The sequence below is a fragment of the Leiobunum rupestre genome, chromosome 1, assembly GCF_980474605.1.
Source record: "Leiobunum rupestre chromosome 1, qqLeiRupe1.1.hap1, whole genome shotgun sequence".
NCBI classification, from domain to species: Eukaryota; Metazoa; Arthropoda; class Arachnida; order Opiliones; family Sclerosomatidae; genus Leiobunum; species Leiobunum rupestre.
In genome coordinates this window covers 31529474-31815588 of record NC_143384.1, presented here as the reverse complement: position 1 = coordinate 31815588, position 286115 = coordinate 31529474, and the positions used below count along the sequence as shown (strand labels likewise).

Sequence of the window (286115 nt, the reverse complement as noted above, 5' to 3'; positions counted from 1 at the left end):
ATTCGTGTTAGACAATTAATTAGTAGATAAAGCTCGTTCAAGTTGCCAACTAGATAAGTCTAGCTTATTCATTGGGTTAATTTACTTAATAAGATACCAATTGTTAAATTAACGTCAAAAACTAATTGTCCACTGGGGAATACTTTAGTTGAATAATACCAAAAGACTACAATGTACTTCCATATGTGTGTCAGGTAGTAGAAGTAATTACTAATAATTAGTATGCTTGAATTGACCGCGAATAACATACAATAAATATAACACAATTCCTATTGTTTTAATGCTAATTATCGTACCGAAACTTTTGTACTGACACTCTCACCCAGCTCCGACTTGGACTCGCAACCGAACTGAGTAGTATATTATCATCCTTGGCATAAGTATATTTTGCCTTGGGCCTATTTAGAAACTAGGTGGCTCTTGCTGAACTAAACCTAGATGGCGCAATAACTACTAAAATCAGCTCGGTAATAATTTTTGCTAATTGTTATACTTATCAATATTATGTTACTTATGATAATTGATGTTATAACCCAAAAGAATAAGCGCCTCTAACGAGAAAAATTCACAAATTAAAAAAATATCCCTGAACCATAAGTATATTCATAAGTCTATAAGATTTTCAATAAGTATGATACTTCCTAGTCTTCATATGCAAACGTTCTACTGACAGGAGACTACCCGAGGTGTTACACACCGATTTTGTTCAAACTCGGGGGATTGGTAGACCTTCACGTAACTTGAAAAATCCTAAAGGGATTTTATTCAATGGGCAACAGGTTTGCCATGGCAACGAAAAATGTTTTTGACAACATAAAATTGAAATTTTCCCATTGCAAATAACATGGGATTTTGACCGATTTCCCTGTGATTTTTTTTTAAATTGATCAAAAATGTGATCAATTTTATTTTTTTCGTCAATTTTTATTATTATTATTATTATTTTTCAATTTTGTAAAATGTTTCACAGGGGGGACCCTTGGAATCGGTCAAAATCCCATGTTATTTTCATTGGAACAATTTCCATTTTATGTTGTCAAAAACATTTTCGTTGCCATGGCAAAACCGTTGCCCATTGAATAAATTCCCTTTAGGATTTTTCAAGTTACATGAAGGTCTACTAATCCCCCGAGTTTGAACAAAATCGGTGTGTAACACCTCGGGTAGTCTCCTTGTGAGAGCTATGCACAAGATAGACGCTCAGTGGCGTAGCGAGGATAATAAATACACAAATTTTAGCAACCCCCCTCCCTCCCGTTGTCTCCGGAAAACCACATCATTTTGTTTTATTTCAAAAAAGTATACTTTTCATATTTAAAGAAAAATGAACTTAATATATAATCCAACAAAACCATTTTACATGTAATACTTTGAGCTCTCAGTAAAATAATCCCCAAAAGTACACACTTATAGAATAATATGGTATGATAATTGCTATTGCGCAATCAACTTTTATTTCTCAACACAGAGCCCCCTAGTGTCTAAATATGAGCAAAGGAGAAACACACTACCACCAAGGAGGATAATAAACAACTCAGTTTTGGTCGAGGGACCAATTCTGAGCTGGACGAGAGTATCAGTTCGGTCAGAAAATGAGCGTTAAAACAATAGGAAGTGTCATACTTACGTGTATTATGTTACTTATGCTGAACATACTCCACATGACATTAGGACTTATTACGAAACGTAATTACGCCACCTTATAAATATTCAAAACGCGAAAGAAATTCAAATCTGTTGGATTACGTAATATCCACTATTAAAATAAACCTATACGGGTGTAATTTAAGCTGAAAGTAATAAACATAAGCGGGGATAACGTTAAAACATTTCCATAGACTTATACTAAATGGAAGGCTCCATTCGCCACTGTCAGGTAAACGCGTTATCTCGCCAAGGCCTATAAACGCGTCATATTCGCCGAGCTTTTAAAATACATTTATAAATAGGGCTACCTTGGGGCGTTCGAAATAAGAGTATCAAGGGTATGGATTTAATTTAGTCTCGGATAAAACGCGTTTTTACACACAATCCCTAGGGATTGGAGGGTACTTGTTTCACGTACAGTGTAGCCGATGCAACCGTGTCGTTTATATCTCTATGACAGTTAGGTCTAGAAGGGTCAATGATATGTCAATTTATTGGGCAGCACATCTTCTTGATAGCCCGATATAGATTTTTGGGACAGGGTGTCCAGAACTTTAATAGCGTCCTTTTCTGTGATTTTTTTCGGCATACAAATTTTAAAATTTTTCCACTTCAGCGCCGCTGAGTGAGGCGTTTTAGAACGTATGTCTACGGGCGAGAATATCCAAGCATAGAAATTAGAGAGAAGAACGGACAGTCGTTCGCATTTCCAACTTCAAGTAGATTAGGCCTACTTTCTTCCGGTTAAAGTTTGTGACGTCATTTCTTCGGATCTCTTCTTCAACTTCGCATAGATCTAGCTCGGTTTTTTAAAATTCTAAAGCCCAACAATTTATTTATTTTTATTGGAAATTATCGATTAATTTGTTCCAATCGACGATAATTAATTTATAGTTGATTGTAACAAATTAAATGTGTAAATGGGATGCAATGGAGACTAGATGTAAATGGGATGCAATGGAGACTAGATGTAAATGGGATGCAATGGAGACTAGATGTAAATGGGATGCAATGGAGACTAGATGTAAATGGGATGCAATGGAGACTAGATGTAAATGGGATGCAATGGAGACTAGATGTAAATGGGATGCAATGGAGACTAGATGTAAATGGGATGCAATGGAGACTAGATGTAAATGGGATGCAATTTAGACTAGATGTAAATGGGATGCAATGGAGACTAGATGTAAATGGGATGCAATGGAGACTAGATGTAAATGGGATGCAATGGAGACTAGATGTAAATGGGATTCAATGGAGACTAGATGTAAATGGGATGCAATTTAGACTAGATGTAAATGGGATGCAATGGAGACTAGATGTAAATGGGATGCAATGGAGACTAGATGTAAATGGGATGCAATGGAGACTAGATGTAAATGGGATGCAATTTAGACTAGATGTAAATGGGATGCAATGGAGACTAGATGTAAATGGGATGCAATGGAGACTAGATGTAAATGGGATGCAATGGAGACTAGATGTAAATGGGATGCAATGAAGACTAGATGTAAATGGGATGCAATGGAGACTAGATGTAAATGGGATGCAATGGAGACTAGATGTAAATGGGATTCAATGGAGACTAGATGTAAATGGGATGCAATTTAGACTAGATGTAAATGGGATGCAATGGAGACTAGATGTAAATGGGATGCAATGGAGACTAGATGTAAATGGGATTCAATGGAGTCTAGATGTAAATGGGATGCAATTTAGACTAGATGTAAATGGGATGCAATGGAGACTAGATGTAAATGGGATGCAATGGAGACTAGATGTAAATGGGATGCAATGGAGACTAGATGTAAATGGGATGCAATGAAGACTAGATGTAAATGGGATGCAATGGAGACTAGATGTAAATGGGATGTAATGGAGACTAGATGTAAATGGGATTCAATGGAGACTAGATGTAAATGGGATGCAATTTAGACTAGATGTAAATGGGATGCAATGGAGACTAGATGTAAATGGGATGCGTCAAACGCTAAGGCCTAAGATTTGATAAATGTGTTTTCTGTTTAGATTCCTACAAAGCATATTCAAAAGTTCACGAAAACTATTACTTATAAAAGGAGGTGTAAAGGAGTAAATCGGATTTTGTCGTCTGCTAGCCAGAATTTACCTGCTAAAGAAGCAAACAGACAGCCATTTTGGAAAAACATTTTACTCCGACTCAAACTATTCGCCAGCACAGAATCGGAGTAAAATGACGTCATAGCCTTACCCTTCTTACCCTACTCCGAAATCCCGGAACAAGCGAAAAGAAACCACCTACTTCAATATGCCAGATGTACTTAACACGTCAGAAGGATTGTGTGTACTCAAATGTCCGTGACATCTTGTTTTATTTCGCAGTTTGTTAAAACTAGCCAAGTGTGAAATTTTATGATAATGATTGTATTTCTCGCAGACGAGGCTTACCGATTTCTGACTATCTAAGGCTATAATCCGGTAAAGTGTGTGTCGTTTTAGATTGCGCAAAGTGGCGGCTGATGTTTTAACCAGTTCCAAAAGCTTCGTTAATAGAGTTTGTGGGCCTATTTCTGATTGTTACGAAGAACAATGAACAGCGGTTGGGGTTGGGCCACGCGGGACGGAAATTGGCGTTGTTGCACCTAGCAGAGAGAGCCCGTATTTTGGACATATTTTTAGAATGGATACAATACGCGTGAAGGACACGATGTCTTAAGGCAGGAAATTGGAGGGAAATTAGGGGCTTGCGGTATCGCATAAATAGGACGGGCGATAATTATATGCTATACATTTAGCGAGAACGATAATACGACTACACTTAGAAATCGATATATTTTCATTATTTCGCGAAACGTTATGTCGTTAAAATTTGGCGTTGCGATATATCGTTACAATATAGTGATGCGGTATGTCACGTGATGTGATAATTCTCACGATTTTGTGATGCGACATATTTTCTCGATTTGTAAAGCGGTATATCGTCACGATATTTTATGCGATTTATCGTCACGATATTTTATGCGATTTATCGTCACGATATTTTATTATTGTCACGATATTTTATTATCGTCACGATATTTGATTATCGTCACGATATTTGATTATCGTCACGATATTTTATTATCGTCACGATATTTTATTATCGTCACGATATTTTAGGCGATTTATCGTCACGACATCGTATGCGATTTATCGTCAGGACATCTTAAGCGATTTATCGTGACAATATTATATACGATTTATCATCACGATATTTTATGCAATTTATCGTCACGATATTTTATGCGATTTATGGTCACGATATTTTATGCAACTTATCGTCACAATATTTTATGCAATTAATCGTCACGATATTTTAAGCGATTTATCGTCACGATATTTTATTCGATGCGCTATATTGGCATGACATTGTAATGCGATATATTTTTACGATATTGTGATATATAGTAACGATATTTAATGTGATATATAGTAACGATATTTAATGTGATATATAGTAATAATATTATTATGCGATATATAGTAATAATATTATTATGCGATATATCGTCCCGATATTTAATGCGATGTATAGTAACGATATTATTATGAGATGTCATCCCGATATTTAATGCGATATCTCGTGATTATATTATTATGCGATATATCGTCACGATTTTGCGATTCAATAAATGCGCTCAATATTTTGATTGGATATAATCAACTATCTTAGGTCCCAAAAAAGGTATATTGATTAATTGACCTTTTTCGAAATATCATTTCAACCTTGAATTATACAAGAATATATATAATATTTTCCAGAATTATCGATTTTTAATCGTATTAGAAAAAAATATTGCCTAAATTTGGTATTATCTTGGTGATAAAATGTAATAATAATGACGATATATTGTCACGATATTAAAGTCGATAATGCAAACATATTTCAATAGATAAACAATTTCAGGTTTACATAATAAATTTTTATAATCTTAAGAAAATTACCCTACGAAATCTATTAAACATTATTATAGTTACCCAATAAATAAATAAGTAAATAAATGATTTCAGAAGTTAATAATATATCTCTACGAGATAAGTATCATCTGCCTATACTGCAAAACATGTACCTTAATATGCTGATTTATCAAAATAATTTTCGGAAGAAAAAATAGTCAGTACGAAATAGCATACATATGTAGACATCCGCGATTAAAAAATAGCGCCCATTGAAAACGGCATTGACTTGCGCATGTTTCATTTTTATATCCTATAAGTATACTTCGCTCTAAGAGCATTTTATATACTTTTGATGATACAAATTGACTTATACTTTCAGAAAAACGTCCCAGCGTGAACTTAAAACGCTAATGCCAGACTTACATATAATATACACTTACTAGGAGCTATGGTCAAACCTTTCAGAATCTGAACATAACCATTATACGTTTAACCAATTATGAACCAATCCAAAAAGCCCCCAGTAAATAATAATACCAAGAATTTATATACATTTAATAGGAGTTATGGTTAAACCCTTTCAGATTCTAGAAATAACTATTATACTTTAAACCAATTATGAACCAATCCAAAAAGCCCCCAGTAAATAATAATACCAAGAATTTATATACATTTAATAGGAGTTATGGTTAAACCCTTTCAGATTCTAGAAATAACTATTATACTTTAAACCAATTATGAACCAATACAAAAAGCCCCCAGTAAAGAATAATACCAAGAATTTATATACACTTTATAGGAGTTATGGTTAAACCCTTTCAGATTCTAGAAATAACTATTATACTTTAAACCAATTATGAACCAATCCAAAAAGCCCCCAGTAAATAATAATACCAAGAATTTATATACATTTAATAGGAGTTATGGTTAAACCCTTTCAGATTCTAGAAATAACTATTATACTTTAAACCAATTATGAACCAATCCAAAAAGCCCCCAGTAAAGAATAATACCAATAATTTATATACACTTAATACGAGCTATGGTCAAACGCTTTCAGATTCTAAACATAACCATTATACGTTAAACCGATTATGAACCAATCTTAAAAAAAACAGTAAAAAATAATACCAAGAATTTATATACACTTAATACGAGCTATGGTCAAACGCTTTCAGATTCTAGAAATAACTATTATACTTTAAACCAATTATGAACCAATCCAAAAAGCCCCCAGTAAAGAATAATACCAAGAATTTATATACACTTTATAGGAGTTAGGGTCAAACCCTTTCAGATTCTAAACATAACCATTATACGTTAAACCGATTATGAACCAATCCAAAAAGCCCCTAGTAAAAAATAATACCAAAATTTTTTATACACTTAATAGGAGCTACATGTATGGTCAAACCCTTCAGATTCTAAACATAACCATTATACGTTAAACCGATTATGAACCAATCTTAAAAAAAAAACAGTAAAAAATAATACCAAGAATTTATATACACTTAATACGAGCTATGGTCAAACGCTTTCAGATTCTAAACATAACCATTATACGTTAAACCGATTATGAACCAATCTTAAAAAAAAAACAGTAAAAAATAATACCAAGAATTTATATACACTTAATACGAGCTATGGTCAAACGCTTTCAGATTCTAGAAATAACTATTATACTTTAAACCAATTATGAACCAATCCAAAAAGCCCCCAGTAAAGAATAATACCAAGAATTTATATACACTTTATAGGAGTTAGGGTCAAACCCTTTCAGATTCTAAACATAACCATTATACGTTAAACCGATTATGAACCAATCCAAAAAGCCCCTAGTAAAAAATAATACCAAAAATTTTTATACACTTAATAGGAGCTACATGTATGGTCAAACCCTTCAGATTCTAAACATAACCATTATACGTTAAACCGATTATGAACCAATCTTAAAAAAAAACAGTAAAAAATAATACCAAGAATTTATATACACTTAATACGAGCTATGGTCAAACGCTTTCAGATTCTAAACATAACCATTATACGTTAAACCGATTATGAACCAATCTTAAAAAAAACAGTAAAAAATAATACCAAGAATTTATATACACTTAATACGAGCTATGGTCAAACGCTTTCAGATTCTAGAAATAACTATTATACTTTAAACCAATTATGAACCAATCCAAAAAGCCCCCAGTAAAGAATAATACCAAGAATTTATATACACTTTATAGGAGTTAGGGTCAAACCCTTTCAGATTCTAAACATAACCATTATACGTTAAACCGATTATGAACCAATACAAAAAGCCCCTAGTAAAAAATAATACCAAAAATTTTTATACACTTAATAGGAGCTACATGTATGGTCAAACCCTTTCAGATTCTAAACATAACCATTATACGTTAAACCGATTATGAACCAATACAAAAAGCCCCTAGTAAAAAATAATACAAAAAATTTTTATACACTTAATAGGAGCTACATGTATGGTCAAACCCTTTCAGATTCTAAACATAACCATTATACGTTAAACCGATTATGAACCAATCTTAAAAAAAAACAGTAAAAAATAATACCAAGAATTTATATACACTTAATACGAGCTATGGTCAAACGCTTTCAGATTCTAAACATAACCATTATACGTTAAACCGATTATGAACCAATCCAAAAAAAACAGTAAAAAATAATAGCAAGAATTTATATACACTTAATACGAGCTATGGTCAAACGCTTTCAGATTCTAAACATAACCATTATACGTTAAACCAATCCCCTAGCAAAGAATAATACCAAGAATTTATTTATACGTTTTGAGGAATGACCGTGTTGAGATGATTTTTATCGTTGCTGCCGATCCCCATCACTCTCTAAAAATAAGTTCCTTCCCCCCTAAAAACAAACAAATCAACCCTGGTGCCTCATTGATTCCCTGAAGCGCACGCCGGTGACATTTTCCTTCCCTCCCCCCGAAGTGGAGAGGGGAAAATTAGACGATAATGGCCGCGGAACGACTCCACATATTCAATTATTCATTCTTCCTAACGTATAAGTAAATACTTTCTCGATAATGCTGTGAAAACGAGTTAATTTCTTCCCAAAACATGACACTCTTTATAACAAACCTTCGGAAACATCCAAGGAAAAACCGCTATAATTTACGACGAAATAGATAATCTTTTTCAAAAAAATATCTCAAAATAAAATAAGAAAGGTAAAGGTGGGGCCTTGGAACAGACGCGTTCTTAAGCCTGAAATCTTGTGAAATCTAAGACAAACGCTACAGCCAAGAGATGCCCTATAGGAAAAGCATAAAAAAAGAGTTACAACTAATTCTTGATATTGAGGTCATTCGAACGTTATTTACCTACTTACGGTACAGTCAAAATAATGAGGGGGGGCCTAAACGCGTCAGAAGAAACCACTAGCGTTTGGAGGTCTCGCCGGAGCGCAAGGTTTCCGAGATACTATTTGGGTCGCTTATCAATGTTAACGCGTCTAGCGCGAACGTTACCGACTGGATGAGATGACGCCGTCACGAGGTGTAAATGAACCTCGCTTATTGGTCGAGATGACCGGGTCGCGTTCGCCCTCAGACCGTAGCTAGGTTGGGTTCAGCGCGTGGTTGACTATCCATAGTTTTGGCCGTTTTTAGCGGCGTGGATCGTCAGATTTCGGATTTCGCGATAGATGCATCTGCCGATTGTTCGTTCTTTAGTGGTGTTTTGTTGGTGTTTTTTATGTGTTTAATTTATTTGTACGTTTCTGACTATCATGAGGATTTAAGGACTTTGTAGCCTTTAGCCAGGCTAATGTATAAACAAGTAAGTTTCAACGTTTTCTTGTCTTGCCTTTTTAAAAGTTGCGTAATTTATTTGTAGTTGTTTATATTGTCGTTTTACGGGTTAATTGTTGTTACCTTCAACTTTTGTTTTTAATATTTGAGTTACGTATACTGACAAAAGTAATTTAAAATAATTTAAATTATTATTGAAAAAATAAAACTAAATTTTTACAGTAATTGTAATTATTTTAGTTTAGTTTATTTTTTAAATTATTTATTAATATTGGTTTTAAATCAAGGTCTTTGGTTTGATATTTTCACTAATTAAACGGGGAAATTTCAAATAATTTAAATATTTTTAACTGTTTAAAATATTATTTAAATTGCCATATTTTACATTTACTCAATTTAATTTCAAAAACTTTAATAATTTTTAAATTTTAATAATTTTAAAGAAACCCTTTAATAATTCTTAACGTCAATTATAAAAATATATAATTAATACATTTTAATTTAATTTAAGCTATTAATCTTTAAATTTTAATAATTTTAAAGAAACCCTTTAATAATTCTTAACGTCAATTATATAAAATACATAATTAATACATTCTAATTTAATTTAAGCTATTAATCTTTAAATTTTAATAATTTTTAAATAATTCTTAATATCAATTATAAAAATACAATTAATATCTTTTACTTTAATTCAAAATATTAATTTTTAAATTTTAAATAATTTTTAAATAATTTTTAAATAATTCTTAATATCAATTATAAAAAATTCAATTAATGTCTTTAACATTAAATTAAAGTATTAATCTTTAAATTTCAATAATTTTTAAATAATTCTTAATATCAATTATAAAAAATACAATTAATGTCTTTAACATTAAATTAAAGTATTAATCTTTAAATTTCAATATTTTTTAAATAATTCTTAATATCAATTATAAAAAATACAATTAGTATCTTTAACATTAATTTAAACTATTAATCTTTAAATTTCAATAATTTTAAAGAAATACCGTAATAATTATCTCAATTCTAAAAATATATAATAACTACGTTTAAAATTAATTTAAGTGTAAAATCGTGTCATTTTAATAATTACAAAAAACAAAACAAAATTACGATAATGAGAATCGATTAAATTTAAAATCAGAACACTTAATTGAATTTTACTGTATGTCAATATAAAATAATTATTAAACGATAGATGTTTCTTTTAAAAGGAAAATTGGATTTCAATATTAAGTAATTTAGCAATGCCGGTACGAGGAAAACAGATGCAATATAACGTAATTCGAAATGGCTCTTGGCGTTAACTTTTCAACCTGTTGGTTTTGTATATCATTTACTCTCATATTTGAACCGTATAACTTAACTGTGTATTCGTAGTTTGTGGTAACCAGGGCGTACGCACCTGCTTGTTTATGGAGGCTAATTTCAAATGATGCTACGCTTGATTTCAAAACTTAAAAGCCACGGGTTTAGCCATCCCTCAAAAACTCGAACGGGGAACTTGTAGATTGTACAGAATAAAGCTACGTATACACTCGGATACAAGTTTCGCGTTCACGTTTTCGAGAGGGCTGGTTTAACCTGTCTTATTGTTATGGGTCTCGTTTCTCCAGTTCGTGATCATCTTCGCGCGTTGTTAACTTTATAAAACGTTTCAATAAATTATCGTGGAAATTCAAAAATGGTCGGATTTCCTTTCTGCTTGTGTGGTTTCTCAAAGCAGCGACAAAATTATAAATTTTTTATTTTATTAAAACATTATTTCTTTATTTATTTGCCCCACTAAGACATCAAATAGGGGTTTTGATTTTCGAATGTTTTAATAAAATATAAAAACCTATTTATTTATTTGTTTATTTATTTATTTCAATATTTGTTTATTAATTTATTACTTTATTTATTGGTTTATTAATTTATGCATTTATTTACGTATTTATTTATTTACGTATTTATTTATTTACGTATTTATTTATTTACGTATTTATTTATTTACGTATTTATTTATTTATGTATTTATTTATTTATATATGTATGTATATATTTATTTATTTATATATTTGTTTGTTTGATTGTTTATTTATTTATTTATTTAAAATTTAAATTAATCTTCATTATTTTAATTAGCGTTTTAGTAAATAATGTAATTTGCTCTGAATTGGTATTATTATAATTTTTTGTACACTTTCATAATTTAAGACAATTATTTAAAAATCATTTGATTTACATCGGATATAAACTAAACGTTGACGTTAAAATTTCATGTAATAATTTCCATAGCAAAATGGCGGTATTGTACGATTCATTCTGCTCAACTTACATATTTATTCTTGGGGCATAATTGGAACTGCGTCATTGATGCAAACTATGTATTAGCGGTAGCTAGGTGCTGAGTTTGTTGCTCCTAGGTATTAGTTACCTTAAAATGATTAAATCGATTAAGTCACGATTAAATGATTAAATCGATTAAGTCACGATTAAATGATTAAATCGATTAAGTCACGATTAAATGATTAAATCGATTAAGTCACGATTAAATGATTAAATCGATTAAGTCACGATTAAATGATTAAATCGATTAAGTCACGATTAAATGATTAAATCGATTAAATCACGATTAAATGATTAAATCGATTAAGTCACGATTAGATTATTAAATCGATTAAGTCACGATTAAATTATTAAACCGATTAAGTCACGATTAAATTATTAAATCGATTAAGTCACGATTAAATTATTAAATCGATTAAGTCAATATTAAATCGTGATTGAATTTAGGAAATTATCATTGAAATGATTAAATCGTGATTGAATTTAGGAAATTATCATTGAAATGATTAAATCGTGATTGAATTTATGAAATTATCATTGAAATGATTAAATCGTGATTGAATTTATGAAATAATCATTGAAATGATTAAATCGTGAATGAATTTATGAAATCGAGATTTAAATAATTCATTCGTGATTAAAATAATTCATTCGTGATTAAAATGATAAAACCGTGATTAAAATAATTAAATCGTGATTAAAATGATTAAATCGTAATTAAAATGATTAAATCATGTTGAAATATTTAACCATTTATGGTAATTTTAAGGACAACCAAAAACTCAGTGCCCTTCAGGTTTTAATAAAACAATACCTTAAAGCCAATATTATCTAAATAAAAAAAGTGTGCTAAGACGAGCTACGATTGGTTTTTAGCGTAACTAGTGCCGATCATCCCCTAGTTTCTGTTAAACCTGGTGACATAACACTAGGAAATGACTCTATCTAGGAACATGAAAACTGCGAATAGCTTGATTTTGGATTAACAATAGTAGTGCCTACCTGGATGTATCACTCTAGCGTTCCGCGTGCATTTCCTAAGTGTTTGTTACTACTATTGTTAAACCAAGGCTTGATCCCTCCTAGTCTCTAGTATGTCGAATCAATTTATCTTGGCAACTTGGGGTAAAATGTCAAGTGGTTTTTAATGGAACACGAGAGATTTGGAATTGTTTACGAGATGTCAAACGCAATGAAAGGCGTCCAAGTGATGAACGCGCTTTGGGTTGCTTGATTGGCAGAATGCGAACAGAAAAATTGCGATTTGAGTTGAGTCACATCTTTACTGACAAACACGCAATAAATGGAATCTTGTATTTCGTAGAAGGACGTTATCGCTAGGTACACTATTTTGATTATTATCTCTCATACCCTTTTTAAACCTTGTTTACCTGAGTTGCCAAATAGTTTTTAAGCAAAACCAAATTGATTTTATTGAATTCATCAAATTGATTTTATCTTAAGAAATATAATATTTTTTCTTATGATTTTATTGAATTCATCAAATTGATTTTATCTTAAGAAATATAATATGTTTTCTTATGATTTTATTGAATTCATCAAATTGATTTTATCTTAAGAAATATAATGTTATTTTTCTTATGACTTTATCGAATTCATCAAATTGATATTATATTTCTTATGATTTTATCGAATTCATCAAATTGATTTTATCTTAAGAAAAATTAAAAAAATTCTTATGATTTTATTGAATTCATCAAATTGATTTTATCTTAAGAAATATAATATTATATTTCTTATGATTTTATCGAATTCATCAAATTGATTTTATCTTAAGAAAAATTAAAAAAATTCTTATGATTTTATTGAATTCATCAAATTGATTTTATCTTAAGAAATATAAATATTTTTCTTATGATTTTATTGAATTCATCAAATTGATTTTATCTTAAGAAATATAATATTATATTTCTTATGATTTTATTGAATTCATCAAATTGATTTTATCTTAAGAAATATAATATGTTTTCTTATGATTTTATTGAATTCATCAAATTGATTTTATCTTAAGAAATATAATGTTATTTTTCTTATGACTTTATCGAATTCATCAAATTGATATTATATTTCTTATGATTTTATCGAATTCATCAAATTGATTTTATCTTAAGAAAAATTAAAAAAATTCTTATGATTTTATTGAATTCATCAAATTGATTTTATCTTAAGAAATATAATATTATATTTCTTATGATTTTATCGAATTCATCAAATTGATTTTATCTTAAGAAAAATTAAAAAAATTCTTATGATTTTATTGAATTCATCAAATTGATTTTATCTTAAGAAATATAAATATTTTTCTTATGATTTTATTGAATTCATCAAATTGATTTTATCTTAAGAAATATAATATTATATTTCTTATGATTTTATTGAATTCATCAAATTGATTTTATCGTAAGAAATATAATATTATTTTTCTTATGATTTTATTGAATTCATCAAATTGATTTTATCGTAAGAAATATAATATTATTTTTCTTATGATTTTATTGAATTCATCAAATTGATTTTATCGTAAGAAATATAATATTATTTTTCTTATGATTTTATTAAATTCATTGACTAATTGACGGATGTATCTATTGATTACATAATCTAAAATTAAATCTTAATTAAATTTAATTACTTTTTAAAATTTTATTTTACTCAGATTTGCTTTGTACTGGAATTGTGTTAGAACTATTTGTTAATTCCTTAATTAAAAATAATTATGTGATTTCAATCAATGATTTTAATCGATTTCAATCAACGGTTTTAATAACTTGATTTCAATCAATGATTTTAATTACTTAATTTCAATCAACGATATTAATCACTTGATATCAATCAACGGTTATAATCACTTGATATCAATCAACGGTTTTAATCACTTGATTTCAATCAATGGTTTTAATCACTTGATTTCAATCAACGGTTTTAAACACTTGATTTCAATTAACGGTTTTAATCACTTGATTTCAATCAACGGTTTTAAACACTTGATTTCAATTAACGGTTTTAATCACTTGATTTCAATCAACGGTTTTAATCACTTGATTTCAATTAACGGTTTTAATCACTTGATTTCAATCAATGGTTTTAGTCACTTGATTTCAATCAAGAGAGAGAGTTACGTTGAATGTTTTTTTAACCATTTACCACGGTAACCGTTGGGATACCGCGAAAATATGCGGGATGGGAATGAGAAAACTATATTAAACGGTATCGAAATGGTTGAGAATGGGAAAAATACAATAAATGGGTTGGGAATGAGAAAACTACATTAAATGGGTTGGGAATGAGAAAACTACATAAAATGGGTTGGGAATGAGAAAAATACATTAAATGGGTTGGGAATGAGAAAACTACATTAAATGGGTTGGGAATGAGAAAACTACATTAAATGGGTTGGGAATGAGAAAACTACATTAAATGGGTTGGGAATGAGAAAACTACATTAAATGGGTTGGGAATGTGAAAAATACATTAAATGGGTTGAGAATGTTAAAACTACATTAAATGGGTTGGAAATGAGAAAACTACATTAAATGGGTTGGGAATGAGAAAACTACATTAAATGGGTTGTAAATGAGAAAAATACATTAAATGGGTTTTGAATGAGAAAACTACATTAAATGGGTTGGGAATGAGAAAACTACATTAAATGGGTTGGGAATGAGAAAACTACATTAAATGGGTTGGGAATGAGAAAACTACATTAAATGGGTTGGGAATGAGAAAACTACATTAAATGGGTTGGGAATGAGAAAACTACATTAAATGGGTTGGGAATGAGAAAACTACATTAAATGGGTTGGGAATGAGAAAACTACATTAAATGGGTTGGGAATGTGAAAAATACATTAAATGGGTTGAGAATGTTAAAACTACATTAAATGGGTTGGAAATGAGAAAACTACATTAAATGGGTTGGGAATGAGAAAACTACATTAAATGGGTTGTAAATGAGAAAAATACATTAAATGGGTTTTGAATGAGAAAACTACATTAAATGGGTTGGGAATGAGAAAACTACATTAAATGGGTTGGGAATGAGAAAACTACATTAAATGGGTTGGGAATGAGAAAACTACATTAAATGGGTTGGGAATGAGAAAACTACATTAAATGGGTTGGGAATGAGAAAACTACATTAAATGGGTTGGGAATGAGAAAACTACATAAAATGGGTTGGGAATGAGAAAAATACATTAAATGGGTTGGGAATGAGAAAACTACATTAAATGGGTTGGGAATGAGAAAACTACATTAAATGGGTTGGGAATGAGAAAACTACATTAAATGGGTTGGGACTGTGAAAAATACATTAAATGGGTTGAGAATGTTAAAACTACATTAAATGGGTTGGAAATGAGAAAACTACATTAAATGGGTTGGGAATGAGAAAACTACATTAAATGGGTTGTAAATGAGAAAAATACATTAAATGGGTTGGGAATGTGAAAAATACATTAAATGGGTTGGGAATGTGAAAAATACATTAAATGGGTTGGGAATGTGAAAATATATGAAATCGGATGGAAATGGTTGGGAATGAAAAACTATATTAAATGGGATGGGAATGGGAAAATTAGGGTGAGTGAGGGTAAGAATGGACACTGTTTGTAAAATTCGATTTAAAAACACAAATTGAGAGTAGACCATTTTAAAACGATTTGAAATACCATAAGTTAATCATTAACTTATGGAAATACAAATAATGAATGTTCATTTTTAATATATTCTGGTTTTTGGTATTTAAATTTGTGAATTTTTAAAACAATAATTATTTTAAGAAATGAAGTGAGTAAGTCAAACATTGGACAAAATAGTTTTGAATTAGCCTGGGGGGGTGTTAACTTTGGACACTATTAGGAAAACTATGTACAAGAAGGGTAGATATTGTAATATTACAATATTAATATATAAAAATATTAATATATTACATATTATACTTCTGGTGTCCAGTTATCACAGAAATAGTTTACGGTATCTTTGGAAATTTCTCCTTCGGGTTTTTTTTTTTGTAAATTTGTAAATTTTTAAGATTTCTTAAGTTTCCCGTAGAAATTTATGAATTTTCTCAAGATATGCTAAAATTTCAATTAAAATTTCATAAAAATTTGCGGAAAACCATCAAATTTCATAAGATTTATTAAATTTGAGAAATTTGTTGGAATCGATTAAAAAAAAATTCCAAAACATTTGAGAAATTTGAAAAGATTTTCTAAAATTTAATACGTAATTTGAAATTTGGAATTTTTCAAATCACTGGCGTGTATGAAATTTGAAAAGTGTCGTACCCCTCGACTCTCCTTCACTAGCAATGTAAGCGAGGCAGCCTCATAGCTACGTGTTTCGTAGAGCTCCAACCTCACAGCCGTACGCAGTCCGCCGTCTGCTTTCCCGGGAAATTTGAATATGAAAACTTGTTTTTAAAGTTTCCTTTCAAGGAAAGACTTTAAACTAAATCCTACCTCGTTTAAAATTGAATACAATCGACATGTGATTGATAACAAAGTAGGCAGTCCAATCTTAAACTTTGCACTAGTTATTTTAAATGCTTATTAAAAAGTCAAAACCTTCATTAAATTATAAATTTCGTGTACTAGAATAACGCCAAATTGCTTAAAATAATACTTAAACAATTTATTTTTATCTCACCATTTCATGTTTGCATGCTATATCTTATTTCCTAAGCCACAAAACGAAATTTCCAATGAAATTTCAAGACTTTTTTTCGATAATTTTAGTGGTTTTATTTCAAGACTTGCTGTATAATCTGTCGCGGTGTAAATATTTAGTAATAAATTGCAAGTTTTAGGGTATGTTTAAGGCTTCAAAATGAGACCAATTTTGCGCTTTGGCATCAAAGAATAAATTTTCAATTAAATATTTTTCAAAAGTGTCCAAACTTCGCCATGTCCATTCTTACCCTCACTCACCATATATTAAATGGGATGGAAATGGTTGGAAAACAAATATTTGAATGGGAATGAGATTGAAATGGTTGAAAACCAAATATTTGAACGGGAATGGGATGGAAATGGTTGGAAAACAAATATTTGAACGGGAATGGGATGGAAATGGTTGGAAAACAAATATATAAACGGGAATGGGATGGAAATGGAATAATTTTATACGGGAATGGGTGGTAATGGAAACCGTTTCAACGGGAATAGCTGCATCTATTCTTCAAATGCAGCTCTCTACTATCGAACACTAACCCTTTAGGTTTAATACCTAGGTATAAAAAATAAGAAAATAAATGACAGAAATTGAAAAGAAAATCTAAAATAAAATATATAAAAATAATCTTATCTTTTAAATTCCAATATAACATTTGAAGTTTGTCCTTCCGGCAAAGAAACGAGTATTTTCATGGACGCGTTATATTGGCAAAAGTCAAGTTTATCAATTTCGACACGCGAATAGATATATCTCTCTCTCCCTCTCTCTCTCTCTCTCTCTCTATAGCCATGAGCGAATAAATAACTTTCAAATCTGATAATTTTATCCCCAAAAACCTTCGAAATTATTAAAAAGAAATTATATTTAATCGCTTTATTTCAGGGAATTATTAGCTTAATTTAATTAATTTTCAATGATAGCACACGTAATAATTAAAAATACAATTTCCGAGGCTAAAAATAATTATTAAATTAACTGTAATTAGAGATTTAAATTAAAAATGCATTACACGAAATTAAGTATATTAATGTAAATTTTCAACGATAAGATAATTAAGCAGAAGTATTTTACCCTAAGAAATTGAAAATTAAATAAATCGCGATTTAAATCAATGTTTTTTAATTATTGATTTACACCAAACATTGTTTTTTTTATTTATTGATTTACACCAAACATTGTTTTTTTTATTTATTGATTTACACCAAACATTGTTTTATTTATTTATTGACTTAAATAAAATGTTTTTAAATTATTTATTGACTTAAATAAAATGTTTTTATATTATTTATTAACTTAAATAAAATGTTTTTAACTATTGATTTAAATCAGGGGCGTAGGAACCAGGAGGGGTAGGGGGAAATCCCCCCCCTAGAATTTTGCTGGGTGGGGCAACTAATGTTATTGCCCCCTCCAACGTTTTGGTCAGTTGAAATCACCTAAAAGGCTCAAATTATCATTTTAAAAGCATATAAAGCTTATAGAACCTGAACTGTGTTTAAATTTCAGTCTTTTCCCGCCAGTTTACATAGTAGTAACAAGTACACATGCATTCGAAGAAGCTACACTCCATTAAAAATTAAAAACCATTCTCCAGACCCCTTTTCGTTTAACTTTGCCCCCTCCGACTTCTAGAACGTTCCTACGCCCCTGATTAAAATCAATGTTTTTAATTAATTATTTGAATCAATGTTTTAAATTATTGATTTAAATCAATGTTTTTAATTATTGATTTAAATCAATGTTTTTAATTATTTATTTAAATCAATGTTTTAAATTATGGATTTGAATCAATGTTTTAAATTATTGATTTAAATCAATGATTTAAATTATTGATTTAAATCAATGTTTTTAATTATTTATTTAAATCAATGTTTTTAATTATTTATTTAAATCAATGTTTTAAATTATTGATTTAAATCAATGTTTTTAATTATTGATTTAAATCAATGTTTTTAATTATTTATTTAAATCAATGTTTTAAATTATTGATTTAAATCAATGTTTTTAATTATTGATTTAAATCAATGTTTTAATTATTGATATAAATCAATGTTTTAATTATTGATTTAAATCAATGTTTTTAATTATTGATTTAAATCAATGTTTTTAATTATTGATTTAAATCAATGTTTTAAATTATTGAATTAAATAAATGTTTTTAATTAATTATTTGAATCAATGTTTTAAATTAATTATTTGAATCAATGTTTTAAATTATTGATTTAAATCAATGTTTTAAATTATTGATTTAAATCAATGTTTTAAATTATTGATTTGAATCAATGTTTTAAATTATTGATATAAATCAATGTTTTAATTATTGATATAAATCATTGTTTTTTAATATCGATTTAAATCAATGTGTTTAATAATTGATATAAATCCTTGTTTTTAATTATCGATTTAAATCAATGTGTTTAATAATTGATATAAATCCTTGTTTTTAATTATCGATTTAAATCAATGTGTTTAATAATTGATATAAATCCTTGTTTTTAATTATCGATTTAAATCAATGTGTTTAATTATTGATTTAAATAGCATGAATCAATTTATTAAAATGTCAAAAATAGTTTTTTTGTAAATATGTCTATTAAAAATCAACCAAATTACTAGTAAAAATTAAATTTAAATAAGATTTAAATATCTGATGCACGTTTATTATCAATTAATTAGCTAATAAAAAATATGTATAATTTATAAGATTTCAATTAAATAATTTTTTTTCGACTTTTTTATCTCCAAAAATTGACAACTTATAAAATCGAGGAACACATAAAAAATAAAATTACGGCATATTGTGTTCAATATACTATCGTTAAAAGAAAATGCTTATTGCATTTCAATCAAAATCTTGAAATTATATTATATCTTTTGTATGTTAATTTGAAATTTTCCATAAAAGTTCTATACACAGAAAGGATTTTTTTTGTGTTTTATAAATGCGTTTGAAGATAATCTCCAACAGAATACAAAATGTCTGGTTAACCTTTAGTGTTTCGGGTGATACTTGTAACGCAAGCATCTTTAAGGATCATTTAGAAATCGTGTTTGTCGGTATTATTTTAGAAGCAGGCCACTGAAGTCCGAAAGGTAAAAAGTTTAAAACCACTATCATCAACAAGGTGAGGGCGATTTTATCAATTTCATTTGACCCCTGGTGCTAAACATGATGCTCTAAGTTTCCATCCGAACCAGTGAACCTTCAGCCGAATTCAAAGAGATGTGCAGTAGGGAATAAGGAAAACTGAATTCTCATTTTTACAATTTAAAATCAACATAAAAAATTTTTAAAAAATTATTCCTGTAATTTAATTTTTTTACGTTAAATTTATTTATTTATTTTATTAAGATAATTTTTTATTTATTTTACTACGATAAATCTATTTATTTTATTTCGATAAATTTATTTATTTATTTTATTACTATAAATTTATTTATTTTATTACTATAAATTTATTTATTTTATTACTATAAATTTATTTATTTTATTACTATAAATTTATTTATTTTATTACTATAAATTTATTTATTTTATTACTATAAATTTATTTATTTTATTACTATAAATTTATTTAGCTTATTACTATAAAATTAGTTATTTTATTACTGTAAATTTATTTATTTTATTACTATAAATTTATTTAGTTTATTACTATATAATTATTTATTTTATTACTATAAATTTATTTAGTTTATTATTATAAAATTATTTATTTTATTACTATAAATTTATTTAGTTTATTACTATAATTTTATTTATTTTATTACTATAAATTTATTTATTTTATTACTATAAATTTATTTAGTTTATTACTATAATTTTATTTATTTTATTACTATAAATTTATTTATTTTATTACTATAAATTTATTTATTTTATTGCTGTAAAATATTTGTATAATAATATTTAATTTAATTAGCACTAATATTTCATTTAATTAGCATTTATATTTCATTTAATTAGCATTAATATTTCATTTAATTAGCATTTATATTTCATTTTATTAGCATAAATATTTCATTTAATTAGCATTAATATTTCATTTAACTAGCATTAATATTTCATTTAACTACCATTAACATTTTATGTAATTAGCATTAATATTTCATTTAACTAGCATTAATATTTCATTTAATTATAATTAATATTTCATTTAACTAGCATTAATATTTCATTTAATTAGCATTAATATTTCATTTAATTAGCATTAATATTTCATTTAATTAGCATTAATATTTCATTTAATTAGCATTAATATTTCATTTAATTAGCATTAATATTTCATTTAATTAGCATTAATATTTGATTTAATTAATATTTCGTTTAATTTATATTTCGTTTAATTTATATTTCGTTTAATTAATATTTCATTTAATTAATATTTCGTTCAATTAATATTTCGTTTAATTAATATTTCGTTGAATTTACTTAACGTAAACTAAAATTTAAATTATTGTGAATGAAATTGAATTACTTATTTTTTTGTGAATTAACATTGCTACAGAAACTACGCTTATATATTTCCATAAATACATTAAAATATAATAGCTTTAAATCAACGATTGAAAACAAACATTTTAAATTTAAATTAGACAATTCTGCGCTCTTATTAATATGGCACGAATTGTTTTTGTTTAAGGTTAGCCGATAAATGACATAGTCGATAATCGGTTTGGGATGAAAATAAATCAATATGAATAATCGATAATAAAAGTACAATCGATCGGTTTTTATTGCCAAATAATAAATGAAATATTCGAGGAAATATCGGTATTGGTAAAATCGCAAAACACATTGACTTGAACTATCGATTAAATCGATATATTTAGTTGTAATATCGATAAAATTGTTACGTATAGTTGTTGAAATATGGATAAAATTAATACATATAGTTCGTTAAAATATCGATATAATAGAAACGTGTGGAAATATCAACCAAATAGAGACATGTTGGTTGAAATATCGATCAAATCAAGACATACAATGAAATACCGATAAAATATTTATTAGTTGAAATGTCGATTAAAATATCAGAAATATAGATATTTACGTTCAATTATTGACAATATAGATATATAGGTTAATATATCGGCAAAATCGAGACCTAAGTGTTGAAATATCGGCAAAATCGAGATATAAATGTTGAAATATCTATAACATCTCGATATAGCTTGGAATATCGATAACATCTCGATATAACTTGAAATATCGATAACATCTCGATGTAGGTTGAAATATCGATAACATCTTGATATAGGTTGAAATATCGATAACATCTTGATATATCATGAAATATCGATAACATCTTGATATAGGTTGAAATATCGATAACATCTTGATATATCATGAAATATCGATAACATCTTGATATAGCTTGAAATATCGATAACATCTTGATATAGCTTGAAATATCGATAATATCTCGATATAGCTTGAAATATCGATAACATCTCGATGTAGCTTGATATATCGATAACATCTTGATATATCATGAAATATCGATAACATCTCGATGTAGCTCGAAATATCGATAACATCTCGATATAGCTTGAAATATCGATAACATCTCGATATAGCTTGAAATATCGTTAACATCTCGATATAGCTTGAAATATCGATAACATCTCGATGTAGCTCGAAATATCGATAACGTCTCGATGGACCTTGAAATATCGATAAAATCTCGATATAGCTTGAAATATCGATAACATCTCGATGTAGCTTGAAGTATCGATAACATCTCGATATAGCATGAAATATCGGGAAATTGGCGACATCGTTTGAAATATCGGTAAATCGCGAATTATCGGTAAATTGTCAACGCTGATCGCTGGAGTGAGTACGTGACCTAGCTAGAGAGGGTAATCAAACGACTGAAGAGACGTTATCAGCCTAATAAGTTTTATTATTCTTAGTTTCGGTGCTATTTTATGCGCCCATAAAATGGATGTAGCAATGAGGCGGCACTCTTTCAAGGGGATGAAGTCACTTTCGACTTATCATTTCAACATTACCAAACTTGCCAGGGCTCAAATCTAGGTACATAACCAAAAAGACTAAAAGCAGAATTGAGGATTATTTTGTATAGATTCGATTTATTTGATTTAAATCGGTTCTATGATTTTATTTTATTTATTTATAAATTATTTTTTATTGATTTTTATTGAAGTTCATTTTAAAACCTTTAATGGCTTTTAATTTTTTTAAAGTTTATTGATAATTTTAATGCATTGGACCATCATACTTAATTAAAATTAATAAGTTCGCGTTTTAAAATGGTGGATTCACCTGTTTAGTACCTTAACTTAAACCCTTCAATAACTTGAGTCATTTTAATCACGATTTAATAGTTTTAGTCATGATTTAATAGTTTTAGTCATGATTTAATAGTTTTAGTCAGGATTTAATAATTTTAGTCATTTTAACTACGTTTTAATTATTTTGGTAATTTTAATCACGTTTTAATGATTTTGGTAATTTTAATCACGTTTTAATATTTTTTGCATTTTATCACGATTTAATAATTTTGGTCATTTCAATCACGTTTTAATAATTTTAGTAATTTTAATCACGATTTAATAATTTTGGTCATTTTAATCACGTTTTAATAATTTAGGTAATTTTAATCACGTTTTAATAATTTAGGTCATTTTAATCACGTTTTAATAATTTTGGTCATTTTAATCACGTTTTAATAATTTTGGTCATTTTAATCACGATTTCATAATTTTGGTCATTTTAATCACGATTTAATAATTTTGGTCATTCTAATCACTTTTTAATAATTTAGGTCATTTTAATCATTATTTAATAATTTTGGTCATTTTAATCATTATTTAATAATTTTGGTCATTTTTTGGTCATTTTAATCACGATTTAATAATTTTGGTTATTCTAATCACGTTTTAATAAATGTGGTCATTTTTAATCACGATTTAATAATTTTGGTCATTTTAATCACGATTTAATAATTTTGGTCATTCTAATCACTTTTTAATAATTTAGGTCATTTTAATCATTATTTAATAATTTTGGTCATTTTAATCATTATTTAATAATTTTGGTCATTTTTTGGTCATTTAAATCACGATTTAATAATTTTGGTTATTCTAATCACGTTTTAATAAATGTGGTCATTTTTAATCACGATTTAATAATTTTGGTCATTTTAATCATGATTTAATAATTTTGGTCATATTTTTGGTCATTTTAATCACGATTGCATAATTTTGGTCATTCTAATCACGTTTTATTAATTTTGGTCATTTTAATCATTATTTAATAATTTTGGTCATTTTAATCATGATTTAATAGTTTTTGTACATTTTAATAACAATTTCACAATGTTTTCCCCTCCCCCTCTCGTGCCCGTGTGGGGGGGGGGGGTAGAAACTAGACCATGATGTCTGTTGATCGTTTCCACTCTTGTTAGTCATTCGGTTCGAGTAGAAATAAATACATTATTGATACAGGTAATCGCAACACCTGTCTAGCGCGTAAAGAGGACGTTTTAGGCTAATCAGGAGAAACATATAGATATTATGGGCCATGATACGCAACGCATCCTTTTATCAATAAGGCTGCCCGGACAACGAAGATATTCAATTGATACGAAATGCCTCGCTGACGCCACAGACCAGGTACTCCTCCAGACCAAGTGCTGTTCGAAAACTTTCAGATAAGACAATTACCATCCGTTCCTTATTTCACTTACGTCCCGTACAAATACTAGTAAGTTATTTAATTATAATTATTAGTAATTTAATCTTAACGAATAATAATAATATTAATCTTATAACTATTAGTAATTTAATCTTTACGAATAATAATAATATTAATCTTATAATTATTAGTAATTTAATCTTTACGAATAATAATAATATTAATCTTATAATTAATAATAATAATAATAATCAGCTAGGCTAATACCCAAGGCACCACCCTAGGCCTAAGTCATCAAGCGACTTTTAAAGCCTTTAATTCAGGTGGCCGGGTTACAATGCGTAGGAGGGTGGTGGCTAGCCCTTCATGCCACGCGAGCCTACAGCTCCCTACACTCACTATTACCGTTAACCTCAACACGTTTTTATGGAAGGGGAAACCGAAGATCTCGGGTGAAAACCCCTTAAACCAGTGGGGAGAGAACTTGCAAACTCAACGCAGAAAGAGTTTTCACCCAGTGCCACAAGCTGGGATCGAACCCGGCTCCTTTTGCTGCGAGGCGAAAGTGCTAACCACTCCGCCACCCCACGTATTAGTAATTTAATCTTAACGAATAATAATAATATTAATCTTATAATTATTAGTAATTTAATCTTAACGAATAATAATAATATTCATCTTATAATTTTTAGTAATTTAATTTCTACGAATAAAAATATTAATAATATAGTAATTGGTAATTTTTACGAATAATAATATTCATCTTATACTTATTATCATTAACTTATGTTATTAGTAACTAGCTTTAATACCCGGCTTCGCCTGCGGTCTTAGTTTTAATGAATTAGATCTGATTTGTACGTAAGAAAGGTAAACGCTGTAGCAAAAACGCAAAACGCTTAGCAAAAACGCAACACACGTAGGAAAAACGCAACACACGTAGGAAAAACGCAACACGCGTATCAAAAACGGTAGCAAAAACGCAACACACGTAGGAAAAACGCAACACGCGTATCAAAAACGGTAGCAAAAACGCAACACACGTAGGAAAAACGCAACACGCGTATCAAAAACGGTAGCAAAAACGCAACACACGTAGGAAAAACGCAACACGCGTATCAAAAACGGTAGCAAAAACGCAACACACGTAGGAAAAACGAAACACGCGTATCAAAAACGGTAGCAAAAACGCAACACACGTAGGAAAAACGCAACACGCGTATCAAAAACGGTAGCAAAAACGCAACACACGTAGGAAAAACGAAACACGCGTATCAAAAACGGTAGCAAAAACGCAACACACGTAGGAAAAACGAAACACGCGTATCAAAAACGCCACACGCGTAGCCAAAACGTAACACGCGTAGCAAAAACGCCACACGCGTAGCAAAAACGTAACACGCGTAGCAAAAACGCCACACGCGTATCAAAAACGGTAGCAAAAACGCAACACACGTAGGAAAAACGCAACACGCGTATCAAAAACGGTAGCAAAAACGCAACACACGTAGGAAAAACGCAACACGCGTATCAAAAACGGTAGCAAAAACGCAACACACGTAGGAAAAACGAAACACGCGTATCAAAAACGGTAGCAAAAACGCCACACGCGTAGCCAAAACGTAACACGCGTAGCAAAAACGCCACACGCGTAGCAAAAACGTAACACGCGTAGCAAAAACGCCACACGCGTATCAAAAACGGTAGCAAAAACGCAACACACGTAGGAAAAACGCAACACGCGTATCAAAAACGGTAGCAAAAACGCAACACACGTAGGAAAAACGCAACACGCGTATCAAAAACGGTAGCAAAAACGCAACACACGTAGGAAAAACGAAACACGCGTATCAAAAACGGTAGCAAAAACGCCACACGCGTAGCCAAAACGTAACACGCGTAGCAAAAACGCCACACGCGTAGCAAAAACGTAACACGTGTAGCAAAAACGCCACACGCGTAGCAAAAACGTAACACGCGTAGCAAAAACGTAACACGCGTAGCAAAAACGTAACACGCGTAGCAAAAACGTAACACGCGTAGCAAAAACGTAACACGCGTAGCAAAAACGTAACACGCGTAGCAAAAACGCCACACGCGTAGCAAAAAGTCCTGAACTACTGAAAAATCGCAACTAAACCTCCCCTTCTACGAAGTCCCTTTCTTTCACGCTAACTCCCCTTCTACGAATTTCACTCTCACCCCTTAAAAAGATTAAAGGTCGGGACGGGCGCAAGGAACTCAAGAGAGGAAAACAAACCGGGCGACGTTTTAAAACAAATACCGGCGCGACCACGCGACATTAAAAAAAAAATAGATCCGAATTTTAGAAAAGGGAAGTAAAGAGGTGCAAGTCGGAACCATCAGGAAAATAAAATAAGGGAAGCAAAGGGGTGGAAGTCGAAAAAACAATTGAAAGCCGAGACCAGCCGGAAAAATAGATAAGGGAAGCAAAGACGCGAAAGTCCAAAGTCGAGTAAAATAATAAAATTGAATTAGATTAATAACCATGTCAGGTATTTGGAATTAGGCGCGTTTAGTTGGAAATCAGGCCCTGACGGTTCTCGAGTTTTTAGGAACATGACATATAAATAAATAAAAGAACAAACTTTAAGACTTATAGTTATAGATTTAATTTTTACGAATAATATTCATCTTATAATTATTAGTAATTACGAATAATAATAATAATGGTATTATATAATATCATTATTCGTAATTTAATTTTTACGATATTTAAATTATTTTGTACTTACTTAATTTTAATAATATTAATATTGGTATTATATAATATAATTATTAGTAATTTAATTTTTACGATATTCAAATTATATTGTAATTATTTAATTTTAATAATATTCATAATTATTATTATATTTAATCATCCGACTTACAAATTCCAAAAAATAACCCTTATAATTGTTTTTCTACAAACATTTTTTTCAATCGCAAAGAAAAATTTATACCATTTCATTAAATATTATATAGAATCACGATTTTATATAACTTATAGATTTTTCTCTAAATATTATATAGAAAATACCTTAAATGTTTCTATATTTTTTCAATCGCTATGGAAATTACTGAATTTCAGTATAAATTATATAGAATTAAGATTTTCTATATCTCATAAATAGATTTTTAATATTATAAATATTTTCTAGAAAATTTTTAATTGTTTCTATATTTTTTCAATCGTTATAGAAAAGTTACTCAAATATCAGTAGAAATTAATAGAATTACGATGAGAGAACATCCAACACAAATTTTTGTAAAGGCATGGAAAAAAGTTCTGTTCTTTTAAAGTTTTATTACAAAACTAAAAATTGTTTACCAAAGGTACTAACATCTATATTTAGCACGAGTACATTTAAACAACGTCTTCAATTCTACATGTTTTTCCTACAAACATACTGACTTGTTTCTAGTGACATAGAAAATGTTCAAGAGGAATAGAAACACGGTCTCTCGATCGCGTCTGGGTACTTAAGCCTAACTAACTTCCCGCAATGTTAAGACGTAAGCCTCGTCATTTCAAATATATATTAACCGGAAGTATCCTGGGCAAACCCACAGTTTTATAACGCGAGATCGGTTTTAGAGTCTAGTCGGAGTTAGTTGCTATTCCTTTAATACCTTTTCTACGATAATACATATTAGACAATAGAGCGACATCTACATTCCTAGAAAATTTTATTTTAATAATTATTTAAATGACATGATGTAAATCAGTGGATAAATATAACATCCATAAAATGTAGGTTCTAAAAATCATTCAAGTACAAAGCAAATCTGAGAAAAATAAAATGTTAAATTAAATAATAAAATTTAATTATATTGTAAAAGAGCCAAGAATTGTTTATTAATGAATGAAAAAAAATTATATACAAATCGTCTGATTGGATTTTTAATTAAATGAAAAAGTGGCAACCCTGGAAACTCTTGTGACGTCATTATAACTATATTGGTCTAGTGAAAGCAGGTTTGTTTAATTTATATCACATTATATTTTAGTGTATTTATGACAATCTACAAAAATATTATCTCTAACTTAAATTTATTTTTTAATTAAAAACAAATTATATTAAGATAAATTTAAAATAATTAGGATTAATTTAAAATAATTAAGAATAATTTAAAATAATTAAGATTAATTTAATATAATTAAGATTAATTTAATATAATTAATATTAATTTAAAATAATTAAGATTAATTTAAAATGTGGTCAACGTTACCGCTGAACTCACATTATTAATCAAATTGACAAGAGCAAGAGGCATAAGACTTTTAAAATAATTAAAATCAAAGATCAATTAAAATTGGATTTAAATCAAATAAATCAATTTCCTTGATTTAAAAAAATTAAAGAAATCTACAATCTTGAGTGTTGAGTAATCTCACAAAGTCATGGTGGCCATCTTGTTAACACGTTTTTATTTATTATTTATAATTAAAATCTATTAAAATTAGTAAAATACTAGAAAATAATACAACGAAATAGCCTACTAAAAAACTAAATTTCTTATTTAAAACTTTAATTAAAATTATTCCGAGCTAATGTTGTTCTATCGACAAGGCCGTCTTAAGGCATGGGCTAAATGGGCTACAGCCCAAGGCACCCAGCCAGTTTTGGGGCCCCCGGAAAAGCCAGTCATGCAACCTCTACTCTAGGGATTAGGGTTTAGTTGGTTAAATATTATTTATGCTCATTTAATATTATGTATCTTTTAGTTACGTCTAAAATAATTTGAATCATCGCCACATCGCGTATCATACGGTACCAACAATTTCTAAAACCTAACAGCAGTACGCCTATGTTATACTTTTGAAATTAAAAGTTTTGGTTTGATTATTGTGTAGTTGAATTTAGACAACGGATATACAAAGCGAGGGGCAGATCACTTTGTTACAAGGTGTCCTAATAATCATGATTAAAAAGTTAGTCATGATTTAATCATTTTTAATCTTTGTACAGCCAAAGCTACAGATTTAATTTTAATCTAATCTAATCATGATTTAATCATACGAGGGGTGTCCTAATAATCATTGGAGTGAGCTGCCCCTCGATACAAAGGCTGACCGTCGGGGATCGCAAATGTCTTAAGAAATAATTTAGCCCAGGGCCCCAAAAGGTCTTAAGACGGGCCTGTCTATGATGTTGATGATGATTGTCTATCGACCTCGTGAAGAAGGTCCACAAACCTCAAAGTTGAATTCCGTCACCCCTGCATTGAACTTAATAACATTTCGCGATAATTGACGTAATTTTTGTTCGAAGCGCTTTCTGACCTTGCAGTTTTTTATTTCAACGGAAAGTTTTACAAAAACCGAAAAATATGGGAAAATTTATAGGAAGATATTGAAAATATAAGAACAAATTTAAATGGTCACCCTGACCCTTATAGAGTAGTAGCACTCCGTAGCTTTGGCCATGGCCGCCATTTTGGTCGCAACTTTTTTATCTATAGGAAAGACCATGGGTGACGTACTAGAACGTCACAGTGCCATTACTCTATATAACGTCCTTACTAACGGTAAATATCGAAGTTAAAACATCCGAGCAGTTTGGCGACAAATTCGTGATAACAGCTCCGGCCAATCACATTCTTTAAATGTTTCCAACCCGAATTCATATCCCGGTGTTTAAAGGGAGTGTTAATTAAATAGACTAATCGTCCGCTAACACAAGTTACTTGTTCCTTTAACGTAACCAGCGCCAGTCATATCTAGCTTCTGTTAAACGTAGTGGAAGAAATGGGAACTTCGTTGATCCAAAATAAATGGTCTAGATGGATACTTTTCTAATAAGAGATCTTATGTACTTCTGGTGAAACTAATAAACGTGGGATTGTGCACAGCAAAGAAATAGTAGAGGTTTAGCCAGCTTTAGAAAAAGTTTAGGAGTAGAGACAGCGCAGCTTTAACCTATCAAATATCTTGTTCATTCCAAAAAACATTTATTAGGTCCATAGCGGGGTTGTCGAGTTTATTTTACAGAAAATTATCCAGACTTTAGGAAATTCTACCACATTTCTATTGGATGTAATTTTAACCAAAGCAGTAATGTATTAAATTTAGAGCAGCGTTGCCGGGTTTCTTTTACGTGACATTCCCCGGAATTTGCCTGTTTCGAACGTTGATAAATTCTATCATATTTCTAAAAATTTGCTGAACTTTCCCGCCATTTTTACCATTTTTGAAAATTTCGTAAATTTTCCCCGCCATTTATGCTATTTCTAGAGTTGTAAGTCGGAAATTACCGAGATCTTTTTTAATTCCATAATTAGCCTAATATTGTTCGCAAATTTAAATTTTCATTTTTTCCAGGGAAACGTCAGGGAATTTTGAGGAATAGTACAAATTCTAGGCAAAAGTCAGGGAAGTTTGAGGAATAGTACAAATTCTCGGCAAAAGTCAGGGAAATTTGAGGAATAGTACAAATTCTAGGCAAAAAATTTTGAGGAGAAGTACAGATTCTATGCAAAAGTCAGGGAAGTTTGAGGAATAGTACAAATTCTAGGCAAAAGTCAGGGAATTTTGAGGAATAGTACAAATTCTCGGCAAAAGTCAGGGAAGTTTGGACAAATAGTACAAATTCTCGGCAAAAGTCAGGGAAATTTGAGGAATAGTACAAATTCTAGGCAAAAACTTTTGAGGAGAAGTACAAATTCTAGGCAAAAATTTTTGAGGAGAAGTACAAATTCTAGGCAAAAGTCAGGGAATTTTGAGGAATAGTACAAATTCTAGGCAAAAGTCAGGGAATTTTGAGGAATAGTACAAATTCTAGGCAAAAGTCAGGGAAGTTTGAGGAATAGTACAAATTCTCGGCAAAAGTCAGGGAAATTTGAGGAATAGTACAAATTCTAGGCAAAAACGTTTGAGGAGAAGTACAAATTCTAGGCAAAAATTTTTGAGGAGAAGTACAAATTCTAGGCAAAAGTCAGGGAAGTTTGAGGAGAAGTACAAATTCTAGGCAAAAGTCAGGGAATTTTGAGGAATAGTACAAATTCTCGGCAAAAGTCAGGGAAGTTTGAGGAATAGTACAAATTCTCGGCAAAAGTCAGGGAAATTTGAGGAATAGTACAAATTCTAGGCAAAAAATTTTGAGGAGAAGTACAAATTCTAGGCAAAAGTCAGGGAAGTTTGAGGAATAGTACAAATTCTAGGCAAAAGTCAGGGAATTTTGAGGAATAGTACAAATTCTAGGCAAAAGTCAGGGAAATTTGAGGAATAGTACAAATTCTAGGCAAAAGTCAGGGAATTTTGAGGAATAGTACAAATTCTAGGCAAAAGTCAGGGAAGTTTGAAAAATAGCACAAACTCTAGGCAAAAGTCAGGGAAATTTGAGGAATAGTACAAATTCTAGGCAAAAGTCAGGGAATTTTGAGGAATAGTACAAATTCTAGGCAAAAGTCAGGAAATTTTGAGGAATAGTACAAATTCTAGGCAAAAGTCAGGGAAGTTTGAGGAATAGTACAAATTCTAGGCAAAAGTCAGGGAAGTTTGAGGAATAGTACAAATTCAAGGAAACGTCTGGTAATTTTAAGGAATAGTACAAATTCTAGGGAAACGTCGGGGAACTTTGAAAAATCGTCTAAATTCCAGGTAAATACGTTTTCGTTTTCCCCATCTACGCCTTACGACGGTTATTCAGATGATCTCAACGTGAAACTAGTATAACGGCTGAACCGGCTTGTTTGGTCCCGCAAGAGAAGCAATCTGTAAAACGAGTGTACGCAGCAAAAAAAAACAACTGCGAGTTCGGCGTCAACACGTCACTCTTTGCAGGGCTTTCATCCAGTATCGATGGCTTGAAATGATAATATTAACACCTGTAGAACAAAGCGGGGAAGGTTTCGCCGCTAAATCTCACCGTGACTGCCGAGCCTGATATTCCTTAGGGATACTTTTTCCAAGTGAGATTGTATGTACTCGAAGGACCATGTCGGACGTCTCAGCACCGATTGAAAACGCTTTGGGAAGTGAGCGCGAGTATTTGCTTCAGTTGTCGGTGTTTAAGGTTATTAACAAACGAAATGTGGGTTTTTGAATTTAACTAATAGCGTTTTCCATTGGCCTGGTCCGAGCGATCGCGGACTGCTCGTAATTTTTTTTCGTTTTCCATTGGGTAGAAAAAACCCGCTCCGAGGGCGAATTACGTCCTCCATTAGCCGAATCACTCGCTCGCTGACCACTCAAAACTGGTCTGTCTTCAGTTACGGAGCAACATTTTTTGCTCTCACAAGGATTTCGCGTCGGTCCGAGTAAGAGTCCTGACGTCATCGTAAAATCCCGAGCGGTCTCCGAGCGATCCAAATGGAAAACGCTATTAGTTTGAGCTACGATAAGTAGCTCAAACCTACTATGCGGGGTATGTAGGATTGTAGGTTCTTGTTCTAAATTTGGGTTAGAATTAAGATTAGGGGATAGGAAGGTTTAGATTTAAAGTTAAGGGTAAATAGGTTTGATCTAATATTAGGGGATAGGAAGGTTTTGATTTAAAGTAAGGGTAAGTAGGTTTGATCTAATATTAGGGGATAGGAAGATTTTGATTTAAAGTAAGGGTAAGTAGGTTGGATCTTATATTAGGGGATCGGAAGGTTTAGATTTAAAATTAAGGGTAAGTAGGTTTGATCTTATATTAGGGGATCGGAAGGTTTAGATTTAAAATTAAGGGTAAGTTGGTTTAGATTTAAAATTAAGGGTAAGTAGGTTTGATCTAATATTAGGGGATCGGAAGGTTTAGATTTAAAATTAAGGGTAAGTAGGTTTGATCTTATATTAGGGGATCGGAAAGTTTAGATTTAAAATTAAGGGTAAGTAGGTTTGATCTAATATTAGGGGATATGAAGGTTTTGATTTAAAGTAAGGGTAAGTAGGTTTGATCTTATATTAGGGGATCGGAAGGTTTAGATTTAAAATTAAGGGTAAGTAGGTTTGATCTAATATTAGGGGATATGAAGGTTTTGATTTAAAGTAAGGGTAAGTAGGTTTGATCTAATATTAGGGGATAACAAGGTTTAGATTTAAAATTAAGGGTAAGTAGGTCTGATCTATGATTAGGGGATAAGATAGTTTAGATATAAAATTAGGGTTAAGTAAATTTTATCTAACATTAGGAGTAAGTACATTTTGAACTAAATCTTTAGCTACGTATTTGTAATTTAAGATGAGGGGTAAGTAGGTTTGATCTGAGATTCAAGTATAACAAGTTTGATTTTCTATTGGCTCCAAGGTTGGTTTGTGAGAAAGATTACGATTGATCTAAAAGAGCCTTAAGTTTGTTCTAAGATTGATTCGTAAGTCTATTTGTTCTAAGATTGATTTGTAAGTCTATTTGTTCTAAGATATTGTGTAAGTCAGTTTGTTCTAAGACATTGTGTAAATCGATTAGTTCTAAGATTGGGTTGTAAGTCAATTTGTTCTAAGATTGGGTTGTATGTCGATTTGTTCTAAGATTGGGCGGTAAGTCGATTTGTTCTAAGATTGGGTTGTAAAGCGATTTGTTCTAAGATTGGGTTGTAAAGCGATTTCTTCTAAGATTGGGTAGTAAAGCGATTTGTTCTAAGATTGGGTTGTAAAGCGATTTGTTCTAAGATTGGGTTGTAAAGCGATTTGTTCTAAGATTGGGTTGTAAAGCGATTTGTTCTAAGATTGGGTTGTAAAGCGATTTGTTCTAAGATTGGGTTGTAAAGCGATTTCTTCTAAGATTGGGTAGTAAAGCGATTTGTTCTAAGATTGGGTTGTAAAGCGATTTGTTCTAAGATTGGGTTGTAAAGCGATTTGTTCTAAGATTGGGTTGTAAAGCGATTTGTTCTAAGATTGGGTTGTAAAGCGATTTGTTCTAAGATTGGGTTGTAAAGCGATTTGTTCTAAGATTGGGTTGTAAAGCGATTTGTTCTAAGATTGGGTTGTAAAGCGATTTGTTCTAAGATTGGGTTGTAAAGCGATTTGTTCTAAGATTGGGTTGTAAAGCGATTTGTTCTAAGATTGGGTTGTAAAGCGATTTGTTCTAAGATTGGGTTGTAAAGCGATTTGTTCTAAGATTGGGTTGTAAAGCGATTTGTTCTAAGATTGGGTTGTAAAGCGATTTGTTCTAAGATTGGGTTGTAAAGCGATTTGTTCTAAGATTGGGTTGTAAAGCGATTTGTTCTAAGATTGGGTTGTAAAGCGATTTGTTCTAAGATTGGGTTGTAAAGCGATTTGTTCTAAGATTGGGTTGTAAAGCGATTTGTTCTAAGATTGGGTTGTAAAGCGATTTGTTCTAAGATTGGGTTGTAAAGCGATTTGTTCTAAGATTGGGTAGTAAAGCGATTTGTTCTAAGATTGGGTTGTAAAGCGATTTGTTCTAAGATTGGGTTGTAAAGCGATTTGTTCTAAGATTGGGTTGTAAAGCGATTTGTTCTAAGATTGGGTTGTAAAGCGATTTGTTCTAAGATTGGGTTGTAAAGCGATTTGTTCTAAGATTGGGTTGTAAAGCGATTTGTTCTAAGATTGGGTTGTAAAGCGATTTGTTCTAAGATTGGGTTGTAAAGCGATTTGTTCTAAGATTGGGTTGTAAAGCGATTTGTTCTAAGATTGGGTTGTAAAGCGATTTGTTCTAAGATTGGGTTGTAAAGCGATTTGTTCTAAGATTGGGTTGTAAAGCGATTTGTTCTAAGATTGGGTTGTAAAGCGATTTGTTCTAAGATTGGGTTGTAAAGCGATTTGTTCTAAGATTGGGTTGTAAAGCGATTTGTTCTAAGATTGGGTTGTAAAGCGATTTGTTCTAAGATTGGGTTGTAAAGCGATTTGTTCTAAGATTGGGTTGTAAAGCGATTTGTTCTAAGATTGGGTTGTAAAGCGATTTGTTCTAAGATTGGGTTGTAAAGCGATTTGTTCTAAGATTGGGTTGTAAAGCGATTTGTTCTAAGATTGGGTTGTAAAGCGATTTGTTCTAAGATTGGGTTGTAAAGCGATTTGTTCTAAGATTGGGTTGTAAAGCGATTTGTTCTAAGATTGGGTTGTAAAGCGATTTGTTCTAAGATTGGGTTGTAAAGCGATTTGTTCTAAGATTGGGTTGTAAAGCGATTTGTTCTAAGATTGGGTTGTAAAGCGATTTGTTCTAAGATTGGGTTGTAAAGCGATTTGTTCTAAGATTGGGTTGTAAAGCGATTTGTTCTAAGATTGGGTTGTAAAGCGATTTGTTCTAAGATTGGGTTGTAAAGCGATTTGTTCTAAGATTGGGTTGTAAAGCGATTTGTTCTAAGATTGGGTTGTAAAGCGATTTGTTCTAAGATTGGGTTGTAAAGCGATTTGTTCTAAGATTGGGTTGTAAAGCGATTTGTTCTAAGATTGGGTTGTAAAGCGATTTGTTCTAAGATTGGGTTGTAAAGCGATTTGTTCTAAGATTGGGTTGTAAAGCGATTTGTTCTAAGATTGGGTTGTAAAGCGATTTGTTCTAAGATTGGGTTGTAAAGCGATTTGTTCTAAGATTGGGTTGTAAAGCGATTTGTTCTAAGATTGGGTTGTAAAGCGATTTGTTCTAAGATTGGGTTGTAAAGCGATTTGTTCTAAGATTGGGTTGTAAAGCGATTTGTTCTAAGATTGGGTTGTAAAGCGATTTGTTCTAAGATTGGGTTGTAAAGCGATTTGTTCTAAGATTGGGTTGTAAAGCGATTTGTTCTAAGATTGGGTTGTAAAGCGATTTGTTCTAAGATTGGGTTGTAAAGCGATTTGTTCTAAGATTGGGTTGTAAAGCGATTTGTTCTAAGATTGGGTTGTAAAGCGATTTGTTCTAAGATTGGGTTGTAAAGCGATTTGTTCTAAGATTGGGTTGTAAAGCGATTTGTTCTAAGATTGGGTTGTAAAGCGATTTGTTCTAAGATTGGGTTGTAAAGCGATTTGTTCTAAGATTGGGTTGTAAAGCGATTTGTTCTAAGATTGGGTTGTAAGTCGATTGGCGGCGAAACTAATCCAAATTCGTTCTTCCTTTCAGAAATGTCATTTAATTTCAATTTGCCTCTGGGGCCGTGGTTCGTCATCGTCGTCATCATCGTGGCCCTGTTCATGGCTTTAATTTGCACCGCCATCATGTACATCTGTTGCAGGTAGGGACGAAGACGTCAGCTTCCTTTCATCAGTAGAGGCGTAGCGAGGGGAGGGCAGGCGGGGCATCCGACCCGGGCGCCACTCATTAGGGGGCGCCAAAAACTGTTTGATGGCCTTTTTATCAACGGAAAACGTTGCATTTTGGGGATTTTTAATGCTAAAAGGGCGCCATTTAAGAGATTTGCCCAGGGCACCACAAACCCTCGCTTCGCCACTGTTCATCAGTCGCCATGGGCGTAATTACGGTCGTTCCTTTAATTGCAGGGGCTGCTACACCGCGAGCACTCTTCCTTCGAACGGCGCCGCGAACGGCATCAGCCCGCAAACCCTCAACGCAATCACCCAGGACAAGCCGCCGTCCTACAGGCGTTTCCTGAGGAACTTGTCAAATATCAATCTCAGGGTGTTGGGAAATTCGAACGCCAATTCTACTAGCAGAGTAAGTTTACGAAAAAAAAAACCCTTTCCATATTGGTCGGTCTTAGCTGCATTTATAATCACAAGAAGTATAATCAAATAAATAATAATAATAATAATAATCAACTAGGCTAATACCCTTGGCACCACCCGAGGCCCAAATCATCTCGCGACTTTTAAAGCAAGTGGCGGCTCTATCATTGCCACCTGTATTATGAAAAGGCCCCTGTTATTAGAGATGGCCATGAATCTATCCGATTCTGCGAAAAACGCGACTTTACTGGAGAGCGTGGTGCCATCTACTTATGGCAAAGGAAGCTAATATTCCAAATAGCCAAAGTAAAACGTCGTCAGAGAGCCATTGTAGAATATTATAGTTAGACAACTTATACTCTATTTAGTGGACTTTAACCTCGATTATATATCCCGTGTAAAAATATTGTTTATATTTGCTGTAACTTAAGTTTATGGGTGAATTTACAAACGATCCAATCAACGCGAGGGGTACCTATAAGTACCCGCCTTTTGGGTCAAAATGTTACTTAACTATCTTGTTTTGTATACGACGATAGCGACATCTGTTGAAGAAAGAGCTACTGATAAAAAAATTCTTCCATTTAAATCAAATGTTTAAGAATTCTTCCATTTAAATCAAATGCTTAAAAATTCTTCTATTTAAATCAAATGATTAAAAATTCTTCCATTTAAATCAAATGATTAAAAATTCTTCCATTTAAATCAAATGATTAAAAATTCTTCCATTTAAATCAAATGATTAAAAATTCTTCCATTTAAATCAAATGATTAAAAATTCTTCCATTTAAATCAAATGATTAAAAAATCTTCCATTTAAATCAAATGAATTTTAGTTAAATCAAAAGATTTAAAGGGGTAAATTTGCCTAAAAATATTACTACTCAATAAAATTGAATTGAATTGAATTGAAATTATATATTATATTATATTATATTATATTATATTACATTATACTCCTATATATTTATAAGAAATGCAATGAAAAATCAGAGTAAAATAATTTCAAGTACCAATTAAATTAAATTCAAGTTAATTTAAATTTTGCTCTACATAAACAATATTTAAATACCAATTAAAAAAAGAAAACCTTGTTTCAATCAATTAAAAAATCAACCGTCGAAATCAGGCTTTAGAAATTACTATGGGCGTGGATTTGCCGCCAAATGCGGGGCGTAGACACGGCATTACCACGCTCATGACTTTGCCTAGGCCTATATAAAAATTATACTTATACTAAATATTAGTGCAGAAAATGAATAAATTTGCTTCAGCTTGTATTTCTGTATAAAGGTTATGTTTTAACAAAAATCTTTTTATTGCAACGATTAAAAAATGAGTATCTCGGGGCTTTTGGGCCAGTTTGTACAACGGATTGGGTGGGTACCTCGGCGCTTTTGGGCCAATTCGTACAACGGATTGGGTGGGCACCTCGGGGATTTTGGGCCAATTCGTACAACGGATTGGGTGGGCACCTCGGGGATTTTGGGCCAATTTGTACAACATATTGGGTGAGTACCTCGGAATTTTTTGGCCAATTTGTACAACGGATTGGGTGGGTAATGCGGAGTTTCGTGCCATATTGTTCTACGGGTTGGGTGGGTACCGATGTAAACGCAATATATGATCTACGTTTTGCATATTTTATTTATATTGTGCTGAGCTAAACATTGGCGTGATCTCTACACATATTATTTACACACACGCGGATGGATACCAATTTTCACCGGTCTACGGGTCGCGAAGGCCGGGAACCCAATCAAAATTCCTTTTAGAAAAATGTTTTATTATATTTCGGAATTCATAGGATTATACAGGTCACAGCATCTTATTATACAGGATAATATAGGATTGAAATACGGGATATTGTAAGCCAAATTTTACATAGGAATTTACAGGACATTTCAAGGATTTACAAGTTTAAAAATATAGGATTCCCGGTATATAGTATGGTAGCCATGGATAATTAACATTAAACAAATCATAGTGACTATTACGCTCGAAACAATTTACTGTCGCCTTTAAAAAGTACCCACAAACCAACGACGAATTCTTGATAATATTTACGTTTTTTACCAACTTCCATTCGCCTTATATAGTTGTTTTTCAATCAAGGAAAAAACTATTTTCTTCACTATTTCGGCCATCTGTTGGTGCAAAGATAATCTATACTACGTACCGGTTGGAGATAACCTCCAAAAAATTTATTAATCTATGAAAAAACCGTTCTCTCTCACTACCGCCGATAGATGGCAGAGGCTGGCCGTTGAAGCTAGAACCAATTTACTCGAGGAAGAACTTGAAACCTGTTTAAGGCATTAACAGTCGCTCGATGACTTGGGCCTAAGGTGATGCCTTGGGTATTCCATGTATATTCAGTTACAGGTTAAGAAAGGCAAAATAGCTAGTACATTTGGCGGAAAGATACCAACACGAATTTCCGGTAAATCGGAGGCAGGAATTTCGAATTTGGCCTGTTTACGGTTGAATTTCTAATTATACCTCCGCGGTTATATAAATTTGGAAAATACCGTCTATTGAGTTATATTTCAAAGTGATAATTAAATAATTAACATTGATAAGATTTAAAAGCAGTTAAAGTTTAGGACACAAGTGAGGCTTGTCTAAAAATCTTTTAGCGAGTCCAGGGTAATTACAGAACGGGTAATACCTAGATTATCACGTTGACGTACATAAACGTGCTATTTGATGATTGTTATGCTATAATGAAGCTTAAAAATTATAATAATCTACGTTTAATATTCATTCGTCACTTTGAAATTTATGTATTGGACATTTCTAAAATGTATTATTATAACACACGTAGGAACCTTTAGCAATTCAACTGCAAATGGGTTAAATTTGAAATTCACCGATTTACCGGAAATTTGTGCTAGTATCTCTCCTCCAAATGCACTAGATATTTTGTCCTTTTTAACCTGCAACTGAGTATAGTTCTACCAGTTTGTTTTGTTTATTTTTGTATGAGTCAGATGGGAAATTTCACACATACAAAATTTTCCAAATTTATAGCTAATTTTAAATATACATTTGGAAAAAGCTGTAACGATATTTTTTTTTATAAAATGAGTTATTTTTATAGTATTAATTAATTATGAGTAAAATTACATTAAAAAATGTAACAGGCTGGCAGCCTCGCTCAATTTCAGAAGGGGGGTTTGTAGGGTGGGATTGAAAAATTCGGAGCAAAATAATTCTACGCTTCCGCTGTTTCTGGCGCCATCTAGTCGTTTCTTAGCCCGTGGTATAACTGTATATCACCGAAACACGGCTCATTTACACACGTTAAAATTCAAAAGCGAGATGTGGGGGACCGTTACGAACTGCCAGCCCGCGGCCCAGGGGAATTATGGCACTCGATCGACGCGCCATCTATCGACGAATTGTTGAAACTATTTTTTAGATAGTTTTTACGGAATATGGAGTCGTGAATTAGCGGATGTTTATTTAAGTTTCTGAAAATAATTGAAATAGCAGTGTAGAGGTACATTATTATGTTACATCTTCTTATTGTTTATTAAAATTAGGGGCCAGGCATGTGGCTTAGGCTTTAATCATATATTTCTTAATTTAGCCTAGGCTTAGCCATTTCTCATGTTTAGTAAACACACGGCTAAGCCATGGGCAAACTACTACCAGTCCCGAGGGGCTGATCACTCCGCGTAATCGGTGTACAGAGCCGTACCTTTGACTGTACTAATGGGATTACGCGTAATCTTTGAAGTCCCTGCCTTTGGCAGTGCTAATCTAAGCGTAATCTGGTGTACAGATTTTCTAAGAGTGGTTAGCCCCTCGACCAGTCCTGTAGGATGTAGTTTGCTCATGGCTAAGCCGTGGTAAACATTTTTCGCGCTTTAGGAGTAGAGGCCCGCTAGTAGCGCCACCTGCATTTTAACTTTAATTATTGATAGTTAAAATATAATTTTTATAGTACGAAAATAGTATTTTAAAACCGCAATTTTTGCTTTAGTTATAGTTATTATTTTTGATTTCATTTAAAATAATAATAATAATTAGAATTTGTTTTTCACAATCAAGGTGGCGCTTGGGAAGCTATAATTCCAATGGGGATAAAGGCCAGCAGTACGTACGAAATTAAATAAGCTACAGTCCCAGCTTAAACGGAAATATGAAACAGTACGCTAGAAGTAATGGTAAAATCGCGTGTCTACCCCCTTTTTTCCCTTTGCTACGCCAGCACCTCAGTGGCAGCTAGGAGCACCAAACACAAGGAGAACGCAACCCGTCAAAAGTCGTGCATTTCCTTGCGTACAATTTTCATTGGTTAGACGCTTTAGCGCCTGCTGACGTCGGAAAGGGGAAAATTCGGAAATTGTCTTCCTCCTTTCCGTAAAACGTTCAGCGTAAAGGCTCGTCCAATGAAATTTGTACGCAACACTGCGTTAGCGTGTTTAAAGGCTAACTGCGTTCTCCTTGTGTTTGCTGCTCCTAGGTGGCAGGGAGTAAAAACATTTGTTTCTGGTTATTTTTACTCCATTCCGCTAGGTGACGCCACGATACGGGTGTACGGCCTCCCGAAAAACTTGCACGTCTCCTTTAGCGTAGTTTTATAGGATCTCTGGTTCTTATAATCGCGTAAATCGGATCTTGATAGAAGCCATTTTTAAAATAAATAGTAATACGAATTTATCTTTCGCGTTTTAAATAGATCGCGGACACGGGTACGCCACCTCCGAAATACGGCGACGTCATGTCGAAGTTCCAGTTCAGTTCAAAGGAGATCAAGGAGTTCGAATCGATGCAAAACAACTTCACCGCCAATTACAAGTTCCGCCCTTCCATTAGCGAAGCTTTGCGTCAACCACCAGAGGTCACCAGGCACCGTATCGTCATTCCCCAAGTGTGCGTCACTCCGCCCCCGACGGAACACGGAGAGACGACCGACGCGTTGCCCGAGCAACGTATCAACGTCGGCGATCCTCCGCCAGAGTACACGCCGCCATCTGGCGAGACATTCGCGAACCACGCGCTGGAAGGTGGTTACGATAATCCGTCTTGCGTTATATCGGACGTGACGTAATATAAGAGCTCCTTTTTAGAAGAAATATTCCTATTAAAGACTGTAATGAAATTAAATGGGACTCAAACGATGAAACCACCTTTGTTCAACCGTGATATCTACAGTGCCCGCTGTGTACAAATGTTTTATAATAAATTGTTTTATAGAAAATATATATATTTTTTTTGGTTTCAGCTAACAATGTCTTAATAGCTCTTTATATAAAATACGAGAGGTCACGTGATTACGTTAGATTCATCATGCAGTTAAAGTTATAGCGTTTTCCATTTGATTGCTCGAGATTCGCTCCGAATCTGTCTCTGACGTCATAGATCTCGCCCCAATTGACTAGAGTAAAACCGCAAATGGAACATGCAACTAACGTATTCCCACGCTTTGTTGTTTTTCGTCTGCTTGTAATTTGAATTTTCGCGTCTTGGTCTGCCATTTTGCCAACAAAACTAAAAGGAATACCCAAAAATTTGCTCCAATCTAGATCTCGATATGTTGATCTGTCGAAATCGGCAGATTGGATTTGCTGTTCAGAATTTTTTTCCAAGTGATATATCCAGGTAGGTTACTATTATCAATCCAAGCTATCATTTTTTTTATTACGGGGAGCACGCGCGAAATCGCTCGAGCCCATTTACCCTAAAATATCAAGACGCGCGTGGAAATTTTTAACAAATTGATTAGACATAAATAGAGTTTATGTTAACGTCTATTGGCTATCATAGTGAAACGGCACTTCTACGTGACGAGTGACGCGCCCGATACATCTAAAAAACAAGACCAATGTTACTATATAGAAGGGCCTAATTGAAGTACTCTAAATTAAATATTTTGAAAGTTTCAATCGATCTAGTTCTTTTAAGCTTTTTATGTACAATATTTCTTTATTCGCCATTTAATAATAATCAGCTAGGCTAATACATTTTAAAAATAAATTTGCGTTTTGGTACAACTGCCTGTAAATTCTTTTCGAAGCAGATAAAATTTTGTAATTGCACTTGCGCCATCTCTAGATTCAATGATGAACTACAATTTAGCAGACGAAAGTTTCTAGAATAATGCGAAATTTTGCGCTTAACTCGTGGCTCGCTCGTGGGTGTTGCCTGCGTTTGTTGCCATGGTAACGCTTTTAGTTCGGCTATGAAATGGGGGTCACGTGGTTATTTCGCAGGATCGTGTTGTGTTTAGCCTCGTGATCTATGACGCGAAATAAAGTCATTTCTGCCGTTTCAAGGCGGGTCTTAGCTACGAGGTACGCCTATGACTCTCGCAATAGTTCAGGATTACATTTAGAGATGGCGCCACGTTTTTGGATAGAGAAAATTCCAGGAGTGTTATTGTAAAAGAATCTAAATGCGACACAGTGAATCAGGCCGGAGATGGGGGCTGACAAAAAGTATCCAAAAATGAGGCTTTGTCAGCGCGTGAAGATTTCAGCAGGGAACGTGTCGACTTTGACGTCATCACACGCGAAAAGGAAAATACTCGATGTCATCCCCCCCCCCTCCCGGTAAAATACGTTTACAAAGCGACTCCTTACTTTTTCTCCGCGCCCTGCAATATTGAGAATTATTATCCACCAAGAGCCACTAACGCCATTTTATATAGTTTCAGAATAACAAAAACTATTAAACAAGAGCCCTTGGATGCTTTCAATCACCTGCTGATTCAATCCCGATTATGTATCAGTTTTTGAACGGTTTTATCCGCTTCCGATTGTGATGTCACGATAGGTATCGGAAAGCTATCAAATTCTACGAGCACGTTTTTCTGATATACAGGGTGTTTCAAATGTGTATGCAAATATTTTAATAAGTTGTAGGGGGTGAGTTGAGAAGTATGCCTTTTTTTTCCCATTTTCCTACGAAGAGTTAAAAGAGACCCAGAGAGCTTCAAAGTGTGGCCTACTAGCCCCTGGAAGTAGGCTGCAACAAGCGCAAAACCAAGCAGCAGGGAAACGCGAACATTAAGGTTTGGGTACGTGTGATAGGTTAAAAAGGACTTTGTAAACAAATCGAGGTAGACAGCGTGAAAAAAGTAAACTTAAACAGTATTTAAAGTCCTTGCTGCTTGGTTTTGCGCTTGTTTCGGCCTACTTGCAGGGGATAGTGGGCCACACTTTGAAGCTCTCTGGCCCTCTTTTAACTCATCGTAGGAAAATGGGACAAAAACAGGCATACTTCTCAACTCACCCCCCACAACTCCTTAAATTTTTTCCATAACCCTTTGAAACACCCTGTATATCATAAAGTTCACGCGCACGTAGAAGATTTCTGCTTACCGCCATTTTGATTGATTCATGAATTGGAACGGGTTTTGGGTGTTTCGGAATTCAACAACTATTTACGTCACGATAAACAATCGGACAGAACGGTAACGCAATTAGAAGCGTCGGATTATTTTCCGATTTCAGTTGTTGAACGCAGCCTTTGAATTAATTACGCGTCAAGTGCCGCCGTTTAAACCATACGCCGAACAAAGGCCTAGTAAAAAATAATGTGTCGGAAACAGTCAACACACACGACGTTCCATTAGTGAGACGCGAAACACAATGAAATAATCAATGGTCAAACTTCTTCCGGCTAGCGGCTTTTAAAAAGAGGACAGTGGTCAGTGACCTTACTGGACACAACAGGGAAGTCCGGGTTCTTCGGCCACGCGAGAGTCGATACAAAAACCAGTCTCTCTAGAGACCGACTCAATCGTCGACGCCCACCTCGCCTCTGATTGGTTTATTTGCAAATGCCGTGAAATCCACCACGCAAATACAGAAAATGATCAAAATTTTTAGTCTTTACTCTTTATTTCATTAGTTACATTTAAGTATTTGCGTTAAGTGTCAATTTTAAGCCTAAAAAGATATTAAATTGGTTTTCGTACTGATAGTTCAGCTATAGTAGAGTAGAGCATAGAAAATATACAAAAGGAATAGTAACTAGAATGGTTTGTCGTTTCGGAGCATTTTAACTTCCGGTTTTTTACTGTACGCCTTTTAGCGTTTCCGGCTCTAACGTCACCTTTCACAACGATGACGGACTACGTTGTGACGTATAGTAACAATTTTTTTTATTTGACTGATCTAGAATTAATATTATATTACAATTCAATTATATTATACAACTTTGATTGCTTTTTAATTTAATACCATTTAATTACATACTATCATAATTGGTTATTGATATTTTCTGGCATCATAAAAATATTTTCGATTTCTTGTGCAATAAAAAGTTAAATTATTTAATTTTCCGGTACAATAAAAATATTTTAGTTTTCTGATACCATAAAAATATATAAATTTTAGTTTCCATAAACATATTTTAGTTTTCTGATACCATAAAAATATTTAAATTTTGGTTTCCATAAACATATTTTAGTTTTCTAGTATCATGAAAATATTTAATTTGTTCGTACCCTAAGAAATATTTTAAGTTTCACTAACATAAAAAACATTTCTGGTACAATAAAAAATATTTTAATTTTCACTACCATAAAAAACATTTGTGGTACCATAAATAAAAAACATTTGTGGTACCATAAAAAATATTTTAATTTTCACTACCATAAAAAACATTTGTGGCATAATAAAAAATAGTGGCACCATAAAAATATTTTAATTTTCACTACCATGAAAAACATTTGTGGTACCATAAAAAACATTTGTGGTGCCATGAAAAATATTTAATTTTTTTTCGTACCATAAAGATATTTTAATTTTTTTTCGTCCCATAAAAATCTTTTTATTTTGTCTTGCCATAAAAATATTTGAATTGTCAGGTACCATAAAAAATTATATTCTAAGGTACAATAAGAAATATTTTAATTTTTAGGTACAATTCAATATATTTCAATTTTCTGAAACAATAAAAATATTTCAATTTTCAGGTACAATAAAAAAATATTTCAATTTTCAAGTACAATAAAAAAATATTTCAATTTTCAGGTACAATAAAAAAATATTTCAATTTTCAGGTACAATAAAAAAATGTTTCAATTTTCAAGTACAATAGAAATATTTCAGATTTCTGGTACACTAACTCTCTACCAAATTGGGGGGGGGGGGGTTGACAGCAATCAGTTTATCTCCGATTTGCGTGACTGAACGCCAAAAGAGTCGCGATTCCTCAAGTGTATTTTCCGCGGTTGGAGGCTGAAAATGGGCGTCGGATCCAGCCTGTGGATTTCTTCAGGCCGAACTAGGAAACGGAACTGATTGCATTGTTCTGGGGACACCACGTGAGAATTTAGGGACATTGAGATCGACAGCGGCTGCAGCCGGGCTCGCTCCATTTCGAAGTTATTTTAAATGACATTCAAATTGAATTAAATTTCGCTTTCTTTGCGATGCGAAAGGCCAACTACTTATTTTCAGTTTTTCAATGATACTGGTAAGCGAAATTCGATTTCATGCACTCCTAATTAAAGAATTTTAATTTATTTAATTACTAGGTGTAATTTATATTTGAAAAATACGTGAATAGAATTTATTGTTAAATTTTGCGACCATATAATGAAATAATTACAGGGTTTCAAATTCTAATAATTCCTTGAATTTTTCACTGACCTTTTTAAGACCAAAATTACATTTACTTTTATCAGAAGTTGATGAATTTACTTAATTATAGTATAAAGGTTATTATTCAGGTTATGGTTTAACTAAAAACATTTTATTGCAAAGTGTACAAACTTTAGTTTTAATTGTATCACTATCATAAAAAATTACTTGCAACCCTGTTTTATTAAATATTTACTTGAAATAGTAACTTGTATTTTTTTAGTTTTGTTTCCGTTTTCACAAAACTATTTTTCTATTTAATTTTATTCATATTTTAATAAATATATAATAACACTTTTTCATCAAATTTAAGATTACAGCGTATACTATCAACAACAATATGATTAGATTTAAATCGAATTTTTAAATTTGAGATTTTTATTTTGAAACATCCAAAATTGTTTTTTCCCTTCCAATAATTTGATACTAACTAATAACGGTAAATATAATTTGTATTATACATTTACTTTATAAGATATATACAAGTAAACTGTCTAGCATTGTTAATTCTGAGAAAACTACATTAATTCGGGTTTTAAAAAGTAATGAAATTTAATTAAAATTCATTGAAATTTTAGTTTGCATTACAGTTCCACTCAAATTATTAATGAATTTGTCCAGAGGAAGAGGCATAAAATCAATAACATAAAAAAAATCCGATTTAAATCAAATAAATCAACCACTCCAAGGCTCATGGAAAATAAAATTAAGAAGTACAAATGAACTAAAATTAATTAGTTTAATTACGAATTTAAAAGTGTGATTATTGTATTGCGTAATTTAAGTGGTTTTAACTTATTTTTACAGAGTTCGTACGAAATTTAAGGAATGAATTTCCCTGACTTTTCCAGATTTCCCCGACTAATTTTTCAAATTTTCCCTCACCATTTCTGTAGAATAGATGAACGGTTTGCGGTAAAATCTTTCAAAATATTTTATATCTATTTTCAATAAATTTTTAAAACAATCAAAAGATTTTTTGCGGGCGTTACGGCTGCTTTTCAAGTTCCCCTTTTAGGGCCCATTTTCGAATACCCTTACTTTTAGGGCCCATTTTCGAATGCCCTTACTTTTAGGGCCGATTTTCGAATGCCCTTACTTTTAGGGTTCATTTTCGAATGCCCTTACTTTTAGGGTTCATTTTCGAATGCCCTTACTTTTAGGGCCCATTTTCGAATGCCCTTACTTTTAGGGTTCATTTTCGAATGCCCTTACTTTTAGGGCCGATTTTCGAATGCCCTTACTTTTAGGGCCCATTTTCGAATGCCCTTACTTTTAGGGTTCATTTTCGAATGCCCTTACTTTTAGGGCCCATTTTCGAATGCCGTTACTTTTAGGGTTCATTTTCAAATTCCATGACTTTTAGGGCCCATTTTCGAATGCCCTTACTTTTAGGGCCCATTTTCGAATGCCCTTACTTTTAGGGCCCATTTTCGAATGCCCTTACTTTTAGGGTTCATTTTCAAATGTCCTTACTTTTAGGGCCCATTTTCGAATGCCCTTACTTTTAGGGCCCATTTTCGAATGCCGTTACTTTTAGGGTTCATTTTCAAATTCCATGACTTTTAGGGGCCATTTTCGAATGCCCTTACTTTTAGGGCCCATTTTCGAATGCCCTTACTTTTAGGGTTCATTTTCGAATGCCCTTACTTTTAGGGCCCATTTTCGAATGCCCTTACTTTTAGGGTTCATTTTCGAATGCCCTTACTTTTAGGGCCCATTTTCGAATGCCCTTACTTTTAGGGCCCATTTTCGAATGCCCTTACTTTTAGGGTTCATTTTCGAATGCCCTTACTTTTAGGGCCCATTTTCGAATGCCCTTACTTTTAGGGTTCATTTTCGAATGCCCTTACTTTTAGGGCCCATTTTCGAATGCCCTTACTTTTAGGGTTCATTTTCGAATGCCCTTACTTTTAGGGCCCATTTTCGAATGCCCTTACTTTTAGGGTTCATTTTCAAATTCCATGACTTTTAGGGGCCATTTTCGAATGCCCTTACTTTTAGGGCCCATTTTCGAATGCCCTTACTTTTAGGGCCCATTTTCGAATGCCCTTACTTTTAGGGTTCATTTTCGAATGCCCTTACTTTTAGGGCCCATTTTCGAATGCCCTTACTTTTAGGGCCCATTTTCGAATGCCCTTACTTTTAGGGTTCATTTTCGAATGTCCTTACTTTTAGGGCCCATTTTCGAATGCCCTTACTTTTAGGGCCCATTTTCGAATGCCGTTACTTTTAGGGTTCATTTTCAAATTCCATGACTTTTAGGGGCCATTTTCGAATGCCCTTACTTTTAGGGCCCATTTTCGAATGCCCTTACTTTTAGGGTTCATTTTCGAATGCCCTTACTTTTAGGGCCCATTTTCGAATGCCCTTACTTTTAGGGTTCATTTTCGAATGCCCTTACTTTTAGGGCCCATTTTCGAATGCCCTTACTTTTAGGGTTCATTTTCGAATGCCCTTACTTTTAGGGCCCATTTTCGAATGCCCTTACTTTTAGGGTTCATTTTCAAATTCCATGACTTTTAGGGGCCATTTTCGAATGCCCTTACTTTTAGGGCCCATTTTCGAATGCCCTTACTTTTAGGGCCCATTTTCGAATGCCCTTACTTTTAGGGTTCATTTTCGAATGCCCTTACTTTTAGGGCCCATTTTCGAATGCCGTTACTTTTAGGGTTCATTTTCAAATTCCATGACTTTTAGGGCCCATTTTCGAATGCCCTTACTTTTAGGGTTCATTTTCGAATGCCCTTACTTTTAGGGGCCATTTTCGAATGCCCTTACTTTTAGGGGCCATTTTCGAATGCCCTTACTTTTAGGGCCCATTTTCGAATGCCCTTACTTTTAGGGCCCATTTTCGAATGCCCTTACTTTTAGGGCCCATTTTCGAATGCCCTTACTTTTAGGGTTCATTTTCGAATGCCCTTACTTTTAGGGCCCAATTTCGAATGCCCTTACTTTTAGGGTTCATTTTCGAATGCCCTTACTTTTAGGGCCCATTTTCGAATGCCCTTACTTTTAGGGTTCATTTTCGAATGCCCTTACTTTTAGGGCCCATTTTCGAATGCCCTTACTTTTAGGGTTCATTTTCGAATGCCCTTACTTTTAGGGCCCATTTTCGCATGCCCTTACTTTTAGGGCCCATTTTCGAATGCCCTTACTTTTAGGGCCCATTTTCGAATGCCCTTACTTTTAGGGTTCATTTTCGAATGCCCTTACTTTTAGGGCCCATTTTCGAATGCCCTTACTTTTAGGGCCCATTTTCGAATGCCCTTACTTTTAGGGTTCATTTTCGAATGTCCTTACTTTTAGGGCCCATTTTCGAATGCCCTTACTTTTAGGGTCCATTTTCGAATGCCGTTACTTTTAGGGTTCATTTTCAAATTCCATGACTTTTAGGGGCCATTTTCGAATGCCCTTACTTTTAGGGCCCATTTTCGAATGCCCTTACTTTTAGGGTTCATTTTCGAATGCCCTTACTTTTAGGGCCCATTTTCGAATGCCCTTACTTTTAGGGCCCATTTTCGAATGCCCTTACTTTTAGGGTTCATTTTCGAATGCCCTTACTTTTAGGGCCCATTTTCGAATGCCCTTACTTTTAGGGCCCATTTTCGAATGCCGTTACTTTTAGGGTTCATTTTCAAATGCCCTTACTTTTAGGGACCATTTTCGAATGCCCTTACTTTTAGGGTTCATTTTCGAATGCCCTTACTTTTAGGGGCCATTTTCGAATGCCCTTACTTTTAGGGCCCATTTTCGAATGCCCTTACTTTTAGGGTTCATTTTCGAATGCCCTTACTTTTAGGGCCCATTTTCGAATGCCCTTACTTTTAGGGTTCATTTTCGAATGCCCTTACTTTTAGGGCCCATTTTCGAATGCCCTTACTTTTAGGGCCCATTTTCGAATGCCGTTACTTTTAGGGTTCATTTTCAAATGCCCTTACTTTTAGGGACCATTTTCGAATGCCCTTACTTTTAGGGTTCATTTTCGAATGCCCTTACTTTTAGGGGCCATTTTCGAATGCCCTTACTTTTAGGGCCCATTTTCGAATGCCCTTACTTTTAGGGGCCATTTTCGAATGCCCTTACTTTTAGGGCCCATTTTCGAATGCCCTTACTTTTAGGGTTCATTTTCGAATGCCCTTACTTTTAGGGCCCATTTTCGAATGCCCTTACTTTTAGGGCCCATTTTCGAATGCCGTTACTTTTAGGGTTCATTTTCAAATGCCCTTACTTTTAGGGACCATTTTCGAATGCCCTTACTTTTAGGGTTCATTTTCGAATGCCCTTACTTTTAGGGGCCATTTTCGAATGCCCTTACTTTTAGGGCCCATTTTCGAATGCCCTTACTTTTAGGGTTCATTTTCGAATGCCCTTACTTTTAGGGCCCATTTTCGAATGCCCTTACTTTTAGGGTTCATTTTCGAATGCCCTTACTTTTAGGGCCCATTTTCGAATGCCCTTACTTTTAGGGTTCATTTTCGAATGCCCTTACTTTTAGGGGCCATTTTCGAATGCCCTTACTTTTAGGGTTCATTTTCGAATGCCCTTACTTTTAGGGGCCATTTTCGAATGCCCTTACTTTTAGGGTTCATTTTCAAATTCCATGACTTTTAGGGGCCATTTTCGAATGCCCTTACTTTTAGGGCCCATTTTCGAATGCCCTTACTTTTAGGGCCCATTTTCGAATGCCCTTACTTTAAGGGTTCATTTTCGAAAGCCCTTACTTTTAGGGCCCATTTTCGAATGCCGTTACTTTTAGGGTTCATTTTCAAATTCCATGACTTTTAGGGGCCATTTTCGAATGCCCTTACTTTTAGGGCCCATTTTCGAATGCCCTTACTTTTAGGGTTCATTTTCGAATGCCCTTACTTTTAGGGCCCATTTTCGAATGCCCTTACTTTTAGGGTTCATTTTCGAATGCCCTTACTTTTAGGGGCCATTTTCGAATGCCCTTACTTTTAGGGTTCATTTTCGAATGCCCTTACTTTTAGGGCCCATTTTCGAATGCCCTTACTTTTAGGGTTCATTTTCGAATGCCCTTACTTTTAGGGCCCATTTTCGAGTGCCCTTACTTTTAGGGTTCATTTTCGAATGCCCTTACTTTTAGGGGCCATTTTCGAATGCCCTTACTTTTAGGGTTCATTTTCGAATGCCCTTACTTTTAGGGGCCATTTTCGAATGCCCTTACTTTTAGGGGCCATTTTCGAATGCCCTTTCTTTTAGGGCCCATTTTCGAATGCCCTTACTTTTAGGGCCCATTTTCGAATGCCCTTACTTTTAGGGCCCATTTTCGAATGCTCTTACTTTTAGGGTTCATTTTCGAATGCCCTTACTTTTAGGGCCCAATTTCAAATGCCCTTACTTTTAGGGTTCATTTTCGAATGCCCTTACTTTTAGGGTTCATTTTCGAATGCCCTTACTTTTAGGGCCCATTTTCGAATGCCCTTACGTTTAGGGCCCATTTTCGAATGCCCTTACTTTTAGGGCCCATTTTCGAATGCCCTTACTTTTAGGGTTCATTTTCGAATGCCCTTACTTTTAGGGCCCATTTTCGAATGCCCTTACTTTTAGGGCCCATTTTCGAATGCCCTTACTTTTAGGGTTCATTTTCGAATGTCCTTACTTTTAGGGCCCATTTTCGAATGCCCTTACTTTTAGGGCCCATTTTCGAATGCCGTTACTTTTAGGTTTCATTTTCAAATTCCATGACTTTTAGGGGCCATTTTCGAATGCCCTTACTTTTAGGGCCCATTTTCGAATGCCCTTACTTTTAGGGTTCATTTTCGAATGCCCTTACTTTTAGGGCCCATTTTCGAATGCCCTTACTTTTAGGGTTCATTTTCGAATGCCCTTACTTTTAGGGGCCATTTTCGAATGCCCTTACTTTAAGGGTTCATTTTCAAATTCCATGACTTTTAGGGGCCATTTTCGAATGCCCTTTCTTTTAGGGCCCATTTTCGAATGCCCTTACTTTTAGGGCCCATTTTCGAATGCCCTTACTTTTAGGGCCCATTTTCGAATGCCCTTACTTTTAGGGTTCATTTTCGAATGCCCTTACTTTTAGGGCCCATTTTCGAATGCCCTTACTTTTAGGGTTCATTTTCGAATGCCCTTACTTTTAGGGCCCATTTTCGAATGCCCTTACTTTTAGGGTTCATTTTCGAATGCCCTTACTTTTAGGGCCCATTTTCGAATGCCCTTACTTTTAGGGTTCATTTTCAAATTCCATGACTTTTAGGGGCCATTTACGAATGCCCTTACTTTTAGGGCCGATTTTCGAATGCCCTTACTTTTAGGGCCCATTTTCGAATGCCCTTACTTTTAGGGTTCATTTTCGAATGCCCTTACTTTTAGGGCCCATTTTCGAATGCCGTTACTTTTAGGGTTCATTTTCAAATTCCATGACTTTTAGGGCCCATTTTCGAATGCCCTTACTTTTAGGGCCCATTTTCGAATGCCCTTACTTTTAGGGCCCATTTTCGAATGCCCTTACTTTTAGGGTTCATTTTCGAATGTCCTTACTTTTAGGGCCCATTTTCGAATGCCCTTACTTTTAGGGCCCATTTTCGAATGCCGTTACTTTTAGGGTTCATTTTCAAATTCCATGACTTTTAGGGGCCATTTTCGAATGCCCTTACTTTTAGGGCCCATTTTCGAATGCCCTTACTTTTAGGGTTCATTTTCGAATGCCCTTACTTTTAGGGCCCATTTTCGAATGCCCTTACTTTTAGGGTTCATTTTCGAATGCCCTTACTTTTAGGGCCCATTTTCGAATGCCCTTACTTTTAGGGCCCATTTTCGAATGCCCTTACTTTTAGGGTTCATTTTCGAATGCCCTTACTTTTAGGGCCCATTTTCGAATGCCCTTACTTTTAGGGTTCATTTTCGAATGCCCTTACTTTTAGGGCCCATTTTCGAATGCCCTTACTTTTAGGGTTCATTTTCGAATGCCCTTACTTTTAGGGCCCATTTTCGAATGCCCTTACTTTTAGGGTTCATTTTCAAATTCCATGACTTTTAGGGGCCATTTTCGAATGCCCTTACTTTTAGGGCCCATTTTCGAATGCCCTTACTTTTAGGGCCCATTTTCGAATGCCCTTACTTTTAGGGTTCATTTTCGAATGCCCTTACTTTTAGGGCCCATTTTCGAATGCCGTTACTTTTAGGGTTCATTTTCAAATTCCATGACTTTTAGGGGCCATTTTCGAATGCCCTTTCTTTTAGGGCCCATTTTCGAATGCCCTTACTTTTAGGGCCCATTTTCGAATGCCCTTACTTTTAGGGCCCATTTTCGAATGCCCTTACTTTTAGGGCCCATTTTCGAATGCCCTTACTTTTAGGGTTCATTTTCGAATGCCCTTACTTTTAGGGCCCATTTTCGAATGCCCTTACTTTTAGGGCCCATTTTCGAATGCCCTTACTTTTAGGGTTCATTTTCGAATGCCCTTACTTTTAGGGCCCATTTTCGAATGCCCTTACTTTTAGGGTTCATTTTCGAATGCCCTTACTTTTAGGGCCCATTTTCGAATGTCCTTACTTTTAGGGTTCATTTTCGAATGCCCTTACTTTTAGGGCCCATTTTCGAATGCCGTTACTTTTAGGGTTCATTTTCAAATTCCATGACTTTTAGGGGCCATTTTCGAATGCCCTTACTTTTAGGGCCCATTTTCGAATGCCCTTACTTTTAGGGTTCATTTTCGAATGCCCTTACTTTTAGGGCCCATTTTCGAATGCCCTTACTTTTAGGGCCCATTTTCGAATGCCCTTACTTTTAGGGTTCATTTTCAAATTCCATGACTTTTAGGGGCCATTTTCGAATGCCCTTACTTTTAGGGCCCATTTTCGAATGCCCTTTCTTTTAGGGTTCATTTTCAAATTCCATGACTTTTAGGGGCCATTTTCGAATGCCCTTACTTTTAGGGCCCATTTTCGAATGCCCTTACTTTTAGGGCCCATTTTCGAATGCCCTTACTTTTAGGGTTCATTTTCGAATGCCCTTACTTTTAGGGCCCATTTTCGAATGCCGTTACTTTTAGGGTTCATTTTCAAATTCCATGACTTTTAGGGGCCATTTTCGAATGCCCTTTCTTTTAGGGCCCATTTTCGAATGCCCTTACTTTTAGGGCCCATTTTCGAATGCCCTTACTTTTAGGGCCCATTTTCGAATGCCCTTACTTTTAGGGCCCATTTTCGAATGCCCTTACTTTTAGGGTTCATTTTCGAATGCCCTTACTTTTAGGGCCCATTTTCGAATGCCCTTACTTTTAGGGCCCATTTTCGAATGCCCTTACTTTTAGGGTTCATTTTCGAATGCCCTTACTTTTAGGGCCCATTTTCGAATGCCGTTACTTTTAGGGTTCATTTTCGAATGCCCTTACTTTTAGGGGCCATTTTCGAATGCCCTTACTTTTAGGGTTCATTTTCGAATGCCGTTACTTTTAGGGCCCATTTTCGAATGCCCTTACTTTTAGGGTTCATTTTCGAATGCCGTTACTTTTAGGGCCCATTTTCGAATGCCCTTACTTTTAGGGTTCATTTTCGAATGTCCTTACTTTTAGGGCCCATTTTCGAATGCCCTTACTTTTAGGGCCCATTTTCGAATGCCCTTACTTTTAGGGCCCATTTTCGAATGCCGTTACTTTTAGGGTTCATTTTCGAATGCCCTTACTTTTAGGGCCCATTTTCGAATGCCCTTACTTTTAGGGCCCATTTTCGAATGCCCTTACTTTTAGGGTTCATTTTCGAATGCCCTTACTTTTAGGGACCATTTTCGAATGCCCTTACTTTTAGGGTTCATTTTCGAATGCCCTTACTTTTAGGGCCCATTTTCGAATGCCGTTACTTTTAGGGTTCATTTTCAAATTCCATGACTTTTAGGGGCCATTTTCGAATGCCCTTACTTTTAGGGTTCATTTTCGAATGCCGTTACTTTTAGGGCCCATTTTCGAATGCCCTTACTTTTAGGGTTCATTTTCGAATGCCGTTACTTTTAGGGCCCATTTTCGAATGCCCTTACTTTTAGGGTTCATTTTCGAATGTCCTTACTTTTAGGGCCCATTTTCGAATGCCCTTACTTTTAGGGCCCATTTTCGAATGCCGTTACTTTTAGGGTTCATTTTCAAATTCCATGACTTTTAGGGGCCATTTTCGAATGCCCTTACTTTTAGGGCCCATTTTCGAATGCCGTTACTTTTAGGGTTCATTTTCGAATGCCCTTACTTTTAGGGCCCATTTTCGAATGCCGTTACTTTTAGGGTTCATTTTCAAATTCCATGACTTTTAGGGGCCATTTTCGAATGCCCTTACTTTTAGGGCCCATTTTCGAATGCCCTTACTTTTAGGGTTCATTTTCGAATGCCCTTACTTTTAGGGCCCATTTTCGAATGCCCTTACTTTTAGGGTTCATTTTCGAATGCCCTTACTTTTAGGGCCCATTTTCGAATGCCCTTACTTTTAGGGTTCATTTTCGAATGCCCTTACTTTTAGGGCCCATTTTCGAATGCCGTTACTTTTAGGGTTAATTTTCGAATGCCCTTACTTTTAGGGGCCATTTTCGAATGCCCTTACTTTTAGGGTTCATTTTCGAATGCCGTTACTTTTAGGGCCCATTTTCGAATGCCCTTACTTTTAGGGTTCATTTTCGAATGCCCTTACTTTTAGGGGCCATTTTCGAATGCCCTTACTTTTAGGGTTCATTTTCGAATGCCCTTACTTTTAGGGCCCATTTTCGAATGCCCTTACTTTTAGGGTTCATTTTCGAATGCCCTTACTTTTAGGGCCCATTTTCGAATGCCCTTACTTTTAGGGTTCATTTTCGAATGCCCTTACTTTTAGGGGCCATTTTCGAATGCCCTTACTTTTAGGGTTCATTTTCGAATGCCCTTACTTTTAGGGGCCATTTTCGAATGCCCTTACTTTTAGGGGCCATTTTCGAATGCCCTTTCTTTTAGGGCCCATTTTCGAATGCCCTTACTTTTAGGGCCCATTTTCGAATGCCCTTACTTTTAGGGCCCATTTTCGAATGCCCTTACTTTTAGGGTTCATTTTCGAATGCCCTTACTTTTAGGGCCCAATTTCGAATGCCCTTACTTTTAGGGTTCATTTTCGAATGCCCTTACTTTTAGGGCCCATTTTCGAATGCCCTTACTTTTAGGGTTCATTTTCGAATGCCCTTACTTTTAGGGCCCATTTTCGAATGCCCTTACTTTTAGGGTTCATTTTCGAATGCCCTTACTTTTAGGGCCCATTTTCGAATGCCCTTACTTTTAGGGCCCATTTTCGAATGCCCTTACTTTTAGGGCCCATTTTCGAATGCCCTTACTTTTAGGGTTCATTTTCGAATGCCCTTACTTTTAGGGCCCATTTTCGAATGCCCTTACTTTTAGGGCCCATTTTCGAATGCCCTTACTTTTAGGGTTCATTTTCGAATGACCTTACTTTTATGGCCCATTTTCGAATGCCCTTACTTTTAGGGCCCATTTTCGAATGCCCTTACTTTTAGGGCCCATTTTCGAATGCCCTTACTTTTAGGGTTCATTTTCGAATGACCTTACTTTTAGGGCCCATTTTCGAATGCCCTTACTTTTAGGGCCCATTTTCGAATGCCGTTACTTTTAGGTTTCATTTTCAAATTCCATGACTTTTAGGGGCCATTTTCGAATGCCCTTACTTTTAGGGCCCATTTTCGAATGCCCTTACTTTTAGGGTTCATTTTCGAATGCCCTTACTTTTAGGGCCCATTTTCGAATGCCCTTACTTTTAGGGTTCATTTTCGAATGCCCTTACTTTTAGGGGCCATTTTCGAATGCCCTTACTTTTAGGGTTCATTTTCGAATGCCCTTACTTTTAGGGCCCATTTTCGAATGCCCTTACTTTTAGGGTTCATTTTCGAATGCCCTTACTTTTAGGGCCCATTTTCGAATGCCCTTACTTTTAGGGTTCATTTTCGAATGCCCTTACTTTTAGGGCCCATTTTCGAATGCCCTTACTTTTAGGGTTCATTTTCAAATTCCATGACTTTTAGGGGCCATTTTCGAATGCCCTTACTTTTAGGGCCGATTTTCGAATGCCCTTACTTTTAGGGCCCATTTTCGAATGCCCTTACTTTTAGGGTTCATTTTCGAATGCCCTTACTTTTAGGGCCCATTTTCGAATGCCGTTACTTTTAGGGTTCATTTTCAAATTCCATGACTTTTAGGGCCCATTTTCGAATGCCCTTACTTTTAGGGCCCATTTTCGAATGCCCTTACTTTTAGGGCCCATTTTCGAATGCCCTTACTTTTAGGGTTCATTTTCGAATGTCCTTACTTTTAGGGCCCATTTTCGAATGCCCTTACTTTTAGGGCCCATTTTCGAATGCCGTTACTTTTAGGGTTCATTTTCAAATTCCATGACTTTTAGGGGCCATTTTCGAATGCCCTTACTTTTAGGGCCCATTTTCGAATGCCCTTACTTTTAGGGTTCATTTTCGAATGCCCTTACTTTTAGGGCCCATTTTCGAATGCCCTTACTTTTAGGGTTCATTTTCGAATGCCCTTACTTTTAGGGCCCATTTTCGAATGCCCTTACTTTTAGGGCCCATTTTCGAATGCCCTTACTTTTAGGGTTCATTTTCGAATGCCCTTACTTTTAGGGCCCATTTTCGAATGCCCTTACTTTTAGGGTTCATTTTCGAATGCCCTTACTTTTAGGGCCCATTTTCGAATGCCCTTACTTTTAGGGTTCATTTTCGAATGCCCTTACTTTTAGGGCCCATTTTCGAATGCCCTTACTTTTAGGGTTCATTTTCAAATTCCATGACTTTTAGGGGCCATTTTCGAATGCCCTTACTTTTAGGGCCCATTTTCGAATGCCCTTACTTTTAGGGCCCATTTTCGAATGCCCTTACTTTTAGGGTTCATTTTCGAATGCCCTTACTTTTAGGGCCCATTTTCGAATGCCGTTACTTTTAGGGTTCATTTTCAAATTCCATGACTTTTAGGGGCCATTTTCGAATGCCCTTTCTTTTAGGGCCCATTTTCGAATGCCCTTACTTTTAGGGCCCATTTTCGAATGCCCTTACTTTTAGGGCCCATTTTCGAATGCCCTTACTTTTAGGGCCCATTTTCGAATGCCCTTACTTTTAGGGTTCATTTTCGAATGCCCTTACTTTTAGGGCCCATTTTCGAATGCCCTTACTTTTAGGGCCCATTTTCGAATGCCCTTACTTTTAGGGTTCATTTTCGAATGCCCTTACTTTTAGGGCCCATTTTCGAATGCCCTTACTTTTAGGGTTCATTTTCGAATGCCCTTACTTTTAGGGCCCATTTTCGAATGCCCTTACTTTTAGGGTTCATTTTCGAATGCCCTTACTTTTAGGGCCCATTTTCGAATGCCGTTACTTTTAGGGTTCATTTTCAAATTCCATGACTTTTAGGGGCCATTTTCGAATGCCCTTACTTTTAGGGCCCATTTTCGAATGCCCTTACTTTTAGGGTTCATTTTCGAATGCCCTTACTTTTAGGGCCCATTTTCGAATGCCCTTACTTTTAGGGCCCATTTTCGAATGCCCTTACTTTTAGGATTCATTTTCAAATTCCATGACTTTTAGGGGCCATTTTCGAATGCCCTTACTTTTAGGGCCCATTTTCGAATGCCCTTTCTTTTAGGGTTCATTTTCAAATTCCATGACTTTTAGGGGCCATTTTCGAATGCCCTTACTTTTAGGGCCCATTTTCGAATGCCCTTACTTTTAGGGCCCATTTTCGAATGCCCTTACTTTTAGGGTTCATTTTCGAATGCCCTTACTTTTAGGGCCCATTTTCGAATGCCGTTACTTTTAGGGTTCATTTTCAAATTCCATGACTTTTAGGGGCCATTTTCGAATGCCCTTTCTTTTAGGGCCCATTTTCGAATGCCCTTACTTTTAGGGCCCATTTTCGAATGCCCTTACTTTTAGGGCCCATTTTCGAATGCCCTTACTTTTAGGGCCCATTTTCGAATGCCCTTACTTTTAGGGTTCATTTTCGAATGCCCTTACTTTTAGGGCCCATTTTCGAATGCCCTTACTTTTAGGGCCCATTTTCGAATGCCCTTACTTTTAGGGTTCATTTTCGAATGCCCTTACTTATAGGGCCCATTTTCGAATGCCCTTACTTTTAGGGTTCATTTTCGAATGCCCTTACTTTTAGGGCCCATTTTCGAATGCCCTTACTTTTAGGGTTCATTTTCGAATGCCCTTACTTTTAGGGCCCATTTTCGAATGCCGTTACTTTTAGAGTTCATTTTCGAATGCCCTTACTTTTAGGGGCCATTTTCGAATGCCCTTACTTTTAGGGTTCATTTTCGAATGCCGTTACTTTTAGGGCCCATTTTCGAATGCCCTTACTTTTAGGGTTCATTTTCGAATGCCGTTACTTTTAGGGCCCATTTTCGAATGCCCTTACTTTTAGGGTTCATTTTCGAATGTCCTTACTTTTAGGGCCCATTTTCGAATGCCCTTACTTTTAGGGCCCATTTTCGAATGCCCTTACTTTTAGGGCCCATTTTCGAATGCCGTTACTTTTAGGGTTCATTTTCGAATGCCCTTACTTTTAGGGCCCATTTTCGAATGCCCTTACTTTTAGGGCCCATTTTCGAATGCCCTTACTTTTAGGGTTCATTTTCGAATGCCCTTACTTTTAGGGACCATTTTCGAATGCCCTTACTTTTAGGGTTCATTTTCGAATGCCCTTACTTTTAGGGCCCATTTTCGAATGCCGTTACTTTTAGGGTTCATTTTCAAATTCCATGACTTTTAGGGGCCATTTTCGAATGCCCTTACTTTTAGGGTTCATTTTCGAATGCCGTTACTTTTAGGGCCCATTTTCGAATGCCCTTACTTTTAGGGTTCATTTTCGAATGCCGTTACTTTTAGGGCCCATTTTCGAATGCCCTTACTTTTAGGGTTCATTTTCGAATGTCCTTACTTTTAGGGCCCATTTTCGAATGCCCTTACTTTTAGGGCCCATTTTCGAATGCCGTTACTTTTAGGGTTCATTTTCAAATTCCATGACTTTTAGGGGCCATTTTCGAATGCCCTTACTTTTAGGGCCCATTTTCGAATGCCGTTACTTTTAGGGTTCATTTTCGAATGCCCTTACTTTTAGGGCCCATTTTCGAATATCCTTACTTTTAGGGCCCATTTTCGAATGCCCTTACTTTTAGGGCCCATTTTCGAATGCCCTTACTTTTAGGGTTCATTTTCGAATGCCCTTACTTTTAGGGCCCATTTTCGAATGCCCTTACTTTTAGGGTTCATTTTCGAATGCCCTTACTTTTAGGGCCCATTTTCGAATGCCCTTACTTTTAGGGTTCATTTTCGAATGCCCTTACTTTTAGGGCCCATTTTCGAATGCCGTTACTTTTAGGGTTCATTTTCAAATTCCATGACTTTTAGGGGCCATTTTCGAATGCCCTTACTTTTAGGGGCCATTTTCGAATGCCCTTACTTTTAGGGTTCATTTTCGAATGCCGTTACTTTTAGGGCCCATTTTCGAATGCCCTTACTTTTAGGGTTCATTTTCGAATGCCGTTACTTTTAGGGCCCATTTTCGAATGCCCTTACTTTTAGGGTTCATTTTCGAATGCCCTTACTTTTAGGGCCCATTTTCGAATGCCCTTACTTTTAGGGTTCATTTTCGAATGCCCTTACTTTTAGGGCCCATTTTCGAATGCCCTTACTTTTAGGATTCATTTTCGAATGCCCTTACTTTTAGGGCCCATTTTCGAATGCCGTTACTTTTAGGGTTCATTTTCGAATGCCCTTACTTTTAGGGGCCATTTTCGAATGCCCTTACTTTTAGGGTTCATTTTCGAATGCCGTTACTTTTAGGGCCCATTTTCGAATGCCCTTACTTTTAGGGTTCATTTTCGAATGCCGTTACTTTTAGGGCCCATTTTCGAATGCCCTTACTTTTAGGGTTCATTTTCGAATGTCCTTACTTTTAGGGCCCATTTTCGAATGCCCTTACTTTTAGGGCCCATTTTCGAATGCCCTTACTTTTAGGGCCCATTTTCGAATGCCGTTACTTTTAGGGTTCATTTTCGAATGCCCTTACTTTTAGGGCCCATTTTCGAATGCCCTTACTTTTAGGGCCCATTTTCGAATGCCCTTACTTTTAGGGTTCATTTTCGAATGCCCTTACTTTTAGGGACCATTTTCGAATGCCCTTACTTTTAGGGTTCATTTTCGAATGCCCTTACTTTTAGGGCCCATTTTCGAATGCCGTTACTTTTAGGGTTCATTTTCAAATTCCATGACTTTTAGGGGCCATTTTCGAATGCCCTTACTTTTAGGGTTCATTTTCGAATGCCGTTACTTTTAGGGCCCATTTTCGAATGCCCTTACTTTTAGGGTTCATTTTCGAATGCCGTTACTTTTAGGGCCCATTTTCGAATGCCCTTACTTTTAGGGTTCATTTTCGAATGTCCTTACTTTTAGGGCCCATTTTCGAATGCCCTTACTTTTAGGGCCCATTTTCGAATGCCGTTACTTTTAGGGTTCATTTTCAAATTCCATGACTTTTAGGGGCCATTTTCGAATTCCCTTACTTTTAGGGCCCAGTTACGAATGCCGTTACTTTTAGGGTTCATTTTCGAATGCCCTTACTTTTAGGGCCCATTTTCGAATGCCGTTACTTTTAGGGTTCATTTTCAAATTCCATGACTTTTAGGGGCCATTTTCGAATGCCCTTTCTTTTAGGGCCCATTTTCGAATGCCCTTACTTTTAGGGCCCATTTTCGATTGCCCTTACTTTTAGGGCCCATTTTCGAATGCCCTTACTTTTAGGGTTCATTTTCGGATGCCCTTACTTTTAGGGCCCATTTTCGAATGCCGTTACTTTTAGGGTTCATTTTCAAATTCCATGACTTTTAGGGGCCATTTTCAAATGCCCTTACTTTTAGGGCCCATTTTCGAATGCCCTTACTTTTAGGGTTCATTTTCAAATTCCATGACTTTTAGGGGCCATTTTCGAATGCCCTTACTTTTAGGGCCCATTTTCGAATGCCCTTACTTTTAGGGCCCATTTTCGAATGCCCTTACTTTTAGGGTTCATTTTCGAATGCCCTTACTTTTAGGGCCCATTTTCGAATGCCGTTACTTTTAGGGTTCATTTTCAAATTCCATGACTTTTAGGGGCCATTTTCGAATGCCCTTTCTTTTAGGGCCCATTTTCGAATGCCCTTACTTTTAGGGCCCATTTTCGAATGCCCTTACTTTTAGGGCCCATTTTCGAATGCCCTTACTTTTAGGGCCCATTTTCGAATGCCCTTACTTTTAGGGTTCATTTTCGAATATCCTTACTTTTAGGGCCCATTTTCGAATGCCCTTACTTTTAGGGCCCATTTTCGAATGCCCTTACTTTTAGGGTTCATTTTCGAATGCCCTTACTTTTAGGGCCCATTTTCGAATGCCCTTACTTTTAGGGTTCATTTTCGAATGCCCTTACTTTTAGGGCCCATTTTCGAATGCCCTTACTTTTAGGGTTCATTTTCGAATGCCCTTACTTTTAGGGCCCATTTTCGAATGCCGTTACTTTTAGGGTTCATTTTCAAATTCCATGACTTTTAGGGGCCATTTTCGAATGCCCTTACTTTTAGGGCCCATTTTCGAATGCCCTTACTTTTAGGGTTCATTTTCGAATGCCCTTACTTTTAGGGCCCATTTTCGAATGCCCTTACTTTTAGGGCCCATTTTCGAATGCCCTTACTTTTAGGGTTCATTTTCGAATGCCCTTACTTTTAGGGCCCATTTTCGAATGCCCTTACTTTTAGGGCCCATTTTCGAATGCCCTTACTTTTAGGGCCCATTTTCGAATGCCGTTACTTTTAGGGTTCATTTTCGAATGCCCTTACTTTTAGGGCCCATTTTCGAATGCCCTTACTTTTAGGGCCCATTTTCGAATGCCCTTACTTTTAGGGTTCATTTTCGAATGCCCTTACTTTTAGGGCCCATTTTCGAATGCCCTTACTTTTAGGGCCCATTTTCGAATGCCCTTACTTTTAGGGTTCATTTTCGAATGCCCTTACTTTTAGGGCCCATTTTCGAATGCCCTTACTTTTAGGGTTCATTTTCGAATGCCCTTACTTTTAGGGCCCATTTTCGAATGCCGTTACTTTTAGGGTTCATTTTCAAATTCCATGACTTTTAGGGGCCATTTTCGAATGCCCTTACTTTTAGGGCCCATTTTCGAATGCCCTTACTTTTAGGGTTCATTTTCAAATTCCATGACTTTTAGGGGCCATTTTCGAATGCCCTTACTTTTATGGCCCATTTTCGAATGCCCTTACTTTTAGGGCCCATTTTCGAATGCCCTTACTTTTAGGGTTCATTTTCGAATGCCCTTACTTTTAGGGCCCATTTTCGAATGCCGTTACTTTTAGGGTTCATTTTCAAATTCCATGACTTTTAGGGGCCATTTTCGAATGCCCTTTCTTTTAGGGCCCATTTTCGAATGCCCTTACTTTTAGGGCCCATTTTCGAATGCCCTTACTTTTAGGGCCCATTTTCGAATGCCCTTACTTTTAGGGCCCATTTTCAAATGCCCTTACTTTTAGGGTTCATTTTCGAATGCCCTTACTTTTAGGGCCCATTTTCGAATGCCCTTACTTTTAGGGCCCATTTTCGAATGCCCTTACTTTTAGGGTTCATTTTCGAATGCCCTTACTTTTAGGGCCCATTTTCGAATGCCCTTACTTTTAGGGTTCATTTTCGAATGCCCTTACTTTTAGGGCCCATTTTCGAATGCCCTTACTTTTAGGGTTCATTTTCGAATGCCCTTACTTTTAGGGACCATTTTCGAATGCCCTTACTTTTAGGGTTCATTTTCGAATGCCCTTACTTTTAGGGCCCATTTTCGAATGCCGTTACTTTTAGGGTTCATTTTCAAATTCCATGACTTTTAGGGGCCATTTTCGAATGCCCTTACTTTTAGGGTTCATTTTCGAATGCCGTTACTTTTAGGGCCCATTTTCGAATGCCCTTACTTTAAGGGTTCACTTTCGAATGCCCTTACTTTTAGGGCCCATTTTCGAATGCCGTTACTTTTAGGGTTCATTTTCGAATGCCCTTACTTTTAGGGCCCATTTTCGAATGCCCTTACTTTTAGGGCCCATTTTCGAATGCCCTTACTTTTAGGGTTCATTTTCGAATGCCCTTACTTTTAGGGCCCATTTTCGAATGCCCTTACTTTTAGGGCCCATTTTCTAATGCCCTTACTTTTAGGGTTCATTTTCGAATGCCCTTACTTTTAGGGCCCATTTTCGAATGCCCTTACTTTTAGGGCCCATTTTTGAATGCCCTTACTTTTAGGGTTCATTTTCGAATGCCCTTACTTTTAGGGCCCATTTTCGAATGCCCTTACTTTTAGGGCCCATTTTCGAATGCCCTTACTTTTAGGGTTCATTTTCGAATGCCCTTACTTTTAGGGCCCATTTTCGAATGCCTTTACTTTTAGGGTTCATTTTCGAATGCCCTTACTTTTAGGGCCCATTTTCGAATGCCCTTACTTTTAGGGTTCATTTTCGAATGCCCTTACTTTTAGGGACCATTTTCGAATGCCCTTACTTTTAGGGTTCATTTTCGAATGCCCTTACTTTTAGGGCCCATTTTCGAATGCCCTTACTTTTAGGGTTCATTTTCGAATGCCCTTACTTTTAGGGCCCATTTTCGAATGCCGTTACTTTTAGGGTTCATTTTCAAATTCCATGACTTTTAGGGGCCATTTTCGAATGCCCTTTCTTTTAGGGCCCATTTTCGAATGCCCTTACTTTTAGGGCCCATTTTCGAATGCCCTTACTTTTAGGGTTCATTTTCAAATTCCATGACTTTTAGGGGCCATTTTCGAATGCCCTTTCTTTTAGGGCCCATTTTCGAATGCCCTTACTTTTAGGGTTCATTTTCGAATGCCCTTACTTTTAGGGCCCATTTTCGAATGCCCTTACTTTTAGGGTTCATTTTCAAATTCCATGACTTTTAGGGGCCATTTTCGAATGCCCTTTCTTTTAGGGCCCATTTTCGAATGTCCTTACTTTTAGGGCCCATTTTCGAATGCCCTTACTTTTAGGGCCCATTTTCGAATGCCCTTACTTTTAGGGCCCATTTTCGAATGCCGTTACTTTTAGGGCCCATTTTCGAATTCCCTTACTTTTAGGGCCCATTTTCGAATGCCGTTACTTTTAGGGTTCATTTTCAAATTCCATGACTTTTAGGGGCCATTTTCGAATGCCCTTTCTTTTAGGGCCCATTTTCGAATGCCCTTACTTTTAGGGCCCATTTTCGAATGCCCTTACTTTTAGGGTTCATTTTCAAATTCCATGACTTTTAGGGGCCATTTTCGAATGCCCTTTCTTTTAGGGCCCATTTTCGAATGCCCTTACTTTTAGGGTTCATTTTCGAATGCCCTTACTTTTAGGGCCCATTTTCGAATGCCCTTACTTTTAGGGTTCATTTTCAAATTCCATGACTTTTAGGGGCCATTTTCGAATGCCCTTACTTTTAGGGTTCATTTTCGAATGCCGTTACTTTTAGGGTTCATTTTCGAATGCCCTTACTTTTAGGGGCCATTTTCGAATGCCCTTACTTTTAGGGTTCATTTTCGAATGCCCTTACTTTTAGGGTTCATTTTCGAATGCCCTTACTTTTAGGGTTCATTTTCGAATGCCCTTACTTTTAGGGCCCATTTTCGAATGCCCTTACTTTTAGGGTTCATTTTCGAATGCCCTTACTTTTAGGGCCCATTTTCGAATGCCCTTACTTTTAGGGCCCATTTTCGAATGCCCTTACTTTTAGGGTTCATTTTCAAATTCCATGACTTTTAGGGGCCATTTTCGAATGCCCTTACTTTTAGGGCCCATTTTCGAATGCCCTTACTTTTAGGGTTCATTTTCGAATGCCCTTACTTTTAGGGCCCATTTTCGAATGCCGTTACTTTTAGGGTTCATTTTCGAATGCCCTTACTTTTAGGGGCCATTTTCGAATGCCCTTACTTTTAGGGCCCATTTTCGAATGCCGTTACTTTTAGGGTTCATTTTCGAATGCCCTTACTTTTAGGGGCCATTTTCGAATGCCGTTACTTTTAGGGTTCATTTTCGAATGCCCTTACTTTTAGGGTTCATTTTCAAATTCCATGACTTTTAGGGGCCATTTTCAAATGCCCTTACTTTTAGGGCCCATTTTCGAATGCCGTTACTTTTAGGGTTCATTTTCGAATGCCCTTACTTTTAGGGGCCATTTTCGAATGCCCTTACTTTTAGGGTTCATTTTCGAATGCCCTTACTTTTAGGGTTCATTTTCGAATGCCCTTACTTTTAGGGTTCATTTTCGAATGCCCTTACTTTTAGGGCCCATTTTCGAATGCCCTTACTTTTAGGGTTCATTTTCGAATGCCCTTACTTTTAGGGCCCATTTTCGAATGCCCTTACTTTTAGGGCCCATTTTCGAATGCCCTTACTTTTAGGGTTCATTTTCAAATTCCATGACTTTTAGGGGCCATTTTGAATGCCCTTACTTTTAGGGCCCATTTTCGAATGCCCTTACTTTTAGGGTTCATTTTCGAATGCCCTTACTTTTAGGGCCCATTTTCGAATGCCGTTACTTTTAGGGTTCATTTTCGAATGCCCTTACTTTTAGGGGCCATTTTCGAATGCCCTTACTTTTAGGGCCCATTTTCGAATGCCGTTACTTTTAGGGTTCATTTTCGAATGCCCTTACTTTTAGGGGCCATTTTCGAATGCCCTTACTTTTAGGGTTCATTTTCGAATGCCCTTACTTTTAGGGTTCATTTTCGAATGCCCTTACTTTTAGGGTTCATTTTCGAATGCCCTTACTTTTAGGGCCCATTTTCGAATGCCCTTACTTTTAGGGTTCATTTTCGAATGCCCTTACTTTTAGGGCCCATTTTCGAATGCCCTTACTTTTAGGGCCCATTTTCGAATGCCCTTACTTTTAGGGTTCATTTTCAAATTCCATGACTTTTAGGGGCCATTTTCGAATGCCCTTACTTTTAGGGCCCATTTTCGAATGCCGTTACTTTTAGGGTTCATTTTCGAATGCCCTTACTTTTAGGGTTCATTTTCAAATTCCATGACTTTTAGGGGCCATTTTCAAATGCCCTTACTTTTAGGGCCCATTTTCGAATGCCGTTACTTTTAGGGCCCATTTTCGAATGCCCTTACTTTTAGGGCCCATTTTCGAATGCCGTTACTTTTAGGGTTCATTTTCAAATTCCATGACTTTTAGGGGCCATTTTCGAATGCCCTTTCTTTTAGGGCCCATTTTCGAATGCCCTTACTTTTAGGGCCCATTTTCGAATGCCCTTACTTTTAGGGTTCATTTTCAAATTCCATGACTTTTAGGGGCCATTTTCGAATGCCCTTTCTTTTAGGGCCCATTTTCGAATGCCCTTAATTTTAGGGTTCATTTTCGAATGCCCTTACTTTTAGGGCCCATTTTCGAATGCCCTTACTTTTAGGGTTCATTTTCAAATTCCATGACTTTTAGGGGCCATTTTCGAATGCCCTTACTTTTAGGGTTCATTTTCGAATGCCGTTACTTTTAGGGTTCATTTTCGAATGCCCTTACTTTTAGGGGCCATTTTCGAATGCCCTTACTTTTAGGGTTCATTTTCGAATGCCCTTACTTTTAGGGTTCATTTTCGAATGCCCTTACTTTTAGGGTTCATTTTCGAATGCCCTTACTTTTAGGGCCCATTTTCGAATGCCCTTACTTTTAGGGTTCATTTTCGAATGCCCTTACTTTTAGGGCCCATTTTCGAATGCCCTTACTTTTAGGGCCCATTTTCGAATGCCCTTACTTTTAGGGTTCATTTTCAAATTCCATGACTTTTAGGGGCCATTTTCGAATGCCCTTACTTTTAGGGCCCATTTTCGAATGCCCTTACTTTTAGGGTTCATTTTCGAATGCCCTTACTTTTAGGGCCCATTTTCGAATGCCGTTACTTTTAGGGTTCATTTTCGAATGCCCTTACTTTTAGGGGCCATTTTCGAATGCCCTTACTTTTAGGGCCCATTTTCGAATGCCGTTACTTTTAGGGTTCATTTTCGAATGCCCTTACTTTTAGGGGCCATTTTCGAATGCCGTTACTTTTAGGGTTCATTTTCGAATGCCCTTACTCTTAGGGTTCATTTTCGAATGCCCTTACTTTTAGGGTTCATTTTCGAATGCCCTTACTTTTAGGGCCCATTTTCGAATGCCCTTACTTTTAGGGTTCATTTTCGAATGCCCTTACTTTTAGGGCCCATTTTCGAATGCCCTTACTTTTAGGGCCCATTTTCGAATGCCCTTACTTTTAGGGTTCATTTTCAAATTCCATGACTTTTAGGGGCCATTTTCGAATGCCCTTACTTTTAGGGCCCATTTTCGAATGCCCTTACTTTTAGGGCCCATTTTCGAATGCCGTTACTTTTAGGGTTCATTTTCGAATGCCCTTACTTTTAGGGCCCATTTTCGAATGCCCTTACTTTTAGGGTTCATTTTCGAATGCCCTTACTTTTAGGGCCCATTTTCGAATGCCCTTACTTTTAGGGCCCATTTTCGAATGCCCTTACTTTTAGGGTTCATTTTCAAATTCCATGACTTTTAGGGGCCATTTTCGAATGCCCTTACTTTTAGGGCCCATTTTCGAATGCCGTTACTTTTAGGGTTCATTTTCGAATGCCCTTACTTTTAGGGTTCATTTTCGAATGCCCTTACTTTTAGGGTTCATTTTCGAATGCCCTTACTTTTAGGGCCCATTTTCGAATGCCCTTACTTTTAGGGCCCATTTTCGAATGCCGTTACTTTTAGGGTTCATTTTCAAATTCCATGACTTTTAGGGGCCATTTTTGAATGCCCTTACTTTTAGGGTTCATTTTCGAATGCCCTTACTTTTAGGGTTCATTTTCGAATGCCCTTACTTTTAGGGTTCATTTTCGAATGCCCTTACTTTTAGGGCCCATTTTCGAATGCCCTTACTTTTAGGGTTCATTTTCAAATTCCATGACTTTTAGGGGCCATTTTCGAATGCCCTTACTTTTAGGGTTCATTTTCAAATTCCATGACTTTTAGGGCCCATTTTCGAATGCCCTTACTTTTAGGGCCCATTTTCGAATGCCGTTACTTTTAGGGTTCATTTTCGAATGCCCTTACTTTTAGGGTTCATTTTCGAATGCCCTTACTTTTAGGGCCCATTTTCGAATGCCCTTACTTTTAGGGTTCATTTTCAAATTCCATGACTTTTAGGGGCCATTTTCGAATGCCCTTTCTTTTAGGGCCCATTTTCGAATGCCCTTACTTTTAGGGTTCATTTTCGAATGCCCTTACTTTTAGGGGCCATTTTCGAATGCCCTTACTTTTAGGGCCCATTTTCGAATGCCCTTACTTTTAGGGGCCATTTTCGAATGCCCTTTCTTTTAGGGCCCATTTTCGAATGCCCTTACTTTTAGGGCCCATTTTCGAATGCCCTTACTTTTAGGGTTCATTTTCGAATGCCCTTACTTTTAGGGCCCATTTTCGAATGCCCTTACTTTTAGGGCCCATTTTCGAATGCCCTTACTTTTAGGGCCCATTTTCGAATGCCCTTACTTTTAGGGCCCATTTTCGAATGCCCTTACTTTTAGGGTTCATTTTCGAATGCCCTTACTTTTAGGGGCCATTTTCGAATGCCCTTACTTTTAGGGCCCATTTTCGAATGCCCTTACTTTTAGGGTTCATTTTCGAATGCCCTTACTTTTAGGGCCCATTTTCGAATGCCCTTACTTTTAGGGTTCATTTTCGAATGCCCTTACTTTTAGGGCCCATTTTCGAATGCCCTTACTTTTAGGGTTCATTTTCAAATGCCCTTACTTTTAGGGACCATTTTCGAATGCCCTTACTTTTAGGGTTCATTTTCGAATGCCCTTACTTTTAGGGGCCATTTTCGAATGCCCTTACTTTTAGGGTTCATTTTCGAATGCCCTTACTTTTAGGGCCCATTTTCGAATGCCCTTACTTTTAGGGGCCATTTTCGAATGCCCTTACTTTTAGGGCCCATTTTCGAATGCCCTTACTTTTAGGGTTCATTTTCAAATTCCATGACTTTTTTGGCGTTTTTTTAAAAATTCCCTGACTTACGAACCCTCTATTAAAAAAATAAAATTTGTATATAATTATTAAAATATCATTAAAATTCAACAATTATTAATCATATATTAATATTAATATATCATTAAAAATTAACCATTATTAATCATATATTAATATTAATATATTAAAATTTAGCCATTATTAGTAATATATTAATATTAATATATCATTAAAATTCAACAATTAGTAATCATATATTAATATTATTATATTACAATTTAGCCATTATTAGTAATATATTAATATTAATATATCATTAAAATTCAACCATTATTAATCATATATTAATATTAATATATTAAAATTCAACCATTATTAATCGTATATTAATATTAATATATTAAAATTCAACCATTATTAATCGTATATTAATATTAATATATTAAAATTCAACCATTATTAATCGCCTATTAATGTTAATATATAAAATTCAACCATTATTAATCATATATTAATATTAATATATTAAAAATTCAACCATTATTAATCGTATATTAATATTAATATATTAAAATTCAACCATTATTAATCGTATATTAATATTAATATATTAAAATTCAACCATTATTAATCGTATATTAATATTAATATATTAAAAATTCAACCATTATTAATCATATATTAATATTAATATATTCATGTATTTCTGTTATTAGTAATATATTAATATTAATATATCATTAAAATTCTACCATTTTTAATAATATATTTATAGTAATATATCATTCAAATTCAACCATTATTAATAGTTTATTTTGGAATGTGTCCATTCCACTAACCTGCCAGCAATAGGTTAAAACTTCCGATTACTCAATAACTCCACGAAATTATAACGCCGTGAAAGGGAAATTTCATTTTCGCGATCTGGCATCACTGAACTACAGTGTCACATCAAGAACGTATTTATTTCAACTTCGGGAGAATGGAACGGGTCCGACATTTGACAATTTTTTCTTACGAACTTTTGGATCTCAAAGATATTTCAGAAATCAAAAATTTATTTTGAGATTTCAAAGCACGATTCTCGGGTTAATTTCTAGTTTTATATGCTGCAGGGTGACCAGTCAAATGGCCCGAAAATGTTATGGGAAAAATAGGAAATTTCGAGGTGAATATAGGAACCCTATATGAGACAACATAGAAAAAAATTAAGCCAATAGGCGCTTAAATAAAACATCTTCCCAGAAATTGCCAAGAAGTAATATTTCCGACAGCCAGGACTCATAAGTTATTATTTATATAGTACTTGTTGAAATATTAGAAAGCTGGAAAATTTATCGAACGTAAAATCGTTTTTTTGCTAAGCCTTAACATGCCAAAAAAGTTACCTGGTTAAAAGGAAACACTTGTTGCATACCGTACCGCAAAAGTAATATGTTTAGTTCTAAAGGAATGAGTTTTCATATTTTTCCAAAAGATAATTTTATACGAATGAATTAACCCTGCCTCCGTGAGAAGCTTTAAAATTGCCCGGTATTATAAAAAATATTCCGTATAATTTTAATTATTTATACCATAAGAGGATGATAATAATAATATTATTATCTTCTTATACTTAGTTTTAGTAACAATATATATTTTACATTAAAATATATTATCGAAAATTAACATTAGTATTTCCTTATACACGTGAGCCGACGCGTTTCTTATCTGACGCAAAATTCTCATGAGGGCAAAAACGCGTCTCCAATTGGCTTAAATATGACTCTAACCGTTTAACCGACCGACCGGAAATAGCTCCTTCCCAGATGAATTTGGAGAGGGGAGTAAAAACCGAGTATCTTTTATTGAAGCGTCCATTATAGGAAAAACCCTAGTCAAAATCCAGGAAAATATAAAAAAACTGGAAAAATATCAAGATAAACTTGAAAATCAAAATGAGTACAGTTAATGAACAAGATGTCACGGACATTTAAAAAAACTTGTCGAAGTTAACGGTAATAGTTAGTTAAGTGTAGGGGGCTGTTGGCTCGCGTGGCGTGTAGGGCTTGTATCGAGGGGTAAGACACTCTGCGAACTCGGTGTACACTGCCGTACCTTTGACAGTGCTAAATGGAACTCGCGAACTCTTGAAAATATGTAGCTTTACCAGTGCTTAAAGCACGAACTCGGTGTACAGATTATCCGAGACTGTCTTACCCCTCGGGCTCGCCACCATCCTCCTACACATTGTAACCCGGCCACCTGTATTAATGGCTTTAAAAGTCACTTGATGACTTAGGCCTAAGGTGGTGACTTGGGTCTTAGCCTAGCTGATTATTATTAAGTACACACAAACAACCGATGTATTAACTAAATTTGAAATATTTAATTTAAATTGGAACAAATTTACAATCATCTTGTACATTAACTTAAACTAATTTTCGCCCAGATTTCGGGATTCCCAAGATTATTTTAATATTTCTAAATCACTTTCTCTAGAGCGGTGGTTTTCAACCTTTATTTTACGCGGAACCCTTCGCTATCAGAAACCCCCCTCGTTTGCGAAACCACTTTTAGAAAACCAAAACGCGAAAGATTTCAAATATATGATTTTTTAATTATAAAGAAATAAATTATTATTTATAATCATTTATAAACAAAGCTGCATAATTTTAAATTAATTAATTAAAACATCACAAACATGAAGTAGAATAGATTAGATTAGAAATTTGTTGTTTGAGTTTTTAATCTTTGTATTTTTTTTCAATGTTTCCTAAGATCAACTGCGTTTAAAATCAAACGCTCAAAGGAATTTTAGCTATTGGAACATTTACCACAAAATGTTTCAATATTTACCGAAAACAAAACTATTTTTAGTCAAGAACGCATAGAAGCAACTTAGAACTATGTATGATCACATCGTCGGCTACTGCTTCTCCAAATGAAAACGCCCTAAATATCTGCCTGTAGCGCCATCTGGAGTTCTGGACAGTGCAAATGTGGGTTCATATCTTGAAAATTCAAAACCGGGAAGATATTTTTTTAAATTTAATTATCCAACTAAACTATAATAATTTGTAATATTAAAAAGTTATGATAAAAACAATAAGTATTCATAAATTATAATTTATAGATTTCATTTTACTCGGAAGGGGAAAATTCGGAAATTGTCTCCCCCCCCCCCCGCCCGTAAAACATTCAGCAACAAACACTTGTTTGGAGGAATAAAACCAACCAGACGACGCGAAAACAATGCTATAAAATGAGAATAGTTGCAAAATTCCGAATGCAGTTGGCGCTAGTCTCGTTTGAACCCCTCCGTCTCGCGCGAATTCACGGTCACTGACGAAACCGATTTCGCAGCTCTCCGCAACTCCTGTATACTTGTTTTATTCCTCCAAGACCCAGCCACCTGAATTAATGGCTTCAAAAGTCGCATAATGACGTAGGCCTAAGGTGGTGCCTTGGGTATTAGCCTAGCTGATTATTATTAAACCCGTCAAATGTCGTACATTTGCTTGTGTACATTTTTCATTGGTTAGACGCTTTAGCGCCTGCTGCCGTCGGAAGGGGAAAATTCCGAAATTGTCTCCCCACCCCGCCCGTAAATCGTTCAGCGTAAAGGTTCGTCCAATGAAATTTGTACACAACACTGCGTTAGCGTGTTTAAAGACTAGCTGCGTACTCCTTGAGTTTGTTGCTCCTAGGTGCCAGTATTTAATATATGCAAAGTTCTTAGTTAATTCTATGCGTTCCAGTTTTAGTCAATTAAGTCAGGTGTTTCCAACCAGACCGAAATATAGTTTAAGCGCCACCTCTAGAGTACTAGCAGCGATAGTATATAGCTGCGCTAAGGGAGATGTGAAAGTCTACCTCCTGGCAATAGAAAAATTCCGTACAGTGTCTACCCACGTTTTACCCCTACAATACCCCAGCGCCTCTACGGCAGGGAGTAAAACGATTTATTTTCTACAGACAAGTTAAGAGATAAGTGGACGCGCAAATTAGTATTTTATTTAGTCTTTGGCTTAAAAGACGCGCGAAATTCAAATTTAGGTCATTTTTTAATATTCCTTCCATACTTCTTTTTAACATAAATAAATTAAATATAATAAAATGAAATAAAATAATTCGTGATTATGTTTCGTGCAATAGAATATAATTAATATAATATGAATTTAACATAATAAAGTAAATATGTTTTAACATTTTATTGAAAGCAAGGTTTTGTGATTAAAACAGGAAATTTATTGAGATCATTGAATACAATAACTCAGTTTTAATGATACTTCCGAATTAATAGGAACTAAAGCCTATACAAAAATATAACAACGGTTTATCTAGAAATCATTCTTCATAATATCTCTGTTTTAAAGATATTAAAAAAAAATAGCTATATACTATCTCTGGTACTAGGCAAGAAGACCGTATTGTTGTATGACAAAAATGACATGTGGCTTTTAAACACGCGTCATGATTGAGTACATCTTCACAATTTCAGTTTTTTGAAAACCTCCGAGCAAACTAGGCCGATGCGCTTATTTTGGTAAGCTGACTCAATTATTAAATTCAAAATTTTAAAATTTACCACCTTTTTGGCGTGAAACCACGTTTTTTAGACGTTCTCGAAAGAATAAATTGGGACTAAAGCAGGATTCGATTTTTTGATTAAAATCTTTTTTTATTTTAATCGAATTTTTTTATTTTTTATTAATATTTAGGTTTTTGTCACTTTTTAAAAGCAATATATAAGCTTATTGATATAATTATTATTTGTGTATAAATAATATTCAATCGTAGACAGTTTTATCATGTCAAAAAATATTTATTCCAAGAAATAATTGTCCGATTCGCACGAAATTTGGCCTGTGGCATTGTGGCCCCTGCCGTCAGATTTTAGGGGCGTCTTGAGATTGCTAACCTTTTTTTTTTGACCACGGGACCAATAACCGGTGACCGCAAGACCGAAACCCGTGACCTCACGCTGTCAAGAGACGCGGGTATTAAGAGACACGGGAGTTTATCTCTCTGGCTCTAATTGCCTCCCTTAGCTGCTGCATGGCACGACCTTCGACCCTTTTCGCTTTCGTTCGTTCTCTTTTCTCAGCCCCTCCCCCTCCCCTCTCTATCTGTGTCACGCAGACACCTTTGCCCGGGCCGTATTCATTTCACGCATACCCATAATACTAACCGATACAGGGGCGTAGGAACCGGGAGGGGCAGGGGGGGGCAATGCCCCTCCCTAGAATTTTTCTATGAGGGAAACTAATGTTATTGCCCCCTCTAACCTTTGGTCAGTTGAAATCTTCAAAAGGCTCAAATTATCATTTTAAAAGCATATACAGTTTATAGAACTTCAACTGTGTTTAAATTTCAGTCTTTTCCCGCCAGTTTACATAGTAGTAACAAGTACACACGCATTCGGAGAAGCTACACTCCATTAAAAATTAAAAACCATTCTCCAGACCCCTTTTCGTTTATCTTTGCCCCCTCCAACTTCTAGAACGTTCCTACGCCCCTGAACCGATATGCCATTTGATTTTAAACGCCTGCAATTTCCAATCAAATTAACAATGGTTATAACCCTTAATAATCATTAGAATAATTAAAATTCATCAGAATAATTAACAATTTTTAGAACCATTAATTATCATTAGACTAATTAATGTTCTTCAGAATAATTAACAATGGTTAGAACACTTAATAATCATTAGAATAATTAAAATTCATCAGAATAATTAACAATGGTTAGAACCATTAATTATCATTAGACTAATTAATGTTCGTCAGAATAATTAACAATGGTTAGAATCATTAATTAACATTAGAATAATTAATGCTCGTAAGAATATTTAACAATGGTTAGAGCCATTAATTAACATTAGAATAATTAATGCTCGTAAGAATATTTAACAATGGTTAGAGCCATTAATTAACATTAGAATAATTAATGCTCGTAAGAATATTTAACAATGGTTAGATCCATTAATTATCATTAGAATAATTAATGTTCGTCAGAATAATTAACAATGGTTAGAATCATTAATTAACATTAGAATAATTAATGCTCGTAAGAATATTTAACAATGGTTAGAGCCATTAATTAACATTAGAATAATTAATGCTCGTAAGAATATTTAACAATGGTTAGAGCCATTAATTAACATTAGAATAATTAATGCTCGTAAGAATATTTAACAATGGTTAGATCCATTAATTATCATTAGAATAATTAATGTTCGTAAGAATAATTAACAATGGTTATAACCCTGAATAATCATCAGAGTAATGCAGACCAACCTTAATTAGCGTTAGAACAAATTAACAATGGTTAAAAACCTTATTAATCATTAGAATAATTAACAATGGTTAGAACCCTTAATAATAATTAGAATAATTAATGGTCATTAGAACAATTAAATGATGGTAGGAAACTTTAATTACCGTAAGAATATTTACTTTAATTTCAACTTGACACCGTATTCCAAATCCCACCATTGTGGCAAACAATGTTAACAATTTCTCTCAGAAACTCTTTTAAATATTCCTGAAACTCGACCTAATCAAATGAATATCACATTGCGAAGAACCCCGGTGGAATCGATTAGTTCTCAGAAGTAATCAATGGCCCAAATGATATTCTTCAACCAATTCTTTTTTCGTTTCAGAGTCTGATGATCCAAAATGAGCATCGACATCCGAAGTTTAGCCCCAACCGCTGTGATGTTCACCGTCTTCGGAGGTGTCATGATGTACAGCATGATATACGCCTGCTACAGGTAATTCAGCCGTCAGAGTTGCATTTAAATCGGGGTTTATATATCAAGCAGGGTGACCACAGAAATCTCAAAACTATTTCAATGAAAAATAGGACATTTCTAGGATTTTATAAGAGTTTTGTAAAAATACAGGAAAATATAGGATACATTCTATTAAAATTACGTGAAAATATAGGATACATTCTATTAAAATTACGTGAAAATATAGGATACATTCTATTAAAATTACGTGAAAATATAGGATACATTCTATTAAAATTACGTGAAAATATAGGATACATTCTATTAAAATTAGAGCAAAATATAGGATACATTCTATTAAAATTAGAGCAAAATATAGGATACATTCTATTAAAATTACGGGAAAATACAGGTTTCTAGTACTTATGAAGTGAAAATTCATGTTTTTAAAGAGAATTTGGTTGAGCGATCGAAGAACTCTAACATTTCTAAAATAGTTTCTAACTTTGTAGATTTTGATATCAAAAAACATAATTGCAATAATTGAAGTATGAAAAATTCCACAAATATAGGAAAAAAAATAGGAAAATAGTGTAATTATAGGAACAAATTGAAAATATAGGAAAAAAATAGGAAAATAGTGTAATTATAGGAACACATTGAATATATAGGAAAAAATAGGAAAATAGTGTAATTATAGGAACACATTGAAAATATAGGAAAATAGTGTAATTATAGGAACACATTGAAAATATAGGAAAATAGTGTAATTATAGGAACACATTGAAAATATCGGAAAATAGTGTAATTATAGGAACACATTGAAAATATAGGAAAAAATAGGAAAATAGTGTAATTATAGGAAGTTATAGGAAGACATTGAAAATATCGGAAAAAATAAGAAAATAGTAAAATTATAGAAACACATGGAATATATAGAAAAAAATAAGAAAATAGTGTAATTATAGAAACACATTGAAAATATAGGAAAAAATGGGAAAATAGTGTAATTATAGGAAGTTATAGGAACAATAGAATCACTAATTTTGTCATGGTGTAGTAATAATTAAAATGTATAGTTTATTACGGAATACTCATGAGGCGATTGGATTTAATTAAAATTTATTTCAAAAAACTAAAATTAAATACAAACATTAGAACCGTGATGTTCAATAAAGCATCAACGTCCGACACTATGTTTCGGGTTTTACAAGATCCTTTTTCAAGTGTAAAGGTTACGGGTCAAACATTCTTATTTATCAACTCTTAACATTAGGTATAATGACGTCATATTTCTACTATAATAAGAGAGATTATATTAATATTTTTATTTTTGGGTAAATGTAGTTGGAGGGGCGATGAGACAATTTTCAATATCAAAAATCGGGGAAATTTCGCCATCTTTGTCTAAATTTAGGTTACCGAATTTTTTAATAAGAATTTTTTCAGCGAATTTACGTTTAAAATGATGTTTTTCTGTATGGAGGATTTTTTTATTATTTAAGTCAAAAATATGACCAGCTTTTAATATATGGTATACGATAGCCTATTATGAGGGTCGAGGTTTTTTACCGCGCATTTGTGTTCTTTTATACGAGTTTTTTTTTATTCGGGACTGTAACGTGTGGGACAAATTCAGTCCGCTCGTCCACCTGATTAATCAGGGCGAGATAAATGTGTAACGGCCACGCCAACGGGGGGATACGTGGGGACAGGGGTGGGGACACCCGCGGCGGAAGTATTCCGACCAACCTAAATTTAGACAAAGATGGCGAAATTTCCCCGATTTGGGATATTGAAAATTGTCTCATCGCCCCTCCAACTACATTTACCCAAAAATAAAAATATTAATATAATCTCTCTTATTATAGTAGAAATATGACGTCATTATACCTAATGTTAAGAGTTGATAAATAAGAATGTTTGACCCGTAACCTTTACACTTGACAAAGGATCTTGTAAAACCCGAAACATAGTGTCGGACGTTGATGCTTTATTGAACATCACGGTTCTAATGTTTGTATTTAATTTTAGTTTTTTGAAATAAATTTTAATTAAATCCAATCGCCTCATGAGTATTCCGTAATAAACTTATACTTTTCTATTTTTTAGTTATAGGAACACATTGAAAATATAGGAAAAAATAAGAAAATAGTGTAATTATAGAAACACATGTCAATTCAGAACAAACTAAACTAAATAAGGTTTTTAAATAATAATTAAATTTAAATAAGATTGGTTAAAATACCACTTTACACAAATTATTAATCAATTTGTCCAGAAAAAATAATCACAAAACGTGAAAAGAAACAATTTGATTTAAATCAAGTTATTTTTTAAAATTATTGATTTAAATCCTTTATTATACTTATTTATTTTTATTTATTTATTATTATTTTTATTATTTACTTTATTTATTAAATTCAATGAAAATTAATTTGAATTTTAGTTGACAGTACCCTTAAAATTATTAACGACTTTCTCTAAACCCTTGAATAATCAATAAAATCAATAAAAATCTAATTTAAGTAAAATAAATCGATTTAAAAAAATCAGAAAGATCAACAATCCTGATAATATAAAAGAGGTTTCTTGGTCCATATTATACGAGGGTTGCCAAATACGAGAGAAGGAACTACACTGTGCAAATGTAACACGTACCTTTGGCAGCTGGATGCGCTTTCCAATCGCCGTAATTTAATCCAGCTACAGGTAATTCTGACTCTCTGAAGGTAATAGATCTTAAAAGAAATTGATTTGAAAATCTTCATCGGTTCATTGCGTAAATTGGCGCGTGCTTGCTCGGAAGGGATAATCTTATTGGCCAAGACAAATGCGGATAAATATTGCTAAGCCCACGTGATTCTATTTTATTATCAGAATAAATAATTACACGTGCGACGAAAAAATGGGCGATATCATCGAGATTCACGCGTTTTTAATTTAAAAACCCTTCCTTTTGACGGTTTTTATTTTGGAGCGAATAATTTCTTTTAGCGTCTATTCAGTGATCGTGGGATAAAAAGGACTAGTCACTACCGTTCTATAGAGGAGAGCTAATCCCTTTAAAGATTACTTGGTCCATAAACGAACTCGTTACGACCAGGGTTGGACATAAGGCACTAGTCACGGCATTTGACTACTAAAATAAATGCTCTACTGAAATTAATCGAAATCTGGGTTCTCACTAGTCAAGTTGCGCCCTGTGCCCCCCCCCCCTGGCTACGCCACTGTCATAAATTCAGCATTCATCAAATCCATTTTATTTTAAAAAAATCACATTATTTAACTTAAGTGATAATTAACCCCTATTTTAATCCTGTCGGGTTTTTATACCCCCCTTTTTACCCCCACTAGACTACTAAAATAAATTAAGATAGGAGGCTCATTAACACTAGTCAGGCTGACTACTAAAAAAATATCCTTATGTCTACCCTGGTCAGGACATTGTACATGTACGAGTGTATACAGAAGTAAATGAAATACAATTAAACAGAGATGTATCCATTTTGTGTTAACAGAAGTAAATGAAGTGTGAAAATTACACTCCGTTGTGATATTTAAAGAAATCGAGTGGCACTCTATAAAAAAAAAGATAAAAAAGTTTCCAAAAATACTTCTAAAAGCGCTTCTAGGTGGCAGCACCTTCCGGGACTTAAAGTTAAAAGCGAGTTGTCTGCCATCTATTGGCTTCCCGAAACCGCGTGTTTAATAAGTTAATAATCACGTGATTCCAAAAAGCTAATCAATGCGAGAAGCTCCCAATTCGCCGCAATTTGATGCTTACTCAACTGGTTTTGATAATTACGCTAACGACATCTAGTGCGAGCGAAGGCAACTAGAGAGAAGCCACCACTTGCTTTAAATACCATATTTTCAAGATGAAAATTAGTTTATCACATATTTAGTCGGGAATTATTTTTTCGTTCGAGTATTACTTCGTATAAATGCGAAATTCCTTGATCAACCATAAGTATTGAAGTTAATAATCAGCTACAGGTGGCCGGGTTACAATGCGTAGGAGGGTGGTGGCAAGCCCTTCATGCCACGCGAGCCAACAGCTCCCTACACTAACTATTACCGTTAACCTCTACAAGTTAATTATTAAATCGTGATTAAAATGACCAAAATCATTAAGTCGTGATTAAAATGACTTAATTATTAAAACGTTATTAAAATGACCTAATTATTAAAACGTGATTAAAATGACCTAAATTATTAAAACGTGACTAAAATGACCAAAATTATTAAAACGTGATTAAAATTTCCAAAATTGTTAAAACGTGATTAAAATTTCCAAAATTGTTAAATCGTGATTAAAATTACCAAAATTATTAAAACGTGATTAAAATTACCAAAATCATTAAGTCGTGATTAAAATGACTTAATTATTAAAACGTTATTAAAATGACCTAATTATTAAAACGTGATTAAAATGACCTAAATTATTAAAACGTGACTAAAATGACCAAAATTATTAAAACGTGATTAAAATTTCCAAAATTGTTAAAACGTGATTAAAATTTCCAAAATTGTTAAATCGTGATTAAAATTACCAAAATTATTAAAACGTGATTAAAATTACCAAAATTGTTAAATCGTGATTAAAATTACCAAAATTACTAAATCGTTATTAAAATAACCATAATTTATCACTTTAGTCCCAATTTATTCTTTCGAGAACGTCTAAAAACGTGGTTTCACGCCAAAAAGGTGGTACATTTTAAAATTTTGAATTTAATAATTGAGTCAGCTTACCGAAATAGGCGCATCGGCCTAGTTTGCGAAGATGTACTCAATCATGACGCGTGTTTAAAAGCCACCTGTCATTTTTGTCATACAACAATACGGTCTTCGAATGTCCTTGCCTAGTACTCTAGAGGTGGCGCTTAAACTATATTTCGGTCTGGTTGGAAACACGTGACTTTATTGACTAAAACAGAAACGCATAGAATTAACTAAGAACTTTGCAAATATTAAATACTGGCACCTAGGAGCAACAAACTCAAGGAGAACGCAGCTAGTCTTTAAACACGCTAACGCGGTGTTGTGTACAAATTTCATTGGACGAACCTTTACGCTGAACGATTTACGGGTGGGGGGGGGGAGACAATTTCGGAATTTTCCCCTTCCGACGGCAGCAGGCGCTAAAGCGTCTAACCAATGAAAAACGTACGCAAGAAAATCCACGACTTTTGACGAGTTTAATAATAATCAGCTAGGCTCCACCTTAGGCCTACGTCATTATGCGACTTTTGAAGCCATTAATTCAGGTGGCCGGGTTACAATGCGTAGGCAAGCCCTGCATGCCACGCGAGCCAACAGCTCCCTACACTAACTATTACCGTTATTAACCTCAACAAGTTTTTATGGAAGGGGAGAACCCCTTAAACGAGTGGGATGAGAACTTGCAAACTCAAAGCAAAAGGAGTTGTTCCGAGTTTTCACCCAGCGCCACAGGCTGCATGGGATCGAACCCGCCTCCTCTTGCTGCGAGGCGAAAGCACTAACCACTCCGCCAAGTTCTTATGACCTTTAACCTAACTAGCGCCAATCAGCCCTAGCTTCTGTTAAACCTGGTGGCAGATATGCGAAATTCCTTGATCCACCATAAATATTGAAGTTCTTATGGCCTTTAACGTAACTAGCGCCATTGAATAAATATTGAATTTCTTATGGCCTTTAACGTAACTAGCGCCATTGATACTTGCATTTTCAAATAATTTTTGAATCGGTTGCTTATATTTTGATAAGTTTATTCATGTCTATGGTTTATTTAAGAAGAAACGTTGTTATGACTTTTTAATTTGTCTGTAGCAGACGCTAGATCATAAGCGCTACCTCGGAGAAGCTAGCGCCGTTACGCCACCTAGAATCGTTTTGGTCTCGAATAGTTCTTTCTATAAATGTTTTACGCTTACCCAACTTGTTAAAAGTAGAAGTATAACATGTTGCTCTTACGTCACAAGACTGAGCTTTGGTGGAATTATCTTAGCACGCGCGATTTGCACGAGCTTTAGAAAATAGGAAGCTCCTCGTGGTGCGAGCGCGCGCGCTCGTAGTGTTGGAGAAGGTAAATATAGTGACGTAAGAGCTACATTAAAACAATAGGGCCATGTTACTTAATAGAAAGAATTATTGTGTTAGAGATTAAATAATTTTTATGCAAATTAACGTTTTCGGAATGACAGTTGTAGGTAGGTGTGCATAACAATTACACTATCAAGGTTAACCCGCTAAATTATGCAAATACAGAATAGCATTAATCAAATACCATTGTACTGATGTCACATCTAACTCACGCCATTTGAATGGAATATGTAATTTTTTTTCCCTTTTGTAAATAATGTTTGAATGTGGAAAGCGAATCAAGAATGCGGTACCACCCTGGCGTACTTCGGAGACAAAGTTCGTCTGCTTTTTAATCGTAAAACCTACATTTTGGTTCAATATAGAACAAACTGATATCTTTGACTTTCAAATGTCCAAAAAAAGATAAATTATTTGAATTTTCACCAAAACGGACTGAGTTTTAACTACTTGGAACCGAAGTATAGTCATATTTAAACCGATAAAGCTTTGCGATAAATTCCCATTTTGGGGTTGCTTAAGAGCCCTTCAAACAAACTTCTAGATGGCAGCCTTGTTAAAAAACTTTATGACAATTTCAACTTAATTCTTTTTTCAACAGATGTCGCTAACGTCGACATCAAAACCAGATTCTTAAGCTACATTTTCATCCAAAGGCGGGACATAAAAGTGCCCCCCGCGTTGATTGGCTCGTTTGTAAATTTGACAATAACTTCAATTATAGTAATTTTTAACAATATATTTTATATGGAATATATAATTTAGATTAAAGTCCACTAGGTAGAGTATAAGTTGTCTAATTACAATACTCTACAATGGTTATTGTTTCGCTATTTCGAATTTTAGATTCCTTTGGTATAAATAGATGGCACCACACTCTCCAGTAAAGTAGTTTTTTCGAAGAATCGGATAGATTCATGGTCATCTCTAATAACAAGGGATTTATCATAATGCAGGTGGCAATGATAGAGCCGACAGTTGCTTTAAACATTAAATCTTATGACGTTTTTCCATTACGCGATATCATAGCTGCCATTACTGACCAATCGGATTGTCTTTGGTCAAATAACATGGTAACGTCACACCATCATTCACCTTGATTACTCTATACTAAGTTGAAAAATTATCTGCTACAACTTGTTGTTAACGTAAATAGCGCTACTTAACCATAGCTTCTGTTAAACCTGATGGCAGAAAGGCGAAATTCCTTGATCCACCATAAATATTGAAGTTCTTATGGCCTTTAAGAACACATCTTGTAATCCGGCCACCTGAATTAATGGCTTCAAAAGTCGCTTGATGACTTAGGCCTATGGTGGTGCCTTGGGTATTAGCCTAGCTGATTATTTAAGATTATTAAAGATTATTAAGAAATCTTGTCAAGTTGACCTTTAATTACTTATCATCCTTGGTATCGTATATTTCGCCTTGGACATTTATTCACTAGGGGGCTCTGCGCTGAGAACTACACTTAGATGGCGCGATTGTGTGCTTGCTGGTAGCGTCGTAGGCATACGTCATAGCTAAGCCCCGCCTCGAAACGGCCGCCATGACATTAATTTCACGTCACAGATCACGAGGCAAAACGCCACCCGATCCTCCGAAATAATCACGTGACCTCCATGGGCCGACCGATACGCGTTACCATGGCAACCCAAGCCACACCCACGAACTAGCTTCGAATAAATAATAATTATAAAGAATAGTAAAAACAACTTTAATTACACAGTAAAAACTTTAATAAGATTTAAAATTTTAACAATGACTAGTTTCGCTCTCTTTCAGAGGCATCATCAGGTCTAAATTTCAGCAGCAGTTAGAATGTATGAATTTAGCTCGGGTCACATGTCATGGGGGTGGGTCAAAAATAATCGCGATACCAAAGTTCAGCTATTATTGCACTCGGGCCGTTATCTCCGAGGGGTCGGACATTTACCAAAATCCCGTACACTTTGTCTAAAATCGCAAAATCTTTTAACTATCTCTATGGTAAATTAACATTGAAATCCCAAAATAACTTCAAAAAGTATTGATAAAATCGCCAAAATCTCTACGAAATCCCGAAATCCCGTACAAAATAATGGCAAGTGTACGACCCCTCGGTTATCTCTATTGAGGCTACATTCATCTTTTTGTTTTTTGACAATTTGAAGTGATTCCAATAGGTTAAGTTTAAAGACATTATTTTGTAGATTGATAAGCTTGGGTTTGTCTAATGATAAATTATGTTTTGGGAATTCAACGGAATGAGCCGCTAGGGCTGAAGAGTGGACTTTTTTGTTTTTGATGTCGTTTTTGTGTTCGTTAAACCTTTTATATAGGTTGCGTTTACTTTGTCCTGTGTAGCTTTTTCCACAGGAGCAATCAATTTCGTAAACTCCAAATTTGCCGGATATTGCGGTTTTGTCTTTGAGGGAATTTAAACAGTTTAGGATTTTATTGATTGGTTTAAATACTGGTTTTATGTTATTATTACTGAACACGTTACCTATTAGGTGGCTAAGATTGTTAGTGAAGGGTAGGACTACATAGTTCGGTTTGGTGTTGTCTATTTTTTTTTTTACTGTGTAATTAAAGTTGTTTTTACTATTCTTTATGACCATATACACAGGTGTTTTTCCTTTTTAATTATAAATAATAATTAATATTTGTTAAATAGACGCTTGACACGCGCCTCCTGAAAGAAAAAATGTGCGCGCGCTCTCAACTTTAACTCTACAAATAAAACTAACACAAACACGTGACTATTTTATTTAGTGACTCGCGCGCATGCGCGTAGGGGGTAAAAGATAAATAGAGCTGCATTTATTGAAGCGCCTATTGTCATATTTATTCGCGAGCGAAACGAGTCTAGGTGGCGTAACGGCGCTAGCTTCTCAGAGGTAGCGCCTATGATCTAAGGTCTGCTACAGACCAATTAAAAGGTCTTAAGAACGGTTTGTCTTAAATAACCTTATCAAAATATAAGCAACCGATGCAGAAATTGTATTAAAATGCAAGTATCTTTATTTAAAAAGGCAAATTTACGAAGAACGATTTGGAAAAACTAATAGCGTCTGCTTTAGCCGCTACCTATCTAGGTTTCGAGTGCGAGCCAAAGGGGGCGTAGCGATAGTTTTCGGTTTAGAATTGATGTTATTTTACTAATAATCGTCCTTGGTAATTTAGATACTGAAAATCAATTCGGTGATAATTTGAACTAACAGTCATACTTACAGATATTATATTACTTATGGTACTAGTAAGGTCAAAGAAGCCACTGTTGTCAGCCCTTAACCTTTTCTGGCCAACTTTTGACTGTGGTAGTTGTAACGGTCGAAAACGATTAGAGATAATAAACGAAAATAGGCCAAATAAAGTGGTTTTCGAATGCCGTGCTCGCTGTTCGACCTCAATACAGGCGCTCTTTTAGTTCAAAACCACCATTAGAGTTCTTCACAAGTTACATATCTGGGATATGACGCTCAATCGTAAGACTGCCGTTTGTCGAGAGTTACCGATTTTAGCGCGATTGCAGCGCTCAATGCGAGAGAAGCGGGATATTGTGCAGGGTTGCCACAATTTTTTTATTTTTTAAGCTATATTTTTATAGAGGTTTTCAATTTGCAAACCGAAATTCAAATTCACTGATATTTATTCTAATTATTAAAAATCCCTGACTTTTAGACCTACATTCAAAATCCCTGATTTTTAGACGCACATTCAAATTCCCTGATTTTTAGACCCACATTCAAATTCCCTGACTTTTAGAGCCACATTCAAATTCCCTGATTTTTAGACCCACATTCAAATTCCCTGACTTTTAGAGCCACATTCAAATTCCCTGATTTTTAGACCCACATTCAAATTCCCTGACTTTTAGAGCCACATTCAAATTCCCTGATTTTTAGACCCACATTCGAATTCCCTGATTTTTAGACCCACATTCGAATTCCCTGACTTTTAGAGCCACATTCAAATTCCCTGATTTTTAGACCCACATTCAAATTCCATACTTTTAGAGCCACATTCAAATTCCCTGATTTTTAGACCCACATTCGAATTCCCTGATTTTTAGACCCACATTCGAATTCCCTGACTTTTAGAGCCACATTCAAATTCCCTGATTTTTAGACCCACATTCAAATTCCCTGACTTTTAGAGCCACATTCAAATTCCCTGATTTTTAGACCCACATTCGAATTCCCTGATTTTGAGACCCACATTCGAATTCCCTGATTTTTAGACCCACATTCAAATTCCCCGACTTTTCGAGGAATTCAAGGTTTTCCAGGCACTGTGGCAACCCGGTAGTGTTAGGGAGAGGGATAAATTTGAGAGTGGTATCGACTTTCAAAGTATTTAATTAATTTACCCAAATACTTATCATTTTAGGTACTTTTTCAAGGTCAATTAAAAATTAACGAAACGATGAAATAAAATTTCGTTCGCACAATTTATAGTTTTAACTGTGCTGACAACGATACAAAAAACGCACAAAGCACCATTTAGCCATATACGAGATAAACGGTGCTTGTGTGAGCTTGTATGGGCGTTTCAGCCATATTTAAGTAGAATTATCTTAACAACCATTAGCGATACCAAAATTCGGTTCTCAGGTTTTTTAGAACAAGCCCTCGTGATTACAAAATCGAAGAGTGCTTAAAGGGGAACGGTCAAGTTTTAACCAGTTAGATAGCCCTATAGCCCATTAAAAACTAAAATTTATGGCGAAAACCGCATCAAAAAATATTGAGTGGTTAATTTTTAATAAAATAAAGAAATTTCGGGAAATCGAAAAGCGCGCGTCCGCCGCGACACCTGGTGAGAAGTCAGTGAGACAGAAAAACAACGTAAAAGCGCGCGCTGCTGAAGACGCAAAAAAAAATTGTTTTGCACGAGCGGCGCGTTCCAGTTATAAGAGACCTAAGCCTAAATTGCGCGATTTTAAAAGTTAGGATAGTTCGCAAATCGCTCATACGGGGTTAGGGGCGCTGGCGGCAGTCCCTAAGATGGCGGCGAAAATTCAAACCCAAACACCTGGCGTTATTTTTCGTTTCAACTTTTTAGACCAAAAGCTATTTTTTCAAGACAAAAAAGGTACGTGTTAGTATATTGAACGTCTTGTTAATCTTTTGATACGGAAATAAGGTCATATTTGGAAATGCTTGGCCGTTCCCCTTTAAGAATTCGATCCATAGTAGAACTTTAGATAAACAGGCTCAAATACGTCGTGTTTTTTATAATTTTATTAATTAAAGGGAATATGAACTAAATCGAAATATCGTCCGCTAATAGGCAGACTGGTTTTAAAGGTAACTAGTGGCAATCATCCCTAGCTTCTATTCCACCTGGTGGCCGAAATGTAGAATTTGATGTACTTCCTTTAAAAAAAACAATTAACACCATTTATTAAAGCAAGTGTCGGCTCGACGTGAAATATCTCTTTTTTCAACAGATGTCGCTCGCGTTGATTGAATCGTTTGTAAATTTGACAATAACTTAAATTATAATTTTTAACAATATATTTTAGGATATATCATGGTTAAAGTTCACTAAACGGTTCTCTGACGACGTTATTGTTTCGCTATTTTGAATTTTAACTTCCTTTTGCCATTAAAGCAATTAAGCAAGTGGCGACTCTATCATTGCCACCTGTATTATGAAAAGGCCCCTGTTATTAGAGATGGCCATGAATCTATTCTATCCGATGTTGCGAAGCGACTGTACTGGAGAGCGTGGTGCCATCTATTTATGGCAAAGGAAGCTAAAATTCTAAATAGCCAAAAGAAAACGTCATCAGAGAGTCATTGTAGAATATTATAGCCAGACAACTATCGTCGTAATCAAAACAAGATAGTTAAGTAACATTTTGACCCAAAAGGCGGGTACTTATAGGTACCCCTCGCGTTGATTGGATCGCTTGTAAGTGCACCCATAAACTTAAATTACAGCAAATATAAACAATATTTATATTTATAAATCCCGTGTAAAAATATTGTTTATATTTGCTGTAATTTAAGTTTATGGGTGCATTTCCAACGATCCAATCAACGCGAGGGGAACCTATAAGTACCCGCCTTTTGGGTCAAAATGTTACTTAACTATCTTGTTTTGATTACGACGATAGCGACATCTGTTGAAGAAAGAACTACTTGACGTCGAGCCGACACTTTCTTTAATAGATGGCATCACGCTCTCCACTAAAGTCGTTTATTCGGAGAATTTGCCTTCTCTAATAACAAAGGTCTTACGGTCTTATTATAATACCGGTGGCAATGATATAGTCGACTGTGCTTTAATTTTGAAACAATATATAAATTTATAGCATTCTTTTGTTTCAAAAACTATCACAAAATCAAAGAATAATACCCCGTTCAGACGAGGCATTTTAGTAAACCGAAGTTCTATTTTAAAACGGGATTGTTAACTATCAATTTTTAACCGGGGTTGCTAACTATAACTTGGAAATTATAAAATGAAGAAAACGGTGAAATAAATGGGGCTTGAATTTTTAACAGTCGCTTGTTGTCACTCTAGGGAGAGAACACTGGATTAATTTATATTTGAGCATGCGCAGAGACCATTTTTTTCCTTTTTGCCGATAAACAAAATATTTCTGGTAGACGTAAATTACGATTCCTCGTCGAGCACGTGGCGCCATCTAGGCTCACTAGCCGCAAACAAGGAAATAAAAGCTCGTTTAACTATAAATTTAACTCTAAATTTGAACTCGTTAAATTAAAACGCAAATTATTAATTGAATTAGTCGTGAGGGTGGCAACTATGGTGGACGCATTCTGATGAGACCACCGGTGTTGTAGGCTTTAATGATTGCGTGGAGCACAGGTGTATTTCTGAGCCCATTCTCCCGCTGGCGTAACAGTGAGGCGTTCAAATTGAGTAGCTGGAGCGTAACCTCCATACATTCTTATTTGAATCTATCGATTACTCAGCCCTTCGCTCGGGATAAAAACGTTCTACAATCAATTGAAATCAATAGTTTAAAGGGTCGTATACTCAGTTGCAGGTTAAGAATGGCAAAATATAATTATCCACATCTGATACTAGCAAGAATTTCCGCTAAATCGACGGCGGGAATTTCGCCTATTTTCGGTTGAATGCCTAAAGGATCCTACGCGTGATATATGAATCCATTTTAGAAATGTCTATATCGTAAATTTCAAAGTGATTAATAAATATTTAATGTAGACTATAATTTTTAAGCTTCATTATAGCGCATTTTTAATATTATGCTCCTAAACAATCACCAAATCGCACGATTATGTACGTCAACGTGGTAATCTCGGCATTACCGGTTCTATACTAACCTTGGACTCACCAAATTTATTTTTTTTTGGTATGTCTCACGTACTACTAAAAACATATTATTACAACTGTTTTTTAATCTTACCTATGTTAATTACTTATCACTTTGAAATATAACGCAAGATGGTATTTTCCAAAATTATATAACGCGCGCGGGTATACTTAGAAATTCAACCGTAAAAAGGTAAAATTTCGAAATTCCCGTCGCCGATTTACCGGAAATTCGTGCTAGTATCAGAGATCTTAAACTCCCAATGCCCCCCGCGACCCTCTATTTTTTGCCGACGGTGGCGCCCCTCAACGTCTGGTAGAAAGCTTTAGCAATGCCATAAGAGAAAAATTGGTTTTCTCCCGGCCGAGCGGCGGCACTGATGCTTGAATTTTTCTTGACTCGTTTTCGTGAGAGTTTCATATCTCTATAAGCGCAGCTACTAGCAGGATTTACTGTAGGAAATCGACCTATGCCGGAACTATGCCAACTATGCCACCTATGCATTTTAGGGAATATGAAAAACCAGAATATCCCTGCGCATTAATTAATCCAAGCCTACAAGGAGTCAAGGACCATAGAGAAGCTGCCATATAATTTATTACCTCCTTGTGAATTGCCGAATAGGATTAATTTAATCTTATTATTTTAAATTTGATTTAAATTGCAGGCTTTATAAGAACTACGACAAAAATGACGGGACGTCGACACCCACAAACTACTTTCCGCCAACGCCCTGGTTCGGCTACAGGAATAGTCTCAGTTCAACCGTCCATCCATTCCCCAACCAAGGAAACCATCATCAGACAAACTATCCCGTTATTATCATCGATTCTGATTCGCCGCCCAGTTACTGGCAGCTCTGTCAATCCAAGGAGCAGCAACACGAAAAGTCCATCGATTCAAAATGGGTAAAATAAAGACTTTAAAAACCATAAATATTGATTATATAGAAAGTGTTACCAGAAGTAAATAATGTTCCTCTTAATGATAAGGATCCAACTCCTTACGCTGCTAATCCGGGTTCATACAGCTATTGACAACCAGCGGTGGGGGAACGTTTTTTTTTGGGGTACAAAGAATCGAAATGGGTGTCTGGGCTACATTTTTTTTTGGTCGAGATATTTAAAGCAAGTGTCGGCTCGACGTCAAGTAGCTCTTTCTTCAACAGATGTCACTATCGTCGTAATCAAAACAAGATAGTTAAGTAACATTTTGACCCAAAAGGTGGGTACTTATAGGTACCCTTCACATTGATTGGATCGTTTGTAAATTCACCTATAAACTTAAATTACAGCAAATATAAACAATATTTTTACACGGGATATATAATCGAGGTAAAAGTCCACTAAATAGAGTATAAGTTGTCTAACTATAATATTCTACAATGGCTCTCTGACGACGTTATCATTTGGCTATTTTAATTTTAGCTTCCTTTGACATAAATAGATGGCACCACGCTCTCCAGTAAAGTCGCGTTTTTTGCAGAATCGGAGAGATTCATGGCCATCTCTAATAACAGGAGCCTTTTCATAATACAGGTGGCAATGATAGAGCCGGCAGTTGCTTTAAAAGGAATATAACCTCTTTATTAATGAAATCTTTAACTACCTCATTCATATCAATTTTATCTAGTTCATCTTGACACGCGTGTAGTATGCAGAAACTATTTAAGTGGCATTGCGTCATCGTACTTATTAGGAAACTAGCTTGGACTATACTAACGTAAAGCCTAAATACAAACTGTGCACTTCAATTATATATATATATTTGAACTATCTAGATTTTTCCACTGATATTTCCCAGATTTTTCCAGGTGCAAGAAAACTTTAATTAAAACTTAGTTTTACATTCCATGCTTGTCATTTAATTTTAAATAAGAATAATTAAATGAGAAAAACTTATTGATGTAAATTTTCACTCTTTAGGGCAAACTTTCGGGGCCCTCATACATTTCCCTAATTTTTACTAAAAATTTTAAATTTCCTTGATTGTTGCTAAAAAAATTAAATTTCCCTGATATTTACTTAAAAGATTAAAATTTCCCAGATTTTTAAAAAAAAATTACCCTCATTTCTTCAAAAAAAATTAAATTACCCTGATTTTTGTTAAAAAAATTAAATTTCCCTGATTTTTCTGCAGACAATCGTATTCCCTGATTGAAATTGGTCTGTATGAACCCTGGCTAAAGGGTGCTACATAGTACCAAAGATAATTTAAACTCGTACCCTAGATTCGAAATCACTCTCTCGCGCGTTGCCGATAGCGTTTACCCACTTCCCGCCGGAACTCAGAAAAATTCGCTCCATGGTTTGCGCCTTACCGCAACCACGGCCAACTTCGATCACGCGCTGCCGCGGTATATAGCGCGTGATCGAAGTTGGCCGTGCCGCAACCGATGGAGCCCTATTTTTCTGAGGTCACGTGCCGGAAAAGGGTAAACGCTTCGTAACAAAACCGTCAATGGGAAAGCTCTCAGTATTCGAATCTAGGGTACGAGTTTAAATTATCTTCGATAGTACGCGATTGAAATTATAGTACGGAGTAAATCGAAAGGTAATATTATCGAAATGTACTATAATTATAGTACGGTTGGCAACGCTGCGCAATGCTCTCACCTCTTTACTCGCGCCTTTAAGATGGATACTATCCTCTTGAAATTTATTATTTACTTCTGGTGTTACATAATCATAATACAATAATCAAAATGTTACATTTTAGATGGACCCAGAATCACCGCCACCTACGTACGAAGAAGCAATATTTTGCGTCCAGCAAACGATGACTAATCCTAATCCCAATAAAATATGCTCGCCGGTAACGCGGGTAGAGACCGCTAGATCCAAATCGGCAACGTAAATAATAACTATAAAAATATTTTTGGACTTACCATATTCAAAAAGAAGGTCGATGGTTATCCACCGCCAGCTGTAGATTTCCGATTCCCGAGAGGGGGGGATTTTCAATCGAAATAGTCCAACGCCCAAAATGCATCGTGTTAATCCATTTTTATTAACTGTCGATGAAACGTCATAATTTCATTGTAAATATACATCGCTATTCTCTCTTTTTAGCACCATTGTAGATAGATGTTAGGCTCACATTTACATAGTTCGATGACTTTTAAAGGAAAATTAACAAAAATCCGTCCATCACAAACACATCACTTAAATCTTCCCGAAATAAGCTGGAAGCCGCGCGATTGGTTTAATTTATCCGAGAGAGGCGCTTCGTACAGTCGAATCACAGCCTTCTAAATACTACGCGCCTGCTGCAGCAGGAGATACAAAAATAAACGGGTGGATTTATTTTTTTTCAAAAATAAGAAAGACTTTATTAGTGTATATGGCAGCGAAGGCCTTCACACCATGTGCATCGTACATAATTAGACAACAAAAGCATATGCAAACAGTGATAGGAAGATAAACAGACTAAAAACTGACACTATTGGACTCGGTAAAGTTAGCGAATGCCAAAGGTGCGGAGCAGAGTACACACGTCCGAAAACATAGATTTCCCGAAATTCCCTAGATGTCACTCCCATGCCACAAACGAACGCGGGATTTAAAAGGGACCAAATTCGGAGTGGAAAAGTGAACTGAACTGACAAGGAGACTACCCGAGGTGTAACTCACCGATTTTGTTCAAACTCTGGGGATTGGTAGACCTTCATGTATCATGAAAAATCCTAAAAAGAATTAATTCAATAGGCAACCGTTTTGCCATGGCAACGAAAAATGTTTTTGACAACACAAAATATTAAATTTTCCCATTGAAAATAACATGGGATTTTGACCTCAAATTGATCCACAGTTTTGATGTTTTTTTTGTCAATTTTTATCTATTTTTTTCAATTTTTGACATTTTCGAATTTTGAAATTTGTTCAAATTTTTCACAGGGGGTCCTAGAAATCGGTCAGAATCCCATGTTATTTTCAATGGGAAAATTTCTATTGGTTGTTGTCAAAAACATTTTCCGTTGCCATGGCAAAACGGTTGCCCATTGAATAAATTCCCATTAGGATTTTTCAAGTTACATGTAGGTCTACCAATCCCCCGAGTTTGAACAAAATCGGTGGGTTACATTTCGGGATGTCTCCTTGTGAGTTCACCGACTCAAAATTTGTTTCGCGGAACCACAACTACCGAACGCGCCTATGCCATTCTAGTGGTACTATTCCCAATTCAATGGTTTTACTGTACTGTTAAAGATAATTAATTTTTTAATTTAAGAGAACGCGTGCAAAATTGCGCGAGTCATTTTAGGTTAACGAATGAACGGCGCGTGCAATAAAAATACCACTTTTACACATGTTTTGACTATACATGGTACGTCATAAATTTTAGGGAGTATTCTTTGGGTTTTAATGAGCCAAAAATGTCATATGAACATGGCTCCTAAAGTGCTTTGTTTCAAAGTTTTTGGCCCACAAAAACCGGCCCCCAAAACAACGAAATAGCCAGTAATGTGAAATTTGGTATTCTGCCCTGAACGCAGTTGTTGCCATTTATTATTAATTTGTTTTTTATTGGTGAAGCGATAAACACAATTGACCGATTTCAAAATTATTTTTATGTGCGTGTCCGTACCTTTTCATTGTGACGTATAGTAGGCTTATTTGCCTGCTTTTACGCCCTAACAAGGCGGCGTATTTTTACGCGCAAAATGAATTAAGATTCACCAATAGCAAATGCCAAAAGTTCATTATTGACTAGCAGAAGTGTGCTAAATCCTCCAATGATTTTATTAATTCCAAGTTCTATTATTTCAAAGAATCGATTTTTTTTTAAATTAATCGACCCTGTTAAACATGGTCAGAAATTTTGGAAATAAGCCACTTGCACTAGGAGAACGCCAATTCAAAGTATTTTCTCCGATGGATGCTGGGCCAAATAACGAAAGAAGAGATGAAGTTAGATAACGTCTAAACAACTAGTGTTAGGTCTCATTAAGTACAGCCATAAGTCTATAATACTGTTCCATAAGTTGGTCACTTTGGGGAATATTTTACGGAGTGACGTCATCACAAGAAAAAAATATCCCCCTAGCGAGGCGCTGTCAAAGGCTACGTTTGACGCGGAAACAAGCGGACGCAAAAGGGCGACGAAGTCCGTAATTTAGTCTGTCTTGTGAAGAACTCTCAGTAAAACGTTTGCATATGAAGAATACGAAGTGTCACACTTACGATATAATATTATACACTTGTGGTACAGTTTAGGAAAAAACGATCGGTGTCGTATTGCTAGTGTAATTGTTTTATTCAAACTAGGCTAAATGGTCAGGCTTTACGCAAATCAAATCAGTACGATTCCGTATCTTCAACAGTTTCCTTAACACTCGTATTTCGCTCTTGTGCGCTTTCCAAAATAAGAAGCATTATTACCTTTTCAGGAATTCGGGGCAATACATAATTCTCTCCCCTCATTTTTCCAACCACGTAGTGTTAAATACAGTAGTTTTCGAGGAATTATCCTACTAAGAGTATCCCCGCTTTGGTAGTGCTTTAATTTCTCATATCTAGTAGAACGCCTTTCGTGAATCGAAAACCAGGTACCTCATTATTAAGAAATTATATTTAAATAAATATCCAAACTATAATGAAAATAATTAATTTATAGCTCGGATATTATTGTTTATATGTTAATGAAGGGTTCATTTAAAAAATAACCACTAAATATGAAACAATAAAGGTTTCAAGTGAGAAAACCTCTTCAGGGCGGGCACGCTTCCTCTAATAGAAGAATTGTGTGTTTCTACCATCGTTCTAGACTAGCGCCATGAGCGAGAAAAGAGAGAAGCTATGGCGCACCCTACCAAACAAGGAGGGTTCTACTCCCTTTAACAAAGTCGATTAAACTCGATTCTTAGAAATAATGAAACTTGGCATTAATAAAATCAGGAAACTATAGAGGTATACACTTGGAATGTCTAATGTTCCATTGGGACGGTGGTACGAAAGCGCGTCGAGAAAAGGCGGGGCTTAACCACGTCAAGTGTAAGACCACGGCCAACTTAGATCCACTGCTACTCGCACTAGAAGGCCCCCCAGCTTTATTTTCCTCCCATGCTTATTTTCGATACGGAGTCAATTCCTCGCCTTAAAATTTTGGTCGATTTTAAAAGAAGATTGTACGCGAACTAAAGATCGGAAAATTACAAACATAGTCTTATAAAATAAAGCTAAAACCTTACTTCAAATCATATTAAAATCTCAGCGTTGAACAATATTGCAAAGATAAGGGAAAAGGTTCCTAAAAGTGGGACTGTTTCGAAAACTTTTCCCCGTAGGATAACATTAGAAGGGTTGTCCAGGTTCCTAGCGCGCCAAGCGGAATTTTCCCGCGTAAATCGGCTTTTCCTCATACGGTCGTTAACATGGGAGGAAAATAAAGCTGGGGGGCCTTCTAGTGCGAGTAGCAGTGGATCTAAGTTGGCCGTGGTAAGACGTAACACGACATTTCAAATTCATTAGCTCGAGGCTTATAAAACAATGGATTTAAAAGCGTCAATTTGTTATCGTGCTTAATATTTTGAAGTAATTATAATGTTCTTCGCGAAAGAAGTGTAGTGATACCTAATTTCAGGTATTTGTATGGTTATAAAAGAGATAATCAGGTAAGCTAATAATATAATATCCATGACTAGGTTTAATGACGAGTTTTCGTCGAATTAGGGTAGCCAGGCGCCAGAGTTTTTCTCGTGAGTTTTCCCACTTTAAGACACGCCCATTTCTACCAGCTTCATCACGACCGTAAAAATCTTACTTAGACATTCCAAGTGTATACCTATATAGTTTCCTGATAAAATCATTGTAGGACTTAGCACACTTCTGTACTTTTGGATTTTGCTATTGTGTTTATTGCTTCATACAGTTAAAAAAACTAATGAATAATAAATGGAAACAATTGGGCTCAGGGCAGTTACCTAACTTCACATTACTGGCTATTTCGTTGTTTTGGGATCAGTTTTTGTGGGCCTAAAACAAAGCACTTTAGGACCCATGTTCATAGGACATTTTTAACTCATTAGGACCCAAGAATTAATGACGCACTTCAATGAGGTAGTATAAATATTAAATAGAGATCCAAACAAATCTGGGATTCGCGGGACGTTTTATTTGAGTATTAGAATTAGGCTTAAGTTTCAACTTTATCCAATCGTGTTGGCGCCATCTGTTTCTATAAGCAGACACTTTTGCAAAATATGTTAAGGTTTAGTTTTCCAATAACACGATAGATGGCGTCCACACGATTTGATTAAGTTCATTTACTAGGCCTAACTCCCCTACTCAACAAATACTGTCCCGCGAAACGTGTTACGCACTTACCCGTAACACTATGTATAGTCCATTCTTAAACATAAATTGACTTGCGCAATTTTGCACGCGGTCTCTTAAATTAAAAAAATAGCACGCGCTCTTATTTTTAACAGTACAAGTCAATAAAACTAACACAAACACGTAACCTCCCGTATTTTAAAGAATCTCCTACATGGCGGAGTTGGAGTAGGAAATTATTGCCTTAGAAATTCCCCTGTAATATATTATAGAAAGAGCTAATAGAAGGATCGTTAGGACGTCACCCCGAGACAACTAAAAAAACCGCGAGGGAGACACCTAACGGATAATATTGGAAGATTTAAAATGTCGTGTAAAATCAGCATGGTCTGCTGCATTTCCACGCCTAATATTTAGAAGGAAGTGGTCGCCAGGCTTGGAAATAAGGTTTATTTCTAAACTGGTCTATTTGACCAGTGACTCCCAACTCTTGAATTATTTAAGTGGTCACGTAGACCAGTTGGTTAATAATACGGTAGATAATTTTGAATTAATAAACTGGACACTGGACCAGTGAACCTCTAGCTTTTGAATAAAAAAACTGGTCCGAGCAATTAATAAACTGGTCTTTGACAAAGTGACCACCGCTTATTGCCAAGCCTGGTGGTCGCTAGCGCCATCTATTAAAAGAGTGAAATGCTGAGTTTGTAATTTGTTAATTTCTAAAAAAATTAGATAGTATCTCCTTTCCGAAATACGTCGCCACGAAAATTTAGTTGCGTATCACAACTTTAGACTTATTCATTTAAAACTATCATTACTGCAAAAACAATACTGAAATAAACCACAGAAATCCATTTTAATTTAAATGTTTTGAGGCTACATTCATTTTGAAGAAATAACAATGTTTTTCATAATATGCCTTAATATTTAGCCTATTTATACTACACGGAATTGTTTTTAACACCATTAAAATGGCTTTTAAAATAATTTAAATACAAGATTATAGGTTATCTATAAAATCATCGTTTACATCTTGGAAATGGGAGTTACTATTTCAAATCTAAAAAAAAAACCTAATATTCTTGCCATTAGTGCAAAGAAAATGGATTATCGGTTACTGTACATTTTATATATTTTTCTTTAATGTAAATTCCAAAAGGGAAGAGTTAAAGCACACAAAAAAAATGAAAAATAATTTACAATATATTCTACCTTCCTCTTCTCTCTCTCTAAAAACAAAATTTTTAAGTTTTTATGAAGATATTAACAAGATGTGACAGAGTCTTAAGTTACAAAGATAAATTTTGGGGTGAAAAATAACCTTCCTGGCGAACACATTTTTTTTTGTCAAAACCAATGAACATTGTTAAGATACCCAAGCCACATTACAAACCCTCTTTTAAATATAAAAACTACTCGCAATATACTCTTTATTTTGTGGCAATATTCTGACTTCTGATACAAAGAACACGTTCATTTCTATTTCAGATAAAATGGTGATTTTTTATTAATATTTCTATGAAACTTTATTGAGAAGTTCAGTGCAAACTTATGGAACAATTTTTAATAAAAAGATATAAACAAATGGACAAAAAAAATATATCTCTGATTGCTAATAAAATACACCTTTAAAGGGCAACGTTGATTGTGTTTCGAATCCTGATAATATTTTATGTAACTTATTAGAAGTTACCAAGCATATTCAGCGGAAAATTTATTGGTTTATGGTGTCATGTAAAACTGTTTGACAAAATTTATATCACTTTTTAAAATTGTACTGGTCAAAATTTATACAACACGTTTCTAATGAAGAAAATTACTTATTTTCTAAAATCAAAACTCAATCGTTAAAGACTCCCAATTTTGATTATGAAATATTTTTAAGTGGGTTTTAAAATTATAGGTCAATTACATTTCACAAATATGATTGGGTAGACGTACTCTCAGTTCTGATTATTTCTAAAGCTAAGCGTAATACTCTGTAGTACTAAAAAAACACAAATAGTGGAAAATTTTAAAATATTACCAGAATAAAACGTAATTAAAGTTGTCCGTTAACTTCATACATTACAAAGACAAAATTGATGACCCGCCAAATGATTTTGTAACTTCGACAGCCGGATCTAAATCCATCGTGACTCCCAACTTAGAGTTCGAGTGATGTTCGGCATTAAATGCAGTCATCAGATTAGCGGAAATTTTATCTTTACATTCTTGACTGCTGTCATCTGTAGTTACTTGTAACACAGAATCAACATCAATGTGAAGATCAATACTAGCAACTTCAGCCGCTTCTTGACTGTCCTCCATGCTGCCCATTGAGCATGTACCAGGTATTCCAATGGGTTCTAAAAGACTGTCCATTTTGTATGTGTTACTGAAATTTCGCTTCTTGGTACATGTGGGGCAGATGTAATCTTCCGATTCACTGATATCATTGACCCCAAGGCCAACACAAACCAAATGAAACCACAAATCACATCCTCCATCACACTGAACCCAATTAACAGCATCACCTGTAAAATTTAGTTTAGATAAAAAACCATCCACAAAATTGGAAGAATAAAACAAATTTATCCATAGAATTTAAAAAAAAAACTAGCAACGACTACAATAACATATGACAAAGATTAAACTAGGCATGTCCGAGTACTTAATTTTTTTTTGAGTACTCGAAAATGGTTCAAGCCTCAAATCGAGCCTAGGCTTAACTTTCGGGTACTAGAAACTATTATTCTTACCAAGGCACTACTCGCGATCTTTTAAAAATGTCGGGAAAAGCTAGGAAAAAAATTCCCTTTGATCCCACTTTAAGATTCCTTATTGGGTGAGGTACAAGTTCTATCTGTTTCTTATTGGTCACTAATTTTAAATGTAGTTACATAACGTAGGGTGCTCTAGCTGTTTATTGTCAGTTGTTTGGCAGTTTATCAGTCCACTATTTTCTTGTAATCCCTTGTATGGCCAGTTATTAATTTCACAAAGATGGCTTCAAATAACGTAAAAGCTCAGGCAATAAATATTCATTTAATGAAGAAATAATAGAACCTAGTGTTAGGCTAACCTTAATTATTCGAGCACTTGAAAACACTTTTTAAGCTAATCCTAAAAGCTCGATAAAATTCTAAAGCTTGGCACAATACCCGAAAAGTGAAATTTTTCATACTCTAGGCTCGGCTCAAAACCCAAAAATCAAGGACGATTAAACTTATCTTTTTCTTTTTCAAACTTAAGTAAATGCATATCTTACCAACAGGTCTGAAACATTTTGCAGCCGAGCACATCTCATTTTCATCAGTGTCATCTGAATTTGAATCTTTTGAAGCACTAGAACGTTTCTTCTTCATCATCCGCACTTTCCCTCCTCCCTGAGCTTGTTTCATTTTCCTGTTAGCTTTGCGTTTTTCTAAAATCTTGGCCATTTTATCCTTCATCATTCTCATAGCATTGGGATTTTTCTTGTCACCCATCGCTCTACGTTTGAGTTTCCCAGCCTCAGCTTTCAACTTCATTTGTTTTTTCGCGTTGCTATTAGCTGCTGCCTGAGCTGCGGCAGCTGCAGCAGCTGCTACAGCAGCACTGGTGAGGGTTGGTCCAACACTCATGGGTAAATTAGTAACTGCTCCCGTACCTTCGGAGCTACTACTAGATGAGCTGCTTGAGCTACTAGAGCTAGAACTAGAGTTTGAAGAGGTGCTGCTAGCGCTGCTAATGTGGCATATTTCACCAGTATCTTTGGCCACTTTAATTTTCTTCTTTTTTGGTTTGTTCAAATCCAAAATGTTAGTTACCGTCATTTTCCCAATTTGTTTTTCCTTCATCTAAATAATGCAATTATATATTTGAAATTGGTATAAAAAAAGTGTTTTTTTATATACGTACTGGTAATTTCGCTAAGAGATCATCTGGTTTACGTTTGATTTTCTTTTTCTCCTTGAGTTTCAAATCAAGCGAACCAGTGTCCTCTGCTTCACCAAAACCCATTGAAGGTAAGGGATCTCTAATTGGTTTTGTCGCTTGCAAAATTCTCCAAATATGTTGCGTCTCATCTAGACTGACTTCCAACAAATCTCCTTCCATCATGAGTTCTTCCAATTGGGCCTTGGCAACGTTTGAAAGTTCCAAAACTGGAGAATTGTCCATTTGACGAGGAACCATCGAAGCTTTTCGGGGTGTTTTCTTGGCAAATGCTGCTGTTTTTAAAAAATACTTTTTAAACTATTGTCTGGCAATGGTGTTAACATTCAATATGACATGTTTTTAGTCCCTACCACACAAATCTCATAAAAAGACTTGCCAATAAGTTTATCCTAAAATATTTCTGTCTAGACAGTTTTGGCAGAGATTTCATTACGGAAATGAAACTCCAATCTGTCTGTCTGCTCAATGCTTTGGTAGAAGAGGGTTCAACTTACCAGCAGCAGTTTTGGAAGCTGAAGAATAAGCATGCTCCATGTTGTTGTAATTCGGAGCAGATTCAGTATCTCCGTTACGTTCATCTAGTTGGCTTTCAGATGTAGCTGCTTCGGGTGACGTGATTGGTTGATTGCTGAACCCTTCAACGGAGGAATCTACGTCCATAATTAAAGGATCACTCTGAAAACATGAATGATTAAATTATTTTTAAACTCTACAATTTAACTAAGGTGGAAATTCTTCCCCACGTACCAATACAACTTCTTGCTCAGCGGCTACAGCTGGAACCATATCTTCAGTCATACTTCCAAGTAAAGGAGACATGGGCTTTGTTCGCACCAAACTTCCAATTCCCCCAATTATAGAAAGGGTTCTTTCCTCAGTATTACCAGTCCTAATTTTTCCATGAAAGCCCAAAAGACTAGACGGAGACGAAGGGGAAGCTCCTCCAGCTGAAAAACCTTGAGCTCGATTCTGAAGTTTGGAATTAGCGGCTTTCATCAACTCTGTTGAGATGATCTTTTCAGTTTTTTCTCTGGCAGCTTGTTCAACCATTCGTTGAGATAGGACGGATAGTTTAGCCAAGGCCGCAGCCAATTCGTCAGTAGCCAAGGCTTGTCTGGCGCGATCTTGCCATGACATGGCACGTTCGGTCAAACACTGAAGGGCATCACCTTCTGGTAGTCTAACTGGTAGTTTCTGTAGAGATACTAACAAAGAGAGAATTGTCTCCAAACGAGGCCTACGAGATCGGAGGCACATGGGACATAGGAACTTCAAGTCTTTCGATAGATGGGCTGTTAAAGTGGCAGTGCTTACACCCGTGTTTCCAACACCAGACTGTCCACTGTTAGTAACACTAACTGCTCCACTCGAGTTAGTTTGACTATTTGTTAAATTAGCAGTTCCTTGTTGTATTTGCATTTGTTGTTTTTTGAAAGTAGGTGATTTGGGTAGAGGTACACAATTGGCTGGAAAATTAAATTTAGTGAACCAAAGCTTAAAAACATGTTCTTGGAAAAATAAGGAATATTTACCGTGAAACCAATCTTTGCAAAGTTCACACTGCAGCATATAATTTGTTAGACCCTTACGACAAATGCAATATCGAGCGTCAACATTGTCTTCTGCTCGTTTGCGGAGATTCCGGATTCGTAGTTGCCTCATAGCATCTATTTCTTGTATTTCAGATTGTTTAAATGCAGCCACCTACAAATTAATTTCAGCAAAGTTTTAAATCTACAGCTAATGGTAAAGCTAAAAGGCGGCTACACACAAGTCGCGAAGCGAGCGACGCAACGCAATATTAGAAAAAAATCCAAGTTTCGTAAACGCTTCTCTTGCTCATTTTCGAACTAGATTTTTGAAACTGAGCATGCATGCAAAATTCACTTGAGAGCTTCATGTGTGAAGCCAGCTTCAGAACATAAATAATGCTAAAAAATATACTCACAATGGATGCAGGATCTTTGGCTTCTTCAAAACTCAAATCCCAACTAGCGTATGAAATTTCCTTTTGATTTTCCAGGGAGAGATCTCGGGGTTTTCTTTTCTTTGCCTTGCTCATGTTGTAAGTGCCGATATCTTTTCTCGGAGAGAGCACATCAACTAGATTATAACTAGAGTTTTTCTTGAGGAAAGTTCTTGACGTTCGCTCTCGCCACTGTTTAGCAGCTTGAACCTGAACCTCAATTTTTGGTAACTCATCAAGACGGACTGGAATGGGACGACCCTTAATCATGAGAGCTTCCAAGGAATCCAAGTATGGATAATGTTCACTATTCTGTAATTTAAACTTTAGATTAAATTTTTGATCAAATAGTAGGTACTAGAGAATAGAAATCTTCTTACTTGAATGATTTCAATCCTAGAGAGCCATTCTTTGGCTTTACGAATGGCATCTTTCAGAGCAATAACGTTTGGTAACAAAACTGGGGTATCACCAACTTCATTGGAAATCATTTCAAACACATTCAGAGGATGGGGAGGCCTGAAATTATTGAAGGAGCAAAGGCTTAGCTTCTAAATGACAAGAACTTTCAGCCTTAATGTTGTACTTAAATTTAGAGATGCATAGGAAAAGGCTTAGAGTATTAGGATGCACTAATTTATCAGCTATTCATGGATGATAGGAACAAAGTTATCTATCACAACAGTAGTGTATATGATAAAATCATTGTAAAAGACAGTTCAGTACACTGTCATACCATTTTATTTTATTATAATTTTTCATGAAAAACGTTTGCAAGAGCATATCCAAATATGATTCTTTTCACTTTACGTGATATATATTTTCTATCACAAATCGAATATCATTTTTTATTTATTTACACATCTAGCTTCTGAAGTCTGGCGTATGTGGCGCGGTCAATCAAATAAAATATTATCATTAGTTAATAGAGAATTTTCTTATTTATAAATGTTTTTCTGAAGGTATTTTTCTAATGCTGGTATCCGCCAATATCGGTTTTACTTTAGCCAATACCAATTTAAAAAAAAAAAAAGGCTGATATATAGGTGCATCCCTAAAGAGTGTAAAGATAAGACTAAAACAAACTACTGAATGAGCTAGTGTTAAGAAAAATATTTAGTTGGCAAAGCTTAGGTACTACAACAAATCAATTAGACAAGACTGAAAATAAATGGATTAAAATCAAATTACTTGGCTTGAACACAAAGTTTGGCCTTCTCTTCCCATCTTTCTGATATAGTTAACATTTCTTGAAGTTCAGCCATGGATTTCTCAACCATTGGATGTGGTGGTAAATTGACTCCCGATTCTAAAAGCTTCCGCAAGGTATCCAATACAACTTCCGAAGGCTCTGAAACTGACGCTTTCACTTCTTCAAGCCATCTTGTTTGTTGTAATTTCTGTAAACAGTTAATTTCATGAAAACATTTCTTAAAAAATAACTATCTTGTTAGACTTCCCCAGTCAAAACCAGATTACAGATTCTGGTTTTAAAAATTAAAAGGTAGTTTTATTTTCTTTAGCTGCTCTTACTACGCTCGTAGCAACAAACTCAATTTGAATAATGCAGGAGCGTGAAAAAAGACAGCTAATAGGGTACCAAACTAGTTCCTACTTTCTTACCTGTTTTAGTTGGGGAATTTCAGGTAGATCTATGTCTAAGCCATAGCCAACATCTAAGAGCTTTTCTAGTTTCTTGATTTCCACCCGTTTGTCATTAAGTAAAATCTTGGCTTCCTTTTTGAAGTCAATTACCCTGTCTAAAAGATCCTAGGATCACAAAAATAAATCTTATAATAAATCCATTGACTTTTAGAACCACTTTAAGTAATTACTTTTATCAAGATAGCTTCTTTGACTTCACATGCGAGGCCACAAATTTGTTGGCAGAAGAGTTCTAGATCATCTTGAGTTAAACGTAATTGACCTTTTGTGTCACCAGATTGTCTTGTTCTAAGAGAAAGAAAAAATTGTCACAGGGTTCAGAAAACCAAGCCATGGCTTCTAGAAGGAATTTGATGTTAAATACTAACCTAGCCCTAGCTTTCCTTCCCAAAAGCTGTTGGGCAACTGTCATGCATTTTTCAGCTTCTTGTACAGCGTGAACTAATGTTTGTTGCAAATCTATCTTCGGAAACCTCTTCTCTTCAGCCTCTAAGATCAACTCCTTCAATTCACCGAGTTCCAATTTGGAATCTTCACTAGCATCTAGAGCAGTTTTCACTTTAACAGCCCAGTTATCAAAAGACTCTGCTCTATTCTTCAGTCGATGAAGCATTACGGGTAACTCGTCGAGTGTGTAACGATACCTCAAACAGTGTTTGGCAGGCAGACAGCAACAGAGTTTGTCACGGTGAAGAATGCAAACCAATTTATCTGCAGACAATGACGTTTATTAATTTTAAAATTTTCAAAGAAAACCAATATGACCAGCTTACTTCCACTACAGGAACATGTGACAGCAGATAAGAAACAAGTTGTTTTGCAATAATCACACTGCCTTTCATCATCAGGTAGGAGTTCAAAAGCCTCCCTTTCAGCTTCATTAACTCCCTTAAATTAAGTTTATTAGGTTTTCCATCAAGTCAACCAAAAATCTTAATTTAGCTTTAAAATAAGGATCATAAGAACTTAATTTATATTAGGCATGTGCAAGCCTTGATTTTTGGACTTAGTGGTAAGAATAATAGTTTTGAGTACTAGAAAGTTAAGCCTAGGCCTTGATTTGATGCTTCAACCATTTTCGACCCTAGGCTCGAAGCTTGATCGAGTACTCGCACATATTTAAAAAAGTTTAATAACTGAAACTAGGTGTTAAGATACTATAGCAGGTGTTTATATCCTATAGTAAGTTTGATAATAACACCAAAAAAATTACCCATTCAAGAAGTTCTTTCCGTAAATCCCGCTCCGCTTCCACCATCCGTAACATATCTTGGTAGGTTGCAGCGGCTAAGCTTATATCAAGTCTATCAGGATCAGAGGCCATTTTACAGACAAGTTCATCATGAGAGAATACGCAGAAACGATGAAGAAGACTGTAATGGGTTATGCAGACTCGCCCAATGGGTAGCTGAAAACATTAAAAAAAAAACTTAAATATCAAGGTAAACTTAAAAATGAAATTAAAAAAAATAATTGAAAGGATCAGAGCCATGGAAGTAAGTAATCACCGTTACCCAAATAAAAAGGCGCAAAAGCAAACCAAATGTATAAAGATATACTCAATATAAAAAGCAGGTCATCAAGTCCAAATCACCAAAAGTTGTTTCAAAACCAAAGAAAAAGAAGTATAAAATAATTATTTACCCAATCTGCCGGAGCAAAGTTCACAGCTTCGGCAAAATTGTAGCCTTGGTTAAAGCCAGCGTGATAAGACCTTGGGAATGTTATTACAAATTCACCAGCATTTTGGTTTATTTTATAAATCTGTTGATGAAATATTTTTTAATAAGTACCTAACACGCATATTTAAGATTGGAAGTTGAAAACTTACAGGTACACCCTTTTCCATAAGGAGATTAGGGTTCATGATAGTCACCAGTTGGTGAAGGAGATCAGGTTGGGCCTGGAAAAGTTCCGGAGCAGCACCTTTCATTGTGTTTTCGAACATTTCTGCTTTTCCTCCAGGAACTCCATACCAAGTTTTAGGTTCACCCCTGTTCAAAAAAAATTACGTAGACCTTGTAGACTTTTAATTTGAAAACACAACAATTTTAAATCAAAACTAAAAAACGTTACGTTAAATTAGGGATGCACCGATATAGGCTATTCGCGGCTGATAATAACAAAGTTATCTGTCATAACAGTAGTGTATATGATTAAATCATTGTAAAAGACGGTTCAGTCCATTGTCTTACCATTTTGTTCTAATTTTTCATTAAAACAAGTTTGCCAGATCATATCCAATTTAGTGATAAATATTTTCTATGACAAAACCAATATCGCTGTTTTCTATTTGTTTACACTCGTAACCCCCTGTCTAGCTTCTAAAGTCTGGTGTACGTGACGCGTCCAATAAAATAAAATACTATCATTAGAGAATATTGGCTGATACCGATATTAGAAAAATAGGCTGACATATCATTGCACCCATATGTTTAATCTAGCGATATGATATCTACTTCCCGATTAATAGGTTCTCGTATAAATTACTGATTTTTTCCAATATTTAAGTTTTTCTCAAAACCAAGACCCTGCTAGCCTTAACCTTTAACTTTGCTAATTCTGCTACAACAGGGCCGCAATTATCTCACGAGTTCATCCCAAGCTTTAAAATGGTTCGTCAAAAGAATTATGTCCAAATTCTTCAGTTTGTAGTCATGTCCCTATCCCCACGTCACACGTAGCCTTTGACAGCGCTTCGCTAGGGGGATATTTTCTTCTTGTGATGACGTCACTTCATTACGAGCTCTCACAAGGAGACTACCCATGGTGGTTATCTCCGATTTGGTTCAAACTCGGGTGGTAAATAGACCTTCATGTAACTTGACAATCCCTAAAAGGGTGGACAAGAATGGGCTTTCGTTTTGAAATGGCAACCAAAAATGTTTTTCACAACTTAAAAACTGATTTTCTCTATGGAAATTAACATGGGAAAATATTTTTTTCAAGAAATTAAAAAAGGTTCATCAATTAGATACATAATTCAGATCATGGCTAAATCTGGTACATTTGGACCAATATACGTCAATTTTGGTAAATATGAGAAAATATACATATATTGGGTAAATACGAGTAACCAGTTTTTAAGTTGTTAAAAACATTTTTGGTTGCCATGGCAAAACTAAAGCCCATTCTTGTCCACCCTTTTAGGGATTTTCAAGTTACATGAAGGTCTACTTACAAGTTACCACCCGAGTTTGAACCAAATCGGAGATAAACACCTCGGGTAGTCTCCTTGTCAGTAAAATATTCCCCAAAGTGACAAACTTATGGAACAATATTATAGACTTCTAGTATCTATCGGTAATAGTCGGTTGGATAACTGTATTAGTGTTCGTACAGGGACCCCGACCCCGACTGTCGCAAACTAAGTCGGGGTTTTCCATTTTTCGGGGTTATGTTTTCGTAGTGTAATTTTACATTTTTGCGCCAACGCACCCCGCCAAAATCCTAAAAATATATAGGTTCCTTCTCTCCCTTTTTTCGTGGGTGACAATAGAATGATCCGAATGACCTTCGGCTGATGCCACTGACGCAGTTCTTGCTCGACGCTTAACTCCAACTTGAGTAGCTTTTTAAGTTTTAGTTTCACTTTCATAATTGCCGTTGTTTCGGGCTATCTCGGTCTCAGCTTAGGAGTTACGTTTGTAAATAACTTGTGAATTTAGGAAACAACTTACTTAAACAATTGCCTAAGCTATAGACCTCTATTTTAATATCTACCTATCTTATCTATTGTTACTATTACCTAGGAGCAACAAACACAAGGAGAACGCAGCTAGCCTTTAAACACGCTAACGAAGGGTTGTTTACGAATTTCATTGGACAAGCGTCACAAGCCTTTAGGATGAACGTTTTGGGGGGAAGACAATTTCCGAATTTTCCCCTTCCAACGGCAGCAGGTGCTAAAGCGTCTAGCCAATGAAAAACGTGCACAAGAAAATTCACGACTTTTGACGGGTTGCGTTCTCCTTGTGTTTGTTGCTCCTAGCTATTACTAATAGTCTCTAGGCTCAGTAAAATTGGGGTAATTTTTATAATTTTTCTATTCATAATAAATTCCAAGAATTTTCAATCCCTGACCCAGACTTGTTTTTCTCTCTTATTGGGTCACTGATTTTAAATGTAGAGGTCCTAGTGGTTTCCAATTGGTCACTGATTTTAAATGAAGAAAACGAAACCAAAACTATAAGTTATATAACGTAGGGTGCCCTAGCTGTTTATTGTCAGTTGTTTGGAGATTCATCAGTCCACTATTTTCTTGTTATAATCCATTGTCTGGTCAGTTATTAATTTAGACTTTACAAATATGGCTTCAAATAAACGTAAAAGCTCTGGCGGTAAATATTCTTTTAATGAAGAAATAGTAGAACCTAGTGATAGAGCTAACCCTAATTATTCGAGTACTCAAAAACCCCCTTTTTATGCTAGGCCTAATTATTTGAGTACTCGAAACCCCTTTTTAAGCCAAGCCTAAAAGCTTGAAAGCTCGGCTCGATACTCAAAAAGTAAAATGTCACTAAAATGACCATGGCTTATATTGTTTGCAAAATATACATTACCAATGGAGATAATTAATGGAATAGCTCCAATGGTCTTCATTATGCCAACAAAATGTGGCAAAACACATTCCAACATACATCCAAGGAATCTAAAAAATATATTTAATTTTAAACAAAACACAATTATTAAAAACACCACTCTCAGACATACCTTCATCCCTGATATGTCTGCATTAATATGTCTAAATACTGATCCGTCTAAAACCGGTAAATTGTTTAAATTCCACCCTGAATTCGCATATTCCTCATCTTCAGGTAAAATATTCTTGGAGCCTTTGATAGGGAAACCTGATCCATGATCAATTGTATGCAGATCCGCTCCATATTCAACAGTTACATCCTCATCCACAGCATTCACAATTCTCCAGAATTCCCTCTCAACATCGCTTGATGAAACCATCTAAAATAGAAAATTAGTATTAAAATTATTAATTCCAGACAAAGCCTTTATTGCGATTATCTAAAATTACAATTCATTATAAATGCTTACATGAACAGGCATGTTGAAGTAATCTGCTTTGAACTGATCAGCCATTTCACCAAACTCTTGTAACGTGTACTCTCTCTGCGCTTGCTCAAAGCCAAAAGCCTCATGAGGCTTACTAACTTCCTATTTTGAAAAACAAACGCTTAGGTTAATTGGCATGAAAGAAGATTAAGTCTATGATAAATAACAAACTAAGCTCAACCCCAATTCAGATCGACGACCATGGCTCAAAATCAAATTTCCGACCGACGACCAAGGCTCAAAATCAAATTTCCGACCGACGACCAAGGCTCAAAATCAAATTTCCGACCGACGGCCAAGGCTCAAAATCAAATTTACGACCGAGGGCCAAGGCTCGAAATCAAATTTCCAACCGAGGGCCAAGGCTCGAAATCAAATTTCCAACCGAGGGCCAAGGCTCGAAATCAAATTTCCAACCGAGGGCCAAGGCTCGAAATCAAATTTCCAACCGAGGGCCAAGGCTCAATATCAAATTTCCAACCGAGGGCCAAGGCTCAACCCCAACAATGACCGAGGGCCAAGGCTCAACCCCAACAATGACGGAGGGCCAAGGCTCAACCCCAACAATGACGGAGGGCCAAGGCTCAACCCCAACAATGACGGAGGGCCAAGGCTCAACCCCAGATTGCCAACTTTAATAAAAAAAATCTATATTTACCTCAGCAACGCATCTAGGACATCTCCAATCTCCTTTAGGAATTTCTGTTAAAGGAGGATTTAGACAAAATGTATGATAACTGTCATCGCAGCCGTCACATAGCAAAATACTGGCTTCTTCATCCCCCTTTCCGCACATAAAACAAACTATATGGTCAACCTGGAAGAATAAAATAAATATTTTGTTATTTCTAAATAAGAAAATGCGAAAATTTGGGATAAACTAATCAAAAATATAACACAGATAATTAAAGCTGATAATTATATACGTACTGGTACCATTATATCTGTAATACATACAGAGTTTAGCTTTGGTTTCTTTTCTTTTTTTGGGGATGTCATAGACCCATTGAGTTTTTCCTCCTCCTCCTGCTTAGCTATAACAAACAAAATCATTAAGCCTAATAAAAAAAATGAACCTAATTAAAGTAACAATTTTTGTATTTGCAGGCTTGAACTTGCTAAACATATAAGTTTAGGTTGTTTGATATTGCAATTATTTAATATTGCTTGGACATTATAGATAATTAATATAGTACTAATAATTATCAAGTATAAAAATTGCCCAGCAAAGAAGCTCTTGGCAAAAATACGTACTATTAGCATTGTAGCCGGGCATTTTAGGACCAGCTCCATAGAACTGTAGCTTTTTAAGTTCACTGTTGGTACTATAATCGACGTTGTCCTTTGGACACGGTATTTCTTCACCCTCTTCATCTTTGTGACGAACTGATCGTCTAGAGTACCGATCAGAAGGTGGTTTGATAGCCTGTCGTGATGGGATACTGTGAGGAATGTAATTTTTGTCCTTTTTCTCAAGGTCATCGCATTCTTCTTTGAAACTTTGCTGCATGAAGGTTTGTTTAAATTGAGTCATTTAATGGAAATAAAGAATTCATTTAACAAAACTGGTTAAATTATCAACTTACAACTGGTTGTAATGCATTTCCACTGTGAAATACATCAAATGGATATAATATACGTTCATAGTGATGCTTTAAAATAGCTCCGACACTACGACCAGAGGGGTAGTGCATTCGATTTGCAACTCTGGACCAACGCCTTTCTTTCGTGATGAGTTCCATCCCCCCCTCATCTTGCACAATCTTACAAAAAACACAATTATTTCATGAAATTCCATGTAAAATCAATACACTTACCCTGTGCAAACTAAACAGGTCAAGAACTTTCCGTTCCACATTTGGAATTTTTAATGACGAGCCCTAAAAGTATTTAATTATATCAATTCCCAATGTATAACAACTAAAGTTCATTCGGATTAAAGCCGAAACATTGCAATGGCATAAAAATAAATTAAGGAAAAAATTATTTTAAAATATAAATTGAGATATCTTAAACACTACAATTTTTTTTGGAATAAAAAATTTACTTTACTTGTAACTCCCAAAATTTTGCAATTTGATCAAGAAAGTTTAACTTTATTCTTGTTGTAGCCTAAATCACAAATAAAATTATTTTTAGAAATCTAGTTGCAAAGGTTTAAAAAAACTTATTAACTTACCTCTAACTCATTTAATCTTTGTACTCTTGGTGTGAACTTAAAATTATCAACATCAACGACAAACGGTGGTTGCCAATCCTAAAGGTTAATGAATTATTTTCAATGTCATAGACAAAAAAATTAACGCACAGGCCTAGGTCATTCCATATTATTTGCTTTTAGATATAGATTTAAAAATATTCTTGAACAAAAACCATACAAAAAATAATAGGGCACTCCTACTCCTGTCTTTTAAATTCTTCAGATTGGAGAAGGAATAAGTCTATTTTTGTACTTTCACCCCCACTTAGATCAGTTACACATCATCATGGGAGGAGTCCTAAAGTTGCAAGATGGACTCAAAAGCTCTTTGTTGCCCTGAAAACTTCCCAATTTCTCTATAAACATACACAATCTTTCCCATTTACTAATAAATTTGACTCCAAACAACTAGTCTCAAAATGTCTCAATATTTATAGTTGAAAAACTAAATTAATATAAAATTAATCAAAAATATAAACTTCCTTTCCTGAATAATGTTCTGAAACAATATTAAAGACCAGCTTAATGATATGATATATTAAAAAGTATTAACCTACTTAAATCTTTCGCAATTACAAATATTGTGAAACAAAAATAATATCATTGTCTCTAATTTTAAATACTTGGTCTAAAAACTTTGTCAGCCATTTTGGCTTCCTCCACAACTAAGTGGGGGAAAAAAGATACTGAAAATATTTAGAGCATAAAAATGTTTTTATTCTTAAATAACTAAGTAAATAATGACGATAAATCGATTGTTTTAAATCCATATATTTGTTCATGTAATATAAACAGTTTATCCAAGTTTCAAAACAACAAAAAGGTGTACGAAACAACCGCTTTAGGTCTATTTGAAAACGTACCCCCAGAGAAGCGACCATACCCCCATTTAAAGCCCAAAGAACTTACCCTGGGTGGCTTGATTTTGCAGATACCAGTTTGTTCCGCGATGGGCCGAATTTTCGCTATGTACCCTAACGGATCTTTGAATTCTTCGGCAGTAGGCTCAAAAATCGGGGCTTCCGGCGGCGGTTTAAAATGATATTCGGGTGTAGTCATTTTCATTTACTTATTTAGATGATATACTTAACAAAAAGTAATCGACTTCTTCCTCATTTTGTACCTCCATTTTAAAAGCACAGAAATTCACGCGAGCACGAGAAAAAAAACCATCTTCCTTTCAAAACACGGCTGACGTAATAAACGACGCGACGCGTGCGTACAGCTGCGCCGTCTAGCTACGCCTTCGCGAACTAAAAATGTAGTATCGCTCGCAGCGCCCAATCGGCAAAATATAGAGGCAAATTTAAATTACTTCGTTATTTGAATGAAAAGTCTGTAAATCGGTATTTCCCCTTTATTACTCAAATGCCATTATAATTTGCATCAATTTTGCATTTTTTCACTTCATTCGCTTCAAAACTATCTCATTTTTCTATTATGTTTTTGGTTTTTTTTATACAATTTTTTTAATAACAGAAAAAAAAACCCAGATCTAATCTTCGAAAAAAAAACTTTCTATTACATTTCAATTTTTAAAATACATTTATATAAAACATTGAAAAAACTACCCCTTCAAAAAATTGTATTTAACTGAAAAATTTTATCACCGGCTCTGAATATATTTAAAAATTGTTAGAAATGATATATTTATGTATAACTTGATTTTTTAAAAATGGCAATAGTCCGATAACTTGAACATAATAATTCATAAACGTAATAATTAGGATACAATTTTCTTTTCAAATATTAATCCACCCTAGTTTTCAACATGTATCACTTCATTATTAAGAGAGGTTTTCTCGGAGCGTATATCGCTTTCTTTTCCAGTGCCTAAATGTTAGGCATTTATGGAACACGTAGGCAATACACAAAAAGGTTTTAAGTTTGTTTCGTTTTTAAAAATATTGGCTAATTTTATCTCCCGATGCAAAATTGTTTTAAGTCATTTTAAATTTCATCTATAAAGTATAAATCAAAAAACACAAAAACTGTATTGTCTCTTTCAATAGTTTCTTTTTAAATACACCTCTTCCAGCACTGTTTTTATATTGAAGCTTTATGATTTTTTTTGGGGTCAACTGAGTCTTATAGTACTAGTTTTTCAGTCTTTAAATCTGAACACGTAAAAAAGGTCACTTCGGTTGTAGATGATTTGGTGCATCAGCAAACGTAAATTTAAGTCTATAAGCGTCAGCTAAAAGCAGACTAATTTCTTCATTACCCCAATGCAGTGTTGGTAGATTTTGCAACATCAACATTAGACCCTGCGATTTATACGAGGTTTTGTAAAAATATTTTTTTTTGTTACAGTTAAACATAAGTGTATAATATTTTCCATAAGTACATCTCTAATTGAAGTCATCACAGAAAGGCAATTGCCCTCTAGAACAAAGTGTTATCAAAGGCTTACCTAAGACATGAGAGTCAGCAGACACCAATACTAAAGATGGTGCTCAGAATAGCTCTCAGTAAATACTTTCCACGTTAAGAATAAGAAGTGTCATACTTATTGAACAATATTATAGTCTTATGATTGGCCCATTTGCTAATGACAATTTCAACGAAAGATATTTAAAAATATCTTACTTGAAAATCCTTTTCCCGTAACAAATCCTTGGACCAATAAGTGAGAAATGCAGCACAGACGTAGAGGTGAAATGACGAAAAACCTTCAGTTTCAGACTTGAATGGAAGAAAACAAGATTGTTAATATTATAAATTGGTTGATCTAGTCCTGTAGCTGCCTATTGTACATTCTAAGCCTATTGTTAGTTCTACTCATTGACACATTCAATTTTTACGTTAAAATCTCCAGAAGGTTTTAGTTGGTAAAATCAAAGGATGATTATGTTATCTAGGGATACACTGATATGGGTACAGCCGATATATCGGCTATTCGTGGCCAATAATATTGGCGTTAATATCGGATGATATTAACAAAGTTATCTATCACAACAGTAGTGTATATGATAAAATCATTGTAAAAGATGGTTCAGTACACTGTCATACCATTTTATTCAAATTTTTCATTTTCTTATTTTTAAATGTTTTTCTGAAAATATTTTTCTAATACCAGTATATAAAATATTGGTTTTTCCGTGTGATAACATTTTTTGCTATGCCAATAACTGTAGCTGTAATTAAGATAAAAAGTGGGCGATAGAATCTGGAGGAACCTCAGATTTTAGCTCTCATACAAAAAACTTAAGGTCATGAATCATGATGCCAGAAAAACCTTTTCATACGTTGATAAATTTATATTTTACTCTATGGAAACACTTCTTTTTCATTATAGTCATAGATTTTCAATTTTAAAATTTCCCAGACTTTTCTAGGTTTTTCCTCGCCATCTAATATCAATTTCCCTGACAAATTAACAAGAGAACTACCTGCTGTATGGCTATTAATTTATCCACAAAAACAGTTTGTTAATAGCACCGATAACATTTAACGTATTGTAAGGACTGTTAATTAATAAAAATTTTAACATCAAATATTAAGAACCGAAAGAAAACTAAATTCTCTGATTTTTTTACTTATTTTTAAAATTTCCTAAGTGCTATGCCCATTTTCAAATTCTTGATTTTTGTTTACTGTGTAGGGCTGTGCGAGTATTCGATCAGCATCGAGTACCCAACGATTTTTGAGATCAGAAACTCTAACTCAAACTCGAATAAGAAAATTTTAAATACTCATTGATTATAGAGTATCAGAAATTTCCCTCAATCGGGTACCTGTAAAGCTAGCTGTAAAACTCGCTAAATTGATTTTCCCGCCAACAATATTCGGGTAATCGACCACTCGTCGGGTATTTGACAATAATCTCTTTGTCATAGCCAAACGCCCGGGTAGAAAAACTGGGGAACTAAATCCAAACGAACATGCCTTTCAATGACGTTGAGTGATTGGCTGGCTGGATTCTTATATAAATTTTTTAGATTTGGTTTCTCTGCCGCGAGTGACTGAGTAAGGTTCTTTAGTTTAGTGTTTTGTTGATGATTTTCATAATTTTTAACTTGTTAGTTGTTAACTAACATCCATTTAAGTAGTAACTATATTAGGATATTTTAAATTTTTCATAATTACTCTACTACCTGAAAAGAACTCGAGTACCCGAACGGGTTTTTCTGACTACTTGACTACTCGAACAAGGAAAATTTGGAAATAATCGAATACTTGACAACAAGACTCGAACAAAATATTACCCGACTCGACTACCTGATGAAAAATTTATAAATACTCGAAACCCGACTCAATTGCATAAAACCACTACTCGCACAGCCCTAGTACTGTGGCAACCCAGTTTCTTAACAGATGATTTAAAACCAAAATATCTCACCAAATAAGTATCCCATAGTCTTATTGTGCAACGTAATGGCAACTCTCTCATGAGCAAATTGTTCATCCACCGAAATGAAAACTGCAGATACTCCACTTGATGGTTTAAGAGATGATCGTGTAATGGAGCTGGCCAAAAAATGTCCGAGAGCTTTAGAAATTGACAAAGGAGAACAAGAATATTTTGGAATCTCACCATCAATCCTCGACACTAAATCCTTCAACATATTCACTTGTCGTTGAATTCCTGGTTGGGCAAAGGTGTAATTGTCTTGAATACCATCCAATAACTTGGACATGCACCAAAAAGAATCGGCCTCAATGGGTTTGAGCTTGTCCGGATGAACTTGGGAGACTTGGAAGCCCTCTACGTCCGTCCCTGGTTCCACCAGGTCATGAAGGAAGACAACGAAGAACGGAGTAACAAGATCATTCATTCCTTGAACATAACCACTGGCCGGATGGCGGATAGCCCATATATATAGGATCCGTTCAAATATCTGGAACAAAATTTTTGCTATGAAATAGCTAAACCGAGGTAAAATTAGGAGAAAAGATGTATCAAAGGACATTTGAAGATGGAAAAACTGAGGAAAAAGATAATTTTAATTGAAACATTTACTTGTTGGACGATCTCTTGTTGGAAAAGTGGCACTAACGGACTCATCCGAGGTATATCTATATGAATCTATAAAAAAAACACACGTTAAAAAACTCAACAATAAATGATAACAAACTTCTATGTACTTGTCTATATGTTTCTTGATGAATATCCTCCTCCCTTGTATCGTAATACTTTTTGACAAAATTGAAATACTCTTCACGTTTCCGCCGCAGCGTTGCTTCCCTTCTGTCTACATTACTAGGAATATAACCCTAAAAAAATGATACGCTAAGTAAAATTATTTCTTACAAAAACTATTTCCTTATTCTCACCGCTAATAACTTCCAAATAATTGGCCTTAAAGTAGCGGGAATACCAGACCAACTTAATTTTCTTAAGCTTTCTGAGAAATATAATTTATATACATTTAGAATTTTGCATCGAATTTAAAATCAAATTATTAATAATTACCTAAATCTGTCGCAGGCCCTTTTAACAAAGCGTGAAATTTATCTAATCTAACTGCTTCCCTGTCATTCGATGCTCCAGTTGCATTGGCTTTTCCGTAATAGCGATCGGAAGGTGCTCTGGGAGGGGCCGAAGATTGGCGAATGGCAAAACCAGGACCACCTTGACCTGATCTTATTACTGAAGACTGAATTGGAGAATTTTCTGTAATTAAATTAACTATGTAAACAAAAATTTTTTTAAATTAAATAATGAAAATTACATTTTACCTCGGTGAGATATCGAGCGCTGTACAGACGCACTATGAGTCCCTTTAACATTATTTACACAATCTCCATCCGTACTGAATAAACTTAACCTTTTTGGTGAGCCAGTTATTAAATTTGGAGCGGATTTGCTCAATTCACTATGATTGCTTAACACCGTTAGAGCCGCTGATTGAACAACTTTCGATGATATTTTCAAGTCTAACATAAATCATTTCTTGTAGGAAAAATGGAATCTAAACTTGATTGAAAATAGTTTTCATACCACTTCCAGACACAACGCAAAAATCGTCATCGTCTCCCACCTCCCAAGCATCCTCGGTACTTTCTTGGAACTCTTGAAAAGAGCTTGATGATGAGGTTCGATTATGTCTGACACGAGAATTTTCTCTTTTAGGAGTAGAAGGCCTAGTTAAAAAGTCAAGATAAAAACATTAATTATGATATTTCACAAATATTGAAGTTGATAAACGTACTTTGAGTCAATGTAAGGAGGATGCATAGCACCATAAACTCGTTGAATACTGAAAGATTTAGATTTTCTACGAGTTACAACTGGTTCTTCCACGTACAAAGGCAGAGAGGTAAGAGTTGTGATTTTAAAAGGGGCAAACATTTCAAATTTAAGTATAAATTAAAATATACAACAAAATTAATATAACAGAGGTTTGAATCATAGCTGACATGATAGAACACCAAGTTTAATTAAAAGCCACGATTCAAGTCTGTAGTTGTTATCTTCAAAACAAAAAATGTCCCTTTATCATTAGAAACGGGTGGTAATGTAAAAGTACACAGTAGCTTATGTAAAATGTATTATTTTTCGGTTTTTGAAGATAAGAACTCTATATGGCTTTAACTAGTTCATGGTTAAAACTAACTATATCAATTAATTTATTACTTATACTATTTTAAAAAAGGTAATAGGTCATGAAGGTTGAAACTTATAGGATTATAATTGAAATTATTATATAAATTCAGGTGTTTCTTGTAATGGAACAGTAGATACTAATTTTATACACTATGTGTTTATCTTATCTACCCTGTTCAAAGATAACCTGAGAGGTGATAACTAATGGATATAATTATTGAGAAACAGCATCAGATATTGCATAACTTTCGTTTTAGAATGAATGAAGTAATTAAGGAGTAATGAATATAATCCTAATAATGAAATAAAACAAAATTATCCAAGCCATAAACATGCTAAGCTTTAGTTACCTCCCTGGAAGTGGTAGATTGGTATTAGTTGAGTTGTTTTTCTTCCAGAACGCGGCTATTTTGTTTTCACTTTTGTCACCGATACTTTGCATTTTTAAGATGATTGATCATAATACTTCAACTGTAATTACTAATTTTATTAATCCATATTTAAAAATAAAAACGTCCCAAAAACGCAAAAAGGTCATCGTCGCCGCTCAGAGGCTTCCAACGCGTCCTCCTTTCGGCCATATTAATAATACGTCATCGTTGAAACGGAAATGGAAATTTAAAAGTTTTCGCGCCACGTAAAAAACTTTCCTATTGTTATTTCTAATTTACCTTGTTATTTTTAAATAAATAAGTGTAAAAATTATTTAAAATTGCATTTTAAAATCGTTAAAACTGTGTTTCATTTGATAAAACCTAACATATAAATTCAGTTATAAATAAAAATTAATTAGGCCAAGGCCTGCCATATTTATAAACAAAATAACAAATTCCGGAAGTTCCGGTTTTCCTGGAAAAAACCCATAATGACATTTGCCAAGGCTTAAAAAGCACGACTAGCACATTCTTAGTCTCAAATGTGCAATTTAAATTAGTTTTTGAATGCATTTATACATTAAATATTATAAAAATGGATTACGAAGACGAGATAGAAAGCGCCGATTCAGTCTACTGGGATGACTACAATGACGATTTAGACGTGGCCTTGCAACATCAATATTTTAGTCAGGCTTTCGCAGCGTACACTTTTTATGATTTATGGCATGATTGCTTGGTTCCGACAATAATTGATGGCATTTCAGCTTCCAAAACTTTGATAATATTTTGTATTATAATTAGGCTGGCAATTTATTCGGGTATGGCGTTTAAAATTTTATTACACAAGTTGACGAATATTACATGCCCATTTAAATCCTTGCAGGAAACTTGCCAAAATCAGTGCTCACACTCATTCTAATAACAACAGGAGTAATATGTTTATATAATTTCTTTGAACAACAAACTCTGTACATTATTGGTCTTGGGTTATTAGGAACAGCATGTTTATTTGTTTCAAATTATTATATTCAGCACAACTGTGGGTTGATCTGTGCTGCATTTTGTACTTTGTTTATAGTTACATGGTTAGTTCAAAATCTTCAACCAATTTCAAAAGGAAACTTTAAATTTTTGTTTTTTTTCAGTGAATTATTTGTGGTTAAATCTCACTGGCATAAAATTAGAGGCTCACAAATGGTTCTGGTTATGAAGATCGTATCACTCGCTTTTGATATTGATAATGGCTTAACTAACTTACCATCAGTGCCTGAGGTACTAGCTTACTTTTTCTGCCCTGGGACCATAATTTTCGGTCCATGGGTTAATTATGTAGACCATAGAGCCATTCTGGACAATCCAACTACGTTAATTGTATGTCCATGCATTTATTAATTTTAGTAAAATATTTAATTATTATATTTTTAACAGAACTGTTTGGGCATAATATTGGCTCTCATAAGTGCATTCCTCTTTTTAACAATTTCTACATGCTGGTCTATGTGGTTAGTTGGTGATATTTGGAGATGGACATCTGCTTATCGAGACGCCCTATCATTCCGTTCAAGTCATTATTTTATTTGTTATTTATCTCTTGTCACTAGTCTACTGATGGGGATAGACATGAAAAAGTACTTAAGAAGTTTTCTTTCTTTTCGTTGTTTTTCCAAACCTTTTTACTTTAATCCTTGGGTTAAGAATGCTTACTGGATAAAGCACTAGTAATCGTACGGGGAAAAATAAAGTCTGGGTCGGGGCTAGACAGGAGCCTATAAAATTTATGAAAAATTACAAAACGCCTTAATTTTTGGTATTGTAGGTATTTAAAACCAAATAAAATTTTTATTTATACGCAACACTTCATTTATACACCAAACCCAGAGATGCCTAGTCGAGGCATGCTTAACTTTACAGTTCATACACAATGCTTTTCCTTCTAAAGGACTCTAAAATGTTCTCAAATCACCAACTGCTTTGGCATTTTGTAATTTTATTGTTTTTCTTTTCCGTACTAAAATAAGATTTAAACGAGAAGTTTGAGCACATTACCATTATGCATAATACGGAGAGAAAAGGTATAGTTTTAATACGAGGGGCAAATATAGCGTAAAATTTTAGAACCACAAATTGTTTCTTCTCCAAAATCGTACCCTAACTTGATTTTGGTTGTCCCTGTACAAACACTATAAAGCACTACGATCTTTTGTAACTTGCACAGTTCGCAGCAGACCCCAGCCTAGGAACAATATATTTATAGGTGTAAGCATGAAACTAAAAATATATTTGTGAATAAATATTTTCTTGGAAAAGTCATAACACCCTCAACTTTTTCTCCTTGTGAGTGATTCCCAAGAATGCATTGACGAAAGTGGTAGTGCTATATATAGTAAGCATATTCTTAATCAAAGCATTCACACTGATCTTTTAATCCTTGCATTGCCTATTTAAACTTGGCTGTTGCTTTTCTATTAAGCCTTTACTTTGCTCTCCAAAGAATTTTCCACCAAAGCCATTAATTTACATGGTTTATTGATTTTAATTGATGCGAAAACTTAAAAGTAATCTAGTTAGTAATCTGGCTCCACTTTTCTTTCCATTGCCTGAGTAAAACCTTTACTGCTTAGAAATTTGATTCTTAATATTCTAAATAAAATTTCAGAGTAGTTATGCCTGCAAAAATTGAATTTCCGAGATCACTGGTTGAAGTTGTGATATATTGGAATATGCCAATGCATCAGTGGTTAAAAAATTGTAAGTAAATGAATTAATTTGGATATAAAATAACTTATGATAATTATACTTTCAGATGTATTTAAAGTTGCAAAACCATATGGCAATTTCATTGCAATTTTTCTAACTTATACTGCAAGTTCCTTGTTGCATGTATGGCGCAATTTAAATCTATTTATTTCATTACTGTAAAACGTAATTAAAGAATTTTTTCAGGGTCTAAATTTCCAATTAGCTGCTGTGCTCTTATCACTCGGGTTTTATACTTATATTGAATACGGTTGGTGCACAATTTGCTTGTTAAGCGTAACTGATTTCTCACATGCAATCAATATTTATATCAGTTTTGCGAAACAAATTGGCCTCAACATTTGATGCTTGTATAGAAGCTAGAAGTTGCAAACCAGACTGCCAACATAAAAATAAACTGGTGATGCTTTCCATAAAACCTTTTCCTTCTAATATTCTAAAGTTTGCTTCTAATATAGGGTAATCCCTACGTAATTTCAACAAACTTGTTCTTTGGTTTCATAACTGTTTTCCATCTTGCTTATTTGGGGGTGATGTTTGATTCATCCTCCACGATTCAAGAGGAGGTTGGTATCTTTCACAAAAATCAGTTTTTTTTTTTCTTTTTTTGAGAACAAAGGCCTTAGACACCAAACCAAAAATCAAAGTAATCTTATTAATATTTTTTCCACAGGGCTACAATATGCATCACACATTAAGTAAGTGGTCCGAATTAAGTTTTGCAAGCCACTGGGTGGCGCTGATAACTTACGGCATTTACTTACTAATTTAAATTAACTTGGGTCTTCCATTTTGAATGTATTACATTTAAAAGTAGTCATTTTTGTTTATTGTGCCAATTATGTTGTAACTAACTTCCAAACAAATTTATATTTTTCAATAAAAATAATGGAATATTTTATACAAAAATAATTACGATTGTCATGGTACACTCTGTTTATTTTATACAAAAATAATTATTAATGATTGAAGATTTATGTTGATATGATTTCTTTAATCCAGTTGTGGTAGTTATTGACTTTGGTATAGTATCCATATTGGGCACATCCTGCTCCAGAACTTACAAGACCTAATAAATACCACCTTGACTCATGCTCAGTGACAAAAGGACTACCACTGTCCCCTTCACAAGAATCCCCCATTAGGCCTTGGACATATCCAGCGCAAAACATGTTCCTTGTCACCTTTATTGTACACAATACTGTTAATAATCGAAACAAGGGAATTATCTATTAATACATTTGGAATGTCTAAGGGTAAAATGGCACTGGGCCGCTAATGTGTCTAGGAAAACGGGCGGGGCTTATGTGCCGCTTTATCCATAAGGCTGACGCCTAGGGGCTCACCAAGAGCAAGAGCATATGCATCAGAAAGTGGAGGAGGATGTCAACGGGCCTAAAAGAAGCTCTAAGCCTAAGAGGCCCTGTCATGGGTTATTACTAGGGGTGTGCAAAATATTTGGTAAGACCAAATAATTCGATCGAATACCGAATCGAATAGCGCTTGGAAAAGTTCGCGAATATTCGTTTTTAATGATCAAATAGTCGAATATTCGAAAAGGGAAGGAAAAAGTATTTGAAATTTTCAAATAGTTTGCAAACTGGTCGAATAACCGCGGGTCTTTTTCTAATTTGTTGAGTTTCAAAGCCATCAAAGGAGAACGCAATGAAAATTTTAAACTACTCCTTATTTTTGACACCTCTTTAGGCCACAGCGGCAAGGATCATAAATAAAGAGTACCTATAATTGGCTAGATTATTGACGTGTTTTCTGTTTTCGAATTTTCTAGAATAACAAAGTAAAACTAAAACGAAACTGGGTGAAAGGTTAAAGCAACTTTGTGATTAAAAAAGTGCATTTTGTTTAACATTTTGAACTTATTTGAATGGTAAAGTCAAGAATTTACAGTAGCGTTGCTTCCACGGGGCTAGGCGGATACGTTTTCCTGGGCCCCTCAAGGTAAAGACCCCGAAAATCTATGAACGATAATAAATCTACTGTATAAATTTCATCTAAATAAAAGTAACATAATTCTACAAATTCGGGGGCGTCAACAACCTAGTATACGTAATCAATTTAGTACAGACGAAGCTCTACTTGTACACTTATTACGGAGAATACTCAGCCCTCGGATTTTAGGTTTAAAAATGTTTGGATGAGGGCATGAGGCCCCTTTATCAAATTCCACCCTGGTCCTCAATGAATATAGTTACGCTACTGAGCATTTAATAAATAAAATAAAAATTATACTTTTGGTTTAGTATTTTGCTATTTGCTAGTAAAACGTCCTGTGATTTCAATAACTTTAAAATTTTTGACAAATATGCAAACTATTTGGGTATTTGAAAACCAAATACGACGAATTATTTGATATTCGAAATACTATTTGGTATTCGATCAGTTAACTGGCTTGGATTTTTGCCCTAAAAATATTCGACCAAATTATTTGACGTTTTAAATATTCGATTTGGTATTTGACTGGCCTCGAAAAAAATTTGATATTCGATTCGATCCCCAAAAAATGGTATTGGCACACCTCTAGTTATTACGTAACATCGAATGTAAGACACAGTCTTGAGCAAAAATCTTTGCTCGTAAACCACGCCCGTTTCTATTAAAATCATCGGGACCAATAAAGTCTTCTTCAGACATTCCAAGTGTATCCAAATAAAATTTCCGGGCGAAACAAACAAGTTGGCCCTAACATAATTCTATGCGAAACCAGTGGGGTTGGATCCATACAAATGACACTAACCTGATAAGTAGTTGAGCCTTCACAGATCGACCTTTTAATTAAAGGAAGTTGAACTTCTTGGAGAATTCTAGGGACTATGCCTCGTTTAGCGAGTTTTCCCCAACCAGCTACGAAACCCAGTTGATTTTCCTTAGAGAAGAAGTTGTCCTCGATAAATTTGGGAGTACCCAGGCAAATGGGGAGAATGTAGTCGTTAAAGGTGACAGCGTCCTTGAACCGTACCAGGGCCAGGTCATTGTCAAATGGTTTGCAATTGTAGCTGGGGTGAATGACAATGTCTCCGACCATTGTTGAAAATTCTTCGGGTTCGATCTGAAATTGATCCAATTTTCCGAGTCGAATTCGAGTTTGATTCCAGTTGATTTGCCTCGAGGTGAAACAGTGAGCCGCTGATGCGAACCACCTTTCGTTGAGCAGAACGCCACCGCAAAATGCTTTGTTCTTTGGATCCCATAACATGACCTACAATAATGGTTTTAAAACTATGGTAATCAATTCATGCCTTAAATTATTTTAAATACCCGCGACTTACTTGCCATGGAAACGCCCCCTTTTCAGCGTTATTTCCTCCAACAATCCTTCCTGTAATTGATTGGTCCTTCCCACCGGGATATCCCTGTTTTGGCGCACCACAACCTGTAACATATGTACTTGAATACTTAAATACGCAAAATCTTTCCCGCGTTATTGCAGATACTAGATTTTCAACTTACTATCTTCAATTTTCTGTAAACGCCTAACGTTTAAGGGCGCCAAGTTTTTAGGCTTTACTGCATAACAAAAGACTTAATTATAGAACCAAATTTGGTTTGTTTGTTCGTTAATTACCTTTGGAAGGGTCTTCCACAAAGGTATATCTCATTTTAAAGCCACTGAACTCTGAGGATCCATCGCTTGTGAAGGTGAAAAGAACGTTATTGGTTGTACTCAAAAATGACAAGGTGGATTGGAGACTGCCACATAGAACACGTAGTGTTTTTTCATCTAATGCATCGATATCATACAAAATTTAAATATGTAATGCGCTTGTCATATTATCTGACGAAATTTCGAAAAAACGGGAAAATGGTGGAATAAAAACGAAAATTTTAAATTACCTGGACTACAGGCACCTTCTTGTATAACGATGTTATCGTACGAGCAATTACTGTCTGGTTCCAAACTGAGATCAGCGAAAATGAAATTAACGAGATAGTTCTCGGGCGCCATAATGTTGATTTTACATAGGGAATTACTGGGGTAGTTCTCGGGATAGTTTGGGTTGGTAATAACTCCTCCATTTTCAGTCTGGGTCCAGCCACAATCTAACAGAAAAATTTAGTAAACTAGGTTGTCTGTGACTTGATACAGAAGAAAAATAAGCTCATTTGCAGCCTGACTATAATGGTCATATCGTAAAACTATGAATTAACTTGCTATTTACACGTATAACATCATGTTTTTGACCTTATTTGTTTAAGAATACGACCACCCTCCTACGCTTTTTAACCCGGTCACCTGAATTAATGGCTTTAAAAGTCGCATGATGACTTAGGCCTAAGGTGGTGCCAAGGGTATTAGCCTAGCTTATGATTATTATTATTATTATTACTATTAGCACAAGTAACATAATAACAATAAGTATGACAATTAACGAGATTTACAACGAAACTGATTTTCATAGTTATTGAGTAATCAAGATGTTTTCTCAGCACAGAGCCCTCTAGTGTCTAAAATATGTTAGACTTCCGCTAAGCCGAAATATCTGGTTCCCGATAGATAGGCGGAATATTAAAATGATAAAAATTAAAAAAGGTTTTCTCGGCGCCACGAGCTCATGTTTTTTTATCACGCGTGATTCGCACGCGGGATTCCAAACAAAGCCAAAGCCCCTCGCGACTCCAGAACGTGCTCTCCGATATTAGGCTTAAATTTTTATCATACCGTTGTCATCCAAAACAGTAAGTCGCGAGTCCAAGTCACAGCTTGAAGAGAGTATCAGTGCCGGAAAAAGGTTCGGTTAGAAAATTAGCATTAAAGCAATAGGAATTGTCATACTTATTGTTATTATGTTACTTATGCTATTGGCTATAATTGTTAATTAGTAAGATGTGATAATTCTTGTTGTTTCAATCAATACCATTGGACTAATTTGGAGAATGCGATCAAATCAGATCGAAAAGTAGACCTTGTACGAGTATTAACCCATGATGCCCCTATACAGTGGCGTAGGAACGGGGTGGTACCAGGGGCGGATTAACCCTTTCGGCGCCTTTAGGCACAGAAAAATTTGGCGCCCCTTGGCATTGGTCAGCTAAGGAGGGGCGTATCGGTTTATAATAAATAAATAAATATATTTTAGTTTCCCCAAACCTTTTCGGCGTTATTTTGAGTAGGGGCAAGCCAAGTACATGGACCGTGGGGCTTTGTCAAAGTTTTGGCGCCCCTAGAAAAATGGTGCCCTAGGCACGTGCCTACTTTGCCTAATGGCTAATACGCCCCTGGGTGGTACACGGGTACAATGTACCCCCGTAAAATTGGAAAGGGCGCCAAATTGGTCCGTAAGGGGCGCTAAAAGCCTGTTGAAGAGGAGGGCGCCAATTCAATATCCAAGCTGTAACCCGGCCCGCTATCTAAAACGTTCCTAAGCGCCTGCCTCTATACATATGTCATGCCAAGCAAATGAGTATTTAATCGAGATGCAAAATAAGACTTTCCTTTTAACAGGGGCGCAACGACCTCCAAAAGCTAGGGGGTGTCCATCAAGTTGCTACAATAATGACAAAAAAAAAACACGTGAGACATTTGTGTGGACACCTTAGGAGAGGGTATCCGTTGGACCAAGAATGTATTGAAGCTGATTGAAGTTACTAAGAATATTTCAACATAGAATTAACCCCTGGTACCATCCTCACAGCTTTTGTGGATAAAGTTCGTCTGCATTTAAGGCGCATTCAAGGTCATACCCTATAGCAAACTTGAATGAGAAAGCGGACGAATTTAAGCTACAAGGGCTGCGAGGATGGGAATCAGAATCCTGTAGTCCAATATTCTTAGTAACTTCAATACATTCTTGGTTGGACTCTAGGGGTGTTCGGACACCCTAGACACCCCCTGTTGTTGCGCCCCGGCCTTTTAAAGGGTTCATCAGCCTCGTAAGGGGATAAAATTGCCCCTCCCCTAGCCAGTCCGGATTTTGATTTCGATTATCGCCACTAGAGGGCACGCGTCGCGCTAAACGAATGTAAGATGACCGTGTAGTATTCCTCCGCGAATTGGCCAGTCTGTTTTAAAATATTATTAAACAATCTACCTTTTTCCACACGAGCAAGTTGAGGAACAAGTAACATTATTACGTAACGTTAAGACAATTCGTTGAACAAGAGCAACTTTCCATATTAATTAAATTCCAATAATAGCAAACTAGGCCAATGTAACAAAAACTCCGTCCGTTGCGACCGATATCGAAATACGAATTTCCGAGAAATTACCACGTGTTTTGTAAAGTTTCGTATTACCAAAAATTTGTCACCTCGGGCCTACGAAAATTTAGGAGACATAAGGGAAATCCTGGAAACGCTCTTGATGCCGAGAGAAAATTCTTTAGGTCTGATATCATGTAATAAAATAAAATAGCCAGGATTTTGTTTGGGGGGGGGGGGGGGGGAACACCATTGAAAAAAAAGTAAAAAAATAAAAATATTTATACGTACAACCATATGTAACACAATTAATCATAAGTGTGCCTCTGTTTAACATCTCTGTATAAAAAATTTAAATGAGACCTTGTTTCACAACCACCAAAGAAAATACGGACTAACGTCGCGTACAACTGGTTTTCACTTCCTTCTCTCCCCGCCAGAACTAGTTTTGATGACGATAAAACCGTCATCGCCTGGGAAATGACGTCAATTACGTCATATCCTTGCAACAAGGTCTCATTGAGAAAAAGTTCTTTCTGGCACACTTATACCATACGTTTCGTGGGGGCACGTTCCCCCTGTGCCCCCCTGGCTACGCTACTGTAATAACGTAAGAACGATGTGTTCTTATGTCATAGGCTAGCGCTACAGGGACCTGCATGTGACACGGTCAATTGAAATTGAGAACAACCATATTTTGGTAATTTTGAACAGGTGAGTCTCAAAAGAAATTTTACGTATATTATTGGAAATCTCAAAAGTCATTTTTCTCGTAGTTTTACGGTTTTCAAATTTCCAAAATCTTAAAATGTACCAATATGCCGTTAAACACCACAAAAATATACTTGTGTACTTAGAAATTGAAATTTTCTGCATCAAAAAAGTACAATTGTTCCAATAGGCGCTTCAATAAAATATCTTCCGGGAAATCGCCAAGTAATATATCCGAGAGCCAGGACCTGCAAATTACTGTGTATATGGTACTTGTTGTAATAATGGAAACTTTTCACCTTTAAACAGAACGTCGTACGTGTTTTTGGTTAAAAGGAAACACTTGTTGCATCGCGAACAGGTGAAAAGTTTCCATTATTTCCTCAAGCACTGTATAAAAAGTACCCTGCAGGTCCTGTATCTCGGAAATATTACTTCTTGGCAATTTCCTTGAAGATGTTTTATTGAAGCGCCTATTGGAACAACTGTACTTTTTAGATGCAGCCAATTTCTAAGTACACAAGATGTTTTATTGAAGCGTCCGTTATGTCTGCTACCGCGTTGCCTACGTTATAGTAAAGGCCCGTGCAGGCGAAATTTAATTTATTTCTGGCGTTTTAGTTCAACAATCCTGGCCACTAGGTTATCTCGTATCTGATCTAGTTGCCTACGCAACGACAAGGTTTCAACTTTTAAAAGTCAAGGGCCACAAAAAATATGGCATTGAAAAGTTATAAAAGTTGTATTATAACAAATTTGAATTGTAATTTACGATATCTTTAGCTTCTTTAAAAACATTTGATTCCCAGAGTTTAAGAAATAGAAAGAAGTGGCCATACATGTATATCTTCATCCATGTACTACCATGTAATGTAACTTTCCGGTTCGAATCGAAGAGTCAAACATTCAACAAAAAAACCATACACCAAAATCTATGATAAAATCTGCCAATAATTTTGTATTTTTAAAAAATTCACAAATCGAAAAACTTTGTCAAAATGCACCAAATTCTCTAAGCGAATCCAAAAAATCCAACCAAAACTCAATAAAACCAGTAAAAAATCCACTAATCCATTTAAAAATTCATAAATTCAAGATGGTTTTGCACAAATCCCTTGAAAAATACAAATCCGCAGATATTTTAATATAAAACTGAATTTTTGAAAAATCCACAATTCCAGGTAAAAATCCACTCTATTTGCAAATTTCGTACATTTGTTTTTTCTTAATGCCCGACCCCTCTGTTCAAAAACCATCGCTCAAAATGGGTCCCCTACCATGTAGTATGGCTATGGCAGCCTATACACTCTTTTTAGAAACGTTTACTGGGCGCCGCCATTATCGTACAGACAACTAACGAGCAAGCCCTCTACCGCAGAAATTTCATCCCCCAAAACCGGTTTTTTCATCACCCTCCCCGTAGACTGGTAATGGCGGTCGATTGGGAAGGCGCGTTTAAGAGGGGTGCTCACGCTTGATATTAAATGGTAATTTTTTTTTTGCCTTTATGTTTCAAGGGTCTGTCACCGACGTCACGATTTTAAGAAGTTGTTTTATGTCCTCGGACTATATTTTCTCTGACTTTTGCCGTACCCAAGTAATGTATTTTTGATATATTTTTTAGCATTCTTTATTACGCCTGAGGCGCAAATCGAATGTGTTTGTGACGTCGTCGTCAGACCCTGTCACTTTCATCTCGTCTCTTATTTGAAGGTGAAGGCTTTAAAAAGGGTGCACGAGCACACCTATATTAGCGTCTCTAGCAACCTTGCGTTTAAGAGTCTATACGTATATGCGCTTTAAATAGGCTATATTTCATTAGTTTAAATATCACGAAATTCTTTGATTATTTACAAACATTCTTGCCTACTTTATAACACTAAATAACAACTTGGTTTCATCTAGGATTATAACCTACTTAAATGGCCCCTTAAATAATTTCAGAACGAACTTTATGAAATTGCCCTTATTAGTGTCAGGCCAGAGCGTCTGCTACAGACAAATTAAAAAGTCATAAGAACGTTGTTTTCTTAAATAAACTTATCAAAATATAAGCAAACTATGCAACAATTATATCATTATTAATAAAGTCAAATTTACGAATAAAGATATCTGCTTTAGCCGCTATCACGTCGGAAAATTTACGGGCCAAAGCTTACCATAGATCGACCCTATTTCGGCTAGGACATTTCGACTAACAATCGGAAGGTCGGCCGACGGCCGCCAACCGTCGATAGACCTAGAATATTTACGAATTTTTTTTACGTCGGGCCGACCCAAAATTGCTACAGGGGTACCTATCTAGGTTTCAATGGCGAACCAAAGGGGGCGTTGCGATAGTTTTCGGTCGCGAATTAATGAACGAAAATTTCGCCATTTTCGTCGGTTACATGGAAGCTTAGCTTTTTGTTTTGGCGATGTAAATGTCTAATTTAACAGGCAAGTGAGTAAACCTATTGAAAGATCGATTAGATTTCGGGCGGTAGATGTCGCACTCACCTCCAATATTTCCACTTTTGTCGACAAAACCTTCAGTGGAGTATTTGAGTAGGAAGCCCTGTTCGCTGAGAATGTCGTCAGAATGGAAGTGAACGAATACCCTATTTTTCGTAGATTTTAGGGTTATGACCGATTCACTGTAGCAATAACGACCCAATAAGGGTGATTCTGTAATAATCACAATTATATTAATTGAATTGCTGATAGAATACAAGTAGAATTTAGAAAAGGGGAAAATACCTTCTGTGGGTCCGTCGTAGATGGCGCAATAATCGTAGGCGCATTTTTCGTCTGCTTCTAATTTGAGCACGTCGAAGGTGAGGTAAACCACTTCGTTTTCGGGGACCGTGATTAAAGTGAAGCAATCGGATTTTATGGGATAGGTTTTAGGAAATCCTGGACTGCTTATAGTTCCTTCCGATGTTGTCAATCTTTGATCACAATTATCTTCTAAATTACAATAAGAAATTAATATTGTAGATAGCTCTTGTTATTCCTATTTCCCTCATGCGGCGCTTTTTGGAAGCTTGTAAGTGAAACAAGATGTCAAGGACATTTAACTACACACAATCCCCCCAATGAATTAAATATATTTTGAATACTAATCTAAAATTGAGCAAAACATTAACTTAATGAAAAAAAAGAGTATTTTGTTCGAAAAGGAGCGTTTCTTAAACACCCTGTATACTAAAAACAAAATACAATCACCTTGTCGTTTAACATAAGTAGCTCACTAAGCAGTAATAACCAAAGAGTATCTTAACTCATGACCACACTTAATTAATCACCAGTTCCATTAATTATGAACATTTTTTAAATCACCCTGTACTTTAAATCAATAAGTGCACTGTAATTTCACCAAAATCTCAATCACCCTATTCTTTATCATTAGTAACAACATTTAAATCACCCTGTACATTAACTTGATAAGCGCACTATAGAGTAGTATCGCTCTGTAGCTTTGGGCTATGGCCGCCATTTTGGGGGCAGTATTTTATGTATAGGAAAAAGCATGGGTGACGTCGACATACGTCACGCCGATATTGCTCTATAGAAACCTAAAGAATAATATAATTTCTACTTTCAATTTGTTAGAACTGCTTAGATTTATTATATATTATATATATATTTATTATTTATATCCTAAACGTGTTTACTCTTCTTTGACCAATTTTTCATGTTGGTTTTTCGTATTTTAAACGTTCACTTGGTTTGGTCTATACATTTTGTACGCAGTCACAAGGGATGTCATAAACATTGAGTTGGAAATATAGTTCTTTTAGAGCCGTAATTTGTATTTGACGGCTGGGGCCCTTTCTTGAAATCACGTACGAAGCGAAACAGTTATCATTAGTCGGTGGCGTCATCTACCGCAAGCAAGCGATGTGAATAATTTAAGCTAGTGGCGCTATCTACCAATAGCTTTTCGCGGAATCCTTTTGTATCTGATAAAAATCCCCGGAAACCTAATAATAATAATAATAATAATAATAATAATCAGCTAATCAGCTAGGATAATAACTTAGGCCTAAGTCATCAAGCGACTTTTGAAGCTGAAATATCTTTAAGTTTACCAAACTCTTCAAGCCCGGGTGTCGACGGATTTCATCCAAAACCTCTAAAACACGTGATAAATCTGCTACTATCTCCCCTAGTCTTTTTAATTAACTTATCATTTTCCTCTGGCGTATACCCTGATCGGTTAAAAACAGCCCTTATAATACCAATATTTAAAAAAGGAGACCCTCTAAATCCCGGAAATTATAGACCAATATCTGTACTTTCATATTTTGCAAAAATTTTCGAAAAATGTTTCAATAAAAGACTAACCTCATTCTGTGACAAGCATAATATATTAGCTGATTCTCAATTCGGCTTTAGAGCAGGTAGAGGTACCGAACTGGCTATTGCAACTGTCTACAAAACAATTATATCTGCTATAGACAAAAGTAAATATTGCCTGGGTTTATTCATCGACTTAGAGAAAGCATTTGACAGCGTTCCACACCATAGACTTTTGAAAAAACTTGAAAGGATAGGTATAAGAGGGGTTACTCTAGACTGGTTACGTAGTTTCCTAACTAATAGAAGCTGCACAACTAAAATTAACAAGAAACTATCTGATACTACAACTATTAAAATTGGCGTACCACAGGGATCTATATTATCTCCACTCTTGTTTAATTTATATATAAATGATCTTGTTTCGATTATGCCACTTGGTTTATTATATATGTATGCGGATGATACGGTACTGTTAATCGAAAATACAAATTTGAGTGAACTGATAAAAAATGCTAATGAAAAACTTAATATGATTAACAACTGGTTACTACAAAACGGACTGAAATTAAACAAACTTAAAAGTGAATATATAATCTTTGCAAACTACGGAAAAATTATAGATAATCTAGTATGCGTTGTAAAAGTAGGAGCCACGGAAATTAGAAAAGTCTTCAAATATAAGTACCTTGGCTTAATTTTCGATGACAAACTTAATTGGTCAGAGCAAATAAGCAATTTATGTAAAAATCTAACCACCTCTTGTTACCAAATAAGACAATGTAAATTTTTATTCCCTAGAAAAATGTTATTTGAGTTTTACTTTGCAATGTTTCATTCGCACTTAATCTATGGTATTGTTGCTTGGGGGGGAACAGCTCAATATAACTTAAATCGAATTTTAATTTTACAAAAAAGAGTAATTAGGAATATTTTTAATGTTAACTGGCTATATCCGTCTGCTGAACTTTTTCAAAAATGCTCAATTATGAAAATAACAGATATCATCGACTTCTGTAATTTAAAATTTATTTTTAATAACATACAAAACGAAAAAAAAACATTGTTTGACAAAAATCAAAATAGAAAAAACACGCGTTTTGAGTATATCCTTCAAGTACCCTTTTGCTTAAGTACTAAGAAAATGAACTCAATATTTTACAATGGTGTAAAAAAATTTAATATTTTATACGAACATCTCAAAGAAAGCCAAACAATCAATTCCACGAAAAAAATTATTAAAAATTGTATAAAGCTAAAGCTACTCTAAATGTTTTCAAAGGACTCATGTTACATTATTATTAATTTGTTCCTTTTTTTAACACTTTTTATTATTATTATTATCATTATTTAATTAGGTAAACGGTTTAAATTTTTGTACAATAACAATGCGAGGGCTATAAGTCGCTATCGACTTGGCCCTCAACCACAAAATGTATATATAAAAAAAACAATAAACAAATTGAATTGAATTGAATTGAATTGATTCGGTGGCCGGATTACAATGCGTAGGAGGGTGGTAGCAAGCTTAATGAGGAGGGGGGGGGGCGCAAATCTGTGTTTTGGTTTTTTTTTATAGCGAAAAAACCGCCGGTCTTTTTATTTAAATAAACGGCATACGTTTTACGTGCGAATAACCCTAAGCAGGGTTCGGGAAAGTGACAAGCTTTTCGAGACCGAGCTAGTATTATCCCGAAGCAACTAATAGCCGATTTCAGCCCCTTGTATATCCTCAAAACTCAGAGTAGTGAGACAAGCAATATACCATTGGAAAGACCAGGCGCATACGACAAACATACTATGAAACTATAAATGTAGGGCTGTTATGGTAAAAATGCGACGTAGTTCAAAGATAGCCAAAAAATCAAAATAAACTTTCATCTTCTTCTTCTTTCAGACCACTCTAGAACAAAAACTACTTAACAAGCTAGGCTAATACCCAAGGCACCACCTTAGGCCCAAGTAATCTAGCGACTTATTATGCCTTTAAACAGGTGGCCGGGTTACAATCCGATTTGCATTAGTGACCACCTTCCACTTGCTATTCCATTGTGGCATTTCCAAAGGATAAGTCTCAGTGCCTAACCGTCGTCGAGTTGATGAGGAAAAACTTTAGCCCCCACCACAATATTTTATCAACTTTTTGAATTGCGTTCAAACAGAACCTGTTTGTTTCCGTGGTTTCGTGTCTCCGCTATATCTACAAATGTATTATTATAACGATTTAGTCCTAAACGCTTCGTCACGTTTCAATAGTTGATTTTATAAAATGTCTTTACGCTTGCCCAACTTGTTGAAATGTTGCTCTGGAATAGGTCAGCCAATGCCTAAGAATGAGTTCATAAGCTCTTTAGTGGGAGAGAAAACGGATCCACAGCTGAAGCGGGGAGGCAACATTTCAACAAGATGGCCAAGGTTATTTTATAAAAAGAACTATTTAAATAGTATTTACGATTTTATATTTAAAATACATTCTCATATAATAAGAAAAGCTTGTCATAACTCCCACTATATTTATTCAGATGAATAATTTGAATACATATTCAATATTATTTTTATTTAGCTGAATAATTTGAATACATATTCAATATTATTTTTATTTAGCTGAATAATTTGAATACATATTCAATATTATTTTTATTTAGCTGAATAATTTGAATATTCAATATTATTATTGAAATACTACAAGACGTACCAGGTAATAAATGGTAAAATGCTTAGCGTACTTTTAGAATCTAAAATCATACAATTTTCCCCTACACGTTTGTTTAGGGGGGGGGGGTAGCTTAAACTCTCTACTGTCTCCAAATTATTTAATTTGGGATGTGGAAGTTTTAGGATCAGGTTCCCAAACCGCAAAGGAAATTCTCTCGCGTTATCTCATTCTTTTCTAGAGGTACCAATTAAGTATTAGAGAGGTCTAGGTCCCAATTTCGGGATTGTTTCATTTTTGTTTGTAGTTTCTTATGGGAAATTGTGTTTTTTACAACTAAATTTCCCAACACAAATATGCTTATAACTATAGTATAATTGTAACTATAAATCTACCGGGGTGGAATAGTGCCAGTGGTTAAGGTGGGGTGGAAGAGTGGTTAATAGTTCTGGAACTACAAAAATATATGAAATCAAGCCACGAGCGAGGTCTTAAATTAGAAATATGGACTAGTTCTATATGGGCCTGTTCATAACTCTTGGTAAAGAAAAGCCCGCATACTTGACATCAAATACGCTAGACCTTGCGCGGCCTTTTTTCATGATTAAAATAGATCTTGCAAATCATAAAAAAAGGCCGCGTTTTGAACTTTTTTATGTTTAGGCTTAGTTTCTCTTTTCGATATAACAGTCGCCAGCCAGATTTCCCGCACGGTACTGATGAGTTCCAAATAGAACGAAACCGGTCTACCGTTGGAATTTCTGGCTATTTTATTTAGTTTTTATGTAGTTTATTACTCGAAGATCTATTTGATCCGAGTTTCGCTCGAAGACCTATCGGTACGAGTTATTAGTAAGTTTTTTAATTTCTTCAAATTTATTTAGGATTTAGCTATATTATCCCTTTTAATTATGGACTAATCTACCTTTTCGCGTATTTTATCATCCTTCTCACAGTCCATAGGTGGTTTCTTCTAACTTAACTTGTGTTAAAATATATTAGTGTGTCAAAGAGAATTTCTGTGCGTGAAAAAGTATTTCTGTGCGTGAAAAAGTATTTCTGTGTGTGAGAAAAGTATTTCTGTGTGTGAGAAAAGTATTTCTGTGTGTGAGAAAAGTATTTCTGTGTGTGAGAAAAGTATTTCTGTGTGTGAGAAAAGTATTTCTGTGTGTGAGAAAATTATTTCTGTGTGTGAAAAAAAATTGTGTTTTAAAAATATTTTGCGGAAAAAATAAACATAGATGGCACCCTCTGCATAACAGTAAAATAAATCATGGACGACCTATGCTCTAAAGGGACTTAGTAATAAGCCTTATCAAAAAATGGGATTCGACAACACAAAAATATTTTTTAACAATGGGGAAAAACCGAGATTCAAAATAGCTACCGCATCGCTATTCCAGGGGAAGCTAAATTCGTCACTATGGGGCGCAGCTTTAAAATTTTGGTGCTACGTTATTCCGTATTACTTCTTTGTTACAAATATGAAAATATCAAATGTGTCTGGTATTTTTTAAGTTCTGCCGCATTTTGGGGTCTTCCAAACACTGTGCAGGCGTGTGTTGAGTTTGAAGATCTGAAGATTTTTTCACACAAAAAATATTTTTTTAACTTTATACATCCCTGATTGATTTTTCTACTATTATCGGTTGTCGAATCCCATTTTAAATAAGGCTTATTACTAAGTCCCTTTAGAGCATAGGTCGTCCATGATTTATTTTACTGTTATGCAGAGGGTGCCATCTATGTTTATTATTTCCGCAAAACATTTTAGAAAATATTTTTATAACACAAATACTTTTTAACACACACTGAAATTCTTTTCTCACACACAGAAATACTTTTTCACGCACAGAAATACTCTTTAACGCACAGAAATACTCTTTAACGCACAGAAATACTTTTCTCATGCACAGAAATACGTTTTCACGCACAGAAATAGTCTTTCACGCACAAAAGTACACGCCAAAATATGTTTTCGATATTTTTTAATTTTGACCTAAATGGCGTGCCATAGGTGGTAGCCTGGTAGGTAGGTTCGTCAACCGATTTTCGAGATTTATTTCTCGATTTTCTGACGCTTCTCGCGCGCGCGTTACGGGCGCGAGCGTCGCGTGGCATTTTTTTACGTACGCTACGATTTGCGTTTTCGCATCGAGTCGGCTTCGATTTCCAATTTGGTTTTTAGTTTTTTTATTACAAATTTTCAAAAGTGACGCAAATGTCAGTTTCTAAAAATGCTCAAAATCTGTCGCCCCTGAGAGTTGGCCGTGTTTGTCCCAACACGCAATACACCCGAAATTTTATCTCTTTCCTCCGCGGATTTAGGAGGGGGGGGGGGTTCGTGAGGGGTAGTATCAGAAGCAGTGTTGGAAATAAGCTTTTTAAAAGTTCTGGTCAATATGATCACAATACCCCCTACTTAAAAAATAATTTACTGGTCATGACCACTCTTTTCTACCCCACTTATCTCCCTCCCTCTTTTATTTTACTTTTGAAAGTGAATTTTAATAGCGATTAGGAACTATAATGATATTTATTTATCACAAACCAAAGAGGTTTGATATTTATCACATTTCTTAACGAACTTTAAAAAATATTTCATCAATTTCTTGTTCTTCGAATAAAAACTTATCCGTATTTACAGTTTTACATCATCTACTTGTTCTTCGAATAAAAACAGTTTTACTCCTTTCTGACGTTCTTTTTGTTTCTAAAATCCAAAATGAAATTGCAGGATAGGCATCAATGTCTTCTATGCTTATGTTTCTTAAGCATATTCTTAATGATTGATCTATAGATGTTTCGCATTTAGCTCGACGAATCTGACTGATTGTTCTGCCGTGCAAAGCACAAAAGCATTAACGACCAAATTTTCGATTTACAGATTTTGGTTTTATTTCTCCTTATTTTATACGTTAAATTCAATTTTGAACTAATTTTCGAATTTAAAATTTTTGTTCTTGGAGAAATGACTCGTTTCACAACGCATTATTTTAGGTTTTTGCATTATTTTCAAACCAAAAACGCATTAATGTGTTTAATTTCTTTAAAAGTCAAATCAAAACGCATTTTTTTCGCGTTTTAAGACATGGTTTTAATGATATTTCTGAAATATAGTTTGGCCTGTAAATTGTTTAGTACCAGAATACAATTTGAGTTGAAAAATCCAAGTCTTCTATATAAACTTGAAAGATGTAAGTTGGGGTATCTTAAGGCAAAGAAAGTTTGAATTTCGCGGGTTTTCTCCATATTTTGGTTTTGGTCGTTAATGCTTTTGCGCTTTGCGCGGCAGTGTAGCGGAAGAACGTCAAATTGCATTACTGCCAGATGCCAGGAAATACGTTCGATTTAGGAGTAGAAATAAGTAAAAATCCGCAATTTCATTGGCTGTGAGAAGCTGAGAGCGCAACGCGTTTATCATTTTCTCTTTTCGGTATCGAATTATACTTTTAATTAAAAATAAACTGGTCATTATGACCAGTGAACCCCCCAGATTCTATTTAATTTACTGGTCATAGCCCAAAATAAACTGGTCTTTGACCGACGCCACCGCCTTATTTCCAACACTGATCAGAAGGCCTGTGAGTTTCGGAAACGGGGAGAGGGGGGGGGGGGGGGTTTCCGGGTTCGTTCCGATTTGAAAGTCCAGTGGCTATCTCGGCGTACGTTAGTCCCGTGGCCTTTATGCATCAGCCTTTGGATACAGGGGGTTTAAAGTGGTACAGGGAAGTTTGGAACGACTGCGAGTTGAGTTATTTTTACGGAGAAAAGGGTACTACGGAAATTCTCGCATGGAGAAAAGGGGGAGAGGGTACCACGGTAATTATCACATGTGAAAAGCGGAGAGGGGGTACCACGCAGTAGCGGCGCCAGGATTTTTGGCGAGGTAGGCCAACCATTTGGAGCCCCCCCCCCCCCCCACAATTTTTTCAAATCCGTCCCCGTGGATTATTTAATTTTTTTGAAGCAAGTGGTGAAATTTTTGGGTAAAATGGGTACGCGACGAAAAAATTAGAGTTAATTATGAATTTAAACATTACTAAAAACTGGGTGTGTGTTGATCCTCTTTTGTGTACCGATAACACTTAACAAATGAGTGGTTATTTACTTATTTCTACGACTGAATTCCAGTCTATCAATTTACATTCATTCCTTTGGTACTTCGCATGTACATCCCTTACATCAGAACTTACAACTTTACGAAAGAATGTACGTAGGTCGACGTAGGTACACCAACAATTGTAAGTAAAGTAAGTTTAAGAACCATTAATTTGTAAAGATAAAATTAATGATATAATTTCGATATAGTAGCACTCGCGAAAAATTGAAACTAAAAAATAAACTACTTTCGCAGAAAACTGACTCGTACCTTTGAAAGGAATAAAAACAGCAGTGTCGTTAAGCGAATCACTCGCATTGAATATTGAAAAATTAATAAATAAATAAATTATTTCGCAAACAAATTACAGAATTTTTTATATTAAATAATTTGGAGGCCCATATATTAAATTTTGGAGGCCCCTTAAGACGACTTTTGGAGGCCCCTACCAAAATTTAAAGTAGGCCCAGGCCTACCCCGGCCTATTGCTGGCGCCGCTACTGGTACCAACTACCACGGTAATTATCACATGGGAAAAATGGGGAGGGGGTACCCCGGTAATTATTGTTATATTATGGGCTCTTAATGATCGACTCGATAAACAATTAAAATGTTTAATAGTTACTTAAAGTATACAAACACGTAACATACGACACACGCTGGGTGAAGGCCGTCCAAAAACTGAAACTATATTTATACACGTACATTGCTTCTAGAAAGATCTAGCTTGATCTCTAGGTTAACATACAATATTATGTACAAAATATTACACAATTATCACATGGGAAAAAAGGGGAGGAAGGACCTTACTGCGGTGGTTCGACTATGGGGTAAAGGGTGCCACGGAAATTCTCGCGTCGGAAAGGGGGAGGGGGAGTACTTCGGAAATTCTCGCATGGAGAAAAGGGGGAGAGGGTACCCCGGTAATTATCACATGGGGAAAAGGGGGAGGGGTACTCCGGTAATTATCACATGGGGAAAAGGGAGAGGAAGGGCCTTACTGGGGTGGTTTTACTATGGGTGAAAGAGCACCACGGTAATTATAACATGGGAAAAAAGGGAGGAACGGTAATTATCATATGGGGAAAATGGGGAGGGGGTACCCCGGTAATTATCACATGGGGAAAAAAGTGGAGGAAGGGTATTACTGCGGTGGTTCGACTATGGGGAAAAGGGTGCCACGGAAATTATCCCATGGGAAAAAGGGGTTGGGGGGGGGGGGGGGCGTACTGGAGTGGAGCGCCTCGAAACACACAACTAGCTGAGGGCTTCTCGGCTAGTATTATAATATAATAATATTTGAAATATATATTTTCTTTGAAAGCTAGGTGACGCCACCGACTAATGATAGATGTGAGTGTCGATACGTGATTTCAAGAAAGTGTTCATCGAGAACCCAGCCACAGCACATAGAAATTGTGGCTCCCCGTAGCCAGGGGGGGGGGGGGGCAGTACGGCGCCCGTACTGGAATCTCTTTCGCCCGACCTAGCCTTTTCTGCAACTCAACTCCGACGCCCCCTTTTGGGACAATTCGCCCCTCCTAAAATATGGTTCGCCCGCTCTATATCGATGTCCTGGCTACGGCCCTGTCTAGCAGTACTATATTTCCAACTCAATTCTTATACACAAATGGTATTATGGTACCACACGCGAAATAATATCTTACTTGGATTGTCGGCTAGTCGAAATTCAATCTCGAATCCACTTTCTTCAAAGGTCGAGTCTGTCGTCAAAACCAGGAGAACCGCCGTAGAATTGATGAAGATAGAGGTATCTTCGATTTTTCCACACAGTCTCCTCAGCAAAAGGTCATCGGTCGTTGGCCCGGAGTAGATATCCAGATGATCATTGCTGTACGGGGGAAAATTTATTTATGACCAATCAAATGCCAAGTACATTTGTGTTCGTGCAATAGATAGATTTACAATTTTTAAGGGGCAAAGACGACTTTAAAGGGGTAATATTCATCCGAGGTAACGTGGTGATGGCGTTATTTGTTAGTAGATGGCACTCTGATAGCAGCATGACGTCATAATTTTGATTTTCAACGATGGGTTAAAGTTTTCAGTTCTTAGTGGAGAACGGTTTTGTCGAGATTTAAAATACAAAATTCTCTTCCTTGATTGGATAATTAAAATTCGTATTATAGTGTCATCTATGGCGGAGAGTGTTAACTTCTATTAAAGTTAATTGTTAATTTAAATTACAAAAATTATATATTTTTAATAAGAATTTAAAGTACTATAATTTAGTAATTAATTAATAACTTTTTAAAAAAGTATATTTTTCATAAACTTTATAGTGTCGCCATCTAACATTATTAAATATGAAGGTACCTCGGGTGGATTTCGCCCCTTTTTGCATATTTCCCTGTAGGCAATATGTGAATGAGTCTATAGCACGTCCTCAAAGCTGGCCGTCATAGGACAATACAGCGACCGACGGAGGCCGACATTTCGGAGGTCACGTACTGGAAGCGGGTAAACGCTTCGTAACAAAACCGTCAACCCGAATGCTTTCTGATTTCGAATCTATGGTACAAGGTTTATATTATCTTTGATTCACCCCACGAAAGGCCACGAGATCTTCCCACCCCTTAATGGTGAATTAATATCGTTGAGCAAGGGCTACGAATATATTCCAACCGTATTCGTTATCGCAATTCGCAACCCGATACGATATGCTTTAGGAACTAACCCGAGAGGTTGCACACATTACAATTTTACCCAGCATAGACCGATTTCAACCTGTCAAGGCGACAGTCGCAAATGTGGCGCCACTAGGCCCATTTCTAAACTTATTTGTCAAAAACTATTGGCTTTCACCGCAGTGAAGTTCGCTTTCCAATTTTACATTTAACTACATTACATTGCAAACTATTGGTGAAATTTCGGTGTAAGCGATCATATTCGCAAATAGTAATATTTTAGCCTTGGGGGAATTGAAAGTGTTATACTTATGTCTTTTATGGTAGTATTAATTAGAAATATTTGGCGTTTCCGTTGGGTGGCGCTTTAGACCAACAAATAAGGGACGAATCTAGAGGTGACCGTAATGCAATTAGAAAACTGCTTTTGCTACGAAGCATTACGAGGGTGGTTGCAGAGACTAATGCTATCTTGCCCTGTATTCGTGGTACAGAATGCTTTCTTGTTAACCGTGGCCTACGTTATTATGAAGGCCCTTGCACGTAAAGTTTCTTCAATTTGAATTGCCCAAAGAGGAACAATTAAAGGCTAAGGAAGTAGAAACTGATGTAATACCTGCAGTTGGCCCACGCTTCTATGTGCAATTGTTTGATGTGCAAAATGATTCCTTCTTCCCGCGCGGACATCAAACGCCATTTGCAATCCAGGTCACTACCATAGGAGCTTGGGTAATTTGGGCTTCTCAATTTACCACCAAATCCATTGACGATGAAATAGCCACCACATTCTTCGATATTTATTGTTAAAAAAATGCTTATTAAAACATCATTAGTATAGGTACGTCACTACGTCATTTAAGCATGAAAACAGTTTTCACGAGTTTCTCAATTTTAATGGTGAAAACTGACCAACAAACCGATTTAAACTGGGTTTTACGGTTTAATGTGACAGTGGCTTTAAAATTGTCGCCATAGAAAATGAAATTGTTTCATTAATCACTGAAGTGGTTTAAAATAGGCTGACGATTCACCTTATCAAGGGTGGTTCAGTTTCCCTGCTAAGGGTAATTTAAGTCCTTGTTTCTATGGCGAGAAAATAATGGGCTTTTAGACTATACACTTTTTAGAAATCAATTAGTTTGGCAAACAAATTTGTCCAACTAATTTGCATTGTGAACAACACGACTTTAAACAGGTAGTTGACCGATTTTTAGGGTTACAATTTTTTGTGATATCCAACTATTTCAAATTCAACCAAAGAAATTGATACATTTTTCTTTTTGACTGCTCTAGAGTGCCAGAGAACGCCCCGATCTAGTTTTCGGGCTCCGGGCTCAGATCTGCACTGTTCAATTAATGCGTGTTCCATTTATTGCTCTCGAGTGCAAGAGAACGCCCCGATCTAGTTTGCGGGCTCCGGGCTCAGATCTGCACTGTTCAATAAATGCGTGTTCCATTTATTGCTCTAGAGTGCCAGAGAACGCCCCGATCTAGTTTTCGGGCTCCGGGCTCAGATCTGCACTGTTCAATAAATGCGTGTTCCATTTATTGCTCTCGAGTGCAAGAGAACGCCCCGATCTAGTTTTCGGGCTCTGGGCTCAGATCTGCACTGTTCGATAAATGCGTGTTCCATTTATTGCTCTCGAGTGCAAGAGAACGCCCCGATCTAGTTTTCGGGCTCCGGGCTCAGATCTGCACTGTTCAATAAATGCGTGTTCCATTTATTGCTCTCGAGTGCAAGAGAACGCCCCGATCTAGTTTTCGGGCTCCGGGCTCAGATCTGCACTGTTCAATAAATGCGTGTTCCATTTATTGCTCTCGAGTGCAAGAGAACGCCCCGATCTAGTTTGCGGGCTCAGGGCTCAGATCTGCACTGTTCAATAAATGCGTGTTCCATTTATTGCTCTTGAGTGCAAGAGAACGCCCCGATCTAGTTTTCGGGCTCCGGGCTCAGATCTGCACTGTTCAATAAATGCGTGTTCCATTTCTTGCTCTCGAGTGCAAGAGAACGCCCCGATCTAGTTTGCGGGCTCCGGGCTCAGACTGCACTGTTCAATAAATGCGTGTTCCATTTATTGCTCTCGAGCGTTAGCCCTCGTGTGGACAATACTTGACCGATTGCAACCAAATTGAACATAAATCCATTTTTTTTGGCGGAAAGATGTAGGGTGTTATTTGGCTGGTACATCGGACATGAGCAAGTAATTGAAGCCAATAAAATTCCATAGTTTGAGCTTAATTGTAAGAAGAAAGTAATTGGACAATTACCTGTAGTGACTTGTCGAATAGCTCGCTTAGGTATTTTAGCCGTTTCTTCACGAGTAAATTTACGATTATGTCTGAAAAATTGTTAAAATTTACCCATATTAATACTTTAAGTCAATCTTGGTAGGTTTTGAAACTATTAAGATAATTTTGTTTTACCACGCTCAATAATGACTTTTTTAAATTTTTACCATAGGTAAATATTTTTTGAAAATATTTATATAAAATTATGCCCATCTTTTATAAGCAAAATAATAAAATAATTTTAATCAAATGTATATAACCTAGATGGCACTCCCGGGCAATAACGATATGAGAGGGGAATTTGAGGAAAGCAAATTCTGACTTTTGAACGTTATCCGAAAGCTTCCGTAATATAGCCTCCTAGAGTTAAATAACCCTGGAAGGAAGTTCAACGTTAGATCAACGAATTTCGTGGTTTTCCCGCTAAGAGCGTTGTTGATTGATTTGACACTGAGAAGTTATTGAGCGCTTATTACGAAAAATTAAGTAAATTTGGTCTTAGCCAACTTGTTAAAATGGGAAAACAAAATCACGTGACTACCTTTTAACAGCCAACTTCGATTCGGTAACTCGTGTTCATAGTTTTCCGTGCGACGTACGTTAAAGAAAAAATTATTCCTTCCAGATACTGCAGACAGCTAATTACACTTCTCTTAATCCTCCTTGATTACAAAATGTTTTAAATAATAATAATAAATAGATAATTTAGACGAATCGATCAAAATTTAAACCACCATTAGCAAAGTAAAATGAATAATAGTTCGTATTTCTTAGGATAGATGGCGCTGCAGCTCTCCACAAAGTCACGTGACTACCATCTTTTCGGCCCCCCTGGACTTTATGGTTTCGCCTATTTTAAAAACACTTCATACTCCCTTATAAGCACACCGATGTTTTTCCTCAAGATCCGGGTAAATTTTAGGCTTGTTACAAAAGGACCAATCTGACGAGTGGCGAGTATTTTTGATTTCCTTATTATTGTATTAAGTTACTTACGCTATTTGAAATAACTTTCTAGAGAGAGCCTGAAGCAAGGAATAACAGTTTAAATCGATAAACACATTCAAAGATTTAAAAGTAAGATTGGTAGAAACGATTGCTCAATTCTTAATAATGTACTTATTTCTGCTATGTTGAGAAAATTGTTTTTTCGTTGGACGAATGCCAGAATAGTATAATTAATCATTTGCTTAAATAACTAATCCATAGACTAGCCAAACAGCCAACTAATATCCGTATTTATTTAGTAAAAGGCTAAGAGCGCGTTGTAATAAAAAACACCTGAATTTTGAACTATACATGTACTGGATACATATCATTTTAAACATCATAGTTATTCAGGTTTTATTGGCGAATTAACCACTTGGTATTGAAATGGCGTAAGTATTTTATTCAACTACCATTTTAAATAAACTTATCTAATATATATCGTATCGCAGTAACATAATAAAAATACGTTAAATGGTTTTAAGTCGGGTGGTAAAGTTATGATTTTTTTAGGATCATATTTAGTACTCACGACCGAAAAGTCGAAAACGATCACTACGCCCCCTTTAGTTCGTTATTTAAACCTAGATAGGTAACGGCTAAAGCAGACGCGATTAGTTTTTCCTCATCGTTATTCGTAAATTAGACTTTGTAAGTAATGATACTTGCATTTTAATATCATTTTTGCCTCGTTTTCTTATATATTGATAAGTTTATTTAAGAAAAAACGTTGTTATGACTTTTTAATTTGTCTGTAGCAGACGCTAGATCATAGGCGCCACCTCGGAGAAGCTAGCGCCGTTACGCCACCTAAACTCGTTTCGGTCGCGAATAGTCATACTTAAAACTGGATTTGTTTTGAGGCTGGACTTAAAGCTTAGATAACCAGTGGGACGCTTTTGGTCAACTCTACCAGAAGTTCAACTTCGTCATATTTAGTAAAGTGCAGTTGTGAAACGTACAATTGCACGGCCTGTAAATGAGCAAAGTGCAACCTTAAAGGCTGGTTTTCACTAGGGCAAAAAACGCCACAACGAGAATTTTTCGTGTCGACGTTCACCGTCGTGGCGTTTTTGCCCTAGTGAAAACCAGCCTTAAATGGACTTAAGTGTGCGTGCAACAGCAAATATTTTCCAAATTATTAAAAGTTCAAATGAATTTATTTATTTATATTGTTATTTTTATTTATTACGCGCCCCAGCTATCTAAAGATAAAATAAGTTTCATATTACGACCCTAAATAAGCCCTAATTACAGATAAAACTTGGCCGCATTGGTTCAAATTAAATAACTAACATAGCACGAAATAAATAATTTAAGAAAAATATTGCAGGTGGTTTTGTATCTAGTTTTAATTATTACTATCTGGCCCAAAAATCCGTAACGTCCTCCTCATGGAAACCAAAATGTGTTATTCGCCCAATGACCAGGGACGTCATTTGGGTGGGGCAAGGGTGCCATTGCCCCCTACCCTTCCCCCGAAATTCATTAATTTTCTGATTTCACTACATTAGAAAGGTCTTGTTTAATTTCAAGTAATTATTGTCTATTATACTGAAAATAACTAAACAATAACTATTTCGATTAAAAATTAAAAAAATATTAAATTTGACCCGTTTTGCTCTTTAAAAAAAACGGTTTTCCCAAACACGGGACACTCAAGTTCTGCACCTTCCTGAAAAATCCTGAAATGACCTCCCTGCTAATCACTAGTACATCTTAATGTTTCAGCCCGTGAACGCCATGAAATTAAATTATGGGCAAGGTCTTAATTTTTTCGCTGGAAAAGTTCTATATAAGTCTGTCCATAAACGTTGTTAAACAGGGTTCATACAAACTTGGAAATCAGTGAAATTTATTTAAACCAAAAAAAGTCAGGGAAATATCAGGGAAAATGAAAATTTTCCTGAAAAATCAGGGAAAATAATTGTGAGAACTCAAAATTATGTGCAATTTGTTTTAGTATTACTGAAATTATTACTTAGTATTGAATTCATACGTTCAATCTTGAGTATATTATATTAGAAAGTGTAATAATAATGCTTTTAACATTTTAGAGACCCCTATTGTTTTAAAAAGTACACCTGGAAAATATTCAAAACTACTCTGGAAAACCTGGAAATATCAGGGAAAATGGTTTTTGAAATATTGTATGAACCCTGTTAAAAAAAGGCCGCATATCACACCACTTGACATCAAATATGCTAGGCCTTGCGATGTCTGTTTTTTTTAATAAGTTCTATTTTAATTTAATAAAATAGAACTCATTAAGAATAAATTAATATTAAGCGCCAGACACTATTTCCTCCAAAGAGCATTTCTCAACACATACAAATTTATCCTCGTTTGAAAAATTATTGTTATTACTTGCCATTATGAAAAGCATAGTTCTCTTATAACTCGAATGCCAAGGCGTTAGTTATATCCTAGTGTTAAATCAATCACCTGCTAAATTGAAGCCTTATTTTCGTCCATATTTAACGAAATAATTAATATAGTGTAGTTTGCCAAAAATAATTCAAGGTGAAATTCAAATTTCAAACTTTTTTTAAAATTTTAAGTTTTTTTATATAAACTAGCTAATAAAATAGTTACCCTTGTAATAAATGGAATAATAAAATAATTAATTAATTAAGAGTGCGTATAATTTTTTGTCATACATTTAGAACTAATTTATCAAGTGTGTAAATATTTGGTTTTTGGCACTACTCCTTTTTGATTGTAATATAATTTGATAAACCCCGGATGACAATAATGCGTCATAAAACTATATTTTTACTGCTCTGTATTGTATTTTTAACACGTCTTCGCCAACTAGTTGTTCTGTACTTTGTACTGTTTTTTATAAACAATAAACACAATTCTATTTATTTATATAAATAAATAATGCATTTAAAATAGGTTAAAAGCATTAAAACTAATAATAAAAATTTAATAGTGAAATGTAAAATACTTTAATTAAAATCCGATACGAGTCTTTAAATTTTTGAAATTATCGAATTAAAAGTATTTTACATTTTCTACGCAACAGTGATTTTTAAATTTTCATTACTATTAATAATAAATTTTGATTTAAGAGTACACTTACTTCACACAACTACGAAAATCCCATAAACAGCACCCAAAAATTACCGAAAATAATACTCGACTTAAAACCGACGATTTTAACCACATCATATTTATAAATTATAATATATAATTCCGGAATTTCTTCGAAGCAAAAGGACACAAAAATATCGATGAATCGTCGATAAAATATTTGTTAGACCGCACGTGGTGGAGTAGCCGAGGCTATTCCCAATCGGTAAGTTTCAAAATAAAACTAATAGTTCTTTCTATAAAGTGAAGTGGTCTTGTTGTTTAAATGTGGCTCTTACGTCACAGTCTCTTCATTAGTCGACGAGCTCGCGCTACAGTCGCCAGGGCAATTTTTTCTAGCGCTCGCGCCAATCGCGCGTGCGAAGAATATTCTAACGACGTAAGAGCAACATATTATATTTTTTTTACTTTTCATTCATTTTATTTTAAAGAAACATTTATTGACTGATCTCAAAATAACGTTTTTTGCTTTGAGGTTTAGCTGTAATTTCACACGCAATGAGAATATTGAGATTCACCGATTTGGCGCTCGGGGAGTGAATTATAAAATCAATTTATTCATCCCTAATGCCGTCTAGGACGACTCGCTAAATGAGGGGGGGGGGGGCTGAAACTTAATGTAATGATCCTAAATTATCGCGAAGGACGAATTTTTGGAGGGGAATCGAAAATGTACAAATGGGCACCAAAAAAAAAAGCCACGAAAATTAAATAATTAATCTTAAACAGGATTTTCAATGGGGTTCATTCAAACCACTTTTGCCCGCTCTGTTGGAGGAGGTTTGAAATATAGCTTCTCTTGTACCACGTGACCAGCTTTAAGCTCTTGATGATTTATCATGTAGTTTTGCTTTTGTTGGTACGTGGCGCCACCCAACGGAAACGTAAAATATATATATTTTTTAAATACATCAAACTATTTATAATAAATGCATGTTTTTACCTCTCCGAGGGGACTTTGTACCCTAGGAGGGGTTATACAACCAACATGTCTGTCTGTCTGTCTGTCAGGCCTGCGAACGCGTTCGCATTTTAAGGGCAAAGGGTAATCACTGCGTACGCAGTTTCTTAGAATCAGGGAAAAGGTTTTTCCAAAAGCGACCTCTTTGTATACTTTATTTCAAAGATTTCTAGTACGCGATGGGGCTTGATAAGTTGATCCACTTAATTGATTAAAAAGCAATTGTAAAAAGTATTTATTTTTAAATGTTCCTACAGAATTGAAACGCTTGTTCAATTTGTAAAACGATAATTTTCCATGGCGGCGATAAAGCTACTTTAAAAATGTATGGCCAATTTTGATAATGAAATTAAAGTTGGCTGTAGTAAAATTAAAACGTATTTTGTTGAAAAAATAGCAAAAATAATTATAATAACTGGGTAAGACCGTTAACCTAATAAAAATTAATTAATTTAGGTGGCCGGGTTAAATTGCCTAGGAAGGTGGTTGCAAGCCCTTCATAGCTCCCTACCCTACCCTAACTATAGGCTTCAAGCTTAGGAAATATAGCGCCATCTGCCTTAATATACTTGAACTAAATATGTGAAAAAATAGCAGACGACATTTGAATTTCAATTTTTTTCGTTTGAAACTTTCAGCTATTGTGGAAAGATAATTTAGAACAAGCAGACAGCTTTCATTATTCAATTTAATACTTGTGACAAAAATTTAAACTACGCACGAAGCTTATTACCGTTAACCTCAACCTCCAATAATTATATAAAAATATGTTTAAAAAAATGCTTTCACGGAACTTTAAATCCATGAAGTTAAAAAGAACACTGTGAGATCCATGGAGTGGACCGAGTTAAAAAGAAAATTGGGGGATCCATGGAGTGGACCGAGTTAAAAAGAAAACTGGGGGATCCATGGAGTGTACAGAGTTCAAAGAAAACTGGGGGATTCATGAAGTGGAGCGAGTTAAAAATAAAACTGGGGGATCCATGGAGTGGAGCGAGTTAAAAATGAAACTGGGAGATCCATGGAGTGGAGCGAGTTAAAAAGGAAACTGGGAGATCCATGGAGTGGAGCGAGTTAAAAAGGAAACTGGGAGATCCATGGAGTGGAGCGAGTTAAAAAGAAAACTGGGGGATCCATGGAGTGGAGCGAGTTAAAAAAAACTGGGGGATCCATGGAGTGGAGCGAGTTAAAAAGAAAACTGGGGAATCCATGGAGTGGAGCGAGTTAAAAAGGAAACTGGGAGATCCATGGAGTGGAGCGAGTTAAAAAGAAAACTGGGGGATCCATCAGTGGCGTAACGACAAAATTTGGGCTCCCCCGCAGGATATCAAAAGGGCCTTTATAAAAAAAAACAATTTTTTTTTATTATCCCCATTTTTACAAGTTCTCTGAAAATATTTCCAAATTTCTACATTTTTACCAATAGTTAAAGCATATTTTTTTAATTATTTAAAAATTTAAATAAATTAAGAAATCAATGCCTAAAACGAAAGGGCTCCCTATTTGGTGAAAATGTCATGGGCCCCCGCGGGGTCTGCGGGTCCTTAGTTACGCCACTGGGATCCATGGAGTGGAGCGAGTTAAAAAGAAAACTGAGGGATCCATGGAGTGTACATAGTTCAAAAGAAAACTGGGGATCCATGGAGTGGAGCGAGTTAAAAAGAAAACTGGAGGATCCATGGAGTGGAGCTAGTTAAAAAGAAAACTGGGGGATCCATGGAGAAATGATGGAGTGGAGCGAGTTAAAAGGAAAACTGGGGGATCCATGGAGTGGAGCGAGTTAAAAAGAAAACTGGAGGATCCATGGAGTGGAGCGAGTTAAAAAGAAACCTGGGGGATCCATGAAGTGGAGCGAGTTAAAAAGAAAACTGGGGAATCTATGGAGCGGAGCGAGTTAAAAAGAAAACCGGGGGATCCATGGAGTGGACAGAGTTAAAAAGAAAACTAAGCATCAATCCGGTAGAGTTCGAGTCGGGAAAGTAAAGTAAATCGACAGTTTAAGATTAAGAAGGAAAAATTCCTCTGGGTATAACCATAAGTGTATAATATTGTTACATATGTGTGACACTTCCTATTCTTCACATGCAAACGTTTTACTGAGAGCTTTGCAATAGACAGACTGCATTACGGGCTTTGTCGCCGTTTTGCGTTCGCGGGCTAACGCGTCACACGAAGCCATTTTTGACAGCGCCTCGTTTCTAGCTCTCAGTAAAATATTCCCCAAAGTGACAAACTTATAGAATAATATTATGGTATAACTAATCGATATAAAATTTCAAATTGCTTGAGCACTATAATATAAATTATTTAAAAATTTACTTAATGTAAAATACAGGACGTTAAACAAAAAATAACTATAAATTAACAGGCGACTCGCGAGTCGCGAGCCATCTGGGAAACACAGGTACCGGCTCAGCGAGTCGGCTCCACAGAGTCCACAATAGGAGTTTCAATAAAACATTGACAAAAAGTAATATTTCAGAGAGCCAGGACCTGCAAGTTACTGTTTAGTGCTTGTTGAAATAAATTCAAATATTGGAAACTTTTAACCTGTAAGGCATGCAGCAAGTGTTTCCGTTTGACTAGGCAGCTTTTTTTTGACATATTAAGGCGTAGCAAAAACACGTTGTTCTGTTTACAATGTGATAAGTTTACATTATTTCCAAAAGCACTTTTTAAACAATACGCGACTGAAAGGAGTCTAGATGGCGCTATAGCTTCTCCGAGATAGCACCTATGATTTACTATTAATTACAAAATTAACGAAAACGATGAGGAAAAACTAATAGCATCTGCCAGGAAGCGCATTTGGATACGATCAAATAAATCTACTTTTGAGTCACGTAATCAGCTTCGAGCTCTTGAAGATTTATCACGTAGTTTTGGTTTCGAGTTGACAAGTTTCCGAATGCCGCCAACGCTGCGCGGGCTTTACTTTAAGTTAACATTGCTCCATATTGAGAGTACCATCCCTTATAGGTTGGTCTAGGTCACCACCCATCTATCTATCTATCTATACTATATTCCTAAGTGTCTTCTGTCTGTCTGTTTGTCTGTCTTGCGTCTGTTTCTCTATAGGCGTCCGAGCCATTCAACCCAGGACCTCCAAATTTCTCACAGCTTTGATTTAAGTTAATTAATTAAATAATGTTCAAAAACGAGTCGAAATCTATGAATTTTTGCCCCTGGGAAGGTGCCGTGCATCCTGCAACATACATACACCTTTGTCGTACGTACAAATATTTTAATTGTTTTACTTTTTTTTTCAACGGCGTGCCCCCCCCCCCCCCCCGAAACTAAATCCTGGCTACGCTACTGACACCTATACAATAATACAACCAATATTTTTCAGCCTCAGTCAATTTAGCGGCTGCGCTGGGAGGGGGGGGGGGGTTGGTTTATGACTCAGTGTTCACGGGATTTTAGTTCTAGCTGTGGCATTGTGGCCCCTGCCGCCAGGTTTTAGGGGCGTTTTGAGATTGCCTCACTTAGCTGCTGCATGGCACGACCTTCGACCCTTTTCGCTCGCGTTCGTTCTTTTTTCTCAGCATACCCCCTCCCCTCTCTATCTGTGTCCTTTGCCCGGGCCGTATTCATTTCACGCATACCCATAATACCAACCGATATGCCATTTGATTTTAAACGCCTGCAATTTCCAATCAATCTTAGCTTCGCAATTAAAATTAATAAAGCCCAAGGACAGTCACTTAAAACTGCGGGAAACCCATGCTTTATGTGGCGTGCTCAAGAGTTGGAGCTGCAAATCACCTGTACATACTTACTACCAACGGAGAAACTAAAAATATTGTGTACAAAAACGCTTAATCATAATTACATCTTAAACTAATCAAAGAAATCAAATATATGTTAATATTAAAAGATATGATATTCTGCACTATTCAACGTTTGCAATTTAAAAAACGCCTATTTACTATTTAAAAATAATTTAATTTGCATATTTAAAGTAAAGTGCACTTTGTTCCCATTTTCTAAACCCCAATTTACTCAACTTTAACTAGCTGAGAAGCCAGGCCGGAGCAGTAAAGTGCATTTTTTCCCCGTTTTCTACACCCGAATTTACTCAACTAGCTGAACTAATGCGGTACCGATAGTTTTGGCTCCATGACGAATTTATCGATGTTGAATTTTCGGCGGTACACCTCCGCTGTCCCTCTAGTGGGCCACACATCCTTGCGCAAGCCATTGGGTGGCACGACCTCAGTGACACATGACGTCAGATTAGGTTAACGGTAATAGTTAGTGTAGGGAGCTGTTGGCTCACGTGGCATGAAGGGCTGGCCACCACCCTCCTACGCATTGTAACCCGGCCACCTGAATTAATGGCTTTAAAAGTCGCTTGATGACTTAGGCCTAAGGTGGTGCCTTGGGTATTAGCCTAGCTGATTATTAATAGTTTCTTAAAAAGCCAATAGATGGCGGTGTGATTATGTCGTAGATAAAACCAAAAAAAATATTTTTCAATAAAAGTAACGGTTTAATTTACATAAAAATAATCACGATTGTCTCTTGGTCATTTATTGTTTAAATTATTCGCGATTGAAGAATTATGTAGATATGATTTCTTTAATCCAGTTGTGATAGTTATTGACTTTGGCATAGAATCCATATTTCCCTCTCTGGGCACAGCCTTCGCCCCAACTGACAAGACCTGATAAATACCACCGGGACTCGTGCTCCGTGACAAAAGGACCTCCACTGTCCCCTTGACAAGAGTCGCCCACAACTTCTTGAGCATATCCAGCGCAAAACATGTTCCTCGTCACCTATATTGTACACGTACAACACTTTTAATAAGTGAAACCCGGGAATTTTCAATTAATACCTAATGTCCGTCAAGAGCGAAAATCTCCGCTGTAAACGACGCCCATTTTTAAGAAGTTCATCAGGACCACTATTCGCGACCTAAAACTTTGAATACGCCCCCTTTGGTTCGCCATTGAAACCTAGATAGGTAGCGGCTAAAGCAGACGTTATTCGTAAATTTTACTTTATAAATAATGATACTTTGCATTTTAATATAATTTTTGCATCGTTTGCTTATATTTTGATAAGTTTATTTAAGAAAACAACGTTCTTATGACCTTTTAATTGGTCTGTAGCAGATGCTAGATCATAGGCGTTACCTCGGAGAAGCTAGCGCCGTTACGCCACTTAGACTCGTTTCGGTCGCGAATAGTCTTCTTCAGACATTCCAAATGTTGTAACATATATACACTCTTTTTTTTGGGAATTTTGCTGGGCGCGTTCATGGTCAGTTTACCCCCCTTAACCCCCATTCTCCATATCCTGGGACCAAAGACCCGAGCCTAGACCCCCTACCGGTGGTTCCAGGTAAAGGCCGACTAGCGGGCGTCCAAAAAGAGGGGTCGAAAAGACCGCGAAAAAGAGTGTATAGTTTCCATGCGAAACAAGTTGGTCCTATCATAATTCTACGCAAAACCCAAAGGTAGGACCAAAACGTATAACACTAACCTCATTAGTCGTAGAGCTTTCACAGATTGACCTTTTGACCATTGGAAGTTGAAGTTCCTTGAGAATTCTAGGCACTCCGCCACTTACAGCAAGTTTTCCCCAACCAGTCACGAAACCCAGTTGATTTTCTTTGGAGAAGAAGTTGTCCTCGATAAATTTGGAAGTACCCAGGCAAATGGGGAGAATGTAGTCGGTGAAGGTGACAGCGTCCTTGAACCTTACCAGAGCCAGATCATTGTCAAATGTTTTGAGACTGAACCTAGGGTGAGTGACAATGTCTCCCATCATTGTGGAAAATTCTTCAGCTTCGATCTCTGATTGATCCAATTTTCCAAGTTTAATTCGAACTTGTTTCCAGCTGATATCGGTGACTCGTTTTGTAGTAAAACAGTGAGCCGCTGTTAGGAACCACCTTTCATTGAGCAGAACGCCACCGCAAAATGCTTTGTAATTTGGATCCCATATCATAACCTACAATATCGGTTTGAAAATCATGGTAATAGATTCTTACCATCGCGTAGTTTTAAATGAGCGCGACTTACTTGCCATGGAAACGCCCCCTTTTCAGCGTCACTTCCTCCAACAATCCTTCCGCTGTTCGGTTTGTTCTTATTGTCCTTCCGGCCTGGCTGCCCCTTCTTAGGTGAGCCACAAACTGTAATTTGTATTTGAAAACTTAAATTATTTCCTACATTATGGTGGATACCAGATATTCAGCTTACTATCTTCAATTTTCTGCAAAGGCTTAACGGTAACAAGAGCCGGTTGTCTGCTTTCGCAATTTCGAATATTATCTTTGGCAATACAAGTGTAAAACCCAGCATCAGCTGGCTCTAACTTATCGAGAGCCAAATGCCCTTTAGGTAAGAAACTAAACTTGGCGCTGGAAATCAACGGTACACCATCCTTTTCCCAAGAGATGCTGACGTTCGGTGTCGGAGAACTGCACTCTATCAGCTTAAACTCAATTTGCTCCGTCACCGTGACGTCATAGGGTAGGTCTCGAAAAACTGAAAAACAAAACGTTTATAGTCGTTGGCAATTTGTTTTTTATTTAATAGTTAAAGGAAAAGTCCAGGTCGGGTAAAACTTGGGTCTATTTGAAAGATCATGTTTAAATATACTCAAAAGTATCAGTCGTAAAATTGTATCTTTTTTTAATGACGAGAAATTAATTTTTAAACGAGCCAAATTTACCCGCCAAGTGATCTGCCATTATGTTTCGCGGTGACGTTTTAGGACTTTAATCACGCGCTGTTCGCGCTATAAAAGCGCTCGGTTCCCTGCGCGCGCTTGCTCCGCGTGCGGTCTGCGGAGACACGGCCAACTTTGCGCGCGCTGTTCGCGCTACTACGGCCAACACATTCGTCGAAATTCCGCGAGCAAGGATTTTCCCCCTATAAACTGTACTATAATGTGTAGGAGTTCAGCGCCACGCTCGGTGGTTATATTGTCCCCAATGTAAAAACTTAGCGAAAACTTTTATATATAATTATCTTTTTTCTTAGCGGAGTCACTGTAATATAGATCAGGGATTAGCGGAGTAGCCGTTGTTTTGATTAGGTAACGGGCTTCGAGGTGGCTTGTTGGTTATCTTACCTCCACAATGCCAAAAAAGCGCCAAAATAAAACTATGACAACACGTGATAACGTTAATTCCATTGGTTGGGTTTGTTGCGATGACTGTCACAGATGGGACCTTTTGGAGAACTCGACTCTTTTTGGCTCAATTGAATATGAAGATATAATCGACTCTACTGTTTTTTCTTGCCGACTTTGTAGCATTTCTGCTAAGCAAACAGTACTCGAAAATGAACTCTCACTCATCAAGGCGGATGCTGTCTCTCTTCGCAACTCTGAATCCTCTTCCACGGCTCAGCTCATTGCGCTTGACACTGCTCTACAACTCACCAAGACAGAAATATCTAGCTGCGTCTCTGCAGTTTCGGATCTGCAATCCAAGCTTCTAGACATAGAATCTTCACGAGTTACTGAATTCAGCAAACTCTCTATTCAACTTTCTTCTGATACCTCTAGTATCAAATCGGATCTCGACGCCCAGTTCCGTGTATTTACAAGCAAACTCTCGGATGATTCTTCAAAACTTAAATCTGATCTTGATTCTCACATTCTCAACCTTACAAAAAAACTCTCCGCGGACTCAACTAGTATACGTTCCGACCTGGATTCTACGCTTCAAGTTTTCTCGCAAAAATTAGACCTCCAAACTTCCACTATTGCTAATAGTGTTTTTGACAAACTAAACCCTATCTTACAACAGAGGGAATTGTCCTATTTTAACAAGATTGAAGAAACCTTTTGCTCTTCAGCCAAAGTTGAAGAACTTCTCTCTGAAGTAAAGTCTTCATTTTCTTCCAGAATTGAGACTGCCTGTGCGGAATCTGTCTCCACTATCTCTCGACGTAACAATGTGCTATTGTTTGGATTTACGGAATCTTCTCCTGAGGATGATCACAGAGTCATTTCTGACTTTCTATCTGGCTGTGGCATTCCCAGCTTTGTCCGACTCTTTAGGTTGGGTAGGGTCTTACCTCCCACCGGTGCTCGCCCTCGTCCCATCAAAGTTGTACTGGAGTTTCCCCATCAAAAATCTAAACTCTTCAACTATATACGGCAACAGCGTCTCTTGGATGGTATTTTTCCCTACTCTGCGCGTGATGACTTCACCCCTCTTCAGCGTGGTCGTTATGCCAAGGCCAGAGAGGAACTCGACGCTAAAATCAACTCTGGTGATCAAGGATGGGTGATCCGTAACTTCAAAGTTGTGAAAGCTTTCCAACCCCGTTCACCTCGTGATACCCAGAGCTCTCGGCCAATCCTCGGGGATTACTTACCTCTTCCACCCCATCAAATGTTGCCTCACTCCCCCACTGCTACTCATTTTACCCACCCCGTCCAGTCCTCTAGTTCTTCCACTGCTACCGGTGCTATCCCTAAGACCCCTTGTCCCACTCTACCTCTTCGTCTTCGTGGCCCTACTCCTTGGTTTAACTCGCATGACCAGGGCCTTACCGAATTACCCCGTTTCCCCTCCCCCAGCCCAATGCATTCTTTTACTCAGGCCCCCCCCCCGGATTTTCTCACCTCTACAGTTCGGCCACTTCAGCTCCCAATAACTTTACAAATGGTGCGAACGCTTTCCCTCAACTCTACCATCAACAGCCCTTTCTTTAATGAACACTCTCTTAACGTACTAGCCAAAAACTTTCGTCCATCCAGGGCAACCTACTCTCGCTCTATTATTAGCGAACTCAACTCAATTTCCCCTGCACCCGTTGATCAGAATTCATTATCGGCTGAACCGGACTACTCTACTATTTCCACTGTCCTTCTCATCAATGCTGCTGGACTTTCTCGTTATAAACTTGACGAACTTACTAACATTATTTCTAACAACAAAGTTTCTCTCGTAGCTATTACTGAAACCTGGTGGAATTGTGATATCTCTGACTCTGAACTTAGAATCCCCGGATTCTCTATTTTTCGTTTTGATCGTAAGCGTGATCCCCGTGGCGGTGCTCGGAATCCCCATGGGGGCACCGCTCTCTATGTACTCGACACCCTACGTGTTCGACCTTTTAGTCTTAATATTATTGGTATAGATTGTATTACTGGAACCGACCACCACGGTGTTGAAGCTGTTGCGGTGCAAATTATTACCCCAACCTTGAGTACTGTGGTTTGTGTATTATACCGCTCAAACAATGCCAACTACTGAAACTACTCTTATATTCTCTCCTTAATGAATGCACTTTGTTCCCACTGTGATTCTAATCGTCTTGCCCTACTTCTCCTTGGCGACTTTAACTACCCTTTTATTGACTGGTGTAACTCTATTCCGGCAATCGGTGCCAATGCCCAAACCAAACATTTTCTTGACTGTATTAATGAAAATTCTCTTACTCAATTTGTTTTGTCTCCCACTAGAAATGGCGGCGCAATGTGTCGCGACAATATTCTCGACCTGATTTTATCATCAGACCCCGACCTTGTTTCTCATGTTAAAACCCTTCCCCCTCTTGGCTCTAGTGATCATTCGGTACTTAGTTTTTCCTTTGCCCTAGCTTGCGATTCCCCCGTTTTCCGCCCCAAGCCTAATTTCTTCAAGGGCGATTACTTGTCGCTAAATGCTTTTTTCTCAGAAATAGACTGGTCTCTCCTGATTTCTAGTGATTCTATAACAGACTCTTGGGCCTCTTTTCACTCTATTGTCCAGGCTGCCATCTCCTCTTTTATCCCTGTCACCCGTCCTAAACGCAGATCCATTATCCCACGTCGTACCGAGCTGAGCCGTAAGACTAAAGCCCAAGCGTGGCATCGTTTATCCTTATCGAAAAAACGTTCAGCTACCCAGCCCATTATATCACGTCATCTAGACGCGTATCGCAAAGCCCGCAATGGCCACTCTAATCATTTGCGCAAACTAAGGCGGAAGTCTGAAGCGGCTCTCTCTAATCTCATCGCGGTAAACCCAAAATCGTTTTACTCTCATATTAACAAATTCCGTGTGATGCGCCTAAAACTTTTTGAACTTCAGAAACCTAACGGTACGTTTACAGTTACTCCTAAAGAGGCTGCCAATGTATTCAACAATTATTTTGCTACTGCCGTCCATCCTCAACCGTTCATTGCTAGCTCCCCTCCCATCCCCCCACCGGCTACTTTCGATAGATTTAGCTGTGAACCAACAGATATTATTTTCTTACTCGGCAAACTTAAAATAGACAAATCCCCTGGCTCTGATGGTATTCATCCACTTCTTCTTCGTAATTGCGTTCACTCTCTCGCTTTTCCCCTCTACTTGCTTATCTCCTTTTCCTTTTCTAGTTGTACCCTTCCTCCTTCCTGGAAGGAAGCCAATGTCACGCCTATTCATAAAAAGGGTTCCCGTTCCCTCGCCCAAAACTTTCGTCCTATTAGTGTATTAAACCAGGTACCTAAATTACCGGAATACCTTGTCTTTGATCAGCTTAGTCTTTTTCTTCACTCCACCAACTTCTTTGCTAATGCTCAACATGGTTTTCTCCCGAAGCGCTCTTGCCTATCTAATCTCATTTCCGCTACTAATCACTGGTCAATTTGGCTTGATCAGGGCTTTAGCGTTGATGTGATTTTTCTCGACTTCGCTAAAGCCTTTGATTCCCTCCCCCACGCTGCCATCCTCTCTGCTCTGCGTGATGCTGGAGTTTGTGGCGATGCGCTTGCTTGGATCACAAACTATCTATCCAACCGCCGACAACGCGTTGTGATTCATGGTGAGGAGTCAGATTGGTCGGCTATTCACTCGGGGGTTCCCCAGGGCTCAATTCTTGGACCCCTGCTTTTTAATGTACTAATAAACTCTCTCCCTCAAGCTGTTCGCGAGGCTTTCGTTGCCCTTTTCGCTGACGACACTAAATTGTATATGTGTATTAAAACTTCCGCTGATTGCCTCAAACTGCAATCAGATCTTGATGCTGTTGTCTCTTGGGCTACCTCCAAGGGTCTCTCCTTCAATACTGACAAATGCTCCGTTTTACACCTTGGTAAATCTAACCCAAATATTGTCTACAGCATTAATGGTGCCCCAATTAAAACCACGCTCTCAGAGCGTGATCTTGGTGTAATGGTTGATCCCTCGTTGCGTTTTTCTAATCAAGTTAACAAAGTGTCTAAAAAAATTCGTTCTACCACTGGTGTAATCCGTCGTAACCTACTCTTTCGCTCCCCCAAAACTATCCAGACTCTCTATAACTCCCTGGTACTTCCCCACTTGGATTTCTGCTCCCCAGTCTGGAAACCCCACCTTCAATCAGACATACTTGCCCTCCAGAAAGCCCAAAATTATTTTACTAAACTCTCCCACAAAATTTCTCGTCTCCCTGCCCCCACTCGCCTGCGTTTGCTTCGTATTGACCCTGTTCACCTGCGTCATCGTATTAACAATCTCTGCTTGCTCTACGACTTTTTCTACAACAACTTATTGCTAAACTTTTCTGATTTCTTTTCCGTTAACCTCACTCGTACCCGCGGTCACACCCTAAAGCTAGCCAAGCCTAGAGTCTCTTCCTCTCAACGACAAAATCATTTTTCTTGTGGGGTCATAAATGATTGGAACTCTTTACCCAATGATATCGTATCAATACCTAATAGACACACATTTCGCCGCCAAGTCTCTGACCATTTACGTAAAATATTCACCCCCTAAATTTGTTATATGAATTTTAATTTAGTCTATACAATTTGCTCCTATAATCTCTAATATTAAATGTGTTTTCCTATGTTTTTCATTACATTTTGTCCTTAGTCAATGCTTCATAATTGAAATGTTTATAACTTTTTTTTAACTATTTCCATAAAAGTTCTCCCCTAAATTTGTTATATGGTTTAAATTTAGTCTATTTTCTCTTTATACTAGCTTATTCTTAATCGCACAACTTACCATTACTATTTAATTGTTATATTCATTGCTTCTCATTTGAATTAATTATAACTTTTTTTTCTCGTTATTGTTTTTTTTGTTCCACCTTTACTCTGTAATCTGTTTTTGATGCTCAACAAGAAGCCCTACTGGTGGCTTATTGAGCAGATTTAAATGAATAAATAAATAAATAAATAATAATCCGCTAGGGGCGCTGACGTCATACACATCTTTTGCTTATAGGTTAACACAGGAACGTCAACGAATGAGATGGCCGCTGTAGCGCGAGAGATGCGCGAAAAATCAAAGTTGGCCGTGGCGGAGGGAAGGCGAAAGAAAATGGCAGCTCGCTTGGCGGGTAGATTTCAGTCGTTTAAAAATTAATCTCTCGTCATTAAAAAAACATACAATTTAACGACTGATATTTTTGAGTATATTTAAACATGATCTTTCAAATAGACCCAAGTTTTACCCAACCTGGACTTTTCCTTTAAATAAATGCATTGCCGGCAGTCAAGATTTTTTGCAATCTCGAGGCAGATCATGTCTTCGATATTGAAGTTTTTGGCGGGTCGGGTCTGTTCGGATTTAATTTTTCAATTTTTTTGAGCCGGGTCGGGTCGGTCGTTTTACATAAAACTGACCAGGGGCCCTATTCTGAGATAGTCGCTACCTTACCGACTAAAATATTAACCACTATTTTACCGATTTCTCTTTAGCGACTTTTTCATACCGATCAAAAATTTCGTATTCTAAGCATAGTGGATAGGATGGTCGTTAGGAGAAAAGTCGGTAACTTGGGATTACCACCGGAGTTTTAGGGGTTTTTTTCCTCCTAAATTTTTTGCATCACGTGAGATAGACGAGCCAATCAAAGAGCTGTATTTTATCGGATATAATTTGGTTAAAATAAACCACGTGATTCAACAGACGACGGCCGTGTGCTTTCTTTCTTAGCTTATTGTTTAGCCTAGGTATTTCGGATTTTCTTCTTCAAATAAGATTTAAATTTACAAAAATGGGACCGAAACGTGCACCTAAAGTTACCGAAAGGCAATTGATTAATCTGTTAGAATTCATGGAAATTCACAAAGAATTAGTATCCGGGAAATTTAGCCCCAGCTTCACAAAACCAATGTCCCAGAAATTGTGGGGAGAAATAACTTTAAAGTTAAATAGTGACGGTGCTGGACCTAACAAAGACGCTGCCAGTTGGAAACGAGTATGTATAGATTTTCATTAAATAATAATCGAAATGAATGATCAAGTACATTTTATTTTCAGAAATGGATCGAATGGAAATCGGATACCAAATTTAAAGCGGGCAGGCGAAAAGAAAGCCAACGGGTGGTGGTCAACGACCCAAAGATATTGATCTTAATCATATTGAGTGTAGGTTATTGGCTCTGTTGGACCAATTTGTGTGGAAGGAGATCCTGAAATTGTTGAGGCTGGATTCGCTTCGGATGATAATGAGACATTCGTAAGTATTTGAATCAACTTTATGCTTAAATACAGAAGCAATTTGTAATGAAATATTTTCATTTCAAGTTAATAATGCCAAATCAATTACAGCATTGTGGAAATGGTAGGACAGTATCATCACTGGCAGCACCATCAGAAATTCAGACTGCGGAATCTTCAGCCACAGAAAGATTGGACGTAGTTACGAATGAATTTGTTTACTCTCCTAATAATTTAGGGTCACCTCCTCAACATAGTTCACCCTTAATTAATGATCATCAAAACAAAACTTCAGTGAACAAGAAGCCACAAAGATCTATCTACGAGTCACTGCCTAGCACCTCTACAGCCGAAGGCATTAAAGGGTCAATTGGCCAGTCATTTTTTTTAGTATATGAAAAAGACATTGAAACTGAAGTAGGTTCTCGTACAACCTCGTCTGTAATTGGTAAGCTTATTTAAAATCATTATCAACACAAAATGGTTTGTAATATTTTAATTTAATTTACCAATCTTATTTTTTTGTGTACTAATTATGTAAATTTTCAGATGCAGATGCTACAAACACTGTCAAAAGCTCTAGTCATAAGAGATCTTCACCATCATCTGAAGGCAATAGGCCTAAAAAAAAGGGTAATAGTTTTGAAAAATATTTTGATTTAAAAACAAAATACATATATAGGGTTGATATATTAGGCACGAATTGAGCACTATGCAAAAGCTAGTGAAACTATCAAAGAGATTGAGCATGAAAAAATTAAGCTTCTTCGTCAAATTGCTGATGCAATAACTAGAATAGCTGATCCATTTTGCAGTTACTTTCAACCAAAAGAATAAGTATCTTTCAACAATATTACATTTTTTTAATAAAATGCTTTTAAATACTCGCTATTGTTGGTTTATTATCAGACAGTTTTATAATTGTACTTCAAATAATACCGGTAATTATTAATTTTTTTATAGGAAGTAGGTTGACTATGGATAAGGAAACTATTAGTTATATACTGTGATATTTTAAAATTTAGGTGCAAGTAAACGTGTACCTTTAGCCATTGTATTAATTACAATGTTGCCGACACTAGCCAACTACGCTCGTGTTCGAATATTTTCAAACTTCTAGTGTCATTAAATAGATAAATGAAAATAATATATTAATACTAAGGAAGTTCTCTTAATATATTATTTTTATTTATATATTTAATGGCCTTGATAAAGGCCTTTTGTTTCAAGAAACTTATCTATTTGGTCTCTCAAACCTTCTGACAATTAGATTGCGAGTTGCTTGGCCCTGGGCGAGCCAATTTTCATTAGCTCTTGGAATGTAGTTTGGCACATCCACATCTATAGCCCTTCGTCGTCGTTCTTGCCTTTGATGATTTTGCCTAGGTCCATTTTCTTCGTCACTCTCACCTCCATCAGTATCGGAGAATTCGTCATCTTCTGGCTGGTGGTCCCCATCTCGACGGATGTTATGCAATGTACAACATGCATAGATAATTCGTGCCGCAGCAGTTGGGTGATAACAACCATGGGCGTAATGGGTAGCCACTGTCTCCGGCATATTAAGAACGTTTATTAATATTAGTATCTTAGAATTTATTCTATTAATATTACGAAGTAGCCATGAGTTTTTTGTTCCATTTAAAAACGACTGCTCAAGGTATGTTGAAACCTGGGACATCTTAAAGATGTGAGAGTCATGAGCTGACCCAGGAAATTTGGCATTTGTATTCAAAATTTGAAGATTGTGATCACAAATCTATAGATTAAATAGCCGTTAATGATAATTGTACACATATTACTCGCATTTAAGAACTTACAAGTTGCACATTTATGGAATGGAAGCCTTTCCTATTAACATATAAATGCTCTCTATAGTCTTTATCAGTAGTCGGTGGAGCAACAATAGCAATGTGTGTCCCATCCACTGCTCCAATTATTCCTGGGAATCCCGCTACTTGGCTAAATCCATAATTATTAAATCTTATAGTTTAGGTCATTTGTTTAATTATGGTTCTTAAATCATTAAACATAACCTATTTTAATTTCCAATTGCTTCGCATCTGTTTTTGGAAATTATGTGATGTGGCATCATTATGTCAACAATAGCTCGGCTTACATGTGCAACACATCGACTTACAGTGGGCTGACCAACTGCAAGATATAAATCTTGCGCCACAGCAAGTTGAAATGAACCAACCGCGTAAAAACGCAAAGCAATTAGGATCTAAAGAAAAATAATACGTTTAAACGTTGAAATAAATTAGAAGCAAATAAGACAGTAATATAATACCTTGATATCAACAGGTAATGCCAGGGCATTGTTCCCGGACAAACGATCCGCCAATCTCTCAGTAAGACCATACACTAAATCCTTCTTGACTCGAAATAGCCGTTAAAATCGATAATCACAGAGTTCAAAGGCTTGAGCTCTATCTCTCAATACTCTTTGACGACGAAAATCACGTCGAAATAATTCATTTTCGTCATCTTCTGCCGCTAAAGCTAAAATCTCAAGCCTCAAATTATTCGCTGCCATTTTGAAAATGATGAAAATCGGTGGGTAGCGTCGCTAAAGACTGCTCTAAACCAGTCGTTACGTTACCCACTATTTTCAGTCACTACTAGCGACTATTATCCGTACCGATCGCCTTAGAATTGCTAAATATTTCTCTAACGACGAATTTTTACAATAACGACGATTTTCAGTGGTTAACACCCCTAACGACTGTCTCAGAATAGGGCCCCAGGTCGGGTCGGGCTTTTTATATATTAGTAATCGGGCCTTCAAGTTTCTATTTTATTCGCAACAGCAAATCTCTACATACAGAAAGCGAATCATTATAACATGTTGATCATACTCTTGGCACGTTCACTAATTTTTAACCGTTTCTCAAAGAACTCCAAGCGCCATCTAATGACAAAATTTGAATCTGGGAACCCACTCTAGCATTTAGTACAAGCGTATACCATAAACATAAAAAAAAGTTTTTGGGTCGGGTTTAAAATTTTAAAAAATTTCTCGGGCTGGGTCGGGCCAGGTTTCAACTTTGGCGGGTTGGGTTTAAAATTTTAAAAATTGTTTCGGGCCAGGCCGGGTCCGGTCGGGTTTCAAATTTGAAGGATCGGGTTTAAAAATTTTCTCGAGCAGGGCCGGGTCGAGTTTAAACTTTTTTAAATTTTCTCGGGCCGGGCTGGGTCGGGTTTCATCTATGGCGGGTCGTGTTTAAAATTAAAAAAAAATCGAAATGAATAACTTTGGCTGGCCGGGTAGGGTCGGGTTTCAATTTTGTATCTTTTAATAGGGTCGGGTCGGGCTTTAAAACTAGGCGGCCCGACTTATCTTTACTTAGTACTGAAATCAATGTCCATGCAAGATAAAATTGCCTTTGAGGTAGTTTATGACACGAATTCAAGATGGCCACACCCTTAATACATTTGGTTACCATTTACGTTTTGGGGTAAAATATTTTTTAATGTTTATTAAAAGTAACTGTACTTTTATCAAATGAAATCGAATAAAAATATTCAAATTATCACCCGATATACTTGACTAGTGACACGATTCTGAAATGTCTTATCCCTTAAGAATTTTTCTTACAATATCTTGTTCTTAAAATCGGGAAATTTCCATGTTAATTGGACGCACCCCATTCCGAAGTACAGTGGCGTAGACAGGGGGGGGGGTTCCGGGTCCAGAACCTCCCTTGGGCCTACCCCCTCTTAACATTCACATACTTGACGAATTTCTGGCTACGCCACTGCCAAAGTACTCACTGATATTGCATTCGTCATTTTTGAAACTCATGCCAATCCATATTTTGGCGTTAACAGCCGATTCTTCGGTAGAAACTACGGTACAAGTATATTTCCCAACGTGGTCGCTGGTCATTTTCGGGATTTCAAGCGTCGTTTGACTAATTAATTTAAGTCCGTACTTCAGAGAGTCTTTGTTGATGTACTCATCATCCTTATACCTTATAGCGTAAGACAAATGAAATTAATTTCTACTTGGCTTTACAGCTATGCAGTTATTAGCTGTTCATACCATTTGATTGTGGCTGTGGGACTGCGTGGTATACAGATAATAGCGTGCCGTTTGTCTTCCACCACAGTGGCATTCGGTGATATGTGTACAAATACGTCTTCCATGTTTATGGGCGCTACATCTTTAGGTTTTACTGAATAATAAAAGCGTGTTAAAACAAAATTTGGTTTGTTTATTCATTGTTTACCTTTGGAAGGGTCTTCAACAAAGGTGTATCTCATTTTAAAGCCACTGAACTCTGAGAATCCGTCGCTCATGAAGGTGAAAAGGACATTGTTGGTTGTACTTGAAAATGCCACGGCAGTTTGGAGACTGCCACATAGAACACGTAGTGTTTTTTCATCTAATGTATGGATACAATATAAAATTTAAATATGTAACTCGCTTGTCACTTCAAGAGTAATAAGATATAATAACAAGATGTCACGGACATTTGAGTACACACAATCCTCCCGATATATTAAATTGAAAATTGAACCAATTTTCAATCATATTGTACATAATAATCAGATAGACTAATACCCTTGCCACCACCTTAGGCCCAAGTCATCTAACGACTTTTAATGCCTTTAAACATGGAAGAAGTAGAGAAGGAACGGCGGCCAGAATAGGAAAGCCTGTACCGAAAATGTTGTTGTCTTCCCTCATTTCAACCCCCTTTTAGTAGGGCACTCCGACCTTAATGCGCATTATTCGACGCGCACTACGTCACGAGGCGGAGTCTAGTCAGCTGTAAACATTACAATATATCTTCCGCGTGTTTGTGTTGAGCTTCACAAGGCCCAAAGGCCTAATTTATTTACATTTTTTTTAAATAGTTTTAAGTTTAGCTTATGAATAATTATGTACAATGGTATATACTTATTTGTTTGGTCATCTACTGCGTACTGTTTTTAAAATTTTAACGGATATTTTTATGTGTAAGGCTTACAATGAATCATGGGCTTATGTAGGTTAGGACAAATTAAATATGTATATATATATATTGAAAGTTATATCGACCATTGAACGAAATTTTAGTATTTATAATATATATATTTTATAATTAAAAGTTAAATCAGCAATTTAATTTGCCCTAACCTACGTAAGCCTTACACATGAAAAAATATCCGTTAAAATTTTAAAAACAGTACGCAGTAGATGACCAAACAAATAAGTTGTACTAAAGAGCATTGAATACGGACATTCAGACCAATAACATAAGGTAGGATGCGTGTGAGGGTTGCGCAAACGGAACTTGATGCCGGGTAAAAGTATGGGGGGAATGAACAAAAAAAGGAATTTCTAAAGCTTTTTGCGACAGGTTTTTTAACATGACGCCGCCGTTCCTTCTCTACTTCTTCCATGCTTTAAACAGGTGGCCGGGTTACAAGGGGATTACAAGACCTTCACGCCACGCGAGCCAACAGCTCTCTACACTATTATCGTTAACCTCTACAAGTTTTTATGGGAAGGGGAAACCGAAGAACTCTGGGAAACACCCCTTTAACCAGTGGGGAGAGAACTTGCAAACTCAACGCAGAAGGAGTGGTTCCGAGTTTCCACCCAGTGCCACAAGCTGGGATTGCACCCGGCTCCTCTTGCTGCGATGCGAAAGTTCTAACCACTCTTCCACCCCACATTAATTTAATAAGCGTACTATTATAACCCAAGAGGAATTTTGTAGACAATGAGCGTTTTCTCAAAGAAACTTTATATGAAAATATTTACTTAATTATGATAAATATTTCAATCACCCTGTCCATTAATTATGATAAATATTTCAATCACCCTGTCCATTAATTATCATAAATATTGCAATCACCCTGTCCATTAATTATCATAAATATTTCAATCACCCTGTCCATTAATTATCATAAATATTTCAATCACCCTGTCCATTAATTATGATCAATATGGTAATAACCCTGTTCATAAAATTAATAAGTGCACTATAGCAACCTAACGATCCTGTACATTAAACATTATCTCAATCACCCTGTCGTTGAACATAACTGACCCACTCGAAGAAGCTTGTGTGCATAGCAATGCCTTAACATGGCTGTGCAGTTTCATCACAGATCGCCATAATGCTGTTGTCCTTAAGGGCTGTACCTCCGCACCGCTAATACCGACAAGTAGAGTCCCATAAGGATGCGTGCTCGGGCCCATTAACTTTTCCATTTTCATAAATTCATTACCCACAGTAGTACAATATTCCCAGCCGTACTTCTTTGCCGACGATACCAAGCTTGCCCATCCTGTAGCTACCACACAAGACCAATTTTCAAGACCAGAATATCTTAACGCTGTGAGCGCATGGGCAAGGGACCACGGCATGACTTACAAAGTTCTGAAGAGTGGAGTAAACCACTTGGGCGCTCTACTTTCGGTCCTCGCGCCTGATACGTACCCTATCATTAGTACTTCCCCATTTAAATTATGCCTCGGGGGTATAGAGCCCTCAGATGGCAGGAGACAAGTACCAACTAATAAAGGCACATAATAGATTCACTAAGTTGACGAAAGGGCTTGAAATCCTTACGCCGGACGAGCGAAATTCCAAACTTGCTATTGAATCGCCACTGTTGCGACACACGATCAACGACTTTCTCCAAATCTGGAATATGTGGACTGGCAACTCTGCCTTAAAAGCAGATACATTCTTCCACTTCGCCACTCTTCGGAAAACGAGAGGTCACGATGCCAAGATAGTCAAACCACATGTACGCACCCGTCAATGGCACCTAGGAGCAACAAAAACAGCACCCCACACAAGGAGAACGCAACCCGTCAAAAGTCGTGCATTTTCTTGTGTACAGTTTTCATTGGTTAGACGCTTTAAACGTTCAGCGTAAAGGTTCGTAAAATGAAATTTGTACACAACACTGCGTTAGCGTGTTTAAAGGATAGCTGCGTTCTCCTTGTGTTTGTTGCTCCTAGATGACACTTTTCCGTCCGTACAATTAACTTGTGGAATAAACCCAACGAAGTACTCCTCTGTACCTCACGCCCATTGCAATGACACGCCACAGCGTAAGAAACTACCTCTCAATAACTCTGCTCTGTTCATATGTTACATTTAATTGCATTTTTGGCTTATTTGCTTTATATAAATTTTTTGTATTCAATTTATGTTTTTTCTCTCTTTCTCATATTTTAACTTTCATATCCCCTTAAAAGGACTTTCAAGGTGGGTATGAGAGGTCGGAAGTCAATTCAAAAAACGTCACTGAAACGTCATAAGAGTGGTACTTTGTAAATGCGTCGAACGGCGAGCGAATGACGTATTTTAAATGGACCTCAACTCCCCCAGCTCTCCCTTAAAAGTCTTACAGGTTGTGACTTAAAGGCCTGGGTTTTCTTCAGCGTGTCACCCTTTAAATTTACTTTCCTTACAAATACCCTGGTGGTGGGCCAACGTGTTCTGCTGTTGGCCTACCACCAGGATTGGCCTTTAAGTCACAACCTGTAAGACTGCACAGAAGCTTACTGTAACTTAGTAATCTTTTACGTTCTATAAATAAATAAATAAGCATTAACAAATAAAGTGTAATTTTAACTCAAATAAAAACCCATGATCACGCTTTATAACAAACGCGCGGTGCCCTAAAAAGAACACTGAAAGTATCCAGCGCCCTGTAGAAGGCAATGGATACAGTTCGTAGGGGGGGGGGGGATAAAAAGTAGCGGGGATTGGTGTACATAGCAACAACACCTTCACACCAGGCGCACAGGGATAAAAATTACCCAGCCAAAAAAAAACACACACACAAAAAAAATAAAATTAAAAACAAACGCGCTCAAGGAGGAACACATCAGATATATGTGTCCTCAAGCCGGGAAATTCGAAAGAACGGCGCGAGAGTCAGGGTTCGGCTTCGCTGCTAGGAGGGGTAGCTGGTCTGAGAGAGACCGCCAAGTGCGAGTCCACGAAGTGGTGATCACCCGCCCACAGACACTCTTTAGCTCCGAGAGTGTCGAGGGAAGGAGGAAGTGCCCCCGCTGAGGGCGTTGAGACTGGGTGACCCCGGCAAGTTTGTCAGTAGAGCGCGACATAAGTTGGGTGAGGGCACTCCGGGAGTTGGAACAGACGACCAACGTACCTCGCACCCTTGCCACCGCGTAGAAGAGAGCCATCTGGATAGCGAGGTGCTCTACCCGGTTGATAGTATGCCCGGAGTCCACGAAGGACCTCGCGCCGACGCCGAGGGCCGGAATCGCGAAAGCCGCACCAGCAACACCCGAGTCCGGGGAGAGCGAGCCGTCCGTATAGATGACCGTAGCTTCCTTTTCGTAAGGTTCGAGGGTCGCAAAAAAGAGTTGGCGAAGCGCGTCAGATGGCAGGTCTCTCTTGGTAGAAGAAAGCCAACGGCGAATGACCGTGGCCGCTGGTGGTTCCCACTCCGGTGTTGGCAGACGAGGGAGATGGAGTAGTGAAAAAGCCATGTGAGATTGTACTCCTGGGCCAGGCGCCACACTCGAAGGGGAAAGGGAAGTCAGCCCGGTGGGAAACGGTCCTTGATGATCTCCAGTGAAGGTAGGGCAGTTAGCAAGAAGGCTGGGTAGAAATCTGGTGTGTCAAACGGTCCGCAGGGAGCGATGGTAAAGAGATCCAAGAGTTCTACCCGGAGGAATAGCGGCTTCGGATTCCATTAGCGGGATGGGAGTGGACGGGGGAGCACCTAGGATGACCCGGAGAGCGGCATTTTGAACCTTGTCTAGTTTGCCGAGCGTGGGAGCTGTGGCCGAAGCGTAGAGAGAACTGGAGTAATCCAGCCGAGAGTGAAGGAGTTGCGTGTAGAGAAGGCGAAGGACCTTCCTCCCCGCCCCCAGCGAGTTGCGGAGACGGCTCTCCGAAAGTTAAGCCGCTTCAGCGCGTGAAGCGACGTGGACCTCTACGTGTGGAGACCAGGACAGCTTGTCGTCGATCAGCGCTCAGAGATACCGATAGGACGAGACTCGAGTGAGGGCAGTGCGCCCAACGTGAGGTGGAAGCCACCCTGGACCTGCTTCAATTTGGTGATGACCATGTACTGACATTTCAGTGGTTCGAAATTTAGCACCCAGGTGATCCCATAACTCGAGATGGTATCGAGAGCAAGCTTTATGGCAGCGAAGAGGCGGCTGAGGTTTGGACCGCCAATCCATGATCCGATGTTGTCCGCATGGGCCCCTTGGTCAATAGGCCTAAGGCACAGCTCGGAAATGCCGTCGAGCATGACGCAGAATAAGAGGAGACTGATTGCACTGCCGCGTACGGCTTTGCCATTGACCCGGATTTGGAAGGTACGGCCGTCCAAAAAGTTTTCCACCCAGCGGAGGAGGTTTCCCTCGAGGCCTCGGCATTGGAGCTTGTAGAGCAGTGCCCGATGGTGAATGCATATTTTAAGTCGAGGAAAACAGCCAAACAGTGGTGGTTAACCGCCAGGGCTCCTTGAGCGGCGGTGACCAGCCGGAGCACATGATTTACCTCCAAAAACCAAGTAATTCGGCCTAGAACCAGCCGCTCGTAGATCTTGCCCAGGTTCGGAAGGAGGGAGATGTCCCTGTAGGAATTGGGGTCTCTGGTTGGTTTTCCCGACTTGAGTATGGGATGAAGAATCCCAGAGACGGTTGTAGAGCCTGAGTAGAGTCGAAGATCAAGCATTTGGAGACAGATGGCGCTTGTATTCTGAATCTTGAATTAGTACGAAATTCAAATATCACAATAGAGCGTACGCGGGTCATGCGCGGGTCTTGAGGTCCCGCGAATTGGCCAGAAATCTCACTTAAAATTAAAATTTATTAATGCAACCGTAACCGTAGTTCAAAAATGATCAGCACTAACTGAAAATATAATATAAGTTGATCTTAATTTAAAAAAATATGTAGATTTAAAGTCGAAAAGTGCCAAAAATGACTAAAATGGGCAAATGACCCACTTGTTGGCTCCCTATCTCCAAAATGAACAATGGGCTGTTGAGGATCTGATATTTTCGATAGATTGACATATCATTGACCCTTCTAGACCTAATTTTGGAAGAGTTATTAGGTGATCTTAGTACACACAAATCCCTAAGGGATTGTACGTAAAAACTAACTGTCCAAATTACCTGGACTAGAGTCGCCTTCTTGTATAACAATGTTATCGTACGAGCAATTATTGTTCGGTTGCAAGTTGAGATTAGTGAAAGTGAAATTAACGAGATAGTTCTCGGGCGCCATAATGTTGATTTTACATCGCGAATTGCTGGGGTAGTTCTCAGGGTACTTCGGGCTGGTAATAACGCCGCCATTATCTGTCTGGTTCCAGCCACAATCTATCAGAAAAGTGAGAAAACACGTTGAATGATAGTTTAGATTTCAGGCGGTAGATGTCGTACTCGCCTCCAATATTTCCACTCTTGCCCACAAAACCTTCAGTGGAATATTTGAGAAGGAAACCCTGTTCGCTGAGAATGTCGTCAGAATGGAAGTGAACCAAAACCGTATTGTTGGTAGATTTTAGGGTTATGGCTGACTCACTGGTGCAATAACGACCCAATAACGGAGATTCTGTAATTATTACAACAATTTTAATCAAATTGGCCATTTGTCCATAGCATACACGCAGGGCATGAAATAAGCACAGGACACTGGACATTGTCCGATAAATTTTTCATATGTCCGATAACTTTTCAAAATCTTAGGGGGGTCATTGGACATTAGTCCGATAACTTTTTCAATAAACTGGGAATGTTTTTTTCTACAAAATAAAAATATTAGCAATTATTTTAGAAAAAATATGAGGAAGTACCGAGTTACTGAAGTTGATACTATTCTGTAACTGTGAGTCTGTGCTGTGGCTGTGCTAAAGAGAGAGGGATGGTCGCCTGGCGGGTAGTGGCGGCCCGGGGATCAGTGGACCGGGGAAGCTGTGTTGGAGCCTCAAGTGCAGAAGCAGAAAGAGGCTTAATTCAGTATTATGAATAATATAAAAACCAAAAAACGCGCTAGTATAACTAATGAACATTTAAGTCAATGTATGACTATTATCAAATGTAACATAATTACTTGAAATATTTTATCTAGACCTTTATATACGTTTCCTATATCTATGATAACGATGGTGGAATATCCCACTTCGACGACTTGTTCCATTTTCGGAAAGCGATCACTCATTGGTCATTTTCCCCAACCTTTTATTTTTCTAAATTACTCATAATTTAACTTCATCCGCACAAACCGAGCGAGTTTATAAATTTCAATAAAGCTACATTGGGCTGACTAAAATTCCGCCGCAAAAAATTCCTTCTCAATTTTGAGGTTTTCCATTGGCTTAAATAAATATGTTACTAGCCAATAATGTGACTCCCAAAATTACTAGGATTAATAAAAAGGTTAAAATCTAACGTAGTCCACCTTTTTACTGGTCCGTGGTGAAACAAACCGTTAGTGAAGATTTTTGAATGGAATCAAGTACAGTGGCATACTTATGGGTAATTATGTTGCCTGTAAAAATTAGTTCCTATATTTATCAAAACTTTTTTTCACTATTTTTAAGGGGGGGGGGGACGTCATTGGACAATGTGCGATAACATTTTTGAAATGATGGGGGGTCACTGGACAAATGTCCGATAACTTTAATTTCTTATTACCTGCCCTGCATACACGTACACTTTACCTTTTGTGGGTCCGTCGTAGATGGCGCAATAATCGTTTACGCATTTTTTGTCTGCTTCTAATTTGAGCACGTCGAAGGTGAGGTAAACCACTTCGTTTTCGGGGACAGTGATTAAAGTGAGGCAATCGGATTTTATGGGATAGGTTTTAGGGAATCCTGGACTGGTTATAGTTCCTTCCGATGCTGTTAATCTTTGATCACAATTATCTTCTAAATGACATTAAAAAAATAAAATGGTAGTTAACTCTCGTTATTCCTATTTCCCTCAAGCGGCGTTTTTTGGAAGCTTTGTAAGTGGAAAATATTGAAGCAGATGCCATTTTAACAGTGTTGTCATGTATTTTTCGTTCTAAAAAAATGTTTTACAAGCCGGTTTTCTAAATAGAAATATCATTGGTAACTAGAATGCTGCAGTTTATGGCGGGGCCTGAAGCACGTACGGTTGGTCCCGGACTTTTCAACCAGTAGGCGCTTAAATAAAACGACTTGAAGGAAATCGCCAAGAAGTAATATTTCCGAGATCCAGGACTTGCAAGGTACTGTTTATATAGTGCTTGTGGAAAAAATGGTGAAAAAGCATGGCAGCCCTGTTCAAATAGCGTCTGCTTTACCACTGTCCACCTCAAAGCGTTTATTAGTTCTTAATTTTTCATAAAAATTTAAATGTGACCGCATTCAAAATCTAGCACTCATCAATAGAAGTAATTACAATTTCCCAGAAAAATATAATCAAATCAATCATTAGTCTAGCCATAAAACATGAATTAATAAACCTTTAAGCGTGAGACCCCGAGAAAAAATTAGGCCAAGGGTCAGTGGTCCCAACTTCCCAAGGACAACTTTGATAATTCAACGCGCTAGGACCACTTTGAAAAAATACTTTTTTTCCTAGCTAGCCTGCGTTCTAAATCTTTGGAGAGTTTTAAATCAAAGCAATATATTACTTGAATTGTTGTACAGTCGAAATTCAATCTCGAATCCCTTTTCTTCAAAGGCCGAGTTTGTCGTCAAAACCAGGAGAACCGCCGTAGAATTAATGAAGATTGAGTAATCTTCGATTTGGCCACACAGTCTCCTCTGCAAAAAGTCAGCTGTCGTTGACCCGGAGTAGACATCCAGATAGTCATGGCTACGTATGAAATACAAGACACACCCGAGTAAAGTTTCATATTACTAATCTTTCGGAACAACATTCAAATCAATAAAATAAGCTACGCTTGTTAAACTTGTTTTATGTAGGTCATTCATCACGAAAAACGTAGCAGTTTAGTTCTGTTTAGTTTATGCTTAAAAACAGGGTGCCTCGTAGAATTTACTCTTATGTCCAGGGCTTTTCGTAGTAAAACGTCATCGATTCGTCACTCATGACGCAGCAGCAACATCAAAACAAGAAGGCTAATTCTACTTAATAGAAGGGCCTAATTAGGCCTTTCTGTAAAATAAGCTACCCTTGATGAACTTGATTTATATAGCTCATTCGTCACGAAATACGTAGCAGTTCAGTTCAGTTCAGTTTAGTTTATGCTTAAAAACAGGGTACCTCGTTGAATTTACTCTTATGTCCAGGGCTTTTCGTAGTAAAACGTCATCGATTCGTCACCCGTGACGCAGCAGCAATATCAAATAAGAAAGCCAATGTTACTTTATACACGGACACCCTGCTTTATAGAAAGGCCTATTGTTAAGTATTCGTGGTACAGAATTCTTTCTTGTTAACCGTTGCCTACGTTATATTATGGAGGCCCTTGCACGTAAAATTTCTTAAATTTAAATTGCTCAAGGAGGAACAATTAAAGACTAAGGAAGTATAAACTTATAGCAAGGATCCTATATGTTAGAAGGATATGAGGTGAGGGACGAAAAATGGCAGCGCCGTCGGTGGGTCATGCGCGATAGAGAATCCGTCTTTAGATTCCGTCAAGGACAAAACATGGAGGAAGCACCGCCAAAATTGGTCCTTGAGGGAATAGAAACAAGACGTCCCACGTTTAGAGGCTCTCTTAATATCGACGGCGCTGCCGGCGTTTTGAAAACACGGGCTGGCTGGAGGGCTACCCATCCTTCTAACATATAGGATCCTTGCTTATAGTATAATACCTGCAGTTGGTCCACGCTTCTATGTGCAATTGTTTGATGTGCAAAACGATTCCACCTTCTCGCGCTGCCGTCAAACGCCATTTGCAATCCAGATCGCTGCCATACGAGTTTGGGTAATTGGGACTTCGCACTTTACCGCCCAATCCACTGACGATGAAATTGCCACCACATGCTTAGAAAATATTGTAAAAAAATGCTTATTAAAATATCATTATAGATGCATAATTTAAGTCACTGTCACATTATCGCATAAAAACAGTTTCTTTAAATTTTATTCGTTAAAACTGGCAAACAAACCGACTTTAACTGTGTTTCAGGGGCGTTGCAACGTTTTTACGAGAGCGGGGACAAAAACCATGTTATAAGCACACACCTTTTTAAATAGGCTGCGTCCGAAAAAATGACGAGATATAGAAACTAAAAGACAAGGGTGTCGCGTGTTTAGCCAACCTAACAGGTTAACTAAACATGCGACACCCATTTGTTTTGTAAGAGTCCGTCCGTGGCAAAAAATATACTGTGTGAAATCTAACTCTACGGAAACCCTGCCCTGGGAATAAGTAGCCCCCGCTGCCCCCGTGGTTGGCACGCCCCTGCCAGTGTGTTTAAAAAAAATTAAGGTCCAATGTGACCATGGCTTTAGAATTGTCGTCATGTAAACCGCCTATTGACTATATTGATTTAATGACAGCTTGGATAAGAGAAGGTGGTTCTGGTATGATTTTAAAGTGGTCAAGGTTGAATAAGATAAAAATAACATTGCTAGTTTCAAATTCCTCTAAAGCTACGTTCACACTTACCCCTAAATTCGCTTCGTTTAGATAACTGGTTTTTAAAACCAACGTGAGAAATCGCTTCGTGTTGGTTCGGGAAGCAACTCGTCCAAGTCGGTTCGCTTAGAATCGCTTTCAAAACGACAAGGCGGGGAAGTCAAATTGCTCGTATTTTCAAAAATAATGGGGATAAAATTCTAAATAATGTCAAATAATATTACTATATGTATAGTAAACATGATTAACTAATTGTTTTGGGATACATTTTAGTATTTTCAAAATTCTAGTCATAATATGAAATGGCGCTAAGCCTTGGCTATAAGCGAACCGGGCTGAAGCGATTTTGCACGTGTGAACTAAAAATTATCGTAGGCGGTCAAAACTGGCATACAAACCGACCTAAACTGGGTTTTAGGCTCTAGCAGGGCCGGATTAAGACTTTATGGGGCCCTAGGCCCAAGTTAATTTTGGTGCCCCCTTTCAATAGCGAGCGAAGTGAGCTAGGCGCTTCCTCAATTTATAATTGAGAAATGGAAGGAAAATTCATTTTGCTGCCAGATTTAGTATGTCGTCAGGGGCTAGACGGCAGTCCGTCGGAGAATGTGACAACCAAACGTTTTTGGTTCATAGGGGCGGACGCATTTACTAAAATTACTCCGGAAAATATTTTGTGAAAAGCAAATAATTAAAGTTTTGTACTTTTTTTTTTCGAACCCTCTTGGTGCCCCTTGTAGGCTTGGTGCCCTAGGCCCAGGCCTATTCGGCCTATTGGTTAATCCGGCCCTGGGCTCTAGTGTGAACGTGGCGTGATGGCAGCACTAGACGAGGTCTGACCAAACTAAAATTTTACTTTCCGAGCTGCGGTTATAAAATTTTCCCCTCCAGAAACACCTTATCTTCTCCAAGATGAAAAATCATGAAACTATGATTTAGCACTTAGCACTTTGAAGTCGCATTACTTAGGGAAGGTAATTTGGGTACTAGTTTCTACGGCTGAAAACAAATGTAAGAAGAAAGTAATTTGACAATTACCTGTGGAGATTGGTCGAATGAGTCTCTCGGCCAATGTTGGTGTATATCTGGAAATGGCGGTTTCGAAACAATGAGGACAATTTTTACTCGGACTGCGCTAAAGTTGGCGCTACACAACATTGAGGAATGTGGGGGGGGGGGGGTACAAGCTTCTGTTTAATAGCGATGCTCAACGCATGCTCGGTATAACAATCAATGGCTACGTTCAGCAGCAATCAACGGAAAAAAACCTGATGGATTTGATATTTTCCACCGATGAGCTTTTTCGTCATAATTACGTCGCAAGTTGCTGAACGCTTTTATTCAGTCATCGGTGTTTTTACCTCTCGCAGTTTCTCGAAGGGTTGGCAAAACCACCGTGTGACGGTGAGCGTTAACGGATTGATTTGCGGTTGGGTTTGATGCGGATTGTCTTTTTTTCGTCACCGCTCACCGTCGCGACAGTTTTAATTCAGTTTGATTGGATATTTCGTTATTGTAATGTTTATGTGTAAGTCGTGAATTTTGAGCTCGTGTTGTGAAAGTTGTGCGTGTGGTGTTCATGTGAATGTTGAGTTCGTGTTGTGGGTGTGGAGTTGGTTGTGTTTGTGTTATGATGGTTGTGGACGTTGAGTCAGTTGTGTTTGTATGGGCGTTTTCTTTCCAACTTCTTCTTAATGACTTTGGGACGGACCGAGTGTTGAGTGTTATGCAACCTCTCAACGTCCAATAGCACGGTTTCCACCTATTGTACAGGGTATTCGTCTTAGTATCAATTTGCGATTTTTTTGGCGTCGGCCTTGAACCGAACCCGGGTCTGCCTCGTGCAAGAGATGTACTCTAACCACTCAGCCACCAACGCTTGTTAATTTACGGTGTTTTTCTAAAAAACAGCTTTGGCGAATGTCCGTTACAAAGTTATAACGTTAGGTACTATAATTTAGTCTACATCATTTTAAATATTTATAAATTAAATTAATCTTATATTTAATTAAATATTTTTAAATATTTATAAATTATATTAATCTTATATTTTATTAAATATTTATAAATTATATTAATCTTATATTTTATTAAATATTTATAAATTATATTAATCTTATATTTAATTAAATATTTATAAATTATAATAATCTTATATTTAATTAAATATTTATAGATTATATTAATCTTATATTTAATTAAATATTTTAGTATTTTAATGTAAAATTTGATGGTGATCAGGAATTGAACCCGGGTCGCATTGTAACAATGCGGATAGTTCACCGCCGAGCCATCGACTTCCTTAGGGAAAATATTGAAGTAAAGGAACAATTATGATAAGGCGGGTTTTTTTACTAAACGGATTAATACAATATCTGTATATATTGTTTATTGAACTTTGTTTGTTTATTCTTTGGTACGGTTTTTTGTTTTGTTTTAAATATTTGTTAAATTCTTAACAAAATTTCGTTAATACACAAAAAGTAGTTCATTGTTACCTTTTAATATCGCTTAGAAAAAGGATAATTATTCAAACCTCCCGCGGAAACTATATCAAAGTAATAATATAGCGCCACCGTGTGGAGAACTATCAATCAAACCGGGTAAAAAATATTATATCTTCAATTTTTCGAACTTTAGTCAAATCTCGACGGGTAAAAAAAACCGCAAATAAAAGTATATAAGGCCGTTGCCGTCAATATAGAAGATATAGTCTTTCTTAGTTCTTGGCTGTCAGACGAACTACTACAGGACGGGGCCCTGGTGTCGGTCAAAAGTTATGAGGTAACTTTTCGGTTTTAATTAGTATGTTCGGTCTTCGGTCAAGAAAAGAGAAATTGTGTTTCGCGTTTGGAACGTGAGTGAATGAACAGTGCGTGTTTAAGACTGAAAGTGTTAAAGTAATTGTGAACTAACTCAAGTCAGCTGTAAGATAAAATTGATTGTTATTATTTTTTGAATTGGAATAACCTAATTATACCCTTGAAATTATCAATTCAATCTGTGAGGGTAATTAAGTAGATTGGAAGTAATTAGTAGCGAACAGCTCTCAGCTGTTAATTAAGACAGAGTTTATAGTTAGGTAGTTTGAATTTAGATAAAATTACTCAGTATAATTTATGATATTTACTTAAGTGTAAGTGTGTTTTGGTTTATTTTTCAATCACGATGAACTAAGACAAATCTAGTCTTAGACACTTGAGTACCAGTTCTGTACAATTACGTAGAAGGGATATATATTGTTGGGTTATTGATGAAAGTTAAATCTAGAACGTTCCATAGACTGTTCTGAATAAAAATAAACATTTATAATTTTGCATAATTCTGGTTGCCATTTTATTTTCTAATCACTCGCCCACAACATTACAGTTCTGGCAATCCCGAATCAAATAAATTTTCGATATAACGGCGACGGGAAATTATTCTCGTAAATTTATCGCGCGGCCTTAGGGAATATTCTTTTAAATTTCGATAAACTATCGTTTAATTAAAATCGGCCCGATTCCGTTAAAATTATAAACCAAAAAGCGAACGGTCGTTATAATACCCTCTGTAGATATTTCTTTCATTAAAATTTGCTTTGTATTATATTCAACTGATAAACTTGTACTGTAAAAAGGGTTTAATTCAATTGTGCATTGTTATAGTACGTCTAACTCACTGTTGTAACTACTTAACTTATGATATTCTGAATAAATTAAAATTGGTCGTTTCGTCTCAATTATTTTAATTATAATTAAAATTTTATACCGGGCTGGATAGAACTGGGATAACATTTTTAACAAATAACTCTAAATTGAGGAGATATCTTTTAGGGTCATCTCGAGAAATTAATACCACTAGGGACAATTCTTTCGAGGAAAGGTATATTTTGGCTTGCCAACTTGTTACCTCTCCGAGGGGACTAAGTCCCCTAGGAGGGGTTATACAACCACCATGTCTGTCTGTGGGTCTGTCAGGCCTGCGAACGCTTTGGCATTTGTGTAGCAAAGTGTAATCATTGCGTACGCATTATCTCGAAATCCGCGTTCGCAATGGCTTGGAATTAGGGACCGAAGTTGAAAGATTGGCAAAACCACCGTGTGACGGTGAGCGTTAACGGATACATTTGCGGTTGGGTTGGGTTTGGTAGTTGCTTTTCGTTAACGCTCGCGGCGGCGGCAGTTTTAACTCAGTTTGATTGTATATTTTTTGTAATGTTTATGTGTTGGGTGAGAATGTTGAGTTTGTGTTATGACGGTTTGTTTGTGGTGTTTGTGTTTTGTATGTATGCGCGTTTTACATCCATCATCTTCTTATTCTTGACTTTTGGGACGAATCGAGTGCTGAGTGTTATGGCAACCTCTAAACATCCAATGGCAGGGTTTCCAACAATTGTTCCCGATATTCGTCTTAGTGTCAATTTGCGATCGTATCGAGCGGGGTTTGAACCCGAGACCTCCTGCTTGACAGGCGGACGTTCTACCACAGAACCAAAGACACTTGTTACGCTTCATTGAAAATTAGACCTTCAGCTTTATCGGAAGCGTATTTAATAGAGTACGAAATTTTGGTTTAGTTGAAATAGAATTGAAATTGAAATTATTGCATCGAAGAAATTCTAATTTAGCGTTTTCTCCATTGATTAAAAACAAATGCGCCACCCAGGTTTCGAACCCAGGCCATTCGGCTTGGCAGTCGAGCGCTCTATCACAGAACCACCGATAGTTGCGTGGTTCACTGAAAATAAGACATAATAAGCATAATAGGTAATAAAGTCTTGAATGTTTTTACCTCTCCGAGGGGACAAAGTCCCCTAGGAGGGGTTATACAACCACCGTGTCAGTCTGTGGGTCTGTGGGTCTGTGGGTCTGTGGGTCTGTCAGGCCTGCGAACGCGTTCGCATTTTCGGTGCAAAGTGTAATCACTGCGTACGCAGTTTCTCGAAGGGTTGGCAAAACCACCGTGTGACGGTGAGCGTTAACGGATGCATTTGCGGTTTGGTTTGGATTTTTTTTTTCGCTCACCGTCGTGAAGTTTTGGTGTAGTACGTTTTTGTAATGTTTATGCGTAGGTTGTGAGTGTTGAATTTGTGTTCTGATGGTTGTGCATGTTGAGTCTGTTGTGTTTATATGGGCGTTTTCTCTCCAACTTCTTCTTAATGACTTTGGGACGGACCGAGTGCTGAGTGTAATGCTACCTCTCAACGTCCAATTGCAGGGTTTCCACCAGTTGTACACGGTATTCGTCTTAGTATCAATTAGCGATCGCATAGGGCGGGATTTGAACCCGAGACCTCCTGATTGACAGGCGGACGTTCTACCACAGAACCACCGACACTTGTTACGCCTTATTGAAAATTAGACCTTCAGCTTTATCGGAAGCGTATTTAATAGAGTACGAAATTTTGGTTTAATTGAAATAGATTTGAAATTGAAATTATTGCATCGAAGAAATTCTAATTTAGCGTTTCGAACCCAGACCATTCGGCTTGGCAGTCGAGCGCTCTACCACAGAACCACCGATAGCTGCTTAGATTCACTGAAATTAAGACAGGCATCGTAAGCATAATAGGTAATAAAGTCTTTTTTTATTAATGAATTTATGTAGGCCTAATCTGGTTTTTTTTAAAGGTTAAATCTTGTTTTAGCGCAGTCAGCCGAGATTAGAGGGTTAAAGGGTAGACCCTGTGGGTCGTCCACTTTGTTAGTTTTTTTTGTTATTTATTTACGGGTATTCTTAACGACCTATATATAGTTGTGTTAATTCAAAGGAGATAATTTAACGTTAATTGCTTTAAGAGCTGGCGGTTAGCCAAGTGGCTCTCTGTGCTTTGTTGATGGTAAGGTTTTTGCTTCTTGTAAATATATTTGGTGTGGATATTTGGATATCTACGATTTCTAACGCAGTCAATGATTTCTTGGGTGTGCGAGTCATTATATGATATTGGAAATTGGACGGCATTGGTCTTTTTCATGCGGTATGTGTCACAACGTCAACTGGAAGTTGAAATAAAATGAGCGTTAAAGATGCGGCAAGTATTTCGTAAGCGAGAAAAATACAAATACCATCTGTAGATGTTTCTTTCATTAAAATTTGCTTAGTATTATATTCAACTGATAAACATGTACTGTAAAAAGGGTTAAATTCAATTGTGCATTGTTTTAGTGAATCTAACTCGCTGTTGTAACTACTTAATTTATAATATTCTGAATAAATTAAACTCGATTGTTTCGTCTCAATTATTTAAATTAAAATTTTATACCGGGCAGGGTTTGAACCGAGAATACGTTTTTCGTAAATAACTCTGAATTGCGGAGATATCTTTGGGGGTCGTGTCGAGAAATCAATACCACTAGGGACCATTCTTCCGAGGAGAGGTATATTTTGGCTTGCCAACTTGTTATGAATTAATTTATGAAGGCCTAATCTGGTTTTTTTTACGAATGAAATTATGTTGATTTAATCTTGTTAAAGTCTACATTTTTTATGTATGAAATTTTAAAGGTCAAATCTTGTTTTAAAATATAAAAAGTATCTGGGTTTCAGGCAAAGTAAGGGTTTTATGTTACTTTTACTGATCGAGATAACGTTGTTTTTTGTCTATTCTTGGGTATTGTTTTTTTTAAGCTTATTTTTCGAAATAGTTCCGTTTCGGTGGAACCTTTCAAGTGGTTACATCGTGGCTTAAAGTTAATCCAGTTTCATTATAATAACGTCGAAAATTCGTATTTGTGAATGGTAAGGTGTTGCGCTTCTTGATTTTCTATTGCTTGGTTTTGAATTAATTTATTACTCGACTGCGTAATAATATTTTTCTATGAGCTATTTTGATCCTGAAGTCTGATTGATTGGGATATTATTATAAATTTTTTCTATTCGTTATTTTTGCTCTGAAGCCTGATAATTTGGGTTATTATTAAATATTTTTCTATGCGTTATTTTTGCTCTGAGCCTGATCGATTTGGGTTGTTATTATATATTTTTCTATTAATTATTTTTGCTCTGCTCTGGTCTGATTGATTGGGTTGTTATTATATATTTTTCTATTGGTCGTTTTGGCTCCAAAGTTTGGTCGATTGGGTTTTTGTATTTTAATTTTTTGATTGTGTTGAGCTTTCGGGAGGTATTGCTGGCTTTAATTATCATTTTTTCGTGTGAAGTGGTTTAAAGAAGGCTTTTTGTGTTGTTATTTCGTAAGCGAGAAAAATACAAATACCCTCTGTAGATATATCTTTCATTAAAATTTGCTTAGTATTACATTTAACTGATAAACTTGTTCTGTAAATAGGGTTATATTCAATATTATTGTGCATTGTTTTAGTACGTCTAACTCACTGTTGTAACTACTTAATTTATAATATTCTGAATAAATTAAACTCGGTTGTTTCGTCTCAATTATTTTAATTATAATTAAATTGTATACCGTGCGAGATTGAACCACGATCACGTTTTTAGTAAATAACTCTGAATTGTGGAGATATATCTTTAAGGGTTATCTCGAGAGATTAATACCACTAGGGACAATTCTTGCGAGGAGAGGTATATTTTGGCTTACCAACTTGTTTAAAATGCCGTCGCTGTTATAGTAGTTTAAGTCCGTATTGACGTCAGTCATCGGAAAAACCGACTCTTCCAGCCTATGACTTCGGTGTGTAACCAATGACTATCGTGACGTCAAAACCGGAAACGCGACAAAGCGTACAGTAGGAAACCGATGTCACCGATTAGTAATTAGGAATTTTATGAATATTAAATTAAAATTAGGAATTAAATGAATATTAAATTATAATTAAGAACTAAATGAATATTAAATTATAATTAAGAATTAAATGAATATTAAATGACAAATAAGAATTAAATTAATATTAAATGACAAATAAGAATTAAATGAATATTAAATTACAATTATGAATACATGAATATTAAATTATAATTATGAATACATGAATATTAAATTATAATTAAGAATTAAATGAATATTAAATTATAGTTAAAAAATAAATGACTATTCAATTACAATTAAGAATTAAATTAATATTCAATTATTATTAAGAATTACATTAATATTCAATTATTATTAAGAATTACATTAATATTCAATTACAATTAAGAATTACATTAATATTCAATTATTATTAAGAATTACATTAATATTCAATTACAATTAAGAATTACATTAATATTCAATTACAATTAAGAATTACATTAATATTCAATTACAATTAAGAATTACATTAATATTCAATTACAATTAAGAATTACATTAATATTCAATTACAATTAAGAATCAAATTAATATTCAATTACAATTAAGAATCAAATTAATATTCAATTACAATTAAGAATTACATTAATATTCAATTATACTTAAGAATTACATTAATATTCAATTACAATTAGGAATTAAATTAACATTAAAAAACTACTAGTTCTTTTCTCGCCAAATGTTCGGTTTCACGAATGTAGATGGCAACTTAAGCGCCGAACTATAATTTGCCTTTTGTACAACCTTAGTTCCCAAAAACTGGTTCTTTCAAAAGGGCAAAAACGTTGCAACGGCATTTCTTAACTTTGACATCAGTAACGCTTAACGTGTAAGAAAACGTCATCTGAAAAATTGTTGTCTCAACGGGCTTTGTTGAAAGCTTTTTACGAATTCTATAAATTTAGTAAAATATCGTCTGCCACGTCACAGCTAGCCTTCCCGCTTCATTGTGACATTGTCTCTCTGTTTGCAAACGTTACGGCAAAACCGGAAATGCGAAAGGCAGTACAGTAGCGATAGCGCATTCAACTGCCAAAGAGTTTATCGTTACTGAACGCAGCCACAAATTGTTTCTCGCGTGAAATAAATATCATTGTTATTATGAAAAGCAGCACGAAAGTCGAAACCATGTCCCGGAAATACCACTTCTTTCGAATATTGTGCATAACACTGGTAAATAACGGTAAATTACGGTAAATACTGGTAAATAATGGTAATTAGTGGTAAATAACGGTAAATTATGGTAAATACTGGTTAATAATGGTAAATAACGGTAAATATGGTAAATTTTGGTAAAATATGGTAAATAACGGTAAATTATGGTAAATACTGGTAAATAAGGGTAAACTACGGTCAATAACTGTAAATTATGGTAAATAACGGTAAATATATGGTAAATTTTTATAAATATATGGTAAATTACGGAAAATAACGGTAAATATATGGTAAATTATGATAAATATATGGAAAATAACGGTAAATATTAATAATAACGATAAATATGGTAAAAAACGGTAAAATTATGGTAAATATGGTAAATTATCATAAATAACGGTAAATATGGTAAATTATCGTAAATAACGGTAAATATTGTAAATTATCGTAAATAACGGTAAATATTGTAAATTATCGTAAATAACGGTAAATATTGTAAATTATCGTAAATAACGGTAAATATGGTAAATTATCGTAAATAACGGTAAATATTGTAAATTATCGTAAATATTGTAAATTATCGCAAATATTGTAAATTATGGTAAATAACGGTAAATATGGTAAATAACGGTAAATTATAGTAAATTTGCCATGACCATTTACAAGGCTCACTGTCCAACTCAAACACGAGGATATTTACCGGAACTAATGTTTTCGCACTGTCAATTGTACGAAGCGTTTTCCCGGGTAACTGACATTAAAAACTTAAACGGTGTTTGTCAGAATTTATAGCCCGGTGTACCTAGCAACAGGGCCATACCACCGGAGGCCTGTCATCATAGTGCCCTACGCCAGCGTCCCCAAGCACGGACAAGTGACAAATCCAGCGTGGGTAGCAGAACCCTACTACTGATGGTCGCACCTTTGACGCAAGCCACCCCACCCAGCAGAAGGTGCTGCCAGGGCCGTGCAGAGGTATCTTAGGGCCGGAGCAAACTTACTCGCGGGCCCCTTCGATTTGCCCCCCCCCCCTTGAGCCCTGAAAACTTCTCCCAAGTTATCTTGATTTGCACCCCCCCCCTTGAGCTTCTTCGATGGGCCCTACAGCTACGGGCCCCCCTCGTGGGCCCTTTTCATCCGGGCCCCGGGGATTTTGCCCCCCTCACCCCCCCCCCTTCTGCACGGCCCTGGGTGCGGCAATGGGTGGACCATTTCCCTCTTCGCACACAGCAGTGGGATTAAGAGTGGATGCTGTAGCAACGCCAACCGACACCCTACCTACGTAGGTAAAGATTCAAACCCTTTGGAGACAGCTCCTAAAGGGGAACGACGGGCACACCGCGGTGCACATAATCCGGCACTGCTGGAACCGGAGATCCCAGTGTGCCCCAAAAGACCGGAAACGGGACCACCATGCCCTCATACGGAGGCTCGCCGCTCCACAGTAGGCTACCCAATCCACCGAGGCGGCCAGTTTGCCCGGACCCTCTCCGTTAGCCTGAGCCGAAGCTCAGTTTACAGCCCATACCTGACCGAAGTCGGAGGTGGAGATAGGACCATTTGATCAGAGCTAACATATCCCAGTGCGCCACCGCCCTTATGGGTTACCAGAGCCGGACCCCGACCCCCCGGTAAAGCCACACTCTAACCCATTTAGGGCCACTTAAACGGTGTGTCTATTTCCCCCTGATTTTTGGGCAAATAGTCTGTGTCTATTTAAAAAGGAACCCCAATTTTCGGAGGTTAATAGCCTTAGCCGAGCGGATGTTTTTAAAAAGCCCCGAAAATACAGGAATAACGATAATCGGGGGAAAATAGCCATAGCCGCGCGAACCTTGCTAATTACTCCAAAAATGACGGGGTAGATAGCAATGTCCGCGCGGTAAACGCTATTTGACCCCGATTATCGGGACTAAATAGTACCTCAAACTGTTAGAAACTATATAGCCCCGATATCCGAGGACAAATAATTTATCCCCGAAAATTGGGGCTAAATAGCTAAAAATCTTCGAGGGGTGTGCTATTGAGTGGGGGGTGCTTTTCAACTTTCAAAATCATAGGTAAGATACGTAGCATTTGATTTTGCCAACTAGGCCTAACTCTTACAACTCTATTCAATCACAGTGGGTATTTTTGCCAGTATTTTCTTATGGTCAGCTAGGGGCGGCGTCAGGAGATTTTCTCAATTGGGGGCCGCCGCCTTCCTATACATGACTTAAAAATTATATTTTGCAAAGTTTAGCTTGTCACGCCTACCCATAACGCCACCCCTGGGGTCAACAGTGGCGGATACAGAAAAAACTCAAGACGGGGGGCGCTAAAAGACATCTTGAGCTATGGGTGTAATAACAAATCATAAAGTCACATGCAAAGCTTAAGCGTCAAGAGGGGGGAGGCAGGAGCGGATCCAGGCCATCAAGTAAGGAGGGGCGTTTATGGGCATTCAAAAGTCGTCTGCTATTTCTTCACAAATTTAGTTGGCAGGTATTAAAGTAGATGGCGCTATCGTTTCTAAGCTCGAAACCTATATGGAGCGTGAAAATGTAACGTGGAGCTCTCATTTTCGTTTGCTTAAACGAAGTACTTTCTACAACTAGAAAGTCTGGTATACTTTAGTCTCTATAAATATATTTCAATAACTTCTAAAATTGTTATGTTTTTTGAAGTATTCTAAGGGGGGGCGATCGCCCCCATCACCCCCCATATGTATCCGCCACTGGTGGTCAGTTTAACGTGGAATTTTCAAGAGAGACCAAGCTAAAAGTGAATATTCTGGAATCGGTGGCATAAATTTGCCTATCGTTTAACAATATAAAATCGTTCTTCTCATTTAATTTTCAATAACATATTATTTACAGGGAAAATTTCCTAATTATTTAAGATTTTGTTACACTAAATACAACGCCGAGCTTTTGGGACTAGTTCATATTAAATTGGGGATGTGCAAGGTATTCGATTATTATCCACACCGACGAATCGAATTTTTGATATTAATACTTTAAAATACCAAATAATGAATTTGAAAAAAAAAACTGGGCATTCTATTTATAAATTTTGACTATTTGATTTTGTCAATTTTGAGACAACTTTACCAAACTATTTGGAATACACCTATTCGAATTGACCGTTTGTTTTTCAAAATCCGAAGTATTGGATATTTGACTAATACCCAAAAAATGCTATTCGCCCAGCCTTATCATACTTACGAAACGAATTGCATCTTAAATTTCATTTTATCCTAATATTAAGTCTATCACCTGCTAAATTTACTTCCATATTTCGCTAAATAATTAACACAGTGAAGTATTCCATAAATCATTCGATAAACTTATTACAAACACACTGGCTGAATGTTGAATCAAATTTCAGAACTATTTTAAATAAATAAAATAGTTATCCTTGTAATAAATGAAATTCTACAAAACATTGATATTGATAATAAATTTTAATTTTGACTAAGGATTTCAAGTTCATATCAACGTTATATTAATAGGATTTGGTCTGAAATAGTGTTGTTAATTTTCCGGAAAAATAAAATGCGGAAAAATAAAAAAATTTAACATAAATTACTTTTTAAGGGTTTTTAATGTTTTTAACTTTTTATCGATATAAAATGTCTAATATCAGTAAACATAGTACAAAACATTAATAGTGTTACATTATTTATCAGTTTACACTAGTCTAGAGGTTTAGTTTTACTTTCAGATTCGAAAAAATGAGGCGAAAATGCCGCTTTATTTAAATTTGCAAACAATATATTAGAAAAATACGGAACATTTTCCGGAAAAAAAGGCCTCGATCATTTTCCGACTTAAGGCCTTTTCACACGAGCCAACTTTTCAAATCAAAATGCTGAGTCAGCAAAAATGGATCAGTGATCCATTTTTTACTCGCGTACTTTTTTGGTGGATCAACTCATCGAACTTTTATTCACACGAACCAACTAGTTGACTCAACTCAAGTTGACTCATCTAGTTGGGTCAAAAAGTTGGCTCGTGTGAAAAGGCCTTTTGAACACTAGTCTGAAACCAATATTCAGGTATCATCATTAAAAATTATTTGAAATATATGAAACAAATATGAAATCCGAAACGAAAAAGGGCCTCCAGGGTCAGGGGCACGATGTGTGCCGTGGCGTCGCTACGCCACTGCTCAAAAACCTCTTTTCACTCACGGGTTCTTGTACATTACTAAGAAAATACAATGAAGAGTACACTTACTTCACACAACTACGAAAATTCCACAAACAGGACACGAAAATCACCGCAAATAACAAGCGACTTAAAAACGACGATTTTAAAAATAACATATTTAACAACTCTGTCAAGCGAATAAATACTAATAGTTATAACAGTATTAAAACTAATTTATAATTTCATCCTTTTTCGTATAAAACTTCTTCAAGAAACATGATCACACAAACGTCGATGAACGTCGATAAAATTAATTAACAACGACTACCTTTGCCAAAATTAAGCTATTGCGAAAGACAATTTTTGATGGGAAAAAGACTATTTAGAAAAGAGCCTTAGGCTGTTTCGATTTTACGGCTTCCGAAATAAAACGAATAATCTTAAACTGGATTTTCAAGGGGATGGTAACCGTGTTAATTCCATCGACTTTGGCTAGCCTGCGCCACCTTACAAATTAAAGAGCGTGGCGCGCGTCCTCTTGCGGCTAAGGTTTCAAATAAATCTACTTTTGTGTCACGTAATCAGCTTCGAGCTCTTGAAGATTTATCGTGTAGTTTTCGTTTTGAGTAGGCAAGGATCCGAATTCAACCACTGCAGCGCTGACTTTCCTTATTTGTTGGTCTAAGGCGCCACCCAACGGAAACAACAAATATTTCCAGAAGTTATATAACTTCATAGTAAATTAAGTCTCGCTCTCGCTTGATTTCGTACCTTTGGCTATGCTTGTCATTATATTTCTGAAGCATAAATAATAGCAGACAACGCGTTATTAAGTTATTTTATCTATGCGCAAAACCAAGTGATTTTTAAAGAAAGTAGTACAGTCAGTAGGTTAACCCGGTCCCGGTGGCGTGAGTTTAATAAAGTTTTAGTTAATTTAGATACGAATAGGAAAATTTAATGCCGCGAAAGAAAACTGCAGCTCAGTTAGCAGTTGTATTAAAACCCAATCGACATAGGGTAAAACTAGGAATATAATACTGCATACCTGGAACAGAAATTTGTATTCCCCCATCACGGACTCGCTGTTTTAGCTTCGGCAACGCGATAGCTATACAATTTCGGACATACGAGCGTAGCGCCATCGTGAAAATAGGCGGAATTTTTTGTCTCTATAAATTTGGCCTACTTTTCATGTTATTCACAAGGATTTTTTGTACAAGTTGAAACGCGAATATTCTACCTGGATTCTACGAAACTATTTTCGGAGATGTTTATTTAATTTGAAGACAAAATAAATAAATCTTTAACACGATTTTAAAACCGGCACGCATTTCTAACCAAGTCCCAACGAACACGCGGACGAAATTTTGACTACGGTGTCCGCTAGGTGTCTCTAGTATCTTATGTCCAAATTCCCCACATTTCCAGGCCTATGAATCCCATATTTCCCCTCCAGTATTTCCATTCTCCTAGGGTAAAAAGCACAACTGAAAAGTCAGTTCAGTCAAGCCTTGGCCCAATATTGCATTACGAGACCAAATTGTTATTCTGAAATACCAATTGAACTAATAATTATTTACATAATTAAAACTCAATTATTGAAATAACAATTAATTTTAGAAAGCAAATTTTAAAGATATCGCGAACTTAGGACCGAAATTAAGTAAACTCTTTTTAAACACGGCAGAACCCATATACGGTCGTTGGGTTGTATCATAGAAATCTCATAGGTAACTAGAATGCTGCCGCTTACGGCCGAGCTTGACGCCAGTTCTCCTTGAACCTTCAGCCAATGAGAGGCCGTAGAGTGGTTCCGCCAAGGAGGATAATAATCCTCCTTGGATCCGCTACTATAGCGGGAGATAGGTGACGTCATTCTCTCTGGTGACATTAAATTCTTGGCAGAACCACTCTTTGAGCTCTGATTGGCTGAGATCTGGCTATCGTCTGCCACGGCGTTTGGCCCATTTGCCAGTTACACGGCAGCATTCTAGTTACCTATGAGATTTCTATGGGTTGTATGTACCTGCGATGGTCGGCTTCAACTCTGGCGGGAAAATAGTATTCATCCGCCTATGAGGCGAGAGCGAGACTGTTTGATATTACTAATAATAATATTACCATAAGTAACATAATTCACATAAATATGAGTTTTCCTATTCTTCCTGTCCACTTCAAAGAAAATGAACAGTAGTCTCCCCTACCACCACTTGGACTTCCAGCAAACCAGGGCCCAGCCGTGAGGCAAGGCACTTAAAGGTTCCATCAGTCTCGTAAGGGGATAACCTTGCCCCCCCCCCCCCTAGCCAGTCCAGATTTCGATTTCGATTACCGCCACTAGATGGCGCGCATCGCGCTAAACGAATATACGATGACCGTGTAGTATTTCTCCGCGAGTTCGCCAGTCTGTTTTAAAATATTTTTAAACCATCTATTTCCACAGGAGCAAGGGCATACGTTACTTATTTTACCACTAAGACAATTCGTTGAACAAGAACAACTTTCCATATTAATAGGCGAAACTATAAAGTCCAGCGGGGCCGAAAAGATGGTAGTCACGTGACTGTGTGGAGAACTGCAGCGCCATCTATCCTAAGAAATACGAACTATTATTCATTTGATTTTGCTAATGGTGGTTTAATTTTTGATTGATTCGTCTAAATTATCTATTTATTATTATTATTTAAAACATTTTGTAATAGAAAAGTGTATGTTAATGAGCTGTCTGCAGTATCTGGAAGGAATATTATTTTTCTTTAACGTCGCACGGCCAACTATGAACACGAGTTACCGAATCGAAGTTGGCTGTGAAAAGGTAGTTTTGTTTTCCCTTTTAACAAGTTGGTTAAGACCAAATTTACTTTATAGTATCGCCTATTAAATTCCAATAAAAGCAAACTAGGCAAAGGTAACAAAAACTCCGTCCGTTGCGACCGATATCGAAATCCGAATTTCCGCGAAACGACCACGTGTTTTGTAAAGTTTCGTTTTACCAAAATTTTTCTCCTCCTGAATTAAAAAAATTGTGCTTATTTCCCCTTAAAAACCATCCTTGTGGTGATATCTCGCGCTCCCAAAATAGGGGAGGGGGACGTGGCTCTCTTAACAAACACACCTTAACGCCCAACGTCTCTCTCTCGCATCGGCCTCCAAGGTAGGGTCTGTGGGTGTGATCTTGACCTTGAGGTTATTTTTTCACAACGACCTTCATTAAAGCGCTTTGAATAATAATCAGCTACTCTAATACCAAGAATTGATCTATTTATATAATGTTTATATTCCGTCGATTTTTTACCTTCGCTCCCGTTGCAGCGAAGGGCTGATCACTCCGCGTAATCGGTGTACAGAGCCGTACCTTTGACTGTACTAATGGGATTACGCGTAATCTTTGAAGTCCCTGCCTTTGGCAGTGCTAATCTAAGCGTAATCCGAGGGGTAAGACACTCTGCGAACTCGGTGTACACTGCCGTACCTTTGACAGTGCTAAATGGAACTCTTGAACTCTTGAAAATATGTACCTTTAACAGTGCTAAATGTACGAACTCGGTGTACAGATTATCTGAGACTGTCTTATCCCTCGGTGTAATCCGGTGTACAGACTTTCTAAGAGTGGTTAGCCCCTCGCGTTGCAGCTCTAGGATAAGAACCTGGCCCCTCCCCTTAAAACTCAATCAACTCCAGGCGGCGCATTATTGGCTCCCTAAATATTACGTCCTCTTGACGCGATTAACGCATATCCGCTTGAGTGATGCGTTAAATAAGAACGCCTCCTTTTCAATTTCCTCCCCTCTTTAGTTGATTCCCCTGCTTCATGATGCGTCGCGACTGACGGAATATAAACATTCTCTCTATATAAATAGATCAATTCTTGCTAATACCCGAGGGACCACATTAGGCCCAAGTCAGCTATCGACTTTTAATGCCTTTAAACAGGTGGCCGGGTTACAATGCGTAGGAGGGTGGTTGGAAGTCCTTCACGCAGTAGCCCCGCCAAGAATTTTCTGCACATAGGCCCAGCCTGATTTAGAGGCCCCATCTGTAATGTTTATTTCAAAAATTTCCTGACTTTTAACGATTGTTTTTAAATTTTGACATGATTTCTAAAAGTTTCCCCTGCAATGGATTTTTTTAAAGGCATTTTAATCAAGGAATGACATTCGTCGATTAGATTTTTCCGAGGGGCAGGTCACTTCCATTTTGGCTGCGTCTTAATCATAGTAAAATGATTAAATCAGGGTAATCGTGATTAAATCAGGGTAATCGTGATTAAATCAGGGTGATCGTCATTAAATGTGGGTAATCAAGATTAAAAAATCTAATCTAGATTTAATCAATCTGATGTGTTTGTTCTTGTTAATTAAACACTCTCTATTGAAGCTATATTTATTTCCATGATGATGATGATTTTTACATATGAAGTTTTAAGTAAGAGCACCGAACATGTCGGCAGCCGGTAGACCACTGTTTAGGTGGTCATAAAACTAGAGCTCCCTCAGCTTCCCCACCAAGTGGCGCCCCCTGGCTATTATAGTTTATAACATCACCTCTTTTTTAAATAGACTGATTATAGTGTATTTTAACTACATTAACGATTAAACATTTCAGTTCATAAATTAAGTCTTTTAATTGATTTACGTCTTCGACTGGATCTTCGTACGTGTGGTCTGTGTCTACTCGACTGAGGCTGTTTGTCAAAATCTTGTCTAATAAGTATCCTTGATCGGGCTCCTTCTGATGATGACTAGGAATAGAGATGCTTGTGGTAGGCTGTTGCTCTGGTCTCGAGTCTTGTCGTGGTAATAAGATAGGATTGCGACTCGGTGATCGACTTGGTGATGATTTGCTACTCCAGCTTGGAGATTCATTGTCAGGACTCAGGATTGGTGGTTGCTGATGACTCTGGATCGGTGGTTGTTGATGACTCTGGATCGGTGGTTGTTGATGACTCTGGATCGGTGGTTGTTGATGACTCTGGATCAGTGGTTGTAATACTGATCTGTACCCTGCATCTGGATTTGGATTCATTTTACTGGCTCCAGTTGTTGATGTCTCAGACACGGTTGGTTTTAACAACTTCTCACTCCTTAGTCTCAATTGGTTCTGATGTTTTCTAATAATACCTCTCCCAATATCAATCCCATACATCATATTTCCGATAGATTTTTTACAGTTCCCTCTATCCAATTTTCTCCCTTACCATAGTTTTTTACAAAGACTTTTTGATTAGGATGAAATTTATAGGTAACATCACTAATTTTTACTAATGGTTTTATCGCTATTATTATTTACTTCTAGCATTTCAATTATAGGTTTATCGATGTTGATATTCTCATTACCTCTCTCCTCTTTAAAGTTCGTTGCGGATTTCTCTTCCAAACATGATTTCCGCTGGAGATTTACCACTAATTTGCGGAGTGTGGCGATAGTTTATGAGAAATCTTGCTAGTCTTACGTCGAGAGATCCATTTGAGAATTTTTTTAAACCTTCGTCAATGACATCAATGGCAGAGTTAGAAGTACCATCTATTTTTTTTAATGATGTCTTCACGGTACGCACCACCCTTGGTCAAATGCTTGAAGCCGTTATTCTGCGTGAAGATTTGGAACTCGTTACTTGTGAAACAAGTGGCATTATCACTCACCAGGGTCTTCATAATTCCATAACGTGCCAAATTTTGTCTGGTTTGACACCAAATACTATCGTTCTATTCGAGTCTATTCCCTCTAAATAAGTTTTTTATGGAAACCCCTTAAACAGTGGGAAGAAAAGAAATAGGCCTTTCAATAAAATAAGCTACGCTTGCTGAACTTGTTTTTATGTAGCTCATTCGTCACGAAATACGTAGAAGTTCAGTACTTCAGTTACGTTTATGCTTAAAAACAGGGTGCCTCGTAGAATTTACTCCGGGGCTTTTCGTAGTAAAACGTCATCGATACGTCACCCGTGACATCAAAACAAGAAGGCCAATGTTACATTATAGAAAGGCCTATTGCAAACTCTACGCGGAAGAAGAGATGTACTACAAGCTGGGAAGGTGCTAGCCACTCCGCCACGCCACTTATGGGTTAATCCCTCATGGCCGATTACTGGCCTCTTGTTTGAAGGAAACTGATACGGTCCTTAGACCCAATTTCGAATGGCCCAGGATCCACCGATCCAGTAATCATAATAAAAAACGAACCCTTCAGGAATCAGGGGCAGGATATTATTTGGGGCTTCCCACGTCACCAACGTTTCAACTACGTCCTCCTGGAGCGACATTATCTCCACTAGCTCAACTTTAGCTGAAACCCACATTCCACTGTTTTCCACACACTCCATCGGTTGCCCCAAGAAGGGTAGAATGCTGCCGCGTAACTGGGAAATAGCCAAACAGCTGTGGCAGACGATCGACCAGCATCAACCAATCAGGATTCAAAGAGCGATTACCGCCGGTAACATGTGACCTCTAGCTTGAGTTCTTAGTAATGATAAATTACTTTATACATTACGTCACTATAGAACCAGCAATAGACGCTTCAATAAATCATCCTTCCAGGAAATCGCCAAGAAGTAATATTTCCGAGAGCCAGGACCCGCAAGTCACTGTTTATATAGTGCTTGTTAAAATAATGGCAATTTTTCAACTTTACGGCAGCAACAAGCATTCCCCGTGGCGTTGCCTTTTAACCAGGTAGCTTTTTTGACATATTAAGGCTTGGCAAAAACACGACGTTCTGTTTTCCGGTGAAAAGTTTCCATTATTTCCACATCCAATAACTTGCGGGTCCTGGCTATCGGAAAAATTACTTCTCGGCGATTAATTTTAAGCAACTGTCGGCTCTATCATTGCCACCTGTATTATGAAAAGACCCCTGTTATTAGAGATGGCCAAGAATCTATCCGATTCTTCGAAAAACGCGACTGTACTGGAGAGCGTGGTGCCATCTATTTATGGCAAAGGAAGCTAATATATAAAATAGCCAAATGATACCGTCGTTAGTAAGCCATTGTAGAGTATTATATTTAGACCTCTTATAATCTATTAAGTGGACTTTAACCTAAGCTTTATATCCCATATAAAATATATTGTTTAAAATTACTGTAATTATATTATTGATCGATTTACAAACGAGCCTTTTGGGTCAAAATGTTACTTAACTATCTTGTTTGGATTACGATGATAGCGACATCTGTTGAAAAAAGAGCTACTTGACGTCGAGCCGACACTTACTTTAAGCACCTATTGAATAGTCGATATATCTTTTATTTTTAATTTTGCAATCGAGATTTTTAAATATGGCGGCCGATCATGTTCCGACGAGGCGATAACATAAAAAAAAAACTATTTTATTAATTCTAACTCAAGACTTTAATTTTTTTTATTGAGATGGCTTCTCGGTGTCTAATTACCAAGTACCAAACAAAAATATTCGATGGGCGCGAAAGTTTCCTTGATAAGCCTCGGGTTAGAAACTTCGCTTCGTCTGCTGTTTTTGTAGTACCGATAGTCTCGACTCCTTAATTGTTGAATATTTCGGTGGTATAAACTCTGCCTTATATATAGGCTTCGGACGTGGTTCAAATTTTGGTCATTAAGTATCGCCGCCTACCAACCGTTCAAAATTATCTCTGCACATCCGCTCAAAGTTCAACAGGAAAACCTAGAAATTCAAAAGGTGTCTACTACTTCCTCACATATTTAGTTTACGGATATTAAGGCAGATGGCTCTATATTTCCTAAGCTCGAAACTTATAATTTAACTTTTACTTTGTTACATTGACGGAGTATGAGGCTTAAGACTAGTGGCCCACACAAACTAGGGCAAGCCACTGGATAGCACTCAGTGACCTATGACATCAGGTTAGGTTTTCCCTCAGTCTGTTGCTAAAAGTATCATCCTAATAGTTACTTTTAAAGGCGATAGATGGCGGTGCGATGACTTAGGCCTAAGGTGGGGCCTTGGCTGTTAACTTAACTATTATTATTATTATTGTAACTAGCTTAATATGATGTAAATAGCTACAAAATGTTTTTTTTTAATAAAAATAACGGTTTATTTTACATAAAAATAATCCAGATTGAAGAATTATGTAGATATGATTTCTTTAATCCAGTTGTGATAGTTATTGACTTTGGCATAGAATCCATATTTCCCTCTCTGGGCACAGCCTTCCCCCCAACTGACAAGACCTGATAAATACCACCGGGACTCGTGCTCCGTGACAAAAGGACCACCGCTGTCCCCTTGACAAGAATCGCCCACAACTTCTTGAGCATATCCAGCGCAAAACATGTTCCTCGTCACCTATATTGTACACATACACCACTTTTAATAAGTAAAGGGAATTATCTTGGAATGTCTAAAGGTTCATTCGCATGGTCCTGCTAATGCAAATGTTCTTCAAGGATTCCAAGTGTACTTATATATACTTTCCAAACAAAACAAGTTGGCCCTTAACATAATTCTACGCGAAACCAGTAGGGTAGTACAAAAACGAATGACAATAACCTGATTAGTCGTAGAGCTTTCGCAGATCGATCTTTTGACCATTGGAAGTTGAATTTCCTTGAGAATTCTAGGGACTCCGCCGCTTTGAGTGAGTTTTCCCCAACCAGTCACGAAACCCAGTTGATTTTCTTTGGAGAAAAAGTTGTCCTCGATAAATTTGGGAGTACCCAGGCAAACGGGGAGAATGTAGTCGGTGAAGGTGATAGCATCCTTGAACCGTACCAGGGCCAGATCATTGTCAAATGTTTTGAGATTAAAACTAGGGTGAATGACAATGTCTCCCATCATTGTGGAAAATTCTTCAGCTTCGATCTCTGATTGATCTAATTTTCCAAGTCTAATTCGAACTTGTTTCCAGCTGATTTCGGTGGCTCGTTTTGTCGTGAAACAGTGAGCCGCTGATACGAACCACCTTTCATTGAGCAGAACGCCACCACAGAATGTTTTCTGCTTTGGATCCCATAACATAACCTACGATATCGGTTTGAAAACCATTGTAATAAATTCTTACCATCGCGTAGTTTTAAATGAGCGCGACTTACTTGCCATGGAAACGCCCCCTTTTCAGCGTCACTTCCTCCAACAATCCTTCCGCTGTTCGATTTATTCTTAGTGTCCTTCCCACCTGGATGTCCCTTCTTGGGTGAGCCACAAACTGTAAAATGTACTTTAATACACAATTCTTTCCTACATTATGGTGGATACCAGATATTCAACTTACTATCTTCAATTTTCTGCAAAGGCTTAACGGTAACAATGGCCGCTTCCCTCCTTTCGCAATTTCGAATATTATCTTTGGCAATACAAGTGTAAAACCCAGCATCAGCTGGCACTAACTTATCTAGGGCCAAATGCCCTTTGGGTAAGAAACTAAACTTGTCGCTGGAAATCAACGGTACACCATCCTTTTCCCAAGAGATGCTGACGTTCGGTGTCGGAGAACTGCACTCTATCAGCTTAAACTCAATTTGCTCCGTCACCGTGACGTCATAGGGTAGGTCTCGAAAAACTGAAAATCAAAACGTTTATAGTCGTTGGCAAATTGTTTTTTCTTCAAAAGCAAAATGTAATAGTTTAAAAAATGTTGGCCGGCAGAAGTATTTCAAGTTGACAAGACATCTTGCACTGTGGAATTTAAAATCCCTTAGTAAAAAGTATGGAAATCAATGCAAGATTTGTAAGATTGTGTCAGGTAGTTCTGAACAAGAATCAATGATGACATTCTGGTTAAAATTAACGTTTTGGATAAAATTAAACAAAATTAATGAAGTCAATTAAAATTTTCCAAGGCTTAACATTTCAGATTATCAGCGGACATACACCACTACCAAATTGACACGATTGTGAATATATTTTCTTACAAGATCGTGTTCTTAAAATTAAAAAATTTCCATGTTAACTTGACGTACCCCATTCTAAAGTAGTGAAAGTACTCACTAATATCGCATTCGTCATTTTTGAAACTCATGCCAATCCATATTGTGGCGTTAACAGCCGATTCTTCGGTAGAAACTATGGTACAAGTATATTTCCCAACGTGGTCGCTGGTCATTTTCGGGATTTCAAGCGTCGTTTGACTAATTAATTTAAGTCCGGACTTCAGAGAGTCTTTGTTGAGGTACTCATTGTCCTTATACCTTATAGCGTAAGACAAATTAAATTAATTTCTACTTGGCTTTACAGCTATGCAGTTATTAGCTGATCATACCATTTGATTGTGGCTGTGGGACTGCGTGGTATACAGATAATAGCGTGCCGTTTGTCTTCCACCACAGTGGCATTCGGTGATATGTGTACAAATACATCTTCCATGTTTATGGGCGCTACATCTTTAGGTTTTACTGGATAATAAAAGTGTGTTAAAACAAAATTTGGTTTGTTTATTCATTGTTTACCTTTGGAAGGGTCTTCAACAAAGGCGTATCTCATCCTAAAGCCACTGAACTCTGAGAATCCGTCACTCATGAAGGTGAAAAGGACATTGTTGGTTGTACTTGAAAATGCCACAGCAGTTTGGAGAGTGCCACATAGAACACGTAATGTTTTTTCATCTAACGGATACAATATAAAATTTAAATATGTAACGCGCATGTCCAATCATGAGATTGGTAGACTTCGCAAAGAAACTAGGAGGTTTTTTAACAAAGCTAAAAGGTCAGGTGAATGGGTTGCTTATAAGCATACCCTCACTGCCTACCATAAGGCCATCCGCAAAGAGGGACTCGTGGAGTAATTTCGGTGAGAATATCGCTGATATTCAAAGTACGGCCAAGTTAATGAAAATTATGGCCAACGATAAGACTAAACATCTTGACACTATTAAGTTGAAAGATGGCAGTCATTATTCGTCGGGTAAGGAGACTAACTCATATGTTAGATGTTCACTTTCCTGACTCAAGAATTACGAGCAGTACTGATTCCGATCCCCCTCCCATTAGGATTACACGTACCAAAAGGTAAGATTGGGCGGTGGCGAAAAAATTTCCAGTTAAGCATTCCAGACTTATTTGGGCTGTAAAATCGTTTAAGCACTATTAGTCTCCGGGGCCGGATGAATCTATAGGGCTTGTATGGCTCTTGGTTATATACCAAGCATCTGCAAACTTTCTATTGTGATCTTCATTCCGAAGCCAAGGAAATCTAACTATATCGAGGCTAAGGCCTTTAGGCCAATCAGTTTGACCTGCTTTTTTCTAAAGGTTTTGGAAAAATTGGTGGACAATTATATTAGGGGGGAGGTTATTTCCCAAATGCCTGTGACGGCTCCGTATGCCTACCAAAAAGACAAATCTACTGAAGACTGCCCTCCATGGCATAACTAATTGCATTGAAAGGGCTATTAACTTTAAGGAAATAGCTTTAGCGGTTTTCCTTGATATTGAGGGCGCTTTTGATAAAGTGTCTAGCGCAGTCATCATGAAGGCTGCAAAGCGCTTCGGCATTAATGACACTTTGTGTCTTTGGGTCAATGCTATGCTGACAAATCGTGTGGTGGTATCTTCACTGCTTGGTGAATCCCTTATGGTCGGCACCAGCCGTGGCTGCCCGCAAGGTGGTGTTCTTTAACCTTTGCTGTGGTGCCTGGTTGTGGATGAACTATTGGTGAGGCTAAACAGAGATGGATGCCGCTACTTCGGCTTTGCTGACGATATCGCCATCATCTTCACGGGAAAGTTCCCCAACACTAATAGTGATTTAGTGAGAAGGGCCCTTGCATCAGTGGACTGCTGGTGCAGGGAAGTTGATCTCACGGTTTTTCTTAATAAAACGGTTCTTGTTCCTTTTACTCGTAAAAGGATGCAAAACTCTTTTAATGATATCTCCTTATTTGGGATTCTCTTGAGCGAAAGTACCTTTGTGTTATTCTTGACAGCAAACTAACGCGGAAGCCTCACCTTGACTCTATAGTTAAGAAAGCTAAGATGTTACTTTGGAGAACCAGAAGTGCAGTTAGAAGGTCATGGGGGCTTGGTCCTAATGTGACTAACTAACTGGCTGTACATCATGATCATTGCTCTCTTATGCTGTAGTGGTCTGGTGGCCTAGAGTCCGAATTAAAACTGTGCAGAGTTATCTGCGCACCCTTCAAAGGCTGGCTTGTGTCAGCATCACCGGAGCTATGAGAACAGCCCCAAGTGCTTCTCTAGAAATTATCTTGAACATTCTTCCTCTTCATCTTTTCATAGAGGAAGCTGCTATTATGGGAGCCTATAGGCGCAACCAGAATGGTTGCTGATGGGCAAATATTTGGGATAATAGCCACACCAAGATTTACCAGGAAATTTCTAGTCCGTTACCTGTCTTCGTAATGGGTATTACGGCTACTAAATTACATTTTAGTAAGCCTTTCAATACTTATTTTCCAAGCCGTACGGAGTGGTCTAATCACAAAACCCTCGGGGCCAGAGGAGAAATCGTCTGGTTTACCGATGGGTCTAAAACCCACTCTGGCCCAGCTCAGGTTCGGGAATGTATTGTCTTACTAGCAATCTCGACTTCTTCGAAAGCCTTGTTGTTTATGCTAGCGTTTTTTCAGGCGGAAATTGCCGCCATTTGCTTCTGTGTTGACTTTTGTCTTCAAAAGAAGCTTCATGGTAAGGTTATCCAAATTTATTCGGATAGTCAAGCGACCCTAAAGTCTCTCAACCAGTTTCAGATCTCTTAAAAACTGGTTTATAGCTGTTTGAATCTCCTCTCGGGGCTAAGCACCAACAATAAAGTTCAGCTCTATTGAGTTCCTGGCCCTTGGGGTTTTATGGTAAAGAGAAGGCCAATGTCTTAGCAAAGAAGGGAAGAGGCTGGGTTCTTTGGTCCTGAACCTGCCGTTCCTTATCTCTAATTCTATGACTGACCGTCAATTCAAGCTTTGGTATGATATGAAGGCCAAATTACCTGGACTAGAGTCGCCTTCTTGTATAACAATGTTGTCGTACGAGCAATTACTGTCCGGTTCCAAATTGAGATCAGTGAAAGTGAAATTAACGAGATAGTTCTCGGGCGCCATAATGTTGATTTTACATCGCGAATTGCTGGGGTAGTTCTCAGGGTACTTCGGGCTGGTAATAACGCCGCCATTATCTGTCTGGTTCCAGCCACAATCTAACAGAAAAGTGAGAACACACGTTGAATGACAGTTTAGATTTCAGGCAGTAGATGTCGTACTCGCCTCCAATATTTCCACTCTTGCCCACAAAACCTTCAGTGGAATATTTGAGAAGGAACCCCTGTTCGCTGAGAATGTCGTCAGAATGGAAGTGAACCAAAACCGTATTGTTGGTAGATTTTAGGGTTATGGCTGACTCACTGGTGCAATAACGACCCAATAACGGAGATTCTGTAACAATTATAATCATTTTAATCAAATTGACCATTTGGCCATAGAATACACGTACGCTTTACCTTCTGTGGGTCCGTCGTAGATGACGCAATAATCGTAGGTGCATTTTTCGTCTGCTTCTAATTTGAGCACGTCGAAGGTGAGGTAAACCACTTCGTTTTCGGGGACCGTGATTAAAGTGAGGCAATCGGATTTTATGGGATAGGTTTCAGGAAATCCTGGACTGGTTATAGTTCCTTCCGATGCTGTTAATCTTTGATCACAATGATTTTCTAAATTTCAAAAAATAATATAATAAATAATATATTCTTATTCGCGACCGAAACGAGTCTAGGTGGCGTAACGGTGCTAGCTTCTTTGAGGTAGCGCCTGTGATTTAGCGTCTGCTACAGACAAATTAAAAAGTCGTAAGAACGTTGTGTCTTAAATAAAATTATTTAAAATGTAAGCAAACGATGAAAAAATTATATTAAAACGCCAGTATCATTATTTATAAAGTCGAATTTAAGAATAGCGAATGAGCAAAAACTATTAACGTCTGCTTTACCACTGTCCACCTCAATGTTTGGAGGAATAAAGTCTGGGAGTAGCGATGGCGATGCGATCACCTGTTGGTTAAGACTCTTAAAGGGGAACGGTCACGCTTTAACCAGTTAGATAGCCCTATAGCCCGATAAAAACTAAAATTTATGGCGAAAACCGCATCAAAAAATATTAAGCGGTTAATTTTTAATAAATAAAGAAATTTCGGGATATTGAAAAGCGCACGTCCGCTGCGAGAAATCGGTGAAACAGAAAAACTACATAAAAGCGCGCGCTGCAGCTGAAGACGCGAAAGATTTGATTGGCACGCGCAGTGCGTTCCAGTTATACGAGACCTAAGCCTAAATTGCGTGATTTTAAAAGTTAGGATAGTTCGCAAATCGCTCACTAAGGTCCTGCTGGCTCTGGCGATACACCTTAAGATGGCGGCGAAAATTCAAACCCAAATTCTTGGCATTATTTAGCGTTTCAACTTTTTAGGCCAAAAAATATTTTTCAAGGCAAAATAAGGTACGTGTAAGTATATTGAACGTCTTGTTGATCTTTTGATATGCAAATAAGGCGATATTTGGAAAAGCTTGGCCGTTCCCCTTTAACTTAAGGGCCGCCTTAGCCCCGTCATCAGAATCGGTGTTTACTTTATTATAAAATCGTGTACATTTGTTTAATCCCAACACAGATGGCGCACCGCTTGTCGGAAATAGGAATTACCCAAGATAAAAGGAGAATATTAAAGAAGAATTTCCGCCACCACTAGATGGCGTTTCAAAAGCATTGTCATGCCTTAAATCCAAGCATATGTAACATAATTACTCATCAGCACTCGTAAATATGCATCTATATAACACGAGATCTTTTTTCACACGGAAAATACAATAAGAGGACCGAAAAATGCAAAAATTCTTATAATCCTTGCGCTTTTGTAAAGGTTACCATGGAAACGAAATCACGTTATCGTGAGGCACGAGCTATATTGTTAAAGTTAGAAACGCGCGAGGAATTCTTCACTATCTTCCGTTTCCCATCAGTAAAGTCGGATGCACACAAAGCTCGCAAGCGAATTTTCAGCGCACACCCATGCGTCGTTTCAAAAAATCTACATGAACTTCCATGTTTATGGTGGATCAACAAATTTCACCTTTCTGCCACCAGGTTTAACAGCAGCTAGGGCTGATTGGCGCTAGTTACGTTAAGGTAATCAGAACTTCGATATTTATGGTGGATCAACGAATTGAACGTTTCTGCCACCAGGTTTAACAGAAGCTAGGGATGATTGGCGCTAGTTACATTGACAAACAAGTGGTAGCGAGAATTGATTTGGGAATATTAATCTAGAGGTCCAATCAAAACGTCGGATTTCAATATTTCGCGAAACAAGTTTTAATGACGAGAAAACTTTATCATTCTACCCGTGGCGCCGTCTATCTCTCAATGGTTCGTTCAAATAAAACGCGTTTTCCGGCAAAAAGATTGTTTTTTCAAAAATAATGGATGGCGCCACGGGTCATATGATAACGTTTTCTCGTCATTTTAGAGCAGACGGCATATTCGTAATTTTCTAAAACTTGTTTCGCGGGGAGCAGATTTGATTGGATCTCTAGATTAATATTCCCAACTCAATGGATTTTTAAATTTTTGTCATACTCCCTTTAAGCAGATGACGCGTTTTTCGTCACGGAGGCGGAAGCGACCTAATTTACATCATATCCCGTGAAAAAGGTTTCATTAAAGAAAATGCTTTTATAGCTCACTAATTATGTTATATATGATCAAATTCAAGGTCATGCTGCATAACTATTCTGAAGTGAGATCTTACTGGGATTAGTGGCTAGATGAAATTCAATCTCGAATCCCTTTTCTTCAAAGGTCGAGTCTGTCGTCAAAACCAGGAGAACCTCCGTCGAATTGATAACGATTGAGTAATCTTCAATTTTGCCACACAGTCTCCTCAGCAAAAGGTCGTCTGTCGTTGACCCGGAGTAGATATCCAGATAATCATAGCTGAAAATAAGTTTCATATTACAAATTTGTTTTCGGAACGCATTAATATTTTTATCGAAGACGTTTAATAGGCGCTAGCATAAATTATTAATGTCTTGTTCAACTTGTTAAAATGTTCCACGCGCTCTTTAATATTTTAGCTTAAAAGGCTCGTGCTTTTTTTATATTTCAGGGAGCACGCGCCCGTTTACGCTAAAATATCAAGACGCGCGTGGAACTTTTTAACAAGTTGAATAAGACATGAATAGAGTTTATGCTAGCGTCTATTACGTTTCTTGTTATAATCATAGAACTATCTAACATCTTTGCTTAGGAACGATTTACTCTTGTAAATTTTGTCGTAAAGGATATAGCAGATTAAATGGCAAATAGGTCAATTCCGGAAGTCAGTGGCTAAAAATTATCAACCCCCTCTTGTGAAGACCAACGTCTCCTACCGTCCTACGTCACAACGTCGTCTGTTCCATCATTCTCTTAACCCAAGGTTCCTAAAAAACGTGCATGCGCTACTGCTCATTCCCACTCTCCCTAGTCCCGAGCTTAAAGGAACACGACTCGGGGGTTAGACCTTCATGTACCTTGAAAGCTCCGAAAGGGAAAAATTTCAATGGCCATTCGTTTTGTCATGGCAACCAACTATGTTTTTCACAACTCAATAGCTTTTTCATTATCTAATAAAAAAGGAAGGTGATAACCTTTCACCCGGTCTCCTATGGTGGAAGTAGCTTAAACCCCATAGTTATAAGTCGCGCTTTCTAATCGGTGGCTGCTCTTACAATAAGCATATTCCTCGGTAAAAATGTAAAAACGTTATGACGCTCTAGCGGCAAGAAAGTGCAAAAGTATATCTGCGCATGGGCGAAAAACGGGGAAAGAAATTCATCTACTTGTGTCCCGTGTTGCACCATCTTGCCGCTAGAGCGGAATATCTTTATGCATTAACGTCGTCTGCTCTCTCGTGTTCCTTTAAGCGCCATTAGCAAACGTTTTGAGTGAAACAGAGAAATTCTACCAAACCGGAATATCCCTGTGCCTTAATAAGTCCATGTTATGACAAGAAGTTACTTTCGGATTCAACCTATTTTATCACGTTGCCATGGCGCAAAAGAGTAAGACAATACTAGCATCTTAGCGACTAGCACGCGGCAACCGTAATCGTGGCGCCATCTCTAGAATAATTGCTGAACTATAAATTATCGAAACTATTGAGATTCTAGAAACTCTTGTCTGCCAAAAAACAACGACTCTAGAGATCGCCTGAATGTAATTACGAAGTTGCTTTTGCTATGAATATTGCGAAGGTATTATTATTAGCAGATGATATTAATCCCAATTTTCACAGTCTAAAGCCCCATTTTCATGCTCGCTGGTAGCGGGTAAAAATCGACAAAATCCGCTTCAGCTATACACTTTTTTACTTTCCGCGTCGATCTGTTTCAAACAGATATTTTAGCTTTATTTTCACGCTTGCGAGTGGCGGAAGCGAATTTTGACGATTTTTATCCGCTACCAGCGAGCATGAAAATGGGGTTTAAGCAGGAACAATGCATAGAGATAATACCTGCAGTTGGCCCACGCTTCTATGTGCAATTCATTGATGTGCAAAACGATTCCACCTTCTCGCGCTGCCGTCAAACGCCATTGACAATCCAGGTCGCTGCCATAGGAGCTTGGGTAATTTGGGCTTTGCAATTTACCACCAAAACCACTGACGGTGAAATTACCACCGCATTCTTCGACTATATTGTAAAAAAAATCATATTAAAAATTGTTAAACTTAAACGTCATTTACTATGGTCGCCATAGAAACCGATAATTGACCGACAATTTTGCGTTAAAGCAAGTGTCGGCTCGACGTGTACTAGCTCTTTTTTCAACAGATGTCGCTAGCGTCGACATCAAAACCAGATTCTTAAGCTACATTTTCACCCATCGCGTTGATTGGCTCGTTTTTATATTTGACAATAACTTAAATTGTAGTAATTTTTAACAATTTATTTTATATGGGATATATAATTTAGGTGAAAGTCCACTAAGTAGAGTATAATTCGTCTAATTATAATACTCTACAATGGTTCTCTGACGACGTTATCGTTTCGCTATTTTGAATTTTAGATTCCTTTGGCATTAATAGATGGCACCACGCTCTCCAGTAAAATCTTTTTTTCTCTAATAACAATGAGTTTATTGGCAATTATAGAGCCAACAGTTGCTTTAACTACAGAAGTAGTATTACGTACATGTAAAATACGTTTACACTTCACAGAGGTTTGAGAAGGAAATTTTGTATTATAGTTTCTATGGCTAGAAAATAAAGAGCTTTACAGAATATACAATTTTTAAAGAAGAATTAGTTTGGAAACCAACTTAAGTGGGTAAGAAATAAGCAGTGCGAACTACACAGGGTTTACGGGTAGGTGACTGATTCTTAGGTTTGAAATCTTTTGAGATATCCATTTAATGAAATGGACGTTATTCCTATTTACTCCAAATGGCGGATTTTGGAAGCCAATGATGAAAACAGGGTGGCCGAAAATTGTTTATAATAAGCTTCATGCGTAGTTAAAATTTTGGTCAAAAGTATCGCCGCCTACCGATCGAGTTTTAAATTGAATATATGAAAGCTGTCAGGCTCGTTTGAAAGTTTCAACCGAAAATTATTGAAATTCAAAAGTCGTCTGCTATTTCTTCACATATTTAGTTGACGGATATTAAGGCAGATGGCGCTATATTCTCAAGCTCGAAGCCTAATCCTAAAATAAATGCATGGAAACCAGGGTTGGACATAAGGCACTAGTCACGGCATTTGACTACTAAAATTAATCTAAATCTGGGGGCCCACTAGTCAATTTGATTAAGCTCGAAGCCTAATCCTAAAATAAATGCATGGAAACCTGAGTTGGACATAAGGCACTAGTCACGGTATTTGACTACTAAAATGAATCGAAATCTGGGGGCCCCACTAGTCAATTTGATTAAGCTCGAAGCCTAATCCTAAATTAATGCATGGAAACCTGAGTTGGACATAAGGCACTGGTCACGGTATTTGACTACTAAAATTAATCGAAATCTGGTGGCCCACTAGTCAATTTGATTAAGCTCGAAGCCTAATCCTAAAATAAGTGCATGGAAACCTGAGTTGGACATAAGGCACTAGTCACGGTATTTGACTACTAAATTTAATCGAAATCTGGGGGCCCACTAGTCAATTTGATTAAGCTCGAAGCCTAATCCTAAATTAATGCATGGAAACCTGAGTTGGACATAAGGCACTGGTCACGGTATTTGACTACTAAAATTAATCGAAATCTGGTGGCCCACTAGTCAATTTGATTAAGCTCGAAGCCTAATCCTAAAATAAGTGCATGGAAACCTGAGTTGGACATAAGGCACTAGTCACGGTATTTGACTACTAAAATTAATCGAAATCTGGGGGCCCACTAGTCAATTTGATTAAGCTCGAAGCCTAATCCTAAATTAATGCATGGAAACCTGAGTTGGACATAAGGCACTGGTCACGGTATTTGACTACTAAAATTAATCGAAATCTGGTGGCCAACTAGTCAATTTGATTAAGCTCGAAGCCTAATCCTAAAATAAATGCATGGAAACCTGAGTTGGACATAAGGCACTGGTCACGGTATTTGACTACTAAAATGAATCGAAATCTGGGGGGCCACTAGTCAATTTGATTAAGCTCGAAGCCTAATCCTAAAATAAATGCATGGAAACCTGAGTTGGACATAAGGCACTAGTCACGGTATTTGACTACTAAAATTAATCGAAATCTGGGGGCCCACTAGTCAATTTGATTAAGCTCGAAGCCTAATCCTAAAATAAATGCATGGAAACCTGAGTTGGACATAAGGCACTGGTCACGGTATTTGACTACTAAAATTAATCGAAATCTGGGGGCCAACTAGTCAATTTGATTAAGCTCGAAGCCTAATCCTAAAATAAATGCATGGAAACCTGAGTTGGACATAAGGCACTGGTCACGGTATTTGACTACTAAAATTAATCGAAATCTGGGGGCCCACTAGTCAATTTGATTAAGCTCGAAGCCTAATCCTAAAATAAGTGCATGGAAACCTGAGTTGGACATAAGGCACTAGTCACGGTATTTGACTACTAAAATTAATCTAAATCTGGGGGCCCACTAGTCAATTTGATTAAGCTCGAAGCCTAATCCTAAATTAATGCATGGAAACCTGAGTTGGACATAAGGCACTGGTCACGGTATTTGACTACTAAAATTAATCGAAATCTGGGGGCCAACTAGTCAATTTGATTAAGCTCGAAGCCTAATCCTAAAATAAATGCATGGAAACCTGAGTTGGACATAAGGCACTGGTCACGGTATTTGACTACTAAAATTAATCGAAATCTGGGGGCCCACTAGTCAATTTGATTAAGCTCGAAGCCTAATCCTAAAATAAATGCATGGAAACCTGAGTTGGACATAAGGCACTAGTCACGGCATTTGACTACTAAAATTAATCGAAATCTGGGGGGCCACTAGTCAATTTGATTAAGCTCGAAGCCTAATCCTAAAATAAGTGCATGGAAACCTGAGTTGGACATAAGGCACTAGTCACGGTATTTGACTACTAAAATTAATCGAAATCTGGGGGCCCACTAGTCAATTTGATTAAGCTCGAAGCCTAATCCTAAATTAATGCATGGAAACCTGAGTTGGACATAAGGCACTAGTCACGGTATTTGACTACTAAAATTAATCGAAATCTGGGGGGCCACTAGTCAATTTGATTAAGCTCGAAGCCTAATCCTAAATTAATGGATGGAAACCTGAGTTGGACATAAGGCACTAGTCACGGTATTTGACTACTAAAATTAATCGAAATCTGGGGGCCCACTAGTAAATTTGATTAAGCTCGAAGCCTAATCCTAAATTAATGCATGGAAACCTGAGTTGGACATAAGGCACTAGTCACGGTATTTGACTACTAAAATTAATCGAAATCTGGGGGCCAACTAGTCAATTTGATTAAGCTCGAAGCCTAATCCTAAAATAAATGCATGGAAACCTGAGTTGGACATAAGGCACTGGTCACGGTATTTGACTACTAAAATTAATCGAAATCTGGGGGCCAACTAGTCAATTTGATTAAGCTCGAAGCCTAATCCTAAATTAATGCATGGAAACCTGAGTTGGACATAAGGCACTGGTCACGGTATTTGACTACTAAAATTAATCGAAATCTGGGGGCCAACTAGTCAATTTGATTAAGCTCGAAGCCTAATCCTAAAATAAATGCATGGAAACCTGAGTTGGACATAAGGCACTGGTCACGGTATTTGACTACTAAAATTAATCGAAATCTGGGGGCCCACTAGTCAATTTGATTAAGCTCGAAGCCTAATCCTAAAATAAATGCATGGAAACCTGAGTTGGACATAAGGCACTAGTCACGGCATTTGACTACTAAAATTAATCGAAATCTGGGGGGCCACTAGTCAATTTGATTAAGCTCGAAGCCTAATCCTAAAATAAGTGCATGGAAACCTGAGTTGGACATAAGGCACTAGTCACGGTATTTGACTACTAAAATTAATCGAAATCTGGGGGCCAACTAGTCAATTTGATTAAGCTCGAAGCCTAATCCTAAAATAAATGCATGGAAACCTGAGTTGGACATAAGGCACTGGTCACGGTATTTGACTACTAAAATTAATCGAAATCTGGGGGCCCACTAGTCAATTTGATTAAGCTCGAAGCCTAATCCTAAAATAAATGCATGGAAACCTGAGTTGGACATAAGGCACTAGTCACGGCATTTGACTACTAAAATTAATCTAAATCTGGGGGCCCACTAGTCAATTTGATTAAGCTCGAAGCCTAATCCTAAAATAAATGCATGGAAACCAGAGTTGGACATAAGGCACTGGTCACGGTATTTGACTACTAAAATTAATCGAATTAGAATATGGCGGTTATGAAAAATTAAAATAAATAACCTTATTGGAGAACCCCAAAACGTGTGGACAATAGTTGATCTATTGAAATTTAGTCTGCTAAGCCAACGATAAATCACAAAGCGTCTAATAGGCGCTTAAGTAAATCATCCTCCAAGGAAATCGCCAAGAAGTAATATTTCCGAGAGCCAGGACCCGCAAGATATTGTTTATATAGTGCTGGTGGAAATAATGGAAACTTTTCACCTGTAAACAGAACATCGTGTTGTTTCCAAGCCTTAATATGTCGAAAAAGCTACCTGGTTAAAAGGGAACGCCATGTGGAACGCTTGTTGCCGTCGTAAAGGAGAAAGGTTTACATTACTTTAACAAGCATTATATAAACAGTGACTTGCAGGTCCAGGCTCTCGGAAACAGGGGCGTAGGAACGTTCTAGAAGTTGGAGGGGGCAAAGATAAACGAAAAGGGGTCTGGAGAATGGTTTTTAATTTTTAATGGAGTGTAGCTTCTCCGAATGCGTGTGTACTTGTTACTACTATGTAAATTGGCGGGAAAAGACTGAAATTTAAACACAGTTGAGGTTCTATAAACTGTATATGCTTATAAAATGATAACTTGAGCCTTTTGAAGATTTCAACTGACCAAAGGTTGGAGGGGGCAATAACATTAGTTGCCCCTCCCAGCAAAATTCTAGGGAGGGGCATTGCCCCCCCCCTGCCCCTCCCGGTTCCTACGCCCCTGCTCGGAAGTATTACTTCTTGGCGATTTCCTCGGAGGATGATTTATTTAAGCGCCTATTGGCTTGTATATCGGACATGAACCACTAATTGGAAGCAATAAAATTGCATAGTCTGAGCTTAATCGTAAGAAGAACGTAATTACCTGTAGTGACTTGTCTAATTAGTCTCTTCGGTATTTTGGCTGTTTCCTCACGAGTAAATTTACGTTTATATCTGAAAATGTGTTAAAACTTGTTGAGGTTAACGTTAATAGTTAGTGTAGGGAGCTGTTGGCTCGCGTGGCATGTAAGGCTTGCTACCACCCTCCTACGCATTGTAACCCGGCCACTGTTTAAAGGCATAAGTCGCTAGATGACTTAGGCCTAAGGTGGTGCCTTGGGTATTACCCTAGCTGATTATTATTTATTATTATTATTATTATTCACCCATATGAATGTTTTGGGTTTTGAAACAATTAAGTTGAATTTTGTTTTTAAAGCGTTCAATAAGGACTTCCTTGAATTTTGTAATTTTTAAAGGGAGTTGAAAGTGCAATCGGCATTGATTGATTTTGTGATATGAAGTGTCTATGGGAGAACGTTTCTCTGAGATCAGGCCTGACGAGAAATTAGGGAAGCGGCTATACAGGGTGTTTCAAAAGGTTATGCCAAATTTTTAAGAAGTTGTAGGGGGTGAGTTGAGAAGTATGCCTGTTTTTTTTTCATTTTATTACGATGAGTGAAAGTAGCGCCAGAGAGCTTCAAAGTGTGGCCTACTAGCCCCTGGAAGTAGGCTGCAAAAAGCGCAAAACAAAGCAGCAGGGACTTTAAATATTGTTTAAATTTCCTTTTTTTACGCTGGTTACCTCGATTTGTTTTCAAAGTCCTTTTTTACCTATCACACTAACCGAAACCCTAATGTTCGCGTTTCCCTGCTGCTTGGGTTTTGCGCTTGTTGCAGCCCACTTCCAGGGGCTATTAGGCCACACTTTGAAGCTTTCTGGCACTCTTTTAACTCATCGTAGGAAAGTGGGGGAAAAACAGGCATACTTCTCAACTCACCCCCTAAAATTTCTCCATAACCTTTTGAAACACCCTGTATATAACCTAGGCCGGTATTTGGCCTTACTACGGACCCCAGGATTGCCCCCAAACTTTGAGCCAAATTTTATTTAATTTTATATTTTACTTTTTACTGGGTGAAAGCTCGGAACCACTCTTTCCGCGTTGAGTTTGCAAGTTATCTACGCCCTGATTAAAGGAGTTTTCCCCTGAGTTCTTCGGTTTCCCCTTCCATAAAAACTTGTAGAGGTTAACGGGAATAGTGAGTGTAGGGAGCTGTTGGCTCGCGTGGCGTGAAGGGCTTGCCACCACCCTCGTACGCATTATAACCCGGCCACCTGAATTAATGGCATTCTAAGTCGCTTGATGACTTGGGCCTAAGGTGGCGCCAAGGGTATTAGCCTAGCTAATTATTAAGTGTCAAGATAAAATTGAATTCCCTGAACGTGTGGCAACCCTGTACCCTACTTCCGACTATCTCCAATAACAATGGCTTTCACGAGGCCCGGAAAAATTGTTTAACCAAGGCCCGGGCACGCTCTCGACGAGCGTGTCTGGGCTTAACGGGCACATTATGGGACCCGAATCACACTTAAAATTGCTCCTACCGAGAGTTAAATACAAAGCGTAAAAACTTTAGAGCTTAAGATAGTGGGCCTTATATCATGTGCAATCTAGAACCTACAGTTTATTTCTCCACGGTGGAAGTTGATTGGTTCAAGAAGATTCTGGTGTTCTGCTTAAGAATTAACTGCGTTAACGTGGTACATTCGTGCGAAACACTTTATACTCCCTTTAACCGCCCCCCCCCCCTCCTAGATCTGCATTAATTTTATGGTACGGCTAAAAAACGAACAATCTAAAGAGTAAAGCACCTAAAACATTTTTTGAAGAGACTTTGATTCAGTTACAAAAATTACAAATATATAATCTTAATTAACCAATAGGATATAAACGCCTAAAATCGTTGGTCATTAAAAAATACGTTTTGAATTTCCTGTTAAGTAACGTCAAATGAAGAAATTGATGACATCGTAAATTACAAGCTAATTCTTTGAATTGAGGTAAAATAACTATGAGAAATAACTTTCAAGGAAGCAATTTTGAAATTTTCGTCAATGTACAAAATATTCATATTATTCATAATGAATGCATTTAATAAAGGTCGGCATTTATATATACAAATTAATAATAAAAGAACCCTGTAAACAAGGCAAAAAAAAAAAGCTTGGAACAAAAGATTTCTTATTTTTACCGACATTGACCTTCAAAAACCTCTTGATCGCCGGTACAAGTCACTCATGCGTTTTAGTAAATTATCAAGAAAATACAATGAAGAGTACACTTACTTCAAACAACTACGAAGATCCCACAAACAGGACACAAAAATCACCGCAAATAACACGCGACTTAAAAACGACGATTTTAAAAATAACATATTTCAACAACTCTGACAAGTAATTAAAAAAAATTTACACGAAAAAAAAATTATAAATTAAAATATTATCCTATTTCGTATAAAACTTCTTCGAGGAACATGGTCGCAAAAACGTCGAACAGTTTACTATGAATGAATCGTCGATAAAAACGTTGCTAGATCGCGCTCTCCCCCGAACGAAATTTTCGGTAGAAATCCCGTAGTGACGTAACAGGGGTTATTACCAATCGGTAAGTTTCAAAATAACACTAATTGGGTGCGCCGGTTTAACGTGGGGTGCATCCTCTAGTCTTTACTTATTATAAAATTAATCTAATCACGGGGAACGCGGTTTCCGACGACTAGTTCGCCAAATGAGGGGAAAATTATCTTAATATAGAAAACCTAAGTTATCGCGAAGGACGAGTTTGTGGAGGGAAAAAAAAGCCTAAGGGAGTTTCAATTTTACAGCTTCTGAAATGTGAAACAGGATTTTGGGAGGGGGGGTGGTAGCGGTGTTCATTTATTAACGACTTTTCCACGAGAAAATGTTTACGTCACTAAAATATGCGCCACCCAACGGAAACGCGAAGTATTTCTAATTAATATTACCTGCTGCGTAGTACTTAGAATAACTTAAATCCGGGGAGATGTTTTTTGGGGCCGATTTGAACGTGTTTAGAAATACAGCGAACCATAGATAATGAGTTTAACGCTTCTAAAATATGTACGTTTTCTTGGTTTTTAATTTACTTGTTTCGGGGTTTTCAGCTAAGCCTTGGATACTAGGATGCAATGATTTCTAGGACGCGATGGAACTTGACCCACTTATTTGTTTTAAAACACACTTGTGAAAAGTTTTATTTTTAAAAGTTTCGACGAAATTGAAACGCTTGTTTAGGTCGTAAAACGATAATTTTTATCGCGATCATAGTGTTACTCTAAACATATTTACAGACGTATAGCCAATTTCGATAAACTAATCGAAGTTGGCTGTAGTGAAAGTGAAACGGATTTTATTGCAAAAAAATTAAATTTATAATAATCTGTAATAATAATTTTTTTTTGAAAAATCTGATGCTATTAATCTGTATTAATTAAGTTTTTTAGAAACTGTGATGCAATGGTTTTTAAGAGGTTTAAAGCCTTCTTACACGGAACATTTAAATTTCGCGCCCAAAAGCAACGTCATCGAAACAAACGCCATCTACATGTATGAGTATAATGTTACAAATAAACAGTGACATCTAACGAGTAATATAAGAAATTTCGTAAATTTCGGCTTTATTGATGAAATCTCCCAGTAAATAAATACTTAATATTCTTATACGTAGTAGTAAACTTCAGTATTTTTCAAAGATGGAAAAATTACAATTCAAACTAATATATTGTGAAAAGGGCGTGTATTATAGCTAAATTGCTTTGATCCTGTAAAGAATTCATATAAAAATTGGTTAATATCTGTCAATAAAACAAACCTTAATTTGATTTGTACTGAGTTTTAAGCGTTTTTGGAAGGTTTTCGTTCCTCGTTTTTTTCACGAGCCGAGATTAATATAATTTTATATTTTTTTAAAATCTTTTAAAAGCTAATTTAAATTTTTTTATATTATAAGTTATGAAGCTCTTCCGTGCGAAGCCGTAACCTAATTAACTCTTCTTGAATAGTATCAGTTATCATTTTGCGCTTATCCATCTAAAAATCAAAGGATAATGAAATACTTTAAATAACACAGTTAAAAAAAAAACCTTACAGCTGCGACTACTTCTTCCTGAAATTTTTTCCTCAATGTTTCGAAATCAATTGGATCCCCAATCAATATCGTTATAGCCTACATAAATTTATTTCCTTTTAAATTTAATTCAAGAAATCAAATTGAGAAGTAAAAAACATACGTTTCCAAATCGAGGAATATATGGATATTGGTTTGGTAATACATCGTCCATTCCCATATGGAAGAAAGGAATAACTATAGGAGTTTCTGAGCATTCCGCAATCAGGCGGCCAATACCTACAACACTATCTATTAAATTTCACTTAACTTGGAAATGAACGAGAGCTTAAGTGCTTACCCCATTTAAGTCTTAAATTAGGATCATGATTTTCATTAACTCGACCCTCAGGGAAGAAATGGACCCAACAACCAGCATTAAGCCTTTCTAGGCAAAATTCCATACCAGCTTGGTAAATTCCCTCACCTCTGACAACTGGAAATGTTTTACCCAATGCAAAAAATCGTGCGTGAAGCCCATTTGTGAAACAAATATCGTGAGCAGCGGCACTCCACCGCATAACGGCGTTGTTAAAAAAGTGACGCCAATCCAACATACCTATCGGGCAATAATATCGTTAGCATTTGCATAATCCTAATTGGAAAGAAATTAAAGATAGCTCTAGCCATCGTTGGCAAAGAGTATACACATACCCCACAATACTGGATCATCTAAGCAAGAATGATGGTTGCTTACGGTTATTAATGGAGTACCTGGTTTACGATTATCAATAGCGTCAATTAATACTTCGCGATTGTGCACTGTTAACTTATTAAGCCAGCCTACAAATATAAATTTATAAATAAAAATATTAAACTTTTTACATATTAAACGTAAGCCTCGTCTCACCTGACATAATTTTACTTAGAACTCCTACAGTGGGAATGACCAAGGCTGAACCCATTTTCCATAGTTTGTGCGGTTTAGATAGATCTGGCATAGGCCAATTGGTTTCAACGGGCATTTTTAAATTATACATCTTTGCATTATCATTTAATACTATATCCTAACTATAAATCTAATAATATTAAGTAAAATTTAACTTAAAAACTACCTAGGAAATTTGGAAGGCGAATATACCCTCACTAGCTTTGGCCATTTTGCATACTGCAATTCCGCGAATTTCATTGGCTAAAACCAATTCACGCCCATAATATTTAGGGCAGCCCGGGACATAAACCGGTTTCATTTAAAATTAATAAAACAGTAAAACATTTTAAGTGTTCCATGGTCAATTTAATAGCACTTATAATTTCAATGACACAATAAACGCGATGTAATTTGGCGTAAAAATAGAGAGTACTTATTTTCACAAGAAATACTTTTAAGAGAATGCATGCTAAATTCGAAGTAGCGTGTATATGGTATAAATGCTCACGGATGAGCAAAATTTTTAAGCAAATTGATTAAATTCTTATCTGGGTTGGGCGGAAAACTACAACCCCGGTTCTGAATAATGGTTGTAGCTACTTCAATGGCAAAATTAATGTGTTCATCCATAGTCTTTTCACCAGCAATATAAGACGCTAGATAACCAGAAACGAATGCATCCCCTGCACCGATAGTATCTTCAATATGCTCAACTTTTTTAACAGGATACTGCCAAGTTGGGCCATTAGTTTTACAAACAAGTACTGAATCAGATCCGCATGTCATTATCACCGTTCTCTTCGGTTTGATTCCATGGGAAAAATCAGTTTGGGCTATAAGTTTAACAATTGCAGCTAGACTAGTTACACTCCCATCAATTTGACGAGCTAAGGCCTTCATTTCACTATCATTACCAAACAAAATATCGACATAGGGTAGGACTTCTATTAAAGCTTTAAAATGCTCATCACAAATATAATCACCAGATAAATTAAAGGCAAACTGTTTGTTTTTCTCCTTGCAAAATTTCCCTAACTCTACAACAGCTTTCTTGTTGTGGGTTAAAAAATAACCCTCTACATAAATTATATGACATCTATTCAGAACGGTTTCAATTAAGGGCGATTTTAAATAATTAGCATTAAATGCATTAGCAGCCCCTAATCGGGCACATAATGTTCGTTTATTGTCATCAGTGACTAGACCAGCAGTTACGCCAGTTGGCTCAGTTTCAACAATATCGTAAAATGCTTTGACTCCGACTGCATTCACTTTTTCCAATAGCAATTCCCCAAACTGATCCTTGCCAATACTACCAATAAACGCAACACATTTTTCACCTACTATTGGCTTTAGAAGCCATTGAGTTACCCTAGCAGAGTTCTGAGCTGATCCACCAGGCGTTATATGTAGATCGTCCATGGTTTCAATCTCCTCAATGAGACCAGTTTGTTTTTCGGTGTATTCACAATTTTCATCGATTTTTAGGCCATACTTTTTCACGGTCGCGAAGGAACATGTAGCGGAATAGTCCAGCAAGGCATTTCCAATGTAGCAGATTTTTTCCATTTAGGATAAATATAGTACCGTCACCCTTCCCGAAGGTAAATGACGACAATTTGCATAAATGCCAAGAATAACTCCCGCGACGGCTTGCCCTAATACGTTTACACTATCACGTTTTCTTTTTGATAAGTGTCAGAATTAGAAGGCGCGATAGACATCGAAACGCGAAGTACGCACGTGACAGTTACTTGACATTTCCGGGGATAAATATCTGCAGCGCTTTTGGAAGCCGTCGTAGCCTAGGGGTGATCATTTCGCCATCTATGACCTTACGGAAGAACTTCGGAAAAATAGTGAAAAAGTGCTGCCGGAACGTCTCAGACGATTTCACGAGGGCAACAAATAGGCTTTGTATAAAAATTTGAACCTTGATTGCATTACTTCAATAATGTGGATTTTTCTTTATAATTTTCTAATACAAAGAAATTTAAATGTAAATGCGAAAATATATAAACCTCAAAAACACTTCGAAAGGCTTAAGCTTCGAATGAGTCAAAATGTCAAATGGGAAACCTTAGGAGGTGTCGCTATACCGAAAAATCGATAATATTGATTGGCGAGTCACCATAGCAACCCTTCTATTGCTTCCGCGGAAAAAATGAATCATCGAAAAATGCTTCCTTTTCCAGTAAATTTCGCGTGTCTGAGTATCATTTAAAAAAAAATTACGCCTTTCGCGTGGATGAAACGATATACTAGTCACTCTAAGTCACAGTAACTAAATAATGTGCTAGTCGGTAAGGTTAAAAACAAGTAAAAATATAAATGTAAGACTAGCCCTAAACGTCTTAAGAGTATCAATTTGCAAAAATAGTTTTCGAGCCTTAATACGCCTCCGATCGGCGAAAAAGGAAAAATGTTAAACCGCGTCAGAAGAAAAACCGCTAAATACAGCGAAATACCAATCGCTCGCAAAACTACATCATCTCCTGGAAAGGACTTCCACCAGTAAGCTTTTAAACTCCGCGTTTAGCCGAATTTACAGGGGCTACGTAGTTACAATAAGCCTTTGTCTATTATTATTATTATTATAGGAATTTGCTACACGAAGAAAATGTTATTGAAATCGAAGAGGATTACTTCATTAATCTCAATGAACAGATACAGTTTTTGGAATTGGAAGTTAATTATTTATATCCTTTAATATTTTAAAAGTATATTTAAATATGAGTAAGAACGTATTCAGGTTTCTTGATTTTTGTTACACTAATCTGCGTATTAAAATCTTTAACTTTAAAATTACGAAAACCGTTATGGAAGAGTCAGAGAAAGCTAAAGCCAATGATAGTGAAGCCGAATTATTGCGTCATCAATTAACGGTTAGTTAACTAAAATTATATTTAGTTATTGCTTCATTTTGTGTACGCAGCTATGGGTTATATTTTTATTTGCAAAGATTTAAATGTAAAAGGTACCGATAGATGGCGACAGAATCGGTTATAATTTAAACCAAAGCCTGGGACCTACCCGGGGCGGGAAAAGATCTGAACTGAACTGAACCACGGGCAACCCATTCGTCATAATTACGCGAGCAAGGATTTCCCCCCTATATACTCTACTATAACATGTAAGAGTTCAGCGCCACGCTATTTTTTTATATTGGTTTCAATGCAAAAACTATTATAAAAATAATATTCCGCTAGGGGCGCTCAAACCATACAAAAATCTTTTGTTCATAGAAACTTCAACGAATGGGTTGGCCGCTGTAGCGCGTGATCAAAGTTGGCCGTGACTAAACTTAAACGCAACAAGATGGCGCGCTCTTTAAACAGAAGCTTCTTGATAAGCCTTGGCTTTATATTCTTTCATTTTAGGACAGCAAAAACGAAATAAACAATTTAAGACTGGACCTTAAACAGAAAAATACTAAAATCGATTTGCTGAGTACCCATAACAATAAACTAATGAAGGAAATGGCAGAAACGAGAGGTAAGATTTAATTAAAATTAAATTAAGCTAATTTACAAGATTTTCAACGTAACAGAGCTGGAAGGGAATCAGAAGAAGGCGTATTTGGACGAAATCGTGCAAAACAAGAGGATCATAGAAAACAAGAACGAAATCATCAAAGAGATGGAGAACAAGAATAAAGATCTGAACGGAAAACTTGACGAGTATTTGGAAGAAATTAAAGATTTGAAGAACAAGTTGACGGAACTGAACGAAAAGGCAAGCGTTATTTCTGCTCGTATTGTTTTATAAGATTGTTTCGTATTTAATTCGTTGTCTGATAACAGAATGAAGAATTGGATCAGTTAATAGAGAATAACGCGAAGGATTTGGAGAAATTACAGAAAGCGTTTCAGGATCAGGAAACGGTCTTAGAACGGTATCGCTCTGGACAAGAACGCTTCCGATTGGATTATTTTAACGTGAGTTGCGAGGTCGAACATTTAACTTGAACAAAATTAGTAGTTAAAATTAAAATTTCCTAGTTCAGATTGACCTTGCTGATTAGGGGTTTAAAATTTCCTAGTTCAGATAGAATGAAATTAGTAGGGGCTTAAAATTTCCTAGTTCAGATAGAATGAAATTAGTAGGGGCTTAAAATTTCCTAGTTCAGATAGAATGAAATTAGTAGGGGCTCAAAATTTTATAGTTCAGATTGACCGAAATTAGTAAGGGCCTAAAATTTCCTAGTTCAGATAGAATGAAATTAGTAGGGGCTTAAAATTTCCTAGTTCATATTGACCTTAATTAGTAGGGGCTTAAAAATTCCTAGTTCAGATTGACCGAAATTAGTAAGGGCCTAAAATTTCCTAGTTCAGATAGAATGAAATTAGTAGGGGCTTAAAATTTCCTAGTTCAGATAGAATGAAATTAGTAGGGGCTCAAAATTTTATAGTTCAGATTGACCGAAATTAGTAAGGGCCTAAAATTTCCTAGTTCAGATAGAATGAAATTAGTAGGGGCATAAAATTTCCTAGTTCAGATAGAATGAAATTAGTAGGGGCTTAAAATTTCCTAGTTCAGATAGAATGAAATTAGTAGGGGCTTAAAATTTCCTAGTTCATTTTGACCTTAATTAGTAGGGGCTTAAAATTTCCTAGTTCAGATAGAATGAAATTAGTAGGGGCTCAAAATTTTATAGTTCAGATTGACCGAAATTATTACGGCTTAAAATTTCCTAGTTCAACTTAATAGAAGCTAAAAAAATTCAGCTTAAGCCTGCTTATAGTTCAGGTCAAACCTAACTCTAACAGGAACTGAAAGCTGAAACTTTCCCAAACCACTTGGGCTTTACAGAAAGAAGTTAAGGAGTTGAAACACCGCTTGAAACAAGCTGAGCAAGTAGCTGAGCACGAGAAGCACATGAGAGCTAAGATTTACGAAGAAAATGAACTGTTAGTGAAGAGATTCAGCGAGCAGGAAACCATGTTAACAGAAATCCGTAGCGAGATCGAGGAAGTTAGTAAAATTTAAATCTAATTTGCATATAGTCCTAATTTGCGTATTTTCCCGCGTAGAACAATTTCGCCCGGAACAAGTTGGAAGAAAGCAACAAAAGTTTGACTCTACAAATCGCGGAACTGAAAGCTGAAAAGGGTACGCTACACGGAAATTCGTTTAACCACCTTTTTCGCCACAGTATGGCGACATCTATCGGCGGAAAAGGTGGTTTTATTTCGGGTCTAAACCGACTCGAAGCAAATTCTCGTATTATACCGAGGTTAGATTTTTCAGTGAAAACAAGAACGGAGATCGATACGGCCAGAAATTTCTTAAAACAACTCACCGAAAAATACGCCACCTTGAAAACCGAGGTATGAATACACTGAATAGGTGCTTCGATAAAAACATCGCATTTAGTCGCCCCCTACTATTCATAATAAACATTTGGATTAAGCCATTAAAGGTTCGACTTGAATCCTTTTAAATGTTACCAGATGGCGCCAGTTTAAACGTTTTAGCAGGAAGGGAATAAACATTAATATCACTATTTTTTAGTAACAATTTATTGTCCGATTTTGTTTGAAAATCGGCCACAAAATAATTACTATTTTTTTTTAGAAAATCGGCCCACTAAATTAACACTTTTTTTTAGAAAATCGGCCAATAAATTATTTTTTTTTTAGAAATTCGGGCACTAAATTAACACTTTTTTCAGAAAATCGGCCACTATTATCAAAGACTATGATATTATAGCGATTTTTTCAGAAAATCGGCCACTATATTATTACAATTTTTTTAGAAAGTCGGACACCGTCAAATAAATAAATTATTACTGATTTATTAGAAAATCGGCACATGAATAAATTATTACTAATTTTATAAACATTCGGCAAATAAATCAATTATACCTAATTTTTTTAGAAAAAATCTAATTTAGGTACTATTTTAAGCAAAGTTATTTGAAAAACTAAAAGCAAAAGTTCATCTGGAGAAAACCTTTACACGAAAAGAAACAATATTGAATATTTTTCAAGTTTTTTAGATAAATTACAATTTCTACGTTTCAGACGGTTGGCGCCATCTGGTAAATCTTCGAATATTTAAAAATCAACCTCTAATGGCATACTCCCTGTGAAATTATCTCCACCCTTGTCAAATAACAATCTGTCTACAGCCGTATTAGCCGAATCGTTATTATTGAAGCACCTATTTGTCGATATCTTACGAAATTAAGCTTTGGCTAATAAATTTTGTCCGCTTCTTAAAAGTTGTCGGAACAAAAACGACAACTTGTAAGCGCTGAAGTTAACGAATCGAAATTGCTGACTAAGATCGACGTGTTGGAAGAAAAATGGAGGTTTATAAGCCAAGAAAACGATTTCTTGAGGAGAGAAAACACCGTAGCGCAAGAGGAATTGGAAGAATTCAAAAATTTGGTAAGCCTTTCCTCAAAGAAAAACGACTTAAGCCTAGTGTTCGTACGGGGACCCCGACCTCGACTGTCGCAAATCAAGTCGGGGTTTTCCATTTTTCGGGGTTATGTTTTCGTAGTGTAATTTTAAATTTTCGCGCCGACGCACCCCGCTAAATCCTAAAAATATAAAATAGATAGGTTCCTCCTCTCCCTTTTTTCGTGGGCGACAATAGAATGATCCGAATGATTTTCAGCTGATGCCGCTGACGTAGCTCTCGCTTGACACTTGACTATGACTTGAGTCACTTTTTTAAGTTTTAGTTTCATAATTGCCGTTGTTTCGGACTCTCTGTCTCAGCTAAGGAGTGTGAAGTTACAACGTTTGTAAATAACTTGTGAATTTATAAAACAACTTATTTAAACAATAACAATGCCTAAGCTATAGACCTCTATTTTAAAATCTACCTATCTTATCTATTTTTACTATAGTCCAGTCGATAATTCAAAATAACGGTAAAAAATGCCGCCGATCAGTTTTGTAAAATATTTTCGGCGGCGTAATCGTCGGCCATTTTCGGTATGGAGATACAGGCCGGAAGGCAGGCAAGGCTGCCAGATTTCGATAGATCGAAAATGTTTTCGTTTTGAAAACGACAATTTTGCGGCGTAGCTATCGACTAAGACTATTACTAATAGTCCCTAGCCTCAGAGGCTGGCTTACACAAGATACACTATCTAATCTTAAATCGTAAAATTGGGGTATTTTTATAATTTTTCTATTCTTAATAAATACAAAGAATTTTCCATCCCCGACCCCGACTGGTTTTTCGCGGGGTTAGACCCACCCCGACCCCGACCCCGACTTTATTTTGACCCCGTACGAACACTACTTAAGCCTTGGTTTGTTACGCTTTAACAGTTTAAATCCTGAGTTTGAAGCGTAAGAAAGTGTAGGAGAAATACTGTAGATGGCGTGGGGAATCATTTCCGTTTGAAAAATAGGGCTAAATATTAAAATAGTTAGTATAGGGAGCTGTTGGCTCGCGTGGCTTGCCACCACCCTCCTACGCATTGTAACCCGGCCACCTGAATTAATGGCTTTAAAAGTCGCTCGATGACTTAGGCCTAAGGTGGTGCCAAGGGTATAAGCCTAGCTGATTATTATTATTAATTGGGAACGTTGAATCATGGATTACCTATTTCCGGTATATTCACGAATTGTCACCGGGACCCGGTATTCACAAGGCCATTTCGCTCCCCGACTTTGACCAATTTTAGAAACTCCCCGACTTTGACCAATTTTAGAAACTCCCCGACCTGCAGAGATTCCCCGACCTGCAGACCAATTTTAGAAACTCCCCGACTTTGACCAATTTTAGAAACTCCCCGACTTTGACCAATTTTAGAAACTCCCCGACCTGCAGACCAATTTTAGAAACTCCCCGACTTTTAGACAAATTTTACAAATTCCCCGACTTTTAGATAAATTTTTGCAATTCCCCGACTTTTAGATAAATTTTTGCAATTCCCCGACTTTTAGACCAATTTTTGCAATTCTCCGACTTTTAGACCAATTTTTGCAATTCTCCGACTTTTTCCGCGGGGGTAAATTAGACCATTCCTACTGCGAAATTAGAATGAATAGATTCTGATGAATATGAATTTGTGTTTCTAGTTAACTAAGAAGGATTCGGAGATGGAGTTTTTGGAGGAGAAGGTGGTCTCGATGCAAGTTTGTCTGGAAGAACTCAAACAACACAACGAAGCCTCGGCGCAAATCCATTCTAACCGCTGGTTACAAATGGTTGATTTGGCTCAAGGTATTCAGAGTTTGAGCCAAAAAGCGGCTCAAAATGGAAGGATTGACGATCTTTAAACCAAATATTAATTCAAGTTTAAAACTAAATCTTCATTAAAAAGTTATTAACACCGACTAACGCCAATAGGCATTGTTACCAACGTATTCAAACCTCCATTTTTCTCTTTAATTTTTTTGTAATAGTTTCTCCGAATAAACAGTATTATGTAGGGTGTTAGTAACATTTACGTAAATAAAAGTTAATTAAAAATTAAAAAGAATTAAATAATACAGGTTAAAAAATAAGAAAATTAAGGCATTAAAAATTGCAATAAAACAAAAAGGTGTTATTTATTAACTTGTACAAAGTACATAATAAAAACACAAACTTATGTAAATGAAAAGACTATATAGGAATTGATTATTTGAAATGGAGTTTAAAAACGAACTTTTATGGCAGTTACGGAGCTACTGTTGAGGTAGCGGTAGAGTTAGTGGCTTCGTCGGCCGGAAGCACGCAATAAGTTCTCAACCAATCATTTTCGTCGGCGCCCGTGACGTCCCAACTTAGGAAACTTGGCCTCCAGCGAATTCTCTTTGTCCAGTCATTGATGGTTAGTGGTTTGTAAAACTAAATCGATTTTGTTTCAAATTTATTAATATAATATAATATAATATAATATAATAATAAGCCTAATAAGGCAATTTTTACTCCGACTACTTCAGGGTTGCCACATTATTTTCATATTCAATTTCCCCGACTTTTCCAGGTTTTCCCTAGCCATTTCTGGAGATTTCCCTGTCCTATTTTATGGCAAAAACTGGCAATTTTTAGGAACTATTTGCAATCAAAATAAATTCCCTGACATTTCCCTCTCTATTGACATGTCCCTCACTATTATACTAGTTTTTTTTTAATTCCCTGACATTTCCTTCTCTATTACACTAGTTTTTTTAATTCCCTGACATTTCCTTCTCTATTACACTAGTTTTTTTAATTCCCTGACATTTCCTTCTCTATTACACTAGTTTTTTTAATTCCCTGACATTTCCTTCTCTATTACACTAGTTTTTTTTAATTCCCTGACATTTCCTTCTCTATTACACTAGTTTTTTAATTCCCTGACATTTCCTTCTCTATTACACTAGTTTTTTTTAATTCCCTGACATTTCCTTCTCTATTACACTAGTTTTTTTTAATTCCCTGACATTTCCTTCTCTATTACACTAGTTTTTTTAATTCCCTGACATTTCCTTCTCTATTACACTAGTTTTTTTAATTCCCTGACATTTCCTTCTCTATTACACTAGTTTTTTTAATTCCCTGACATTTCCTTCTCTATTACACTAGTTTTTTTAATTCCCTGACATTTCCTTCTCTATTACACTAGTTTTTTTTAATTCCCTGACATTTCCTTCTCTATTATACTAGTTTTTTTTAATTCCTTGATTTAATAAAACTCCGATTTAAATAAAAATCGATTTGTTTTTGAAATAACAAAATTACTAACACTGGAAAACCCCCTAATGTTGTGTAGCGCCATCTACAGCCGCAGTCAGAGTAAAAATCTTCCTCATTACAGCTTTTTTTCCACTCTGAGTTAAAGATGAAAGTGACTATTTTCAGCTGGCTTTAGTTCAGATTTAAAACGAGTAACGACCGTTTGGGAGTTTTTAAGACGGAATTTAAAGTGACGATTTTGGACACTAGATGGCGGAACTGCCTCTTCTAAAATTATGACACCTTTTTTCCATGACTCAGTAATAGGGCTTTTCTAAGGCAGGGTTGCCACCATATTTTCCGAATCAAATTCCAACTTTTCCCTTACCATCTTTAGAGATTTTTCCCGCCATTTTTAAAGCCAAATGAGAAACTTTTTAACTTTACATTTTACTTTTATCAAAAGTTAATAAATTGACTTAGGGCATTATTTAGAAAAAAAAATATGTTTTAACAAATAAATTTTTTTTTTATTACAACGTTAAAGAAATGACCAGATCTTTTAACAAATTAAATAATAATCGCCTATTAGGCCTTTCTATAAATTAACGTGGCCTTCTTGTTTACTGTTTTTTTCTAACTTCTACAATGCTTCCCCAGCTCTCCCACTAAAGAGAGCGAATGGATTCGTCCATAGGTTTGACTGCACAATTTCGAGAACAAGTTGGGCAGTCGTAGCGAATTTATGGAAAGGCCTATTTGTCACAGAAGTATGTGCAAAAATTACTTTAAACCCTTTTTAAACATAAAATATAATTTACTGACGTTTCCCTGATTTCCCTCCCGTGGCAACTTCTGTTCCCCATTTCGTCTACAAAGGGTGCGTATTTTTGAACAGATTTGATAACGATATCCTATTGATTATGTGTTAACGAAGTCTTTTTTAGTTCCACATCTATATGTATATATAGAGTGGGACTATTGATTTCGTTAGAATGTTGTGAAGTGTCGTCGTCGTCCACATTTGCAACATCTTCCATATCTTTTGAACGGGGTGACATAACCCCACCGTTTTTTCTAAGAATGCTTAATATGGTTGCCACTATCTGCACAACCAAGTTTCACGGGTTAAATTTAGTTAGCGACGCTTTGCCAGCCCCTTCTATCCGACCCCCCTTAGGCACTTCTAAAAAAAATACGCAGCCTTGCAATTTTGGTTACGATTGACTTTTAAATTTCGTTTAAGTTTTAATCTATATAACCGCTATACCTCTACAATGTGCGCACGTTTCAGCTCTGTCGTGGAAACAGGGGGCGCAAAAGCCCCCCTTTTCCGATTGTGAGCGTTGATTTACGCACGCTGATTATTACCCAACTGAGTGACTTAAAAATTTAATTTCTTTTTTTAAATTACGTATTTATTTTAGCTCTAACGGTTTGCCAGGTTTCGGTGCCCTAGGAAAATTAGGGGCCCTTGGGCGCCGCATAAACCACATTCCCGCTGACGTTCGTTTTTGCCTTACGCAGAGTGCGTGATTTACGTATCGAAGCCGCGTATGGCCAGAAGAAACAAATAAGTGTGACACTACTTATCGAAGCCATGTATGACCAGAAGTAACAAATAAGTGTGACACTCACTTATCGAAGCCGTGTATTGCCAACGCTATTCGCGTGCGATTTTAGGTATAAATTTGAAACTTGATGAAGTTATTAGGATGGGTATTGCGGATATTTTACCAGACTTAATTTTAATTTAACCAAGGCTGAGCTTGTTTTGGCCTAATTTTAACGCTATTCGCGTGCGATTTGAGGTATAACTTTGAAACTGGATGTAGTTATTAGGATGGTCATTGCTGATATTTTACCAGACTTAATTGTAATTTAACCAAGGCTTAGCTTGTTTTGGCCTAATTTTAACGCTATTCGCGTGCGATTTGAGGAATATCTTTGAAACTTGATTTAGTTATTAGGATGGTCATTGCTGATATTTTACCAGACTTAATTTTAATTTAACCAAGGCTGAGCTTGTTTTGGCCTAATTTTAACGCTATTCGCGTGCGATTTGAGGTATAACTTTGAAACTGGATGTAGTTATTAGGATGGTCATTGCTGATATTTTACCAGACTTAATTGTAATTTAACCAAGGCTTAGCTTGTTTTGGCCTAATTTTAACGCTATTCGCGTGCGATTTGAAACTTGATGTAGGTATTAAGATAGGTATTGCGGATATTTTACCAGACTTAATTTTAAATTAACGAAGGCTTAGCATTTTTACGCAGTCTTGACTGTATTTGAGATACGGGCAGGGTTTAAAAAAACCCGGGTTTTTTTAAAAACACCCAGCCCATTGGGCTTTTTTGGGTTTTATTGGGTTTTTATGGGTTTTTTTGGGTTTTTTAGGGTTTTTTACCTAAAATGATACCCTAAATCGATGATTTACTTCATTTTTATTTTTTATTTTCAATTTAGCACTACTTATTTATCGCTCTTATTCTTATCTTTCGTAGACGTAAAGTATCGTCTGCTCCATGTTCTGCTAAATATTTATTGAAAGTTGCAGAAGTTTAAAACTTACTGTTTAGTTAACACTGTTAACTTGCTACTGTTAGATTAGTGTTTACCAAAACACTGGTAATGTATTTTGTGTAAATACGTTTTATAAAAAAGCAATATTTTTGTATTATTATTATAGAATTTAAAGAATTAAAGTTTAATTTTTTAAATTCTTTAATATAGTTTAATTATTAAACAATAAATTTAAACTTTTTTCGTCATTTTTGAAACTATTTAAGGTGGGTTTTTTTAAGTGGGCTTTATTGTGGGTTTTTTAAGGTGGGTCCAACCCAAAATAACCCGTGGGTTTTTTTGGGTGGGTTTTATAAATTCGAACCCTGGATACGGGGCTCAAACTTTTTATACATTTAAGAAGCTGAAGTCTGACCCTATGTTTAACTCTTTTAACGCGTGCCAAGGGTTAGTGAGCGTATGCGAATTTTCTTCGTAGTTCCTAGTGGATTTGAGATACGGAGCTCAAACTTACAATACAGATAAAGAAGCTTACGTCTGACGTAATGCTTAACCTTTTGACACGCGTCAAGGCTTAGAGAATAATTAATTAATTCATCCATGTGGAACTAATATTACGGCCTTGGCCGACTTGTTTATGTTGTTTTTGGGTCGTAAAGAACTAGTTAAAAGATAAAATTGCTACCTTAGTTCCAAAATTCATTTTTAGAACAATATGAAAAATAACCAGCATTATTCAAATGCATTACGAAATACTTTTTTTAAATTTAAAATTTTTTAAAATCAAATTTAGTTTTTGAACTACCTAATTTGGGTAATGATATAATCAGGGTTGTTCAAAATGCTTTTTTTTTTCAAAATTCAAAATACTTTCTCCATAACTCAAAATGTAAAATGTAAAATACTTTCTCCATAACTCAAAATGTAAAATGTAAAATACTTTCTCCATAACTCAAAATGTAAAATGTAAAATACTTTCTCCATAACTCAAAATGTAAAATGTAAAATACTTTCTCCATAACTCAAATGTAAAATGTAAAATACTTTCTCCATAACTCAAATGTAAAATGTAAAATACTTTCTCCATAACTCAAATGTAAAATGTAAAATACTTTCTCCATAACTCAAAATTTAAAATTTAAAATACTTTATCCATAACTCAGTGAAAAATACAAAATGCATTTTGAAAATTAGTTTTTCTAAATGCAAAATGTTTTTACAAATGCACTGTTTACTTTTTATTATTTATATTTTAATTATTAGTAATTAATTACTAATTAATATTAATAATTATTAATTAATAATAATTACGTAGGTATTCCAAAACCAAATTCGCAGCTAGCGTGGGAAATAAAGCAGTTGCACAGTACGAATGTTCGTGTGCTTCTGAGTAACTAATGCAAAATGCCAAATAGTTTCCTACAAACTCAAAATGCGAAATGTAAAATAGTTTCCTACAAACTCAAAATGCAAAAAGCAAAATAGTTTTTTACAAACTCAAATTTCCAAATGCAAAATACTTTTTCTAACTCAAAATGCAAAATGGTATTTTGAATTTTTAAAATTCACTTTGAACAACTTTGAATATAATACTATGTTTTAAAATTGAGTAATTATTTAATAAAATTTAGTTTTTTAAGGTACCTAATATGCTATTTTGAAACTAAGATAGGGGATTCTTGCAAAATATATACCAGCATCCAGAACTCAGATTGAAAATAGCGGTTAAAATAATGAAAACAATCGCACCTGATACCACGATTCCAAACTGAGGGACATGGGCTCGTATCCGTGCTTGGCGGAGAAGCAAGCTTCCGGGTACGGGTTCAAGTCCGCCTTAATGTGGTAGTTGAAATTGCCGCCCAGGTTGACGCCGGCTCTTAGCATCTACAACGCGCAATCAGAGAGAATAAAGCACAAGGTCACAGTCTCAAAAGATATTCCATTATCGATTTCGTTTTGAAGGGACCATAAGAGGGGGTGTAGCTCAGTGGTAGAGCGTTCGCTTTGCATGTGAAAGGTCCCGGGTTCGATACCCGGCACCTCCAGAATGCTCTTTTTACACTTGAACGGCTTCGAAATTTAACTAAGAAAGAGCTTGACATAACTATTAAGTACTATACTCAGTTGCAGCATGCAATAATCATTCCATTAAGAAAGCGAAAATATCTAGTACATTTGGCGAACGATATTAGCACGAATTTCCGGTAAATCGGCGGCGGGAAATTCGAAATTGGCCTGTTTACTGTTCAATTTCCAGGGCCCTCACTCAAATCTTCAATTTTTTATAGGAAAAATAGGGTTATTTTCTAAAATTATAGGACTTAATAGGACCATTTTTACAAAATTATAGGACTTAATAGGACTATATATGCTATTTAATTTACTAACTTTATGCATTTAAAAACAAAATCTATATTTAGAGAAATAGTTTCTATTTTCTAAGTGAAAATCAAAGATTTATTTAACCATTTTATCACAAAAATATACTAGTAGCTAACCGTGTTAACAATAACAAAAGTATAGACTAGAATGACTTTGTATAGGAATTTATCCTATAGCTAAATTTAGCAATTTAACTGACAAGGAGAGTACCCGAGGTGTTTATTGCCGATTTTGTTCAAAGTCGTTCGTAATGTAGACCTATATGAGATATGAAATTTCCCAAAAGGAGACGTTGCACTACCCATTCGATTTGCTATGGCAACCGAAAATGTTTTTGATCACTTAAAACCATAAAATCTCCATTTAAAAAAGCATGGGATTTTCTCGGTTTCACGAAAATTTTGAAAAATTTTGAAAATCACGAAATGTGTAATTTGGACCACATTTAGGTAAATTTCATCAAGTTTGGGTAAATTGAAACATTTTTGGTGGTAAGTGGTCAAAAACATTTTCGGTTGCCATGGCAAATCGAATGGGTAGTGCAACGTCTCCTTTTGGGAAATTTCATATCTAGGTCTACATTACGGCCGACTTTGAACTAAATCGACAATAAACACCTCGGGTACTCTCCTTGTGAGTGGCTGGATTTGAAATGGGCAAAATATCAAAATTATAGGACTTTATAGGACTTTTGCTAAAAACATAGGATGGTATAGGACATTTTTGAAAATATAGGATTTTATAGGAATTATAGGACCTCTGAGGTCCCTGAATTTCGAAGTATACCCTCGCGCGTAATATTATTTTGGAAAATAGCGCCTATTGCGTTATATTTAAAAGTGATAATTAATTAACATAGATAAATTATTATAACTGTTCTTAAATACCAAAACAAATTCCGTTTGGCGAGTCCAGGGTAAGTATAGAACAAGTAATGCCGAGATTAGCACGTTGATAAAAACGGGTGATTTGATGATTGTTTGGGAGCAAAATACTAAAAAAACGCTAAGCTTAGAAATAATAATCAACATTAAATATTCATTGATCACTTAGAAATTTAAGCAATAGATATTTCTAAAATGGACAGGGCCGCCGACAGCGAGCCCGGGCCCCGGGAAAATACTAATTCCGGGCCCCAAGAGAGCCGTGACTACCGGAGATAGCTATACATGTTCGGAGTGAAACCCGGGATTATTATAGCTCGTGTGTTCAAAACCGGGCCCCTAGGCTGTACGGGCCTCGGTAATTTGTACCGGCTTCCCCCTCTCTTGTTGGGCCTGAAAATGGATTAATATAACACGCGTAGAAACCTTCAGGAACTCAACAGAAAATAGGCGAAATTCGAAATTCCCGCCGCCGATTTACCGGAAATTCATGCTAGTATGTTTCCGCCAAATGTATTAGATATTTTGCCTTTCTCAACCTGCAACTGAGTATATTATTAAAGGGAAACTACCACTACATAGTATTCTATATACAATTCGCAGGGTAATCACAGCAGCCAGTATTTTTGGTATATAGGAATTTATCCTATTATAGCTAAATCTAGCAATTTAACTGAGTGGCTGGATTTGAAATGGGCAAAATATCAAAAATATAGGATGTTATACAGGGTTGCCACAAAATTTTGAGATTAAAATTCCCTGACTATTCCCTGTTTTCCCTGACCATTTTAAGAGATTTTCCCTGACTTTTTAAGGTCAAATTTTTATTTTATATTTGACTTTTATCAGAAGTTAATAAATTTAAATGGACTTATATTTAAGTAAAAAGGTTATTGCAATGTTGAAAAAATTAGCCAAACTTTCAAGGAAAAAAATGATAATCAAAGAATTTGTCATAGATCTGGTCTAAAAAATAACCTTAAAAAAGTGCCAAGATAAAATTTAATTCCCTGACTTTTCCCTGACTTTTCACAAATTCTAAAAATTCCCTGACATTTCCCTGACGTTTTAGGTCCATTCTTAAATTCCCTGATTTCCCTGTTTTTCCTGACGTGTGGCAACCCTGTTATAGGACTTTTGGGGGATTTTGTTAAAAATATAGGATGTTATAAGACGTTTTTGAAAATATAGGATTTTATAGGAATTATAGGACCTCTGGGGGCACTGGTTTATGTAAGGACGCGTAGCGGGCAACGCGAGAAGCTCATAAAAGTTAAAAGTTCATACTCCCTTTAAATTCTTATAATAACGGGAAAGTTTCGAGATCAAAATGCAAACTCACCAACACCCTGCCAACAGCCTCGCCACCAACCCTGGCAATCGTCGTCGGTTGGAAGATGTACTTCTGGCTATCGTCCGACCTGGGACACTTGAACTGGACGGCGGTTTCGACGCCCAAATGAATTCCGAAAGACACTTGGACCAGCCAAATATTCAAGGAGAACAAGGGGACGTGTTGGGCCGGACGGTAGATGTACTCGTCTTCGGTGCAGTTCTGACCTTTCAAGTCCAGCAAGTTGCGACCCAGTAACTGAAATTATTATTCACGTTTTGAAATTAGTTAGACATAAAAGTTAAAAGTTACATCATTAATTCTCAAGTGTTCAAGTTACGATAAGGCCCTCAGGGTGACCACAGAATATTTTAAAATCTTTTAAAGGAATTCAGGGTTGGAAAAAAGCCGGCTTTTTTTAAAAAAAATCCATACCAGTGGTTTTAATTGGCTATATCCGGTTATAACCGGCTAAAATTTAAACAGTACCTTTTACTTATGTAGGTAGAAATTGTCTGCAGTTATTGTCGTAAATAAGAAACAAAACAAATAAAGCGAAATAACTATATAAAATAACTGAATTCTTTTGATTTCCTCGGGAAATTCCCCCTAGTTTTTGTGTATGACGCGCCGACAGAAGCGAGGCAGCGAACTTTGGAACTTTAAACCTACCGAAAAACTGGTAAAAGTAAACCGGTTTCTAAATATGAAACAAAAAATAAACTAAATTTCTAAATAAAAACTATTAATTTACTAAACTATTCATATTGTAATTTGTTTTAAAAAAAATCTGGATTTTTTCAAGTGGCTAAATCCGGATTTAACTAGGTGGCTGTAGCCGGTATGGTTGGTTCTATGCCAACCCAGGAAGGAATTATAGGAAATTTCCCAGTGAAATATAGGAAAATATAGGAGTAAATTGGGGGACAAGGAAAAATAGGAGAAAATTAATCATACAATAAAAGAAAACGGTTGTCAAAATTGTTTAAAGCGGTATAACCTTCAAAATAAAGTTGATAACCGAAAAATATAAATTAAAAGTAAGAACCATCTTTATCATTACGCAGGAATCTATACCTCTACTTGGAATGCTTATCGCGGAAGAATTTCGTCTCGATGTGGCCGACGGTTTTTTTGACGTCACTATAGCCACGGTCACACTAGAGCTTAAAACCCAGTTTAGGTCGGTTTGAATGCCAGTTGACCGCCGACGATAATTCTGGGTTCACACGTGCGAAATCGCTTCACCCCGGTTCGCTTATAGCCAAGGCTTAACGCCATTTCAAATAATGAGCAGAATTTTAGGAAATATAAGAACTGTGGTCACCCTGAATCCATAGAAGCAGGGCCGTGAAGAGACATTTCCGGGCCAAATTATGTCATCGCGGGGTAGATGGCGGTAGTGTTTCGAGTAGTAAAACAGCTATAAGCCTGTTAGCCTTCCTCAGTTCTGGAATTCGCACCAGGCGACACTATAGCCAGGTTCACACTTACCCCTAAAATAGCTTCGTTTTAGATAACTAGTTTTCAACATGAGAAATCGCTTCGTTTTGGTTAGGGAAGCAACTCGGTTCGCTTAGAATCGCTTTCAAAACGAAAAGGCGGGGAAGTAAAATTACTCGTATTTTCAGAAATAATGGGAATATAATCCTAAATAATGTCAAATAATATTACTGTATGTAAAGTAAACATGATTAACTAATTGTTTTGGGATACATTTCAGTATTTTCGAAATTCTGGTCATAATTTTAATTTATTCCACGACACTCCAATAGTTTAATTATTTTTTGTTCTTGTTTATTTAAAATTATCTCTGTATATATTTTAAAATGTATTGTTGTTCATGAGGACCCAACTGGAAAGCAGTTAAAAACTGAGTTGGATATCCTAATAAAGCTATTTATTATTATTATTATTATTATTAATAATTTGAACTGACAGTAAGACTTGGCTATAGGCGAACCGGGGTGAAGCGATTTCGCACCGACCTAAACTGGGTTTTAAAATCATAGTTTGACCGTGGCTTGCTTCTACTTTTGGACTTAATTTCCTCCCCAATGTGTACTCACTCCCAAATCTTACTTTGCTAACAGCAATCATGTCAAAAACATTCCAATTCAAATACTTTTGGTCCAGGCTTAACGGTAATAGTGAGTGTAGGGAGCTGTTGGCTCGCGTGGCATAAAGGGATTGCCAACACCTTCCTACGCATTGTAACCCGGTCACCTGGCTTTAAAAGTCGCTTGATGACTTAGGCCTAAGGTGGTGCCTTGTGTATTGGCCTAGCTGATTATTATTATTATGATTATGATAAGATGAAATTGAAGAAATATTGACCTCAACGTATGTTTTGGACTTGCGTTCATTGACGCTGAAGCCAACTCGGCCCAGTTCGAAATCTTTACCCAAGAAGTTAGCCTCCCCGCTCATGGTGGCTTCCACTTTGTACTCCGGAGGATTGGTGGGGTATTTCACTCCGGCAAACATACCTGAAAAGGAATGCTGCGATTAGAGATAAACTATAAAGCTTCGACGTCATTGTTTAAATTTCTTATCAGTAAAGCTGGTACATTACAAACATAACTTTAGTTTAAAAAAGTCGTAACTCTATCCTTAAAGCGACCCAAGTTACTACTTTTATAAACTAAGGTTTTGTCATTAGCTTAACTTGATTTCATTAGCTTAACTTGATTTATAAAAGCTCTAACTGGTGAATCTCTATACTAAAAAACTAAAAATGGTAAATAACTGAAAAACGTTGTTTTTTTCCAAATTTCAAATTACTAAGGAACATTCCTCGTGCAGGGGGACATTTACTACTGTAAAATTGAATGACCAAATTTGACCAATCAGAAGCCGGGAAATTGAAGGTTAATGAATTCAGTGTTTGATAATAAAATAAATCGACAATAAACACCTCGGGTACTCTCCTTGTTAGTCTATATCTTCCCGCTTCCCAAACACCTGATTATGTGGCCCCACCCTCAAAATTTAAAAGATTATGTGGCTCTTTCGTGTTACAAATAAGTCTTGTAATAAATCCATATTAATTTCCTTCGCTTAAAAAAAGTTAAAATTGGCGCCATCTGGTGTAAACAAAAGCATTAAAATGGCTTTTTTCTAGAAGTTTCGTTTTCCTGTACGCAATTTGCGAATAGGCCTATAACATGGTTGCCACCGTTTGTTTTATTTCAAATTCCCTGACTTTCCCAGAGATTTTAACCAGAAATGGTTTTACATTTAAGATTTTCCAATTTTTAAGTAAAAGTGTCCTTTTTGTAACCAAATTTTAATTCCCTGACGTTTCTACTAATTTTTCAAACTCCCCGACTTTGGGAACCGTATTCCAACTCCCCGACTTTTCCAGGAATTCCAGTTACTATGGCAACCCTGTCTAAAAACAAATGATATGAAAGTGACCAACCTCCGTCGAAAACGGCGTTGGCCATGTCTCTTCCCAATTTGCGTTTGCCGCTGCAGTGGCTCCATCTATTGTACATTTTGCCCTCTTCCTCGTAGCCATCGACGGGCTCTTCCGAAGACTTCTTGTGGTTCTTCCAACTATCGCACAACTGGTTGTCCCAAAGCGAACTGGCTCTTCGCTTCCTGTAAGTCGTTTTCTCCAAGCGCGACTTCGTGAACGAGGCCACAGCGGCGTCGGCTTCGGGGTCGTCTTTGCGGTCGAAGTACTTAAAGATGTCCGCCTTGTTGCAGAACTCCGCTTTGTTCGCCGTCAGCAAAGTGTCCTTCAACTTCCGGTCGATTTTGTTGAAACCCACTGCTGGCCATTCCTCCACTGAAAACGATTGAAACTAGGCTTAAGATCGTAAACTGGGGCTTAAAAACTAATTTTAATTCTAAAATTACGCTTTGAAGTTTAACCTTCAGCGCCAATAGATCTAGATATAGGGAACCATTACCAGTGGCGGATACAGAAAAAACTCAAGGGGGTAGGGCTAAAAGACATTTTGAGCTTTTTGTGCAGTAACAAATCATCCAAGTCACATGCAAGGCTTAAGCGATAACGAGGTAAGTAGTTAAGCCTTGTCTTCGTACTACTGCCATTTTAACTTCACAAGCTGCGATTACTATGCATCCCAGAGATTTGACCATTTGGGTATGCATTATTTGGAGACGTATGACGTCTCTAACATCACGGCCGGGCAGATTTTAAACTTTATGTCGGCAATAGGACTTACTTAAGTCACCCAGTTTGGGAATGCACAATGGACCTTAGGTCGAAGTGTTTGGCTTGCCACCCCACTCAATAATAATAATTATAATAATAACTTCACAAGAAGGTTGATTAAAATTTCCACGCGTGTTCCACTGGAAAATATAATAATAATAATAATCAGCTAGGCTAATACCCAAGGCACCACCTTAGACCTAAGTCATCAAGCGACTTTTGAAGCCTTTTAATTCAGGTGGCTGGGTTACAATGCGTAGGAGGGTGGTGGCAAGCCCTGCATGCCTCGCGATCGAGCCAACAGCTCCCTATTTATTAGTGGCGCTCCAACAAAATCGGAGGCATGGACTAATAGATTTGTATACCCCCTACCGTAAATAAATACACAACGGGGGTTAAATCGGAGGCAGATCTATGACGTCAGATAGGTCAGTTTACATTTCGTTCGACGCCGAGTTTGCTTTGCAGGGGTAAGCAAAAACTCGAGAGATGGCGCCAATAGTTGTTAAATTGTAGCGAAAACGTACTAGTGGCGCCATCTCAAGAACTTCTGAAATTAAAAACAAAATCCTAATATCGCCCTGCCGCTGTGACTTACTACCCAGTTATACATCAGTAAACCCACCTATACCCATTTTAGAGCGCTCTGAGGACTTACCAGAGTCAGTTGGCATATGTCCACTGGCCACGTCGAACCGCGGACTTTTAAGCTTAAAAGTCCGTGGTCGAACAAAGGGAAATTTATCCCATTATCTGAGTATAATGAGCAGGGTAGACTGGTTTAACTCGCCGAAAAAAATCCATGGTTAAACCCAATTTTTTATTAAAAATAATATTGAGAAATGAATTAGAAATATTGAAAATTTAAATACTATTTATTTCAAATAAAAATGCAGAATATAATATTTATAGTTTCCGCCTATTATCAAGTCGCGCGCCTTTATTTAAGAGAAATGTGAAAGCGGCCTAGTGTTGAGTGGCGCCATCTATAAAAGACAAATCAAGCTTACCTCCAATACCCCTTTGCTTAATCACCGACGACGTCAAGAACTCGGCCACCTTCGCTTTAAATTCGCAAGACGCCTCGTCCAGACACTTCTCGATCCAGTCGTGCGTCACGGACGAATTCAGAGAATGGCGCAACGCCTTGAGGACCTTCAGCTGGTAGACGTGGACGTGGTAGCACCTCTGGGCCACCGCGATGATCTCCTTCTGGTACGACACGCCCGCGCCCAAGGCTTCGATCAACTGGAAGACCAACTCGTCCTCAGTCGGGCAGCGAGTGGCCCGCTCGTGCACGAACGCCACCAAGCGGTCGAAGCAGTAAGCTCTCGCTTTGGCCGAGACGCCGTCTTTGCTCAGCAACGAACTCAAACTATTGGCCAAAACTCCGGCTACGGATGGCGCCATCTTGGGGTCGGTTACGCGATCCAGAATGGAGGATAAGAAACCGGAAGTACTGGACGGAAGTGACGCGACCGTAGTCGCCACGTGATTTAGGAGGGAATTGCGATTGGGTATCTCCGGATGCGAACGCAGCAAGTCAATTAGGTCTAAATGTAGCTGAAATACGGTACATATTAGGAGCTACGTAGAAAGGCATTAACAAGTCTAAATTGCACCTACGTTTTCATATTGCGGACCTCCAATTGTGGATAATATTAAAACTCCAACAGTGCATTGCTTTTTAGATCCTGATACGCAGGCCTTTTTGACCAGCTGGAAAATTAAAATTAATTTTTTATATTTAAATATTATTTTATAGTTATTACAGTAAAAATAAATACATTTTTCATATTTAAATATTTTATAGTTATTACAGTAAAAATAAATACATTTTTCATATTTAAATATTTTATAGTTATTACAGTAAAAATAAATTAGTTTCATATTTAAATATTATTTTATAGTTATTACAGTAAAAATATTTAAATATTAATGTAGTTTAAACAGTAAAATAAATTAATTTTTCATATTCAAATATTAATTTAGTTTTAACAGATACATTAAATTTATTTTTCATAATTAAATATTAATTTAGTATTTCCAATTAAATAAAATTAGTTTTTCATATTTAAATATTAATTTACAATTTTTAAAGTAAAATTAAGTATTTCCAGTTAAATTAAAATAATTTTTCAAAATTAAATATTAGTTATATTTAAATGTTAATTTAGTTTTTACAAAAAATTAAATTAATTTTTGAAAATTAAATATTAATTTAGGTTTATAGTAAAATTAAAATAATTTTTTATAGTTAAATATTAACTTACAATTTTTACAATGAAATTAAATTAATTTTTCAAAATTAAATATTAATTTGGGTTTTACAGTAAAATTAAAATTATTTATCATAGTTAAATATTAACTTACAATTTTTACAATAAAATTAAATTAACTTTTCAAAATTAAATATTAATTTAGTTTTTACAGTAAAATTAAATTAACTAATTAAATTCAAACAAGAATGTATGCCAGAAACGCTAAAAATCGTATAAATAATACATTCTTAATTTAAATTTTTTATTTTATTTATTAATAAATATTATTGAATAAATTTATTAATTAAAAGATCAATTTTACCTGATGCGTAATAGTTTGCGGAATTTTATGGACTAGCATTTTATTTGCTAGCTTGACTTCCAACTCCAAAGCTTCTAATAAGTAGCTCACTAAAACAAAATATATTTTTATTAGGCCTAATTTCTAATAACAAAGTTCCAGTTTCATTTAGGTCCTTACGATTATCTCTGGCTTCATCTGTTATCAAATTCTCTATATTTAAACTAACGTCGGATAATTTTTCTCGTAGATTTTGCAGACGATTTTCCTCGAAGATTTCTGAAGAATAAAATAATTTAACTTAATTAGGATTTATTTAAGTTTGAAATATAACTATTCGTTCTATTTAAGTGTGGTGTTAAAATCTAAAATATTATCGCGCAGTTGTTGCGTATGAGATCTACCATTTTCCAAGATGGCGTCGGATTTCTATCTAAAATATTAGGTCTCATCTGCCAACTGTGACCGACTAAAACAGAAAATTTCAACTAAATTGGCTAATAATGCCAGCAGTTAACGGAAAAAGAACTTTTTCTTTTTATCCACCATTTTCCAAGATGGCGTCGAATTTCTATCTAAAATATTAGGTCTCATCTGCCAACTGTGACCGACTAAAACAGAAAATTTCAACTAAATTGGCTAATAATGCCAGCAGTTAACGGAAAAAGAACTTTTTCTTTTTATCCACCATTTTCCAAGATGGCGTCGAATTTCTATCTAAAATATTAGGTCTCATCTGCCAACTGTGACCGACTAAAACAGAAAATTTCAACTAAATTGGCTAATAATGCCAGCAGTTAACGGAAAAAGAACTTTTTCTTTTTATCCACCATTTTCCAAGATGGCGTCGAATTTCTATCTAAAATATTAGGTCTCATCTGCCAACTGTGACCGACTAAAACAGAAAATTTCAACTAAATTGGCTAATAATGCCAGCAGTTAACGGAAAAAGAACTTTTTCTTTTTATCCACCATTTTCCAAGATGGCGTCGAATTTCTATCTAAAATATTAGGTCTCATCTGCCAACTGTGACCGACTAAAACAGAAAATTTCAACTAAATTGGCTAATAATGCCAGCAGTTAACGGAAAAAGAACTTTTTCTTTTTATCCACCATTTTCCAAGATGGCGTCGAATTTCTATCTAAAATATTAGGTCTCATCTGCCAACTGTGACCGACTAAAACAAAAAATTTCAACTAAATTGGCTAATAATGCCAGCAGTTAACGGAAAAAGAACTTTTTCTTTTTATCCACCATTTTCCAAGATGGCGTCGAATTTCTATCAGAAATATTAGTTCTCATCTGCCAACTGTGACCGACTAACACAAAATTTCAACCAAATCGGCTAATATTGTCGGCAGTTACCAGAAAAAAAGAACTTTTTCTTTAATCCGCCATTTTCCAAGATGGCGTCGGATTTCTTCAACCAAAAATAACGTATTTGAAAACGTACCTGAAGTCGTAGAAGACGCTAAAGTGGACGGACTGAAGTTAAACTCCTCCTCAATATTACGAATATCTAATTGGTCATCGCTCAAACTTCGTTTCGTTCGCCTTTTTAATTCGAGCGTAAACGACGACTTGACCGCTAGATGGCTGAACGTGTCGTCGTCCAAACTTCGCCTGCGCCTTTTTTTGTCAATTTGATTGACAGCCATGTTCAGTTCACCCTCTAGTGGTGCAAATTTTTATTTTAATTGTAGAATTCGTAGCGAATTTGATCTCATTTACCGGCTGATACGAGAGATCCTTCACTGAATTTCTGGACTTGGATTGTATCCAGGTCCATGTTATCGGCGTTGTTCAAACCAGGGATTTTGTCACCTTTCATGGGGGTCAACTTGACGATGTCGCCTTTCTCGACCTTTTTGACCACAGTTAACTGGTCACTTTCAGTTGAAGAAAAGCTGGGTCTGGGAGTTGTAGTAGCTTGTGTGTTTTTTCTAGAGGAATTCATAGAAATAGAATAAACCTAAATTTTCTATTTATACTGAGGACTACTTCAAATAGTAGGAACCGAACCGAACAGAGAACCGAAAATATAGGAACTCATTTTTGGACCCTGGCGGAGCAAAATGTCGAAAACCAAATGTAAAACTAGCTTGTGCAGGCGGCGAAGCTATTTTCGCTTATTTCCACATATTTGGAAGTAACATAGAACACGCGGCGAAATAAAACCAATAGTTTGGACAAGACGAAATTAAGTGATTTCTAAATACAACGCTTTTTCCTTCCAATTGAGACAATAGACATAATAGTCCTTGTCACTTGTCACTGTTGTCAGTGGTTTATTTATTCTTTTTCGCAGATTTTCAAAAGTTATAGTACTCGAAAATTATTCGTATCTCCTTCGGTTCTACATGGAACCGGAACCCTATTTACTAGTATAAAATTGAATGACCTTGAACCATGTCTTAAAGGTCATTCAAAAACCGTCGGGTTTACGGATTTGGTTCCAATTAGAAAGTTGTTGCTAGCCATGTTATTAGTTCAAATAACTTTGATTTGACCAAATGTGACCAATAAGCAGCCGACAAATTGAAGGATAGTGAATTCAGTTTTGGATAATAAAATAATCTGATAATGTGACTAAATCGAAAATTAAAACGAATTGTGCTACGATAAATGCTTGAGCTCGTTTAACGACGGAGTTCAATTATTCTAAAACTTGTTGTAATTATAGGCTTATGGTTCTACGACAACTTTAAGGAAACAACAATGCAAAGCTCACAAATGAGTGTATCTCGTGTTGTGTTTCCCCATGGGCGTTTCCTCCTCCTTGGACTTCTTATCCACAATTAAATTGGTGCTGAAAATCTCCGTCAGATGGCGTTTGAAGTCGCGCACGCTCTCGTCCGTCTCGGTGGCCGCGAACCGAATCTCCGGAATGCTGCCGTCGGAGAGCTGAATAAACTCGTACGGTTTGTTGTAAATGCTCTGATATTTACCTGAAACAACATTATTCATCGCTATTATATTAATATTTCCTGGAATTTATGATGTAGTGAGGTCATTTACATTTCCATGTAATCACGCGAAATTCGTTATAAGAAAAATAGGATTATATATTTTTTAAATTATAGGATTGTATATATAATATTATATGATTATATATATAATATTATATGATTATATATATAATATTATATGATTATATATATAATATTATATGATTATATATATAATATTATATGATTATATATTTGAAATTATAGGATTATATATTTGAAATTATAGGATTATATATTTGAAATTATAGGATTATATATTTGAAATTATAGGATTATATATTTGAAATTATAGGATTATATATATTAAATTATAGGATTATATATATTAAATTATAGGATTATATATTTTTTAAATTATAGGATTATATATTTTTTAAATTATGGGATTACATATTTTTTAAATTATAGGATTATATATTTTTTAAATTTTAGGATTACATATTTTTTAAATTTTAGGATTACATATTTTTTAAATTATAGGATTATATATTTTTTAAATTATAGGATTATATATTTTTTAAATTATAGGATTATATATTTTTTAAATTATAGGATTATATATTTTTTAAATTATAGGATTATATATTTTTTAAATTATAGGATTATATATTTCTTAAATTATAGGATTATATATTTCTTAAATTATAGGATTATATATTTCTTAAATTATATGATTATATATTTTTAAATTATAGGATTATATTTTTTAAATTATAGGAATATACAAGGTACAACCAACCATCTTACAAGGAGAGTGCCCGAGGTGTTTATTGCCAATTTTGTTCAAAGTCGGGCGTAATGAGATATGAAATTTCCCAAAAGGAGACGTTGCACTACCCATTCGATTTGCCATGGTAATAGAAAATATTTTTTACAACTTAAAACAAAAAAATCTCCATTTCAAAAAGCATGGGATTTTCTCGGATTCACAGGGCATGTACTAAAACTTTTGAAAAAAATTGGAAATCACAAAATGGGTAATTTGGACCACATTGAAATAAATTTCATCAAGTTTGGGTAAATTGGAACATTTTTCGTGTAAAATTGTAACAATTTTTGGGTAAAATAAACAAAAATCTTATTTTTGTTTGAAGTGTTCAAAAACATTTTCGGATTCCATGGCAAATCGAATGGGTAGTGCAACGTCTCCTTTTGGGAAATTTCATATCTGATATAGGTCTACATTACGCCCGACTTTGAACAAAATTATTAGTTTAAAGTGGTTTTCCCCCGAGCTCTTCGGTTTCCTTTTTCCATAAAAAAATTGTCGAGGTTAACGGTAATAGTTGATGTGGGGACTGTTGGCTCGCGTGGTATGAAGGGCTTGCCACCACCCTCCAACGCATTGTAACCCGACCACCTGAATTTAAAAGCATTGTAAGTCGCAAGATGACTTGGGTATTAGACTAGCCTAGCAGTAAGTTCCTTCCCCCTCACAAAATCAAATCACTAATTTCGCTCCACTCAATTTTTTCTTCCAAAAATGTTTTAGAAAAATCAGCGTGAGCTTTCAAAGGTCAAGGTTATCTAATTTAAGTAATTTTGATTTAAATCGCCTATTACACTTCCATATATTTATAAAAATGAACAAAAGAAGGTTCTCTTGAAACTTCAATTCAGAGCCACTTAAATTACAAGTTGTAATTAAATTTAATTAAGATTAGTTTGAATTTTGGTTTGTGTTGCCACTATACACGCAAATTATTTTAAAAAATATGAAAAACAGGTAAACACCTTAAAAATAAATAGAATAAAAAACAATTAAAATCAATAAATATTAAGTTAATATCAATTAATTCTGATATTTCTAGCTACTACTGGGTTGCCAAAATATTCTCAGATTCAAATTCCCTGACCATTTTATGTAATTTTCCCTGACTTTTTAAGGCCAAAATTGGACAGTATTTAATTTTTATATTTATCAGAAGTTAATAAATTTAACCCACTTATATTTCAGTACAAAAGTTATTTCAACGTTAAAAACTTTTCAAAGATCTGAATAAAAAAAGCAGGATTGCCATAGATCTAGAGTAAAATTACCTTAGAAAAGACTTTTTACAAATTCTTAAAATTCCATGAACTTTCCCAGACATTTTAGGCCCATTATTAAATTCCCTGATTTACCCCTGGTTTTCCTAACGCGTGGCAACCCTGCAATAACATTAGAATTATTGGGACATAGATACGTCTCTCGTAAAAAGTTATTTTATTTACTTCTGTTAAAGTTTAATATTTGTTTTTCAAAGATTACTTCGAAAACCCTATGAAAACAATGACGTCAAAATATAATGTAAGCTAGGAGCAACAAACACAACACCCCACACAAGGAGAACGCAACCCGTCAAAAGTCGTGAATTTTCTTGCGTACATTTTTTACTGGCTAGACGCTTTAGCACCTCCTGCCGTCGGAAGGGGAAAATTCCGAAATTGTCTTCCCCCCGCCCGTAAAACGTTCAGCGTAAAGGCTCGTGACGCTCGTCCAATGAAATTCGTACACAACCCTTCGTTAGCGTGTTTAAAGGCTAGCTGCGTTCTCCTTGTGTTTGTTGCTCCTAGATGTAAGGAACTTACTTGGATCAAATACTTCCACTTCGTTGGCTTCGAAGTAAATCCTTTCGGTGGTGGTGGTGGTTCTCTCGGTGTAAAACACGACGTCAGAGCTCTCTCTGCGAGTCTCTGGTTCTTCCATGTTAAACAGACGACGAAAAAATCCTTTCACCTTATTCCAAGCGTCGCTAACCCAGTCCGTGAAGCCCCTTTTGGACCTACTCAAAGGACGGTTCGACTCGGGAAACTCACGAACATCCCGTTTGGATCTGTATTCGTTCCTGGTGAAGTTACCCATATAGTAGTCTTAATCAACTTGTTTATAGTTTTTTAAATTTTTATCCTACACTCTTTCCTTACTTTTGGTGAGGTACTGGATTTCCCCTGATGTTAGAGAGCTCCACCAAGTATTTACAGGCTGGTTGAATGTAGTTACCGACCGTTTCTGCATTTTTTGGGTATATAGTTTTTTAGTTATTTTGGTGATTTTTTAGGAGTAATATTTGGTAACAAACCGCCTAAACACATGAGGGTGACGTCGAGCTCGATTTCGATGAGACCCCCGGCTTCTCCCCATAGTTGGTTCCTACTGTTATAGTGGAACTCCCTCGTGTCTCCTTCCTGCAATGACCAAACAGTTTGTCGCTAGGATAATTGTAATACTTTGTCGTAGCAAGACTTATCATAAATTGTGGAGATGAGTCGGCAAGGATAGTTAATTTTGAAGCCCGACCTGACCCGATTAAAAATACAAAATTGAAACCCGACCCGGCCCGCGTAAATTATTCATTTCGAAAACCCGACTGGACCCGGCCCGGCCCACAAAAGTTCCAACCCGACCCGGCCCGCAAAAGTTGAAACCTGATTCGGCCCACCAAAATTATTCATTTCGAAAACCCGACCCGACCCCCCCCCCCCGCATGCATCCGCCAGTGGACCCGGCCGCCAAAGTTGAAACCCGACTCGTGAAAATGTTTAAAATTTTAAACCCGACCCGAACAGGCCCACCAAAGTTGAAACCCGGCCCGATGAATTTTAAACCCGACCCGAACAGGCCCGATAAAATTGAAACCCGGTCCGACCCGAAAAACTTATGTTTATAGTATACGCTTGTACTAAATGCTAGAGCGGCCACCCAGATTCAAATATTGTCAATAGATGGCGCTTGGCGCTCTTTGACAAACGGTCAAAAAGTAGTGAACGTGCCAAGAGTATGATTAACACGTGATAACGATTCGCTTTCTGTATGTACAGAGTTCCTGTTGCGAATAAAATAGAAACTTGAAGGCCCGATCACTAATATATAAAAAGCCCGATCTGACCTGGTCAGTTTTATGTAAAACGCCCGACCCAACCTGACCCGGCAAGGCCGAAATTTTTTTTACAAAATTAAACCTGACCCGACCCAATACACCAAAAACCCGACGGAGGTTCGAGCTTTCCTTGGGTCGGGTAAGCCAGACTTTAGCGGGCCCGGGCCCAAGATTCATCTATAATAAGTAGTGATTTAGTCAGAATTAGAGGAAACTTGTTATCATAACGTATCAAACTTTTAATATATTTAACACCATCATAAGTAACATAATAAAATTAAATATAACACAACTTGGATTAATTTTTATTAACTTCAATAGAGCGTTCCATAAAATCGGTGTGATGTGCTTTCCCCCTTTTGAGTTCGGAAGAGGTGAAGGTTTGGCCGGTTTTTCGTGTGAGATAAAAATATTAATCTGGCAAACCCGTAAGAAATTGAGAGCAGTCGATTTTTAGGAGTAGCGTAGTTGCTAGCCTAGGCTTCATTAATTTCCGGCTTTCCACGCCGTTTTTCTTATTTTAAATGATTTTTGTAATAAATGTATGATGGCAAATAAGCAAAATATAGTCCCAAATCCACGGGTTTAAGAAGAAACTTAGATCATGAAAATATTCTTAACCCCAAACATACTTCAATACCTAGGGTCCCTCCTACAACTCCTAAAACGTATGTATCTAAAATATTCATATAAAGACAGGACATAAGCCGAATTCTCTTAAATCAAAGAATAACAAATTTTGTTAGTCCTGATGAACTAGCTCTATAGTCTGTATGAAACCATAGACTCTATTATATCTAATAGATATCTAATAGATATAATAGAGTCCATGATGAAACGTTTGGCCGGTTTTGGGCTGATTTTATAGAACGCTCTATTTTTATTACAACGACAACAAAAGCAAATTCGAAATAGCGCCATCCAGTAACGATATAGTGAACTATAATTTCTCCACTTTATTATTTACCATTTGAGGATAAATTTAAAATAAAATTAAACTTAAGCCGAACTGGGAGAATATTGATTAATTATTGAATCGTAAATATTAAATGGAATGTTTAAAAACATTGTTCCTTAACTTCCATAATTTGAAAAAAAAACACACTTTTCATTTACTTGATTGGCTGAATTTGGGATTTGCTAATCCTTCAATTACGTTAGAAGTAGCGTTAATAGGGCACTACAATCCCTTTGAATTGTCAAGGATACAAGTGTCAAATTTCTGATTCTTATGTTACTTATGGTAGTATCAATATAATTATGTCTGGAGTTCTGGCCCTGGGAAATATTTGACCTCGAAATCTAACGACATTAAAATAGGATAGATAGATAGAACGAAAAATAAGTTTTAATAAATTAAAACGAAAAATAAGTTTTAATAAATTAAAACGAAAAATAAGTTTTAATAAATTAGAACGAAAAATAAGTTTTAATAAATAAGAACGAAAAATAACTTTTAATATTAAGAACGAAAAATAAGTTTTAATAAGTAAGAACGAAAAATAAGTTTTAATAAATAAGAACGAAAAATAAGTTTTAATAAATAAGAACGAAAAATAAGTTTTAATAAATAAGAACGAAAAATAAGTTTTAATAAATAAGAACGAAAAATAAGTTTTAATAAATAAGAACGAAAAATAACTTTTAATATTAAGAACGAAAAATAAGTTTTAATAAATAAGAACGAAAAATAAGTTTTAATAAATAAGAACGAAAAATAAGTTTTAATAAATAAGAACGAAAAATAAGTTTTAGTAAATAAGAACGAAAAATAAGTTTTAATAAATAAGAACGAAAAATATGTTTTAATAAATAAGAACGAAAAATAAGTTTTAATAAATAAGAACGAAAAATAACTTTTAATATTAAGAACGAAAAATAAGTTTTAATAAATAAGAACGAAAAATAAGTTTTAATAAATAAGAACGAAAAATAAGTTTTAATAAATAAGAACGAAAAATTAATAAATAAGAACGAAAAATATGTTTTAATAAATAAGAACGAAAAATAAGTTTTAATAAATAAGAACGAAAAATAAGTTTTAATAAATAAGAACGAAAAATAAGTTTTAATAAATAAGAACGAAAAATAAGTTTTAATAAATAAGAACGAAAAATAAGTTTTAATAAATAAGAACGAAAAATAAGTTTTAATAAATAAGAACGAAAAATAAGTTTTAATAAATAAGAACGAAAAATAAGTTTTAATAAATAAGAACGAAAAATAAGTTTTAATAAATAAGAACGAAAAATAAGTTTTAATAAATAAGAACGAAAAATAAGTTTTAATAAATAAGAACGAAAAATAAGTTTTAATAAATAAGAACGAAAAATAAGTTTTAATAAATAAGAACGAAAAACAACTTAATATTAAGAACGAAAAATAACTTTTAATAAATAAGAACGAAAAATAAGTTTTAATAAATAAGAACGAAAAATAAGTTTTAATAAATAAGAACGAAAAATATGTTTTAATAAATAAGAACGAAAAATATGTTATAATAAATAAGAACGAAAAATAAGTTTTAATAAATAAGAACGAAAAATAAGTTTTAATAAATAAGAACGAAAAATAAGTTTTAATAAATAAGAACGAAAAATAAGTTTTAATAAATAAGAACGAAAAATAAGTTTTAATAAATAAGAACGAAAAATAAGTTTTAATAAATAAGAACGAAAAATATGTTTTAATAAATAAGAACGAAAAATATGTTTTAATAAATAAGAACGAAAAATAAGTTTTAATAAATAAGAACGAAAAATAAGTTTTAATAAATAAGAACGAAAAATAAGTTTTAATAAATAAGAACGAAAAATAAGTTTTAATAAATAAGAACGAAAAACAACTTAATATTAAGAACGAAAAATAACTTTTAATAAATAAGAACGAAAAATAAGTTTTAATAAATAAGAACGAAAAATAAGTTTTAATAAATAAGAACGAAAAATATGTTTTAATAAATAAGAACGAAAAATATGTTATAATAAATAAGAACGAAAAATAAGTTTTAATAAATAAGAACGAAAAATAAGTTTTAATAAATAAGAACGAAAAATAACTTTTAATAAATAAGAACGAAAAATAAGTTTTAATAAATAAGAACGAAAAATAACTTTTAATATTAAGAACGAAAAATAAGTTTTAATAAATAAGAACGAAAAATAAGTTTTAATAAATAAGAACGAAAAATAAGTTTTAATAACTAAGAACGAAAAATAAGTTTTAATAAATAAGAACGAAAAATATGTTTTAATAAATAAGAACGAAAAATATGTTTTAATAAATAAGAACGAAAAATAAGTTTTAATAAATAAGAACGAAAAATAAGTTTTAATAAATAAGAACGAAAAATAAGTTTGAATAAATAAGAACGAAAAATAAGTTTGAATAAATAAGAACGAAAAATAAGTTTTAATAAATTAGAACGACAAATGCATGGCTATCCTGTTAAAACAACGAAATTTTAAGTTAATAAGTTAAGATTTATTTGGTCCGAGATTAGCGTCACTATGTGGGCTGGAAAACCTATTGGTAATTTGGTACGAGCAATTTTTATGTTTTTTAATTTCTTCAAATTTGTTTAGGCCTTAGCTTTTTTGTACCTTTTCATTATGGACTATTCTACATATTTGTGTACTTAATCACTGTTAAAATAACGTCTGCTTCATCATATTCTCTCGTAATTCTAAAGCCCGCATATTGGTGTCAGCATAGAGGAATTTATTTATTTATTTATTTCTCGATGGTATCAGCTATCAATAGGAATATCGCATACTCGGAGACTGAACAATAATTGTTTAAATTCCAAGTCCAAAAGTGGCGAAATTCGAGGCTTAACTGACAGTGAACTATGGTGTTAAGCAACGAGGTATGAACGCGAAGATGCGAACTTAAACAAGGATTCTTTTAAGAGTTTGAACTAACGCGTAGAAATAACCTTATGGAGTGGAGCTGAAACTGCCTACTAACGTTTCTTCGAGTCTAATAATAACTAAACAATTTCCTCGAAATCGTGACTCAACATCGCCGTTTTGAGTCATGTGTAAGTTAAAACTAAACAAAAGACGCAAAAAAATATAAATGTTTTTATCAGTGGAACTGCATTATTTCCTGTTTTCCGCTAGCCAATTTTGACGGTGAAAGTAAGTTTTTCCCTTTCAATGGAACCTCATCAAATTACCCACGACAAAATCAAGGAAAACTGGTTTGCGTAGAAGCAAGCTTGCTGGCCCCCCAAAAAACTACGTCCTCTCTACCATACACAAACCACCTTATCTTAGCATTACAGACCTACTAAGGTGTACGACATATTAATATAAGACGAATCTTTATGGTATGAAGTTTATATAAACTTAACTTACGTTACAGATCAATTTAGTGGCTAATTTGTTATCCACAGTGTACTTCTCATTTTCCTTAAGCTCGATCTTTCGCACATGGTCAAATTTACCGTCACCGTCACAAATAACAGAGCTGACCGCGATTAAAATTGCTAACGAACTTAAACACAACCAAATCATGACTCTACAAATGTGAATAATAACTACTTTATGATAATTAACCGCTTATTAATTTACTAAAATTCATTAATTATACGATGAAATATCCATTTGTTACGCGAATCGCGTCAACCGTGTTAGTAGTCGACGCTTTACCCTATTTTACTTTCGGTTTTGAAGCCGGGCAAAAATCAGACGCAAAAAAAGGGGTTTGAAATAAGCGCATGCGCAGATTTTCGGAGGCTGTCAACTGTGGCATTGAAAATTCCCCGAACTTGAAAAAAACTTAATATTTTGGGAGTAGCTTTTGACGTAACGTTTCCCTTCCGATAATAAGCGGTAGCTTCAAAATAAACTCTAACCAACGGTTGTGTCAATAAAAATGATAATTTAAATGAAAACACCTAAAGCCTTGGCCTTGAGTTATTGTACGTATCAACAAAGAACTTTTAACTTCCCGCGTTTTTTTTCCCTGTTTGATATTTTGAATAAATAAAACTACTTTTATAAAATAATTTGACAGTAATATTTTTGAAAAGGAAATATGTTAAATGGCAATTTCGAAATACTTTAATTTTAAAGGAAATTTGAAATAAGTGTAACCTAGAGTTCAAAAAACACCCGTTTTGCTATAAATTATTGAATGAGTTTAAACGAAAAACCTGTTGATATACAAATGTAAGTTAAGTTAATTTAAACTTATTCAGCCGTAACATCTTTAATTTACCGTATCAAAAACGCGTTTTAAGATTACTTAACCCGCTTTCTGGGAATTTAATGTTAGGGCCGGGGAAATAATAGAAAGGCTAAAAAAATTAGATTTCGCGTTATAATTCTTAAGCCGAAGCAAACTCAATTTTATCAACGGTCCCTACAAAAAAAAGCACGTAAAACAGCATCAAACTGAATTGGTTGTATAACGATGTACCCATCGATATCATTATGCCACAATAGGTGTTCAAACAACGAAAGGTATTTCCGGTGACGTCACTCGGTAGAAAAACTATTCCAAAAATGTAACCTTTTATGTTACGAATAAAATAATGTTATAAATATTAAATAAAATATATTATTGACAAACATTTTTGCTTAGGAATATTTTATTTTGTGCAATGATTTTACACATGGCGAATAAGGGTACTAGTTAATTTAGAGTTTCTAGATATTAAGGGTTTTAGTTTTCCAATGCACTAACCTATTAAACAATACTTACTATGACGTCGTAAAAATTACTTGTCAGAAGTACAGTCCAGTGTTGCCAGGTCTTAATATCAGACACGTCGATAATTTCGAGCTATTTTTTTGGGGCGTACGATATTTTTTTAAATATAATTAAAAACATTAGTACTCACAAAAAATCTAACGCCAGTTTCGTACGATTTATATATATCATACATTATCGTAGGGTCAGGTCGAATTATTGAAATTCGCGGGCTGTATAGTAAGAAGTTTGAAATTACCGTAAGGCCCTGGCGGCATAAACATTGCCTAAAAAGTTATCGATGTGTACGTAAATTATCGTACGTCTGACAACGCTGGCACACTCCCAACGCAGGGTAAATAGAGGCAGTAGCTCACTGTCGACAGGTGGCGTTTTTTAGCATAAGCCTCTTGAAGAGCTCCATCTGGTATTAGTGACTGGTACTTCTAGTTCCGTCCTATCTTTTCTACCTTGGCTGCGTTCAGTAACTCTAAAAAAGCTCAACGGTCAGCTGTTTTTATAGAACGAGTTTTTTGATTTCCGGTTTTGATGAGCAAGTTATTCGTTACTCATTGGTCACGTGACGTTGCAGCACGGAGTAAGGCTAGCTGCAGACGCCGCAACAGACGATATTTTACAAAATGTACAAGCGTAAAACTAAAAAGCGCTCAACAAGATCCTATGTCACGTTAGCAACGGTCTCAAAGAAAATAATTTTTCAGATACTTTGTTGAGAGTTACTGAACGCGTTTAAATATAATCCTTCATAATTAGAAACCCAAATTCTGCACCATAGCAGACAGTACTGCAAATATTTTGAGCAAACGGTACATTCCGCTTAATATATCAATTCGATATAGTAGTATATCCAATCTCTTAATAATTAAGTTAATAGCTAATTATTAAAATATTACAGTTTTGTTAAAAATGTGTTCCAAGAATAAATATTTTGTACTTTACGATAGTTAGAAACAATTCATAAATATTTTAATCTTGTAGGAATTGCAACTTGTAACACAAGTTAGGCCTTGGCTTAGGCTTAGGAATTTAGTTCAGGAGATCGTGCAGCCCCAGCAATATTTTTCTGGGTAATCAGGAAAATGCACCTTATTTTCGAAACCGTAGACGAAAAATTTCCCTTGTCTATTTTTCCACGAATAGCTAACTTCGGCCAAGGGAATAATTCGAACTCTTTGACGCTGAAAAAAGTACAGGAATAAAAGTGAGTCGAGCCTTAAGAATCACTCTTCTCTAACCACGGCCAACTTTGATCACGCGCTGTTCGCGCTACAGCGGCCAACCCAATCGCCTAATTTTCATGAACAAGGATTTTCCCTCTTGGTGAATTTGGCCGCTCCAACCTCACAGATTTTTATATTGGCTTAATGGAAACGGGTGTTATTAACGCGTCTTATACGCTTAATTTAAAATATAACATATATATCGGCAACTTTTGCAATTAAATGGCAATATTGCATGTTACTTTATATATATTTACAAGTTTTGTCCAAGGAAATTGCGTAAAAAAGACCATAATACAATTTTAATATGTATAAGTTTGAATTCCCCGACTTTGGTCTGTATAAAAAAAAACTTATAAACAAAATATTCCGCTAGTGGCGCTCAACTTATACAGATATCTTTGGTTATCATAGAAACTTCAACGAATGGGTTGGCCGCTATAGCGCGAACAGCGCGTGATCACAGTTGGCCGTGCTCTAGCTCTTAACTTACCTGTTCCAAAATACGTTCCAACGGAAATCCTGAATGATGTTCATTGACCAAAGTTTGAGACGCAACATTGACAGCTTCGTCGGGAAAATACTTAATCGGCGCTAGCTAATGTAAATTACGTTGAAAATTAAGTTAGTCGCGATTTAAATTAAATTGTGTATATTCAGGGCTTTTAGGCCTTTGTAATAAAAACGAAAACTATGTTTAAACGATAAAAATATAGAACTCCGTACCCTAGATTCTAATACAGCGAGCTTTGACGGTTTTGTAACAAAGCGATTACCCACTTCCGGAAAGTGACCTCCGAAAAATCAGCCTACGTCGATTGCTGTAAGGCGATATCTATATTTGTTTAAAGCAAGTGGCGGCTCGACGTAAAGTAGCTCTTTTCCAATAGATGTCTCTAGCGTCGAAATAAAAAGGCGGTACTTTTAGGTACCCCTAGCATTGATTGGATCCTTTGTAAATAGATCAATAACTTAAATTACAGCAATTATAAACAATATTTTACATGTGATATATAATTTAGGTTAAAGCCCACTAAATAGAGTATAAGTTGTCTAACTATAATATTCTACAATGGCTCTCTGACGACGTTATCATTTGGCTATTTTTAATTTTAGCTCCCTTTGACATAAATAGATGGCACCACGGTCTCCAGTAAAGTCGCGTTTTTCGAAGAGTCAGATAGATTCATGGCCATCTCTAATAACAGGGGCCTTTTCATAAGACAGGTGACAATGATAGAGCCGCCACCTGCTTTAACCACGGACACTGTGGCACAATTTTTTTTAAGTTCTGGCAGGAAGTGGGTAAGCGCTATTGACAGCTCGCAAGCCAGTGATTTCGAATCTAAGGTACGAGATCTATATTATCTTTGATTTAAGGGACATTTTGAAAAAAAAAAGATGGTTTGTACTATATAGTACAGGAGTGTAAGTAGGCCGGCATTAAAGCCAATTTAACGCCGCAACGTGTCACAGTGATGCCAGTTGAAAAATGGGGACCAGTAATTTGCCCCGTAAGATGATGTCAGTCAGAAATTTCGAAGCTGACACCCAATTATTGACGTCATCAACGCTACACGCGCCCAAATTTCCGTGTCGAGCCCTTATTTTTCTAGCACTCATCCTCGGCTAGTACACTGTGACCCGTTAAAAGGTTGCCATAATATTTTCAGATTGAAATTCTCTGACTTTCCCCTGGTTTCCTTGACAATTTTGAACATTATATTTTACTGTTCTCAGACGAAAATGGATTTATTTCCACTTATATTTTACTAATCGCCACCGAAACGATTCTAGATGGCGTAACGGCGATAGCTTCTCCGAAGTTGCGCCTATGATCTATCAAGTTTTGTTTTAAATACACGATGAGGAAAAACTAATACTGTCTGCTTTAGCCGTTACCATCAGACTATCAAGGCCCCCTTAAGTTTGAATTGGGCATAAGGGCACATGTATTCAGCACAAAGACTATACAGAGTGTTAACTGAAAAACGATACAGAGCCAATTACTCAAAATGGGTTTTATGTAAGAATTTGAAATTAGCAGGTTACATAGAGGGTGCAGGGGGACAAATGACAATGAAAATTTCAATGACCTGGAACCAGGTCTTCAAGGTCATTAAAATTTTATCTCGAGAACCATTAGGATTAGAAGAATGGTTCCAATTATAAATGTGTTCTACGTTTAATTTTAAGTCTAAACAGCTTTGACCCGATCTAATTTGACCAATGTTAAGCCGAGAAATGTTTGATCAAAAACCATAAGGTCATGTGTGGTATTCTAATCAAGACATGACATTTAACGGCTTATAAATCGAAAACTACCAGATCTAATGGATCAAAATTGTCGTGACACTCTAAACTTATGATGACATCGAAACATTAGTTCAAGGTCATTCAAAATTTATCTCGAGAACCATTAGGATTAGGATAATGGTTCCAATTAGGAAAATGCCCGCCAAGGTTTTTTAAGTCAATTTACCTTTTACCCGAGGTAAATAAACCAATAAAACTCCAAAATTAACGTTAATTAATTAATTTAAGACGTACCAAGTATTTTTAATAATAAAGGACCACAAAACTAAGTAGGCAACTTAGACGTCGATGTCTTAGCGTATTTTAATGCAAATCCCCGCCGTAGTACCAGAGAAGCTCAGGCAGAATTGGGAAAGTTAATCTTCAGTTTTTTCATTATTTATTTATTTATTTATTTAAATTATTTGTAATTAAATTTTACGTTTATTAGTTGATTATTTATTTCAATTACTTGTTTCGTTTCTTTTGTGTTTAAAACATTTAAACTCAAAAAAGTTAATAAAAATACTTGGTACGTCTTAAAGCAATTTATTAACGTTTATTTTGGAGTTGTATTGGTTTATTTATCTCGGGTAAAAGGTAAATTGACTTAAAAAACCTTGGCGGGCATTTTCCTAATTGGAACCATTCTCCTAATCCTAATGGTTCTCGAGATAAATTTTGAATGACCTTGAACTAATGTTTCGATGTCATCATAAGTTACAAATTTTCAACTCCCCTACTCAGTTTAGAGTGTCACGACAATTTTGATCCATTAGATCTGGTAGTTTTCGATTTATAAGCCGTTAAATGTCGTGTCTTGATTAGAATACCACACATGACCTTATGGTTTTTGATCAAACATTTCTCGGCTTAACATTGGTCAAATTAGATCGGGTCAAAGCTGTTTAGACTTAAAATTAAACGTAGAACACATTTCTAATTGGAACCATTCTTTTAATCCTAATGGTTCTCGAGATGAAATTTCAATGACCTTGAAGACCTGGTTCAAGGTCATTGAAATTTTCATTGTCATTTGTCCCCCTGCAAATTTCAAATTCTTACCCAAAACACATTTTGAGTAATTGGCTCTGTATCGTTTTTTAGTTAACACCCTGTATATATACGCTTCGCTTATTAGACAGGCGTGCTCAATGGCCCAACTTGCAAACAATAGCAGACGCTGGTCCATATTTTCCCCGCGCTTCAGCAGTGCAACTAGAAGCGCCTCTAACGGCTGGTCAAAAGCCTTCTCCTGTGTCTCGAAAGTGTTTACAATTTTTGGGTATGGACACACCTGTCTAGTAAGCGAAGCGTATATATAGTCTTTGATTCAGCACTAGACAGGCGCGGGATAAATCAAAATTAGGATCAACGCTACCTGGCGAAGAAAAAGAACAAATCTACCCAATCCCCCTCACCCCTACCACCTATACTACCTCTTGCCATCAACAAACCCGATTCCTGAAGCATGCATTGGGTGATTTGTTCATAAGTTTCGGTTTCCCACCACAGGAGGCGTAGCGATAGTTTTCGGTCGCGAATAAAGAAGACTTTAGGTTATTGTTCTAATTAAAAAAAGTTATTGCAACAAATTCTTAAAACTCTCTGACCTTTCCTTGCTTTTAAGGTCTATTTTAAAATTTCCTCGAATTTCCCTGTTCTCCCATACCGGTGGCAACCCTGCGTTTAAATTATTTTATAACACGACTCCTTACTTTTCTCCATGGTACAGGAAGACGGGGTATTATTAAGAATGAGTGCTAAAACTTTAAACACATATTTACTTTTGGACCAACTTCTTCGAACGCAACTTCACCAGTAACTTCGCGTACTCTCTCGATAGGAATTAAGGTCGATTCTGTTATTTTGTCGTCCGTGTGCGTCATCCTACAATATCAACACAAAAACGTCCGCCATTTTGAATTTTAAATTTAAAGCGCCATCTACAAACGACATCATAAAGCTTTTTGCGTCCAATTTAAGAATATAATAATTTTAAACGACAATTTAAATGAAATTTGAATGTTATTTTCACCGTTAAGCTTGAATACGTTGGTTAAGAATGCAGAATAACTCGAATTATTTTACCATTCTACTTTTAACCGGACGAAGAACCTCAAATTTCCCATTTCGTTACAAATTTTACATGGCTTATGTCCTTTCCCGTTGCATTTTTTGCATCTGTAAACAAGCAATAGATATTCATTAATTAACGCTTATCTATGTATCAAGATTTAAACATTTACTCCTTTTTGCCAGTCCCAGTACAATTTCTACAAATTTCTTCCCTTTTGTCTTTTGAATTGGACACTTTAAGGCCACTACCGTAACATTTATTACAGTTTTCCTACGAAAATATTATAAAATAGTTTCATTTTCAGCCGAAAGATGGCGACGGCGTCTCTACGTACTTTCTTTTTCCCGTGGCACGCATTGCACATTTTGCGACCTATGCCACCGCAGTTGTGACATTGTCTAACTACTGACGTATTAGGCACTTCTAAAGTTTTTTCGGAGTCCATGAAGGACTTGGGTGCTGGGACCGGTATGTCCCAAGGACCTGGAGCATGTCCCACATTTATACCGACATGCGCTAGGTGAAAAAACATAGATTAACATCGGCAAAAATCTTCACTAATTCAATAGAAATAATTACTTCTGTATGGTTCGAAATGCCACGACGTTTCCCGCTTCTCGCAGAAAGTGTCCAATGTATACTTGGCATTTTTAATATACGTTAGCATTGGAAAATTGCAAGCACGAATTAAAACTCTGCTTACGTGGAATATGCTATCCGAGTTGATGTTGAGTAGGATCATTTCTTTGGCTGGTGTGGCGCCGTAACAGCATGTTTTTTTTGCAAAGGAAATCAAGGCTTCTCGAACATGATATTCTTTGATCTCTGGCAGACTGATAAGTTTTTAGATATTAGTTTAATAATAAAAATACACTTATTTAAATTTAGAAAACCTCGACGGTATCTCTCATAAGTAGCTAAGTCAATAACACGACTAGATTGACTTTCTGTATTTCAATCAAACCAATAAACTATATACACTTGGAATGTCAAAGCATGGACGAACTACGTCGGAGGATCCATTGGCACCGTGTCGAATGTAAGACGCAGTGACCTATACATATGGGGGGGGGGGGGGGTGGTGCTAGGTAATAGTGCCATCTATCGGTGACCAAAATTAGTATTTGAAAAATATTTTCTGAATGCGCTACGTAATAGTGCCCTCTATCGTTGACCAAAATTAGTATTTGAAAAATATTTTTTGGATGCGCTAGGTAATAGTGCCATCTATCGGTGACCAAAATTAGTATTTGAAAAATATTTTCTGGATCCGCTACATAATAGTGCCATCTATCGGTGACCAAAATTAGTATTTGAAAAAAAAAGAACGCGGTAGTTTAGGCCTAATAATGTTGATAGCCCAGGCCCGTAGCCAGGGGGGGGGGGGGCAGTACTGGAATTGTTTTCGCCCGACCTGGCGTTCCTCGAACTAAATCTATAAAGACGCCACTGAATACCACTGGCCCATTATAAATTATGGTTCGCCCGGTCTACATATATAGCCTGGCTACTGCCCTGTGATAGCCCTAGCGTAACGTGGAGTTGAAGTCAGGTCTTTTTTTGCTTTTGGTGCTAAGATGGCGCTAATAACGTAGCGCATCCAGAAAATACGCGTTGTCTGCTAGCTGTCACTTCCGTATCAGTCCCTCGTAGAATTGAGGATCTATACTATTTCATCATAGACAGTATATATGTCTATGATTTCATATATCTATGATTGAAACTGGCTAATTAATGTTGTTGTTAAATCATCCGGAAATTGGTCCCTGTTTCGAAAAGTATCTTTTCTTTTGAGATTATTTCCGTTATTTGGTTCGTCTTCTTCACTTGGTTCAAATATACGGTTATCAATTGGTCCTAAGTTCACTCCGTCCATACAAGAATCCAGAAACGACTCTTATAACATTTTTAATATCCGAGATACGATACACTTGCGTATCTAACAGTGGCGGATACATGTGGGGGGCACCACCCCCCTGGACGCTTAAAGGGGAACGGCCAAGCTTTTCCAAATATCGCCTTATTAGCATATCAAAAGATCAACAAGACGTTCAATATACTTACGCGTACCTTATTTTGTCTTGAAAAAGTAATTTTTGGCATAAAAAGTTGAAACGCTAAATAATGCCAAGTATTTGGGTTTGAATTTTCACCGCCATCTTAAAGGGAATATAACCTCGGGTATTTGGTGTGGAACACCAACGTTTGCAGCTCTGGCCGCTTCTGCCTTTGCCTTTAGAAATGTTTGGCGCCACTGTGCAGGGAAATTTGTAAAATTGAAGGGGTCTTCCATAAAGATTGCTTTGCGGGTTATATTCCCTTTAAGCAGCACCTTAGTGAGCTATTTGCCATTTAGGCTTAGGTTTCGTATAACTGGAACGCGCCGCGCGTGCAAAACAAATCTTTCGCGTCTTCAGCAGCGCGCTTTTACGTTGTTTTTCTGTCTCACCGATTTCTCACCAGGTGTCGCAGCAGACGCGAGCTTTTTAATTTCCCGAAATTTCTTTATTTTATTAAAAATTAACCACTTAATAATTTTTAATGCGGTTTTCACCATAAATTTAAGCTTTTAACGGGCTATAGGGCTATCTAACTGGTTAAAGCTTGACCGTTCCTCTTTAAGCTTTGCATGTGACTTGATGATTTGTTATTACACCCATAGCTCAAGATGTCTCTTAGTACCCTCCCCCCCCCCTTTGAGTTTTTTTTTGTATCCGCCACTGGTCTCTAACTAAACTTTCTAATATTTTCAAAGATCCAGGTCCTGATACTCACTTACACAGTAGAATTTAGTGAGTTTAGTGACCGAAAAGTTACTGAAAATCTACCAAAAACTGTAAAAAAAATACTGTTTTATTGCGTTTTTTGACTAGTTAAACAACCAAAATAGTAACTATATAACCATAGGAAGATATATCACTCAGGCTAATTCCACTTCTACAAAGTTTTTATCACTAATAGCTTTTTTCAACCGCTTATTTCCTGATTAAAACAAAAATTAAAAGCGAACGGAGTTGGATTTTGTTTTATGAATTTGTAAAAAAAGGGTCGTAAGACAGTTTTCTAAGATTCAATGCTGAGGAAATCTAAAAATTCGAAAAAGGCTGTAATTCTTCATTTCTTTCAAAAGCTAGCTCGAAACAAGAATTTAGTCCATTTTAGGCTTACCCGCTTATATTAAAGCCTTTTGAAACCGAAATGTTAAATTCGTGTGCTCTATAATAATCAGCTAGGCTAATACCCAAGGAACCACCTTAGGTCCAAGTCATCTCTCGCAAACTTTGAATTCCTTTTAAATCAGGTGGCCGGGTTACATTGCGTATTAGCATAAGTCTATAATATTGTTCCATAAGTTTGTCACTTTGAGGAATATTTTACTGAGAGCTAGTCGGCCTATTGGGTAATTTGGCCCTGCCGATTATTATTATTATTTCCGATTATTATTATTATTACCGATTATTATTATTACCGATTATTATTATTACCGTTTATTATTATTACCGATTATTATTATTACCGATTATTATTATTACCGATTATTATTATTACCGTTTATTATTATTACCGATTATTATTATTATTATTAGCTAGAGTTACAATGGTTTTAAATTTAGAAAGGCCACTGTTTTGGCGCCACCTGGACTATGTTCGTTCGCATATTTTGTTTTATGTTTATAAATTATCAGACCATAAAACATGTTTAAAAATTTTCGATCTTTAAAATTTCCATATGGCAAATTTCCATACTCAGATCTTATTTTTTTTTTTCAAAATAAGAAAGATATTTATTTGGTGCCTATGACAGCGGGGTCTTCGCACCACACACTCCAAAATTACATAAACGGACTTAGCACCAGAACAAAGAAGAGGAAAAATTAAAAAACAAAAACGAAAATAGAAAATGTCTTTTTATGCATATATAGATGGAGCTGTATTTTCTAAGCCGAGTATTTTTTAGCACCGCTTGAATCTGTCACGAACAGGCTTACATGTAACTACTCATTAGCCAGAATAAAACATGACTTTTAAGCGCCGTTAGGACTACAAAGGAAACAGTCAAATGCAGTATATCGATTGCTAAAGCCTGAATTTTGTATTTTAAATGTCACCGTAATATCATGTTCAATATTATAATGATTAACAATTAAATGTCACAAAAGACGTCAGCGTTGTTGACCCTCATGTATATTTTTCCGACAGCCGTTAAAACAAATGCAACAGAGAAATTACACCCGTACACAAACACGCGTAAGAACAGAAGTACATAAGAAGCGGGAAGGATCCAATTCTTTATAGTGTTAATTAATGTACGTGCTATTCGCTTGAAACATGTACGTGCTATTCGCTTGAAACATGTACGTGCTATTCGCTTGAAACATGTACGTGCTATTCGCTTGAAACATGTACGTGTTATTCGCTTGCAAAATGAACGTGTTATTTGCTTGCAAAATGTAAGTGTTATTCGCTTGAAAAATGTACGTGTTATTCGCTTGAAACATGTACGTGTTATTCGCTTGAAACATGTACGCGCTATTCGCTTGTAACATGTACGTGTTATTCGCTTGAAACATGTACGTGTTATTCGCTTGAAACATGTACGCGCTATTCGCTTGTAACATTTACGTGTTATTCGCTTGAAACATGTACGTGTTATTCGCTTGAAACATGTACGTGTTATTCGCTTGAAACATGTACGTGCTATTCGCTTGCAACATGTACGTGTTATTCGCTTGAAACATGTACGTGCTATTCGCTTGCAACATGTAAGTGTTATTCGCTTGAAACATGTACGTGTTATTCGCTTGAAACATGTACGTGCTATTCGCTTGCAACATGCACGTGTTATTCGCTTGAAACATGTACGTGTTATTCGCTTGAAACATGTACGTGCTATTCGCTTGAAACATGTACGTGCTATTCGCTTGCAACATGCACGTGCTATTCGCTCGAAACATGTCCGTGTTATAAGCTTGAAACATGTACGTGTTATTCGCTTGAAACATGTACGTGCTATTCGCTTGAAACATGTAAGTGTTATTCGCTTGAAACATGTACGTGTTATTCGCTTGAAACATGTACGTGCTATTCGCTTGCAACATGCACGTGTTATTCGCTTGAAACATGTACGTGTTATTCGCTTGAAACATGTACGTGCTATTCGCTTGAAACATGTACGTGCTATTCGCTTGCAACATGCACGTGCTATTCGCTCGAAACATGTCCGTGTTATAAGCTTGAAACATGTACGTGTTATTCGCTTGAAACATGTACGTGTTATTCGCTTGAAACATGTACGTGCTATTCGCTTGCAACATGCACGTGTTATTCGCTTGAAACATGTAAGTGTTATTCGCTTGAAACATGTACGTGCTATTCGCTTGAAACATGTACGTGCTATTCGCTTGCAACATCACGAGCTATTCGCTTGAAACATGTACGTGTTATTCGCTTGAAACATGTACGTGTTATTCCCTTGCAACATGCACGTGCTATTCGCTTGCAACATGTACGTGCTATTCGCTTGAAAAATGTACGCGATATTCGCTTGAAACATGTACGCGCTATTCGTTTAATATTTTGCTTTCCCTCAGTATACACTCTTTTTAGAAACGTTTACTGGGCGCCGCCATTGTCGTACAGACAACCAACGAGCCAGCCTTCTACCGCAGAAATTTCATACCCCAAATCCGGTTTTCTCATCACCCTCCCCGTAGACTGTAAGGTAATGGCGGTCGATTGGGAAGGCGCGTTTAAGAGTCTATAGTCTTGAAAAATGAGGAAAAATTATTTTATTTTCCTGAATACAGAAATTTACAGAAACAATTATTATTTATATTGAATTGAATGAAAACTAAAACTTTACCGCAAGCTGGGTCACCCGCCAATTTATTCCCCCTTTTCGCTAAACGGCCTTTGTACCTTTTGCGATTCTTCGCATTGATATACGCAACGTTGTCGTAGAGAAAAAGGCTTCAGTTGCAGTTCTGTTTCCCACGAGCCGGTGAAGAAGGGGGATTATGATCTCACTGTCTGGAAAAGTGGGAGACCCAATCAGCAGCCAAGAGAGAAATGAAAACTGTGTCCATGCTTCAATATATGACGTTTTTTTTCGGAATTTTGCTCCGATCCCGTTCTATTACAAAGGTTTTGGAAAATTTTACTCCGATCCGGTTCCGCTAAAATGATTTTTCGGAAATTTGCTCCGATCCCGTTCCGTTACAAAGATTTTTCGAAAATTTGCTCCGATCCCGTTCCGTTACAAAGATTTTTCGGAATTTTGCTCCGATCCCGTTCCGTTACAAAGATTTTTCGGAAATTTGCTCCGATCCCGTTCCGTTACAACGATTTTTCGGAATTTTGCTCCGATTCCATTCCGTTCCTCTACTTTCTTATAAATTAGCTCCGATTCCGTTCCAGCGCCGCGGAACGGAACGGAGTCCGCGGAAACGGAATAATTTCCGCTCCGTTGCAGCTCTCTAGTATAGATTTCATCAATTACGTCACAGTCTCTTACTTTTACAAGTCTATACGAGCGCACGTTACACTCGCCAGAGGAATATAGGTTTTTCTAGCGCTCGTGCAAATCGCTCGTGCTATGGTTATACTAAACATTTTAACAAGTTGGCCAAGACCATTTTTCCTTTATAAAATCAACTATTGTAACTAGAATCTAACATTTTAAACTTTATTTAAAATATTATAATTTTTTTAAGCAAGTGCAGGTGGTTTAAATAAATAAATAGCGCAAGGGGTCACAGGTCATAATAGGACCAATCCGGATCGTCTCAGCCTAGACAGTCTTGGTATGATCAAAAGTGACATAATTACCAAAAGTGTGACAATCCCTGTACTTTCGTATGTTAAAGGTTTAATGAATGCTCGACTCGAGATCGACCACATAAAAAACTATTTATTGTCGCCTTTCTGGATCTTTTTTAGTCTATGGTATTATATCGTAGGTAGATGGCGAAAGCATCTCCACAGAACGACGAAAAACCACAAAAAAGCACTAACTTTGACCAGTGCTACTTAGTTCCTCCGTTCCTCACTAGGAGGCGTTATTTGTAGGTTTTAACTTCCTTCCCTCCCCAAGGCATACTTTCCCTTCTCCCCTCCCAACTTGTATTTCGCTCGTAACATTCATTCAGAAATAGGTCCGATTGACACACTTTTGGTAATTATGTCACTTTTGGTATGATGGTATCTGTATGGACGAAAATATCATTGTACTTTACTTGGTTTCGGTTCTCTTGGTTGGCATGTGCTGGATTTCCACCATCCCGACTGGATCGTACGGCGGAGGCACTGCTGGAGCTGTCAACGAAGCAATCATTAGAGCTTTTAAAGTTATCGTAAGATCGATTTAATCGTCTGCGAACCCTTGTTTTTAACGTAACTAGCGCCAGCCATTTCTAGCTTATGTAAAAAGGTGATTTTCGTTGATCCACCATAAAAACATAAATTTATACTCTCTTTAATCATTAAATTTACCAGGAAGAACTTGGAGCTGGCACAGTTTTAATTTGCATGTAGTTCTACCAATTTTGTTTATTTTCATATGAGTCAAATGGCGTCATCTAGCGAGCGGAATGACAACTTTCACAAATACAAAACTGTTAATTTAAAGCTACTTCAAAAAAAGACATAATTACCGATTAAGTTTGTCACTTTTTCTACTTCTAAATATAATTTTAGAAAATGCTGTAATGATAATAGGCCCTTCAAAAAACATCTTCAAAGAAATCGCCCAATTAAACTTTTGCATGTGACGAATATTAAGTGTCACACTTATGTATCGATATTATACACTTATGGTAATATCTCAGCCTAGTTCCTCTCTCGTGCCTATATAAAATGAGAAACGCTGTGATTTTCTGTTAGAAGGTATTATGAAAAGCCTTCTGTACTTGTTAGTTCGATCGATTTCTTGTTTAAAAATTAGAACGAAAAATTATATTCACAAATGTTCTTTTTATCGATTAAATTATATTTTCAAGCGGTGGAGCTATCTGAAATTAGTTCCCGGAAAACCTGGAAAAGTCAGGGAATTTGAAAATGTTTCCAAAAGGTCAGGGAAAAGTCAGGGAATTTGAAAATGTTTCTATAAGGTCCGGGAAAAGTCAGGGAATTTGAAAATGCTTCTATAAGGTCAGGGAAATGTCAGGGAATTTGAAAATGTTTCCAAAAGGTCAGGGAAAAGTCAGGGAATTTGAAAATGTTTCCAAAAGGTCAGGGAAAAGTCACGGAATTTGAAAATGCTTCTATAAGGTCAGGGAAAAGTCAGGGAATTTGAAAATGTTTCCAAAAGGTCAGGGAAAAGTCAGGGAATTTGAAAATGTTTCCAAAAGGTCAGGGAAAAGTCAGGGAATTTGAAAATGTTTCCAAAAGGTCAGGGAAAGTCAGGGAATTTGAAAATGTTTCCAAAAGGTCAGGGAAAAGTCAGGGAATTTGAAAATGTTTCCAAAAGGTCATGGAAAAGTCGGGGAATTTGAAAATGTTTCCAAAAGGTCAGGGAAAAGTCAGGGAATTTGAAAATGTTTCCAAAAGGTCAGGGAAAAGTCAGGGAATTTGAAAATGTTTCCAAAAGGTCAGGGAAAGTCAGGGAATTTGAAAATGTTTCCAAAAGGTCAGGGAAAGTCAGGGAATTTGAAAATGTTTCCAAAAGGTCAGGGAAAAGTCAGGGAATTTGAAAATGTTTCCAAAAGGTCAGGGAAAGTCAGGGAATTTGAAAATGTTTCCAAAAGGTCAGGGAAAAGTCAGGGAATTTGAAAACGTTTCCAAAAGGTCAGGGAAAGTCAGGGAATTTGAAAATGTTTCCAAAAGGTCAGGGAAAGTCAGGGAATTTGAAAATGTTTCCAAAAGGTCAGGGAAAAGTCAGGGAATTTGAAAATGTTTCCAAAAGGTCAGGGAAAGTCAGGGAATTTGAAAATGTTTCTATAAGGTCCGGGAAAAGTCAGGGAATTTGAAAATGCTTCTATAAGGTCAGGGAAATGTCAGGGAATTTGAAAATGTTTCCAAAAGGTCAGGGAAAAGTCAGGGAATTTGAAAATGTTTCCAAAAGGTCAGGGAAAAGTCACGGAATTTGAAAATGCTTCTATAAGGTCAGGGAAATGTCAGGGAATTTGAAAATGTTTCCAAAAGGTCAGGGAAAAGTCAGGGAATTTGAAAATGTTTCCAAAAGGTCAGGGAAAAGTCACGGAATTTGAAAATGCTTCTATAAGGTCAGGGAAATGTCAGGGAATTTGAAAATGTTTCCAAAAGGTCAGGGAAAAGTCAGGGAATTTGAAAATGTTTCCAAAAGGTCAGGGAAAAGTCAGGGAATTTGAAAATGTTTCCAAAAGGTCAGGGAAAGTCAGGGAATTTGAAAATGTTTCCAAAAGGTCAGGGAAAAGTCAGGGAATTTGAAAATGTTTCCAAAAGGTCATGGAAAAGTCGGGGAATTTGAAAATGTTTCCAAAAGGTCAGGGAAAAGTCAGGGAATTTGAAAATGTTTCCAAAAGGTCAGGGAAAAGTCAGGGAATTTGAAAATGTTTCCAAAAGGTCAGGGAAAGTCAGGGAATTTGAAAATGTTTCCAAAAGGTCAGGGAAAGTCAGGGAATTTGAAAATGTTTCCAAAAGGTCAGGGAAAAGTCAGGGAATTTGAAAATGTTTCCAAAAGGTCAGGGAAAGTCAGGGAATTTGAAAATGTTTCCAAAAGGTCAGGGAAAAGTCAGGGAATTTGAAAACGTTTCCAAAAGGTCAGGGAAAGTCAGGGAATTTGAAAATGTTTCCAAAAGGTCAGGGAAAGTCAGGGAATTTGAAAATGTTTCCAAAAGGTCAGGGAAAGTCAGGGAATTTGAAAATGTTTCTATAAGGTCCGGGAAAAGTCAGGGAATTTGAAAATGCTTCTATAAGGTCAGGGAAATGTCAGGGAATTTGAAAATGTTTCCAAAAGGTCAGGGAAAAGTCAGGGAATTTGAAAATGTTTCCAAAAGGTCAGGGAAAAGTCACGGAATTTGAAAATGCTTCTATAAGGTCAGGGAAATGTCAGGGAATTTGAAAATGTTTCCAAAAGGTCAGGGAAAAGTCAGGGAATTTGAAAATGTTTCCAAAAGGTCAGGGAAAAGTCAGGGAATTTGAAAATGTTTCCAAAAGGTCAGGGAAAGTCAGGGAATTTGAAAATGTTTCCAAAAGGTCAGGGAAAAGTCAGGGAATTTGAAAATGTTTCCAAAAGGTCATGGAAAAGTCGGGGAATTTGAAAATGTTTCCAAAAGGTCAGGGAAAAGTCAGGGAATTTGAAAATGTTTCCAAAAGGTCAGGGAAAAGTCAGGGAATTTGAAAATGTTTCCAAAAGGTCAGGGAAAGTCAGGGAATTTGAAAATGTTTCCAAAAGGTCAGGGAAAAGTCAGGGAATTTGAAAATGTTTCCAAAAGGTCAGGGAAAGTCAGGGAATTTGAAAATGTTTCCAAAAGGTCAGGGAAAGTCAGGGAATTTGAAAATGTTTCCAAAAGGTCAGGGAAAAGTCAGGGAATTTGAAAATGTTTCCAAAAGGTCAGGGAAAGTCAGGGAATTTGAAAATGTTTCCAAAAGGTCAGGGAAAAGTCAGGGAATTTGAAAACGTTTCCAAAAGGTCAGGGAAAGTCAGGGAATTTGAAAATGTTTCCAAAAGGTCAGGGAAAGTCAGGGAATTTGAAAATGTTTCCAAAAGGTCAGGGAAAGTCAGGGAATTTGAAAATGTTTCTATAAGGTCCGGGAAAAGTCAGGGAATTTGAAAATGCTTCTATAAGGTCAGGGAAATGTCAGGGAATTTGAAAATGTTTCCAAAAGGTCAGGGAAAAGTCAGGGAATTTGAAAATGTTTCCAAAAGGTCAGGGAAAAGTCACGGAATTTGAAAATGCTTCTATAAGGTCAGGGAAATGTCAGGGAATTTGAAAATGTTTCCAAAAGGTCAGGGAAAAGTCAGGGAATTTGAAAATGTTTCCAAAAGGTCAGGGAAAAGTCAGGGAATTTGAAAATGTTTCCAAAAGGTCAGGGAAAGTCAGGGAATTTGAAAATGCTTCTATAAGGTCAGGGAAATGTCAGGGAATTTGAAAATGTTTCCAAAAGGTCAGGGAAAAGTCAGGGAATTTGAAAATGTTTCCAAAAGGTCAGGGAAAAGTCACGGAATTTGAAAATGCTTCTATAAGGTCAGGGAAATGTCAGGGAATTTGAAAATGTTTCCAAAAGGTCAGGGAAAAGTCAGGGAATTTGAAAATGTTTCCAAAAGGTCAGGGAAAAGTCAGGGAATTTGAAAATGTTTCCAAAAGGTCAGGGAAAGTCAGGGAATTTGAAAATGTTTCCAAAAGGTCAGGGAAAAGTCAGGGAATTTGAAAATGTTTCCAAAAGGTCATGGAAAAGTCGGGGAATTTGAAAATGTTTCCAAAAGGTCAGGGAAAAGTCAGGGAATTTGAAAATGTTTCCAAAAGGTCAGGGAAAAGTCAGGGAATTTGAAAATGTTTCCAAAAGGTCAGGGAAAGTCAGGGAATTTGAAAATGTTTCCAAAAGGTCAGGGAAAGTCAGGGAATTTGAAAATGTTTCCAAAAGGTCAGGGAAAAGTCAGGGAATTTGAAAATGTTTCCAAAAGGTCAGGGAAAGTCAGGGAATTTGAAAATGTTTCCAAAAGGTCAGGGAAAAGTCAGGGAATTTGAAAACGTTTCCAAAAGGTCAGGGAAAGTCAGGGAATTTGAAAATGTTTCCAAAAGGTCAGGGAAAGTCAGGGAATTTGAAAATGTTTCCAAAAGGTCAGGGAAAAGTCAGGGAATTTGAAAATGTTTCCAAAAGGTCAGGGAAAGTCAGGGAATTTGAAAATGTTTCCAAAAGGTCAGGGAAAGTCAGGGAATTTGAAAACGTTTCCAAAAGGTCAGGGAAAAGTCAACGAATTTTAAAATTACCCAAAAACAATCGGGCAAATACATTATGAAAGATGTACATAATAAATATTTTTAAAGATTTTACCTCAAACCATTAATTTATTCTACATAAACGGTCAGGGAAAATTTGGAAATGTCAAGGAGTTTAATTCCGGAAATTTTGTAGGAACCATTTTTTCAAAAAGATTCCGTGGACATTTAAGTTAACAAAAAACAAGTTGAAAATAATAAAATGACACACTTATGCGCAACGGAAATATACTCTTATCTTATCACCAATAAGCCTTTTCATTGCCGGATTTACCATGAGGCACTTTAGGCACAGTGCCCAGGGCCTACGAAATTATTAGGGCTAACGAAGTTACGAACGAGCTTTTAGGGCCTACGAAAGATAGATAGATATAAGCTAAGTGCCTAGCCATTTCTTTGGAATTCTCCTCCGCCAGCTAAACTGGAAACACCAACCGTACGCGTTAAACGTCAAGACATCAAAAAAACCTCCTCCCTGAGATGGTTTTTTTTATGAGCATCGGATGCGCGAATAATCGTACAGTAACAAAATGTTGCCATCGAGTACTCATCGATGTTTTTAATGATCGTTACTGAACGTACCCTTGACCTTCTGGTTTTGATGTTGCTGCTGAGTCACGGGTGACGTATCCATGACGTTTTTCTACGAAAAGCCCTGGACATAAGGGTAAATTCAACGCGGCACTCTGTTTTTAAGTATAAACTGAACGTAACTTCTATATATTTCGTAACGAATGAGCTACATAAAAAAAGGTTCAGCAAGCCTAGCTGATTTTACGAAAAGGCCTATTACGTTAAAGAATGAACTTATTTCAATGATGTTCAACTCTATCAACTGCCTGTGATTCTCTCTCCAGAAGCGAAGGGCGGAACCTATTTTTGCGTCCTTTCCCGCGACCAATGAAACGACGCCAAGTGGCCCCAGCTCTTTCTGGAAGAGTACATTATCGTACATGTCGATAATTTCGAGCTATTTTGTGGGACGTACAATATTTTCAATAGCGTACTATTCGAGACCAAAAATTATCGCTACGCCCCCTTTGGTTCGCCATTGAAACCTAGATAGGTTGCGGCTAAAGCAGACGCTATTAGTTTTTCGTAAATTTGACTTTATAAATAAGGTTGTATACTATTGGACCGAATCCCGTTTGACCGAATCCCGTTTGACCGAATCCCATTGAACCGAAAAGTATTTTCGTTTATAGCCCAACATGGCGGGATTCAGTTGAATGGGAAATTTAAATCTGGTTCGTTTTCACTTCGGGTAGGTTAGTTCAGGTTGGGTTAGGTTAGGTTAGGTTAGGTTAGTTCAGGTTGGGTTGGGTTGGGTTTGGTTAGGTTAGGTTAGGTTAGGTTGGGTTAGGTTAGATATGGTAGGCAACTATTTCACGTCGGGTCTTATCAAGGTTATTTTCCAAAATTAAACCCGGAAAATATCAAATTTCAAGGGAAAAAGGTCTAAAAATACACGTCGGTACGAAATAATAAATAGTTAAGACATAGTTTAGTCCAAATTAGATATACTATCGTCACGTAACCTACGATATATAAATATGTATCACTAACGGTATATTGAATGAAAACTGCGCAAAACGCAGTTTTCGGTCGATTGGAATTCGGTTGAATGGTACATTCGGACGAATGGGATTTCGGTCCAATGGTCTACAATCTATAAATAATGATACTTGCATTTTAATATAATTTTTGATGAGTCCCAAAACATTTTTAGGTCTACGGTGAACATTCTCATCACTATTATTAATATTTTAAGAAATATTTTACCCCCAATTATGTAACTATACGTAATAAAATAAAATATATATATAGTATTGAAAGGGGTTACGTGCATTGCAGGCAACCATGCTTCCATCTAGGAGCAACAAACACACCATCCCAAACTTGTTTGTTGCTCCTAGCTTCCATCAAGCCACGCAGAAATACGTGCGAATCTTTGGAACGTTTTGCGTCGTGTTTTCAGGGCCAACGAGAGCGATAATTAGTGGCCCTAAAAGAGCCGTTATTACAGGAGACCTAGCAATAGGTTTTCGGGGAGAAATCCGGGAACAGTACTAGACTGCTCAAACCCGGACTCCTGGGCTGCACGGGCCGGGTCACGGTCGTGTTGACCAACAGTTTTTGCAAGAATGTTGGGTTTTCAATCAAAATATAAGCAAACGATGCAAAAATTATATTAAAATGCAAGTATCAATATTATAAAGTCAAATTTAGGAATAACGATGAGGAAAAACTAATAGCGTCTGCTTTAGCCGCTACATATCTAGGTTTCAATGGCGAATCAAAGAGGGCGTAGCGATAGTTTTTGGTCTCGAATAGGGTCTGGGATTTATATTACACCTTCATACTATAATTGCGCGTGTGTCAGATGTTATTGCAACTCGCTTATTATGCCAAGGTTAAACTGTAAATATTTAAATTTATAATGATATACGTATCAATGAATAATGCACGACATAAGTGGTTTCATGTCACATATCAAGTCTTCATGGACGTGACTTTAAGAAGAAAGCTTGGTTAAAACATAAGTCAAGAGCAATTTAATACGCAAAGCGTTTTTCTACAAATTTAAACACTTGTTTCTCAATATCACGCAAACACTTCGTGACAAACAAGTCTACTTAACAATGTTTCGCCAAATAACATTGTGTAATCTCGAGGTAAATAGCGTGATAAAGTCTCATCCCTGTAAAGGACAGGAACCCAGCTAACCAATTTCTGTACATTACCTATGAAAACGTTCACTATTAGTCTCGCTATTAGCGGCTATAACCAAAATGTAGAGTGTTTTATTTTAGTTAAGTTTGAGGCTGATAGCAGTATCGCGAATACAATAGCGTGGACTAGAAAATCATTTGGGGTGTTAAATATCCAGGTGGGATCGAAAAAAAAATTTTTAGGTTTAGGGGTCAGTCGTTGAAACAATGAATGCATTTCTACTTTAGAGATAGCTAGTCGCGTCAGGTCAAAAACTGAAAATTATTGCACCACTGATCGAAAATTATTGAATTCTTGGAACAATTATTGCATTTCCTCTTATAGGCCGTATTCAAAGAACTTGTAGTTATTTAAAATTTTAATATTATTTTATTTATGAAACATGAGTCAAAACCACCTAATTTAGAGATATTAAGGCGGAAGTCGGTGGTTTTGTGTTTCGGGGGGATAATTAGAGATAGCGCTATCGTGCTGGAGCTGAGTAGAACAGAACTGTCAAACTGCCGCAAACTGAGTTTAGTAACTTTAGTTGTGAGTTACAGCTCCAGGCAATTTTGTTGGTATGGGGCTGAACATGAATTAAAATCCTAATAAAAATTATTGAAAATATGGTACAACTTAAGTAAATTATTGCATAAAAGCGTACCATATGGTACACGGCTAAAATTATGGTACGACCAAGATTTCGAAGTAAAATTATTGAAGTGTACCATAATTATGGTACGCCTGGCAACGCTGGTTGTTATAGGACGCAAAAATAACTTCTTTATAAATATTGTGTACATCATCCGAAAACACTCGAATACCAAAACAAAACGCAACCCGCAAGTTCAGACATCAAATGTGACAATAGCAATTTAATTTTATCTTCGAACCCCTGAAAATTAAAGCGTGGGTCAGGTCCACAAGCAGCCGGGAAATGCGAACATTAGGGTTTGGATTCGTGCGATAGGTAAAAAAGGTCAACAAATCGATGTAACCAGCATAAAAAAGTAGTAAAAAATGAGTATTCCGTATGAAAATTAATAACAGTATTTAAAGTCCCTGCTGCTTGGTTTGGCGCTGGTTGCAGCCTACTTCCAGGGGCTAGTAGACCACACTTTGAAGCTCTCTGGCGCTCTTTTCACTCATCGTAGGAAAATGGGGGAAAAAAAACAGGCATACTTCTCAACTCACCCCCTACAACTCCTTCAAATATTTACATAACCGTTTGAAACACCCTGTATATTAGATCAGCGTAGTCAGTTCTTGAAACTGGATTATCGAAAAATGCGTACTATATAGTACCACATTATAAATATTGTACGTCCCAAAAATTAGCTCGAAGTTATCGACGTGTTCGATAATTATCGTAGGTCTGGCAAACGCGGTATTAGATGATACGGCGCTCAGCAAGAGATAACATTTTCTTGAATAGCCTCAGCCGTCCCGCGGACCAAAGCATTTACGGTTCATGAGAACAAAACTCGGGTGGGGGATTCTGTTCGCAGGGGGAGCAATGAGAAAAATTCGCCAAGTTTGGGTGTGCTAGGTTGAACGGTGCGGACGATGACAGACAGACCGACATTCAGAAGTGTGTAGTAGAAGACTACAAGAAAGAGGGGGAGGTAAAGATTTCATCATCATCTGCTTCAAGAAGTCGTCAGTTTAAGCATAAGTGTATAATATTGTTACATAAGTGTGACACTTCCTATTCTTCACATTTGAAAGTTATCTCCCGTTGGTTTAAGGGTTTTCCCCTTGAGCTCTTCGGTTTCCCCTCCCATAAAAACTTGTAAAGGTTAAACTTTAATAGTTAGTGTAGGGAGCTGTAACCTGGCCACCTGAATTAATGGCTTTAAAAGTCGCATGATGACTTAGGCCTGCCTTGGGTGATTAGCCTAGCTGATTATTATTATTATTATTTTTACTGAGAGCTATTCACAAGACCAGGAATCCATACCTCTACTTGGAATGCTTATCGCGGCAGATTTTTGTCTCGATGTGGCTGACGGTTTTTTTGACGTCACCATGTTAACTTAACAAACAACCGCGTGAGAGGGGAGCGCGCGCAGAGGGGATTTGTTTCTCTAGTAGGCGGGGCCAAAGCCGTCAGAGTGATCTTACCATACTCGATACGGCAGGATAAGCATTCCAAGTAGAGGTATGGATTCCTGACAAGACAGACTGCATTACGGGCTTCGTCGCCGTTTTGCGTCCGCTCGCTCCCACGTCACACGTAGCCTTTGACAGCGCCTCGCTAGGGGGAGATTTTCTTCTTGTGATGACGTCACTTCGTTACTAGCTCTCACAAGGAGACTACCCGAGGTGATTATCACGATTTTTGTTGAAACTCGGGGTTTAGGTAGACCTTATGGTTGTATGAAAATTACCAAAGGGAAAAGTTGCAATGGGCTTTAGTTTTCCCATGGCAACCGAAAATGTTTATGATCTCTCAAAACGAAAAAATCTACATTTAAAATAGCATGGGATTTTACTTACTTAAAAATTTTGAAAAAATAAAATTTTCAAAACTTACCCAAAAAGATGAATTTAACCTATTTTTGGTAATATTGATCAAGAATTTTGGGTAAAATTGATCAATTTTGTTTAAATTTTAACAAAATTTGGGTAACCGAGAAAATATCATGCTTTTTTAAATGGAGAGGTCAAAAACATTTTGGGTTGCCATGAGAAAACTAAAGCCCATTGCAACTTTTCCCTTTGGCAATTTTCATACAACCATAAGGTCTACCTAACCCTCGAGTTTCAACAAAAATCGGTGATAACCACCACGGATAGTCTCCTTGTCAGTAAAATATTCCCCAAAGTTAAAAACTTATGGAACATTATTATATACTTATGGTTTTAGGGAACCAATCAGAGATCGGGCTAGTGGGATTTGGTTTAGGGCGGAAGGAGCTTATTGCCAGAGCGTGAGGGGAATTGGAAGCCACGCTAAAAATCGTCTCAATGCAGTCATTCTCCCGAAGTTTAAATAAATCCATTATTCGATTTGGTACTATAGGGATTAGGCACTATGACGTCATAGAACGTCACCCAAGCTTTTTACTTTAGATAAAAAACTCTATACCAACATGGCAGTCCCGGTTAAAACTTGTAAGTGCTATTATCCTGCAGATAATGGTTTTCTAGAAGGTTACTAAATGTAGTAAATGAACGCCAAGGGACTCGTATCGATCAAAGTATTTTCTACACAAACTTTAAAAGGTAGATCTGTACGGTGTAATAATAATAAAAATTTCAATTTACTTTTATAGATTTAACCGAGTTAATTGTAACAACACAAAATTTGGTTTTAAATATTGTTTGTCGCCACTAAATGCTGTACCAAATTACACTTGTTCAAAATGTAGGAAAAATTTCGTATCGTTAGAACTAATTGATTTTTAAAAAATTTATTTTTACCCTTTTGGTCTAGCACGTTTTCAATAAAAACCAGAAGTCTATAAGATAACTCTTACGTGAGAAGTACGCATCTAGGCCGGAAAAATTATTATAAATGCGGAAAATTTGACACAATTCGAAAAAAAATGGAAACATAAATTACTTTTCAAGGGCTTTAATTCTAAACTAGTCTAGAGGTTTAGTTTTACTTTTAGATTCGACAAAATGATGCTAAAATGCCGCGAATTTTAAATTGGCGAACAATACTCCTATTAGGCTAATCATGGAATCTAGGAGCAACAAACACCAGAAGAAGGCAGCTAGCCTTTAAACACGCTAACGCAGTGTTGTGTACAACTTTCATTGGACGAACTTTTATGCTGAACCAAGGATCCTGTTTTACGGGCGGGGAGGGGGGGGAGACAATTTCCGAATTTTCCCCTTCCGACGGTAGCAGGCGATAATGCGTCTAACCATGGGCCAAATAATGATAAATCCAGGATTCTATTACAATATAGAATCCTTGGATAAATCCAGGACATGACTCTATGCGAAAAAAATGTCCAACAGCGCTAACACCCGACCACTATAAATTTCTGCTTGATTTTGCTCCCATTTTTCTTTATTTGCTCCTTTTCACCCGTACTAAAATAGCCGCCTGTATCTTTGTGTGAAGGTAGCAGAGTCATGTCCTGGATTTATCATTATTTGGCCCATGGTCTAAATAATGAAAAATGTACGCAAGAAAATGTACGACGGGTTGTGTTCTCCTTGAGTAGGGTGCTACGTTGATATGATTCGATTGATTGTTGCTCCTAGGTGGAATAAAAACCTTTTTTGTCGTTTTCCAGATTAAACAGTATTAGAAAATCAATATATGACGGTCTTAGCCTTTTTTGCGTAGGTACATATTTCGAGAGAATTACATTAGCAAGATAGGTAAATTAATACTTCTCTTACAAAATATACTTCGGATAAAACAAATTCCAAATTATTTTCTTCAAATTTGGTATAATTTAAATATTTAATTCTGTCCCAAATTTTTATTATGCCTCGAAAATTTATAAATTGTATTATAATAACAGGAGTTAAGTTAGAAGAAACCACCTATGGACTGTGCGAAGGATGATAAAATACGCGAAAAAGTAGATTAGTCCATAATTAAAAGGGATAATATAGCTAAATCCTAAACAAATTTGAAGAAATTTAAAAACTTACTAATAACTCGTACCCCCTTTTCGGCTTTCCGTTGCTACGCAACGCGTTTTGAACTTTTAATGTTTAGGCTTAGTTTATCTTTTAGATATAACAGTCGCCAGCCAGATTTCCCGCACAGTATTGATGAGTTCCAAATAGAACGAAACCGGTCTACCGTTGGAATTTCTGGCTATTTTATTTAGTTTGTAGTTTATTACTCGAAGATCTCTTTGATCCGAGATTCGCGTTTCTTGTTTGCTCGAAGACCTATTGGTACGAGTTTACTATATTATCCCTTTTAATTATGGACTAATCTACTTTTTTGCGTATTTTATAATAACAGGTTACAGGAATGGCGAAATAGTCGCTTGGTAGAAAATGTTGGTCCGGACGGGTGGCCAAAAAATTACATTTTCAAAACTTACCCAAAAAGATGAATTTGACCTATTTTGGGTAAAATTGATCAATTTTGGTTAAATTTTAACAAAATTTGGGTAACCGATAAAATCCCATGGTTTTTTAAATGGAGAGTTCAAAAATATTTTCGGTTGCCATAGGAAAACTAAAGCCCATTGCCACTTTTCTTTTTGGGAATTTTCATACTAACATAAGGTTTAATTAACCCCCGAGTTTCAACAAAATCGGTGATAACCACCTCGGGTAGTCCTTGTTAGTTATATTTTAAATTGTAAAATTGGGCACTCCAGATCTGCCCCAGATCGTACGTTGCATTTCACAGCGGAATTAGAATAAAGGGAGTAGACAGTAGGATATTCTATAGTGGATCAACGAATTTCCTGTTTTTTTGCCACTAGGAGCGCTGTTTATGGGAGTGTTTCCCGATGGCGTCAATCTGAACTTACATTGTTAGTAGAAGCTTGGACAATTAAACTACAGGACCCGAATCCTAAGAAAATGCGACCCCCATCAGCGCTAAAGGTATAGTAGTTCACACAAGAATCTACGAAAAAATGGCTGTTAAATTAACCCCCCCCCTCCCCCTCACAATAGGCCTTTCCATAAATTATCTACGACTGCCCAACTTGTTCTCGAAATTGTGCAGTCAAACCTATGGACGAATTCATTAGCTCTCTTTAGTTGCAGAGCTGGGGAAACATTGTAGAAATAAATATCGTAAACAAGAAGACCACGTTAGTTTATAGAAAGCAGTGGCGTAGCTAGGGGGCGGGGGCTGGTCCGCCCCGGGTGCCACCCGTTTGGGCGTGATTGGGTGGTGACACCCGACCGTGAAAAAATAAAAACTTACACAAACTAGAGACTAGTAAGTAGCACACCATGATATTCGCCCCGGGTGTCACCCATGCTAGCTACGCCACTGATAGAAAGGTGTATTACTATCCCCTTAATATTATAAACACTTGATACTCCCTTTTAACCGAAAAACAACTTACTTAGATCGAACGAAATTCCCTCGTAACCGGGTATTCTCTGCATGGCATCAGGCGCCAAGGCGGGGTCGGCGATACTGATGGTGTTATCATTGTAGATATGCTGCTGCTTCAAGGGCACCAGACTCATGCTATCGTCCACAAGCGTCTTCCTGGTCGCCACCACCGCGCGACTGTCCACGGGCAACGGTTCCTCGATGGGCGGCATCGAGTCCAATTCGTAAATAGGCGGAGTCAACGGCCTGACGTGCACCACGGGTGGCGTCAACGTTTTGATTTTGGACACGGGCGGCTCTTCCGTCTTCACCGGATGCACCGTCACCTGCGTCGGCGAATCGGCGCGAATGGTTGGCGTGTGTCGGTTGACGGTTGGTACGGGGGGTTCGGGACTAACGTGTTCTAGGTATTCGTCAAGGGACGTCATCGAACCGAAAAGTTGCCCGTTGGGCGGTGTTATGGTGAACAGCGTGTCGTTGACGTACGGAACCGGTTTGGTGCCGTTGCTCTTGACCTTGTACGTGGGGCCGAACGCGTCGTGCTCCTTGGCGAACCCGAGGTTGTAGTCCAAATCCATTTTCATACAAGCGCTGTCCGGAGGCGATTGGCTAACGTCGAAGAATTCGATTGAAAGTTGATGGATCTTCAAGGTTAACGCTATCATGAGAGAGGAACAGTTGGTTGACTTCATATGACCCGCGGATTATTTGCGTGTACGTGCAACGTGCGAAACCGTCTGGTGTTAATCCAGTCATTCCCACAAAACACGACGTTCAATATCACCATTTTCGAAAAGCTATTTCCGAATATTCAAGCAAGGGCTGTTTGAACACGGATTGATAGAATATAGCTATAATATTAAAAATAGCTAAGCGTGGTTAGAAATATGTAGAATTTAATTGAACAACTTTAGTTACCTAATAAAATTTTCATTAAAAGCGCAATACGACCTGATGATAACTCTGAATTGCAGGCGCGAAGGAACGTTTTGGATTAAGAGGGGTTCAGATTGAATATTGAATTTGGCCCCCTTAAACGTAATAAACAATAAGCTTTTGGCTTATGTATTTCTATCTATGCAGCCTCAATCAGACCTGATTTTGCCTCGGAATAAAGTGCGAAACTGGTCATATGTACTTCTATCTACGTAGCCTCAATCAGACCTGATTTTGCCTCGGAATAAAGTGCGAAACTGGTCATATGTACTTCTATCTACGTAGCCTCAATCAGACCTGATTTTGCCTCGGAATAAAGTGCGAAACTGGTCATATGTACTTCTATCTACGTAGCCTCAATCAGACCTGATTTTGCCTCGGAATAAAGTGCGAAACTGGTCATATGTACTTCTATCTACGTAGCCTCAATCAGACCTGATTTTGCCTCGGAATAAAGTGCGAAACTGGTCATATGTACTTCTATCTACGTAGCCTCAATCAGACCTGATTTTGCCTCGGAATAAAGTGCGAAACTGGTCATATGTACTTCTATCTACGTAGCCTCAATCAGACCTGATTTTGCCTCGGAATAAAGTGCGAAACTGGTCATATGTACTTCTATCTACGTAGCCTCAATCAGACCTGATTTTGCCTCGGAATAAAGTGCGAAACTGGTCATATGTACTTCTATCTACGTAGCCTCAATCAGACCTTATTTTGCCTCGGAATAAAGTGCGAAACTGATCATTTGTACTTTTAATGTATGTAGCCCCAAATCAGATCTGATGATGCCACTAAACACATTTCGAAACTACATGTAAGAAGGAAATACTTCTATGCATGTAGCCAAAAATCAGACCTGATAAAGACACTGAATATAGTGTGAAACTAGTCATATGTAGGTCTAGAGTTGTTAATTTTCTGGAAAAATTAAATGCGAAACGTTTTTCGAAAATCGGAAAAATAAAAAAATTAAACATAATTTACTTTTTAAGGGTTTTTAGTCTACACTAGTCTAGAGGTTTAGTTTTACTTTTAGATTCGATAAAATGCCGTGAAATGTAAATTTGAATGGAATGGAAACCTTTTTCTTTTCTTTTTTTTTTGGAAAAATACCTAAACATTTCCAAAAAAAAGGCCTAGGTAATTTTCCGGAAAATTTTCCGACTTACAACTTTATGTACTTCTATGGATGTAACCCCGAATCAGACCTGGCAATGCCTCCGAAAAGATTGCGAAACTAGTCATATGCACCGAATCAGACCTGATAATGCCACTGTGCATAGTTCACAGTAATTCACAATTAGATCTGATGATGCCACTAAATAGAGTGCGAAACTAGTCATGTGTACTTCTATGTATCTAGCCCGGAATCAGACCTGATAATGCCATATAATAAAGGCCAAAACTCTCTGTATAGTCATATGTATATGTAGCCCCGAATCAGATTTGACTATGACACTAAATTGAGCGCGAAACTATTCGTAACAGTACTTTTAATTAAAATTTAAAGACGTAACTAAAGCAGTTCAGTTTCATTCAACACATCACTTCGTATGAATATCATGCACAGATTTGTCACTTAAATCAGAAATTTTTCTTTTTCTAAGAGCTCTCTTATCTTACCAGCATCTAAAAATCAACACGGAACATAAAAAATTTGTACTCTAAACAGCAGTTAATCCATTAAAATCACGAACAACAACGAAAAATAATATTTTAATATAATGAACAACAACAATCGTGAAATAAACTCATTCCAAAGGCAGCCAGAAAACCCACAAACCTACTTACGATTCGGCCGCTTCTCCTTATGATTCGAGTTAGTGGGCTAAGGTCAGCGAACAAATCGCAATGTTCGATTTTTCCCAATCACCTTAAGGGCGGCAAAGTCTCAGTCACGAAATTACCATAAACTTTAAAATTAAACGTCCACATTGTGTTTTATGGTAATTTCCCTACCACCGAAGGTCGTCAGTAGCGCATCTTCAGCGCGATTTCGACCGAGAAAGTCCGATTCAATCCGGCCCTTTTCGAGTCAGGCGCCAAGTACGAGTCTTCGGAGGCTAATTGTCCGGCTCTGGTCAACACGATCGCCACGGCCAATAGCTCCACGGGGAATCACATCGAGACGTCAGGTGTCGCAACGACTTAAACTCAGTTCGATTACTCGGCTACTCGTTTACGGATTAAGTCTCGAGTCCTTCACCGAACAGTAAGAGTACGGACTTTGCGTTTGAGAGTCACGTGGTGCCGCAATCGATGTCGGCTTTTCTGTCAGGTACGTTCGGCGAAAGTGGGGGAAAAAAAAGCTCATCACGCAACTTGGCCGTGCTACGAAAATTAAGATTCGTAGACGTTAAAAACGCTTTTGGGAAGTAATAGCAACAAGTGAGGTTCAAACAGAGGAGTGGTTTAATAACGACATCTGGATTCGTGCGTTTGTAACTAATGACCGGATATTCTTGATCTACAGCTGTTGTAAAGTGAACGACTGTGTTGATTGGATTGTTGCATGAGTTGGTGGACTGATTGTTGTTCATTACGAACGAGTTTTCCTAACAATTTGTGTTTACGTAAATCAGATTCTCGTGTTTTGAATGGTCTGACATATGAACAAATTTATCGAGCTGATTATGAATTTCACACAAACGCCGCGTGGAAATTTGGCGCTGCGGGTATTGCGGGTAACTTCCAGGTAACGATGGCTAGGGATTTTTCTTCGCCAGCTAATTTTCGCTCGAGGTCAAGGTCTATTGCAAATTATCTTCAGTGAAATAACGACAAATTGTTGTATTGGAACCTAAAATAGGTGATTATAAACACTGGCTTCGTTTCTGAATCCTCAGCCCGTTTCTGGCGTTGACGACCTAACTATGACCACCATGCTGGTATGATTTATTTTCCAATTAGAAAAAGCATTGGTAACGTATTATCAGGGCCGGACTTAGAGATCCTGGGCCCATAGGCAGATAAGGAGTCTGGGCCCCCTTTTCAAGCGCTGCATTTACTCTTATCCCTGGAACTAGACTGTGCCTGAATTTCCCTGATTCAGCGTAGAAGTCTGAGCTCTACGGTTATATTACTAAATAAAAGCTCTTAAAAATCGTCGACTAAATATGCGATAATTATGCAACATTTCGATTTAAGGCTGCGTCCATAAACTGTCAGGCAGACA

General features: G+C 36.3%; 11 protein-coding genes, 2 long non-coding RNA genes and 1 other non-coding gene across 23 annotated transcripts; 6 read left to right on the top strand and 8 right to left on the bottom strand.

Moving 5' to 3' along the window:
• The first annotated feature begins 9014 nt into the window (after nt 1-9014).
• LOC149962122 (uncharacterized) lies at nt 9015-42824 on the top strand. 3 transcript variants are annotated; one of them, XM_090178719.1, is made up of 4 exons: nt 9015-9395; nt 37046-37157; nt 37423-37597; nt 42299-42824. In XM_090178719.1, exons 2-4 carry the CDS (start codon nt 37048-37050, stop codon nt 42668-42670), a joined length of 657 nt encoding a protein of 218 aa, XP_090034845.1. In that variant the 5' UTR covers nt 9015-9395; nt 37046-37047; the 3' UTR covers nt 42671-42824. The 3 variants fall into 3 exon arrangements, with proteins under 3 accessions (XP_090034845.1, XP_090034835.1, XP_090034826.1); XM_090178709.1 differs by lacking the exon at nt 9015-9395 and adding an exon at nt 25060-25136; XM_090178700.1 differs by lacking the exon at nt 9015-9395 and adding an exon at nt 32006-33050.
• LOC149962123 (uncharacterized) lies at nt 33057-34608 on the top strand. Its single transcript, XR_016481308.1, has 3 exons — nt 33057-33558; nt 33669-34031; nt 34087-34608. It is a non-coding gene; the product is annotated as an uncharacterized LOC149962123 (long non-coding RNA).
• Nucleotides 42825-77961: 35137 nt separating the features above from the next.
• Nucleotides 77962-92444, top strand: LOC149962121 (uncharacterized). The gene is made up of 3 exons (XM_090164399.1): nt 77962-78056; nt 92075-92315; nt 92358-92444. The coding sequence occupies exons 1-3, from the start codon at nt 77962-77964 to the stop codon at nt 92442-92444; spliced, it is 423 nt and encodes a 140-aa protein (XP_090020525.1).
• Nucleotides 92445-99584: 7140 nt separating this feature from the next.
• Kdm5 (Lysine demethylase 5) lies at nt 99585-114726 on the bottom strand. 3 transcript variants are annotated; one of them, XM_090178682.1, is made up of 27 exons: nt 114416-114726; nt 113486-113563; nt 113359-113418; nt 113124-113186; nt 112893-113069; nt 112561-112810; nt 112237-112340; nt 111965-112123; nt 111289-111408; nt 110950-111198; nt 110799-110887; nt 108068-108230; nt 107881-108000; nt 107450-107644; nt 107010-107124; nt 106605-106947; nt 106407-106524; nt 106195-106341; nt 105763-105971; nt 104952-105090; nt 104554-104883; nt 104138-104309; nt 103353-104071; nt 103100-103280; nt 102567-102874; nt 101935-102505; nt 99585-101200 (listed from the first exon to the last, which is right to left on the bottom strand). In XM_090178682.1, the coding sequence occupies exons 1-27, from the start codon at nt 114569-114571 to the stop codon at nt 100752-100754; spliced, it is 5784 nt and encodes a 1927-aa protein (XP_090034808.1). In that variant the 5' UTR covers nt 114572-114726; the 3' UTR covers nt 99585-100751. The 3 variants fall into 3 exon arrangements, with proteins under 3 accessions (XP_090034808.1, XP_090034798.1, XP_090034816.1); XM_090178672.1 differs by having other exon boundaries at nt 99586-101200; nt 102567-102877; nt 114416-114725; XM_090178690.1 differs by having other exon boundaries at nt 99586-101200; nt 102567-102877; nt 112264-112340; nt 114416-114725.
• A 514-nt stretch (nt 114727-115240) lies between these two features.
• On the bottom strand, nt 115241-121795 carry Tbc1d22 (TBC1 domain family member 22). Of its 4 annotated transcripts, none has more exons than XM_090178635.1 (13): nt 121692-121795; nt 120407-120527; nt 119662-119709; nt 119451-119593; nt 119189-119386; nt 118923-119123; nt 118784-118854; nt 118595-118723; nt 118470-118535; nt 118044-118347; nt 117849-117976; nt 116096-116191; nt 115241-115773 (listed from the first exon to the last, which is right to left on the bottom strand). In XM_090178635.1, exons 2-13 carry the CDS (start codon nt 120496-120498, stop codon nt 115642-115644), a joined length of 1608 nt encoding a protein of 535 aa, XP_090034761.1. In that variant the 5' UTR covers nt 120499-120527; nt 121692-121795; the 3' UTR covers nt 115241-115641. The 4 variants fall into 4 exon arrangements, with proteins under 4 accessions (XP_090034761.1, XP_090034769.1, XP_090034752.1 ...); XM_090178643.1 differs by lacking the exon at nt 121692-121795 and adding an exon at nt 121035-121138; XM_090178626.1 differs by lacking the exon at nt 121692-121795 and having other exon boundaries at nt 120407-120733.
• por (Protein-serine O-palmitoleoyltransferase por) lies at nt 120824-124071 on the top strand. Its single transcript, XM_090178663.1, has 10 exons — nt 120824-121251; nt 121317-121518; nt 121579-121804; nt 121862-122061; nt 123090-123181; nt 123237-123313; nt 123377-123440; nt 123505-123590; nt 123649-123756; nt 123864-124071. The coding sequence occupies exons 1-10, from the start codon at nt 121026-121028 to the stop codon at nt 123960-123962; spliced, it is 1380 nt and encodes a 459-aa protein (XP_090034789.1). The 5' UTR covers nt 120824-121025; the 3' UTR covers nt 123963-124071.
• Nucleotides 124072-124116: 45 nt separating this feature from the next.
• Nucleotides 124117-150386, bottom strand: LOC149962117 (mannan-binding lectin serine protease 1-like). Its single transcript, XM_090178611.1, has 12 exons — nt 150106-150386; nt 146010-146080; nt 144358-144529; nt 142761-142945; nt 132797-133006; nt 132557-132724; nt 127043-127249; nt 126774-126929; nt 126659-126715; nt 126478-126581; nt 125946-126407; nt 124117-124374 (listed from the first exon to the last, which is right to left on the bottom strand). The coding sequence occupies exons 1-12, from the start codon at nt 150192-150194 to the stop codon at nt 124165-124167; spliced, it is 2091 nt and encodes a 696-aa protein (XP_090034737.1). The 5' UTR covers nt 150195-150386; the 3' UTR covers nt 124117-124164.
• Nucleotides 150387-155551: 5165 nt separating this feature from the next.
• On the bottom strand, nt 155552-197174 carry LOC149962116 (mannan-binding lectin serine protease 1-like). The gene is made up of 15 exons (XM_090164398.1): nt 197022-197174; nt 196665-196928; nt 180030-180126; nt 178225-178396; nt 177072-177256; nt 176128-176337; nt 174852-175019; nt 174578-174784; nt 168691-168846; nt 168504-168636; nt 168233-168432; nt 157293-157580; nt 157113-157225; nt 156571-157041; nt 155552-155861 (listed from the first exon to the last, which is right to left on the bottom strand). The coding sequence occupies exons 1-15, from the start codon at nt 197172-197174 to the stop codon at nt 155643-155645; spliced, it is 3036 nt and encodes a 1011-aa protein (XP_090020524.1). The 3' UTR covers nt 155552-155642.
• A 2868-nt stretch (nt 197175-200042) lies between these two features.
• LOC149962115 (mannan-binding lectin serine protease 1-like) lies at nt 200043-217515 on the bottom strand. Its single transcript, XM_090178598.1, has 14 exons — nt 216970-217515; nt 214723-214793; nt 209465-209642; nt 207719-207903; nt 205422-205631; nt 205189-205356; nt 204915-205121; nt 202418-202573; nt 202231-202363; nt 201960-202159; nt 201244-201531; nt 201065-201177; nt 200523-200993; nt 200043-200318 (listed from the first exon to the last, which is right to left on the bottom strand). Exons 1-14 carry the CDS (start codon nt 217056-217058, stop codon nt 200100-200102), a joined length of 2688 nt encoding a protein of 895 aa, XP_090034724.1. The 5' UTR covers nt 217059-217515; the 3' UTR covers nt 200043-200099.
• A 782-nt stretch (nt 217516-218297) lies between these two features.
• Taz (tafazzin, phospholipid-lysophospholipid transacylase) lies at nt 218298-221506 on the bottom strand. 2 transcript variants are annotated; one of them, XM_090178586.1, is made up of 6 exons: nt 219660-220189; nt 219464-219592; nt 219111-219368; nt 218934-219049; nt 218792-218869; nt 218298-218733 (listed from the first exon to the last, which is right to left on the bottom strand). In XM_090178586.1, exons 1-6 carry the CDS (start codon nt 219787-219789, stop codon nt 218647-218649), a joined length of 798 nt encoding a protein of 265 aa, XP_090034712.1. In that variant the 5' UTR covers nt 219790-220189; the 3' UTR covers nt 218298-218646. The 2 variants fall into 2 exon arrangements, 1 of the variants encoding a protein (XP_090034712.1); XR_016481291.1 differs by lacking the exons at nt 218298-218733; nt 218792-218869; nt 218934-219049; nt 219111-219368 and having other exon boundaries at nt 219465-219592; nt 219660-221506.
• Nucleotides 221507-221936: 430 nt separating this feature from the next.
• LOC149962113 (uncharacterized) lies at nt 221937-228186 on the top strand. 2 transcript variants are annotated; one of them, XM_090178571.1, is made up of 11 exons: nt 221937-222194; nt 222281-222379; nt 222490-222565; nt 223061-223175; nt 223231-223415; nt 223484-223618; nt 224493-224654; nt 224714-224792; nt 224931-225010; nt 225908-226075; nt 227729-228186. In XM_090178571.1, exons 1-11 carry the CDS (start codon nt 222103-222105, stop codon nt 227927-227929), a joined length of 1392 nt encoding a protein of 463 aa, XP_090034697.1. In that variant the 5' UTR covers nt 221937-222102; the 3' UTR covers nt 227930-228186. The 2 variants fall into 2 exon arrangements, with proteins under 2 accessions (XP_090034697.1, XP_090034688.1); XM_090178562.1 differs by having other exon boundaries at nt 224922-225010.
• On the bottom strand, nt 228178-254828 carry LOC149962111 (uncharacterized). Its single transcript, XM_090178552.1, has 16 exons — nt 254407-254828; nt 249248-249353; nt 249093-249177; nt 248757-249013; nt 245906-246122; nt 244906-245117; nt 244628-244846; nt 243353-243451; nt 243194-243282; nt 242237-242329; nt 241621-242173; nt 239846-240217; nt 238759-238910; nt 236431-236679; nt 233569-233706; nt 228178-228482 (listed from the first exon to the last, which is right to left on the bottom strand). The coding sequence occupies exons 1-16, from the start codon at nt 254563-254565 to the stop codon at nt 228312-228314; spliced, it is 3171 nt and encodes a 1056-aa protein (XP_090034678.1). The 5' UTR covers nt 254566-254828; the 3' UTR covers nt 228178-228311.
• On the top strand, nt 233796-233867 carry TRNAA-UGC (transfer RNA alanine (anticodon UGC)). The gene has a single exon. It is a non-coding gene; the product is annotated as a tRNA-Ala (tRNA).
• Nucleotides 254829-256871: 2043 nt separating the features above from the next.
• On the bottom strand, nt 256872-261172 carry LOC149962110 (uncharacterized). The gene is made up of 3 exons (XR_016478096.1): nt 261069-261172; nt 257480-257584; nt 256872-256944 (listed from the first exon to the last, which is right to left on the bottom strand). It is a non-coding gene; the product is annotated as an uncharacterized LOC149962110 (long non-coding RNA).
• Between the last annotated feature and the right edge of the window lie 24943 nt (nt 261173-286115).

Excerpts from the sequence above, each read along its gene's own strand:
- LOC149962122 (XM_090178700.1), top strand. The coding sequence starts at position 33,011 with ATGTCGGACGTCTCAGCACCGATTGAAAACGCTTTGGGAA. Across the intron at positions 37,158-37,422 it reads ATCATGTACATCTGTTGCAG|GGGCTGCTACACCGCGAGCA; the intron begins GTAGGGACGAAG and ends CTTTAATTGCAG. Across the intron at positions 37,598-42,298 it reads ACGCCAATTCTACTAGCAGA|ATCGCGGACACGGGTACGCC; the intron begins GTAAGTTTACGA and ends CGTTTTAAATAG.
- LOC149962121 (XM_090164399.1), top strand. The coding sequence starts at position 77,962 with ATGAGCATCGACATCCGAAGTTTAGCCCCAACCGCTGTGATGTTCACC. Across the intron at positions 78,057-92,074 it reads ATGATATACGCCTGCTACAG|GCTTTATAAGAACTACGACA; the intron begins GTAATTCAGCCG and ends TTTAAATTGCAG. Across the intron at positions 92,316-92,357 it reads AGTCCATCGATTCAAAATGG|AAAGTGTTACCAGAAGTAAA; the intron begins GTAAAATAAAGA and ends TTGATTATATAG.
- Kdm5 (XM_090178672.1), bottom strand. The coding sequence starts at position 114,571 with ATGAAAATGACTACACCCGAATATCATTTTAAACCGCCGCCGGAAGCC. Across the intron at positions 108,231-110,798 it reads TCCATTAATTATCTCCATTG|GGGTGAACCTAAAACTTGGT; the intron begins GTAATGTATATT and ends TTTTTTGAACAG. Across the intron at positions 106,948-107,009 it reads CACATGTTCCTGTAGTGGAA|ATAAATTGGTTTGCATTCTT; the intron begins GTAAGCTGGTCA and ends CATTGTCTGCAG.
- Tbc1d22 (XM_090178635.1), bottom strand. The coding sequence starts at position 120,498 with ATGCAAAGTATCGGTGACAAAAGTGAAAACAAAATAGCCGCGTTCTGG. Across the intron at positions 119,387-119,450 it reads TTGCGTTGTGTCTGGAAGTG|ACTTGAAAATATCATCGAAA; the intron begins GTATGAAAACTA and ends GATTTATGTTAG. Across the intron at positions 118,536-118,594 it reads ATCAAGAAACATATAGACAA|ATTCATATAGATATACCTCG; the intron begins GTACATAGAAGT and ends TTTTTTTTATAG.
- por (XM_090178663.1), top strand. The coding sequence starts at position 121,026 with ATGGATTACGAAGACGAGATAGAAAGCGCCGATTCAGTCTACTGGGAT. Across the intron at positions 122,062-123,089 it reads ATGGGGATAGACATGAAAAA|AGTAGTTATGCCTGCAAAAA; the intron begins GTACTTAAGAAG and ends ATAAAATTTCAG. Across the intron at positions 123,757-123,863 it reads CCTCCACGATTCAAGAGGAG|GGCTACAATATGCATCACAC; the intron begins GTTGGTATCTTT and ends TTTTTTCCACAG.
- LOC149962117 (XM_090178611.1), bottom strand. The coding sequence starts at position 150,194 with ATGATGTGGTTAAAATCGTCGGTTTTAAGTCGAGTATTATTTTCGGTA. Across the intron at positions 133,007-142,760 it reads TCGACTAGCCGACAATCCAA|AAGATAATTGTGATCAAAGA; the intron begins GTAAGATATTAT and ends ATTGTAATTTAG. Across the intron at positions 126,930-127,042 it reads AGAAGGTGCCTGTAGTCCAG|ATGAAAAAACACTACGTGTT; the intron begins GTAATTTAAAAT and ends TCGATGCATTAG.
- LOC149962116 (XM_090164398.1), bottom strand. The coding sequence starts at position 197,174 with ATGTATGGGATTGATATTGGGAGAGGTATTATTAGAAAACATCAGAAC. Across the intron at positions 168,847-174,577 it reads AGAAGGCGACTCTAGTCCAG|ATGAAAAAACACTACGTGTT; the intron begins GTAATTTGGACA and ends TCCATACATTAG. Across the intron at positions 168,637-168,690 it reads TGTTGAAGACCCTTCCAAAG|TAAAACCTAAAGATGTAGCG; the intron begins GTAAACAATGAA and ends TTTATTATTCAG.
- LOC149962115 (XM_090178598.1), bottom strand. The coding sequence starts at position 217,058 with ATGTTATTTTTAAAATCGTCGTTTTTAAGTCGCGTGTTATTTGCGGTG. Across the intron at positions 214,794-216,969 it reads GATCTTCGTAGTTGTTTGAA|ATATAAACGTAAATTTACTC; the intron begins GTAAGTGTACTC and ends ACACATTTTCAG. Across the intron at positions 200,994-201,064 it reads AGGGGGCGTTTCCATGGCAA|GTTATGTTATGGGATCCAAA; the intron begins GTAAGTCGCGCT and ends CCGATATCGTAG.
- Taz (XM_090178586.1), bottom strand. The coding sequence starts at position 219,789 with ATGTATAATTTAAAAATGCCCGTTGAAACCAATTGGCCTATGCCAGAT. Across the intron at positions 219,050-219,110 it reads TAATTTAAGACTTAAATGGG|GTATTGGCCGCCTGATTGCG; the intron begins GTAAGCACTTAA and ends ATAGTGTTGTAG. Across the intron at positions 218,734-218,791 it reads AGGAAGAAGTAGTCGCAGCT|ATGGATAAGCGCAAAATGAT; the intron begins GTAAGGTTTTTT and ends TTTGATTTTTAG.
- LOC149962113 (XM_090178562.1), top strand. The coding sequence starts at position 222,103 with ATGTTAAACCGCGTCAGAAGAAAAACCGCTAAATACAGCGAAATACCA. Across the intron at positions 222,380-222,489 it reads GAATTGGAAGTTAATTATTT|GAAAACCGTTATGGAAGAGT; the intron begins ATATCCTTTAAT and ends CTTTAAAATTAC. Across the intron at positions 223,619-224,492 it reads TCCGATTGGATTATTTTAAC|AAAGAAGTTAAGGAGTTGAA; the intron begins GTGAGTTGCGAG and ends TGGGCTTTACAG.
- LOC149962111 (XM_090178552.1), bottom strand. The coding sequence starts at position 254,565 with ATGATTTGGTTGTGTTTAAGTTCGTTAGCAATTTTAATCGCGGTCAGC. Across the intron at positions 249,014-249,092 it reads AATCCAGTACCTCACCAAAA|GAACGAATACAGATCCAAAC; the intron begins GTAAGGAAAGAG and ends TAACTTCACCAG. Across the intron at positions 244,847-244,905 it reads AGGATCTCTCGTATCAGCCG|AGGGTGAACTGAACATGGCT; the intron begins GTAAATGAGATC and ends TTGCACCACTAG.